This window comes from Protopterus annectens, chromosome 14.part0 (assembly GCF_019279795.1).
Source record: "Protopterus annectens isolate FY-2018-M chromosome 14.part0, PAN1.0, whole genome shotgun sequence".
Taxonomy (NCBI): domain Eukaryota; kingdom Metazoa; phylum Chordata; order Ceratodontiformes; family Protopteridae; genus Protopterus; species Protopterus annectens.
The window spans coordinates 359,534,809-359,823,166 of record NC_056748.1 but is presented as its reverse complement, the minus strand read 5'-3'; positions in this window follow the sequence as shown (position 1 = coordinate 359,823,166).

Sequence of the window (288,358 nt, the reverse complement as noted above, 5' to 3'; positions counted from 1 at the left end):
GTCTATTCCAGAGCAGAGGAGACAATGAGTGACAATCCTGTTTCTCTAAAGCATTTTGTAGTGTTAGCTAGAACAAGAAAGAAGGAGTAGTAATGGGTCTTCTCACCCCCCATGAGGAATTTGAAGGGTGGTGTTGTTTTATGGCTTTCCCCTGACATAGATTAGAAGTACAGAGAGCTGTGGAATGACTACCAGCCATGGGAAGTGATACAGTTGTTAGAAAACATGGGCAGAAATGTGCATAGCCAACTAATTTCAATTCACTTAGTGCTCTTTCAAAACTGCATGTTAAATAAGGCTTGTACAACCTCCTTCCCAGGACATATCGGATAAGAAGTAGGTACTGTGTGTTTTGGCAGCATGTGATAAAGACTTACATGTTTATTTAGAAGATGTACATGATAAAAGTTGACATTTTGTTGCCTTACTCTAGGAGCTGGAGAGAGAGAGAATCCTGAGTTTGACAGAAAATTATTTACGCACTCGACCACCATGCATTCAACTACCACAACACAACACCAGCCCCAGAACACATAACTCACCACCACAGTGTGCCCTCAACCTAAGCCCTTAAGGCAAAACACATTTCCCAATGTGCTAATCATAGCAGACTCAATTGTGAGGCACACTGATGTTCCACTCACTAGGATGAACAAGAAGAAGGTGACTGTCAGTTGTCTATCAGGTGCCAGGATCCACCACATAACACATGCACTCAGGTCACTCCACAACAAATACAAATATGACTCAGTCATTGTCCATATGGGCGTGAATGACCTGAGATGTAACTCCCTAGACTACATGAAAAGAGATGCGATGGAAGTCTCGGATTATGTGGCCCAGGCAGGTATGACCCTAGCCCTGAGTGATATTCTACCATCACTCAGAATGTTACCACAGTTTGTTTTGTCTTTTCGGCTTTTCCCGGTTAGGGGTCGCCACAGCAAAACTCAGATCCGCTAATGATTGGCAGTAGATTTTCACGAATGCCGAGGTGCCAGCTCGACGTTCAACCTTGAACGAAGGCACATTACAAACAGAAAATGATTGAGTTCAACAATTGGCTAAGTTTCTGGTGTTATTCTAACGGGATCCTTTATCTGTATGCCTGGGATGACATGATTGACAGACCTTGATGCTTTGTCAGAGATGGCCTGCATCTGTCATCCCTGGGGTTCCAGGTACTGGCTAAGGTGTTTGCCACCCCTATAGTGCCTTTTTTAGACAGTGTTCCAAAGATCAAAATTCCACTGTAACAGCTGCAAACAAATGCAATCTGAGGGTCATGCTGCTCAGTGCTAGAAGTCTAAATCTGAAGATGCACTCACTCGAAGCTCTCCTCAAAATGGAGAATGTCGACATTTGTGCTGTAACAGAGACTTGGTTTAAAAAGGCAAAAAGTACCCCTGCTCTCCCAGGCTACAATTCATTCCATACCTTTCGGCCCCAGAATATGGCTGGAAGCTTCAAAGGTGGTGGCGTCTTCATATTCTTAAAGGATAAGCATACCTCTAGACTGGTAGCCCAGCATAATGCATCCGATATACTTCAGGTACAACTAACACTGGGTAAGACGGTGAAACAAGTCATAGCCTGCTACAGTACCCTAACATCTCCCTAGAGTTTCAGTCCAAGTTCCTAAGCACCCTGGAATCTATCAAGGTCCAACCCAATACTCTCATACTGGGTGAGTTCAATTACCCTTCCATCAACTGGGAAAACTATTCAAGTACCAATGTACAGGCCCAACGCTTTCTGGAATTTATCAGTTCCAATGCCCTGGACCAGCTCATTCTGGCCCCCTCTAGAGGAAGCAACATCCTCAACCTGGTTATCACCAACATGGGAGACCATTGCTCCACACCTATAGTCAATTCCTCCCTGGTTAAATCCAACCACAAAGTGATGACCATGGAAATCTCCATCTCACCTACAAACCCAGCTAAGGTGACCACCCTGAAAAACTTCTCTAAAGCCAACTTTAGGCTCCTGAAACAGAGGTGGCTACCTTCTCAGCACCCATGCCAATGAAAAATAGCTGCATGACTGCCGAATCATACATGAATGCACTGTATGAGCATGTACACAAATGCATGGATCTGTCCATACCAAATAGAACTAAGATGCTCTCTTCAAAAAAGGAAGCCAGTCTGGTGGTCCCCAACCATCAATAAACTCTACAACAGAAAGAAAAACTGTTGCAGAAAAAAATAAAGTCACAAGACTGGAAAACCTCCCTTATCAGTCTCAACAAAAAGCTAAGATCCCTTATCAAATTCTCTAAAGCCAGCTATGAAGGCAGAATTGCAGCTGACACCAAAAACAATCACAAAGCCTTCTACAGCTACATCAAAAACCTCCAAGACAGTACACAGATTTGCTCTGAGTTATTGCACAATGGCACCTCCTATACTGAGCCAACAGATAGAACCAACATCGTGGCTGACAGATTCAGTGCCAAATTTACCTTCCCCCCATGGGGCCTACCACAATACCAAAAGAAAGCCTGGTACCCACCATTTCTGTGGCACAGGTAAAAGCTGCATTGTCCAAAGCCAAGAATACAGCATCCATGGGACCTGATAATATCCCTGGCTGTGTCCTGCATGAGCTACAAAATGAACTGACACCACATCTGTGTGCCCTGTTCAATCACTGCCTTACCTCAGGTTGTGTCCCTAATGAATGGCACACTGCTACAGTCCATAAAGGGGGAGCAACTACAGACCATGGGAACTATCGCCCCATTAGCCTGATGAGTCTGGTATGCAAAGCTATGGAGTGCATCATCATGGACCTGCTTAGCAAAAATATAGGCAATTTCCAAACTCTTGACCCCACACAGTTTGACTTTGTCAAGGGGAGATCCTACCTGCTGAACCTGGTTGACTTCTTTGAGGCAGTCACCAAGGCTGCAAATGAGGGTAAGGCGCAGCCTACCTTGACCTGGCCAAGGCCTTTGATACCATTCCCCACTCAGGTATCATTGATAAACTCACCAAACTAGGCATCAATCCTTACAGCACTAGGTGGATTGCAAACTGGCTCACAGACAGGACCCACAGAGTGAAAGTTGTGGATTCCAAGTCAGACTGTTGACCAGTCACGAGTGGAGTCCCACAGAGCTCAGTCCTGGGCCCTCTCCTGTTTGGCATCTACTTCTCAGAAGTCCAGGCCAACAGAGAAGGACTCTGGCTGACCAAGTTCACTGATGACTGGAAGCTAGGAATCATTATCAACTCCCCAAGTGATGCAGACATCCTACAAAAGGGCCTGTCTGAGACCAATGACTGGTGTCAGAACCATGGCCTGAAGCTTAATGCCAACAAATGCATTATCATCCCCTTTGGAAAAAACTAATTTCCCATGAATTACCACATTGATGGGAGCCCACTGAACACTGAAGGGGCCATAAGAGATCTGGGCACCCAGGTTGACAGCCACCTCACCTTTGACCACCACATTGCCACTGTGGTCAGAAAGTCCTTCTACATGGCACATCTTATAACCAAAGGTTTGCATCCAGGAAGAAATAGGTCAGCATCCTTCTCTACTCATCCCTCATTAACCAGTCATCTAATGTAATGCCCCGTTTGGCATATACCTGACCAGACAACTACACCAGTTGGAGAGGCCACAAAAGTACCTCACAAAAAGGATCATAGGCCTTAAACACATGTCCTACATGGACAGACTCAAGAAACTTCAGCTGTTCTCAGTCTCTTATCGTCTACTTAGAAGTGATCTCTGCTTGACTTACAAAGTCATGTCCAACCCAGCCCTACTTGACATGCTACACCTAAAAAAAATCCCAATCCCTCTGTGCCACATGCTCCAGAGATCACAACCTCATTACCACAATTAACAGAACATGCTGGAGGGACAGGTTCATCTCCCAAAGACTGCTCATACTCTGGAATAAGCTTCCCATTCATGTAAAGAAGAGCACCTTACTGGCCCTCTTCAAGATAAATCTTGATGAATAGATGGGTTACAGAAAGTTCACTCCAGGGATCACTCCAGTTGCCCTACTGGATAGGGGCACTGTGAACTAACAATGGGTGGCACAGTGCCTGGGCAATTTTTTGGGCTAGGCTTGTAAAGGCTCCAGGGCCATTATCTTAGTACACACCTATAAACCTATGAACCTATGACCCTATGAACTAAACTGTTGCTATATAATGCAGCAATGTCTCTGCCATCTCTGGCGACTGGATTAGTGGGCAGAGCTGCTCCAGTGTGGGAAGATATCATTACTGACTATAAGCATACCTTCTGTAGTCATCTCTTGATCATAATAATCATAACCAGCCATGATCCCTGAAACTATCAATTATGTTCTTCAATCTTTACCTTACAGCACTTTCGTTCTATTTGCATTACTGGTGTACATTACTCAGACTAAGCTATGTTTATGGGGTTGGGGGACCTTTCAGAGGGTATCTCTGTTAACATAATTTTTTGCTGAATCTAGCTTAGATTTAGCAATATCAGCATCATGTAGTTGGTATAATCTGGAATTTTAAATAAGGCTTAGCTGCTGTATATTTTGCTAGAACAAAGTACCCCAAGCAAGAGTAAAGTTTTATTTACTTTCATAAGTTCCTAGTATGTGCATTTTATACAGACATACTACATGATATTTTACACTGCAAATGCTTTACTTCATTATGTAGTGAAGTTTAATGCCCTCAAGTCTAACATTCCATCAGAACTGATTGAGCAAAGGTCAAGATTCATAGCTGCATACTTGCTTCATATATACTAGATATCCTGTAGTAACTAATCTGTTTTTCTTGCATTGCTGTTGTCAGGTACCATGCTTTCACTGAATATTTATGAAAAATCCTCCAACTTCCGCAACAAAAAGTAACAGAAACCAAATTCTCCACTCAAAGAATGCTTATATTTAATTTTAAGTGTTTAAAAATAACAGTACACTTTTCGTCAAAAACAATGTCTCGACTTCTTCAGAAACACACTGAATATTTACTGAAAGGGTTACTGGAGGATTCTGCATACAGAAATCCAGTGAAACCCATGCAAGTACAGTATGGTACATGGCCCCAAAATCTTCAGTAAACCAAAAAGCACACAAGCCAGCACTCAAAAGTCAACATTCCGTGTCAAATATTTTATTCATTCAGATAACCAACGTGATGAAAAAGCATTATGAAAACAAAACATGATATTTTTCATCACGTTGGTTATCTGAATGAATAAAATATTTGACACGGAATGCTGACTTTTGAGTGCTGGCTTATGTGGTTTTTGGTATACTGGTGGAATCTGCCATTTGCTTGAATATATTGTTGTACTGTCACTTATATTCTTTATGTGCATGTCTGTAACTACTTGAAATGATCTGTGATAGTTGTCCCTTCATTTTTTTGACTTGCATCATTCACTAACCCTACTTTAGGTGACATATTTACTTCTATTCATGGGATACAGCTTCAGTCTTTCCTGCCTGCACACTACTTCTTGTTCCTTCCAAATGGGAAAGGAGCCAACATCTCCCAGATACCACATGATCTGTTAAGTTTTCATTTTAAATATTCCCACCTTTTGTGATGAAGCATAACAATGGTGTCTTTAAAATGTGCAAACACAGTTAATCTAGTTCTGCGCTTACCTTCTGATTGTTGATATGTAATCACTAGTGTGTGTGTGTGTGTGTGTGTGTGTGTGTGTGTGTGTGTGTGTGTGTGTGTGTGTGTGTGTGTGTGTGCGCGTGTGACCTTCTCTCGGTCACTCTATTTCTAGAGCTTGGGTTCATATGCTTCAGCAACACCTATAACCTGTTCTGCAGGAAAGTTTGACATTGTTAGCTCCTAGCAGGCACCACACCCTCATGAATTATGCTTTACTAACAATACAGGAGTAAAACTGAGTACACACCTGCTAATCTCTAATAAAAATAGCTTTCAGCACCTCCCACATCAAGCATATTTAACAAAGCACATTTTAATCCAGCTAAATGGTAACTTTCAAAAAGGAAAAAAACATGCAAGACAACTGGCTTGGAAAAGGAGTTGTATATTTATGTATGCATGGACATCAGCTAGGTATAACAGCCCTGTGTTTCTTATGCTTAGTCAAACACTCTGCTTGTGCTGTGCTGATGAGGTCATAACAAGACCGAAATATGCATATCCACAGCTAGTGGGGTTTGGCTTTATTGGCCTGAAATTGTCTATTAAAACGACGAAACAACTCATGGGCATTCAGAATCGCCAATTAGCTGAAACAACTGTTGTTCATAAGGGTCATTTGCATATATCCCATGTGCCTCTGATTCAAGAGGTTTGAGAGGTTACTCATTGGAAGTGCCAGCTTGGCTGGAGTTTTCATTTAGATTTTGCTTATTTTTATGTTGAGAGAATGAAAGAGAAAGAAAGGACATTTGAGAAAGTATAATATTGTAAGGGACGTAAAAATGAATTTCTACTCCTACCATAGAATAAAGTTCAATACATGTCAATATTAGATATTCAGGAATTCATCATCACTGAACCACTGTCTAATAGCTAATCTGGTATGAGCTATATATTTTGCAGTTACCCTTGTGGTCTGGGTCATGGCAGAAAGGGACAGAGAAGGACTGATTCACTTAGATAACAAATAAATACATTTGGTTAAAAAAAATTCTAATTACATTCTCAACTTGGAGGTATATATTTAAAGGTAGTTGGCTCCAATAGGTAAATTAATTTACTTATATGTATCATGATGTGGTGACATACTCATTACATACACATGTACACACATATACAAAAGAAAAAACAACAAAGAATAAAATAAATGCAGCGTAAATGCTAAACAAATAACCATTGCACTATTACAAATTTATTTTTTTCTTTCATTCAGAAGAGAATTTCAAAAGTGTGGGAATTTATTTTTAATGCTTTGAAGGATCATGTCATGTATTGTGGCACTAGGATGGTGAAAGACATGGCTTCAGTTTATCATCATATTCAAAGGACTTGGGACTTTGCTTTCAACATTGCTATATAATACCCAGTGAGTACCATATTAATCAATGATTTGGAAAGGCACTTGTTGGAAGGTAACTCATATGTTGGCTGTGCAGATAGTAATAATGATGATAATAATAATAATAATAATAGTAATAATAATAATAATAATTATTATTATTATTATTATTATTCCTATTATTATAATCACAGTCACAATAATAATAATTGCCAAAGCTGTTTAACATAGGCCAGCACAAAAGAATAACATGTTTCTTATGTCAAACACCACAATTTTGTAGTGTCTTTAACAAAAGATTGCTATGGTTTATATGGGATATCATTTACTCTTTCTCACATTAGCTAAAATAATGATACCATTTTCATTACAAGGACAGTCAAATATAACATATCATCTCATAGTGCAAATTATTTCTACAGCTAAAAAATCGTGATCAAACTTCATCTTAATGTTAATATTAGCCATTACTTTATGGCAGCTATTTCAACAATGGGACTCTGTACGTTTTTCAAGCCATAGAATCCTATTTTTATTCAGATTCATTGATTCAGGTATACATTGCAATGGTTAACATGCAACAAGGAGCTTAAGGAAGTATCATATTAGAAAAACTCTATGAGCCCACCAGAATGTTCACATAGGGAACTACTCATTGTACAGGCAACCTTGCTTTTTTGCCAAGGTTTTCCTTGGGAAAATAGAAGCATATGAGCAGCATACAAAGCTGCAGTAGGGCCACTTTTCTTCTAAGGGGCACAGACAGGTTAGCAGCATCAATTTGCCCGAATAACTCCTAGTAAGTGTTGGTGGTGGTGGTTCTCACAATAACATATAAAACCTGTGTGTCTGGTTAAGGACCTTTGGCTATTAAATTCATAGTTATGGGACAAGGCTGAGGGACTGAAAAAAAGCATAACAGACTTCATTTCATGGACTTCCAAGATGGCTGCACACTGAGTAACAGCTTAATTTCAGCTTTCCCAGTGTGAAAGCAGAAACTCAGAAAAGAAAGCCAGTGAATTTGAGTTTTTGGGTAAATTTCAGTAACTGGTTACTAAGGGCACTGCCTGGATACCAGCAAAAAAAGAAATTCAGAGAATATGAAAGAAAAAAATCAATCAGAAAAGGTAAGGTGAAAACATTGACAGGAAAAAATTCTGCAACTGTTCAGCAAAAAGAAGTTCAAGCTCCAGCTTTGGTACAAGACATGACTTCCATTAACCTAGAGGAAAAAATAAGTCAAATGTTTTGAGAGCTGATTAAAGTAAATGAAACACTGAAGGAGTATATCAACTCAAATAACAAAAGGGTAGAAAATGGAAGAAACTTTAAACAGATATTCAGATGAGCTGATAAAACTGCAAAAATCAGAGGTCAAAATGAATAAAAGGCTGGCTATGAGACTGTTCAAGAAGAGATGCTTCAAAAATTAGTAGAAATAGAAGATGGGAAAAACATGAGATTTTCTGCTGTACCAGAGAAAAAGGAAGGAACAGGCCGTATTAATTTTATGAAAACACAAATAAGCAACTGGACTGGTATTTCACAGCAGGAGTTGTTAATTAAAAGGGTGCATCATGTGTATGCTCCAAACCTGGCCATGAAAAAGCAACCCAGAACTTGAATAGTTAAGATGTAATCCTACTAGCAGAAAGAGTTGATTCTGACAAAACTGTGGCAGAAGGAGAAAGTACCAAAAGTGGGAGACAGTAGAGTGTTTGTGGAAAATGATTACCCATTGTACACCAGGCAAAAGAAAACTACATTTATTCCAGCAATCAGGGAATGTCGAGAAGCAAGTGTGAGATTCAAACTGCTGTATCCAGCTATTTTCAAAATAGGTTTTTCCTGGAAGGCCAAAATCATTTCTTGATGCAGAACATGGTAAGGAGTAAATACAAAAGTTTCTCCAATAAAAAAGTGAGCCATCATACAGAAGGGGACTGCTTCTTATTCTTCAGATAACAAAGCACATGCAGAGACTATGCCAGTGAAACCTTTACCAGTGTTCCTAGAATTTGCCTATGAAATTGTGAACATATGAAATGATTTTTTTGAGCTGTGATGCAGAATCTGAATTGCCTAGACATAGAAAGGCATTGCTGTGTTTAATTCTGATGACGGTCAAAACAGCAGTTACTAGAAAATGGAAATCAAAGTAAAAAAACACAGTGCTAGAAGTGATGAATACAGTAACAGAGATAAAACTACTGGAAGTGGGACCTTTAGAAAAGGGTAGGAACAAATTGCACAGAAAAAAAATGAGCATTGTGGGAACAATACATACACAGTAATGTTTTGGAGGAGGAATGACGTTTAAGGGAAGGCAGGAATTGAATGCGCTATGTAATGTTTGACTGAAGATTTTAAGTGATGTATACTGTTTGCAACTGAAAATAAGACAATATGGTTTGTTTTCATTGTCATAAGTGATAATTTAATAAAGATGTCTCTTGTTTAAAAAACACAACTTCAAGTAAATGTAATGCACATAAATTTCTGAGATGTGGCTTCTTCACTTCCACTGAGGAATAGAACGGTCCAGCAAAAAAACAAGTCTCTTCCATACCTCTCAACTGTACAGATTTTTGCAGAACGTCCAGATTTTTGCCTCAAATATCTGGTTTGTTTATTGTAAAATCTGTGGTTTTCTGGAAAATCACAGAGGATTGAAGTCACTAAATAATGAGAAAATAATGACATATATTCAAGTTTCAAACTTCATATATTTCAGAAAATGTATGCAAAAACAAATCCTGTTATTCTAGCAGCTTTCTAAGTTTATAAGAACAATATTTAAAATGTGTCCCTATTTTTGGGCCTTGTCACTCCATTATTTCAGGCTTTGTCCAGATTTCTTGCGTCAAGAGGTAGAGAGGTATGGTCTCTTCAGCTCTATGAGAGGTTGATTTCTACACTGTGGAGTATCATGAGTCATCTGATAGCAGAATGCAACAAGGAAACAGAAGAAACTGGCAGATTCTGTAGATGAGATGAGATGATAAATGACTGTAAAATGACTGGTAAGAAACTATCATGGGTTATGATAACATATCTTACCACACCCATAAGAATGATCATTAAAACTGCTATTACTCAGTCATATAGTTTTCTAACAGGGCAGGAAAATATATCATGGGTTCGTATAAATCAGTGTCTGTAATACAAGACGTGTCTCCCTCCTGATCCTTTACTTACTCCATTTCATGGGTTAGTATAAATCAGTGTCTGTACTACAAGATGTGTCTCCCTCCTCATCGGGTTAGTATAAATCAGTGTCTGTAATACAAGACGTGTCTCCCTCCTCATCCTTTACTTACTCCATTTCATGGGTTAGTATAAATCAGTGTCTGTAATACAAGATGTGTCTCCCTCCTCATCCTTTACTTACTCCATTTCATGGGTTAGTATAAATCAGTGTCTGTACTACAAGATGTGTCTCCCTCCTCATCGGGTTAGTATAAATCAGTGTCTGTAATACAAGACGTGTCTCCCTCCTCATCCTTTACTTACTCCATTTCATGGGTTAGTATAAATCAGTGTCTGTACTACAAGATGTGTCTCCCTCCTCATCGGGTTAGTATAAATCAGTGTCTGTAATACAAGATGTGTCTCCCTCCTCATCCTTTACTTACTCCATTTCATGGGTTAGTATAAATCAGTGTCTCTAATACAAGACGTGTCTCCCTACTCATCCCTTTCCTTTACTCCATTTCATGGGTTAGTATAAATCAGTGTCTGTAATACAAGGGTGGTCTCTCTCATCCCTTTCCTTTACTCCATTTCATGGGTTAGTATAAATCAGTGTCTGTAATACAAGACGTGTCTCCCTCCTCATCCTTTACTTACTCCATTTCATGGGTTAGTATAAATCAGTGTCTGTAATACAAGACGTGTCTCCCTACTCATCCTTTACTTACTCCATTTCATGGGTTAGTATAAATCAGTGTCTGTAATACAAGACGTGTCTCCCTACTCATCCTTTACTTACTCCATTTCATGGGTTAGTATAAATCAGTGTCTGTAATACAAGACGTGTCTCCCTACTCATCCTTTACTTACTCCATTTCATGGGTTAGTATAAATCAGTGTCTGTAATACAAGACGTGTCTCCCTACTCATCCCTTTCCTTTACTCCATTTCATGGGTTAGTATAAATCAGTGTCTGTAATACAAGACGTGTCTCCCTCCTCATCCTTTACTTACTCCATTTCATGGGTTAGTATAAATCAGTGTCTGTAATACAAGACGTGTCTCCCTCCTCATCCTTTACTTACTCCATTTCATGGGTTAGTATAAATCAGTGTCTGTAATACAAGACGTGTCTCCCTCCTCATCCTTTACTTACTCCATTTCATGGGTTAGTATAAATCAGTGTCTGTAATACAAGACGTGTCTCCCTACTCATCCTTTACTTACTCCATTTCATGGGTTAGTATAAATCAGTGTCTGTAATACAAGATGTGTCTCCCTACTCATCCCTTTCCTTTACTCCATTTCATGGGTTAGTATAAATCAGTGTCTGTAATACAAGACGTGTCTCCCTCCTCATCCCTTTCCTTTACTCCATTTCATGGGTTAGTATAAATCAGTGTCTGTAATACAAGACGTGTCTCCCTACTCATCCCTTTCTTTTACTCCATTTCTTATTTGTATTTCATAGGAAGTAATTATTATACAGTCCATGTTATGTATCCATGCCAGGTTCTCTAAAGCCTCTTCTTAATCCTCTCCCTTAATAACTTTCAACTTCCACATTTTTCCAGCTATGAAAAATTATTAACAGTCAAAACTGTCAGCAATGAATTACATATCAAATAATCTGTAGCATTTTCCCACCATTTTATGAATCCATTCATGAAAAAAATTAATTTTCTTAATGCGTGCTCCATTTTAAATTCCAGAGGCACTGGTGCTGGGAACTATGACTCTATAGTCCACCATTCTGCTTAAACAATAAAGATAAACATATAGGGCTCTCATGATCTACTGAGCTGCAAGGTATTGCTCAATGGTAAAATAGTTATTTCTTTCTCTATGTCTCTTTCTCTCCTGTCCTTCCTCTTTTGTGTACAATTTTCTTTCTGATATATAGAATTTGCTGCACCTTCCCATTTGTAACATGAGCCAAAACTATAACAGTCGACAAGTAATGGATTAGTTTATAATAAAAAAAAAAAAAAACAGTAATTCTGTTTTAACGTTTGATTCATAACACAGAGGCTAGAGAGAATAAGGTTAATTTTTCATTAGTTTGTTAGCTTCCTTATGAGATCACTGAAGAACATTGCTAAATGAGTTGCAATAGAAACACACTGACAATACATGGAACACAGATATTACTGCAAATTTCCTACATGTTTATTTATTTTATTTATTTATTGACATTTGATTACCCAGAAAGTCCAACTGGGTAGAAGTCCATTTTCAGCAGAGGCCTGGGGAGAAAAGCTTCTACATGTAGGAAAGGACGGTCTTTACTAATAACTGCAGTGGGTCTACATTTCTTATTTTTATCTAAAGTTTCAGTTTGTTTGTTGGTTATTTATTTACTTCCATCTGTTGATTGGGATAGTCTGACTATGCTATAATAGCCCCTTGTCAGTGGAGTCCTAGATAGAAAAGATCAAGTACAACATTTATCTCATATACCTACGATTGTAGTTACAGGAAAAAATACACTGATATTCAGTAAGTGCATATTTACACAAAATTAAATTGTGTACATTCTGTCTGATTAGCTCAATTAAAGCAGATTAACTAGTTAATGTGGTTTAAATACTTTTACATAAATACGTTTAACTGCGGTGGTGGTGCTGCGTTAGCGTTTTTGCCTCACAGTAAGATGTTGTCCTGCTCGATTCTCAGCTAGAGCGTCTTCTGTGTGGAGACATGCGTGAATGGGAGTACCTTCATTGAAGGTTGTGCGTCAGGGCTGGCAACCCGGCACGTAAAAATCTACTGCCAATCATTAGCGGACCGGAGTTCCGCTGTGGTGACCCCTAACCGGGAAAAGTCGAAAGATAAAACAACAGCTTTTATATAAATATGTTTGCCTAAGTGGCAATGATAATTCAGTAAAGGTGTTTAAAAAGGAATTGTAAATATTATAAACGGTTATTAAGAGACATTAATGTTTGAGTAATATTGAAAGCAGATAATATATTAGTACTGTAATGAGGATATTTGCATATTGATAGTAACAGGATATTTGGTATAATAAAAAGGAAGTAAATGAAGAAACAGAATTAAAACAGATTTAAACAAGGGTTAAGTATGACACAGGTTATAAAAGAAAGTAAAAAGAAAGAAAAAAAGACTAATGTTAAATACGGTGAACAGAGTTCATCTTCTGCAACGTTTGTAAGTAGAGTTTCATATAGCAGTGGACTGAAATTTGAACCCCACAATTAAAGGCATGGATTTCTATACGTTGGCCACATGACAAGTCACTGATTCTGGCAGTTAATGATCATAGAGTCCAACTGTCCTAACTGTTGAAATGACATACAACTGAAGTAGAGAAACTGGAATGACTGAAGAATGCTTTAACAATATGAGGAAAAGATATGACATTGGCCAACACACTGCACACCATACTTGTAAATATGAGGACTAGTTGTGCAATTTGTCAAGAAGGCAGAAGGCACATGTATGTCCATCAGCTTGTGGGAGGGGTATTGCATAAAGTGGTTCCATATGCTGCACCTCCCCTACAAACATCATGGATGCAGACACACCTTCTGCCTTCCCAAGCTGCACATCTGCAGCTTATATTTAGAACATGGCATGTAGCATGTCTGCTTGACAGCATGTTGTTTCCTCATACTGTTAAATCATTCTGTGACTAGTGTGGCTCTCATGAATTGTTAGTAATGCTTTCTTACTGAGCCCTTGATTCCAGGCATAGATTCCAGTATTTTGGCTGTGTGGCAAGTTGCCAATTGAGGCAGTTAGCGAAGACAGGAAGCTGACTTCTGCAGTCTGAAAGGACATACAGCCAATGTGGAGGGCAGAAGCAGTCAACAAATATTGTGACAACAGGAGGAAAAGACAAAAGGCCAGATACTATGCTGTCTTTCTAAGTATGACACATAGTGACAGAGTTTCAATCAAGGCAGAAAGAGTGCCTATGTCCATGGACCCTTCTGAGAGGGGTATTGGAGGGGTTTCCCTATGTCACACCCCTCAACTACCAACATCATGGACACAAACAAGCATTCTGCCTTGAAGACATCCTGCATTACTACACCTCATATTTATAATTGAGGTATGTAACATGTCTGGTGGAAGCATATCTTTCCTCATATTGTTAAAATATTTGATGACATCTGTTTTGCTCTGCATTCCTTTTGACAAAGTTTTTATAAATATTTTCTTTAACCTTTACCAACCAATTAGCAGTCCCCCCCCCAGAAATGTAGAAATGGAGGTTGCTGTTGCACTTCAAATGAGAAGAACAATGACCATTACAGTAAGATTGTAATCACTCTTAATGTTTTGCTCTGCATTCCTTAGAGTTTTTCAAAATATTTTCATTAACTTTTACCAAGCAATGATTAGCAGTTCCTTTTCTCCTAGAAATTGCTGACATGAGTGCAGTTTACATGCACAGAGGGTTCACAGTTACCATGAGGCTATAATCAGTCTAAATTATTTGCTTTTCATTCCTTTTATCCAGTCAAAGTGTTTCTAAATATTTTTATTAACTTTTACTGATGAATTAGTAGTTAATTTTCTCTCGTAGCTTAGGCTGCTGTCACAAGTCTACTGCAAATGAGCAGAAGGATCACCTTTACAATAAGGTAGTCATTAGCCTTAACGCTTTGCTGTGCATTCCCTTTGATAAAAGCATTTCTGATTTTTTATTAAGTTTTACCCACCATTGGGCTCTTCCACTAGTAGCTGAGGTTTCTTTCACAAATGCACCATGCATGCACAGAAGGATGTCAGTTACAATAAGTTTTTAACACATATGCAGTATGCATGCACAGAAGGATCTCAGTTACAATAAGTTTGTAACACAAATGTACTATGTATGCACAGAAGGATCTCAGTTACAATAAGTTTGTAACACAAATGTACTATGCATGCACAGAAGGATCTCAGTTACAAAGAGTTTGTAATCAGTCTTAATGTTTTCCTTTGCATCCTGTTTGACAAGTCAAAGTTTTTCTAAATATTTTGATTAACTTTTACTGATCAATCAACAGTTACTTTTCATATAGCCTTAGGTGGCCATCAAAAGTGCACTGCACATGTGCAGAAGGAACATTGCTACATTAAGGCTATAATCGTGCCAGATATTTTGCTCTGCATTCCTTTTAACGAATAATAGCTTTTCTAAATATTTAGATTGACTTTTACTGACCAATTATTAATTCCTTTTCTTGTTGTAGCTTAGGTTTTTGTCATGGGTCTACTGTGCATGAGAGGAAGGATCATCATTAGAATAAGGCCATCATCATTTCTAATGTTTTGTTCCACATTCCCTTTCACAAAACAAGGGTGCTTCTAATTTTTAATAACTTTAACCCACAATTTAGCACTTCCCCTTCCATTACTAGCTGAGATTTCCTTCACAACTTCAGAAGGATTGCTGTTGCAAAATGGCTGTAATCAGTCTTAATTGTCTGCATTCCTTTTGACAAATCAATTTTTTATAAATATTTTGAATAACTTTTACTGCCCTGTTATCAGTTTTTCTCCTAGTGGCCTAGGTTGCCACCATGTGTTCACTGCCATTGGGACTGCTGTTACAATAAGGGTGTAATTAATCTAAATATTTTGCTTTGCATTCCTTTTGACAAGTAAGAGTTTTTTCAAGATATTTTGATTAACTTTTATGGATGAAATAAGATTTCCTTTTCCCCTAATACTTCAAGTTGCACTCACGAGTACACTGAGTATGTGCAGAAGGGTCGTCGTTACAGTGAGGTTGCAATCAGTCTTAATGTGTTACACTGCATTCTTTTTGACAAATCAAATTCTTTCTAAATATTTTGATTAACATTTACTGAGAAATTGACAGTCACTTTCCCCTAGTAGCTCAGGGTACTGTCAAAGATGCATTTGGCATATGCAGAAGGGTTGGTGTTACAATAAGGCTGCCCTCAATTTGAATGTTTTGTTCTGCATGCCCTTTGACAAAAAGAAAACGTTTTTAATTTTTTGTAACTTTTACCAGCATTTAGGAGTGCTCTTCCATTATCAGTTGAGGTTTCCATTATGAGTAAACTTGGCATGTGCAGAAGCCCCACTGTTACAATAAAGCTGTAATCAATCTTAAAGTTTTGTTCAGCAATCCTCTTGATAAATTATTTTTTTCTAAATATTTGATTTAACTTTTACCATCCAGTTAGCAGTTCCTTTTCATCTAGTTGTTTTGGTTGCCATCACAAGCGCACTGCCCATGCTGAAAAGTATCTGCATTAGCACAAGGCCGTCATCAATTATAATGTTTTGTTCTGCCTCCCCTTTGACAAAACAAGATGGTTTTAATTTTTATTAACTTTTACTCAACATTTCGCAGGGCCTCTTCCACAAGCAGATTAGCTTTTTCTCACAAGTGCACTGAGCAAATGCAGAAGGATCTCCATTACACTGAGACTATAATCAGTCTTAATGTTTTGATTGTCATTCCTTTTGAAAAATCATTTTTTCCATATATTTATGGAACATTTGCCAAGCAATTAGTAGATCCTTCTTCCACAGTAGCTTACTTAGGCTGCTATCAGGAACGTACTGCTCATATACAGAAGGATTGCTATTAAATAAAGATGTGATCAATCTTATTGTTTTGCTCTACATTCTTTTTGACAAACCATATTGTATCTAAATACGTTGACTAACCTTTGCTAAGAAATTAGCAGTTCCTTTTCATTAGTTCTGTTGGTTACTGTCATAAGTGCACTGCAGATTCGCAGAAGGGCCATCATTAAAATAAGGCTGTAATTAATCTAAATCTTTTGCTCTAAATTAGTTTTAACAAATCAAAGTTTTTCTAACTAATTTGTTTAACTTTTACCAGACAATTAACAGTTCCATTCCCCCTAGTAGCTTAGAGAATCATCACAAGTTTACCGCGCATGTACAAAAGGATCAGCGTTACAACAAGGCTATCAATCTTGTTGTTTTTCTCTACACTCACTCTGACAAAACGGTTTCTATTTTTTATTAACTTTTAGTCTGTTCATCTTCAGCATATTGCACTTCCTCTTCCACTAGTAGCTGAGTTGTTTCCATCTTGAGTGCACTGTGCTTGAACAGAAGGATCGCCATAACAATAAGGTTATAACCATCCTTAATATTTTGCTTTGCATTGCTTTTCACAAATCATATTTTCTCTAAATATTTTGATTAACTTTAAATGAACATTTGCATTTCTTTTTCTCTCGGTAGCTTAGGCTGCCATCATGAGTACAATAAGGCTATAATCAATCCAAATGTTTTCTCTGCATGTTGGTGACAACATTTTTCTAAGTATGTTGATGAACTTCAACTGACCAAATAGCGCTTCCTTTCCCTCTAGCTGCTCAGGTATCTGTCACGAGTGCACTGCACATGCTCAGAAGGATCCCCAGTTCCCATTACAATCAGGCTGTAATCAATCTGAACATTTTGTTCTACATTCTGTTTGACAAATCAAGCTCTTTTTAAATACTTTGATTAATGTTTACCAACCTTGTGGCTTAGATTGCTTTCAAGAGTGGGCTATGCATTAGCAGGAGGATCACCGATAAAAAGAGCCAGTAACTAATCTTAATGTTTTGTTTTGCTTTCCTTTTGACAAATCCCATTTTTCTAAATATTTTGATTAACATTCACCTACCAGTTATGAACTCTTTTCCTCTAGTATCTTAGGTTGCTGTCATGAGTGCACTGCAAATGGGCAGAGGGGTCATCTTCACAATAAGGCTATAATCAATCTAAATGATTTTCTTTGCATTCCTTTTGACAAATCAGTTTTTTAAAATATTTTGTGCAAGCTTTACTAAGCAAGTAGCAATGCAATTTCCCCTAAGCTTTGGTTGCCCTCATAAGTGCACTGAGCATTCGCAGAAGGACCCCTGTTACAATAAGGTTGTATTCAATTAAAATGTTTTGTCCTTCATTTCTTTTGACAAATTGGAATTTTCCTAAGTATTTTGATTAACGTTTACTGTTCATTTAGCAGTTTCTTTTCCCCTAACAGCTTAGGCTCCTGTCAGAACTGCACGCAGCATGCTAAGATGGATTACTATTACATTAAGCCTGTAATCATTCTAAATGTTTTGCTCTTCACTCCTTTTGTCATAGCTTTTTCTAAACATTTTTCTAAACTTTTACCAATGAATTAGCAGTTCCCCTTCCCCATTTGCTTAGGTTGCTGATACAAATGCACTGAGCATGGGCAGAAGAATCTATTTTAGAATAAGACTATAACCAATCTTAATGTTTTGCTCTGTATTCTTCTAGATAAAGTTTTACCTACATTTTTTATTAACTTTTACTGACCAATTAGCAGATCCTTTTCCTCTAGAAGCTTAACTTGCCATCATTACTGCATTGTACATACGCAGAAGAATTGCTGTTATAATAAGGCTGCATTCATTCTTTGTGTTTTCGTCTGCATTCCTTTTCTTAGTATTTTGATAAAACTTTTCCAAGTAATTCAAAGCTTCTTTTCCCCTAGTAACTTAGGTTGCTGTCACGAGTGCACTCTGCTAGCTCAGAAGAACTGCATTTCCAATAAGGCTGTAACCAGTATAAAGATTTTGCTCTACGTTCCTTTGACAAATCAAAGGGTTTTTTTTGTAAATGATTTGATTAACTTTTATTGACTAATTAGCAGTTCCTTTACCCTAGTAGTAAAGGTTGCCATCATAAGTCTATTGCACTCTCACAGAAGGATTAGCATAAGAATAAGGTTGTGATCTATCTTAATGTTTTGTTCTGCTTTCCCTTTGAGAAAAATTTTAATGTTTTGGTTTGTATTCTTTTTGACATATAATTTTTACCAAGTATATTGATTAATTATAACTAATTAGTTAGCAAGTCCTTCCCCCTTGTTGTTTAGGCTACCATCAGGAGTGTATGACTCATGAACAGAACGGTCGCCTTTACAATAAGGTTGCAATCGATCTTTATGTTTTGCTCTGCATTCCTTTTTACAAATCAAATTATTTCTAAATATTTTGATTAACTGATTAACCTTTATATTAGCAGTTCCCTTCCATTAGTAGTGAAAGTTGCCAACAAGAATGCACTGCACATGGGCAGAAAGATCACTGTTACAGCAAGGCTATAATAAGTCTAAATCTTTTGCTCTGAATTTCCTTTGACAAATAAAAGCTTTTCTAACTAATCTGATATATGTTTACCAGCCATTTAACAGTTTCTTTTCCTCTAGTAGCTTAGACTGCCAAGACAAGTTTACTGCACATGTGCAGAAGTATCAATGCTACAATAAGGCTGTCATCAATCTTAATGTTTTGCTCCTTATTCCCTTCGACAAAACAAGGCGTTTCTAATTTCTTTTAATTTTTATCCACTATTTAACCCCTCCTTTTACACTTATAGCTTAGGTTTCCACACAGATGCATTGCACATGCGGTGAAGGTTCACCATTATAAGTCAAAATACTTACAAAAAATCTGATTGACCAAAAGGATTGCAGAGCAAACCATTAGGTTTCATTATAGTCTTGCTGTTACTGCGATCATTCTGCACATATGCAGTGCACTTGGGAATGCAACCTAAGTTACTAGGGGAAAAAGGCTGCTGATTGGTCATTAATAGACAATCAAAATGTTTAGAAAAAAATGTGATAGGTCAAAGAGAATGCAGACCAAACCATTAGGCTCAATTACAACCTTGCTGTCAAAGCAATCTTTCTTGCACTTGCACAGTGCACACTGGAAGGCAGTCTAAGCTACTATGGGGATGGACTGCTGAATGGTCAGTAAATGTCGATCAAAGTGATTAGAAAATCATGGAGTTAGTCAAAAGGAATGCAGAGCACACCATTATGACTGCTTATAGCTTTGCTGTCATGGCGATCATTTCTGTGGATGCCCAGCTCACTCTGTAGGGCGGCTTAAGCTACTAGAGGAAAGGGATTGCTGGCTGGTTAGTAAAAGCCAGTCAAAATGCATTGAAAAAATGTGATTTGTCAAAAGGAGCAAAGAGCAAACCATTAGGTATGATTACAGCCTTGCTGTCATAGTGATCCTTAATTGCATGGAGAGCAGCCTAAACTAATAGGGAATGGGACAGCTGATTAGTTAGTGTAAGCCAATCAAAATGCTTAGAAAATGTGATTTGCTAAAAGGAATTCAGAGCAATTAGGTTTGATTATAGCCTTCATCTCACAGCGATCTTTCTGCATATGGGCAGTGCAGTTGGGAGGGCAGTTTGATATTGTGGTTCCCAAAATTTTAATATTCACATGCCCCTGGCCACTGTAATTGATCACATTCTTAATCCTTTAGACGAGCCGGTGCATAAGGGTTTGAAACAGTTATGTTTAACTTACCCAGAGGATCTCTGTTTTATTCCTCTTGATCCATACGTGATTTGAAAATGTAATACCGCTACTGCATAGATTTAATTCTAATTGGTAATTGCCTGACCATAAAACAGAGTTGTTGAAAACTTTCTATCTATAAGGTCCACACATTTTATTATCCACTGTTGAAGTCAGATACCTTTTGCTGTGTATGACTCTGTTTACCACTTTCATAATTGTACCTATCATTATTTCACCTTGTTTCCTTGGTGTTTATGGTGAAACAGGAAGTAAACTTCATCACTATTTTTCCTCATATGGAATGACATTCCCTTGTGTGGTTGAGTTACAGGCAGCATTTGATCACAACAAGATGATGCTTGCTGTGAACTGTCTGGCATATCAGCCTGCTGTACTGAACTACATCTGGATCTGGCAAATGGGACAGATGAGGCTCATGCCATCTCTTAAACCACACATACAGCACATATGGTGCAAAGTAATGGGTGCCATGACATGGGCCACATCTTGTCACCTAGTTGCTATGCCATAACCCTAACTGTTTCAACACAGTGACCATCAGCACCATATGCCTAATCAGACATTGAAACATACACCATGGGTGACATGGTTGACAATGACTTAGCATCCCTGCCAATCAATGTTCCCAACCTCACTGCTGATGACATTCATAGGTTCATAGGTTTATAGGCAATTACTAGTCTAATGGCTCTAGGAGACCTTCTTAGCCTTAGACATGTTTTCCCATTTGTGAATGGCATATAGGTGTACTTAGGTGGCAGAGCATTTAGAAGCTGTTCAGTAGGGGCATATGTGCCAGTCCAGGCAGAGGCGGATCTTGGTCAAATGGGACACTAGGCAGGGTAATGGATCAGGACCTCCCTACACACACAACAACTCCCCCCCCCCACTCCGCAGCCATTACAGTGTCCCATTACTTGGCTATTTCTCCATATTTACCATAAACACTGTTCAAACTTGTCAGTTACAGCATGCAAACTATTTTCTTCTTTACTTCTACAATGATTACAGATATTTGGATTTTAATTTAAAACTTTTTTTTTAATTTTATAGCACAAACACTGACAGACATTTAGTAAACAAAACAATACACTCTAGCAATGAAAACAGACTTAGCTTTAAAAGTAAACTTATTTGCCCTTGAAACTCATAGTCATTGAAATGGCATTAAATCCAAAATTCAAAGAAAATGCAACTGGCTATTGGCAGATAATGTTTACCTTGGGCTATTTTCAAACCATAGACCCCTTGCACACATTTTAGGACAATGCAGACATGCATGGTTTAATTTATTCACTTTCCTGATTGTATTCAGTTATATTCCTTATATAATATAGCACCACTTGTTAGATTGTGTTTTAAATTTGCAGTTTTGAACATTTTTTTACAGTAAGCAATGAAAGAAAACACATGAACCAATAATGACAAAACTGCCAAAAAAGACCACAATATCATCCAATATGCACAAGCTCTTCAGGAGTAAAAGTCATCTGAATAATTCCACATTAAAGAGATCTATAACTAATGAAGAGGTTGCTTCTAGCAATCAACTTTATATTTCAGTGCGTGCTGCCTTTGAAGAATAAATTGCCTATGTTACATTAAAAAAAATGGTAAGCTGGTAATACTGCAACAGGGAATAGGTGGCAAAACAACAACTGGTTCATAGGTTATTTATTTATTTGTTGACATTTGATTACTGGAAAAGTCCAACTCAGTAGAAGCCCATTTTCAGAGGAGGACCAGTGAGAAACGCTCCAAGTTATTACAAAACATTTTAAGAACAATAATTTTGCAATCTTCAGAAATAAAACAACATCTGCAGTTTAAAGAATTATAACAAATTAGACATAATATAAAAACATTGGTGAAGAATTGATACAAGGTATATGACAATCATTTAATATTTAGAGAAATGTTTGACAGTCTGTAGAGAAATTAAAGGTAAGTTAGTCTAATACAACTAGGAATTGCAATATGAAGGGAGGGAAACAGGTTTATGGTATATTTATAGGGAAAGTCAGATAAGAGAATTAGATAGTAGTAGGGAAGTAAATGAAGATGGGAGAGTAAGAAGGTATAAGGAATGAAAAGGTACTTGTTCACATTTAGGGGTATAGGCTATCATGGTTTTGAGCAAGAAGAGAGACAGATTTTAGCTAGGAAGTCTTTCATAGTGGTTTTGAAAGATGGCAGGGAGGATATAGACCTGATGGGTACAGGTAAGGAGTTCCAGGCTTAGCAACCTTGTACAAGTATAGCCAATACAGAGCAAATTTGCTAGGTTTATAGACAGACGGCAGTTTTTGGTCACTGGATCACAATGACCAACTGGGAACATAGTTGTGTAGAATGTTTTTCAATGTTGGATAGGCAGATGGATGCTGGATAATTTTATGGGTGGTAAGAAGTTGTGTATATGTTAGTTGATGTGACAGTTCTAACCAATTTAGGCTTTTCAGTGTTATGAAAGGGGTATATGCTGCAAATTTAGCAACTTTGTTATAGCATTGTTCAAGTTTCAATTTTTGTGAAGCCTGGAGGTTAGTAAGGATGGAAGCACCATAAAAAGGAGTGGGGAGGAAATAATTATTGGCAAGTGTAGTTTTAGTCGCATAGGTGAGAAAGTGTTGGTTCTGTAAAGCATCTCTAGTTTTTGATGAGTTTTTTTGTGTAATTTTGTACATGCAGCTTGAATGTAAGGTTATCATCCACTATCCCCCAATAGTTTGCTATGAGAAGTGACTTCAATGGTTTTATTATCACGAGAGAGAACTTTAGGGGGTTTGGCCAAGATGGCAAACAGCAGCACAGGAATTTTGCTCTGCTCCTCCTATACATGTTTGACAGGATTACATTCTCATTTTCATCAAAATCATTCAAATAAGCTGGGATATCATGTTGGAAACTTCTTGGGAGATTTTGGTGGAAAAAAATAATTTACATTTCAAATATTTTCCAGTCAAAACTTCAAGATAAAGATTTACCAAAGGAAGATGAACCAATCTAAAGTAGTTTCACAATAAAATTCAGTGAAGAAAGAGTTGTAGTCTATTCTTTGTAGTATACAAGTCATGTCCTTAAAACTAGATAAACTGGACTCCAAGGTCAATAAAAAGAAGAAGATTGTATAAAGCAGATTGAATTAATCTTTCAGTGAAACAACAGGCATTCTAGATATCTGCTGTGGAAAATTCTGTCACTGACATAGACAGTAGACTTACAGAAAGTGTACATAACATTGATTTTATTCTTCAACAAAACAAGTTCTTGGAAAAAAATGATCACCTGGAGAATAGGGCAAGGAAGAACAACATCTGGATGTATGGCGTCCCTGAGGAACTATAAGGAGATAACATGGTAAACTTTTTATCCACTTGGATCCCTAAAACATTAAACCTTCCTGAAGCCCTGTCATTTGGCATAGAGAGGGCTCATAGATCTTTGACTTTAGTGACACCAAGCAAAAAACTTTCAAATCCAAGATCTATAATAGTCAAATTTATTTCTAGTCAAGACAAGGATCTAGTTTTTGAAAACAGGTTGGTCTGCTCCACCCATAAAACTTGGTGATTCTTTCATTAGATTTGACAATGGCTGATCCTCTGCAGTGGTTTTGAAAAGAAAAGGTTGTATCCTTCTGTTAAAAATCACTGAAGAAAACTGGACTAAAAACTGACCTAATTTACACCGCAAGACTAAGATTGTTTTCTTGCCATAGGTGAAAAAACATTTGATTCTTAAGAAGATGCAGTTTCCTTCATCTGGAAAATAATTTACTCAATTCTACTATGGACCTGAGTGTATCTTTAAAAAGACAGGCTGCAAGGAAGCTCAGAGACAGATAAAACTACCTGTTAGTTATTTATATTTTATTTGTCTTAAAATAGGCTGTTTCTGAAACATCTTTTAAATGAAATCACCTAAAGATAATTCTTTTCTATTTTCCTTACATTAATTTCAGTTTACAAGTATTAGTCTCCCAGTTGCTACAATACTGCAGTTTTTTTTCCACTAAAGGGAGTAAAGTATATATTAATAAACTTATTTTAACTAAACTATTATAAATCTGAAGGGAAATATCATACTCAAACATTTTAATGTTTCATTTTTTATTCATTCTCCTTTCTTTTCTGTCTTTTCACTCTTTCCTTTTCAACAATAGTTTACTAACTGAGTAACTTTAATAGAATGAGTCTGGTTTGGAGGCTGGTTTGACTGATGGGAAATGCATGTGTGTAGAAGGGAATGTTAAAACTCTTCACAGTTTTAATTTTTAATATCTAACACAGTATTTACATATAGTGTTAATGACAGCGGGGGATATAGTTAAAATGTGTGCACTGATGTGTTTTTAATCCCCTTTTCTTTCTAGTGATGTTATCAAGGTTGTATGATTTTCTCCTGCTTATTTGATGTTGAAGTCATTCAGTTAAAATGTGCCTTGCAGAATGTGCCCATGAGCCTTCTGTGTTTAAAGACTTTTTCAGTCTATTTTCCCACCAGATTACTTCAGAAAGGTTTAGAGAATGTTTTCAGCTTACCTTGAGCTTCTGTATGTCTCTGCTTCACTCTGAATCCTTCCTGGACAGTTCCTGAGTCAGAGAGGAAGTGCAACATGACCTTTAATCCCTCAGAAGCAGGAAGATTACAGACCTCAGAAAATGATTGCTAAAATGGACTTTTAACTCCTCATTGCATCTGAATGACGCCCTCAGGCACATTTGCAGTTAACTCCTACTGACCCCTCTAGGAGTTAAATATTGCTTGTTCATATTTGCATCAATAATTCCATAACCATGCTATGCTATGTACAAGGCTTTAAAAGATTTCATCTTAAAGCTTACACAATGGCAAACTCAACTGCATTAATATTTGACCTCTGTCTAGTGTAGGTAAATAGATATTAACTGTTGGTTTTATGATATTAATTTATATAGATATGATTTTCACATTTTTTAAAATATCTCAACAACCAAGTAACAAAGACAGAACTCTTTAGCTTCATATGAAAGTTCTTGGCTATGTGAATAAAATGCTGCTGACAGTATGTATGTAACTTGAGTGGTTGCTGAGATATTGTAAGTTGTTTAAAAATATTACAAATATAATAGTTACTGTATTTACTGTGACTTACAATATTTGGTTTAAGACCTAGAACCTAAAGAATACTACCACTATAAAAATAGTTTGCACTGAAGAGTTTGCCATTTACACTTCTGTCATAACCCCTATTGTTCCAGAGATATGACCATTTGTTTGAAATGTGAAGACATAATTTGATTCTGTCAAAAGGCTTAGGCTCCGCCCATTAGAAGTTACAGTACAAACTTCTTGAGCTCCATTGGATTGAATGAGTTAAATGCTCTAGCATTTAAAATATTTCCCATATTAAAGACAAACTGTAAGTAGTGCGATTTAATGTAATAGTAATTCATTAGACTTCTGAATGGCTTATTTTAGTTATATACACTTGGAACCTCTGTTTAATTATTGAAGGGGGGACAAGTGAAATGATGCAATAAGGGTACATATTTGATATGGGACACACAGAGGTCTTCTCATTAAACCTCAAACACAATACACAAATGTACACCTAATAGTTGAGTGGAAATTTGTGTTAAATGTTTTCAACATTACTACTGAGTGTCCTATTTTTTAAATGCAATTCTAAAGTTTTTATTACTAGTTGAAGCTTTTGTTCATACTAGATAATGTTGTAGCACAACTGTATTAGTCAGAAGACTTAGGTATGTGTTTTATAAAGGGGAATTGTGGAACAACCAGTTGAAAAACATACAGTTTCATTAAGATAACTTATAGTTTTGCATAAAATACAGACATTAGCAGTCTGCTTTATAATTCAGCTTTGTTATATAATGAATATGGATGTAAATAGCCAGAATCTATGCAGGCTATTTTCACAAGCTTCTAGTCTGTGTGATTAGATGGGAATTTGTAATCAGTTGTGAGTTTTTTGTAGTGAATGTGGTGGAAATGTAAGTAATTTACATAGGCAAAATGTTAATATAGGTACTGGTTCATAACCTTTTTACAAAGTGTAATAAGTACAGGTAATCTGTTTGTTATGCAATGTTGTACATACAGGACATGAGTGTTATTGTGGTTAAATTACAGACATATGTATCTTAAAAAGACATTTACTCATAACACTGAGTTTCTTAATGCATATAAATGTTTCAAGTATTAAAATGGTCTGAGCATATCTTCAATATGATAGTTAATATATAATAAATGCTATGTATAATTAATGCTAATTATTATAAATGGTTATTTAAAGTTCTATTTGATAGGTCTTATTATATATTAACCTTGTGTAGCTTTTTGGTTTGTTTTCTAGTAATTTAATATCTTAAACAAAAAAACTGCAAAGCTGAACAAGCTGTGACAAACCACAATGAACACTTTAGCGTAAAAAAACTATTTAATCTCTGCTTTCATCAATACAGACTTCCTCAGAAAGACAAATCATACTAAATATTACAATATTTAAATACTTCAAGGACCAAGAAATGCAATTAAAAGTAATTAGTAATTAGGACACAATCATGGAATACAAACATATAAAAGGGCAATACTTCAAGACATTAATTGTTCTAAATAATTTTTGAAATTGACTCCTCTTAAATTCAAATTATTTAGAACAAAAAGAAGCCAGATGGCAGATAAAATCAAAAGCGGATCAGACTCCTGGCTTAAATGATGCCATAATTATAAAATGTTTTATAAAGGATCATAGGGTGTATGTTAAAAAGTAGTTCAAATAATGATTAATGTCTTGAAGTATTGCCCTTTTATATGTTTGTATTCCATGATTGTGTCCTAATTACTAATTACTTTTAATTGCATTTGATTGGTCCTTGAAGTATTTAAATATTGTAATGTTTAGTATGATTTGTATTTCTGAGGAAGTCTGTATTGATGAAAGTGGAGATTAAATAGCTTTTTATGCTAAAGTGTTCATCGTGGTTTGTCACAGCGTGTTCAGCTTTGCAGTTTTTTGTTTATCAGTTTTTTAATTTAACATCTTCTTAAAAAGTGTAAAATATTCAGAAAATTTCAGTTTATGTACATAGAAGTATATAGAAGTAGTAGCAACAATGTGATTGTGTTATGGTGTTGTTAGTAAGCGGCTTGTATGAACTTTTCATCAAGCCTGGAATACTTTATTCCATGTTGGAGGTTAAAAATGTTTTTAATTCTGAAATTTTCACATCATACTTATTGTGTTTGTCCATAATAAGTTGCTCCTTTGTTAGCGTAATGCTTAATGCACTAAATCATTTCATAGTAGTTTCTATACCTATTGTTTCAACAGATGCCAGCATATAAATGCCTTTCATTAAAAATAAATGTGTTAAGTAATCCTTTAAAGAGGGGTAGTTTAAATAAGTATTTAACTCTATATAAAGCAGACATGTGTTTTTCTGCAGGAAACCCATTTATTAACTAAAGATTTAAATAGATTGTTGTTAAAGGATTAGTCAGTTTTAATTGGCCCTCAGTTTGGTTAAAAAAGAAGAGGTATTCATATTCTCTGGAAAAAAAAAACAGGTCTAACAAAATAGTGGATTCCCATTCTGACAAGAATGGTATGCTAGGATTGGTGGTAATAGAAATTGATAAAAAATACTATACCCTTATAAATACCTACTGGATCCATAGGATTGGTTCTAAAGTAGTTAAGAAATACTGAGATATTATAACACTATACTCTAAAGGAGAAATATTAATAGCTGGTGATTTTACCTGCATCCTATCAAAGACACTACAAATGTCAAACAAATCGAGCTATCTTCAGTAGCGAAACATTTAAAACATTGTATTGCTATAATGTATATGAGAGATATTGCATTAATACAATGTATATGAGAGATATATCAGATTTAAAACTGGTTGGTTCTTTAAAATATACTGACTATTCCTTTAGATGTTGGACTCAAATTAATATTGATAAAGTATTTGTATCCAATGCATTATATCTGAAAATAGAGGTGGTACTAATAATTTCATGTTCCTTATCTGACCACAATGCTATTACATTTAAATTAACTTAAAGTCCAAATTATTAAATTTCTTGCCAAAGACTCCCAACATATATAACTAAAATAAAAGGCTTTAGTGAATGGTTATTAAAAGAGATAAATACATTTATGTAATTTAACAATAATGGTGAGGTCACTGATGTCAAACTATGGGACATCTTAAAAGCTTACTTATATGGTAAAGTAAAAAACTGGTATATTTGTAAAAGAAAGGAATGGGATAAAGAGTTAAATGATTTCCAAGCTGAAATTGATAAATTAAAATTAAACCTTAAACCCTTAAAGCTGCAAACATAGAGTTGAAAACTCTAAATCAGAAATTCATAGAAATCTTACATCATAAGATTTCCATTAATCTAGAAAAAAATGAAATTACAGTCATAGTCAATAAATCCCAAGGACTTTCATGGAGTAGATATTAGATTGAAAAACATGAATAAAATAAACCATATCAAGGAGATTGTTTATAAAGAAGGGAATAAGACTATTAAAGCTACGGATCTGAAAGATATATTAAAATGTTTTAGCAAATACTATAAAGAAATTAATAAAACAAAGTAAAACCTGAGTAATAGCAACTTATTGGATACATTTTTTAAAAGAAAACATGCATAATAAACTTTCAAAAGAACAGAAAAGCAAGATTGATAAGTATTTTTCCTTTAAGGAATTAAAATACCAAATTAAAAATTTTGAAATTAATAAAGCACCAGGTATGGATGGGATAATTCCTGAGCTATATAAAAGATCAGACTGGGTATATAGTTAACAGGAATGTTCAAGATAATATAATAAGACTCTTTTATTTGACTGATATGCCAAAAATAAATAAATAAATACAAAAGGAGTTATCCATAATAAGCTTAGATATGGATAAAGCTTTTGACTCTGTGAATTGGTCATACTTGTTCAGAGTAGTAATGAATATAACTTTTCCACTGATTTCATAAAATTAATGAAAAAGCTTTAAGATAACTCAATTTATTTTGTCAAAATAGACTCCTATATATCTAGCCCCTTTGATATCTTAAAAGGTACCAAACAGGATGCCCTTTATCCTCTTTGCTATTTGCACTTATTACAGAGCTGTTTGCTAACTATATAAGATCTAACATAAACATTAAAGGTTTTAAAATAAATTAAAATTTTTCTTCTAAAATTCAACTTATTGCTGATGACATTCTGCTCACTGGTGCTAATATTGTACTCTTGTTGGATCATACAGTTAGCTCTGTGGACTATTTTGAAAAGGTTTGAGGTCTGAAATTTAATCATAATAAAACAAAAACATTGCTTATAAATAAAGAGATAATCGCTAAGTTAAACTCTTACAAAAAATTGTCTGGGACAATTTACAGTTAAAATACTTAGGAATTACTATTGAGACGAATAGTAAAAAAAATCTGTTTTAGTTAACTACCAAAACCTAATTGATACAATATCCAAATTAACACACAATTGGAATAAATTATTTTTTACATTTGAGGACAGACTTACGTTGATCAAAATGATAATCTTAATAAAACTCTTATTCTTTAGTCAGTCATTAATTTTTCCTCCTTCTAAAAAAGTAAAAAAAAAAACTGTTTTACTAAGGTTTTTATGGTAGCTCAAAGAAATAAAGAATCTCCCTAGACTGGCACATCAAACATTAGGAGGAGGGAGACATTGGTTCCCCAGTATTGACTTATATTCTAAATCTGTAATTGTTAAAGTAATACTCCACTGGCCTGGTTCCTCTTATGCTTCCTGTTGGAAATCAATACATGAAAATATACTAACAGGTAATAACAAATCTATAATTTAAACTTATACAAATTTGGACATCAATTCCTTTTTTGAGGGTTTTAAAATACTATATATTAAATGAAAAACATAAGTTTACGCTCTATCCTTCAATAAATCAAGTTCTATTAATATTCAAGAGATTTATGAATTCAAATTGTCTAATCAGAGATCTACTAATGATCTACTAATAATATTATTTCCTATAGCTTTCACAAATGGATGCTTAATATCTTTTAATACAAGGAAAATGTTTGACTTAAAGAATAGTAATTTAATTTATTGAAATCAGCTTCTGAACGGGAATAAAATACACTCAGCTGATTATCAGATTGCTAGATACAGTCTCAAAAATAGTAGTTGGTTAGATATACAAACATGTAAAGACTATATTTAAGACAAAATTAAAATAGCATTAGACATACAAACTAAAACTATTCCAAAAACCTAGACTTATTTTCTAATATAAATAATAATCCATCTAAAGGTATATCATACTTGTCAATCAAATATAAGATTATTAGAATTGAATTTGTTCCCCCTGAATTGTCATATTGGAATTACTCAACAAAAATAAATAAAGAAGAATTTTCTAAGAAAAGTAAGAGACTATCCTTAAAATCTGCAGGAAGATCAATGCCCTCTCCATACTGGAAGATTTATACATGGACATTTTTACACAGATTTTTTTCTAAAACCCAACAAAAATTGCTGTTATCTATAAATCAGAAAAAATAAAATGCTAGAGATAAAATGAATCCCTTGATGCAGATTGGGTTCATATGATCATAGAATGAAACATAATGTCATCTTTCTGGACTGATTTTAGAAGCTTTTGCCAAGCATTGTGGTCAGATAATTGTACTATTACAGATAACCTGATTTTGTTAAATACCCCAGTCTTAGACATTATTCCAGCATTGGAAATATCTCTTCTTTGGTTTGTCCTAGCTATTGCTAGGAAAGTTATAACAAAAAAATTGGAAATGTAAAACTATGCTCTCCTTTACTAGTGAACTTATCTGTGTAACCAAATATGTTTGTAAAAGTGAATTATCAACCATAAAAATGAGAACTAGAAATATAACTCATTAATACATAACATAGCAGAATCTATTGGAAAAGTACTAATGGTTTTGTGTATATAATTCTTATTATGGACTTTTGTATATAGTTTTGTTTTAAATTGTTGAATTATTGTTGGAATATGTAAAAGCTAATAAAAACTTAAAAAAAGAGAGAGGACTTTAATTTTTTTTTTCATGAGAGAGGGATTTATGGAAAAAAGTAGTAGCTTGGTCTTTTTTGGGTTGAGCATGAGTTGTGAGTTACATGCACAGATGCAAAGGCCAAAGGGCATTTGTTCTCTTAAAGAAGAATGAATGCTCTTAAAGAAGAAATTTCATTTTTTTTTATTTTATTAAAAACTAATGTCATGGTAGCCTCCTGGCCAGTGAGCCCCCTTCCAGCCACTGGTTGCCTAGTGCTGAATTTGGTTCTGTGTCCAGGGATAAATTTCCAGTTCCTCATGAACTGGTCTAGGTTTTGTTTGATATGGTTAGGGATGAACTCTTTCTCACATGGATGGAAAGCCTATTCCAGAATAGGGATAGTTTGAGACACATATCTGTCCCTTCAACAGGTTCTATTTATGTTGTAAACGAGGTTTAGACCCTTCAACTGGGTATTTATTATATTGTTAGACTTGCAGATTTCATCCATGGTCTGGCACTTATGTCTCTGATGGACAGGGGCAGTCAGTAAATCACCCCATATATAAATCAAATTTGTGGGTCACATTTATGTTGCATGGCTAGGCTTTTAAGGGTCCTAGTGGTCATTATTCTAGTACACACCTATGAACCTATGCATTTTTTGACATTCAGTTTTCGACTATGGCTCTGACACCAATTATTAATTTGTTAGAAGCTCTCTTTGGGGATATTAGTGGCCTTGGGGATTCTACAATTGCATTGAGTTTGCAGTCATCCACAATCTTGTTCAATTAGACATCTTTAACATCAGCTCTGACTTCTGAAAAGTAGATGTCAAAATGAGTGGCCCCAGCACCAAGTCCTGAGGGACTCCGCTGGTGACTGGCCTTTTTGTGGCAGTAGAGTCACCTATCCCAACTTCCTATATCATACCTGTGAGCCATTTGGCTGTCCAGTTGGTGACATAGGAATTTACTCATAGTTTTGTGAGTTTGTCTACAATGTCCAAATGGGGATAGTGTTAAATGCTTTGGCCAGGCCAAGATAGGAGGTGTTCCATTCTGCCCTTGTCCTTAGCTTTGATGACTTTCTGAAATGGCATGTATTCTGAATATTTCCAGTAACTTGATTTGCAGACAGCAGAGTCTAGGTGAGAAGAAGGTATGTATCTTATCCATCTGACTGATCCTCAATAATAGATACACTTTTTGGAGTTAGCACTGGGCCTGCTCACATGATGTTGGGAGACTGTGATGAGATAATATTGACAAACACTTTTAAACACAAGTGGGCATTTTCAATCAGCCCCATGTTGTAAAGGGATAAATCCCTAACTATGGCCCAGGTAACCTGGTTTTGATTAGTGGCTTGGGGGTCTGAGGTGCTGGCAGGGAGGGATAGATGTGCCCATCCCAGGAGGCAGTGTTCCATGTGGGGAGGCATGGTGCAGAGTGGGCAATAGCCCTTGAATATAACAAAAGAAAGTAGGGGGACAGGGGGAAATTAGGGTTGGCCATTACAACCAAGCAGGGGGGCAAGGATGATGTGTGGTCCCGAGATGTCCAAATGATCCTCATTGGTCTCAGTCCTGGTGGAGTAAGTCTGAGGGAGATTAGGAGGGGTAGGTAGACCTGACATAGGCTGGAGCACTAGGATGAGCTGATGGCTGGCTGCATGGGAGGGGAAACAAGACCCCCCCAAATGAGCATTTTGTGAATTGAGAAGTGATAGTACCACTGGTGGACTGACTTATGATGCCATACTCTTAGTACACCTAACAAATGATGGTATGATCTATTTGGTAAGTGCATTTCTTAAATTATATTAAATTAGTGCATTGTAACCTGGGTAGTGTTACATAGATTAGTTACATGCAGCTGGCACAATTTTAGATTATGGTATACTGTTGCTTTGCACTACTGGTATTAGAGAAGCAAAACCTGTCCATTGGGGTGAGTAGATGAGTTGACAGTAACAGATATTGTAGTTTGCATGCAAATATACATGTCTGGAAGACATTGAAACCCAGTTGTATTTGTTGACAGATGATAATAATTTGTGATAATGTAGTTGAGATTTACCAGAAGCAGGGAGTGTCAAGCATGTATGCAAACTTTCAAGACTCTTCTGTTCAACATTTCCAATTGTAACGGTAATAACTCTACATATTAAAATCATATTTTAATGTACATTTCTTTATGCCGTGCTCAGTGATTGTGTCTGCACACTTTTCAGAAGTATATGTGCTTAGTCTGATACACAGAAAAAACATTTTATTTCTGCAAAAGTTTCCAAAATCACATGTGTTGAAAATGCTGGAGTGTGGCCATTGAAGAGACATTTTTATTAGCAGAAGTTTCATTTTGAATGTGTGCTAAGAAAGATAGCAAATAAAAAAATAACACTGTTGAAGAGAGTAAACACTTTAGCATTTGCAAAATTCATATTCACAAAATACAAATCTTCATTTGTTGAGGATAAGATCATTCTGAAAAACTTTTGTTACTTTCCAAATTTTGGCACTGTTTTTCAGTAGCAATGTGAAAAAATACTTTCGCACTGTGAAGGCTGTAATGCTTTAAATGACATTGCTTTGAGACAGCACTTGAGAATTGGAATATTTAAGTAAATGAATTTCTTCAAAGGCAGTCTGCTTAATTATGTGCTTTCATTTCCTTCTCTCATCTGCACATCTTAGTATTGCATATAGTATGCCCTCAGTTCTTCTACTTAATATTGCATATAGCACACCCTTGATTCTGCCACTTAATATTGCATATAGTACGCCCTTGATTATTTCACTTAATATATTGCATATAGTACGCCCTTGAATTTTCCACTTAATATTGCATATAATACGCCCTTGATTCTTCTACTTAATATTGCATATAGTATGCCCTTGAATTTTCCACTTAATATTGCATATGGTATACCCTTGATTCTTTTACTTAATATGCCATATAGTACGCCCTTGAATTTTCTACTTAATATTGCATATACTACACCCTTGATTCTTCTGTTTTGACAAATCACTATGGCTAGTAAGCCGCTCGTTGCACATGAATTTCCATATCTATACCGATTCTCACGCTTTCTCCTTTTTGCTGTTCTGAGAGGTTCTTCATTGATTTTTTCATGGCAAAATTTCTATTTATGCCACTTTTTTCAATAGCTATATAACATTTCTTTTAATTTCAGGAACTAACAAATTGTATGAAACAGTAAGCTTAGCTGTGAGATGTATTACTAGCAGCAATTATGCTGGTGAGAGTCATATAGACTGCAAGTGTGTGTTTTTATATGCCAAAATCAAACAGTAGCAATCTGAGTTGTCTGACCTGCCATGCTTCCTCATAAGATTCTTTATAGTTTAGATCATTAATTCTACTTGCTTATTGCACGATGCAGGATGTTTATATTCTAGCCATTTCACAAAAGTATAAAATTATTGACATACATACTTTAGACCATTATCTGATACAACTTCTTTTGGTAAATCATGTCAAAGTTAGGTTTCAATATCACAATAACATTATGCTTGAAAGTTTAATCCAATAGTACTATCTCTGAGTATTTTGAATAAGAACCAGCACATAGAAGGTTGTGGACATCTTTATACTGAAACACATCTACTCCCATTTCATCCAAGAAAAGAGGCATACGTCTTGTAGTAGCATTTACTGTCTCTGATTTATAAAAGCTTTATAGGTTCTCCATTGTTCAACCATTTGTTCAATCTACTCTAAACAACATCACATGTTCTCTCTTTGTAATTTAAGTGGGTCTTGAATTTATTGTTTTCTTGTGTAACATAGCATTAAACAGATGAGTAGGAATAACCATCCTATCACATGGGAACATTAAAAGTGCACACATAAAAGCTTATAACTCTTTGGGAAGTATATTCTAATGTCTTAACTTAAAACTATCTGGCCATCCATGTTGTGATGCCCATGCACTGACCCAGCAATCAAGGAGCCTCAATCCTCACCACTAACACCAGTGAGGCACGTCCATATAGTGAAAGGATAATAAATACACACACAGTAAAGTACAATTTCCCTTAAGAGCACACAGATATCGCAGACAGTCTGGGGCTAGTTTATCCCTTTCTCTCCAGGTCCCCAATAAGACTCCCCACTGGCACAGCTATAGGGTCCAGATCTCAGCCTAGTGGGCAAGCTAAAACCTCCAGCACCCTCTCTGTCCAACTAGTGCTTCATGTCCCTCCCCAAGTAGCTATCACACACACACTTTGAGATAAGAGTTTATACAATCACACAGACACTCCTGGGGAAGGCTGGCACAGGTTCTCCAGCTGTGCCCCATTTACCCAGACTATACAGTTGAAATCACTGCCACCACCCAGCTAATATTTATCAGCTACTCAAAGGCCCTTATGAAAGGGTGTCCAATTATACTGTGCAATATTATTATCCAAATGGTAAGTACAACCGAACAGTCAAGACTTATTTAGAGTGACTTGGTACAATTATCACTATATATATGCAATGTACTCTTAGAGCTTAAATTATCTCTACACAAAACAGTCACAGTTGAAAGGTTTAAAAATATTTAATAATAAATAAAAAAACACAAGACAATACTTCTTACTACACAGTGCTAGTCAAGAGTTCAGAGATCACAGAGAAATACTTAAAATAATACAGTAGAAAAGTTCTGACATCACAGAAAAACAAACTAGTCTAATCTTCCTATTTCCTAGCTATATCTAAGAGAAAACACAGTTCTAAAATCCTACTTGCACATAGACACAGATAGAGTGGTGAGTTGAATGTTCTCAAGACAAATGCTCAGATGCTCTCATTCTTTCTGTCCTTAAATTGATAACACAGTACCACTGATTCATTTCAGATTACATCATTTCTTTCTGGTTCCCAGGCTAACAGACTCTCAGAGGTTAATAGTCCTTTTTATGCATGCAAATTCTAGCCATTAACTCTGGCCTCAAAACAATAGGCAGAATGCCTTTATCTAGACATCTTAGCTCCGAGTTTTGACATCGAAGAATTGACTTATCAGCTTTGTTACAGCAGAGTGCACTGTTACATTTTTGCAGTTCCACATTTAACACCATTTTTTCTCATTTAAGAGAACAAGCCTGTGGCATATATTAATATTTACAAATGACAGAATTATCTACAAAATTCTATTTGGCTAGGCTGGCAGCCTTCACCTATCTTCACACACATATGACAGTATTTCATAGCAGATGCCTCTCACTGTCCTCATGTGTAGTGATTCTATGCTCTTCTAGTTTTTTTGCTGATATGTACGACTGTGAATAATTCCCAGGATTTCCAAATCTTTCTCTAGGAAAGCTTCTTTGTTGTCTTTCATATAGGATAAGTTAAATGTAAAAGTTATATAAATCAATTTATCTGGTACATGCTGAATTTTTAGGTTATATGTCCACAACACTAGATGAGAGATATCATCTTATGCCAAGCTTTTTCTAGCAAAGATTACCCATGTCCAGGAGAGAAACAGAGACAACCCACAGCAGAAATTTATGGTTTCCTATCCAGTCGTCCAGGTTGAGCTGAAAAAGGGTCATGGAGGTGCTCTGCTTGACATGGATTGGAAGCCTATTCCAGAGGAGTGGCAACCTCTGAGAGATGTATCTGTCTCTCCAGCAGGTTCTATTTATGTCGCAAGCTAGAATGAGGTTCCTGGAATGGGTGACTCTAGTCCTATTTGCCTTATGGATGTGCAGCATTTTCATTAGATATGAGTCAGAGATAACCCTGTAAGCCAGACACAAGTCGTCTCTAAGTAGTATATACTCTACTAAGTACAGTAGCAGCGACTTCATTCTGTCTGCATAAGACATTAGCTGGAGACCCTGAATTTTCTTAGAAATCTCTGAGGTCTCTTACACTGCTGCAGGTATCTGGTATGGTACATACCAAAGAAAGTATTATATTCAATAATAGGCCTGATGCGGGAAGAGTATAGGGGAGTGATAATCTATTTTGCTGTTGAGGAGATACCTTTGCTAATCAGATGAGCAACGTAAAATGCCTTTCTCACCACAGTAGACACATGGTGATTGAATTTGAGGTCACAATCAACTTGTGTTCCCAGGTCTCTCACTACAGAATTGGTACTTAGGGTATTAGTGTTTATTTCATAATCAGCAGGGACATTGTTTTTACCAAAGGGAATGATGATGATGATGATGCATTTTTTAGTATTTAGTATAAGATCATGGCTTTGGCACCAATCATTGGTCTGTATAAGCCCATTTTGTAGAGCAATGACATTGCTAGGGGATTCAATGATAGCACCTAATTTTCAATTGTCTGCTAAATCTGGTTAGCCACAACCCCTTCATTTTGGCCTGGACTTCACAGAAGTATATTTCAAATAAGAGGTGTCCCAGCAATGACCCTTGTGGGACCCCACTGGTGACAGGTCTGCTGGTAGAAGTGAAGTCTCCCACTTTCACTGAGTGTTGTCATTCTGTGAGCCAGTTTTCAACCCACCTGACAATATAGGAATTGATATTCAACTGGGTTAATTTGTCAATGATGCCCAAATGTGGGATTGTGTCGAAGGCCTTAGCCAAGTCAAGATAGGCTGTGTGCATAGCTTTGCTTTCGTCTGTGGCTCTAGTCATATTCTCAAAGAAGTCTACCAGGTTTAGCAGGCACAACCTACCCTTGACAAAACTGAGCTGGGACGAATCTAGGATCTTGGATCTACGGTCTTCAGTAATTTCAGCTGCTGCTCTCTGAAATACTTCTGAGCTAATTATATTACAAAAGGCAATATTAGAAGCCTATATCTGACCAGAAGTTGTGCTGAATATGCAAAGCTTTGAGCTTCATGTAGCCTAGATTGCCAACATTCTGGATTTATATCTTACATAAAGAAGAACATAACATTAGGTAAGATTGCAACAACCTCCCAAATAGTTTGAAGTAGATAATGATTTTTTTAGCCTTTCTGTTTATGACTTGAGTGAATCTCTCTCTCTCTTGCGCTCTGTCTATATATATATATATATATATATATATATATATATATATATATATATATATTATTGTTTTTTTCTTCAGCACTGCCATCATAATATTTACTCATTCCTTAAGTTCCACTTGCTTAACAATTATATCAGTTGTCTCAATTGACTTATGTTCCTGTTCAGCTTACAGCTCCCTGGCATAAGTATAACTGGTGCTACCTACTGAGAATTTTTAATACACATCTATGATAGACAGCCAAAACTAATAAAGTTAAACTATCACCAGCATCTTGAGCATTCTGTTTCATGACTATCTCTAAAAATGTATACCTGTATTCCTTTTATTATACTTGCTCACAACAGTAATGCCTTTAATAGAGTCTTTCACAACTACTTTCCTAGAAGGAACATACATATTTCCTTTGTCTCTTTATTGTTAAGCTTTCTGAAGCGGCAAGCCTCTCTTTAGCTGTGTGCATGTTCATATTTCCCTAGCAAACATTAATTTTGTCTTTCTAACTATGTTCATGACAACCTTTGCACAGTATTTGTACCACTAAGCTTATATTTCTGACTGTCAGCAATATTCATGCCATTGTTTGCACAAATCTGCAAATTATTCTGCAACTTCACAGTATGAATTATGCTTCAATTATGCTTAATCATAGCAAGTGTCTTACAAGCATTATGACATAATCCCCCAGATTCTCAAAAGCTTGCATGAAGTGCAAAATGAGTGCAGGAGCTCATGCAGGCAATATGTATGCCGTGCGATCCAGGAACAGCCGGCAGGGGCGTGCATGAGAGCTGCAGCACTAATCCTGCACGGACTAAGTCCTGGTATGCAAATCACCTCATTTGCAGGAGAAATCCATGCAAATGAGGTGATTTTGCAATCCAGGAAGCTTGCAATAGTTTGTACAAGACTAGTGCAATCTGCAGAAATAGTTACCAAGTACATTTCTGCAAATTCCAAAACGGAGCTATGACAGCTCCAAATAAAGGCTGCATATCATTGAGGAAGCATACAAATGGCCAAGTATAAGGCCATTGGCATTGCAAACTGTTTAAAAAATAAAAAATCTACTTTTTTTTTTGCCGATCTCGGCTGTTTAAGCATAGGGCAGCGGTGCGCAAACGGGATCGGGGGAAATAAGAAAATAAACTTAAAATGAAATTTCTAACTAAAATCAGTATACTGCCATTCAAGTCAATGGCAGGCAGAAGACAACATGTCTAGTGAGTAGTGGTTGCTAAGGGGGGAGGCTCAGGGTGAGACATGTAACTATGCATTAGCAGGCAATCCTATGCAAATGAGGTGAAGGATAGTGAATCCCAGATTTCCCCAGGGTGTGAGGCAGGTCCCAAGAGTGTAAGAGTATAAATAGCTGGGTACAAGACTAGGATATAGGTGACATCATGGGGGGGTGTCTGGCATACTGTAAGTGGAGTGGAGCCCTGTGGCTCGGGATTGCACCTAGCTTAGCACAGCTAAGCTAGGGGTGTGACTAAACCTGCCTAGCACTCTTTACAAATTGCAAGTGGGTGTACGTGCCATGCACAAGGTTTTACAGGAAAAAAAAGGAAGTTAAACCAGGAAATAGCTCTGTGTACATTTGAGCACTCTGTTTGTGCAGCGTGCACACAGGTTTAAACAGGGAGGCAATGGGAAGGGAAAACAGCAGTAGGAAGGTAATCAAGGAGAACTAGCTTAGATGACAGGTGAAATGTATCAGAATCAGCCAATTACACAGTCAGCAGACAAGCCCAGCCCAGCACACCACTATAAACTATGTAAACACCTTTCCCCCTTGTTTTTCCCAAAAACTCTGCACCACCGGTGTATACAGACAGGGAAATTTTACAAAACAAAAGCAAGAGAAAAAATGTTAGGGGCTGCTTTTGCTATCATAAACCAGCATGTGCAAGAGGCTGAGGGTGGTGAGGATGTGAATGCTGCTGAGCAACGGACAGTGAGGAGACAGAGAAGAGTGTACAGACCCAGGATAACCTATCAAGGGCTACATGAGCTGGAGATAGTGGAGTGCTATAGGGTGGACAGGGACCTCCTACAGCAAATTGTTGAGCTGTGCTGGCCACGCTTCACATACAGAACTAACAGAGAGGAACCCATCCCAGTGGATACCAAGGTATGTGTAAGCCTATGAATACTAGCTACAGGTACCTTCCAAAGGCTGACTGGGGATATGATGGGGATTTCACAGGCATCAGCATCCAGGGTACTCCACCAGTTCCATGGATGCCATGTCAGCACATGTTGGTGAGCACGTATATTTCCCCATCATCCATGAGGCATTGGCCAGCAATATCCATCTCTTCTGCCAAATAGCAGAATACTCTGAGGTAGTGGGTGCAATAGACTGCATGTACACGCGCATTAAAGCACCACCTGGTGAGCGGGGTAGGGTCTACATCAACCGCAAGGGCTTCCCCTCCATCAACTGCCAGGTCATGTGCGATGCCCAGGGCATAATAATGAATGTGTGTGCTGGCTGCCCTGGAAGCTACCACGATTCCCACATCTGGCATCTGATGTAACTGTACCAGACATTTGCCAATGGGGACATCCCACATGGTCACCTAGTGTGGGATCCTGGATATGCACTGGAGCCATGGCTGATGACACCCATCAGAAATGCACACACACCTGAACAAGAACTCCATAATGAGGCACATGCACAAACACAAATCATAATAGAGCATGTGTTTGGGATGCTGAAGTCATGGTTCCGGTGCCTGGACACATCTGGTGGAGCCTTGCAGTACTCACCAACTACATGTACCCAAATTGCCCTTGTATGTGCCATGCTACACAATATGATCCTCCGGAAACAGCTGCAGCAGGAACAGCATGGGGCAGGACCAGACAGCCCCCCACCATTGCCAAGGATTGTACAGGCACAGAGTGACTTGGAGGAGGAACAACCTGAGCCTGCGCCAGTAGGCAGAAGGAGGTGTGCCCAGTATGCCCTGGCCTTGGCAAAGAGGCAACACATAGCACATGCACTGACACAGTAGGGACCCAGGGAATGACACTTCTCTCCGACTCGCACATACAGTAAAAGGGATGCCAAACATGACACTACCTGTGCTCAACCATGTATAGGGAGTGTACTATGTGCATCCGACATAGGCAGCCCTGCAGCACCACCCTCAATACTGGGATACCCACAAGGTAAGTGACTCACACATGCGAGTTGGTGGGGTCACATACCAACAACAGTTAGTAAGCAGGATAGGTGTGGACAAACACAAACAAATGTTGTACTATGGCCTCTGAATGAGCCCTATGGGTAACCCCTCCCCCAGGCCTACACAGACAGACTACAGCAGGCAAGGCAGTTGGATGTAAGTTGTGAAGGCTAGGAAGTCAGAAACTAACATGTAGGTAGTTAAAGCTAAGATCTGTAGTACACTGGTATGCCTCTAGCCAGCACGATAGGTAAGACTACAGACTGCAATGGAGTACCCGACATACCAGTACAGTCCTAGCAAATGTGTAAATGTGTCAGGTGTGCCTCCCCATCCTACGTACACTTATAGTAACAGTCAGGTGTGCCCCCCCACTCCTGTGTAGAAATGTAGAAACAGTCAGTTGCCCCCCCCCCGCTAATCAGAAATCTAGCAACAGTCAATGCCAAATGACCGATGTATACCCTGCAGACACAGCATGCTACCTGTCGGTGTACAACACAAAGGTCAGCACCGCAGTACAAACTACCTGGCCTTGATCCACACATGCAATATAGATGGCCATACTGGGCATGCTCACACACTTAGAGGAATGAAGGCAATGTCAGTCAGCAACATACTGAAAGATCATACTGGGCATGCTCACACACTTAAACACATGAAGGCCATGTCTGCAAACACCAGTGGACCAGACATATCTGGCAGTCTCAGTTCTTAGTGCAGACACATGTCAGTATGCACCACTCCTGCCTTGCACACACAGTGGATAGGAATACAGACATATATGTAAGAACAACACACTATAATAAGCCAAAGGTAGACAGACATAGATGTGTGGAAAAGGGTGACCGTGACAAGGAGCCATCCAGGCCTATCCCACCCAGCACACAGCCAAAGGGCCCCAAACACATGAGGTGGAGATGTCACTCACTGCAGATACTAGCCACCAGTATCTGTCAGCATGACAGACTATGTGGTGCACGTGTTGGGAGGGTGGCCTAATGGTTAAGGTGTTTGCCTTACAAACACAAGGTACAGGGTTTGAGTCTCACAAGGGATAATTGTCTAGGCTTAAAATGGCTCACAAGGGCAGTTAGCCTAGTACTAATCTATGAACCCATGAACATGACTGTACAAGGAAATAGTTGCCTAGTAGCTGTATACACGTACTTGTGACATATGACCCCGTGTGTGCCTGCATTTGGCATGTCAACCCCTAGATGAGTGGGTTATGGCCCATGCACACACTGCCCTCCCCATAGCATATTATGACAAGCCTGCTGAGGTCATCCAATGTGAAATACACCTTTGGGAGAGCTGTAGCTCAGTAATCCTCATGGCATGTCCCATAACTGCTTACTGCTGTAGTGATAAACTAGTTAAGTAGTAGTTCTAACCCCAGACTTGGCAACTGTGTGAGTGTGTTTGTATGCGTGTCTCTGACTGTGTAGAGAGAAATGCTTTTTAAGCTACTCACACTCCGTACAAATCATATACTTAACGTTGGCAAAGCTGCTGATGTCACTCACCTAGAAATACAGCTCTGGGAAAGTCACAGCCCAGTAATATCCATATCGTGTCCTGTAACTGCATATGCTGTAGTGTGATAAAGTAGTTAGGTAGGTGTTCTAACCCCAGACCTGGCAACTGTGTGTGTGTTTGTGTGTGAATCTGTGTGTGTGTGTGTGTGTGTGTGTGTGTGTGTGTGTGTGTGTGTGTGTGTGTGTGTGTGTGTGTGTGTGTGTGTGTGTGACTGAGTAAAGACCAATGCTTTGTAGGCTACTCACACTCTGTACAATTCATATACTCAACTTTGGCAAGGTGCTGATGTCACTTACCTAGAAATACACCTCTGGGAAAGTCATAGCCCGATAATCTGTGTAGCACATCCTGTGTACTCTTGTAGTGTGAAAAATTAGTTAGGTAGGTGTTCTAACCCCAGACCTGGCAACTGTGTGTGTGTGAGTGTGTGTGTGTGTGTGTGTGTGTGTGTGTGTGTGTGTGTGTGTGTGTGTGTGTGTGTGTGTGTGTGTGTGTGTGTGTGAATCTGTGTGTGCGTCTGACTGAGTAGAGAGCAATGCTTTTTAGGCTACTCAACTTTGGCAAGGCTGCTGGCGTCACTCACCTAGAAATACAACTCTGGGAAAGTCATAGCCCAGTAATCTCTGTATTGCATCCTGTAATTGCGTACAGCTGTAGTGTGATAAAGTAGTTAGGTTGGTGTTCTAACCCCAGACTTGGTAACTGTGTGTATGTGAATCTGTGTGTCTTTGTATCTCTGTCTGTCTCTGACTGAGTAGCAAATAATGCTTTTTAGGTTACTCACACTCCTTAGAATTCATATACTCAACTTTGGTAAGGCTGATGTCACTCACCTAGAAATACATCTCTGGGAAAGTCATAGCCCAGTAATCTCTGTAGCGCATATTGTAACTGCGTACTGCTATAGTGTGATTTAGAACTGTGGTAGGGTTCCATCTCCACCTATGGCAGTTCTGGATGTTTTGTTTGTGTTTCAATGTCTGTGTATGGAGCTATGCATTATAGGCTACCCACTCTCATGGCAATCCTGCTGATATCATTCATTGTGAAATACAACTTTGGGAAGAAAGTTCTTTAGTAATCCCTGTGGTGCGACCTAAACTGCTCCATGCTGTAGTGTGATATAGGCCTTGGTCAGGGGTTCTATACCCACACATGTCACTTGTGGATGTTTTGTGTGTGTCTCACTGTCTGTGTAAGGAGCAATGCATTTTAGGCAAGTGAATTGCAGTACAGTTGAAATGCCCTACTTTGGTAATCCTGCTGATGTCATTCATTGTGAAATACACCTTTGGGGAAAAAGTACTCCAGTAATGTCTGTGGCACATACTGTAACTGTATAGTGCTGTAGTGTAATAAACTAGTTAGATAGGGGTTCTACTCCCAGACATGATAGGTGTGTGTGTTTGTGTGTGTGTGTGTGTGTGTGTGTGTGTGTGTGTGTGTGTGTGTGTGTGTGTGTGTGTGTGTGTGTGTGTGTGTGTGTGTGTGTATGTGTCTGTGTCTGTAACTCGTATCCTGTGTACAGGTGGGTGTGAGTGTGTGACACCGGTGGGCAATGTGGAGGGGGTTTTGCTTATTTCTTTTATGGTGGCCCTACTATATAGCAAAATGTCAACCATACAGGGATAACAGATGTAAATTAGCTGAGAGGCTGGGGTGCAAAGCCATACCCATACATGTGACATCAAGGCCAGCCAATCATAGTTAGCAACCCCACAATTACCCAGAGCACACACTCAACCCATGTGTCATATGCACACACATGCCTATGCAACAGACAATATCTGGGTAGTACACTGCATATTGGCCATGTATAGTAACTATGCAGTGATAGCAGTGGGCCAGAGGACATGTCACCCTGCCCATCTGTCCAATATGCACGTACATGCAGACAGTGCACCTCCACCATGTGACCCAATGGACACCTGCACCACCTGTGGTGCCTTCACATGTGACTCACAATGGACATACCATGCCAGACAACATGCCCTGTATGGACAGATGACACTGACATCAGGGAATGCTGTTAGCATGCTATCAAGGTAGGTGCAGGGTAAACCTGCTGCCCATTACCAGTTCCTGCCACAGGTGGGCAAGACTGGCACATCTGATGATAATCTGTGTTCACAACATGGGCCAGACACCCCAGGTACAGTTCCACATGTCACTGTACATGCATGTGGGAGGTGTGCACATCCCAGACACCATCCATGTCATGGACTAAGGAACACATACATGGCATGTGATGTACACGTTGGCCACACACAATAGTTACCCAGGTGACTGGATGGGGGATGCAATACCCACCTGTGTGGGCAAATGCAGAAACTACAGGCCTGAGCCACAATGCAGACCATTGTCATGTGGTCTGATGCCAAGGTATACCCATCACCTACCCTTGTACAGCCTGCTGGCACAGTTGACCAACACACACCTTTGCAGACATGCACCCATGCATGTCAGAACTGGCACACTGTGTGTTCATGTGCTTGTGTTGTATGGTGCGTATGTCCACATCCACACTCACTACAACCCCCCAGGGCATACTGAAGCATGCTGTTTGATGTCTGACACCTCCTCATACGCTTTGCCCATATGACCTCCATATGACCCATGTGGTGCATGTGATACCTGCACATTGATGTGTTGTGGCAATCCCACTAGTGATGAGTTGCACTCCTGGCCCTGCTAAGTGTGTCAATGTGTGTGTGTCCCTGTGTGAGTGTGCCTGTGTTGACGGTGGCACCTGCTCATGCAGACAGGCACGTGTATGTCACCTACCGTATATCTACCATATCCCTGTTGCAGATATCACTCATCATCACATACATGTTCTGAGTGCTCCACATCAGGTAACCCATGTGGTGCATGCAATAACTGCATCAAACTGTGATAGCACTACATAGTTGTTGGGGTTTGATACCCTGTGCTGGTAGGTGTGTGACACAAACATACTTCAGTTTTACTCTCCCACCCCTCCCTGACATGTATTTGCTTCTGTCTGCCTCCCCCACTCCCTCTTTGGTGGATGCAGAGACCCACACCTGCCTTGCTTAGGCAGCAGCATGTGTACTTTAAGTGATGCTCATGATCAGCTGATGGTCTCTGAATGAATTGCAGCCCTTCCCTAGCTGAGTGCATGTGGAACAGCTGTGGTAACATTCCCATAGCCAATTGCCTGGAAACACACTCCAATACCTAGGAACATCATGGCGGTGTTGGCCCTTTTTCAAGTCACTGTGAGCAGGAACTATATCTATTGTTTGGCAAACAGCATCTCAGATGGATTGGGGATTCACCTCTAACAACATACACTGTGGAAAGAGGGCAACAAATAGGAGGGGGGTGTGCCTGACCTGACTACAGACAGTAAGTGCTGCTATAATGCATTTGGAGTAATGTTGGTCTAACAGTGTTTGTCTGGATATGGCTGTCGTACATGTCACAATACCTGCCATGTCAGTTCCATGTATATGAGGAATCCACATCTGCAGGGTCATCTGCAGACTGGGTAGTGTTGTGCCTTTGGTTTCATGTGTTAGCCACAGTGCATCTATCTCTGGAATACAGAAGGTAGTGTGAGGATTGCAGTCTGTAGATGGTGAAGGCCATGACAGTTACTGACTTCATATCCCTCATAGGACATATATTGCAACAAACCCCATTACAATGGAAAATATATGAGGTTATCACAGCAACATGTCTATACTGGCCCTGTGTATGTGCTGTCAGCCACACCTCTGCCAACCTCTGTACATATGGCGTGCACGAAGTGGTGCATATGGGCTGTACACCATAAATAGTGTCATCATATCTGATAACAAGCCAGTGATATATCAGATTGCTACGCATGTCATGTACAGTAGGGGTTATATTTCATGACATAAGCTGGACATTCTATGGATGCGTGTACAGTACTGAGGTCTGTGTAGTGATGGTGAATGTTGGCAGTGTTTGTATTGCTTATATGTACTTTAGCCTGTGTACAGACCGTGGTAGATGTCATTGTTCTAGCTCCCCTTCTAGCAGATGTTACATGCTGTCCCACTGTATGGTACTGTTTTGCCGTACATGTTTGTAGGGCCATACGCACACATGTCCCATACCACAGACATCCATCAGACCAAACTGTGTAGCAGCCCAGTACATGTAAGGTCAGTCTGTGAGTGGCACATATGAGGCTGGTGTAGGACACATAGTTCATATACTGTAATATTATGCTAGCTTACCATATGTGACTGTGGCTGTGTTCACATTGGTTGTGGTTATGCACTGTCACACAGGTGTATCTTACCCTGTGCTGTGACATGGCTGTTGAGCCTGCTATATATGCAGGTACATGTGCATTCCCCCATATGAGATGTAGGCCAGTGTTGAGCCAGTCTGCCTGTAGCCTGCACAGTGCATTGTTACATGCCTAGCAGCTTAGTGTACTTAACCAGTGGGATGTCATGTGCAGATACATGCCAGATGTACTACTGCTGGGCCTCTCTTAAAAGTCATGTATGTCAGACAGAGCAGTGGGATGCTGTACATATGTATGTAATTATCTAGTGGGTAATATGTGTCCATGGCACCCCTGTACCAGCAGTCATTATGTGTAAGGCCAGACAGGAATGTGTGACTCCAACACCTATGGTGCCAAATGTATACCTGTCATTATGTGTTATACCCATCTACATGGCTGTCTACATCCATATTGTCAGGTCTGGTACACACGTTGTGCACTAAGGGATTATATGTATACCTCTGGACTGTACAGTCTGTGTCTGAAGTTCCACATATAATGGCCAATATCTCTGCTGCACTCCACAGGGGTATTACATGCTAGCGGCAGTACTTTACAATGATTTCCTTAGGATGTCTATCAGTAGCCAATGGCACACATGTCATAAGCAGGTCACCTTCCACACACACCATGTCTGTGAAGACAATCCTGGGTGATTTCAACTACCCTGCCATTAACTGGGGAAACTACTCGTGTACCAACACCTTTGCCCAATGGTTCTTGGAATTCATAAATTCCAATGCCCTGGATCAACTAATCCATAGTCCCACCAGGGGCTCCAATATCCTAGACCTGGTCATTACCAACATGGGAAATTGATGTTCCAAACCTATGGTCACCCCCTCGTTGGTCAGGTCAGACCATAAGCTAATCACCATTAACATCCACTTCCCACCCCCCAGTAAGGAAACTTCCATAAAAAAATTCACCAAAGCCAACTTCATGCTACTCAAGTCAGAAGTTACAAACTTCATGACATCCATGCAGATGGGAACTGAAAGTTCGACTGCTGAGTCCTACACTAAGGCACTGTATGAGCACATCCACTCATGCATGAATCGTGCCATCCCAAATAGAACCAAGATGTTCTCCTCCACAAAAAGGAAGCCAATGTGGTGGTCCACTGCCATAAACAAACTTTACAACAAAAGGAAGAAACTGTTGCAGAAAAGAGGAAAATCCCAGGATGCAAAAAACTCCCTTACCAGCCTCAGTAAGAAGCTGAGATCCCTCATAAAATCCTCCAAAGCTAGTTACGAAAATAAAATTGCCAACAATTCCAAAGACAACCACAAGGCATTCTATAACTATGTCAAAAATCTAAATGGCAATGCTCAGATCTGCTCTGAGCTGCAACAGAATGGCATTAAATATACTGATCCCAAGGATATTGCCAGTATCCTGGCAGATCGATTCAGTGCCAACTTCACCCCCTCTCACCCCCTAAATGGCCCATCTCAGTACCAGAAGATTGCCAAATTCCGGTAATAACGTCCAAACAGGTAAAAAACGCACTCTCCAAAGCTAAGCATACAGCATCCATGGGACCAGATGACATCCTGGGCTGTGTACTACATGAACTACAAAATGAACTGGCACCTCACCTAAGTGTCATGTTTAATCATACCTTCACCTCAGGCTTCATGCCCACTGAGTGGCACATAGCTACAGTTATCCCACTCCACAAGGGAGGATCCACCTTTGATCCCGGGAACTACTGCCCCATCAGTCTGATGAGCCTGATCTGCAAGGCCATGGAATGTATTATCATGGAACTTATAAACAAAGACATTGGCAACCTTAAAACACTGGACCCACCCAGTTTGGGTTCGTGAAGGGCCGATCTTGTTTCCTGAACCTGATTGACTTCTTCGAGTAAGTCTCCAGAGCTGTGGAAGAGGGTAAGACAGTCCACACAGCCTATCTGGACCTTGCCAAGACCGTTGACACCATCCTCCACTCTGGAATCATAGATACTTACTAAGCTGGGCATTAATCCCTATGTCACTCGATGGGTTGCCAACTGGCTTACTGACAGAACTCACACTGTAAAAGTAGCTGACTCCAAATACAGCTCCAGACAAGTGACAAGTGGAGTACCTCAGGGTTCAGTCCTGGGACCTCTCTTGTTTGGCATCTACTTCTCCGAAGTACAGGCCAATACTAAGGGACTCTGGCTAACAAAGTTCGCAGATGACTGCAAACTGGGAGCCATTATTGAATCCCCAAATGATGTGGATACTCTACAAAAGGGCCTTACAGAAACAGATGCTTGGTGCCAGAGCCATGGGATCAAGCTCAATGCCAAGAAATGTATAGTTATCCCCTTTGGGAAAAACATGTACCCATGAATTACCACATAGGTGTCAGTACACTAAACACCGAAAGTGTGATAAGAGACTTAGGGACACAGGTGGACAGTGGTCTCACCTTCAATAACCACATCACCACAACAGTCAGGAAATCCTTCTATGTGGCACACCTCATCACTAAGGGCTTTTCATCCAGAAAAAAGGAGGCCATTGTCCCACTGTACTCATCCTTCATTAGACCCATTACAGAATGCAACGCCCCATTTGGTATGGACCTCTCAAGACATCTGCAACAACTGGAAAGGCCATAGAAATACCTCACTAAAAGAATCACAGGTTTAAAGCAGATACTCTATGCTGACCACCTTACAAAACTCCAGCTATACTTTGTCGCATATCATCTACTCCGAGGTGATCTCTGCTTAACATACAAGGCCATGTCAAACCCAGAGCTGCTGGACATGCTACACTTAAAGAAATCCCAATCCCTCAGAGCTACACGCTCCAGGGATCTAAACCTTGTCATCACAATAAACAAAACATGCTGGAGGGATAGGTTCCTGATCCAGAGACTCCCCAGACTCTGGAACTGACTGCCCATACATGTCAAGCAGAGCACCTCTTTGGCCCTCTTCAAAAGGAACTTTGATGATTGGATGGGAGAAAGGAAATTCAACCTGGGGATCACATCAGTCACCCTGCTAGACAGGAGTCCAGGGAAGTAAATAGTGTGGGAAGAAATAGCCAGAGATTTGTTATGGCTAGGCTTGTATAGACCCTAGGGCCGATAGCCTAGTACCAACCTATGAACCTATGACAGTAGCAACAGTCTAGTAATATACCTGCTATACATACCTGACATCCCCTTGCACTACGACGTTGGGACTATAGGGGCTGGGGTAGTGCTACACTCCATGTCCAGGATATATGGTGGAAATATATGTACATATACTTATCCAGATAGCCATATATATATATATATATATATATATATATATATATATATATATATATATATATATAAAATTACACATGTGTACTACTTCCAATTACCACTGTCATGGCAACTGCCCATTACAAATCCCTACAGCATGTGGGCATGGTCCCTTTACATTTCCTGTGTAATGGACATCCTTCCTGTGTGTGGGCATCAGTGTTACAGACAGCAGGTAGCAATACCTCTTACAGGAGAACCTGCACACTCAGAGCAGCCACATATTTGGAGGAGGATCAGGAACTACAGACAGACTGTGAGTAGAGTTGTGTTATGCTTTGCATAGTACTGGTGTTACAGGGTGTGTGCGTGTACATACTAGTGTATCTTGGAATGCAGTCTGTCTGCATAGCTCACTACTGTGGGCCTGTCCTCTTGCTGGACAGAGGTATGCCTATCATGTGTTGTCCATCCACCACACAGGTCCTGTGTCAGATATTACACTGGCAGTGTGTGTGTTGCATGCTATCAGTACATGGCAACATCCATTTCTATTTCTAACCTCAATTCCCTGACTAAGGGTATGTTGCAGACCATCCTGTAACACCAGCACCTTGCTTAGTGTATGGCAACAGTGTTCCACATATGTGCCTGTATTCCAGCCTCTGTCCCCCAACTACATACCAAGCTTTGCACATATGTCATGCTGTTGGGGGTTGTTCTGTATTGGGCTGTGAGTATATCACACTGCCATTGCTGCCATTAGTCCACTGCTGTTGTAACCCCCACACATACAGTGGGCGGCATATATGCATAATATGTGTTTTCACCTACATTGCATGTGTCCTCTTATGCACTGCAGAGGCCAGTGTATATAACAGTGGTATATGGCCCTGTATCATTGAGTCTAGGTGGGGAGCACCATAAATGACCTAGGCTGTTACAAACTGTGGGGGTATCAGGGGTGAGCTGCCACAAGGTATCTGGATGTACAGTACCATATACTTCACCTATATTGACATTACTTACATGAATTGGTGTACTGCAAGCCTACTGCCTCCTGCCATACAGACTGTTCTGTTTGTTATGCCTTGTTATGTACCGTTTACAACCCATTTGACCACAAAATGTCTTTACCTCCTACGGAGTTTGTACAGAGTGTAGATAGAGGCTGCTGGACTACACACCTGCAGTACATACTGTTGATTGTGTGGTATCCTGTGGCCCAGTCTGTCTTCAGTATTGTACATTTGGAAGGGCTTGGCCTGGACAGCAACAGCTGTTAACCTTTCCAGACTACTGTATTAGTGTAACTGTTTCACAGTTGCAGTACTCTGTTTACATGGTTGTCAGTATCTGAACAGCTATATGACATGGCATATACAACTGTTATAGTACACAATTAAGGGATTCCTATTTCTGCAAACCAGTGTGTGGTGTCTTTCCTATGAACTTTCTATGGGTATATATAGCAGGCAATGATTGACATTAGTATGGGTGGCCCATACAGTGTGCAGTTGTTCAGGTGTTAACTGTAGGCATAGTGGCTATTCATATTGTGTGCACCTTCTATATATGTATCTTACTGTACAGATATCCATGTGTGTATGTGTAGTCACATATACATATATATATATATATATATATATATATATATATATATATATATATGTATATCTGTATCTGCATATCTGTGTCTGTGTATCTGTATCCTGGGGATGTTGATGGCTTCCACATATTACATGTCCTATGGGAGGCAGACTGTAGTTGGTAGTGTATTGCAGGGTGCACAGGTTTGGCTGTGGGGGGATGCCTATTCGTACAAGATGTATAGTGTGTGGGGCCTCTCAACCCCATTAATGGTGCATGTGGACATATTTGTATTTGTTAATTTGCAATTGCCATCTACAGATGTATGGTCATATATACCTATATATATATATATATATATATATATATATATATATATATATAGAGAGAGAGAGAGAGAGAGAGTTAGTAAAACAAAATATATATTTATATATGTATATATATATATATATATATATATATATATATATATATATATATATATATATTGTATCTGTTTAGGTTTTAATAAAGTTACACACAACGACATCTAGATGTTGGTATACACTCTCTGTACTGTTGCATGACATGACTGGATGATATGTTTCTGAAATCATTGAATTTTTGTGTATCTGTCATGGCTTAGTGGTACATCACTTTGTCTAGGATGTGCAGGTTCCTTGGATATGTATGTGAAAACATCATGATTATGCATATCTGCCATGGCTTAGTGATAAATCACTTTGTCTATGGTGTGCAGGGTTGTGGTTTCAAGCCGGGCAAGGGCTGTTTATTTTGTTGCTGGGCAGAACATGGCCCGTTGGATACAGAGTGATTAAGGCACTTTAAAGCAGTTTGCGCAGGTTTGCACAGAGCTAAGCATTGCCTACAGTTTGCGCAGGTTTGCACAGAGCTAAGCATTGCCTACACAGGTTAAGCAATTTAAAAGCTAACTGAGTGTATGACAATGTAACTGGAGGTTAGCAATGCTTACCATCATGCAAACCCGTGCAAACCTGCTTACAACTGCTTTGAAGTGCCTTAATCACTCTGTATCCAACGGGCTGTGTTCTGCCCAGCAACAAAATAAACAGCCCTTGCCCGGCTTGAAACCACAACCCTGCACACCATAGACAAAGTGATTTACCACTAAGCCATGGCAGATATGCATAATCATGATGTTTTCACATACATATCATCTGGCCCAGTTATTCAACACTACAGGGGATGTATTCCGCCATGTAGATGTATTTGTGTGTGCATATATATATATATATATATATATATATATATATATATATATATATATATATATATATTCATGTTTAAATGGATATAACATATCTATATATGTAGATATAGCTATAGAAATATATATATATATATATATATATATATATATATATATATATATATATATTACAATATATACATATATACATAGATATGCATACATCTATAGATATATATGTATACATCCATATGTCCACATATATACAACATTAAAAATGCATACATGTAAGCATATATATATGGTTCACCTTTCAAAGGAAGAAATTCATGTCTCCGAAAGGCCGAAAGTATGTTTTCAACATTGCACAGTCTTGCAATTAATGCATCAAATGTGCAATGAGCAAATGTCGCTATGCATTCGCTCATTGTAGATTCGGTAATTTGGGTGTGGATGGCACTATAGTGGGAATGGGGAGTATTTGCCTATCCCTACTGTAGTGCAAACTCGGAGTTAGTATATCACAGTAGAGGGGGTTGTGGGGGGCCCAGCCCCTCAGATGGTGATTCATTACAAAATGTATTCCAACTTGCAGTTCAAGAATCAGTGAAGCTGCCTTTAGATTTGCTGTGTTTTGAACTGTGGTGCAATTAGAAATGATGAATTGGTCCTTTTGGTTTGCAGAAAGGGCCGTTCAAAGAAATTATTGTCTGCCTTTCAAAGGTAAACACATATATATCTATATAGGTATATATGGACATACATTTGTAGAAGAAACTGGGAACATAACCACAGCATATATGTCCACATGCACTATTGATGGGTTTGAGAGACCCAAACAACATACATCTGGCATGGATAGCTATCCCCCCCACAGCCAAACATGTGTGGCCTGCAATACACTAACAACTTTAGCATATCCCATAACCAGGACCCTACACAACAAGGGCAGTACATGTTAACAGTACTCCATCCCACCTGTAGGATGTCAGGCTGGCATTACTAACATATCATGCAGTACAGTCAAGTGAAGTGTCATGCTTTGGGGAACCCCCTGGGCAGGCGCAGTAAGTAGCTGGGATCCCTCATACGATCCAGTAGGCCTACACCTGACAATGGATTCACCAATATTGGCAAAGATGGCCACAAATCCACCATGTCAGCTGGGAACTACCACCCAGTAGCCTGATGACCCTGGTCTGCAGGGACATGGAACATATCAACAATGAACCCATGGCTGATGTCACTGGTAATCTTAACACATGGGACCCCGCCAATGTTGGACTTGTCAAAGGCAGAGAATACAACCTGAACCTGGTATACCTCCTTGACGTAATCGTGACAGGTGTAGATGAGGGTTAGGAGGTGCACAATGCCTATGTAGATCATAGCAGGCTTTTGTACACCATCCCACATGTGGGAATGTGTGTAGATGTTAAGGGATCTACCTCTGTTCACAGAATATGTTTCCACCAGGACTGCTTGGCAAATGCCAACATTCCACAGGTGCCATCCCATAGACATACATTCCTTCACAGGTCATAGATGTGTTAATGCCCTCCTCCACACTGTAGAGGTGTGCAGCACTACTGGGGGTGCTATAACTCACTGGGTGTGGCTGTTGTGGACACATCCATCATCATTGCAGTTACTGTTGCTTCTATCCCCCCACATAGCTGTCTGTAATACTGTACAGTGTATGTAATCAGGTTGTTAGTTGTTGTTTACACCATTTACAGTAGTTGAGCACCTCACACCCTCCTAAGGGTAGGGTTATATCACTGGCATTGGCACACTCATGTTACTGAGGTGAGGATCACAGTAGAGTGAGGAAAGGGACATACATTTTGCTGTTAGCATGTTCAATGTCATCCACATTGCAGACTGCATATATAGCAATGTGTGGTTGTGCCTATCCTGTCTTGGTGGGATTACATGGGCAACAGATATGTTACCTGCATGGGGGCATACCTCCACGTGTACAGTTTTGTACCTGTACTGCATCCAAACCAAAGGTTCTGTGTGTTGTACCCAGCCATGTCATGTGTACCACCCACTACACTTACTGGTGTCCACTGTAGAAGGCCTGCTGACACCACTACACCCATCAGCCATGTGGCACATGGACAAACACAACACAATCAGAATAGATAATGGTGACAGCAATACAACATTGTTAATTACAGCTATGATGCATCATGGCTGCACAGCTACAACTACAAAGATATTAGCATTTCACTTTACTGCTGACAACATGCTACACAGCATTCCATTGCTACACTGTTGTACAGTCACGCTGTGCATCAGCACCATGTTAGCCTGTGCCTGCATCGATGTTACGGATGTCAGGAAGTGGCACAGGTATCATCATATGCATAGGGTGTGTTGTTGGTTTGCCAGAGGATAGGCTGAGCCATACAGTTGACAACATATGTGTGTGAGGGGGCTGAATACTGTAATGGGCCAATGGTGATGTCGTGTGTGCAGGTATGTGGTTGCCCTAGGTTTGTTGTTTATGTGTGTGTGTCTGCATGCACACAGTTCCACCATGTGGCTGCCGTATATGGGGATTTGTGAGACAGCTGCAGAATGTACCTGGCAGGGTTTGCAGTTCACAGTCTCTGGCCACGGACATGGGACCTGTGCCTGGCAGGGGTGCTACAGGCAGTATCAGGTATAAAGCCAGATCGAGTACTGTCCCCCGAAGTTGACAGATGTCCACTGGATCCAGGTCCCTCCTGGGACTGGGCAGGGCTACATGCACATGGTCTGCTATGACGGTCTGTGGACAGCATCCCCCCACAGTGCTGGGGCTGGTACTGCCACTACGAGAGCGGCTGTTACTGGTGGGATGTCCACGGTGACCTCCAGCTGCTGGTGTTGCTGGCACACGTCCACATGGCCATCACAACCATCCCACCCTGTCTTGATGCATGGACATGATATTGTGGATGAGATCCAATGTCTAACCCCACCGTCTATCCATGACCATGGTGTAATTACGAATGGCACCTGCTAGGTCATGGATGCTGTCAGTTACAGAGGTGTGATGAGCCCTCTGTGCCCTTAGACCCAGTCTGTTGTACAGTTCCTTTTGTGCCTGTGTCTCCATGACAGCCTGGAACATGTGTGTGGTTGATATAGATGTGGCACATCTGCCAGGGGCATGATGACCAGCAGTGCTCCGACGAGCACCCCTGAACATTTGCCTATGTGATACCCCACCAGACATCTGGCTATGGCTGCTGTGTCCTGACACACGTGCCATAGATAGCACACTGTGCCTGTGCCTCCATGACAGCTTGGAACATGCATGTGGTTGATATAGATGTGGCAGGTCTGCCAGGGGCGTGATGACCAGCAATGCTCTGACGAGCACCCATGAACATCTGCCTATGTGATACCCCACCAGACATCTGGCTGTGGCTGCTGTATCCTAACACATGTGCCATAGATAGCACACTGTCCTGGCCAATGCCAGCCATAGACTGTGCCCCAGCTAAGGCCAACAGTGATGAGGTATGTAGAGGTAGTGTGACTATGTGCGTGGATGGGGTGGATACTTGTGGGATGTCAATTGGTGGCCCAGCAGCAGCCATGATGACCCTGCCTGTGCCTCAACACACCTATCCTCATAGTCACTGTCTTTATCAGTGATGTCAGATTCCCTGCGGGAGGGACCCAGCCCCACCTCGCCACCTTTGAGGGGGAAACAGGGAACAGACTGTAAGACCTGTACATTACCGCTGAACAGTACATACACACACACACACACACACACACACACACACACACACACACACACACACACACACACACACACACACACATGTGTGTGTGTGCAGACATGGCCACAAACACAGACATACACACATGCAGTCAATATACATAGCAACCCATACACTCCACCAGATAGCACCTACAGACAGCTTCAGCACCCCCATAACACACACAATAGCATGTGATGGTGCAGTACAGTATCACACACAAACCTGTAATCACACACATGTCAGCATACAGGACATGTGGTGCTCAACAGCATGCAGTGCAACTGTAGTCAATCCCCGTTACCAACTTTATACATGGCTGTGATGCATGGCTTCTGTTAGTAGGTGATGGCCCTCTCCCTGGAATACACTGCACCCATGTCCACAGCATTGCTGTGCATCTGTTCAGCAGCCTGGCATATACTGTGCACCATACCTCACAGTTGTACACACTATTGCAGGATGTGTATCTGTTTGTCAGTTGTGTTTCCGCTGCTGCTCACAGCCTCTGTGTGTTTCTGGATTACATGTGGACATATGTGTTTAGTGAATGCCTGATGTGTATTCACAGATGTCATCATCAGTGGTGCATGTATGAGTGATAGACTACCATTAGACTGACCACAGACACAATGTACTGTACCTGTGGTGAGTGTAGAGACCATTATCGACCATTATTGAGCCCTGGCTGATGTTGCCTGTGATACGCATAGGTTCATAGGTGAGTACTGGTCTATTGGTCCTGGGGCCTACATAAGCCTAGCCACAGGGGTTCCCAGCCATGCACCACCCAATAATGTTATTCCCCTGTGCCCCTGACAGGCTAAGGCACAGACGTACTACCCAGGGTGAATTCCCCATTTCCCATCCAGTTGTCAAGTGTTTTTATAAAGAGGGCCAATGAGTAGCATTGCCTGACATGAATGGTTAGTCCGTTCCAGAGTGTGAGGATTCCCCAGGACAGAGCCCTATCCCTTCAGTATGTTCTGTGTAATGTGTTGATGAGGTTTAGGACCCTGGAGCGTGTGTTTGTAGAGGGAGTGGGATTTCTTTATGTCTAGCATGTTCAACTGCTCTGTGTATGACATAGCTGTGTATGTTAGGCAGATGTCAGCTGTGCCTGGGCAATGTGCACTGGAGTGTAGCCACAGTTATCTGATATGGTCTGTGTATTGTATGTGTTTGAGGCTGGTAATCCCATTAGTGAGGTGTGCGCTTTGTCATTGAACATTTACAGCATGCATTATGGGTAGGTATGTTAGATGTGTACATGGCCTACACATTAGCTATGACATGCACAGTGAATTGCCAAGCATGACCTTAAACCATACTCACCGGCATCCGGCTGCTGCCTTGCTGGTAACCCATAGGTATCTACATTGAGATGAGATAGAGTTGATGTCAGTGGCCACAGCTGTGGCATTGCTACAGGGTGGCTGCAATATTACAGTAAAACAACAGCTGAAGTCCACAGTACTACAGATTATGCATAACTGCTTATCAGTACTACACAGCAACAGACTCCACATCTCACATATGCTTGATCTACCTGTACAGATGCATACACGACAGTGGTCTACTGATATGCATTGGAACCTTACCTGCATGCTCCATGTCTGGTGTGTGTGTGTGTGTGTGTGTGTGTGTGTGTGTGTGTGTGTGTGTGTGTGTGTGTGTGTGTGTGTGTGTAGCACCCACCTCCATGACTGTATATGTCTGTAGCTCTTGTGGGCGGGTAGGTGCTATCAGACTCATGAGCAGCTCCTCCACTCTGGTGAGGGGGGGGTGGATGTTATGGCCCTCCACTGTTGCAAGGTGGTCACCCTGCACTGCAACGTACATGGCGAAGCAGGTCACTACAATGATAGCGGACCTGTTTATACGTACGGCTGTGCATCCCCACCTCATTCACCCTGCGGACCACATCATTCCGCATGGCTGTTCACTCATGCTGGTCCTGGCTTGTCCGTGAGAACAGCAGCTGGTAGTTCTGGATGATGCAGAATAGAACAACCCGCAAGTACAGCAGGTGCAAAGGCTCCAAACATACAGCTGCAAAGTCAAAAATAAAGCCAGCACCACATGTGGAATAGCAACATAAATTTAATGTGTAAAAATACACATAAAGTAAAACTAATAGCACATTAATACAAAAAATAGCTCATAGGTGTAGGGAATAAACCCAAAACCACCTAAACCAAACCGGTTTTGGCCAGAATGCCTTCTTCAGTGAAGTGCCATAACTAATGGTTAAGCAAACCCTCTTATAAAGACACAAAACCAGCCGACCAAACAATCCCATTGGATCATACATCATTAATTAATAATGTTCATTCAAACCTGGGGAGAACAAACCCCCCAAATTAATTATCCATTTCCTCTCTTTAACATTTAATATGGAGTATAAATAAAAAACAAGTGGAAAAAAATCGTAGAAACAAAACCACTAATCCAATAAAACGATCGTGTCAGCACACAGGTTGCAAGTCCATAAAACATTTATTGTATAAATTCCACAAGCGCTTTCACCCTAACTCAATTGTAGGGTTTTTTCAAGTGTAAAAACAGTGTAACTGTTCAATCAGCCATCTTTAAATAACTTCATTTTTAAAAAAAGCGCCAAAACCAGTCTGACCTAAATTTGAAGTAACCACGCAAATTTTTACAACTGTCAAGTTTAAAAACACAAATAAATTCACTTTGTTTAACAAACATTAATAAACTTGATAAAAATTTGAATCAAAGTAGTATAAAATAACACAAAATAACAGTTCTATCTAAAAAAGAAGAAGAAAAGGATGTCAAAAATTTAAAATACTTTAAAATTATGTTAAACAATACAATCAAAATGTTACTTTAATAATTGTTTCAGTGGTTGTTTTAAGTAATTATTTTGATAAATCTTCTGCTTTTTAATCAAATAAGGCTTAATAGAAATATGCTCATTTAGTCCCGGGGGGTGGGTGGCATTCAATCTAATTTGCCAATGGGTCTCCCTACAGCATAGCCAATTCTCCCAATCTCCCCCTTTAGGATCAATACGTACTTGTTCAAGAATCCCAAAACGAAAGCCAGTGTGTTTAGGCTCCATTTGTAAATGTTTACTTAATGCATTATTAATATTCCCTTTTTCTATGTTATATAAATGTTCATAAATTTGTTTATTCAACGCTCTCTCTGACATCCCTATGTAGAAACTAGGACAGTCTCTACACAGGGCTAAGTACACAATACCCTTAGTATGGCAGTTACCCTTCCTTAAGTAAATCCTACTGTTGCCATAATTTTTTAAGGTGATGAGTACTTCATCCAAAATGTATCTACAATACTCACACCTACCACACCTACTAGTTCCCTTATCCAAAGTAGTTGTACATCTATAATTGTTACTTTTGAACACCCTTTTCAGATTTGTTCCTGTTTTATAAACAAAGTTAGGATGATCACCTACTTTGTGTACTAAGTCCTTATTGTGCTTTAACATCTTCCAATTTCTCTGAATGAGGTCCTTAATTTCCCTTGTAATGTTACTGTGTTGAAGGACCATAGCTCTTTTAAAAGCTTATTCACTATCCACTTCATGACCTTTTACAGTTTCCAATGATTTCCCCAAAATAGGAGAATATCTAGTTGCACGACCATTTGTAATTTCTTCTGACACTTCCTTTATTAACCTATCAGGGTAACCCCTTGAACTAAACAAATCAGAAATAAAATCAATTTCCACTAAAAAATCATCCCACTCTGATGTCATCCTGGCTGCTCTGACCATTTGGCCCTTGACTATATTCCTTTTTTGTTTCCAGGGGTGGTCACTGTTGTAGGGGAGGTAGGAATTACTGAAAGTATTTTTCCTATAAATTCTTGATTTCAGTCCCCCATTAGTTTTATCTAACCTCACATCTAAATAATCAATTCCAACCTGGTCAAAATTAAATGTAAATTTTAAGAATCCAGTGGTGGAATTTAAAAACTCAACAAATTCCACAATAGTGTTCGCTGGTCCTTCCCAAATAATAAACAAATCGTCCAAGAAGCGTCGGTATAATTTGATGTTATTGTTGTAAAAATCTGAAGGAAACAAATGCTGCAACTCCCATTGTAAAAGGACAAGGTTGGCGTAGATGGGGGCACAAGCTTCTCCCATAGTTACGCCTCTAACCTGCTTGAAAGTTTCCCCCCTCAAAATACACAAAATTGTTTTCCAACACAATTCTCATTAGTTCTATCAACAGGTCAATATCAAAGCTCAAGGTAGACTTACTGTCCTTCAAAAGTAGCCAAAAGTAATCTAAACCCTCATCAGTTGGAATACAGGTGAATAGGTCAACCACATCAATGGTTAAAAAGTACACCTCACCTTCATAAGACTACAGTGTCAAACCACGTAAAAAATCCCAAGAATCCTTCAACATATGCTTATACTGATCAGGGATGTGTTTAAGTGTATGGTCCAAAAAAGATGCAATAGCATATGTCTTAGACCCCTTCCCTGACACAATTGGCTTATATGGAGGGTCAGTTGTACTTTTATGGATCTTTGGAATTCCAAAGAAAGTCGCTAGTCTTGGTTTCTTAATGGTCAACATAATACCAATCTTTTCATCCAGTCTACCTTCCATGATGAATTCTTCTATGGCTAGATCTATTTTCCTGTAAGAGATGTTGATCTCATTCGTAGAAACTGGAATGTAGACATCAACATCCCCCATGATGTTCAAAATTTTACTAGAGTAATCAAAAGTGTTGACCAAGACCATACCGCTCCCCTTATCGGGTTTCATAATTCGAATCCCCCTGTCGTTGAGTAAGTCCTCCAAGATGTGTTTTTCCCTTGTGGTCAAATTAGCCTTAAACAAAAACTTTTTCTTAATTTTTTTATCTACACTCAGTTTGTATAAGTCTGATGCACATGTCTCTTCAAACACCTGTAAAGCCGGATGGAGAGGAGGGTTGAATGTACTAGCCTTTCTAAAGCTAGTTGTATCATAGCCATTGGTCTGCTCAAACATTAATTCAAAATTTAATTTTCTAGTGTACAGTTTTAACTCTATGAGAGTATCACAAACATCAAATCTAACTGCTGGAACAAATTTAAAACCTTTTTCAAAAAGGTGAAAGTGTTCTTCATTAATCTCAATCCCACTTAGGTTAAAAATTTTAAAACCATTGTAGGAATAAGTCACTTTGTCAGAATAAATAACTATTTCCCTATTTACTTTATTGTCCAAGTTAATTATTACACTTTTCCTTTCTTTTTTGTTTTCACTTGGTTCCTTCCTCTTCCCTTTCCCCACAAAAAATCCTGTTCATTCAACTCTCTTTCTTCCCCTCCCTCAACCATGTCAGTAGTAACTACCACATCTTTGTCAGCATCCACAGTGGTGGGGTTAGGTGTGGAAATATTAATCACTGGGGTGGTTGGATTGTGGTGCAAAACATCCACAGTAATTTGCCTATTATTGACAAATCGTTCACCTATTTTAGATTGTTCAACTGTTTTAGATTTGGTCAAGTCCCTTACAACTGTAGGATCAGATTGCTTGTATGAACTGTTCCTATAAATTGTCCCCTTGAACACATAAGCCCTAGTTTCACTGTGTTGTTTCAAATCCCTTTCTAATTTTCTTTTTTCTCTCTCATATCTTTCTTCACATTTTCTTTCAATCCTGCAAAAACTGTTATCATAACTTTCTTTATTAAATTCAAATAACAAATCCTTTCTGATTGCTTCATCCAATTTCTCTGCTTCCTTTAACATCATATCCACCTTCATTTTAGCAAATTTCTATTAAGCCTTATTTAATTAAAAAAGCAGAAGATTTATCAAAATAATTACTTAAAACAACCACTGAAACAATTATTAAAGTAACATTTTGATTGTATTGTTTAACATAATTTTAAACTATTTAAAATTTTTGACATCCTTTTCTTCTTTTTTAGATAGAACTGTTATTTTGTGTTATTTTATACTACTTTGATTCAAAGTTTTATCAAGTTTATTAATGTTTGGTAAACAAAGTGAATTTATTTGTGTTTTTAAAATTGACAGTTGTAAAAATGTGTGTGGTTACTTTAAATTTAGGTCAGACTGGTTTTGGTGCCTTTTTTTAAAATGAAGTTATTTAAAGATGGCTGATTGAACAGTTACACTGTTTTTACACTTGGAAAAGCCCTACAATTGAGTTAGGGTGAAAGCGTTGTGGAATTTATACAATAAATGTTTTATGGACTTGCAACCTGTGTGCTGACATGATCGTTTTATTGGATTAGTGATTTAATATGGAGTGTCAACATGATTTATCACTACATTCACCCTTAATACAGTCAATAGTCGTGAACTTGAAGTTTGCCTGTGTATGTTCCAAGGTGTGTTTGTAAAGTGCATTCAATTGCCTTTTATTCTTAATGTCACTGATATGCTCACCTATCCTGAATTTCAAAGGCCGTGACGTCTGCCCAATATAAAAGGCAGAACAAGAACATGTATCCAAATAGATCACCCAAGGGGTACTGCAATTGGCAAAAAACTCAATATTGTACACATTGGGTGCATTTTGGCTGGTAAATTCAGTTGTTTTAAAAACCCTATGACAATGTGAGCAATGCCCACATGCCATACAACCCTTCAAAATATTCCCTGTAAGAGTTCTTTGAACATACAATTCCCTATTGTAACCCATACCTTTATAATGGGAAAACGGTGATCCTAAAGTACGGCCCCTCCGAAATGGAAAAGAACATCTGTCTCCTAAACAGCTAGCAAGTCTCTCATCCCCCATCAAGATATTCCAATGTCTATTGATCGCCTGCATGAAGGCATTGGTATTTCTACCAAAAGTTGTCACTAATCTGATGGGGGAATTGTTCGCCAAAGGTTTCTTATGATATTCCAAAAGGTTGGATCTATCCTGATTCATGACCCAATTACATGCCCCCATAATGTTCCCAGATGGATAGCCCCTGTCCCGAAAATGGGAAATGAGATCCTGTTCGCACTGATGATAGGTCTTGGTGTCAGAGCAGATTCTACGACTGCGGAAGAATTGAGATTTAGGGATGTTTCGAATCACATGTTGTGGGTGGAAACTACTAGCATGGGGGAGTGAATTATACTGTGGAAATTTCCTATGAACTTGGGTATCTAAAGCATTGTCTGGCTTACTACTAACCAGAACATCCAGGAAAGTAATCTGGGTTTTGTTGAAACTGACCTTAAACTCAATACCCCATTTATTTTCATTGAGATAAGTCACAAACTCCTCCAGATAAGTAACATCCGATTTCCACACAAGCCAACAATCATCAAGGTAATGCCTCCAGATGTCTATTTCATCAATAAACAGATTGTGGCTGGAGTTATAAATTAACTCCTCCTCTAAGTAGGCCATAAATAGATCCGCATATATGGGTGCGAAAGAAGCACCCATTGCTTTCCCCTGTATCTGTAAAAAACATTGGTCTTGGAAGCAGAAAACATTTTTAGTCAATACGTGGTCTGTTAGGGAAACTAAGAACGTGTTAAACCCAGGTCTATAGAGTTCTGATACATCCAGCCAGTGTTGCAGGGCCATCAACCCAGCCCAATGTGGGATGTTGGTATAAAGGGATGTAACATCCAGGGTGCACAGAAGCCAATCAGCTTCCAACTGTGAATCAGATATAACCCTCAAGAATTGTGTTGTGTCTTGAATGCGTGACCTAATCAGGGGCAATCTTTTTTCTTCTTTCGGCTTTTCCCAGTTAGGGGTCGCCACAGCGGATCACCTTGTCCCGCCATGAATGGCAGTGGGAGTTTTTTTACAGTGTTGCCAGCAGCAGCGCGCCCAACCTTCCACCACAACAACACACACACACACCCACCTGCAGCATGTCTTTGGGATGTGGGAGGAAACCGAGCACCCGGAGGAAACCCACGCCACCACAGGGACATGCAGACTCCTCGCGTACAGAAGGCACCCCAGATCGGACGAGAACCCCTAATCAGGGGCAATAATGGTTTCAAATAGTAAGTCAAATATTCTGAAAGGGGTTCAGTAAGGGAGCCATTACCTGACACTATAGGTCTACCAGGTGGACAGACAGGATCCTTATGTATCTTTGGTAAAAGATAAAGATGTTGTTTGTTGGGTATCTGAACAGTCAGTTGTGTCAGGTCTGAATTAGTAATAATACCGTCTTCATTGGCTTCCCTTAAAAAGTCATCAATAGCCAATATGAACCCCTTAGTGGGATCCAAAGGCATCCAAGTATAGTACCTACAATCATTAAGTTGTTTAATGGCCTTGGCCTGGTAAGAGGCCCAATCTCGAACCACTACAGCCCCTCCTTTATCTGCTGATGAAATCACAATATTCTTATTATTCTTGAGTTTATCAATACACAGCATCTCATCACGGGTAATGTTGCTGGAAAAAGAAAAATCATTAAACTTATTGGAATGAAGATCTTTGAGAACATTATGTAAAAAATAGAAACAGTAGATGACATGGGAGGCATGAAAGTAGATCTTTGAAATTTAAAGCCAACAGTTGTATTAGACGCACTATCTTCAAAAAATAATCTAAGATTTAACAATCTACAAAAATCCATAGCATCTTTGGTGAAAGAATGTTCTGGGACAAAAAAGCCGGGCACAAAATTTATACCTTTATTCAAGACATTAATTTCTGATTCAGATACGACCACTGACGATATATTGTGTACATTCATACATGAAACTATTATTGCTTCATCAATTTGAGTAATCCCTCTAGACTGCTTACGGGATTTGTGCTTCCTCCCCCCTCTGTGAGTCCTGGCCCTAAAGGGTGTCCCAGATTACTTCTTTTTGGATCAGGTAAGTCGACTTTGTGGTATGCATCCACCTCTGTATTTGAGGAGGATTCATCCCCAGAGATGTAGCTTGGGGTATCCCTATTCCTCTTCAAAATGGATATGGGTCTTTTCCTCTTAGACATGGGGGGGTTCCTATCAGAAAGTTTAAACTTCACATTTTTGGGGTAATCAAAGGGTTTACCTCTTTCATAATCCCCTAAGTCCCTGCTAAACTTCTTAGTTTTTTTGTCTTTAAGGGTCTGTTCCAGACCCAAAAGATCATTACTCAACTGATTCAAACAAGATTTACAGCAAGGTAAAGATTCAAAGGCTAATGCTTCTGAACATAAAGATTCAAGAGTCTGGGTATCTTGTTGGACTGTGCATTCATAAAATGATGCTAGTGCATTAACAAAGCCCATAGAAGCATGTTGCTGGACCTGTGCCCATTGTTTGGCTAATGGGTCATCCACATTATGAACAAGGGGTTGTATTTTAACCCTCAATCCCCTAGGGGTGATCTGCTTATGTTGGTAGGCCTTGAAAAGTCAGTGCCAAACGTTAGTTCTAAGGCGTTTCATGCCTTTGGTGAGTTTAGAAAATGTGCCATTGCAAAGACTAGCAGGATCATTATCTATAGGGCCCGAGCCCATATGATCATTGCCTGATCCTAAACCAAATACCTCCAAATCGTCTCTATCCAATGATAGATCCTGAATAAGGGAAGTCAAATCCATGACTAGTAAAGTATACAACAATTCTTTGTAACAAGATTAACTAAATAACAAATCTATACACCATCTGATGTAGGACTACTAGCATCAGCTGGGAAGGTTTGGATAGATTAGGCAGTGTACCCCTAAAACATAAGGTGAATGAAACCGACCATAAATAATAATTATGGTCACTAAATTCCACAACCCAAAGTAACAATAGCTGAAGCCAGTCATGTAGTTAAGACAAAAAAATCATGTACTAAGACTATTAAACCAGAAAAACTCGATATTCTGGAGAACGGGCCAACACTACAATTCAAAACATGGTATCCAGTGGGTAAAATACCCATATAGTGGTGTACAAAGACACTTGACCAATCAGGTGAAAATTGATACCATAAGTAGCTCTTATGTACAGTGTAACCAGCATATAGTGACCACAATGCTACGTATCAGTAAACTTAATACCAATAATATATCACAACCATCTCAATATGGTTGGCCAATATGGAAATTCAGCCCAACCACTGCAAGTTCTGATACAATGATAGCCCTTGTGGTACAAGCGAAATAACAAGATCTATTGCATCCAGTACATGATGCTGTGTATCAAAATCAACCCCAAAAGAATTGGTCAAGCAGATAAACCAAAATAATACACAAGAATGTTAATGTAGTGTGGTCCCCTCCTACGTATATTCAAGCTATATTATAATATAAAAAACAAAAAGACTTAGCCTAAAGTACTGTGACCCTGGGTGTGGAAAACCAATCCAAGGTATAAATCTAGCCCAAACCAATCCAAACTGAGAAAAGCTAACCAACACCCAAAACTCTTATGTATACACACAAAAGAGAAGTGACACCAATCAAACCAGGTCTAATAAGGAACATGCAAGTGGTAGAGCCGGTATCTAAATACTAAAATAGAACCAACCTATAGAAGGTTATGTGCAGGTACCATTATATAAATACTAAGGATAAGTTTTCAATCTCCAGGAGCCAAAAAAACTAAATGCAGTTTAGTATGGTGCAACAAACATAATACATCTAGAAATTATGATATCCGAAACCCGATAGTATTCCTAATTGCACATGTTAAACCATTGTCCAAAAGTATTATATAGTTCACCCTAGCAAAAATAATAAATTACTTATATATGAAAAATAAGCTGGAAAATAAGCTAGACGAACCATATAATTACATTACTGGTCCCATATGTTGTTATATCAATAGTTTTTGGCAAGAAAAAAACCCAGAAATGGAACAAAATAGCAGATGATAACCCCCGTTTCACAATGCCTAGATATTTGGATGCACACAAACGGTCCCCATAAAAGTTAGATACCCAGTTCAAAAATGGGAGTCATCTCTATATCAACATAAGCAAATCACATAAAATAGTTACATAACAAGTCCCGTATAGCCTATAGTCAATAGTTTGGCGAACCAGATTCAGTAGAAACTCAAATATTAACAAAAGAGTTCCCGGATGTTGATGCCCGTTACTCAATGTAATGGGAACCAATGAATCCAAAGATTGTAATGTCCACGAATACTCTCTAAACATAAATGTTCAATACTCTGTCCAGCACACAGGCCCCTCGATGTAAAGATAGCGATGTTTGAAATGCATAACATCCAACAAATGTCAGTCCAATAAATGTTGCCCCACCAAGTATCCAAAATTATTAGGGATAGTTTAGACGATAAAAAGAAAAACATGTAGACAATATACAAACACAGTACATGCCCGATGAATTAATACCCAAAATTATCGACAGACAGGGAAAGCACCAGCTTCAAAAAAATCCAAGCAGTGTTGCAAACCCAAAGCACAAACAAACGTGCCTAGGTAGAGTCTAATATATAGGCCTACGTACCAATTCACAGTCCTAATGTCCAGCCACTAAATGACGAAATGATGCATAAATGCCATCCAAACACCAATGGGTAAAAAAATAAAGTCCGAAGGTGCTTGCGAATGTAATCACCAGGCCCTTGAAAATCAGCGACAAGGCAAAAAAATGCTCACAATGCCTATCTACATATTGCTGTAAAAATATGCTGTAGATATACTCCAAAAGTGAAAAGTTCCAAATAACAATAATGGAAATGGAAAAAAGCCCCTACTAGGCTGGTGGATGCATACCACAGAGTCGCCAACAGCGGGAACCAAATCCAAATGCAGAATAGAACAACCCGCAAGTATGACAGGTGCAAAGGCTCCAAACATACAGCTGCAAAGTCAAAAATAAAGCCAGCACTACATGTGGAATAGCAACATAAATTTAATGTGTAAAAATACACATAAAGTAAAACTAATAGCACATTAATACAAAAAATAGCTCATAGGTGTAGGGAATAAACCCAAGACCACCAAAATCAAACCGGTTTCGGCCAGAATGCCTTCTTCAGTGAAGTGCCATAACTAATGGGTTAAACAAACCCTCTTATAAAGACACAAAACCAACCCACCAAACAATCCCATTGGATCATACATCATTAATTAATAATGCTCATTCAAACCTGGGGAGAACAAACCCCCCCCCCCAAATTAATTATCCATTTCCTGTCTTTAACATTTAATATGGAGTGCCAACATGATTTATCACTACATTCACCCTTAATACAGTCAATAGTCGTGAACTTGAAGTTTGCCTGTGTATGTTTCAAGGTGTGTTTGTAAAGTGCATTAAATTGCCTTTTATTCTTAATGTCACTGATATGCTCACCTATCCTGAATTTCAAAAGCTGTGACGTCTGCCCAATATAAAAGGCAGAACAAGAACACATAGCCAAATAGATCACCCAAGGGGTACTGCAATTGGCAAAAAACTCAATATTGTACACACTGGGTGTATTTTGGCTGTTAAAATCAGTTGTTTAAATGTTCTGGATCAGTTGTTCTGGATGATGTTGGTGAGTATTATGTCATCCTCAGCGGCACTGTAGGCGGGATTCCTTGGGTGCACAATACTCCCTGAAAGACATAAAGATAGAAATATGTCTGAGCAACTCATATGGCACGTTTACCATAATACAATACACATATCAGTCTCCAGCCACCATATCAGCTCCAACTGAATGTTCACACAACGTAAGTGGTATGTCTCCGGTATATGTACCATTGGGACATATATTGTATTGTACAACACTTTCTGCTATGTGTTTATAGACATGCTCCCTGTGGGGACACTAGAGTTGCTGGGCTGTTACAGAGTATTTCACCTGCATGCCATTGTCACTATCACTGTGTTTCCACATATGCATGTGGTAGGTCTGCTATGTGGTTGGTACACATCTGCCATTCTGTGTTATTGGGGATATCTATGCATGCTGTTGGACATGTTCTGGGATTGTATGGACTATTACAACCCACAAATGTTCCATGACAGTGACACAACAGTATGTGTAGGGGTTATTTGCCAGCAGGAGCACCACTCCCACCTACTGTGCACATGTTACCAGTCCACATCACATCCATGACCCACCATGGAACCTCATTATCTACTGTTCTGGCACTACCTTCATGTGGAACCACCTCAGGGGATGGTGTCCCCCATGGAGCACACACAGACATATGTCTGTCACCCAGTTAGGTCCAGGGTCTTGTGCATAGGGAGATCCACAGAGACATGGGGTATGTGCTACATCACCTGGAGGCATGCAGTACACATACATAAGGTTCAACATGCATGTTCCTCCTGCTCAGCCCACAGCCCAGGCACCTTTATGACCATGTAGATGCTGTCATGACTGTTCATGGGTAGGCACCATGTTCCCTTTGTTCCCATATGGGGGCTGAATGGCCTCCACATTCCAAATGTAACTACCCCTCCACAGTGTTTAACTACCACATGTGCATATACCAGCCCTGTATGCTGTCTTGTTTGTCACCCAACCAAACCTACATACCAAATATGTGCCTAATACCCTTCACCAACATATATATCCCACCTTCTCAAACAATTGCGATGTGTTCCCAGCATGGGTTACACACCACACTCCACACTCCATTTTGCAGCCATGTACTTGTGTGTCGATATGTTGTGTATTGATGTGTGATGTTCTCTCACACATGTCATGGCAGGGGACATGTATTTTGACATATATATATATATATATATATATATATATATATATATATATATATATATACCTATATGTGTAAGTATTATGTATATGTGTGTATGTGTCTGTTTGTATACATATATATATATATATATATATATATATATATATGTATATAGGTTTACCATTATAATTTCGCTGTGCAATTGCATGGCAATGAATTATTTGAACAACGGTTGTTCGAATACTTCATATTTCGGCAGGTTATTTGAGCAAATGTTATTATTGCGAATGGACTGTGCATTCGCAATTATAACGTTCGCTCATGTAAGGGGATCGTGGTACAGTCCGGTTAGGGAAACACATCCCTTTCCTCACTGTAGTGCGATCTCGGAGTTGGAATATTAAGTTGGGGGGAGCAGGGGGGCTTGCCCCCCTGCATAAACGTGAGTTTAGGCTAGTTAGTTAGGGAGTTAAGGGAAGGGTGGGATTGCTGTTAAGTGTCGAAAATGTCGTGAGCGACATTTTTGACATTAACAGCTGTTTTTCGACTTTAGGAAAGTTCGGAATTGTGTACTTTCGGCGAAACACTTCGCTGATAAGTACACTTTTTTTTTTAATTTCTGAAATAATGATAGTAAACCAAATATATATATATATATATATATATATATATATATGGGTCTACTTTAATTAAACGAAAGCGGAATCCGTCGATACATAAACAGTGAAACGCGATAATGTCGAACATGCAAAACCGTGAAATTTAAACATCAAAACCGCAATAGTCAGCCAACCCCACCGCCCGTAACATACTACCTATGCAAACACAACAAAAACACATACATACAGTAACCAAAACCCTACTACTAACCCTAAATTAAAGCACCAAAACCCCACTTGTAACCCTACACTAAACCCCACATACAAAACTATCTATGCATTACCCTTAACCCCTCCCTATCCTTAAGGTCTGTAACTACCGCACACTTACCCTACAGAACTATACCCACACAAAGTAAATATTCCACACACATACACTTAACAAAACCCTACACTAAACCTTACATACATTACCTATCTATGCACTTACGTTAACCTGCACCCTAACCCTAAAGTCTGTAATTATTGCACACTTCCCTTACGGAGCTATACCACAGACGGGCCAGCTATGACAATTCAACACCTCCGATTTCGCTATTTAGTGCCTTCGACGTTTCCACATTTCGCTGTTTATCTGTCGACGGATTCGTATTCGATGGATTTCACTTTCGTTTAATTAAAGTAGACCCTATATATATATATATATATATATATATATATATATATATCTATATATATATATATATATAGACATACACACACATATATATATCTGTATGTATATATATATATATATATATATATATATATATATATGTGTGTGTGTGTGTGTGTGTGTGTGTGTGTGTGTGTGTGTGTGTATGTATATATACATATCTGTATATATGTGTAGATATCATTATGTGTTGTTTATATACCTATATATATGTATAACTGTCCGAGGTTCTGTAGACATACACAGCTGTGAATATGCATCACACATATATGTATCTGTATGTAGGGTGCATACAAACATCTGGTCCACACTCTTGTAACTCTCCTTACTTCACAGCTGAACTGTTCTGCCCTGCTGCAACACAGACAGGTGTCACATGTGAACACAGACTGACATTAGGGGGGTATATATGGTGACAGATTTTAGATAAGCATATTATACTGCTATGGCAGTTGGGTATGCTATGCTACACTTTAACATGACTGTCCTGCAGGTGGTGTGGTCTCACACCCATGTGTCTATCATGGCAGTATTAATACCCCCACCAGCCGTTGGCCACAGTAATGTACAGAACACAGATATCATGGGTCACATCTTTGCCATTCACTGCTGCTCTTCACAGTTGACAGGTATGTCCCACTGCCCACAGGGACTGACACTATTGTCCAGAGCATTTGTTGAGCAGAACATCATTACAGGAACAAGTACTGATGGCACATATACATCCTTTCACATTATACATCCTATTAGTCTATGCCTTATACTACATGCAAGTAAATGCATATCTTTTCACATACCTTTTATGTTTTTTCCACTGGAACACAACCGTGAGCTTTGTTACTTTTGTTATAGTTGTTTTTCTTTCTCTCTCTCTCTCTCTCTGTCGCTTTAGTAGAGTGATTGAGCTAGTTTGAATAGATTGCAGCATGCATTTGTTGGTATTGCACATGATCAGGTGGTGGCCTCTGCACCAGTCAGTGTCCACCAGTTGCTAATTGCATGCAGCCTGCTGTGTAGTACTTCAAATAACCACTGTCATGGCAACCCCGTACTTTAAATTGCTGACTTCTGTTGGCATTGTCCCTTCACCTTTCCAGTATGGATGACATCCTTCCTGTGTGTGGACACCAGTGTTACAGACAGCAGGTAGCAACACCTCTTACAGCAGAACCTGCAGACACAGGCCAAGTACACATTTGGGTAAGGTTCCAGACCTATAGACAGCGTGACTAGTGTTGTTGTGTGCATTGTATCTTGCTGGTCATACAGGGTTTCTGTGTGCATGGTACTTTTGCATGGAATGTTGTTTGTCTGCATTGCTGTCAACTGTGGGCCTATATATATGTATATATGATACCAGGGGGATTGGCTGTTAAGTTTTGTCTGTTCACCACACAGTTATTGTTCCAGATATATCAGTGGCACTCTGTCTGTTGAATGTTATCAGTACATGGCTACATCCATTTGTATTTCAATGTCGTATTCCTGCATAAGGGTATGCTGCAACGAATCCTGTAACACCAGCAATTTCCAGGTTGTGTAACAGCAATAATGCAAATATGGCCCTGTGTTCCTGCCTCTGTCCTCCACATATATGCCAGTCTTTGTCCTGCTGTGATACAGGAATGGTTGTTAGGTAATTGCCTATCATTATTTACAGCTAGCATTACTGCTATCATCCCAGTCATGTCATGGACTCCCACACCAACTGTTGGGCCAAGTCCATATAAATGGGGGCAACAGCTGGACAACACGTATGTGCCCTTGTACATTCCAGAGGTAAGTGTGTGGTACACAGTGTTCCTTGCCCTTGTACAGCCTTTTATGGGGGTTCAATGCAATTAACCTAGGCTATGACACCTTTTCAGGGATATAACTGTTAAGACGAGGGTCATTCAGTGTGATAGTGAGATGTCAGGTTAAGCAATGTTATGTACAAGATACTGTGACATCAACACAAGTGCCACTTTTCCCCTAAGGGCTTGACTACAGGGTGTAATTGGAGGCTGCTGAACTACATCTGTAATTGTTCATTGTTACGTATCTTGAAGGCAAATCCTGTTTCTACTGTTGTACTAATTGCAGGCCTTGGCCTGGACAGCATAGTATGGTATATATCCACATTGCTTGCATCTACTGTTTTGTGTGGGCCTTGCATTAATCACTGATTACATATTTCAAACCTTATGTGGTGTAAGTACTGGCCTACATTATTGTATAGTACACAAATAAAGGTTATCTGTGTATGCATACCTGTGTGTCGTGTCATGTCCTTTGAATTGTCGGTGGGTATATGTTTAATGTCAGTATTCTCATTAGTGGGAATGGTTGCCACATTACACATGTCACAGGTGGCAGTTAAAGGACTTGTGGCTGAGGGATATACTTTGCACCCAGTACTTCCACACTACTTCTACATATGTATGGCTACTAATAGCTTTTGTCTGTGTACATGTGTATGTACCTATATATATCTCATATAGCTATATATATATATACATCTGTGTATATATATATATATATATATATATATATATATATATATATATATATATATATATATATATATATATATATATATATATACACATCCATATTAACATATGTATGTATTTATACACAATTGATGTTATATGATTATTTGTAAGTCATACATAAATATATATATCTACATATAGCTGTCTATCTGTCTACATTTACAGATATATATCTGTCCATATGTCCATGCATGTTTGGCTCATATTTTGGCCTGTACCTCATTCTCTTGGCAATTGACATGGATGATCGCAGCAATGAAGTCAGTAACTAGTGCCGAAACTGTTGTGTGTCTGACTTCATCTCCTTCTACATATGTGTTCTAATACATATAATTGTGTAACTAGCAACATTTTAAGTGTATTAGAGCATTAGTTGACATATATCCCTATTTGTACCCACAGTGTGCCATACTTTGTCCAGACTTCTTGCATTAACAAGTTGTGTGGTAAGATATTGATATATTTCCTGTACTGTTGACTGATTGTGCTGGATGATATGTTTGTGAAAACATCAGGTTATGTATATCTGCCATTGTTTAGTGGTAAATCAGTTTGTGTATGGAGTGCAGGGTCCTGGGTTTGAGCCTTGGAGAGGCAGTTTATTTTGTTTCTGGGCAGAACAAGGGATGTTGGCTACAGAGTGATTAAGGCTCTTTTAAGCAGTTGTAAGCGGGTTTGCATGAGTTTGCACGACGGTAAGCACTGCCAACTTCCGCTTATGTTTTCCTACAGTCAGTTAGCTTCGGAATTGCTCAACCTGAGTTGGCATAGCTTACCATTTCGCAAACCCACTTACCGCTGCTTAAAAGTGCTTACTGCCGCTTACCCCTGCGCTAATTTCTTTAAAAGAAAAGAAAAAGGGGTTGATAGGAAAATGGTGAAAAAAGGGGCACAAAGAGGAAAAGACAGTAGGGAAAATAGCTAGGCATGTGCAGGAAGGGTATAGGAAATGTCCATAGCTGCCCATTTCTTCTACAGCAACAGCTGTGCATATACACTAAATTTGCAGGTACATTTGGATCCTCAAACCCCTGGGAGAGGGGTGAGGACGAATTATATTTATTGTGATGCCAGTTAGACCAGATTACATGTGTCCAGTGGACACGTGTGCAAAATGGACAGCTATGTATGGGGTGAGATTTTTTTGTGGGAACAGATTGGCCTTTTTTTTTCAAGTGAGAGTAGGATGTTGGGAAGGGGTAGTAGGTATATTTGGGGAGGTAGGTTGGGTAGGTTAACAGAGAAGACAAACAAGATGCATACAGGGTCAGTATATGACACATGTGGGGGGGGCAAACACCTTGGATGGGGAGGGGTGTTTGGAAGTCGCAAACCCATGAGCCCCCAACTGGAAACAGTGGGACTGAGGTCCCCACCCATGGGCAGTCACCACTGCACTTTCACAGCCCCAAAGGTGGCTGTACTGGGGGGGTGTAGGAGGGGCAGGCTCACCCTCTAATAGTGCCGCTCAGACCTCAAGCTGGCATAGCTGCTCTGTATACTCCAGATCACGCTCCCTGTGCACCATGCCCCTGACCTGTTGATGGGTGACAGGTTCCCCTCCGTGCCCGCTCTAAAGGGGGAGCGAGCCCCATCCTCTGCAGTGGTTCCACCTGAAGGTGGTGCAGGGCCCACGGAGGAGGAGGTCCCAGGCTGGACCCCAGATGTGCTGGTGCCCGGTGCCATGGCCAGCTGAGGTGGGAAAGGTGGGTCAGCTGGGACCGTCCTTCCCGTACCAGCTATGTTGTCACAGGTTTATGACAGATATGGGTTAGCAACAGTCAACAACATTCAGGATTAGTTATAACAGCATGCATAGGTATTCCCATTAACCCAAAACACCAGATTTAACATAGATGCAGAGCAAGCAGAACACATGCATATATGGAACAACAGTGGCCATTACAGGAGCATGCAGGTTTCATTGATGGCATCAGGTCACCAATATGGGTGTATTTTAACATGGCACATATATAGAAACAAATGTGAATATTTATAAACCATTAGGACATGTGTCCCCAACAATGGTTTGGAGTGTACACATACCAGTTGAGGAGTGTCATTAGATTATTTTGCACATATGGTAGGGGTGAGAGAGAGAGTTCAATTAACAACTAATATATCTTTGTAGTTTTCACAACATTCTTAGTCACTACAGTGATCTTTCCCTTACATGTATTATTACACTACCCAATGGCCTTATATTGTACACTGGTATGTTTATAGATTATTATATACATGACCTGTGTCTTACATACAGGTGTGACAAGATACAGGTGTTAATGCAACATATGCTGAGAATTGCTGTCATACACTTTGGGTGAGGTGCTAGAATGATAGGTTTATTTTCATAAACATTCTATGACTATGTACATGTTTGACTATCAGTTATATGTCATTAACAGCTGCCTACATTTCTTGGATCATCACACTGATTTTTCAGGGGAACAAGGTACCAGGCTGGTGATATGGGCCATTTATCTGGACATGCTGGACAGATTGGAACAGTTGTGGGGTATGAATGTGCATACAACTTTCAATATGAAAATTCTAGCAAATTCTGTACAGTTGTTGGGTGTGATTATGCATACAGCTTTCTATCTGAATATTCTAACAAAATCTGTACAGTTGTGGGGTATGCTTATGCATACAACTTAGTAGCACACCCAGTATTCAAACCCCTGCTGTGTGTGACAAAAAAATATAGCTAACATCACAGTACACTGTGCTATCAGGGAATTGATGTCAAGCTTTTGACTGTTTTCTATCTAAGTCTCCCTCACTTGTATAATACGACTGACCTCTTGGCACTTCCAACATTGTTATGCAGGACGTCATACACATTTTATCTGCATACCGCAGTGTGGGTGACACTGCTTAAGATACAACAGTGCTATTTATAGTATGCAACAGTTCCTCAACATATGAAAGAAGAGTAAACAAAAGCACTCCAGGGGTTATACTTTTATTCACAGACTATTACACATGTATTTCTACTGTTACAACACTTTCTACGGCTCTTATATTTATTTGTTATGACAATACATGCAGACTAATTACTAACCTGCCTCACGATGAAGCCTTTGCAACCTAGCATCATGGGCTTGCTGGTTTGCAGCCCACTCATCTGCAGCTGTCAAAGAAATACAGTGATATTTAGCCATACCTATCCATAGTATACACAAGCTAGGCAATTATTTACTACTTAGTAGAATGGGTACTTACTCAGTACTGGGGCATTGGGCCTCTGCTGAGACTCCTGGATCCACAGGTGGTGCCTGACCTGCTCACCAGTCCAGGGAATACCGGTGGCACTGGTGAGGTCACGGGCGAAACTGTCCCAGGCCTCTGTTTTATACTGTGAGCCCTGATACTAGCCCTGCAGTGGTCCCTGCTCATGGTGTTTTACCAGGAGCCATATCATGATTTTTGACTGCTGGATGCCCCAGTGCTGTGCTCTAAATTGAGTGCCTTCACTCACACCAGCCATTCTGCCTGCAGTAGGAAGCTACAACCAGTCATGAGAAGTATTCCCACCTGTGGGGTTTAAATATGGCCAATTTCCCACACTTTTACATGATTGGCCAGTTTTGAAAAGGCTAATCTATGGGCACACCTGCTTACATAAGGTTGGCACTGATTAAAGAGGTATACCACTAGGCAGATTGAATTGGCTCCCCTACACATTGATTACATCTACTAACTTGAGCAGTGCTGTGGTTAGCATTGCTTAATAGTTAATTAGCACTATATTTGCCATTTGGCAATGATTTATTCTTCATTACAGGTTATATATGTGTCTGGTATCCGTGATTCATGTGTACATACACTGTATGGGACCTGGGGACTTCTACACTTTATTACAATAACACCTCAAATCTATGCTTACTGCAGTTCACATATCTATGTTATGTAGCAGGTTATACCACTTCACACTGTACATAGATTCATTTCACATGATTGGTTTATTTTTCCTGTGGTGAGCATTAGTTTGCTGATATCTCATTCATATCTATTGCTATGATGGCTTAGTGGTTAACTACTGTGACTATAGTGTACAGGGTCCTGAGTTTGAGCCTTGCAGAGGCAGTTTATTTTGTTGCTGGGCTGAACATGGGCGGTTGGATACTTTAAGGCAGTTGTAAGCGGATTTGCGTGGGTTTGCACGATGGTAAGCACTGCTAACCTCTGGTTACAGTTTCTTACACTCAGCTTCTACTTTGCTTAATCTGTGTAAGCAATGCTTACCCCCACGTAAATGCACTTAAACATGCTTACTATTGCTTATTTGTGCTTAAACCTGCTTACTAGTGCCTTATTCATTGAGACTGACACTTCCCATGTGCATTTAATGCAGTACTCCAGTTTACATTTAAATGTCACGCCATGATGGATGATGTAGGCATATATATTCCATCTAGAAAGATGAAAATTAAATCTCAAGCTCATTTTTCATGTAGCTCGAAAGGAGTGGTTTATTTAGCCTTCTGCACGTTCTGTGCAAGTTTCTAAGTAGGCAAAACGGAAAGAGAAATGAGAAAAAGGCTTTACAAGCATTTTTATGATATATCAAAAAATTAAAGAATCGAATGCCTTATTCAAACATTCACTCACTTGTCCCAATTGGAATTTTAAATTTATTATTTTAGAGCAGGTTGTTTCTGATGGTAGAGGTGGAGACTGGAAATCCACCCTTGAATACAGAGAGCTGGTCTGGCAGCTCAGGCTAGATGCTGGGAAACAGCCTGGGTTAAATGATACCATCAGCATCAAACCAGTTTTGAAATTGAGAAGAGCAAGATTATAAAAAGCTTTGAAGGCTACATTTTAAGCATAGTACATAATTCATTCCAATATTATAACACTTGTTCATTTCAAGTGTCTTTTTCAAGTGAGTTGAATGAGATGTATTTTTAAAAAAAGTTTTAGTTATCCACTTGTACTTTTATTTAACATTTTTATACTGTTTTATTTATTGTCTTATTATTTCATGAGTGTTTTAAATTTATTCATATGTCTAGATCTAACTGGGTAATTTTGTAACCTTTACAAATTGCTATTTATGATGTCTTCACGAAGAATGGTCAACATATTTGTTCTAACACTTTTACTTTAAATCATAAGAACGTTTATTTTTAAGATTCAATTGACTAATTAATGACTGACTGATCAATTAGTGATTGTGTACGCTATTTAAATGGTTGCTTTCTCATGAGATTTGTAACTTGATAAAGCTTGGAATATCCGAGCGAAAGCGCTTGTTTCATTTTGTCGTCTTGGTTTTGTTGGCTAAAATTAAAAGAATTTAATTCACTATTCTTGGCTGTGCTCAGTGGCTTGGAATTTACTCACATTTAAATGTTATTATGTAGGTTATATGGCAAAAGATGTAAAAATATGTTCATATACAGATTTCACACGAAAAATGATATGTGCTGCAGTGGGACTCGAACTGGGAATGCCTGTTCGTTAGGCGGATGCTCTAATCACTACATTATTGCTGTACTGCTTCATTTGCATATATATTCCTTGTTATCCTCTTCAGCCTTTTCAGCTGCTTTAACTGTAGCTAAGTGATGGGCAAACCCGCGCACCTATGGGTAGCTATACTCGGGGTTTTAAAAAAAATAAATAAAAGGGTTTCTTCATTTTAGTTAAATGTACAGGTGCTGTTGAACACATGGGGACTGTTGGTAGGGATAAGTGGACACATATGAGCGGTCTCGCTCATTTATTTACACTTTCTTCTGTTTTACTTTGCAGAGGCCTGTTTATTCTGAGAGCTCTGCTCTCAGACATGGCCCCTGCACTCGTCTGCACTCCGTGTTGGATTTGGAGCTCAGGCAGCACACCTTCATTAATATGCATGGTGTGCTGCCATCCTCCTCTTAAACTGCTGATTCCGTGCAGGACTAGATTAGTCCTGCACAGAGGATTAGTAAATCCGGGGGAATATGTTTGGATGCTATAACTAGCTTTCTAAGGACACTATCTGGAATATTAAATTGTATGTTCTATAACTGCACTGAAAAAAGCAAGCAAATCTGACCTTATGGCTTTGGACTATGCACATAATTTTCCAGAAGAGTACACAGAAATTTATACACAATATTAGACATATTCAATTATCTAAACATTGGTTCTGACTGCATGTTGCATTCTGCACCAGTGTCAAAATTAAATGTAATATTATTGCTTTTAATCATAAGCTTTTCTGACCAAAAATGATAATTGATTACTTTGTTGCTGCTTATATTCCATACTGCATTCAAATTATACATCTCAACAATTCCCACAAACGTTTTTCTGTTGAAAGTTCTTCTGTTGATTTAGTAGGGTTTTGTTGAAATGGAATTTTCCTTATCCCAAATGTAGTTTCACAATTAACATATTTAGAGATATGCCAAGGTGTAGAGGTAGAAGGGGATGTCCCCTGCAAAACACCTTTTTGTAGCAGTTAATAATATGCATTATTTTTTCAGTGATATTAATTCTGACAAAAACATACTTGATGTTTATTCATAGTTCCTTTTTGTTTTATTCTGTAGACTGTAGTGTTCCATTTACTACATGCAAATATTGCTGCACAGATTTATTTTGACATTTACACATTTGTGCAAAAAGGATTCTGACCTCCATGTGCCTACAGATAGGATTAATAATTCTGCAACATAATTTTTTGTGCTTGTAGCCACATTGCTTTCACCCTATACAGCTTTTACTGAACTGCACTCTGAGAGAAATGTCACAAGACTTGCAGATCCACATGCTGGTTACCATTCAGCATCAGGAGATTTACTGTATGTGAATTTATTATCAAGCAATATTTAAGACACTGGCTACTAGCAGTATCACTTTATTTTTATTTATTTTTTTATTTGGTGAACTTTATTTGCCCTGATTTTCACCCACAGATTTTATCTTGTAGACTTTCAGTTCCCCTGTCATATGTTCAAGCTGAATGATTGATTTACATACTTGCTACAGACTTAGTGCTTTATCAGGTCTTATGTCCACTTCTCTAAATAGCCTGCCTCCATCTTGACGATTTTTGATACCATGCAGTTCTGCCTCATCAATGGACCATGCCAATCTCCAAGGTCATAATCTTTACCACTGTGTTTCAATTCAGTCTAAAATCTTTCTGCAGAGCATCCATCTTCTATTTTCTCTCTGTCTCTTGACCATCTTTAAGGCCATAATGTTAAAAATGCTTATTGCTGCTTCATTTGCAATAAACATTATAGTGGTAAATGCAGCACACAGACAAAGATATTTAATCTGTAAACTGGACCTTTTCTGTCTTTTTTTGCAGTTCTACTCATGGAGTGATTTAGCTCAAAAATTTGAAACCAGATATTCCAGTTTTCAGGAAAAACGTTACCATTCAGAATCAGCAGCATTACTGGTTGAAGGAAAGGCATTTTGAATCCCAATCTTCACTTAACATAAGGGAATATTAGTGTAAAATGGAGAGCCAGGTTTATTGTATGTGAATGTAAAGATTCTTAGAAATTAGTTTCATAAGGAAAAACGGTATATTTACTCATTTCAATGTTGATAATATGAAACCGAATTGCATTTTATATTAAAAACTGAAAAACAAATCAAGATTGCATATAGCAGTGATACTACATAGATGTTTTTGTAGAGAAATAAGTCACTGCTGTTTGTGTTTCGTAGATGAAAGTTTATCTATATATTGTTATGTTGACTGGGATACTGGGCTGATCATGAAAGACCAATTTCAGCCACTATGATCTTGCAAAAGTTGTAGATAATTATACAGTTTAAATATCAACTGGCAAATTATTATATATTAGAATATATACTTCAGGACTTGTTAATCATAAATAGTATAATAATGAGGATTTATAGACAGTAGTAAGCACAGTACTCAGACAAAGATGCGTAGTTTAAATAAAACAAGTAAGGCTGAAAGACCACGTATGCTGCTAGAGTTACCATGATAGCAGATATTAGACTATGACTGCACCAACAATAACCTACATAACATGTCATATTTATGTTATTATGGAGGAAAAGCATATTGTTTTGATCTGTATGATATATATTTTTCACATTTATGACTTTACTGGTGCTTTTGCACTCAGCTCATCCTCAGGCTCAGACAGTGGGTCAGGTGATGACCAAACTGCTACATCCTAGCCAGTATCTCATAATGTTAGACAAGAGGTTGTTGATGCATTGAGTGGATTTGGACCTGACTGATCATCAGTGATGTAGATAAACAGAGTAGGATCCATGTATCAGCTAGTGCTGTTACTTACTTGAAGCAGATGTAAGGGTCAGAAAGTTGCCAGCAGGTGCGTCATGTCACAACTACCTGTTACTGACAGGTTGAGCTGCTGCTGGCCATCTGTGTGATTCTCTCCAACATTAATTGCATTTTATTATGGATGAATTTATACCATTATTTTAGTGGTGCATGTGCTTCTGGCATGCATATTGCTGGCAACTTCCATGCCAGCAAAATGTTGGGGGTACCATTGTGTGTCAGTATCATATAGGTATGCATATTAATTTATTCTGTATCTGTTGCTTGGTCATGCTATTTGCTATATGCTTATTTTGCTGTGTCAGTAGCAACATGGTCACTGCTTTATCTGTCAGTTTGTGTGGCATATTAATTGCTCATATACACAACCAGCATATCTTATATTAATATGTGTGTTTGCGTGTTTCTGGCTGTGCTATCAGTATCCTGGGGATGTGTTCTTTTGACTGATTGGGTGGTAATAATTGCTTTATGCACCATTGTGGCACACATTACTTGAAATGTGTGTGGTCCTTTGGAAAAGTGGCTTGCATATCATGCATGTAGTTGTATATGATCAAAGTAGCTTATTGAAGCCTGACATTGCATGGGATTGACTGAATCTTGATAGATTACCTGAATTTATATATTTCACAGCACATGTGTAATAAACCCCCTTAATTTCGTTGAAGGCATGTCAGCAGTTCTCTTTATTTTCAACTAGACCCATTCTGTTGCAATGACTGGTAGTTGGTGCACGGGATTAGGACGCTAAGCTCTTAATAACCTGCTTTCCTATAGCTAAGGATGGAGAGTTTGATTCTAGAAACAGGAGTGGCAGAATTGTCGAGGTGTTTACCTTGCAACACAAGGTACAGGGTTTGATTGTTAACTTTGGGTTGAGGAATTTGGCTAAGCTTAAAATGGCCCACAAGGGCAGATAGCCTAGTACATATCTCTAAGAGAGGCTTTGCCACTTTCCTGAGGCATAGTGACCTTGGAATTAAGAGCATATAGAGGGTGTGGTGGGGGAGATCCCAGAATAAAAAAATATGAGGTTATGGTTTACTTTGTACTTCTACTCTTGTTGCAGTGGAATCAGAAATGCAGAGCCAAAAAGCCACATTTTGAATTCCTAGCATTACATTTATAATAGTATATCTGTTTTTCTATTCTGTTACTCGACTACTAGACATGCATGTCTTGTAATGAATGCAGCTGCTAGAGGACACCAGCAGTTTATAGAGATTAGTGACATATGATTACAAGATTAACTATTTAAATTGCAAATGACCATGTGCATGAGTATTACAGTAGAATTTATTCATTCTCTATTTAGAACAGTGTTTATGTAGGGGAAGGTATAAGTGACTGCCTCTGCCTATTTGGTCTGTTCATCAGTACTTATGTTTTAGTTAGGTTTTCACTATATGCTATATTATAATATTTTGGTTTCATTAATTTACTTCTTAGGGTATTTAATATAGTGTTCATATAACTGATTTATTTCCCTGCTATGCTACACCACTGTTTTAGGAAGCTGTATAGTTTTAAGTGCAGGTTCTACTTACTGAAAGATCACATTCCATGATGTGAATACAATGGGACTTTTTCCATTTATGTGTGTGTGTGTGTCTCTCTCTCTCTTTCATGTACCACTTTTCCTAGCATTTTCACACTTTTTGGTGAAGAAGCACTGTGTTAATGTTTGGAGTAATTCATCTTCACCGTATGGCTCTGTGTACTGTCTTGCATGATGGTTTACCTGTTAATGTATAATGTACTGTAAAACTTTGTGCCAACATTTTCAGTTTTGGTTCTGTTGTGCACTCTTGTATTTGCATAACTGAATGCATACTGTAATACCTGTCAATGTATAATGTACTGTAAAATAACATTACTTTGTGCCAACGTTTTCAGTTTTGGTTCTGTTGTGCACTCTTGTATTTGCATAACAGAATGCATAGTGTAATACCTGTCAATGTATAATGTACTGTAAAATAACATTACTTTGTGCCAACATTTTCAGTTTTGGTTCTGTTGTGCACTCTTGTATTTGCATAACAGAATGCATAGTGTAACGTTTTGCACCAGCACTGTGCTGTTATCATTCAGTATTCTCACCCTGTAAAATTAAATACAAAACAAAAGCATAACGTCTTATACAACTCTTTATGGTTTATAATAATGTAATTACTTTAAAGACACCAATCTGCATCATGATGTAATAAATGAAAAGTGAAAAATGAGAAAACACTTGATAAACTGAATTTGATATATATAAAAAAATGAGTATTTTGTTCTTTGACTAGGGGAGTACACTTAATGATCACTAAATGAACTCTTGCTGCCCTCTGCTGGAATGTATATCAAACCACAGTTCAGAAAGAAGCACTGCCCTTCAGACTTCTTAGTTCAGGCAAAGATGAAAATATTGATATCAGTTCATACTTAACTATACAATTTTCTTCAGGGTATTCTGATTTATTGCCCTCCAAAAGTCCCCTACTCAAATATCTGACTGCCTGTCTCTTTACATAATTTAAAAAGAAAAGCCAGTGTTGTAAATGCACTCCATTTATGAATTGCATTAAACATGTTGATTGTCTTTCTCAAAAACGTACAAAATGCATGTAAATTTGTGCATCTCACTGAGCCACCCTCTCAGTTTCATAACTGTTTTTTCTGTTTTCCTTTCGGTATATCTCCTGGCTGCTGCAGTTCAGTTGAGGACAGGAGCTCAGCTGACTGTTAGTTGAGTCTTCATACAGTGTGTGTAAGAGTATTGTTAAGAAATGGCAGCATGGAGAAAGACGGCACAAGAGAGTGAGATGAGTACTGATTCCTGCTTTCAAGAAAAATCATTTTATTTTTCAGAGGGCTCTGCAGGGTCTACCAATGGCTCCCTTTCCTGCACCCAGCTTATCCATTCCTTCATCTTTCATTCTCAGTGGGGGGTGGGGGGTAGTCAGGTATTAAAGGAGTGAGCCACTCTTCCAATCCCTGAACTGTACTATCCTTACCTGCTCAACAGTTTGCATCCAAAAGTGCTGCTCTAATATCTTATGACTGTAATAGAACCCACTTTTGTTTGTGCTGCTGCTGAGAAGAAAAGTGGATGGGTGCCATTATCTTTCTTTCTTTCTTTCTTTGTAAATAAAGTGAAATAGTCATCCATTTGCAAGTAGATTGTAGCAATGATGGCTCCATGTTCTTTTTCTTGCTGGGGCACAATATGAGCACAGTAGCTAGCTGGTAGGATATGTGAAAAGCAATAAATAAATAAAAATAAAAAGAGTGATGTAAATATGACCAAATGAAATATTACAATAACTTTCTCAGGATAATATGTCGTGACCCTGTGCTACTACAAAATGTGCTTAACCAGGGCTGGGATTTTCTTTTAAATTTTATGTTACAAGCACATTGGACAAAGTGTCACTTTTCAGGGGAGACCTGGGAACACTGTTTGGTTAAGTGACTTGCTCAGAAAAGCACAGTAGATAAATGGAGATAAGATGAGTCAAACCCTATACCCTTGACTACTGGAAAAAGCTCATTAAGAGCTTAGAGCTTTCAACTTTTGTGTTAGCTGCCAGACTGATTCTAGGTATAATGAGTTAACCATTCTATTTTACTAGACTGTCCAGCAAGTCCTTTAAAACATTACACTTGACCTTTCTTGATCTAGATTTATGCGTGCAAATAATATAGCATACAATATTGAAAATGTCAGTGCTTCAAAATACTAAAACAACAGACGTCAGTAACATCAGTCTCTTACTTCGCAACAGTACAGAACTAGATGAGGTTGTAATCTCTATCAGCTTCCATATCATTAGTCAGTTGTAAACTTGACAAGATTTAAACTCATCACGTATTCTTCTCTGAACTGCAAGTTGATAACACTGTGTTTAATTCAGAATTACTGCCAGTGCAGTCTGAATTAGTGTGCCAAGGGTATACGTTTCTATGATTTTTCAGTCTTTGAGGTTGTGTAATCCTAGAGTTAGTATACATAAATAAGAAGAGTATGACAGGCAAATCCCTTGCATGGAAGGAGCAGGGAATCTTGCTTCCATGGAATTTTTTCATCTGCTTAAAGCTTCTTTAAATGGTTTATACTGTCTAGCTGAAGCTGCAACCAATGAAGTGGAACAACCGCAAATAACATAGAGGTCTGCAATGATGTCAAAACCAAATGTGACTGCAACAGTGATCTAAACACCCATAAAATTGTATTAACTATACAAACCACTGGACAAAGGCAATGAGAAAGTTAATGCAGACTATGTATGTTGTTTATAAAATATCTCACATTGAAAGTACTTTGGAGACATAATGGATAAAAAGATGCAATGCAAGAAACAATAGTCATGATAAAGCCATAAGAAAGTGAGCTAATGCACAGAACTGCCGAGTGACACAATGAAAAAGAAACAGAAGCTGACAAAAATTGTATTTTAATTTACATGAACAAGACAGAAAGTGTATGAGTTAGCATGCATGCATTATCATAGAAAATATACTGAATATAAGTGCTGAAAATCACCCAAACACTGCAAAGTAAGCAAACCCAGAACACAGATAAAGAAAACCTACAGAAAAATATTTTACTTTACAAAAATTGATGAATACACTTTGATATCTGCACAATTCTAGTTAAATCATGGAAACCTCAAGACTTAATATGTGCACAACTATATCATCAAAGTGACAGATGCAAAAGTAACTACCGATGGCACAGTCAATCACTTAAATGCTGAGCATTTTCAGAAGGTCTGTATTTTGCTCTTTGGTTTAAAAGCACTATACCACAAAAAAGATTCAACATTTATTCATGAAACTTTCAGGGAACGTTAATGACATAATTATCTATAAAACTTCAATGGACTGGGCTCCTACCCTCAACGAAGAGAAAGGAGCAGCTGTATCTTGAATTTTAATTAAGAAAGACATTGTCAATGTCATTTTTTATGCCGCAACACATACACAGATGAAATTATCACTTTTATACAAAAGCAATAATTTTGGGGCTGATGTCACTTTAACATGACAGATTTATGTTTTAGGAAGCTTTTGTTTATTTTAGTCTGAAGAGATCTGAAAGCTACACATTTGTTTTCACCTGACTGATTTGTGAATGTTTAATTGTTTTATTAATTTTTTAAAATTAATTAGAATAATATTTAAAATTGTTACTAATTCCTCCCATTATTTTTGATATATCCAGAATTCTTGAGCAAAGAACTTGGGAGGTATGTAGGGACCATATATTTCAACTATTCCTGATTTTGTTTCATATTTATACCCTGTTTTTGATTTTCTGGAAAAAACTGAGAATTATAGACAAGTCATTAATTCCAACCATTAGAGTTCCATAGTTCTCATTGTTTAGAAAATGCATATTGATGCAAAACATCTCATTCTACTAAGTTTAAAGTGACTTACAGTAATATTTTAAAAAAGTATCACTAACTTATTCCTAAATTTTAACCCCTCAACATTATTTTGGCTATGTTCAGAATTACTGAGCAAAGTTGAAAGGCATATATCCCTCACCCCTCCCGTCAATTGTGATAAAAGTAAATAAAAAAAAAAACTCAAATATTCTGCTTGCCCTGTCACCAATTTTTTGATAAATTGTTGAGGATTTTTTCTGAAAATGCACATTGATGCAAATCCTATTAACTTGTAAGTGAATTAAAGTAATGAAAGTACTGTGCCTTATTTTCTCACCCTTTTATTTTTGTCTATGTCCAGAATTCTTGAACAAAACTTAGAGAAATATGCAACCCCCAATCTCTGTAAAAGTAAATAAAAAAGATGTATATTTTGTTGCCCACAGTTTAATTTAGTTTCACAATTTAAAATAACTATAAAACTCATAAAGGGAAAACCATCCCTGAAGTGCCACTTTTCTGCAGTTTCTGGCAGTCTCTAGTTATATATCTGCTGGAGAGTATCAGGAGATCAATGCGAACAAGGCAACTGATTATGGACACTTAAAATGCATAGGTGTTGTTAGTCTGTAGTTAAATTCATATATGACTAGAGACTGCCAGCTGAGAAAGATGCCCTGGCCAAATTTCCCCTAATAGTATAAATACTACTTTGTATCTCCCTGGAAAGAGGCAGCTAACCTAATGGGACTAACCTGGTCAACAAAGAATACATTTAAAAAAATGAAATAAATAAAAGAGCTGTGATTAGGTATCCTTAGCAACCAACTGCAAGTGCTTAGACTGCATAGTAAAAGACATGGGTTGGTTACCCTTGTCCTATTACTTTCACTGTAAAAAGGGTTCTTTTTAGTTTTTGTTTGGCACTCAAGGCACAGTATTTCACAGCTGGGGCACATGTCCCATGTGTTCCAATGTGGTGCTGTCTATAGGCTGCACTGACATCCTTGCTGTGCTAGGAATTTAGACTGGAAGTATTGTATTCTGTTGCCTGGAGTTGGTAAATGGCATAGAACCAGTTTAGGCTAACATGGCTACTTTTACATGACCTAACGGTGGTCGCGGATGATAGTCTTAATCCAAGAGTTATAAAGCTGCTCAGGCAATTAATTTATCAAGTGATTGAGTGTGGATTAGAAGTCTGGCTTTTGTGCAATGATTTTTCAAAGTTCTTTTGTGTACTGATTCCACAAAAAGAAGCACATCTGTTTTATATTTAAGGGGACCCATAGGTTGTTAACTCCAAACTGAGCTTGGTATGGCAGCCACAATATAAATTATAGCTTCTTAAATGAATACTGGTACTTCACTCATAGCCCATTGGCAACTGCCATTCATGCCCACTAACAGATTGTGCCTAGGAAGTTCCCCCTTTGCCCCACTGCAGTTATGGCTAAGTATGTAAGATGAAATACTTCAGTAGATACTGTAAAAAGGCACAAGATAATGCATTCTTTATTTTTGAAATTTCACTCTTACTCTGTCTTGCTCTGAACAGCTAATGTGAAGCACATTATTATTGTTTTTTGTTTATTGGATATTTGGTATAGAGAGTACACCAAGGTCCAAGGAGCAGCTGCTTAATATGTTCAATATGTGAACTGTTTCACTGGGCATTGGAAAATTATATGAGTTTATGGAAATGTAGGTGGAAATCAGTCTAACTTGGTGCTGGGATAGGGACCTCTGCATATAATCTAATAGTTACAAAGTCATAATTTCAGACTAAATGGAAAGACTAAATATAACAGTTTTGCAGTCTGAATCTGGGACACCATCTCCACCAGTATTTCTGTGGATGAAGCTGAAAACTTTCCTAATGGATAATTTTAAGGGATTCATAAAGTCAGAGGCTATGGATTAGCTAAGTAAATGGATATGGTTGGTGTATCTACTGCAGGATCTTATTAATATGGCTGAAGCATCAATTGCATACTCTGAGATATATGGTTGGAGCACCTACTGCATATTCCTATGGCTATGGTAAAGCATCAGCTGCAAAGTTCAATGGATAAGGTCGGAGCATGAGCTCTATAATCTTATGGGTAAGGTTGAAGCATCAGATCCATACTCCTATGGATATGGTTGAAACATTAGTTCCATACTCCTATGGATAAGGTTGGACCAGCATTAGCTGCATACGCCTGTGAATATGGCTGGAGCATCGGCTGCATACTCCTATAGATACAGCTGGGACTTCAGTTGCATTCTTCTTCTTTTGTTATACTTCCCTTCTACTCTTTGTAAATTTACACAGATGTTAAAATGTTAGGTTTGTGTTACAGAACTGAAGGCAGAGATTTGTAAATAGTGGAAGTTAAGAGAAGTCATAAGTTTTAGTATGAGTGGTGAACAAATGAGTTTAACATATTTCCTGTCCCATTAATGTGTTTTCCATCTCTGCTGCATTCATGATAAGATTCAAAACTATGGGGGAGGGGGGGCGAAGCCTAGATGGCCAACTGAGAGCAGTGAATTTTGAGAGCTCCATAAACTAGTATAATAACATAGGAAAATTTTATTATTTTCAAGTTTTAAACATCAGAAATCTATAGATAAATTACTAAACTACATAAATATCAATTTTGGTGGAGATATACAAAAATTTTCCTGTCAAGTAACTTGGAGATATATTGAGTCACTGAATATGAACAACTCAAGGAATTCTCATCCAGATGCTACTTTGAAAAAATAACTGCAATTGATGACATCTACCTTACAGGAACTATATTTGAAGATGGATGGCTTTATAAATGACTTAGAAAACTTCAAATTAAATTCTCAAAAACAGACTGATACTCTTATAGAAAACTTCAAATTAAATTCTCAAAAACAGACTGATACTCTTATGGAACTATTACAGCAACACCATACAAAAATAATAACTATAGAGACTTCTCTAAATGGCATTGAAGGGAGACTCAGAGAGGAAGAATTCCAAAAAGAATTTCTGCTTAAACAGAATACATGACTGCTTAACAAAATAGATGACTTAAAAAACAGGGAAAGGAGAAACAACATAAGGATCTTTGGTCTGCCTGAAAACATTGAAGGAGAAGACATTATTTCATTCTTAACCTGGATTCCTGAATTTTTAGACCTGAAAGAGGGACTTTCATTTGGAATTGAAAGGGCACATAGATCACTGAGGAAACCTGCTTCTAACTCAACAAATACTCCACCTAGATCCATAGTTATAAAATTTCTTTCATTTCTGGACAAGGAACTAATATTACAATCTGCTTGGAGAAAATCACCCTTAAAATACAATCAAAGCCTGATAAGGTTTGACAATGATTATTCTTCCAGAATACTAGAACAAAGGAAAAAAGTCTGGCCAATAATAAAACTGTTGAAACAAAACAACATTAAAGCACAACTGGCCTTTCCAGCCAAGATAAAAATACTTTTTGCCAATGAGATGAGAACCTTTAATGACTTAGCAGAAGCTACTATATTCATCAAAAACAACAACATGGTATCTATCCCAGAAGAAATGGAATGGATAGCCCCTACTCTTAAAAGAATAGAAGAAACAAATCATTGGACTGATGCTAAAAAGAGCAAACAAAAAACTGATTCCAAGATAGCTGTCCCAAAAAAATAAATCTTACAACTATATCTCTCAAAGTATCAACTGATATGGTACATCACTTGTCACCTGTTTTTATTTTTTAAAAAATTAGGGATTCTTAATCAACTGATAAACAGTAATGATTTATTCAGAATGTTTAAGGAGTCTAATAATTCTTCACAAACAAAGGTAGGTCAAGATGGGTTACTATTTACATTATATATATGCCAAACAAAGCAACATATAATACAATCATAGAAGTTTCTATTCCCCTCCTTGAACTTATCTTGTTCCTGTTTTCATTGATTTTACTTATAATAATTTAAGTAATTAATTAACTAATTCAACAAGGTACCATTCATCAGAGTTCAGACTCAAATGTAAAAATTAACATAATATATAATAGCAGTAACAGTAGAGTGTTTTAAAAAATGCTGTCATGGAGACTAATGCCTTCTTTAGTTAAAGTATGATTTAGAAATGTCATGTATATCTTGGTTAAATAATAGTAGCAAGCTCTTAGTACAAATGTCATCATTATCCTGTCTAAATATAGTTAATATCAATTATGGCAGGTATCACAGCTATGAGTGCTGTTTGATCAATCCTGATATGGTGTGCGTGGATGTAGCTGTGTCTGGCAGCTAGTGCAAATGTCATTATTATTCTGTCTAAACATAGTTAATATCAGTAATGGCAGGTATCATAACTTCGAGTGCTGTTTGATTAAGCCTGGCATGGTGTATGTGGATGCAGCTGTGTCTGTCAGCTGTTATATGCTGCCATTTTCATCTCTGAGAAGCTGTGGGTTGCGGCTTGTGATCGAGGTTTACTGATGCTTGTGTATTAAGAAGAGAAATTTGGTGTTTTAGCCTGGATCCAGGGGAAGGGGGTGGATAGAACTGTGATTTGGGATATTTTGGCAGAGAATGTTGAGCCTTTGGTATGCCGTACACAGACACACTAACAGAAACAGATGCTCCCAGGTTGCTATGGTACTGGAGACAGACTGACGATAATGCTTAACTTCTCTGAGGAGCCTTGAGATGATTCTCGGCAATGACATTTTTGGTTTAAAAAAAAAAAAAAAAAAAAAATATATATATATATATATATATATATATATAAATATATATATATATATATATATATATATATATATATATATATATATATAAAATAAAAGGACTGTTTTAAACCACATGTACACTTATTGATGGTTTCCCAACACTTTGTTTAGCTCAATTTGATTCTTGATAAAAAAAATAAATAAAAAAAAGTAATAATAAGCGCAATTTTATATTTAAAATGTATTTTCGTCCAAACACATGAAGGACTTGTATAAGTGTGGAAGTTTGAGTTAGCTCAAAGAGCACTTGGTCTTGTGCAGTACCCTTTGCAGTGGTCTGGGAGGTGAGCTTGCTCAGACATGTTGGGCATATGGGGATAGCTGATTCTCAGGGTGTTTGGGGTTGCTGGGAAGTGCTAGAGAGTCATCAGATTTTATTTGTGGAAATATTTGGGGGAATGGAAGGTGTGTTGAGTGGTTCACTGGCAGAGTGGCCACTGCATGGAACAGGGCAAATATTGGTTTGGATATTTTAAGAGCAGCCTGAAAACACACCACATGAACTAGTGAATGGTATTCTGGCAAAACCAGATGGGCATTCTAGCCTGTGCTTGAAGTACTGATATGTGTGTATGTAAGGATGGAAATATACTTATAAGAAATAAGAAACTAGAAGGCTCTCATAATTTAAAGTCTATGTACTGTACAAACATACTTGGAAGAAGCTAATAATAAGAAACATTACAGCTTGTGGTCTCTCAAATAACTAAGCAACAGGCAAAAAAAAAACACACACAATAGTTATGTAATGTATGATTTTAGTAAATCTAGACATAAAATATATAATTGTCATATAAGATGAAGCAGTCTGATGAATTTAGATATTAAAGACAGGACTTAATAACATGGGCTTGTGTATAATAACACTACTGTCTTAACTTGTCATAAATGACATACACTACATTAAACATCAAGGGGAGGCATGATGATTTCCTTATATAAGTAAATATGTATAACAAGTCATGTAATTGCTTTAACTTGAATTGTAGTTTTTGTAACCCATCTTGACCATATATAATACTTAAGTGGTTACCAAGGTAACTAATGTTTTATACATGACATCAAACTGACAAAGTTGTTCAAGAGAAACAATAGAAGCCAGAACTTCAAGTGTCATAGAATGTAACAATCATATTCTAAACAAATAGTATTAAATTGGCAATAGACACTCAGTTTAATAACATGGGCTTGAGTATAATAACACTACTGTTTTAACTTGTCATAAATGACACACACTGTATTGAACATCAAGGGGAAGCATAATGATTTTCTCATATAAGTAAATGTGCATAACAAGTGATATATTGCTTTAACTTGAATTGTGGTTTTGTAACCAATCTTGACTATACATAATACTTAAGCTGTTACCAAGGTAACTAATGTTTTATACATGACATCAAACTGACAAAGTTGTTCAACGGAAACAATAGAAGCCTGAACTAGGAATGTCACAGAATATAACAATCACATTCTGAACAAGTAGTATTAAATTGACAATAATCATTCAGTTTAACATTTGCTGATTATACAAAATAAAATGTTGCCATTTAAATCTAAAAACTTTCAGTATATGCCATAAAATGGCAATTTATGAATATGGAAAGGGAACTTGTAATCTTTAATAATAATAAGTTAATTTGTTGTTTTTAACCTACAATTTCACTCATTTTATAATAAGAAATGACAGCTATGAAAATAGTTATGTGTAGGAAATGGGGGGGGGGAAGAGGGATGTACTGATAATTAAAATGCACTAACTTTCATCAATGTTTACATAAAACACACTTGATGCTTTAAGTAAGTTAGCAACAAATAAAGTGATTACTTAAATTCTGGCAAACAATGAAATATAACTTCTGATATATCCAGTAAAATACATTGTATTATAAACATTAGGTATAAATATTATTACTATTTATTTATATTAAGTAATATGTTTTGAAAGACTTCATCAGTAAGGGTGAATATGTTAAATAACAAATTGCTGTAATCTTTTACTGAGGTTTTATATATGATACATCCTACTTTACTATAATTTAATTGCTTGTCATCTATCTTTCATGTAAATATTAATTGCTTATAAAATAAGTAGACATTTATTTTGTATTAGAATTCTGTCTAATCTACAATAATATTATATCTGTTCAAAATAATATAAATATTGCTTATTCCTATTACAAATATTCTCCATATGATAATTCAATTTATGGAGCTCAAATGTTCTGGATTGTCAAGGTATGACTGATAATCTGATGGACTTAGGTTTATCCATCAGATTAGGAATGATTTTCATTCCATGGCTAGTGTGGATCTTAGTTTTGTTAACATTTATTAATTTAAATTTGTTATTTCACAAAAACATTTTTAGTATGCCTGACCAAAACATTACTTTATTGGTAAACACTCAAAGTATAAAATTGATAATTTTCTTTCAAAGCCCAAACATATACTTTATAGTTATCAGAGGAAAATGTTTAATAGTCACAATAAAACAAAAATACATAGTCTAAATAATCTAAGATGGATTTAACTTTATTATCTTTAAATACCAGTGGCTTAATCAATCCTAACAAGAGATCAAATCTACTGAAATATTTAAAACTGAACAAAGCACAAATTGTTTTCCATCAAGAAACTCATTTCAAATCAAATGACAATTACAAATAGAATCCTAAGGAATATATGATATTGGCGCAATCCACTTATAAGGCAAAGACAAAAGGGGTAACAGTTTTATGGAAAACAAATGTGATTAACCCAGAAATCATTTATAAGTATGAAGCTAAAGAAGGCCTTATGGCATTAGTAATAGTTAAATATAATAACAGAATATGGACCCTAGCCAATCTATACAGGTTCCCAGGCATTGGATCAGGAACTGTTAAAAAGCACTTGGATTTAATTTCCAATAATTATAAAGGCAACTTTATATTAGGAGGAGATTTTAACTATATATTTGATATTTCTGAAACTGCAAATAAAAGACCACTGCGTACATCAGCTATATCAAAAGCGTTAAACAAGTGGGTAGAATCATTTCATCTTGTAGATGCTTTCAAATTTAAAGAAGATAAATCTTTGTGGTTTTCCCATCAAGATCACAGATTTGGTACCCAAACCTAGAATAGATAAATTATTTGCTGTCCATGACTTGTACTCTAAAATCATTAATTTCTCAATAACTCCCTGCCCCTTTTCAGACTATAATTCATTGATACTAAAACTTCAAAATGGGTACAAATGATTAATCTTTAACTCAAGAATTCCAGCATATATAACTAAAATTAAAGAGTTCAAACTCTGGTTATTATCTGAATTACAGTTCTTCATAGATATTAATTACACCACAGAGATAAATAAAATAATGATATGGGACTCATTAAAAGCTTACATATTTGGTAAAACCGTAACTTGGTATAAAAAAAAAATCAGAGAATGGGATTCTGAATTATTAGATCTACAATCCAAACTTTTGCCAGTAAAAGCTGAAAAAAATCAAAATCATTTGGAGTTGAACAAGAAAGTAGACGTATTAAACAAATACAACAAAATTCTAACACATAAAACTAGTTTAGCTTTAGATAAACTAAAAAGTAATACCTTGGCCACTTCTCCCAAATATCTACATAATTTATCCACAAGAATCAAAATACAATCAAAAGCTAACAACATTAAAAGTATCTTCTATGAAAAGAAAGGGAAAAATGTCTTGGATATAGGTCACATTCTTGATCCCTATAGAAATCACTATATGGAACATTTCCATAAAGAAAATATACATATCGATCAATTAAATTTAGATGAAGAATGTTCTAATATAAAAAAAAAAAATACCAGAAAAATTAAAACTAGATCTGCAAGCACCCATATCCTACAAAGAAATTATAGATACAATAAAGAGGGTAAAAATGATAAAGCTCCAGGTATAGATGGCATAATCATGGAAATATATAAACTGTTGCCTTCAAAGACACTATCCCTCAGCCATAAAACTCTATTAGAAATTCAGTCAGAAGCTTTAATACCACCCTCTTGGAGATATTCCTTAATCACACCAATCCTAAAGGAAAACAAATCCCCAAACCTCTGTACCTCATATAGACCTATATCATTATTAAATAATGACTATAAGATATGTATGACAATATTAACTAACAGAATGAAAATACCACTATCCAAAACAATAAATAATGATCAAACTGGATAAGACTTTGATTCCCTAAATTGGGACTAATTCTAGTGTTATTTGAATTTCCTCCTTCCTTTGTTCATTTACTAAAGAATATATATATATATATATATATATATATATATATATAATTTAGCATATGTTAAGCTAGGTCCTTTCACCTCTGAATCTATACATATAACAAAGGGTACTAAACAAGGATGTCCCATGTCACCGATTCTATTTGCTTTGGCTATTGAAATATTGGCAGATTCAATACATAACAATACTAAAATAAAAGGAGTAGATGTTTTTGAACAATACAATTCTAAAGTAATGCTCTTTGCTGATGACATATTATTAACATTATCCAATACAAAAGAGACATTAGAAGAATCAGATATTTTAATTGACACATTTTACAGGACTTCAGGACTCCATTTCAAAAAATCAAAATCAAAAGTTTTATTTTTAAATAAAAAAAAAGAATTGCAAAGGGGACTCACATTATAGGGAAACAAGAATCTACCTTGAAATATCTAGGAATTGAATGCAAGGATAATAATTAATTAGTCTCAAAAAACTACAATCATATCAATACAATTAAAATCTCTGTGGAAAAGTGGAACTAAATAATATTAACATTTGAAGATAGACTACAGTTAATAAAATGGTTTCACTATCCAAGATTCTATATATAGCTTTGGCAATACAACTGTTACCAGAAAGGAATATACTTAAAGAAATAAACTCATGCCTAATAAAATTTTTATGGTTTCCCAAAAGAAACAGAATAGCTTTAATACATCATATCAGACCATGGAAACAGGGAGGATTAAACTTTCCTAATATAGACACATATATAAAGGCATCAATATCTAAAACAATCTCAGATTGGATAAGTCCAAATTATTCTGCAAATTGGAAAGAATTACTAACTGTAATATCAATAAATGAATTTGATTTACAAAAAAGTTTTTAAATAACAGATAAAAACAATTTGCCATGGCACATATTATGTATTAGTATGCAATATAACATAACTAAGCCCACTAAACCTCGTATGATTAATTATCACATTGACTCATTTAGGAAAATTATTAATGCAAATATAGATTTAAAAATCTGGTTTGATCTTTTAACACCATTCATAGTTACGAAGAGCTATCCATATAAAATATACAGAGACATAATTAATTCCTGGGAACAGAAAGGATTTGTTTGTTGGTTTCAATGTATCAAAGAACTAAAAGTTCTGGATATGCAAACAATAGAAACAACATACAAAATTCCACAACAAGATTGGCTAACTATGCAAAGCATTCTGACGTATTCACAAGATTTATGCAGAATAATTATTAATTATTCATTTAAAGAAATACCTAAGCTTACAAAATACCTATATGAAATCATATATAATGATTATGACATGAGAAATAGTATTTCAAAATTTTACAAGATATTGATAAATTATAAAACAACACCCAAATCCTCATATTGGAATTATATAACAAAAGGACCCTCATTGCAGCTAACTGAAGAAATTAAATCAAATATTTTATTATCAATAAAACATACATCCTTTACACAATACTGGAAAGTTTTTAATTGGAAATGCTTGCACAGAGCATTCTTAACTTCAGATACAATTACTAAAATTAATTCTTCCACAAAGGGAATATGTTGGAGGTATGAGCAAATACACAATGCAGATTTGAATGACATTTTTTTCAACTGTGTTAAAATTAAGCCATTTTGGAATGGTATTAAAAACTTTTTACAAGCTTTATTTAATAAATTGTTTAACTTATCTAAAGCTCTAGTATTATTAAATGTGTAAGACGTTCCTCATTTGAATGAGTCAAATATGTATCTAGTGTGGGCAATACTTGCAATCTCAAGGAAGTGTATAACAAGAAGATAGAATACAAACACAATACCAACTTTGGAAGACTTCTACAGCCTACTGAAGACCACATCATTGTTGGAAATCAAAATTAAAGAATTAAGGATTCATCCTAAGCCATTTATTAACAATCCATGGAAACAAGTCTTATCTTTGATTGACACTTTACAATAACTAAATAGATACACTCTGATAACTGGATTTTTATACCTATAAAGTAATTGTATACATTAAGCTCTGTTATAGAGTCAGGCTGATGTAAATAGTGTACATAGTTATTTAAGATGTTATATACAAATATTATGGAATTTATTCAACTGTATTTGAAAAATAAAACATTTTTGAGAGAGAAAAAAGATTCAAAACTGCTAAAGATGTATCCTTCTTTGATCACACTGATAATTACTATTAAAGATCAGATGAGGTATAGCAGCTGAGTCAATAAGATAAGTGATGGCCAAGGTGGGAACTTGTGTTTGTACTAAATCAGGGGTGTAGCCAGAAATTTACATTTTGTACTCAAACATAATGTTGTTGCCCCTACAGCCCTCCTAGCATTTTAAAAATGTAGTCAACCATCAAAATGCTACCCCAATACATATAGGATAGGAAGGTGATATATTACTTTTAACTGTTACCATATATTCCCATAAACAGCTGTTTTTTACAGTTGTATTCCTTTCACACAAGCATTCTTTGTATACCTGTGTACTCTAAAAAATCATTTGCACAGTTCTAAACATTCTGTGCATTTTGATTGTTGAAGTTTCCAAGAGATGCTGAGGAAAAAAATGTACTTACTTGAGTACACTGAGTACACCTTGCTACACCCTTGTACTGATTGCTCTTTCTCTGACTGACAGCAGTGCAACAGCTTTATCACTGTTTGCCACTTTCAGCGAGCAGATGGTGTAGCCCTTTCTCCACTGCTGTGTGACAATGGAGTTGGTATATATAAGTTAGGGGGATATAGACGATGTGAAGTGGGGGCTTGCTCCCCTGTAAAAAAATCTTAAAGAACTGTTCACTGAAATTTTCTTTCAGCAATTTTTTTTTTTTGCTGCTTTGTCTAGCGGAGAAAAAAAACATTCCTTAAATAATCATGAGTCCAGTCCAGGTTAAAAAGAAATGTCTCCCAACTACAAGGAGTTTATGTTGAAAGACTCCAAAACAGAAGAGTGCTTTCCTTTGTCATTTCACTTACTGAACTAGTTTTTTAAGAAAGATATAATTTTAAGCAGTGATCCATAATAACTTTGAATGTTGTTTATGATTAAGGATAGTTAACATGCAAAACGTTCCCATTTGCAGATATAGTTCTATAATGTGCTTGTTGTACTATATGTTTCATGTACGTGCCTATTATTATTGCAACAGTTTTATTTTGACAGATTCATTCAGTGTAGTTCCAGCTTGTGCTCTAATGGTTGTTTATAGAATCACTTGATTGACTTATAAAATCAAGAAGCAAACTTAAGATTTATATTTTAACTTTGCTTTTGCCATGGTACAGTTGCTGTTACTGTTACCATGGTCTTTTCGTTAAGAAAAGGAATAACCTGCTACAGAGGTTTTGTGTTTTGAAAACTAGGTTTCTGTAAGCGTGAAAGCACTGTCCTATAAAATGTGAGGAGACTAAAAGAAAAATGATATTGTATTTGAATAATTTTAGCTAACTTTGTGTAATCTCTTTTGTTGTTGATGAATCCTTTCAATGCATGTGCATCCGATACTTTACATCTGTTATTTCTGAAATGCTGCTTAGATTGAAATTTATAGCATGAGATACATTCACTAGTAAGTACCACTGAGGCCATTTCAGAAACCATTGTACTTAACAGTATTTGTGTCTAAGCATGAAAAAAATGACTGATCATCATACCTCTCAACCTCTTAGTGCAATAAATCTGGACAAAGCCCAACAAAATGGGGGGAAAGGCCCAAAAATAGGGACATATTTTAAATATTGCTCTTATGAACTTTGAAAGTTGCTAGAGTAACAAAGTTTGTTCTAACATACATTTTCTGAAGGATTTGAAGTCTGAAACTCAAATGTATGTCATTATTTAGTAACTTCAGTCCTCAGATCATCCCAGTGATTCGGCAGAAAACCACAAATTTTATGAGGAACAGACCAAAAGTATGAGCCAAAAATCTGGACATTCTGTGAAAATCTGTACAGCTGAGAGACATGTGTGATCGTACTTTACAGGTTATTTAGCGCAAACATTTTGCTTTGCAAAGGCTGTTTTTGTTGAATTATCTAGGCAGTTAGTTGTAGTGGCTCAGAAAGGAAGAGGTGCATTGCAAAGTAGGATGTGCAACACAACACTGTCTGCAAAATTATCAATCCAGAGTTCCAGTTTTGTGCAGGAAGTTGCATTAAAATATATGGTGTCACGTGGTGTTGCTAGCCTGTGCAGATGTATTATATCAGAATAGTAATTTCTCGTCTTCATTCTGACCATATTTCTGACATACGCCTAGTCTTACTTGTGCAATGTCTTCTTACTGATGCCAGATAAATTTCAGTATTAGAAATATATTGTTTGTTTCAAAAACACCCTTTCACTGGAAATTTCCGAGTCAGTCACCATGGGAATATGTCTTATAAATGAAGACACAAGGCAGTCCTTTCCTAGCCTGCCTGCCTCAACAAATTCTAAGCCTGTTCCTAAACCCTGATGACTACTTCTGTTTTACAACAAGCGACATGCTGTACCCCTTCACATTTCTATATTAACAACATATGCTCAGGGCTACAGAATGCAGCAGGTGTGCATGTATGCTTGTGTGCATATGCATCTGCATGGCTATTTGTCTGCCTGAATGCTACTTACCCATTCGCACTATTTTGCATCAGCAGCAGACTATACCCCCTCCTCATTTCTGTGTCTACATCTGTTGAATAAAATTGCCAAAGATTCCAATGACAACCACAAGGCATTCTATGTCAAGAATCTAAATGGCAATGCTCAGATTTGCTCTGAGCTACAACAGAATGGCATTAAATATACTGATCCCAAGGATATTGCCAATATCCTGGCAGATCGATTCAGTGCCAACTTCACCCCCCTCTCACCCCCTAAAGGGCCCATCTCAATACCAAAAGATTGCCAAATTCCGGTACTCACAGCCACACAGGTAAAAAACGCACTCTCCAAAGCTAAGAATATAGCATCCATGGTACCATGTGTACTACATGAACTACAAAATGAACTGGCACCTTCACTAAGTGTCATGTTTAATCATAACCTCACCTCAGGCTTCATGCCCAATGAGTGGCGCACAGCTACAGTTATCCCACTCCGCAAGGGGGAATCTACCATGGATCCCGAGAAATATCGACCCATCAGTCTGACGAGCCTGATCTGCAAAGCCATGGAATGCATTATCATGGAACTTACAAACAAAGACATTGGCAACCTTCAAACACTGGACCCCACCCAGTTTGGTTTTGTAAAGGGCCGATTTTGTCTCCTCAACCTGACTGACTTCTTTGAATCAGTCTCCAAAGCCGTGGACGAGGGTAAGGTGGTCCACACAGCCAATCTGGACCTCACCAAGGCCTTCGACACCATTTCCCACTCAGGAACCATAGATAAACTTACTAAGCTGGGCATTAATACCTACATCACTCAATGGGTTGCCAAGTGGCTTACTGACAGAACCCACACTGTAAAAGCAGCTAACTCAAAATCCAGCTCCAGAAAAATGACAAGTGGAGTACCTCAGGGTTCAGTCCTGGGATCACTCTTGTTTGGCATCTACTTCTCTGAAGTACAGGCAAGCACTAAGGGACTCTGGCTAACAAAGTTTGCAGATGGCTACAAACTGGGAGCCATTATTGAATCCCCAAATGATGTGGATATTCTACAAAAGGACCTTACAGAAACAGATGCTTGGTGCCAGAGCCATGGGCTCAAGCTCAATGCCAAGAAATGTATAGTTATCCCCTTTGGGAAAAAACATGTACCCATGAATTACCACATAAGTGGCAGTACACTAAACACCGAAAGTGTGATAAGAGACTTAGGGACACAGGTGGAGAGTTGTCTCACCTTCGATAACCACATAGCCACAACAGTCAGGAAATCCTTCTATGTGGCACACCTCATCACTAAGGGCTTTTCAACCAGAAAAAAGGAGGTCATAGTCCCACTGTACTCATTCCTCATTAAACCCATTATAGAATACAATGCCCTGTTTGATATGTACCTCACAAGACATCTGCAACAAGTGGAAAGGCCACAGAAATACCTCACTAAAAGAATCAGAGGCCTAAAGCAGATGCCCTATGCTGACCGTCTAAAAGAACCCCAGCTATACTCTGTTGCATATCACCTACTCAGAGGCAATCTGTGCTTAACATACAGGCAAGGGCGCCCGCAGGCAGGTGCAAGGGGGTGCACTTGCACCCCCCTGGATTTTCTTAGCGCTATACACACTTAGCGCTATACACACTTTTTTTTTTTTCGCTATACAGACTTTTTTTTCCCCCACTTACTTTGTTTTTTAGCCCGTTTTCCCCGTAGCCTGAACTGTTACTGGAGATGGCATGCCAGGCAGTCACATGACTGACGCGAGTCTGACATGACGACAACTCGACAAGCCTCAAACTCCTCAAGTAATCGCGCGTTATTCGCGTTCGCGTAGTTGCAACTGCAACTTGCAATTTGATGGAAGAAGACTGACTGCAGGTGGACATCGGTGGAAGTGGAATTTGACGATTTCATGCTCAGGAGGAGCGAACCAAACCATCGTGTTTCGTGTGGTGAATGGTGGAAGGACTGGACTGGTGGTGGTGCGTATGGTGTTGGTATTATTACAAGAAGAGAAGGTAGGTTGTTTTTTTTGTACTTTTGAAGGTGACTGACTGAACACTTGGCCAAACGCAAAAATGGCGTGGCACACTTCACTTGAGTGTGTGAGAGTGAGTGGTGCTCTGGACTGCACCTCCGTGTCTGAAACTGAAACCCCATTACATTTTGACTACTAAATATTTAAACTGTATCACCTCACATGAATTATCCTCCATATGAGATGTACAGTACTGCAGTATGGTATGTGGAGAGTCTTTATTAAAAATGCCCTTCTTGTATGCCACCATACTGTTGGCAGTCACTTGCAACTGTGTGCTTCCTATGGAATATAGAAGCTGTAGACATGTAAATTTATAAGAGCTAGGCAGTTAGGGTTATCTAACCATTAGTATATTAGGTGTTTTTCCATAGTGGTCCTGATGAGTATGCTCAACTCAAATGTTTTTCAAATCATTCCATGTGAGCATGCTGTGGAATTTAAATCTGTCCAGGTAAATGCATCTGCTAAGCCATTATCAACAAGCTTAAGCTGGAGTTCTATTGAGCATATATTATCAGCAACAAACAGATACCAGGGTCTGCAATATTTAACACCTTACCATGTCAGTGGAGCATTAACAGGAGAGTGTATGTATTACATTTGTTTCACCATCCATCATGAAAATGCAGTTCTCACCTTTTCCTATCTCTGTGCAAAGAGTGTGAATTGCATAGTTTGTTTGGGTACTAATTCAGTGCCATTATCCTAACAGCTTACATGGAGAGACTTGTGGCTGGGAAGTGAAAGGCAGTACTCCTTTTAGACCACAGATGTAGTGCGACAAAAAGACAGATCTTTCTGTGACCCCTCAGTAAGCATTATATCTGCAGGCTCCTACAGGGGTCTATATACAAAACTGATGCCTGTAATCATTTGGAGAAGTCTGTTACCCATGCTACTTGCATCCCACACATAGTGATAACAGTCAAAATCCTGAACGCTTTGGCCATTGACCCTAGTAAGCATCTTGGTACTGTAAATGTAACCTCACCTATATTTACAACCTGTTAATGCATGGTATCATACACATTTTTAATATACCCTCTCTCTTTGCAGTTCCAGACCAGAGAGAAAGGAATCTTGGGGTTCATAGAGAGCAACTGGAATGCCTAAGAGAGATCCAGGGTACTATTAGTTTAATTGTAACAGGCTTGATTGCTCATTGTACTCCTGATGTAATGTTTAACTTGTCAGAAATGTATGCAGAGGGTTATGTTACACTGATTACTGGTATCTAACACTGATCCCTTGACATTCTCCTGTAATTTTGTACCACTTCTTTCAAATCTGTGCCTTCTGACATCTGTTACATAATTTCTTTAGTGGTGTCAGGAGCTAGTGCACAAGTCAAAAATTACTTAGGCTGACAGTGGTTTAAATCTAGTGTGGTGTATCATTGTGAAAAGAAATTAGTGACATGCAGTAATGACTTACTGTAGAGAAGTGATGTAAAAAAGGTCTACTTGGATGGGACAGTTTCACAGTAGGAAGTTTTTGATTCCCTTACTGTTGTAATCCCTCATAACCATGGTCATTCTCATTCACATACCAGTTAATGATAGCGATTGAAATGTGTGCTTTCTGTCAGTGATTGTAGAACTTCATCTGTGGCACAATTAACTGGTATATAAGTCAAGATAATTTGTGCTAGACAAGGAGGGGTTCAAATCCAAAATAGTTTGCATTTTAGTAGTGTGACATGCAATCCATACATCTCAAAAACTAGGTACAATACATGTATAATACAGCTAATGTAGTATGTGCAAATTACACTTTATTAACATTTATTCTATCATTGCACTACAGCACTTTTGCATGCTGTTCAGTAATAACCACTTCATCAAAATTACACGATCATGGTGCAACTGTGCAATTAATAACTCCCGGTTCACATTATATCAGCAGATATACTGACAAAAATGGATGTCACATCTACAGGTGGCCTGCACCTGCAGCATGAATTGTGCTACAGATGCTGTGGTGTACTATATTTGACTTTAACTCATTCTTGCCTATAGCATGACTTGAGCAGTTCTCAGAGTGGCACCTGCACTGCCTACTCAAAAGGCAGCATGTCTAGTGACATTGAAACTCTCTGATCAGAAAGCTGGTATGTGATAGCCAGATGCCTGACATCACTACTGTAATAGTTAATGGACTGCAGAGACAACTGGGGGCATCTGTCTACATCTGTTAAAAAAACTTTCTCCTGGTGCATATACATTTATTGTCAGATTTCATATTCTTTAGAAATGCAAGTTAATGCAAGCCCCACTATTATAACAGCCTTAGGAAAGAGCTATATTTAAAATACATCCCTGATTATGGAATATGGGATTTACTCCCTTTTTTGGGGGGGGGGGGGTAGTTGAAATCATTCATAATAATGCATTATTGATGCTTCAGTGTCTTCTTAATCAGTGCTGTCATTTAACTAAATGTAAGATATTCAGTGGATTTCTGTTTTCACCATAAATGCTTTGAGTTCTTGTGTATAGCCTTCATAACAAGCTTGCCAATAGAAAGTTGCTGGAATAATAGGCTTTGTAAAATATATGGTTGGTATCTGTCCTTGATTTTTGTCCTTTGTCTCCAATTTTTTTCTAGCTTTCTTCTTGATTCTTGAGCTAAGAGGTTGAAATGTTTTGTGTGTGTGTGTGTGTGTGTGTGTGTGTGTGTGTGTGTGTGTGTGTGTGTGTGTGTGTGTGTGTGTGTCTGTATGGGGTGGCATAGATGCTGCCACTTGTCAATAATTTTATAGACTGCCTCGGATTTCTTTGCCATGGTATAGGACTATCAGCACTTTATTTGTTTATGAATAAGTGTTATGGTTACTCGTATTTTATGTGTGAATATCTCAGCCTCTGTCCATATAATAGGAATGAGGAACCACATTTTTCAGGAGAGGTCTACATTGATTTATGCACTTGTTATACTGAATAGATAGACTAACAGCTTTATCCTTATCAGAGCATGTGAATGTACTATGACTGGAGGTATTTTCTTGAGGAAGCTATAAGACTTCTTGCAACACTTTACATGCTTAGTGGGGATCATACTGAAGAAGGCAGTATATTCAATGATAGACTTAAAAAGTAAGAGGTGCAAAGTGGGACTATAACTTATCTGGACCTCTGAGAGATACTACAAAGTATAAGTTGCACAAACAAGAATTATTTTGTAAGTATCACAGAAATGTGTTTATCAAAGAAGAGTCTTAGGTACCCAAGACCAGAGCCATGGTTAGCCCTTGTAATGCCTTGAACATTTCCCTAGAATGGCACCCCACAGTCCAAACTAAAGGAAAGAAAAGCTTTTCCAAAACTGAACACGGAAAAGCTCATCCACTGAGCTCTGCAAATGCAGTATTGGCACTCAAAGAAGCTATGGTTTCACCTGCAGCTTCTTAAATGAATGTCACTACTGTCCTTGCACTCTATTGGCAAGTGTTTGTACTACCTAACAGATGCTTTTTCCTAGTTACAGCTCTCCAAAATCCCTGATGACTGTGTCTGATTTCAGTGGAATGTGATTTACAAAATGAGTTGTAGTGATGATAGAGTTTCCATTTGTTGGCACTGAGGGTAGAGGGTAAGCACATGATTAACATACCAAGCATGCCTTTGGTCCATGCCTTGCTGGTAGATACGAGTAGTGGAATGGGATTTAATAACCGCTTCCAATTTGCAGTTATTGGCAGAGTTTGTCAATGAATTTGGCTCACAACGTAAGTTAGTCACTTAGAGCCCTGGGAGACACTGCTGGTGACTTAGTTGTTCACTCCACATTACATTCCTCCCCCACACTCTAGATTTTCAGAAGTAATGTCCTTTGTTAATGCTTTTCAGGAAAATATGCATGCATCAAAAATAAACAACCTTAGACTTCAATAATTCTATCTCCATTTTTAAGCAAATAGACATAGTCACAAATATAGCAGTGAACTTTAATTTATTACTGTTTCAGTAAAATTATTTTTTTCTGTAGCTTTTACATATTTGGAAAATAACTCATGGATTTGGATTAAACTCTTCCATACTTATAACTTCATATATACCATAAACAAATCATTATTTCTTTCATTCTAATTGTTTGGTCTTTTGTTTTCATCGTAATAGTGTTAAATTCTTCTGCCATTTTGTAGTTTTTGTATACTTTATCATCTTTCTAATCTTCTTCCTCTTCTTTCGGCTGCTCCGTTAGTCGCCACAGCAGATCAACTGTTTCCATTTCTTCCTGTCCTCTGCATCTTGCTCTGTCACACCAACCGCCTGCATGTCCTCTCTCACCACATCCATAAACCTTATCTTAGGCCTTCCTCTTTTCCTGTTACCTGGCAGCTTCATCCTTAGCATCTTTTTCCCAATATACTCTGCATCCCTCCTCAGCACATTTCCAGACCAACGTAATCTTGCCTCTCTGGCTTTGTCTTCAAACCTTCCAACCTGGGCTGACCCTCTAATATACTTATTCCTAATCCTGTCCATCCTCGTCACACCCAGTGCAAATCTTAACATCTTCAACTCTGCCACGTCATGGATATCATTATTGCTTTCTGGAGTGCCTCCAGTTTAATCTCACTTGCAAAACAATCAACAAATTATTAGTATGGCCAAATAATTTTTCTTCAGTTCATAAGATGAGAACTGTTATTTGCTTCCACCTATGCCTAATACTGCAGCTTTTTTACAAGCATCGTACACAATTTCAAAATTAAAAGATATATTATTTTAATGTCTTGGACCTGTGTGTGTGTGTGTGTGTGTGTGTGTGTGTGTGTGTGTGTGTGTGTGTGTGTGTGTGTGTGTGTGTGTGTGTGTGTGTGTGTGTGTGTTCTGCTTTTGTCACTTGGTAACATGTTAAATATCACTAAGCAGAATATTAGCTATGCATGCTACATACCTTTCACAAGTCAACAAAACATTTCACTTTATCATAATAGTGGTCATCAATATAAAGCAAATCCAACTGACAGGATTTAAACCCATGCATAACTCAGTCACAGTCTGACAAACAGAGCGTCATTTATTCAGGTATGTCATTGCAACTCACAGAGGAAAAAGTGTCCAAAGATGATCCTTGTAAAGGACTGCCATTAAAGGGTGGAAACAATATTTTACAAAATCCCACTTTCAGTTGATTAGAAGCATGCACTCAGTGCAATTAAATGAAAAATTCCTATCATTAATACATTGAACCTTGCCATCTGTTACAGAGAACATAATCCTCTTACATGTTAAGTTTGTGTTGTTTTGAATGCTAGATTTGTTTACTGACCTGCAAGGATTCTAAAGTTTGGTGTGCGACTAATGGCAAATTCTTAGAGAATGCTTGGGCATTTTCTTCATTTTTTGTTATATGATAATAACTAGCCTTAAAACCAAAGGGTAAAAAGTTCAGACAGAGCAACCATTCAGTAAAAAACTGCAAGAAATTCCTAGCCAAGTTAGAGATTTCACTGTGTGATACATTAAACCTCTTGTAATCCAGGCCTATGTGACATATTAAAATGACCCCTTAATGACATCAAGTGTATCATGTACATGGCTTCTGAATGTCCATGACTTTTTTACTTTTTAATTCTTTATGGTTACATTCCAACCAAGAAAGCCAAACCTCACTAGCTGTGGACATGCATGTTTCTGCCTTTTTCTGACTTCAGCACATTGTAAGGGCATAGTTTGGTTGTACTTCAGAAACACAGGGTACGTGTGGTCTCCTTCCTTACCACGATATAACATAAACCCAGTTGATGCCTGCAAAAGTTAAGATGCCTACAAAAACATCCCAACTAACATTAAACTAAAGGGTAAAAAGGTCATTACTCTCTGTTCATTGTTGACCGATGATGGCATATGGCAAATATCATGCAATAGATAATTTAGAAAAGTTGGAAAATTGTTTTATAAGCCATTTATGCCCACGTGTTTATGTGAGTTTTTTCAACTAATTACACAAACAAAAATGGACAACATAGAGATTAAAATAGGAAAGAGGTGGAATGGCATAAACAAGTAACATGACAACCATGTAATGCTACTTTATTGTTTGGGACATTGAAAACCTCAATCCCTGCATTTGTTAAAATTATATTGTCAACAATATACAACTTCATATGGTTACAGGTATTATGACCATTGCTGGCAATGAAGGCTGTGCATAAAGTCACCAACCTCATATAATTACTGCACAAATTATAAGTATGTAGGCCACTATTATTCCATTCATTCTCTTGTCATTCTCTTTGAATGTGGGTTTCAATGCTGTTTCCATCAATGTGAGTATCAAAAGCAGAAAAGTTTTAATGGTAAGTCTGTTTTCATTGCAAGACTGTTGCTTTGTTTAGTAAATGTGAAATGCATGCTGCAGTGTTTCTGCTATAAAATTTGAAATAAAAGTTGTGAATTAAATCCAAATATCTGTAATCATTGTAGAAGTAAAGCATAAGACAGTATGCATACTGATAGATTTGAACAGTGACTGTGGCAAATGATGAGAAATAACCAAGTAATGCGACACTGCTGGAATGGCTGTGTGTGTGTGTATGTGAGGGACTGTGTGGGGGCGGGGCTGTGTGGGTAGGGGAGGGGCAGTGGGGGTAGGGGGTGGGGCTATGTGGGCGGGGCTGCATGGGTGGGGCTCTGGGTTTTGCACCCCCCTGGAAAAAATCCTGCGGGCTCCCTTGCATACAGGGCCATGTCAAACCCAATTCTGTTGGACATGCTACACTTAATGAAATCCCAATCCCTCAGAGCCACATGCTCCAGGGATCTAAACCTGATCATCACAATGAACAAAACATGCTGGAGGGATAGGTTCCTGACCCTCAGACTCCGCATACTCTGGAATAGACTGCCCATATATGTCAAGCTGAGTGCCTCTTTGGCCCTCTTCAAAAGGAACCTTGATGACTGGATGGGAGATAGGAAATTCACCTCAGGGATCACATCAGTCGCCCTGCTAGACAGGGGACCAGGGAAGTAAATAATCTGGGAAGAAATAGCCAGGGAATTATTATGGCTAGAGTTGTATAGGCCCTAGGGCTGATAGCCTAGCACCAACCTATGTGAAGTGGAACAGATATACAAGCATGTTTCTTGCAGCTATGTATATGTACCTGTATATGTGTCTACCTCAATGCTATTTCTTATTCACAGTTTTCTGTAAGCAGTGCACTAACTATACCCCTCCCCCATGTTCTGTCTGGAACTGTAAGCTTGTGGGACATGGTTTGTGTTATGCTTGTATCTGTGCCATGTGTGTGACTGTGGATAATGCATAATTACATGTGCTCTTTGCCTTCCTATACAAATACATATATATGTATATCTTTAGATAAATATATATATATATATATATATATATATATATATATATATATATATATATATATACATATGTGTGCGTGTGTGTGTGTGTGTGTGTGTGTGTGTGTGTGTGTGTGTGTGCGTGTGTGTTTTATATATGGACAATGATGGACATGAAATTTCACTTTATCTATCTCTAAACATAAAAGTACATGCTCACATATATGAAGAGATTACAGTAACATTATTTATTTATTTATCCTTTTTTTTGCCACTTTTCAGGGGAGATCCAAGAAGGTATTTCTACTACAAGGGGGAATTTGGCCAGGGAATTAGGGGACTTCAGTACTCTTTTGGATAGGTACCATGGTAACTTTAACATTCACATGAGTTACCATCAACTCAAGCCTATTATACTTCAGAGTAATGTCTCTTCTGAAGGATGACACACTCAGGAGTGCAGCACCCCCCCCCAGTGGTGCACAGCAGTGGCAGTAATCCAATCACTTGGAGTGGGAATAGAACCTATAGCCTTCTGCTCTTCCAGGACTAAAGAGAGTGTGCTACCTGTTCTGCCACTGACACTATAATATGTGTATCTATGTATATACATACTTATTCATATAGATAGTTTTTGTTTACATACAAATATATATATATGTGTGTGTGTGTGTGTGTGTGTGTGTGTGTGTGTGTGTGTGTGTGTGTGTGTGTGTGTGTGTGTGTGTGTGTGTGTGGTATATGTATATGAGTGGGTGCATGTGTGTTTGGGGGTGAGGGTGTGCATATTACCATGTAGCATACCTGTGTGTACCACAGTAAAAGGCAGGAATGTATACTTTATGATAACACTGTTTCTGAGCAATATTAAGGTTTCTGCAGGGCAATCACTAAAAGCAATAATGAAATTAAGGGTGGTATTCATGGTACCAAGGTTTGCACTTTTGTAATAGTTATTTGTGAAGAGTACCACTACACCCATATGCAAATACACTAATCTCAGGTATTCATGCTAAGTGAATGTGAACGCTTTTCATAAAAATCACCCACTTTCATGAAATGTATAAAGATGGTGAAGTCAATCCTTAAGTATGTGCAAAGTACTTTCTGCAAACATAAATGCTCATATAATTTTGGAAGTATTTGTGAATTAAGGATGAATACTGCTATGTTACAAGTATTAAAAGCAAGCAGCACACAACACCATTATTTTTTAATAACTTTTAAAATATATAAATGGGGTTTTACGTGTCTTCTATAGAAGCATCCTTCTGTGGACACCCTGATTTTTTTCTTTAAAAGAGTGGAAAGGCGAAGATAGGAACGACTGAAAAGGAGAGACATAACATGGAAGGAAACACACGAGAAACACATCAAGAGGGTTGGGCTGGAGGAGAAGGGAAAGGAAGGGTTCTAGTATTTGGTGGGGAACAGATCCCCCAACTATTTTTCATTTTTTTCATGATATCAAGTGGTGATAAATTTTGCACTTGCAGTATATTGACACTAAGGAGATAACATAAGAAACTGTAACGCATTGAAATATCTTGCTGATATGGAATGTGCTGCAATTGTGTACTGAAAGCACAATACTTCTTGCATTATATTTGCATATGAATTATTTCTGGAGTTATACTTACAAAATAAATATTAAAAAGTCACTTATTATTCAACACATTTTTTTGGGGAATAAACTTTCTTTCATAATCATATTTGCATACTCATGAATATATTTGGTCAGTCTCTTTAGGCATCTTTGTTCCCGTTACTGATTGCATGAAATGTCCTCTTCATCTGTATATTGAAGACATGAATTATGGTTGCTTTCCTATCATAGATGCGTGTTAAAATATTTCTTATATGATTACATTTGTTAATCAGCGAAGCACAGAATTTATTTTTGCATGTATGCTATATCTGTGTGCATATTTCAGTATGTTTGTACTGAATCTACCTCCCTTATATGCTTACATTTACTAAGCAGCAAAGCAGGAAAAAACTTATTTTCATAAAGTATTTGTAGTGACTCCATTTGTGATACCATATACTTCTTGTTTACTGCAAGCTGAACTACAAACATATCATGACTTCCTTAAAATTGTTACATCTGATGCTTGTGTACAGCTTGTCTCTTTGGAGGATAGGTACTTTCTTCAAGCTTTGCAAATATTTCCATTGAAATTACTGCTTTACACTATGCCTTGCATACCTTGTCTACATTTTTAAGTCATATCATGTAACGTTGCTATACTTGACAATCTTTTAAATCTGAAAGGCATCGAGCAGTGCATTTCTCAATAACCACTGTGGTAATCATTCAGTTGCTAGTTTAACCACACCCCTAGTGGTTAATTGAGGTCAGCCATCTTGTATGTACAATTAATAATTTGGAAAAAAAACTGCTGTATTGTACAATTAGCATATTACTTAATAGTTTGTGACTTACACAAACCAAATAATTTTTAAAGCTGGCTGCCTGTAGTAAAAATAAGTAATAAGATAATACCAGTATATAAAATTATGCAGCAATTCAAAACATGCAAATGTGGTCTTATCTGTTTGTGTTTTATGTGTATGTATATACATGTATGTGTGTGTGTGTGTGTGTGTGTGTGTGTGTGTATAAACTTGTATATATATATATATATATATATATATATATATATAAATAATGTATACATATATATATATATATATATATATATATATATATGAATGTATATTCATATACACATGCATTTATGTATATGTATACTTCTGCACATTTACACTTTTATATATGTATACTAACATAATGTTTTTACTCTTAAATGTCCATTTGTATTTATACACAAAAACATGTCTGCACATAAACATGCCATACATGTATACAGATACATTTCTGATTAGAAATATGTTTATGCTTACTCATACCTTTGGATTACATATAGATGCATAATTGTAGTTACACACACATATTTATTTTTGTATATAGCTGAATTCATGCAGTATTTATTTAGCCATTTTTAAAATTTATTTTTGGTAATATTTAAAAAAATGATAATATACATACTGTAGAAGTCTGATCATCATGCCCTGACCTGGTCTACCCACTCAGTCAGCTGGTCCTCTGCCTCTGTAAGTCATTGTAACTGTGACAGCAGTGGGGCCCAGGATGAGTGATCCCTGTCAATGATGGCAGATGCTCACCCCATCTCTTGCCAGATGTCAATGCTTTTCCATTCTGTTCCAGGTGCTGCTCTTTAATCTTATCCAGGTACAAATCCTGCAGGAGGAAGACCACGATTTTGGTCTCCTTGTACGCCAGATTGCAGCTTGGTCTCATGCCTTCACTGGAGATGTCATCTTTTGAAGTGCCTGTACCAAAGTGAAGAATATAACTACAGGACTGTAGTTTATGGGGTTGGAACCACTCTGTCTGGAGTGTGACATCACCATAATCAAACCCAACTAACATGTAGGGTCAGAAAGTGTGGAGCTGCTTTTCTTGCTAAGTTTGGTTTTCCCAAACTATTTGTAACATGGACATGGAGGATTTTTAGTTTTACATTTTTTTGCTATTGGAAATCAAAGTCAGTTATTAAATCATTACTTTTTCATTCTCTTATATGTGTTTTTGCTTCACTACAGTGATGTTTTAATCTTTATTTATACAATTGAATTTAAGATCATGCATTACTGACTTCTGTAAGCATGCCTAGGTACTGCATCAATAAGTTTTTTTCTTTCTTTCTTTCACTTCAGTTTATAAATAAATCTTCCTGTTGGTGTCTTCTGAGTGTTTTGAGGTGATAAGGTGTGCCACATGCAGGATGGGCAAAGATTAGGCTTCACAATTACACAACCTAAATGTTGTTGACTCCATTTTACCTCATCTATGCTTAGGCAAATTTCAGACATATTAAGCATTGTTTGTGCATTCCAGAGGCCAGCTTGGATCATTGCATCTCATCTACAGATAACTAATGTCTAGTTATGTTAATCTGTTGGCATAAACACTCCTGTATTACTGCAATTCATAGATATAAGTGGAACGCAGACTATCAGTAATGACTGAAATTAATGGCAGTATAAATACAGAAACGTGGTAGGCAGAGGATTTCAGCTGTGTTAGCAATAGCATAATATGGCATAATATCAAGTGCTTACAACACTATTATACATTTGTGGATGATACTGTTCATGTTATTATAACTCATGTTTAACTGGGCAAAGTTGGACATACATTATGGGTGTTGTGGCAGCATTAATATTTTTGTACTCGTATGCATAAAACAAACAGTACACACTATTAAGAGAATAACACTCATCTGAAAAAAAGATTACATGAATATCCTGCCATCAGCACTAGAACTGTTGCCATGTCACCTTCAGCACTGAACAGATCATGATTTCTGTTTCTGAGGACACTACTTGGGGTGTATGACGTAATTAATTAATGTGATGTGGAGTACCTTAAGAGAGAAAAGTAAATCATTTCTAACATGTCATAGTTAAACTGAGGAAACATTGCATAATAAAACATGTAATATATTTCCCCTTACAGTGTAAGGTATAAACTCATGTTAAAAGCAGGTTTAGAGACTGTAATACATACAATTTGGTGAAACCCAAGAAGTTTGCTACTGAAATAACACTTTTCAATAAATGTGCAATTTCAGCAGATTTAGTATGTGCATACCTAAGTACACTCCCTAAGCCAAATTTCTTTCACAAAACAGTTAAAATGCAAATATTCCTTATATGATGCCTTATGACATCCTTGAACAGGTGTCATTGAGCACTCAGGCATTACTTTTATAAACAATAATATCAGTACATGCTCTCAAATGAAAAAAAAAATAAAGATAAGAGGGACTGTCTAATGAATATTGACAGTAGACCATGCCCCACACATAGCACTGCATGCATTAGTTATGTTCAATTTGTTTTTTATATTAAAAAAAAAGAAACACTAACCTGAATGTCAGGGTCCATAGTTCTGGATAAGATATCTCCTCTTTGCCTGTGAGGCTGTATGCTGTGCACTAGTCTGAGGTCCATTACCACTAATGCTAGCTCGTCATCATTAATCATAGTATGGCTGCTACTGGGAGCTGCAGTGACAGCATGGGTCATATGACTGATACTGGGAGCTGCAGTGACAGCATGGGTCATATGACTGGTACTGGGAGCTGCAGTGACAGCATGGGTCATATGACTGGTACTGGGAACTGCAGTGACAGCATGGGTCATATGACTGGTACTGGGAGCTGCAGTGACAGCATGGGTGATATGACTGGTACTGGGAGCTGCAGTGACAGCATGGGTGATATGACTGGTACTGGGAGCTGCAGTGACAGCATGGGTCATATGACTGGTACTGGGAGCTGCAGTGACAGCATGGGTGATATGACTGGTACTGGGAGCTGCAGTGACAGCATGGGTCATATGACTGGTACTGGGAGCTGCAGTGACAGCATGGGTCAGATGACTGGTACTGGGAGCTGTAGTGACAGCATGGGCCATATGACTGGTACTGGGAGCTGCAGTGACATCATGGGTCACTCCTCCTCCAGACTGACACATGATCATTTTGTGCAGAATGCAACCGACAGTAAACATCCTGCATGTAGTAGCTGGGTCACTGAAAGGCACTCCCAAACTCATCCAGACATCTGAAATTGTTTTTTAACATGCTAGATACTCTTTTAGTGACAATATGAGTTTGGGACAGGGCTGTATTAAAACTATCTTTTGTAGCTCCAATCAGATTTCTCACAGGTGTCATGTGCTATGGCTCCAGTGGATATCCTGCATCAGTTGGAAAACAGAACAAAAAAGATATAAAGGAGGAGAAAAAAAAGGAAAAGTGGTTTAGTATTAAGCAATATACTTTAACATGAATAGCTAAATAATAATAATAACAAAAAAATTCCACTTACGAACAAGATGAACATTGGTTATCCTGCCATGCATGAAGAGATAGCAGAGTGAGTTTGCCAGATATGGGAATCTTGTGCACTGCCAGAATGTTGGATAGATACACTGTTGATGCACCCACTTTGCAGTCACACACCACCTGGCAGATGACAGAATGGTAATCCTTCCTATTGTGATACTGCTCCCCTGTGGACCTGATGGAGCCCTGATGACAGCATTGGTACAATCTTTTGCAGCAAGCACATCAGGGAAACAAGCCACCACATAAAAGGCATACATAGTCTGGGCTGGGTCCTGAGGTGACACTAGGAAATAGATAATGTGCCAAGAGTACTTCCAGGAACTACTGAAGTAACCCTGAGGCCCACACCTGAGATATACCCAGCATGTCCCCAGTCTTGCTGTGGAGGGTTCCTGTTGCAATTATAGTGAGGGCTATATATACTTTAGTGTCTACAGTGATAGTAAAGTCACACATCTTCCTATTACCCCTGTGAGGGCCATACATGCTCACTAAGAGCCTTACAATATCCCTGTCCACTATGAACCTATCCAGGATTTCCTGATTATCAAAATTACGATGAGTTATTCTCTCTATATAGCTTCACCTTCTTGGCCAGTTAGCACCTCTGGGTACAAGCAGATTTGGCTTGGCCAAGACAAGCAGCTCACACCTGGGAATAGAAATGCTAGCAGCAATGGTGAGCATCTTCACCAGTAGTGAAGTAGACAGTAAAGGTGCAGTTCCACCTTTTATAACGTAGTTGTAGATGGAGTGGAAGCAAGTCAAGGTATGACCATGAATTACAAACAGGTGGGAAGAGGGATTATTAGCATAAGACTTTTACATTATTTTTCATTACCATCTCATTATTACATCATGCACTTAAGTTTATTTGCAGCCATCACATGTTAGTGTAAATGGCCTCTAAGAATTGTGCCAGAGCTGTGCTTACACATGAATTGTGCCAATTACCTTAACACATTTGAGTAACGACTATAAATACCACCCTAAGTCTTTTTTAGCATAGATGTGATTATGTATACAAAGTGAAAACTGCTCTGCATAGTTATGGTCCTTGTATGTGCTTATGCCTTCAGAATGGATTATGTCAGCAGACAAGAGTGCAAATTAGTTAAAACCATGGACTGGATAAAGTAGAATAAATGTTTAAGATTTTCTCATTTGTTTAATGATGTGAAGATATTTCTGTACTATAAAAAAGTAATGTCTAGAAGTCTGAGTAAAGCATATTGATACATTAATCATCATATTAATTCAGTTGCAAATTTACAGTTGTGAAAGGTTAACTTGGGTGCCTTGATTGTTGGCAGACTTTGGTTTCATGTCTTTGATTAATTGTTTGGACTCTGCTGTGGTATTTTAATTGTTTCTGCAGTTTTACTGACTTAACGGCTGCATTATCCACACATTTATGGAGGTTTAATGCTCTGCATGAATTGAGAAGACATCGTGTTACTGTATTGTTTTACACTTCACATAAATTATCTTTCTTAGGCACGTGTACCTGGACTTTCTGTCAGTGTTTTATCTGGGTTCAGTGTTTAAGCATGCCCACTTGTTCACATGCTGCCTTATAGGTTCATAGGTTCATAGGATGATACCAGGCTATTGGCCTGGAGGCCCTTATAAGCCTAGCCAAGAATTTCACCCATGTTCCCTCAAAGTCAGCACCTGTTTTCCCTGTCCAGCAGGGACACAGGTGGAATTCCAGGGGTGTATTTTCTGTTTCCCATCCACTCGTCCAGGTTCCTCTTAAAGAGAGCTACAGAAGTATTCTGCTTGACATGGAGACGGAGTCTATTCCACAAATGGGGGAGTCTTTGGGACACAACTCTATCCTGCCAACAATTTCTATTCATGTCACAGACCAGGTTAAGGCCTTGCATGCAGGTTGCATGAGTGGAGTTTGACTTACAGATACGCAGCAACTCCATCAAGGCTGGGTCTGAGATGGCCTTGTATGCCAGATACAGGTCACCTCTGAGCAGTCTGTATGAGATTGAGTAGAGGGACATTCTGTACAAAGGAGGCAACATGGAGGTCAAAAGTCAGGCTGCTATCAACCTGGGTGCCCAAGTCCCTCATGACTGATTGTGTGCTTAGTATGTTGTTATTATTGTGATAATTAGCGGGGATGTCATTTTCCCCAAAGAGGATAATGATGCATTTCTTGGCATTCAGTTTGAGGCCATGCTTCTGGCACCAGTCATTAGTTTGGTTAAGGCCCTCTTGGAGGTTGTTCACATCACTAGGAGAATTTAATACAGTGCCCAGCTTGCAGTCATCTGAAAACTTGGTCAGCCACAGACCACTAGAAAAGTATATCCTAAACAGTAGAGGCCTCAAGACCGATCCTTGGGGTACACCACTCGTTATGGGTCTACTGCTGGAGGTGGCTTCCCCTATTTTGACTGAGTGGGTTCTATCAGTGAGCCAGTTAGCTACCCATCCAGTAACATATGGGTTGATGCCTAGCTGGGAGAGTTTATTTATTATGCCCGAGTGGGGAATAGTGTTGAAAACTTTGGCTAGGCTTCCTGATAATGTGATGTTACACTGACACAACTTGAAACAATAAAGTTCAGCTTGTATAAATCTCAGTCTATAGACAGCCATTTCATTGACTGCTGATAGATTGAATGAATTATACTGAAACAATTTTCAACAAATCACAAAAATTTTTTTGCAAGGAGTTTGCCCTGCACGTCCTGATGTGGGGGGGGGGTCAAGGTGGGGCACAAACCACTCACACTCCCCAAAACTGTATATACCTATATCAGGGTTGCATAATGGTGGAGAAAAAGGAAAACTCCACTGCTACTGAAAGTTGTTTTACCATCATTTTTTTGATATTTCGGCAATCAAAAGAAATGGCTGTCAACAGATCAACTTACATCTGCTTAATTCTTGCCCAAACCTACGCTGCATTAATAGATGTTAATGACCCTTCTGATTGCAAAGAAATTCCATAATGTTGTAAGGCTTTTGTGTATATTCCTGTTATTTTTTCCTGTTATTGATATTTATTTTTTACTGCTGAGTTTTGATTTCCCCACCTGGTGTTTGCACCCCCAGCAGTGCATTCCTGGGAAAAATATCTTGTAGAACAGTATCAGACATTGATCTATAAACTGGTGTTTTTCTAACAAAATAGTGAAATAGGCACTGCAGCTACAGATTTCATAGTATTCAGAAAATGTGTGTTTGTATTGTAATGTGGAGTTTCACTGAGATGAAGTGAAAAGATAAATGTCAGAGCCTTATTTTTGAAAATAATTACCACTTACAATGCAACTCTACCATATGTTTTCTGCTCTGCAGACTGGCCAGTGACCACATGATGTTTTCTTTTACTTGTACAGAACAGCTGCACCAACTTTTACTGAAGCTGCTAATATTTCATCATCCTGTAGCAGGAAGCAGTGACAATATCAAGGTAACTGAAACAGAGCAGTTACTTAGAGCTGGAAAAGGTGAAAGCCATTCTCAGTGTTTTTTATAATTATAACAATAAAATGTCCACTTCAGGATAACTGATTATGTAATAATTATCAGCATGCGTAGGGGCTAAGTATTTTTAGTTGTATTTATATAAACAGCTTCTGTTGCAAGAAAAAGGCTGTTTTCTTTCTGAGTAGCATTGAAGACATCATTTCATTGTATGATGGAATGCAGACATAGGTAAGAGTTGGCGATGGTGGTACCATAATCTGCAGATGCATGTAGACACTGAGAAACATAAGATTAATGTTAAGAAGCATGCATCTGGAAAGAATCTAACTGAAATGTTTGTTGCCCGGCCCAGCAATCACATACAGATCAGAAAGTGGTCAGGTCTGAAGACGCCTGTATTGTGGACGAAAGTGCTTATTCTGTACTTGATTGTCATAATAAATTATGGTTGATCTTTTCTGCCTTGCAGTTGTATTTAATTCAGTTTAGTTGGTTTATTTGTTTTGTGTGTTTGTGGTTAACTATCATATGTGTTAGAATTTTTCTTTTACTTTGTAGACATTGTGTACTAACCAGAATGATATGTGTGATTTTAACAGAATAATTTATGTTACTGAGTAGAACTTTATAATCTATATCATTAGAATGAACTCTCTTACACAGATAAACATTTCATTGAATCCCAACCCAACGAACACATACTAAAACCCATCAGTCAACCTACAGTTGCAGGCCCTCTAACTCCAACTACCCAGACCTTTCCAATGTACAAAACACTCTACATAATCCTCTCAGAACCTTGACTTTAACCCTAGAACCTCCTTCCTACTCCCAAAACCTAAACTCCCCGATTACTCCCTAAATCATAAGATTTCCCCTCATGCTTCCTAAATCAAAACTTCCCAATCACTCCCTAACTGTAATTCTCCCATTGTGCTAACACTCCCTTCCTGCTCACTAAACCTAAGTACCCCCACTGCCTGACCCTAAGTGCAAATTCCCTAGTTAGCAGTGTAAGTCAATGACATAAACCTATTCACTTACACTGTTAACTGCCGACAAGCACACTTTGTCAAACATATAGTTTCAGCGCCAATAAAGCAGCATTTGAAATAACACAGTTTGAAAAACAGTTCACAACTTATCTTTGACAGAATTTTACTTGAATTGAATGGAAGCTGAATTTTATTATTGTAACAATTATTGTTTTAAGTTTCTTCCCCCATTTGTTTGAAAGTAAATGTATATTACTACTTTTTGTCTTCTGAACATTTTCTTAGTATGGTATGCAAAGCCTTTAAATATACTAACCTTGTTTGGCCTCTAGTATGAGCCATGGCTGAAAAGAGTCCTCAGACCAATCCACTAAGATAAATAAGTGACCAAGTAAACTAATAAATGACCAGGTATTTACTTAAACACGTGGGAAACATAAGTTAAATGCAAAGTGGGTTACAATGTTTATTTTGGGGTTCTGGGAAGAATAGCAAGACACTTGTATGGATGGAGAATACGTTTTGATGGTGTTTAATGGGATACAATGACTGAGCCGCTATATTAAAATGGAGTCTTTTATAGAAATGATCAATTACAGGCATACACTGTCAAAATATAGTTAGCAAATGCAGGCTTGATTGTAGTTCTCAGATCAGATTAACTTACTATATTGCAACTTGTTTATAACAAAATATTGTAAACTGCCAGAGTTATGCAGATACTTCCACGGTTTCAAACAAAAGCTGAAACGTTGATGGTTTAAAAAATTTGGATTAAAAGTGTTATATACCATCGATAATCCTAACTCATGAGAAGAAGTAATACATTTTTCACATCTGCTTTGAAAGAAGGTTAACCAGATGGATGCATACTTTGAGTGAAAATGCCAAAACCTTTATCTGCTCAACAAGGTGCTCTAGAGCCAGCAGAGTGTTTTCTGTGTTCTCTGGTCTGTCCTTGGATGAACTATCTTTTTATTGGTAATTGTTGTTTTAACTATTATTTGTCATGATTTGATATGCCTGCAGATATTATGGTTACACTTACTCAAGGGCTTCAGTTCACTCTACTTGCTTTTCCAGTGAAAGTCATTTTATCTGTCAGATTTAAAATGATGGTCAGTTCAACAACAAATGAAGAATAAAGGTGCCAGGCATCTCAGTTATTAAACAGATTCTACATGATTTACTTATCTGTGTGGCTGCTTGTTAACTGGGTAAGTGGCTAGTGTATAACTGGGTAGGTGAGCTAGTAGACCTTTTTCAGTCATGATAGGCCATTGGCAGACATTGAAAAGACTTGATAACAAAGACGCATGCAGAAGTAAATTTGTAATAATACCTTAACATACATAGTTAAGGAAAGACCTGAAACTGGTACCCTGTGGAGTCTGCCTAAAAGGATTAAAATATTTGAACAAAGAGGGCTGCAACAAATGCAGTCATCTGATTTTAACAACTTTTCTCAATTAAATCTCTCCAGGACAGTATTTTAGGTGTTAAATCTCTGTACAGACAGAAGAATAATATCATTGAAGAGTTGCCTGGATGTTAGAAAAATTGTACTTCAAATAAAACTTTTCAGTACACTTGTACTGTTTTGTTAAAGGAACAAATTTCCAAAAGAACTCTAATGCTGGTGAGTGACCTATGCTCTCCATGTTATAATCTTGTTAAATTCCCAAGCTAACAACATACCTATCATATCTTAAAAGCAGTAAACCTATTGCCTAACTTTATATAGTACAATTTTAAAATGCATTTCTCAGCTGACCTACCAGCAGAACAAAAAAAAGGAATGCAAAGTGATCATTACATATGCTACACAGTCCCACCTTCCCCACCAAACCCTTCTAATACCTGAGCCTATAATTAAATTTTGATTGCCTGGGGTGAAGCCAGGTCATTATTCCTCCATGTCACTGGGCCTGGGATATTTTCCATATCTGATATTGAGATCAGTACTGCACTAGAATAGTCAGTGTGTAGGGCCGAGTTAATTCTAAAATTAGAAACTGGATATGAAGGTAGGCATATTTAATTAATCAGAATATTCTATATTACTGAAAAATGATTTATGTACAAAAAAACTTACTACTGCCATGCTGTCCTATTTTAGCCAATATTCAAGGGTATGTCATTACAGATTCATGTTTTTGCTCAAAATCTAAATCTATGCTATCTGTCCCAGATTATCATTCATCAGATTAGACTTGGTTTCCATCCAGGACAAAGGACTATATACCTGATATTAACTGAGATAGTGAGCACTTTTGCACAGTACACAGTTTGAAGTCTTTTCAACACTAATTTTGGACTCTGCCTCATGGAAAGCAGTGCCTTACTTAACAGGATTCACCTCACGCATTCCTCAGATGAAACTTTATTCTCATATCCTTTACTTTATCTTACTAGAAACAAAGATATGAAGTAACATTGGACTCTTGTTTTATGGACTATTATCAGTGGCCTTGTGGATCTCATTTCTTTTTCTTTAAATACATGTTTATTATGGCTTCTGTTTGTGACTAGCCTGCAAAAATGAAATGCATTCAGAACAGCATTATTTTATAATAATCAGACAAAAAGCAGACTTTCCACAATGGCATACAGCAGTTTATTTATGCATGTATGTAGTGTAATATCCTGTATGTGGAGGATAGGATATATGGCTTTATGTGTGCCATGTGTCTGTAAGTTCTTACAGCACTCTAGTGAGGGAACTGATTGTATTATTGAGAATAATGATAACCAGTTAAGCCTGTATAAAAGGATGGAGCCTACAAGACTGATGACAGGAGGTTTGTCTTCAAGTCAGAGATTCATTGTGGGTAGAGAAGGGGCCTCTCTGCTTAAGGATTTGTGGTTCCTGAGGTAGGTATGCGCAGTTGGAGCCTATGTCAGCTGTAGCCTGAGGCAAGGTCAGGTGAAGATTTTTGTTTGTAAAACTGAAAAGTAAGACCTGGCAAGGCATGCAGCTGTGACTTCTAATTTGCAGTCTGTTATTAGAAGGGCTGCATAGAACCACCTTTGTGGACTGAGCCTTACTTCTAAGGTACTATAAATAATGTAAATAGTTTGTGAACTATCCGAGAAAACAAAGTGGGCTGTATTTTCATTTATGTTTTAACTATATCTGCATTTTAATGTATTTGTACCTCTAAGATGTTTTAAGACTTACAGTACATATGTGCATATGCATGCTTGCATGTATGTTTTTATGTATGTGTATATATATATATATATATATATATATATATATATATATATATATATATATATTTAATTATTTGATGACTGAATTGACAGACTGATAAAGCTGTACCTTCTGCAGCCATGACTTGGAAAAACTGTTAAGATGTGATGAAATAGCACATAAAGTGTAATGCAGCATGTACATTATGCTATTTATTTATTTATGAATAACAATCAAATGTAAGCTGCAAGAGAAGTCTGTGCCAGAGTACACAAATTACTAGTGTGTAGGTAGCCTTTACCAAAACCTGGCTAAAGTGAAAAGTGGGGCATAGACTGGTGAAGAAGGACTGAGGTATATATAAAAATATAGAAGAGTGTATTGCAGCAGATAGTAGGGTGATAATCTGGTCAGTCATATTAGGGAAACACTTAAAATTCATATGTTAAGAAACACATTTTCTCAGTAGCAAGACAAACATTTGTAATTGATTATACAGTGAATAGATATAAGGGCCTGTTAAGGGAAAAGGCCGTAATGGAAAGAGGTTGTAGGAAATAATGCTAATGTATGACTGGAGTAGCAGGTAAGAAAGCAGATATGACAAGCTATGGCTAAAGTTAAAGAATGTGGCAGATTAAGAGAACAAGTCAAATTCGTGTCTCTGTAAATCAATGAGCAGCTCATGATGTCACAACACACAACAAAGGAAGCCAATGTAGTCAAAAAGTGGAAGGTCAGATGAAGTAAAGGTAATAAACTGGAAATAATATTTTTATTATACTTTTATCCTCCATTCTGCACTAATACCCCTGTATCATTAAGAAGTTCTCCTCTATTTGTTGAAACAAGAATGGCCTGCTAAATGCATCCATGGAGATTTTGTTTTTCTTTTCAGAAGGCCTCTCCTGATTGAAGAGCAGAGATTTGGGAGGGAAAGCACACATAGTGATGATAGCGGAATGGGTACCTATGAAGCCAGTCTGATCACCCCTAAAAATAACTTGAATGACTGATGTCACGGAGAAATATAACCTAATATCACCTCTGGGTTTCCACAAGTTATATTGTTGTCCCTTTTTATTATGGCTGCTATTTCCATTTATTTAGAATGGAAGTGCTGTGAACTGCTGCTCTTTTTGAGAATCACTGCAGAGTATCAGTATAATTTCAGTATATTTTTCATTGATTACTTTTCATTGTTCTTTGCTATTTTCTAGCAAACTTTTCTTGATAATTTCTTGTTCTGGTATAAATAGTAGATGTTTTACTAGCTACTATAAACAGTAAGAATTTCTGAGATGCTGCAACTCTTTTCTACTCACTCTGTCAGCCAGGTATGTCATGTTTCCTATCATTCCTGCCTGATTTGCCCATTCAGATGTGGCTGATAGTGTTAACTAACAGAGCTGACTACTTGCTGACATTCCAGGAAATGCACTTATTAAACACAACAGTGATAATGTCAGAGATGTTAGAGTCAGCAAAGATTTGAGTAAGTCTACATATCCAGGCACTCACACTGGTTTTATGGCCCTCTGTGGGATGTATACAGGTAAAGATGCAAGCTGCTACATGGGCATGTCATGAGCAACAGTCTGAAGTATAATCATAAGTGCAAAAGTAGGATGAGGGAGACAAATACCTAAACAAAGTAAAGGTAGATTGCAGGCATACCTAACACGATTTGCACTGAGGAGGCTGAACAGTACAAATGAGCCACAGAGAAGAAGGAACAACTAAACAAAACAGTATTTATTATTGGACAATACAGGGTTAGTCATTTCATGTGACAGAAATACCCAACACTTCAGGATGATGAAGAGCAGAAGCTCTTTCTGGGAAAAAGTCATGTAATGGGTGAAAGGCAATAGCTGCAACCAGCTATAGGTCTGATTAGGAGGTACCTCACAAATAGATATCTGTTAACAAAGAGCTAGAACAAATCACTCAGCTCTGAGCCAGATACCATGATTTCCCAAAATAAAACATACAGTTGGATAAACAGTAAAATACTGAACATGATAATTCTCACCATGTTCAGCAAATTTCTTCCTCACTGAGAAAGTCTTTGCTTATTTGTTTGTTAGCCCACTGAGTGGGTGGGACAGAAATCATTTTCATTACAGATATATCTGTTAATAAATTTAAAAAAATGACTTATCTATCAGAACTAAAGGATAGGCATGCTAGAGTGACAACATTTGTAAAAAAATGAATTAATGTCTAATCCAAATACCCAACAATAACTGCTCTTCCATCGTCAGACAGTCCCTTCATAGAAAAAAAATAAGGGGAAAACAGTGCAAATCCCCTATAAGTCTCAGAAAGACTCCATTGTGTGGCGTGTGTCTCCTTTTCCATGCAATCATGATTCATTACTGGGTCAGTTTCCAACAGAGAAAGTTGTTTTTTTCCTGTCCCATACCTGATATAGGGTTTATCAGTTTGTTACAGTTAAGTTTCTTCAAAATTATCAGGGGAGTCAGAAGGGCAACACATTGGACACATCTATTTATTCAGCAGAATCTTAATAACCAATAACCAAAATACTTTGCAGTGTTGCCATAGCAAATGTCAGGGAAAATAATTACTTTTGCACCCTGCACCCTTATTTGCTTTGTATTATTGTAAAAATTACAAGTCTCCCATCAGGACACAAGTGCTCATCAGCAGTTGAATTCTGCTCACTGGTTCTATCCCCCTCTATCTGCTAAATCCTTGAAAGGCTTGAACGCTAGAAGGACACCTACCCTGCTGAAACCTAACTGGAAACTTTCCTGCATTGTCCCTTGACTCTGAAAAGATCTGCCAAGGTTCTATCCCCCACTATCTGATAGATCCCTGAAAGGCTTGAATGCTAGAAGGACACCTCCCCTCCTGAAACCTAACTGGAAACTTTCCTGCATTGTCCCTCGACTCTTAAAAGATCTGTCAAGGTTCTATCCCCCTCTATCTGCTAGATCCCTGAAAGGCTTGAATGCTAGAAGGACACCTCCTCTGCTGAAACCTAACTGGAAACTTTCCTGCATTGTCCCTCGACTCTGAAAATATCTGCCAAGGTTAATATTACCTTATCCTGTCTGTATGTACTATATTGTTTAGCCATACCGGGTCTACAGCACTACCAGTAATCCCTGAAAGCCCCACAATCAACTGTAAAATAATAAACTGGGTTACTCCTATATCTATCTCTAAGGATTTCCTATTGAACATATCTAAGTTTCTAAGCAGCTCTAAAACTACAAAAATAGCAGAAAATTGGCAGAAGAAAGTTTAATGTGCGAAAAGGCTGCAAAACATGATTACTAACAGTATATTATGTAAAAATGGTATACTGAAGGCAAAAACAAGGGAAAGAAAGTATTAACAAAAAAAAAAAAAAAAAAAAGCCTCATTGTACTTACGTGCTTATACAGATCCTACAGATCTCGTGGTCAGGTTAAGCCCCGCTGTGCTTGGGCTCGCTCCACGACCTGCCCTGCCCCCAAATCCCAGCCAGCCCTACTACTCCTAAATTTATAGCTCTAAAACCACTCCCCCTCTTTTTAGAACCAATCAACAACTCTCCAGGCATTATCAGGACCCTCCCTATCTACCTATCCTAATTATCCCTCTACTCAAGTTAGGCAAAAATCAAAGCTAATATCTAGACAATGTATCTGTTATTGGCTGTGAAACCTTTCAAATTAATGCTATTATACTGCCTACTACCCTTGATGATAATTCCATATCTTCTCACCACCTACGAAAATCAGTCCTACCTAGGCTACCACTAACCAAGAAGCCAAACCACCACTCCAATAATACAAATTAAATTAGACCACTTAATAATCCCCCTTATGACTAACTCCTTGGATACAAATATACCACCAACCCATTAGATCCAGATATATCAACCCCAAAACCAAGAATTACCTAAGACTAATATTTAAATTCCTGAAGCTCACAATTAGGCTACATGACAACCTCACAAGGGATGAGGACATTCATCCAAACCCTAGCCCAACCTCACTAGTCTATCCTAGCCCCAATTCTACTATTCACACTTAACTTACAAACTTTAAATACACCTTTGAACTCACTCCTGGTTAGTCACCTAAATATTAGAAGCTTAGATAATAAGGTCCACCACCTGTATGCACTCTTATATACACATTCCCCGGATATACTTTGTCTTACTGAAACCTGGCTAAAACCATCAACAGGAGATAATGAGGTTTTTCCCCCAGGTTATAACATACTAAGGTTAGACCATACTACTAGGAAGGGAGGAGGGGTAGCTGTACTATACAAAACTACTCTAGATGCGACCTCTGATTCCACACAACCACCCTGTGTTGATAATGCTGAAATTCTCTTTACCAAGCTTTAAATTAATAAAAACAAAAGTATTAACATAGCCTGTGTTTACATTCCCCCAGGTAATAACGCAAACACCCTAGAAGATATCCTGTCTTGGCTGTCTAGTAACTACCGTCAAAAAAACATTGTTCTAGGAGACTTCAACACTGACTGGAATATTTGTTCCTCAGAATCTCCGACCATCCATGTAAATCTATACGGATTTACTCAGATCATATCCTCCCCTACTAGGATCAGTAAACCTAACAACAAAGATAGTATCCTAGATTGGATACTCATTAATAGCCATCCCCATATGTATAGGGCTGGTACCCGACCTGAAGACATAAGTGACCATTTTCTTACCTATATAATCAGGCATAAGACTGACATCCCCCACCAACCTACTTACAAAACAATTGGAAACAACAGAAACTTTAACTCTGCTAATTTCCAAAATGAACTCAAAGCATGTAATTGTGCAGTCCTAAAACATCTACCACTTGAAGAAGCTGTATTATATTTCAACACCAAATTCCTACCTATCCTTGATACCCACGCACCTGCACATTTTATAAGAACTAAAGCAAAAGTTGCTCCATGGCTTTCAAAAGAAACCAGACAAATGATCTTACTTAGAAACAAAGCTTGGACCACTTGGCGTACCACAAAATCCCCCTTAGATCAACTTAGATTTAGACAACTAAAGAACAACACTAAAAAATCTACCACCCTAGATAAAAAAAGCCTTTGCTGTCATTTACAGCAGAAGCATCAAAAAAATCTACAAAAGTTTTGGGCAGGCATAAATAAACTTATGCTTGTGTTACAGCTTTTTATTATGTATGCAGGCAGCATACAAAGAGATCTCCTTTGATTGTGATTGGGGCTGCATCCCTCAAAATAATTGATGTCATCACTTTTTTGGTAGAACCTGTAATTTACATTATTACCTTTTATTTCCAGATGGTCTGAATAATCTAGCCTAGCACTGATTATTATAATGCAATCAGCTGTATAACTTCTTGTTAATATGGCTACAGGACTTAATGTTTAACTCATGTGTTTTGCTTCATTATTGATATTTGCTGTTTATTATAGTTCTGTGCACTGTAGTACTTTGTTCTTTGCTTGTATTCCCCACTACTCTCCCATCTCTAGTTCCTATTTCTCAGTACTTATGAAGAAACAAAATGCAGACGTAGTCTCCTTATGTTATAAGTTTCATGTAGACTGTTTATACAATTTCTTTGTTTCTCTTGGAGTTGCAGCAATTTTCCCTGCCCACAAAAAAGGATCTTGATAGACTCTACCTCTGAAATTCAGTGAAATATAGTCCATGATTGGACTGCGATGGAATATACTTAATAAGTCTTAGCTTGATGCATTATAAATTAGAGTCCTAACTGGCTGCTGGAACAAAAAGGGTTAATTCCTTTCAGAAGCTAAGTCAAGATGAGCAAGGTGAGCAATAGTTGGAGTAGTGCTGAATTCATAAAGGTTATCATAATCTTTTGGAATTCATGGACAACCCTATCACTGTGCTTTTGGACAAAGATGTGCAATGACATGGTGGGCTGTTCCTGCAGCAAGGTAGATGCTAACGAGGCAGTCTGGGGACAGTTATATGCTAATTAGCCATGTCATCTCCCTCGGAACTGCCTGCAGAAAGACATTTATTTTCACAGCTAAGTGAATGAATGAATCTCTTCATTGTGTGACTTGATTTACCTTTACATGTGCGTAATGCACATGTGTGAAATCCAAAAGTCCGAAAGGACTTTTTCAAGTTCTCGGAAGGCTGAAAACAAAATGCATCGAATGTGCAATAAGCGAATGCACAGTAATGTTCACTCATTGCAGATTCGGCATTTTTGGTGCGAGGTGCACTATAGTGGGGATCAAGAAGTGGACCCTTTTCCCACTGCAGTGCGACCTTGGAGTTAGAATAATAAAGTAGGGGGTGTGTGTGGGGCACAGCCCCCCACATGGGGGGTGGAGGGGTGCTTGCCCCCTGCATTACACTATGTCTTTCAAATTGAAGTTCGAAAATCAGCTAATCTGGTTTTCGATTTGCTGATTTTCGAACTTCTGTGCAGATCAGACTGACGATTTTTGTCATTCTGGTTTGCACAAAGGGCCATTCGGTAGGTTGATTTTCAACCTTTCAAAGGTAAACCGTGTGACTCAGTGGGTCTACTTTGTTTCACGGAATTTCATTTCACTGAACTGCTGTTGTTATATATGGCACTGTGTAGAGTACTGTAAGGCAAATAAAAGGTATATGCTCTTTTCCCCACTGTAGTGCGATCCTGGAGTTAGTATATATAGTTAGAGGGGTGTGGGTGGTGTAGCCCCCAACTTAGTTTGAGTACATATTGTCTTCTGGAGACATTTAGTCATTGGTGTTGCAACTATGCATGCCTATTGTTTAAAATTTACTGTTTTGAAGTTTTTGGTAAAATACAATATAAAACAAAGTGGGGGGCTACATCCCCCACACCCCCAATATGGGGGACTGTGCCCCCACCCCAACTATATATATTAACTCCAAGATTGCACTACAGTGGGGAAAAGGGCATATACCTTTTACTTGCCTTACAGTGCTCTACACAGTGTCATATATACTAAGTTCAGTTCAGTGAAATGAGATTCAGTGAAATTAGTTTTCAGTAATTTGTGTTTTCAGTGATGTGGTCAAGGTAAAATGAAATTCAGTAAAATGAGATTCAATGAAACAAAGTAGACTCAACTCAGCATGGCTGCTCCTGGTTGCTTGTAGTAATGAACATGGGGGTGGGATGGGGTGGCTGTCATACATTTACATTTACCTGGACTTATGAGCAAAACCTGTAACATTGGATCAGGGACCACTAACCACCAGGGACATCTTCACAGCCATAGGGGAACACTAGACACTAGGGATATCTTAACAGACATTAATCATGGGGAACATTAGAAACCATGGATATTTTAACAGACATTGGTTGGGTGGAACAGTAGACACCAGGAATAGCTTAACTTCTCATGCCATAATAGCACTTACAGATAACATAGACTGGAAGGGGAAACACTAGCCAACAGGGAGACCTCTTACACTTGTTGCCTTAATGGTATTTCAACATAATGAGGATGGGAAGGATGCACTGGACACCAGTGACTACTCCATAGCTACATGCCTTAATGGCACTTGCACATCATAGGGTGGGGAACAGTAGCCACCAGTGATTATTTCTTGTGCTGTAATGGCACGTAAACATAATGATATGGTTGGAAATGCTAGACACCAGGGAAAAATATTCCTTTAGTGCCATACAGACACAGGTAAGAATACAAAATAAAATAAGTAGAACATGTTAGGACGGTGCAGTGGTGCAGCAGTAGCTTTGTCGCCTCATAGCAAGAGATTCTCCAATTCAATTCTCAACTGGGGTGCCATCTGTGCAGAGTCTGCATGTCCTCCCTGCATTCGTGTGGGTTTCCTCTGGATGCTTTAGTTTCCACCCATGTTACAAAGACATGTGTCTAGAGCATTTCTCCCTGGGCCTCAGCTGAAAATTGGCTTTGTTCCAAGTTGGACTTTCCCAGTTAACAAATGTTAAATAAATAAAAAATGTTACAGGAATCCACTAGACACTAGTAATACTTAAGGCAGTAAATGGGTACTGAACCCTGCACCCTTACCACAACTAACCTCTGAATGGCTCCCTATTGAAATGTCAGCACTCGAAATACTGAGTGTGGGCAAGCTGAAAAAAAAAGACTGAAAGTAAGGGAGAAGAGTGAATCTCGAAGATCGCTCTTATCCTTTAAACTTTTTTTTTTGCAGGAGAGCAAGCCCTCTGCACTCCTCAACTTATATATATCAACACTGACATCACCATACCTCAGAGAAAATGGAATATTCTGGGAAATGGCCATCTCTGACTTGGTGTATGTAAGTCCCTTTTCAGTCTCCATGTTTTGGGAGTTGCTCTAGCGGGTCCTGACTCTTGAAATGGTTACCCCTCTGAACTAACCTGCTGTGCAATCTACCAAGTACATATATTGAGAATCTTGGGCATTATTAAATCCCTACCAAGTATATATATTGAGAATCCTGGGCATTATTAAATCCCTACCAAGTATATATATTGAGAATCCTGGGCATTATTAAATCCCTACCAAGTATATATATTGAGAATCTTGGGCATTATTAAATCCCTACCAAGTATATATATTGAGAATCCTGGGCATTATTAAATCCCTACCAAGTACATATATTGAGAATCTTGGGCATTATTAAATCCCTACCAAGTATATATATTGAGAATCCTGGGCATTATTAAATCCCTACCAAGTATATATATTGAGAATCTTGGGCATTATTAAATCCCTACCAAGTATATATATTGAGAATCTTGGGCATTATTAAATCCCTACCAAGTATATATATTGAGAATCCTGGGCATTATTAAATCCCTGAAACAATGCATGAGATGTAAGAGGTGGAGGGATGGGGACAAGTAGGCAAACCACTTAGCCTTGTACAGCAAGACAAGACAAAGATGAGTGGCCATTACATTAGTCCCTAAAAACTCCATAGAAAGATGCTTGTCTAATGGGTTTTGCAGTACCACTGATTGATATGAAGTCAGAAACTCTAATGTCTGATAGTAAAGGTTGATTGTTGATTATAATCCTCTGTATTTTATGAGAGTAAGAACAAAAGAGACATCTGGGATGTTCTGACAACACAATGACAGATATGAGGTATGTGGTATGTGTGTGTGTGTGGGGGGGGGTGAAGAGAGAGAGAGAGTGTGTGTGTGTGTGTGTGTGTGTGTGTGTGTGTGTGTGTGTGTGTGTGTGTATGTTTGTGTGCACTGGAATGTGTTTATTGTGTGTTGGAGAGTGAATGGGGGAGTTCCTTTGCTAACATGATGTAGCTATTGCCTATGTTCACTTCTTCTTCTTTTGGCTGCTCCCGTTAGGGATCGCTATAGCAGATCATCTGTTTCCATTTCTTCCTGTCTTCTGCATCTTGCTCTGTCACACTAACCACTAATGGTCCCAATATCGCAGGAAATACTGATCTGCATTTGCAGTAGCTGAGAGCAATTCACAGACATGAAAATTAGCTAATAATGAGGTGTTTCCACATTGCAGTTAATGTGTCTATGAATTACAAAACAGCATTGTGGAAACAGGGCCTTTTACCACAGCCCTTAATGTGAGCAGTCTGACTCCTAATGAATCTGTGAATGAGGCAGGGCAGATCTGTAGCAAGAGGGAGATTTACAAATCTTCCGCTTGGCAGCAATGTAGAGTGACTCTGGAGAAGCAGTTATTTCCTTCTGTGGAAAAAAGAGGAGTTTTTTTTTATTTAATGAATTTTTTTTAGCACTGAAGATGGCTAGATTTTATCCTAGGACAGAAAAACACTACATTTTGTGGAAATATCTGAATGCAGGACTGGATGGACTATGTCGCTTGAAGCATCAGTGACTTTCTTATAATCTATTACTTATGGGTCTTACAGAGACGCACCTCTTTTTGCTGGTAAGGTGAAAACTGTCTATTATTTTTATAGTTTATGCTATATACTGGGGAGAGTTTACCCATTTCTGCTTTCTGGAAGAAAAACGTAACTGTTTAAAGACATTGTTTTGTATTAGGCTCCACTACAGGATCTACATATTTTTTTTCTGTTATGCATAAATTGTGTTGTGAACAGGGGTGGCTCATGATACTGGCTGCTCGGGTGAAGCCACCCCATTTAAAAAAAAAGAAAAGGGAATTCTGGTAAATTTTGAAAGTCAATTTTTATTTTTAAATTAAAAATAATAGTCAATTCTCTTTTTTGTTCTGGGTGCTCAAAATTGTGCATGTGCAAAGTTGTGAGGAGATCGGGAAAAAATGAATCAGTTCCCTTTGTGAGTTACTTTCAAATCAGACCAGCTTATCCTATCATTCGGCAGAGCTCTTATGGATGTCAGAACCATTGCTCAATGGGCGTCTCACTGGGCTTATGAATGAAGTGGCAATGAGCTCTTTCTTTTGGCTCAGGCTGTCTCTGGTGTGTGAGACAGTCCAAATAATAGTGAAGGAAGGAGATAACATGTGAGTGCAGAGCCATGAGCATGGGAGCAAGGTTTGCTTTGTAAATTCTATTATTTTTCATGCACTCTGCTTGGTATTGTCAGCATCATGTAGGAAGGTAAGTAATTAATTTGAGAATAAGTGTGTGTGTGTGTGTGTGTGTGTGTGTGTGTGTGTGTGTGTGTGTGTATGTGGGGGCATGGAACTTCCCGACTGCAACTGATTTTGCCTCATATTTTCTTTCTTGTAAAATGATGTGTGGAGTTCTGGCAAATCAGTGAGAACTGTGGTCATTAAATAATAATATATATTTGAGTTATTGGCTTAACAGCATTCAGAAAAAGCATGCTAACACATAGCTTGTTATTCCATTATTTTTCTGACAATAAAAAAGGCAATATATGTCACTGATTCTTGGTCCAGTGTTCCCCCTTACTTCAGGTTTCTCTTCAATTCTTGAACTACGATGTTGAGAGGTATTAGGTATTCAGGGGATGCAGTGGGCTCAACACTGTACTCCAATAGTTGTGAGCTGAGAATAGAAATTTCTGCATGGTAATTATTTATATATTTATTTATTCATTTGACTGCAGGCAAACATCTGAAGTATGCAGTCGTAATCACACAAGTGGCTGAAAATGATGGTCATATCTGTGTGTATATATGCCTGTTTACACACACACACACACACACACACACACACACACACACACACACACACACACATATATATATATATATATATATATATATATATATATATATATATATATTGGTCTACTTCTCTTGTTCGAAATTACACTTGCTCAAAAAAGAGAAGATCGAGACCCACTGTAGCGAAAGTGCACTTCGCGAAACTTACTTTACCTATCTTGGACTGCATTCTCGCACTTAGTATATATAAGTAGTGAGGGTCCAGTCTGGAAAACAAAAACACATTTTAGCAGGGGGGAAAGCCCCCCTGCACCCCATACCTCCACTACTTATATATACTAACTCCGAGATTGCACTACAGTGGAGAAAATGTATATTTCCTCATCCCCACTGTACTGTGACTCTACAAAGTGAGTTTCATGAAAGTGCACTTTTGGTTAAGTGCACTTTCACAAAACTGGGTCTTGATCTTATCTTGTTCGAACAAGTGTAATTTTGAACAAGAGAAGTAGACCCACATATATATATATATATATATATATATATATATATATATACACACACACACACACACACACACACACACACACACACACACACACACACACACACACACACCACCGACACACACACATTCCACAGAAAGCTAATTATAAATATGAATATTTCCTGATAAATTCCATGCTCCAGTAGAAATCCCACACCAGACTTTGTCAATACTGTACATTTATATAAACATTTACTGACACACAATACACTTAAAACCAATGGCTGAATGTTACAGCTTATTCAAAAGTCAAGAAAAAGAAAAAAATATTACCTAATCTCCTACTGTGCCCTTCACTAGTCAGGCACATTTGCCTTTCTCACATTATTTCCCTACACTAATTTGTGACATTTCTTCAACATTGTATATATTTTATAGCCATGGTGGTGCAGCGGTAGCATTGTTGCCTCAAAGCAAGAGGTTCTCCCGTTCGAATCTCGGCTGGAGTGCTGGGAGTGCCTTCTGTGTGGGGTCTGCATGTCCTCCCCACGGTTGGGTGGCGTTCGAAAGACATGCGTAAGGGCGTGCCTTCATTGAAGGTTGGACATCAAGCTGGCACCTCGGCGTTCGTGAAAATCTACTGCCAATCATTAGCAGACCGGAGTTCCGCTGTGGCGACCCCTAACCGGGAAAAGTCGAAAGACAAACAACAACAACTTCAACATTGTATATATTTTATTTAGTTGATTTTTTTGTACCCTTTCTGTTCTGTCCTTTCATTATTTAACTCCTTCTTCTTTTTCTTCTCCCCCCCTTATGCTAATCATCACTTCCTATTGTCCTCTGTACTATGTACTTTATTATTATTACTGTTATTAAATCATTGCTATCTACACATATTTTGTTTGTATTCAAATTACTTCTTTTTAACTTGCTTGTCTACTGATATTTATATTTGTTTGGGCTAAAACTAAACTAGGTCCATTTGTATCAGTACTCTTCCCCAGGTACCAAATAAAATCTTCTTAATAAATTATTCAACCACTCAATCAATATTTGAGAACACCATATAATACTGCCATCTAGTGGCTAAAAGCCAATATTAACCAGAACTGAAAATTAGTAAATTACCACAGGTGCAGGGGGTACTGCGATGGTGGTGTTGCGGTAGCGTTGTCGCCTCACAGCAAGCCGTTGTGCCGTTCGATTCTCAGCTAGAGCGTCTTCTGCATGGAGACATGCGTGAATGGGCGTACCTTCGTTGAAGGTTGTGCGTCAGGGCTGGCTAACTCGGCACGTAAAAATCTACTGCTAATCATTAGCAGACCGGAGTTCTGCTGTGGCGACCCCTAACCAGGAAAAGCCGAAAGACACAAACCACAGGTGCAGGGGAAATGTTTGAAATAAACATTCTTCTGGTTACAATAAAAGTTTTGTTAAACCCAGAAAAGAACATTTGGAAATTTTGGGCTGTTCACCTTATGGCGACTGTCTGTATCGTCAAAAGGGAGTGAAAACTAAATATTTCACTTCTACAAACACTTCTAAATTTATGTATGTATTTATTTATTTATTTATATCGACATTTGTTGGCCGGGAAAGTCCACTAGATCAGAAACCCATTTTGAGTGTAAGCCTGGGGAGAAAAGCTCCACAAAAAATTTTAATACAGAGTACTTTAAAGATAAAATAGACAATGAACATAGGCTTTGTAAAAATTACATTGGCTGTTAATATTTAACATACAGTATTTTAAGAATAAAAAGCCTTCAAATAAAGATTGTAATTTGCTTTGAGGTAAACAGTTCTTTAAATACTTAGGAGGTTGTAGACATTGCCTAGGAGTAGATAGAGAGATTAGAATATGTTAATTGATATAGAGAAAGTTGTTAGGAAGGTTGAGAGGAGTTATTAATGGAGGAAAAGAATATGAGTGAATAAAGTAGTTGAAATTAGACGGTTGTTTACATGCACAACCCCCTGAATTGTTTACCTTGAAATATACCAGTGCAGCAGTTTTATAAAGAGCAACCTTCACTGCCCTTGAAGCTGAGATTGGGCATTCATCTAAGTGACATAAAATGCAAAACATTAACAAGTCCATTATACCAGCACACTTTGCATCATTTTACTGCACATCTTTCATTTACTGGGCTGGATCAGGTATTTGGGCCTGCTACCATAACTAAGAAAGATAAATTATGTGAGCAAAAAGAAAAAAATGATGTATTATTTATTCTGGAGCCTGTATGAAACCAGGATTAGATAAAGAACTTTAAAGTTCTTTTGGTGCATGTATTATTTGTATTTAAAATGTATACTTTTCTGGCATAATATTTATAACCAAAAGACTCCTGGGTCTGTTGTGGGATTTATGCTGTGACATATGTATAATTTGCTTCTGGAGTGCTTTTTTGTGAAATATTTTACTTTTCTGTGAATTCCTATTGATGATTTCCATCTGTGCAAGTTTTGTGGTGTTTTATATATATATATATATATATATATATATATATATAAATATATATATATGTGTGTGTGTGTGTGTGTGTGTGTGTGTGTGGCAGTATATATAAGTATGTGATATATATATATATATATATATATATATATATATATATATATATATATATATATAAATGTATATGTGGAATATATTCAGAACATCAAATGTTCTAAATCACAGTTCCCTAAACATTGACTCTGTAATGTCAAAACTCAAAATGTCAACAACAAACAAAAACTAAACAAATAAAACATGAGATGAGTACTATTAAATGTTCAAAACAGGTGTCAGGAATTTTTTAAGTGTATGCGTACTTAAAAGTATACATGGCAGGGTATCTCAGTCCTTATGACTGCTTACTTAGTACTGTTCCTATGTTTATATAAGGGCATCTGTATGTATTGGTGATTATGGACTTGCTTACCAAAGGCTATTTTGGTTTAGAAAATAACTGATAATGTTATTGCCAGTACCCTCATACAGAGTAGAAAAGTCAAAAGAGATTCTAACTGACCAAACAACATCTTTTATGCCACAGTTTGGACAAATGTTCATATCTGTAAGTGTTACTAAAGAAGTATAAATGGCCGACTGTTCAGCACAAACCTATCTTTACAATAGTAGTGTTCATTAGATTCTATGTTTTCAACTGTGTTTTGTAAGCCATAATAAACATAGTGCCCAGGATTCACGAATCCTCCGTGTAAGACTAAATTAGTCTTACACGGAAACGCCAGTCTAAGAGTAAGATGGCAGCATGCCATACATATTAATGAGGGAGCGCTGCCTCAACTCTAAGACTAACACAGAGCATACACGAGTGCAGGAGGCGTGTCGGACTGCCGAGCAGTCCAACAATCCATGCCCCTGCAAGTCTCTCAATTGGGAAATGTCAACTGTCCGCTCAAATGTGTACATACCCAACACTACACTCCCCCACATTCTAAACCCCTGTACAATTATAAAATGTAAAACTTTATTTATTTTTTTATTATTCCCGATATAGCTGCCCGTATTTGCATGTGTTTGCGCGGGTTTGCCCATTGCTTAGCTACAGTTAGTAATTTAGACATTGAAGAAGATAATAAGAAACTTATATGCAAATCAAGCAAAATAGTGATAGCGTAGTGGAAGAGCCTTCGCACAAAGAGGAGGCATTCCCGATTCGAGCCCCACCACTCCCTTTCTATTTTCTGTTGGAAATCTGTATATAAAAATAATTCCTGACATTTATCATTTAAATTTTAGTAAAAAGCATTGAAATGGCCTATGTAGTAGTGAATGAATGTTATATATATATATATATATATATATATATATATATATATATATATATATATGAAGGTGAAATGGTTATGCATACTGATGAATGCATAAGTAACGTATCTTAAGCAATGTGAAGCACTGCTAAGCAAAGTTTACCAGTATTAAACATATTTAAGTATAATTGCTCATAGCTTAGCACTGCTTTAACTAGCACGATAACTTTGCGCAGAGCTGTGCATCACGCAAACTAGCACAAACAGAACATGTTTACGTGTAGCTGCGCAATGTGCTAACTAGTGCAATGTCGGGCAACGTCAGACAATGTAGAGCACCATAGAGCAACATTGGGCAAAGTTGAGCAAAGTCGGCTAAACACAGCCACACCTCCTAGCTGGTCTGGCCAGTAGTAAAATAAAAAGCAATGACAGGCCTCAAACCCGGGATACTGTGCACCATAATCACAGTACTGAACCACTAAGCCATAACAGCTTTTCATAAGCATGCACTTTCAACACACACATACATATTAATGGAAGTTTACCCATTGCTAAGCAGGTGTGCCTTCAGCTGAGTTTTTTCAAAACTGGCCAATCACAAATAAGTGCGGGAAATGATGCATATTTAAGCTCCATAGGTGGGAATACTTGCCATAACTGGTTGTAGCTCCCATCTGCAGGCAGCAATGACCGGTGCTGGAGAGGGCTCTCATTTTCGAGTGCAACGTTGGGGCACTGAGGAGTCAAAAGTAATGATTTGGCTCCTTGTCCATGATCATGAGGATAGACTCCTGTGCAGTCAGTACCAGGGCACCCAATACAAAGCGGAAGCCTGGGACCATCTAACTCATGAACTCACCAGTGCCACAGGTGTCCCTCGGACTGGTGAGCAGTTCAGACACCACCACACAGACCTGAAGAGACGCAAGGTGGTTCAACTAGACCAGTGGATCCAGGAGACCCGTGAGATGGAAACTGCCCCACTACTGAGTAAGTAGCCATGGAATTAAGTATGTAAGAATTGCTATTCTAGTCTATACTATGGATAGGTATGTCTCAATATCACTTCATTGACTTCACAGCTGCAGGTGTCCATGCTGCGAATCAGCAAGCCTATGCAGATAGGCTGCTAAGGCTGCACCATCAGGCAGGTTAGTAATTATCCAGCTTGTACTGTTATGTAAAATAAATGAGAGAGCCTGAAAAAAGTGTTTTAACACAATAAATAAAGGTATAATAATTCTCTAATAATTATTCTGCATGCAATGTTATATAAAATAAATGAGAGAGCCTCTAGAAAAGTGTTATAAGTCTTTAATAAAGGTATAATTCCTGGAGTGTGTCTGTGTCATTTTCTTTGATATGTTGTTGTACTCTTGCATTATAGAAATAGTACTGTTGTATTAAGCGCTGTTAACACACAGTTGGGTAGGCCCATATAAAGTGGATGAAGGGAGTGCCAGTAGCTTTTAAGCATATTTACAGTCCTCAACTGTTGGTTCATGCCCAGCCTGTACAGGTTAGTCTGGCACATGAGTAGCTTGGTATTGTGTTCCCCAGAAATGTCATTGTGCTGGCAGAAATGTAGGGAGCTGTTAACATATAACTGATAATTTCACCTAAACATATCTAGATAAGTACAGGAAAGTAGAGCTGTCAGTGTACCATCTCAGCAGTAGTGTGTCTGAGCAACTCACAAAATATGTACAGCCCATGTATGTAAAGATCTAGCAAAACCCATTTCCAATTTAAGGACAAGTGGGTAGTGTAATAATACATGTAGGGGACATATAACTGCAGTTAATAGGAATGTAGTGCAAACTAGAAGGATATATAAGTTGTTAATGGAGCTATCGTTTTCCACCCTACTGTATGTGCATAAAAAATGCAATTCCAAACCTCAATGGGTATGTCTAATCTCAAAACATTTGTTGGGACATATGTCCTATTGGTTTATAAATATCTGCATTTATTTCGATGCATGTGCCCTGTTCAAATACCACAATATTGGTGGCCTGTTGCCATCAATTAAATCTGCATGCTGTTGTAATGTCCACTGTTGTTCTATATATGCATGTGTCATGCTTGCTGTTCAACTGTTGGAACTGTGGTGTGTTGGGTTAATGGGAATACTTCTGCATGCTGTTATAACTAATTGGGAATGCTGTTGACTGTTACTAACCCATATTTTCATTAAATCCTCCTAAACATAGAACGTATGGGAAGGCCGGTCCCAGCGGACACACCTGTCCCACCTCAGCTGGCGATGGCACCTGGCACCAGCAGGTCCGGTGCCCAGCCTGGGACCTCCTCCTCCATTGGCCCTGTGCCACCTTTGGGTGGAAGTGCTGCAGGGGATGGGGCTCACCCCCCATGCAAGCATGGGCAGAGGAGGGCCACCTATCACCCTCCAAACAGTCCGGGCTGTGGTGCGTAGGGAGATCGAGCATTCTGTCGCTGATCCTCTATGCCAGCTTGAGGCACGAGTGGCGCGACTCACGTGTGAGCCTGCCCCTCCTATGCAGCCCCCAGCACAGCCACCCTCTGTGCTGTGAAGGTGCAGTGGTGACTGTTCATGGGTGGGGATCTTAGTTCCACTGTTGCCATCTGTGGGCTCATGGGCTTGCGATTTCCAAACATCCTTCCCCGTCAATGGTGTTCACCCACCATATGTGCCATATTCCACCCCTGTATGCATCTTGTTTGTCTTGTCTGTTTACCTCCCCAACCTACCTCCCCAAATATACCTACTTCCCCTACAACACATTCCACTCTTACCTACAAAAAAAGGGCAATCTGCCCCCAAAAAAACAATTACGCCCCATACATAGCTGCCCATTTTGCACACATGTCCACTGGACACATAAAGTGATATTTAATTGGCAGTAAAACATACTTTGTTGTCCTAACCGCTCTCTCAGGGGTGGAAGGTTTCATATTTCCCTCCAAATTTATTGCATATGCACAGCTGTTGCTGTTAAAGAAATGGGCAGCTATGGACCTTCCCTACACCCGTCCTGCACATCCTGAGCTGTTTTCCCTACTGTCTTTCCCTCTTTGTGCCTCTTTTTCACCACTTTCCTATCTCCCCATTTTCTTTTCTTTCAAAGAAATGAGCGTGGGGGTTAGCGAGAGTAAGCACTATTAAGCAGTAGTTAGCGGGTTTGCGTGAGTGTGCGCTTGTTTGCACTTAGCTAAGCATCGCGCAAACCCATGCAAACCCGCTCACAAGTGCTTAAAAGTGCCTTAGTCACTCTGTATGTCAGGGCCCCTGTTCTGCTCAGCAGCAAAATAAAACACCTCTGTCAGCCTCGAACCCCAGACCTTGGACACACTAGACTGCATGAAGTACCACTAAGCCACAGTAGACATACAACAACTTGGTGCTGAAATAAATATATCATGCATCAGAATGAGTGAATGTAAAGGAAAAATAGGAATGCCATAACACAAAACTTGTTCTGTGGAACTTTACCCGCAGTTGTTATGGAATTGCATTACATGACTGTGATAAGAGAACCAGCCATTCTAGCAGGAAATAATCTTACAGCAGCACTTTACAACCCACACACAGTATCATAGCAGGACAAACAGTGGCATATCTGATTAGGGCAGAGGACATACATCCCAACTGTGACTACTTTTCAGGGATGTCCCTGGTTTTGAAACATATGTTAGCTGTGTCCCTCTGAATCCCTCTGAAAAGTACTGACGTTAGGCAGAAAGGTGGGGTATTACACTTAATGAATAATGACAATAATAAGAGTTAGACACCGCTTGTACTTCAGAAAAGGTGTAGTAATCCATATGCACTGGTTCTCTTGAAGTCTCCACGTACTGTCTGTATTATTTTGAAGGTGTACCTCACTTTTACCTACCTTTCCCTGACTCTGTTCAAATATGTACCTGAGTGTTTCAGAGGCAGAAACACACAGGCATATCAGCTTTTCTGCTGTTACACACTGTGCAAATAGCATTGGAAGGAGTTCCACAAGCATACCCTTATGTAGGAGTACAACACTGAAATACCAAAGGATGTAGCCATGTACTGGTAGCAACTGACTGTAACAATGCCATTGTACCAGTGCTGAAAAGACCTGTGCATTGCACAGACAAAGAATAACAGGCTAACATCTGGCTACCATCTGGATAGGTCCACAGTTGGGAGCTATGCAGACAGACTACTTGCCTTGATAAACTAACAGGTACACAGCAACCCTTTAAGTCCAGCAAGATAACATTCACACAATAATACATAATGCTCTGTACATCTGCAACCCTACCCAAATGTACAATATACCTGTGTGTTCAGGGTCTACCAAGGATGTAGGTAGGCATACTCAGTACTGGAACTGTCCAGTTTTCATGGGCAGCCTGTGCTAATGTCAACACTAGAAAAGCACAAACTGTTCAGAAGTGAGTACATTAATATTCACAGTATAGCAGTTCACAAACAGTTCATGTGCCAAAAGAATACATCTCAATAACTACTTTTGTATGGCAGTTAATTGTATAAGTAGAAGATAAACTACATGCTCCCATGTATCTTGTGTTAGCATTTGCAGGGGTGAGTACAATTCTACACTGACAAGTGTGTACTGGAAGTGGCAACATTCAGGTCTGAGTACAACATTTAAATCACTGGCTACACCCCTAGCTTCAGATATAAGAACTATACCAACCTTCTGACTTAAACAACGGTGTCCACAGCAAACAAGTATGAGCCCCACTTTGGAAAGCTGAAAGGGCTACACCTACCTGACTTAGCAATTTATAGCATTGGGTTGCTATGACAGTGAGTACTGCAATTACCACACAGCAGGCTGCATGCAATTACCAAATGGTGGCCAGCAATTGGTGCAGAGGCCATCACATGCACATGTGCAGATACCTATAAAAGCAGGCTGTACTTGCTGCCCACACACACAATCACTCCATTGCAGACACTGAGAGAGAGAGAGAGAGAGAGAGAGAGAGAGAGAGAGAGAGAGAGAGACATTAACAGCAAAAGCAAACTCAAAAGCAAAAGGAACACGGAAATTAATAATACCAACACATACAAAGGAAAGGTATGTAACAGATATATATATTTACTGGCATGTAGTAGATGTTTTTGAAGAGTACTCTACATACTTTGAAACATCCATATGTGGCAGCAGTACGTATCTATGCACAGATGTCCAGCATAACTACTGCCATGGACAAATCAGTGTGTAGCTGTGTGCAGGGGGACATAACTGTGACATATGTAGCTCAGCATTAAATGTCAAACATCTGATCCATGTCATCTGTGTTCTGTACAGTAGTGTGGACAATGGCTGTTTGGGGGAGTAGTGCAAACAGTTATATAAACATGGATGTGACAGAGTAACACATGCATGATAGTCATATTAATGTGTAGCTTAGCATTGGCAACTGCTGTACCAGGCTAGTATGCTAATCTAGCATTTGTAGCTATATACACACCCTCTAATATTACTGTGTGCTCACATGTGACACCTGTTCACGTTGGAGCAAGGCCCAACAGGTCAGCCATGAGGTCCAGGGACTTACAACAGTGTGGACCTTGTGTGTGTATGGCACACACATACGGGGAGATATATATGTGTCAGATATATTAACATATGTACATGTGCATAGAGCAAGGGACATACTGCAACTGTATGTGAAGGGTGAACATATATATGTTGGTGAAGGTTGTTATGTGCATATTTGTATGTAGGTTGTAGTGTGTGGCAAACAAGACAGCATACAGTGCTGGTATATGACCTGCGGTGGTTAAACACTGTGGGTGTGATTTGTTAAGTTTGCAATGTTGCAGCCAATGAGGCCTGATAAAGCTACCTGGGCTGAGAACAGCTTCAATGCATTTCTCACAAGACTGTGCGATATCATTACATTACTGTATACCTCACATCCTTTGCATAATTGATATTCCCACCATGAAAGGTGGACTGTATATGTGCCTATATCTATATGTATATGTACACCAATGGATGTGTATATGTATGTATGTATGTATATATATATATATATATATATATATATATATATATATATATATATATATATATATATATATATATATATAGAGAGAGAGAGAGACAGAGTCATATATAGTGAGACAGATGCCTGGTGTCAAAGCCATGGCCTCATGCTCAATGCCGAAAACTGCATTGTCATCCCTTTTGGTAAAAACTCGGTACCCATGAACTACCACATAGGTGGTAGTCTACTTAACACCGAAAGTGTGATAAGAGACCTTGGGACACAGGTGGACAGTAGTCTCCCCTTTGATGATCACAGTGCCACACTAGTCAAGAAACCCTTCTATGTGGCACACCTCATCACAAAAGGCTTCTCATCCAGGGAAAAAGAGGTCATTTTTCCCCACTACTCATCACTCATAAGACCCATTATAGAGTACAACGCCCCTTTTGGTATGCACCTCACAAGACATCTACAACAACTGGAAAGGCCACAGACATACCTCACAAAGAGGATTACTGGCCTCAAACAGATGCCCTATGCAGACCGTCTCACAAAATGCCAGCTTTACTCTGTCACATATCGCCTACCCAGAGGTGATCTCTGCCTAACATACAGAGCTATGTGAAACTCAGAGCTGTTGGACATGCTCCACGTAAAGAAATCCCAGTCCATCCAAGCTACACGCTCTAGTGACCTAAACCTTGTCACCACAATAAACAGAACATGCTGGAGGGATAGATTCCTATCTCAGAGACTTCCCATACTCTGGAACAAACTACCTATCTATAGCAAACAAAGCTCCTCAGTAGCACTCTTCATGAATAATCTTGATGATTGGATGGGAGATAGGTAATACACCCCGGGGATCACCTCTGTGGCTCTGCTTGACAGGGGCACAGGAAATTAATTTCTTTTGGTGGCAAAGGCCAGGGTACAGTTTGGCTAGGCTTATATAGGCCCTAGGGCCAATAGCCTAGTACCTATGTATGAACCTATACACACCCACATGTACTTGTAGCAATACATTATACGTGAGGTTGAGTGTGATGGTCAATGTGTTGGTGAATGTGTCAAAGTTGTGTATATGTGGGATAGCCTAGTGGGAAACTGTTTCTGACATGGTATTTTGTGTCCTAGCTTTGATCCCAGCAAAAGATGTGTATGCTATTGCTAGGCAGAAAAAGCAGTATGGCATACGGTCTGACGTAGTCCCTTGGTGTTGACTGGGGTGTGTCTTTGGAGGCTAAAGCAGTACATGTATGTCTATTGATTGGTACTGCTGGTGAATCCAACTCCTGTATGAACAGTAGTGCTACCTGAAGCTGTAGGCCTAAACAGCACAGTATGGTGTATGTCCACATTGCTTGGAACCACTGTTTTGTGTGTTCCCTATAGTCCTCACAGATTACATACCTCAAGCTTAAGGTTTTGTAAGTACTGACACACAGTACTATATGGTACACACGTAAAGCTCATCTGGGTTGCCATACCTTTGTGTCTTGTAAGTATGTCTGAATTGTGCGTGGGTATGCCTGTAACATGCCCTCTGTCATATGTGTGTTACAGGATATAAGTTCGTATCTAGCAACATGTATAGTCTAGTACAGCAGTATGCCACCAGTATTTATGAATGTGCACATATATTAGGCAGGGATTTGCCATCAACAAGTAGTGTGGTATAATGGTAATACTGTAACTGGACTATGCCATATGACTTGCTCAGACATATTGTTTCATTGTCTTCCAGGGATCACGGCCCACTGTTGCAATCCGAGCTATAGTAGTGCCGAGGATGACATCATTACAAGCAGTCTGATCCAGCACTACAGAGTGCTATTCTCAAAAACCAGCCAGGACCAGCATGAGCGTACTGCACTGTGGCAAGATGTTGTCCGTAGGGTAAATGACATAGGTATGCATAACCGGACACATGAGCAGGTACGCCATCACTGCAGTGATTTACTTAGACATGTCTGGCAGCATGCGTCTGATGTCCGTAGACAACAGCTTTCTACAGGTGGTGGGGTTACCATCCACCCCCCGCTCACCAGAGTGGAGGAGCTGCTCCTGAGCCTGGTGGCTCATGGCCAACACCAACAGCAGCAGACATGTATCATCATGGAGGTTGGAGCTACCCAGCAAGTTCACACGGAGTGTGCAGGTAACATGGCATATCTGTAGACTACTGTTACCTCTATTGGTTGATCATGCATATGTGAGATGTGTACTGTGTAGTTAGAAGATGTGGAGCCTGGTGTTGTGCAATACTGATCATTTGGAACATAATCTGTAGGCCTGTGAATGTAAACAGTTTTACTACTGTAAGATTGCAAACCCACAGTAGCAATGCCACAGTTGTTGCCACTGACAAACTGTCTCATATCCTTGTAGGTCCCTCTGGTGTGACAGCAAGGCAGCAGACTCATGCTGGTGAGTGTGTTCTACATTTATTGTTGCAAATAAAATGTGCACGTCATAGGTAAGGTGTAGGCCATGTACACATGTAACACACCTAAACATAATGCATGATGTGCATGTTTGCTGTGAGACTATGCACATCTCAGTAATGTGATTAGCTGCCTCAAACACATGCAATACACAGAGCATCCCAAACAAATGTGGCTACACTGTAGTGGCCATTGGATAGGCATATTCGATACACATGCACACAACATACACAACTATGTCATACACAGAACATGTTAATATGCTAAACATGATGTATTCACACACCGTCTGTAAAGTCACACTCCAGTATCCCAAATGTCATCCACACAGCACACATAATATACCTGAGGGGTAGAGGCCTATCATGGGGTGGTGAGACACTCTTCCACACACAACACATTCATGTTTGGCAATGCTCCTTATTGGGCACCTTACAAACCCATGTAACAACTGGCCATGAAATGGTGGATGTAGCCATGGTACTGCAGTTCAGGTACAGCATGATAGGTGCTGGTCTGGCACACATTAGTAGCCTTGAGTGACCACATGATGCTGCATGATGATGGCTTATGGTACTACACCCCATCCATTTATTTACCACAGTACTACACATTGCTTTCATTGCTATATACCTCAATGTTGTGTGTGTGCAAACATATGCACCTATACACAATATGCATAGCAATCACCATTTGCACAAACTGACACATATATGTCTTGTAATGCTATTGAGTGTCTAGGTCACATGGCACACATTGGGTATGTGTGATGTTAAATGTTGCAGTTGTGTTGTAGCATGCCATGTCATGGCTGGCACTGGCATGTCCACAATATGTTCTACACTCACCATAACTACTGTACATTGGCTATGTGGACCAATGGTATTCCAGCAGGTATACATGCACCACTGACCCTGTGTGCATACACAGCATGCATAGGCTAAACCTGTGTCCACAATTATCTGCTAAAGACACAGATGCTCTAATCAGAAATGGATATCTATGTGACACACAGATACACATCCAGCCATGGTATGTATACCTGTGAGTGATGGTGCACAGGACAGTGAAGAGCTTTTAATACTTGCACAGCAATGTTGTGTCCATGTATACATTGTGTTCCAGGGTGAGGCCAATCACCGAACAACAACACACATGCATCAAAGCCATGTATACTGTTAGTAGCAAGGACTGTCTACACTTGCACTGCATGCTGTTGAGCAAAACACGTTCTGCATGCTGACATGTGTGATATGACTGTTTGGCTTGTGATACTGTACCCCACCATCAACTGCTATTGAGTATGTTCTGGATTGCTGGTGGTGGTGTGTGTGTGTGTGTGTGTGTGTGTGTGTGTGTGTGTGTGTGTGTGTGTGTGTGTGTGCTTTAGTGAGGAGTGTATTTGTGTGCATGTGTGCATGTGTTCATGTGTGCATGTGTGCATGTGTGCATGTGTTCATGTGTGCATGTGTTCTGACATCATGTACAGGTCGTAAAGTGTGTTTCCTGTCTTCCTCTCACAGGTGCTGAGGTTGGGCTGGTTCACTGCAGCAGGGAACCTGATGTCACTGACACAAATAGTGATAATGAAGATAGGTGTGTTGAGGCACAGGCATGTTTGCCAGGGTCTGTTGTTGGGCCACCAATCAACAGTACACAAGTGTCCACCCCATCCATGCACACAGTCATACTGCCAATACATCCATCATCACCAATGCCCTTAGCTGAGGGACAGTGTACAGTCAGCAATGGCCAGGACAGTGTGGTATCTATGGCACATGCATCTGGACACAGCAGCCATAGCCAGATGTCTGGAACTGTACCACATAGGCAGATGTCCAGGGGTTTTCATCAGAGCACTGCTGGTCATCACACCCCTGGCAGACGTGCCACAGTTCTTATAACCTCACGCATGTTCCAGGCTGTCATGGAGGCACAGGCACGAATGGAACGGTACACCAGACAGGGACTAAGGGCACAGAGGGCACATAACACCAATGTAATTGACAGTATCCATGACCTAGCAGGTGCCATCCGTAATTACACCGAGGTGACTGATAGACGTTAGGGTGAGACATTAGATGCCCTCCGCAATGTCATGCCCTCCGCAATGTCATGTCCATGTATCAGGACAGTGCGGGATGGTTGAGACGTTGACGTGGATGTATGCCAGCAACATCAGCAGCTGTCAGTCACCGTGGATGTCCATCAAGTCACATCCACTCCCGTAGTGCCAGTACCAGCCCCAGCAATGTTGGGGGTGGACTGTCCATAGACCGTCCTAGAAGACCACATGCACATGGCTCTGGCCAGTCCCAGCAGGGACCTGGATCCAGTGTATGTATGTCTACCTCTGAGGATAGTACCCAGTCTGGCTTAGTACCTGATACTGTCTGTAGCACCCTTGCCAGGCACAAGTGCCATATCCATGGCCAGAGACGGTGATCTGTAAAGCCTGGCAGGTACAGTCTGTGGCTGTCCCACAAATCCCCATATATGGCAGTCACATGGTGGAACTGTGTGCATGCAGACATATACACATAAACCAGACACCTAGGGCTAACACATACCCGCACACATTACATCCACATTGGCCCATACCAGTACTCTTGGCCCTCAAACACACACACATACATGTCGATTGTATGGCTCAATGTAGGCCTCTGAGATATGTCCGTCCACGTCTTGAAATGCATACTGTGGGCTATAATGCATGTCAATTGTACGGCTCAATGTAGGCCTCTGGGATATGTCCGTCCACGTCTGGAAATGCATACTGTGGGCTATAATGCATTCTCCAGATGACACACACATCCTCCACAAGGGTATCATACACACAGATACCTGTTGTCAAACCCATGCTGTAAAGCTATAAGCCAACTAAAGCATAGTCATCCACTTTTACAAAACATAGTATCCCCACAGTACCACATAGGTAGTAGCCCCCAACATGTTGAACAGGTACCGATGTGTACATACAGCCAAGTGTTACATCATCTCTCCTTTGGTAATCACATTTCCAAAGGTATTTTGAAATCCCTCGGTGGATCACATAAGCAATAAGGGGTCTGCATGCATATCCACAAAGGTTGTTGTACACCTATAATGAATAGCCATCATTGACAGACTTTGCTGCGTTTGAACAGGTCTGAAATATACCTCAGGCATAAACCCTCACTTACTCTATTCAATAGAAACCGTAATGAGTGTGTGTGACACGGATGACCTAGGCCAGGGATCACTGCAGTGGCTGGGCTTGTCACAAGCATACAGATGTGACCTAAGGTCTGTAAAACAGCAGCACACTCTGGCAAAGATAACAGATGTGTTCATGGAGAAAGCAGGGTTCCCACCTATGAAATAATTGAGGTCACATGTACATATATGTATTTGCCACACAGCTACCTGACATGTGCAATGCACATACTGTTGTCATTGTGATATGTCATACAGTAGTAAAAGCAAAACCCACAACACATTGACCAACAGTGTTACACACATAGAACACACACACACACTCACCAAGTGCAGGATTCAAACCCCTACCTAACGACTTTATGATACTAGAACAGTACACATTAACATGACATGCTATATACATTACTGGGAGTTTTTCTTTCCACAGGTATATTTGTAGGATGGTGACATCATCAGACTTGACAAAGATGAGTATACCACTTTTAAGGTGTTTCAGTAGTCTTCAAAAAGGTTGCTCCTCTCCAAGGAGACACACACACACTCTCATACAGTTGACAAGTGCAGAATTCAAACCCCTCTCTAACTACTTTATGATACTAGAGGAGTATGTATTAACATGACACGCTATACACATTACTGGGCGTTCTCTTTTCCACAGGTGTATTTGTAGGATGGTGACATCATCAGACTTGACAAAGATAAGTATACCACTTTTAAGGTGTTTTAGTAGTCTCCAAAAAAGTTGCTCCTCTCCAAGGAGATACACACACACTTGTCAAGTGCAGGATTCAAACCCCTACCTAACTACTTTATGATACTAGAGGAGTATGCATTAACACAACACGCTATACACATTACTGGGAGCTCTTTTTTTCCACAGGTATATTTGTAGGATGGTGACATCATCAGACTTGACAAAGATAAGTATACCACTTTTAAGGTGGTTTAGTAGTCTCCAAAAAGGTTGCTCCTCTCCAAGGAGATACACACACTCTCATACAGTTGTCAACTGCAGGATCCAAACCCCTACCTAACTACTTTATGATACTACAGCAGTACACATTTACACAATGTGCTATACACATTACTGGGAGTTCTCTTTTCCACAGGTATATTTGTAGGATGGTGACATCATCAGACTAGACAAAGTGAGTTACATTAGGTGACATTAGGTGGGCTACATAGAAGGAATTTCTAAACACTTTGGCAATGTGATCATCAAAGGAGATTTTACTATCTACCTGGGTCCCCAGGGCCATAATTACATTCTCTGTACATACTGGATTACCACCTATGTAGTAATTTGTGTGCACTTTGTTTTATCCAGAGGGGATGACTATGCATTCCTTGGCATTCTGCTTGAGGGCATTGTTTTGACACCAGGTATCTGTCTCTTTAAGACCCTTCTGGAGGATGTCTGTGTCAGCCATAGAGTCGATTATGGACCACAGTTAGCAGTCATCTGCAAACTTGTTCAGCCATACTCCTCCCATGCTTGCCTGTACCTCTGAGCAGTATCTACTGAACAGGTGGGGTCCCAGGACCAAGACCTGAGGGATGCCATTTGTGACTGGTTTAGAGTCGGACATGGCACCCGCAACTCTGAACATGTGTGTTTGAGCTGTAAGCCAGTTGGCCACCCATCCTGTGACATAGCTGTTAATGTTCAAGCTGGTAAGCTTGTTCATGATGCCAGAGTGGGGAATGGTGTCAAAAGGCCTTAGTGAGGTCCAAGTGCGCTGTGTGGACTACTTTCACCTCAATCTATGTCCTTGGTAACCGTTTCAAAGAAGTCAACTAGGTTTAGGAGGCAGGATCTGCCTTTACCAAAGCCAAGTTGGGTAGAGTCCAGTGTCTGGAGGTTCCCAATGTCTATGTTTATGGGTTCCATGATAATTTGCTCCATAGCTTTGCAGACCAGGCTGAGTAGGCCTATAGGGCAATAGTTTCCAGGTTCTGTTGTGGCACCCCCTTTGTGGAGCTGGATGACTGTTGCTGTATGCCATTCTTTGGGTACATAGCCTGTGGTAAGGTTGCATCTGGACAGTGAATGTAGGTGAGGGTGTAGTTCCTTTTGGGGCTGGTGTAAGACGCAGCCTGGGACACCATCCAGTTTCATTGATGCTGTGTTCTTAGCTTTGGAGAGGGCTGTTTTTACCTGCATGTCCATGAAGTCTGGGGCTCTGCATTCTTCTGGGATGGACACAGGCCCTTTTGGGGGTGATGGGGGGGAGTTTGCACTGAACTTGTCCGCCAGGATGTGGGCAATGTCAGTTGGTTCAGTGTATTTTTTGCCATTTTGCAGTAGCTGACAGCATATTTGTGAGTTGCCACCTAAATGTTTGGTATAGCTAATGAAGGCTTTGTGGTTGTTATTCTTACATTCCTTGGCAATTTGTCTTTAGAAACTGGCCTTGGATTATTTTATGAGCGATCATTGTTTCTTCCTAATAATGATCAGTGATGCCTTTCCTTTTGTGAAGTTTGCTCTATCATATGTTTGTTTCCTCCTTCTGTTGTATAGCTTATTTATGGGCAATGACCACCAAATTGGTTTCTTATTTTTGGAGGAGTGCATCTTGGTTTTATTTGGGATGTCTCAATCCATGCATCCCTGTAGATGCTCATAGAATGCACTTGTAAATGATTTGGCAGATTGTATTGCATTATCCTATAGCAAGGGGGCTTTGGAACTTTCCACTTTGGTCTTGGGAAGTGTGCAGTTTGCTTTTGAAAATGTCTTCATAGTGGTTTCCTTGACTGGGGGCGGGATGTGGATGTCCAGTGTGATTACTTTATGATCTGATATTATCAGTGAGGGGTTTATCTCTGTTGTGGAACACTGGTACCCCATGTTGGTGATGATCAGGTCCAGTATGTTGTCACCTCTAGTGGGCATGGTGACCAGCTGTTCCAGGGTGTTTGAGTTTTTAAACTCTAGGAAACATTGGGCAAAGGACGTTGTACACAAGTAATTCTCCCATTCAATGTTTGGGTAGTTGTAATCTCCTCATATAATGGTGTTTGGTAGGACCTTTATATTTTCCACTGTTCTCAGGAATACTGAGTGAGGTTCCTGAGACAAGGTAGGTGATCTGTAGCAGGCTACAATCTGATAAGCAGCTTTGCCCAATGTTAGTTGCACTTGCATGGTCTCCAAGGCCTCATGCTGTGCCACTAACCTGAAGGTGTGGGTATCCATAAGGTAAATGGATACACCCCTTCCTTTTGTATTTCACTCTGGGTTTTGTGGCCGAAGATCAGAGGGATTGTGAGTGTTTTACGTGGAGCATGTCCAACAGCTCTGTGTTTGACATAGCTTTGTATGTTAGGCAGAGATCACCTCTGAGTAGGCGATATGCGAGAGAGTATAGCTGGAGCATTTTGAGACGGTCTGTGTATGGCATGTATTTCAGGCCACTAATGCTCTTTGTGAGGTATTTCTGCAGGCTTTCCAGTTGTTGTAGATGTCTTGTGAGGTACATAGCAAAAGGAGTGTTGTACTCTATTATGGATCTAGTGAGTGATGAGTAGAGGGGAACAATGTCCTCTTCTATTCTGCATGAGACACCTTTTGTGATGAGGTGTGCCACGTAAAAGTATTTCCTGACTATTGTGGGGATGTGATTATCACAGGTGTGTCCACTGTCCACCTGTGACCCAAGGTTTCTTATCACACTATCAGTGTTAAGTATACTACCGCCTATGTTGTAGTTCATGGCTACAGAGTTTTTACCAAAGGGGATGACAATGCACTTTTTGGCATTGAGCTTGAGGCCATGGCTTTGACATCAGGCATCTGTCTCAGTGAGGCCCTTTTGTAGGATGTCCACATCTTTAGTATTTACAATTATGGCTCCTAGTTTGGAGTCATCTGGAAACTTCATTAGACCTTCCATGTTAAAGTTTACTTCAGGGAAGTAGATACAAAACAGGACAGGACCCAGGACTGAACCCTGTGGTACTGCACTCGTCACTGGTCCAAAGTCATACTTGGAGTCTGCTACTTTCACAGTGTGTGTTCTGTCAGTGAGCCAGTTGGCAACCCATCTTGTGACATAGCAATTTATACCTAGTTTAGTGGGTTTATCTATAATTTCAAAGTGGGGGATGGTGTTGAAAGCCGTGACAAGATCTACATAGGCTGTGCGAACCACCTTACCCTTGTCTACGGTTCTGGTGACTGCTTCAATGATGTCTATCAGGTTTAGGAGACATGAGCTGCATTTTACAAATCCAACATGGTTGTGGTCCAGAGTTTGGAGATTACCAATGTCTTTTTTTATAAGTTGTATGATGATACATTCCATGGCCTTGCAGAGCAGTCTCATCAGGCTAATGGGGCGCTAGTTCCTGTGGTCCATGGTGTTTCCACCCTTGTGTAGTGGGATAACCGTCGCTGTGCACCATTCAGCAGGCACAAAGCCTGAGGTGAGGCTATGACTGAACATGGTACGTTGGTGTGGTGCCTGTTCATTCTGTAGTTTGTGGAGAACACAGCCTGGGAAGTTATCTGGTCCCATGAATGCTGTGTTCCTGGCTTTGGAGAGTGTTTTTTGCCTGTGCAGCCGTGATGGCAGCAACTTTGCAGTCTTCCATTATAGAGATGTGCTCTTTCATGGGTGAGAGGGGGGTAAATTTAGCATTGATCCTATTTGCCAGGATGTTGGCAATATCAGTTGGGTCTGTATATTTAGTGCCATTGAGCTGTAACTCAGAGCAGATCTGAGTGTTGCCATTGAGATTCTTGACATAGCTATAGAATGCTTTGTAGTTGTCTTTAGAATCTGTGTTGATTTTGTTTTCATAACCAGCTTTGGAGGATTTTATCAGGGATCACAGCTTCTTACTGATGTTGACCATGGAGCTCCTCCATTCATGGGATTTTACCCTCCTTTGCAACAGTTTCTTCCTTCTGTTGTGCAGTTTGTTTATGGCAGGGGAACACCAGATTGGCTCCCTTTCCTTGGAGGATAGCGTCTTGGTTCTGTTTGGGATAGCGTGACGCATGCAGTCATGTAACTGCTTATAAAGTGCAATTGGGAAGGATTCAGTAGTCATAACTGTATTGTCTATCTGCATGGGTGTCCTGCAGTTCAGCACTTCTGTCTTAAGAAGCATGAAGTTGGCTTTAGAGACATTTTTTTAACATGGTTTCCTTAATGGGGGTATGGGTCCAGAATGAGGATATGTAGGGTAATTAGCTTATGGTCAGATGGGACCAATGAGGCGCTGACTTCAGGTGTGGAACACCGGTCACACAGGACAAACCAAACCCCATAACCAACACAAATAACCACAAAGTGAGCTAAATGCTACTCATTGCCAGAAGTCTCAGCCTCCAGATGCACACACTTGAGGCACTTCTCATTATGGAGAATATTGATATTTGTGCAGTAACAGAAACCTAGTTCAAAGCTCCAGACAGCACACCAGCACTACCAGGATACTACTCATTCCATACCTTCCAGCATCAGAACCTGAATCATAGCACATACGGTGAGGATGTATCCATATTCATCAAGGATACCTACACCTCTCTCTACATGCTCTCTACAGGATATGTACCCATCGAATGTTGCACAGCAACGTTCTTTACACTCCACAGGGGTGGGGCCACAAAAACCCCTTGGCATTCATGCTCTATGAGCCTGACGAGTGTGTTCTGCAAGGCAATGGAGCCAAGCATAATGGAAGTCAACAGAGATTGGGAACCTTCACACAGTTCAGTATACCCAGTTTGGCTTCGTGAAATGCAGACCACGCCTCCTGAACTGGGAGGATTTCTTTGACAGTTACCCAGGCTACAGATGATTGAAATTAGCTCATCACAGCCTACCTATACCTCGCTAAGGCCTTTGACACCATTCCCCAGTCAGGTAGCATAGATGAACTCACCAACCTGGCCATGTATCCATACATCACAAGATGGATTGCAAACTGGCTCACAGATAGATCCCACACATTAAGAGTTGCTGGCTTCATGTCAGACTCTACACCGGTAATGACTGGTGTCCCCCAGGGTTCAGTCCTGGGGTCCCTCCTGTTTGGTATAGACTTCTCAAATGTACATGCCAACACAGGAGGGTTGTGGTTGACTAAGTTTGCTGGGAACTGTAAAGTGTTTGCCATAATAGATTCTCCGGAAGACCGACATATTCTCCAGAAGGGACTCTATGAGACAGATGTGTGGTGTCAGAATCATGGCCTCAAGCTCACTGTGGAGGAATGCATAGTGATCCTCTTTGTTGAAAATAAAATACCCACAAACTACCACATAGGTGTTACCTCCTTAAAAATGACAAGGTGATAAGGGATCTGGAGACACAAGTAGATATTCATCTTTCCTTTGACAACCATGTTGCCAAAGTGATTGGGAGATCCTATGTGGCCCACCTAATCAGCAAAGGGTTTGCATCAGGATCCAAAGAGGTAGTGTTGGCACTCTACTCTTACGTCATCAGACCCATCATTGAGTACAGTGCACCATTTTGGATGCACTCGACTTAGCATATCCAGCAGCTATAGAGACCACATAGGTACCTCACCAAGAGGATTACTGGCCTCAAACAGTTGTGTTATGCAACACAACTGGTAAAACTAAATCTGTTCTTCGTTGCGTACCACCTACTCAGAGGCACACTCTGCCTAACATACAGAACCATGTCCAACACATAACTGTTGAACATGCTCCATCTACAGATAACAACATTGAGTCGCCCTACACATTCCAGGGATATGAACCTCATCAGAAAGATGAATACAACATGCTGGTGGGATAGAGTACCATCCCAGACACTTGCCTTACTGTGGAGTCCCAATGTACATGAGACAGAACCCCTCGCTGACACTCTTTAATTGGAACCTTGATGAGTGGATGGGAAACAGACAATTCATGCCAGGCATCACATCAGCAGCCCCACTAGAAAGGGGCTTAGGGTACTAAGTATTAGAACTAGGCCTTTTCATTGAGGTTTTTCAAAAAAATTCTTATGTATATATATGCATGCATATACACATGCATATATATATATATATATATATATATATATATATATATATATATATATATATATATATACTTTTATGATTCTAGAATTTTCTTTCATAATTGTTAGGCAAATATGGTAGTTATATTTTGTTACACATATTCGATAGTTTTACATCTTAGTCTATCTGTTCAGTCTGAGATATTGCTACATAGTTAGTAAATGTTTGATATAGCGTTAACGCTATTATTCCACTAGGTGGCATTGTAACTGAACTTTGTTAGATAACCAGCTTCTGTATATGACATACAGAATGAAATACATTCTAAATAGAGTGTAAGCAATTTTAAGTTGTCTAGTACAATAAGTAGGAGAATGCCTTGGAATATTTAAAATTGCTTTTTCTTTGAGGGATGTGAGATTGTGCTGTTTTGGGTGACTGTATGTCACTCTTGTGTGTGTGTGTGTGGGGGGGGTGGATTGACTACAGAAAGTTGGATGCTTACACAGACAACATCTCTATTACTTCCTTTGACCATATAAGTACGTCCTGAGATAAATGCAACCTAATTTAACTCAATTAGATTTTTTAAGTGATTGAATTATTTAATTGCTGTCAAATGTGTTAGGTGTTTTTACTATTTAAGGAGTGCATTCATTGTATCATATGAATCTGAAGAAGTGGTGTGTGTGACCGTGAAAGCGCTCATTCCTCTGCTTTATGCTATTAAAGTTTTTACTTCTACAACTTTGGACCTGGGTATTGTTGGCATATTTGATATTGAAAAGCAACTCTGGGATTTGATTCACAAGTGGAATTTCTGTGTTGTTTCTAATACTCTGGATTCATACTCTTAATATTGACATCAAGTGGCACACAGCAATTTGAACTTGGATTTCTCTGCAGTTGATGTGTCGTTTGGCAGTAAGTCTCTGTTAAATTTGCATTGTCGGTAGAGGCTTGTTTTTAACATTTGTGACTTGGTCTGAAGTGGATTGATAAAGCTCCTTTTTTCGCTGGGTGTTGTGATATATATATCAGGGATTCTTTGTTTGTTAATATATATATATATATATATATATATATATATATATATATATATATATGTACGTAGGTAAGTAATAGGCTATCTGCCTGAAGGCATATATTAATATGGCCAGAGTGTGAAGCTATCACCACCCATGGAGTTAGTTCCCTAGGCCTCTGTGTAGTAGAGCTGATGAAGTGACCCATGGTGTGACAGTTCAGTTTCACATACACTGATCAAGGCTCCTCTGAAAGAGTGTCAGTGAGGGACACAGCTTAATGTCGGTTGGGAGCCTGTTCCAAAGCAAGGGAAGTCTGTGAGTTAGTAATGTATCCCTCCAACATGTTCTATTTAATGTTGTGATGATGATATCCCTAGAGCATGTGGTACAGTGAGCTTGGGTTTACTTCAGATAGCGCATGTACATCAGTTCTGCATTGGACATGGACCTGTCTGTTGGGCAGAAATCTCCTGAGTAGACAGTATGTAACAGAGTACAGATTGAGTTAAATTCAGTCTTGTTGCATGGGGCAACTGTTTGAGGCCAGTAATCCTCTTGTTGATGTACTTCAGTGGTCTTTCCAGCTGCTGAAGGTGCCTGGTCAGATTCATCGCAAGTGTGTTGTGGTACTCTCTGACGGGTCTGATGACTGATGAGTAGAGGGAACCTCCTTTGACCTACATGCAAAGACCTTGGCAGTTTGTGGGAACACATAGCATGATTTTCTGACCACTTTGTGAATATGTTTCTGGAAGCAGAGATGACTATCCACATGTGTCCATAGATCCCTTATTATAACCTCCATATTTAGGGTGTTGGCACCTATGTGGTATTTGTATGACTGTAGCTCGAGGCCATAATTTTGACACCACATCTGTCTGACTGAGACCCTTTTTAAGGATGTCTCTGTTGTCCCAAACATCGATTATGACAACTTTTTTGCAGTCATCCACAAATTTTGCTAAACATAGCCCTCGTGTGTTTGACTGTATTTCTGAAAAGTATACACCAGACAGGAGGGGTCCCAGGACTGAGCCATGGGGGACAGCAGTTGTTACCCACTTGAACAGGAGACCACAATTCTTACCTTGTGGGATCTATCTGTGCCCCAGTTGGCAATCCATCAGATGACATACATATTTATGCACAGGTTGTTGATTTTGTGGATATGACATGTGTCTGAGATGTTGGGAAAGGGCTTTTCAATGTCTATGTGAGACGTGTGTAGCTCATTTAATTGATGTATGTCCTGGGTGACTGCCTTGAAAACAGTCTAGTAGGTTTGGGAACCATGATCTGCCCCTGACCAAACCAAAATTGGTAGGGTTGGGTGTTTGTAGGCTCCCAATAGCTCTGTTTATGAGTTCCATCATGATGGACTCCATGGCCTTGCAGATCAGGCTTAATAGGCTTATAAGACAATAGTTCCCATGGTCTGTTGTGCACCAACACTTGTGGAGTGTGCCAAATGTTGCTGTAACACATTCAACAGTTTCATATCCTGTACAGAGAGTAAGTCTCAACAGACTGTTCAGGTGCAGGGTCTGTTTGTTTTGGAGTTCACATATGACACAGCTAGGGAAACCATGTCATCCCACAGATGCCGTGTTTTTTAGGTTTGGAAAGTGCTGTTTAACCATTGTATATGTGATTTCTGGGTTTTCACAATCTCCAGGTATGATAATGGGCCCTTTTGTCAGTGAGAGGGGGGTAAATATGTATGAACCTGTCTGACAAGATGTTGGCAATGTCAGTCATGTACATGTATTCATTTACAGTTTGCACTGACTCAGAACATATATGAGTTTACACTGATATTTATGACATAGCGAAAGAAAGCTTCATGGTTCTCTATGGACTCTTTGACAATATTTTTGCCAGAACATGTATTGGATAATGTTAGGAGTGCTCATTGTTTATTGATGATACTGATCAGAGATTTATTGATCTTCTTTGAATTTTCACTTTCTTTGAACAACTTAAGTACTTGTAGTACATAGTTTGATTATGACAGGAGTCCAATATATTATATGGGTCTGTTTTCATATAACTGTGTGCGCAAGGCAGAATTGGTGAATAGTGACAAGTTTCTGGGGTAAGAACTGCAACTGCTAGATATGTGTGGCCCACTGCTGTACTCAGACATGGCCTAAATGTGTGAGCATGCCCAGTATGACCTTTCAGTATGTTGTTGACTGACATTTGCTTTGTTTATTTAAGTGTGTGAGCATGCCCAGTATGACCTTTCAGTATGTTGCTGACTTAAATTTGCTAAATTTGTTTAAGTGTGTGAGCATGCCCAGTATGGACATATATACTATATGTGTGTGAAAAATCAAGTTGGTTTTTACTTCAGGGCTCACCTTTGTGTTGTACATTGACAGGAAGCACGGTTTGCCTGCAGGGCTTCCATGAGTAACTTTGCATATCAACATTTCTACATACAGGGGGGACAGCTATTATTTGTACATTTCTACCCGGGGGCACACCTGATTGTTACTGTGGGTGTACATAGGATGAGGGGTTCACCTGACACTTATACACATTTGCTAGGCCTGCGCTGCTATGTCAGGTACTCCATTTCAGTCTGTACTGTTGCCTATCTTACTGGCTTGAGGCATACTACTGTACTACAGATCTTAGCTTCCAATTTCACGTATATTAGTTTGTGACTTCATAGCCTACCCAACCCACATCACACTGCCTGGCCTGCTGTTATCTGTCTGCATAGGCCTGGGGGGAAGTTCAGAGGGCATGATACATCATTTGTTTGTGTTTGCATTAGTCTACAATTGTCCTGCTGTGTCTGTGCCAGTGAAATGCTGTGATGGCTTAGTGGTTCAGTACTGTGACTATAGTGCACAGTATCCTGAGTTCGAGCCCTGTCACTGCTTTTTATTTTCCTGCTGGGCAGACCTGACTGGTTAAGGAACAGTAAAGCAGGTTTGAGAGTGTTTACCCGACTTTGCTCGACTTTGCCTGACTTTGCCCAACATTGCCCAATGTTGCCCAACGTTGCCCAACATTGCTCTAGTTGCCTGGTGCGCAGCTCCACGCAATTGTGCTTAAATATGCTAAACAGTGGTAAAATGTGCTTAGCACTGCTTTATATTGCTTAAAATAGGGCAATCATGCCTCAGGTGGTGCTGCAGGGCTGCCTATGTCAGATGCACATAGTACACTCCCTATACATGCTTGAAAACAGGTAGTGTCAAGTTAGGCATCCCTTTTATTGTATGTACGAGTCAGAGAGAGGTGTCATTTCCAGGGTTCCTACTGAGTCAGTGTATGTGCTATGCATTGCCTCTTTGCCAAGGCCAAGGCATACTGGGCACACCTCCTTCTGCCTACTGGGGCAGGCTCAGGTTGTTCCTCCTCCGAGTCATGCTGTGCCTGTGCTGGCCTTGGCAATGTTGGGGGGTTGTTTGGCCCTGCCCCATGCTGTTCCTGCTGCAGCTGTTTTTGCAGGATCATATTGTGTAGCATGGCACATACCATGACAATTTGTGTACATGTAGTTGGTGAGTACGGCAAGGTTCCACCAGATGTGTCCAGGCACCAGAACCATGACTTGAGCATCCCAAACACACGCTCAATTATGTTTCTTGTTTGTGTGCCTCATTATGGAGTTCTTGTTTGGGTGTGTGTGCATTTCTGATGGGTGTCATCAACCAAGGCTCCAGTGCGTATCAAGCATCCCCCACTAGGTGACAGTCAGGGATGTCCCCATTGGCAAATCTCTGGTACAGCTGCATCAGATGCCAGATGTGGGAATCGTGATAGCTTCCAGGGCAGCCAGCACACACATTCATTATGCCTTGGGCATTGCATACAACCTGGCAGTTGATGGAGGGGAAGCCCTTGCGGTTGATGTAGACCCTACCCCTCTCACCGGGTGGTGCTTTGATGTGTATGTGTGTGCAGTCTATTGCACCCACTACCTCAGGGTATTCTGCTATGTGGTGGAAAAGATGCATATTGCTGGCCAGTGCCTCACGGGAATTGGAGAAACATACATGCTCACCGACATGTGCTGACATGGCATCCAGGAACTGGTGCAGTACCCTGGATGCTGATGCCTGTGAAACCCCCATCATATCACCAATTGGTCTCTGGAAGGTACCTGTAGCTAGTATTCATAGGCCAACACATACCTTGGTATCCACTGGGATGGGTTCCCCTCTGTTGCTTCTGTGTGTGAAGTGTGGCCGGCACAGCTCAACAATTTGCTGCAGGAGGTCTTTGTCCATTCTATAGCGTTCCACTATCTCCAGCTCATGTAGCCCCTGGTAGGTTACCCTGGGTTTGTACACTCTTCTCCGTCTCCTCACTGTGGGTTGCTCAGCAGCATTCGCAATATCACCACCCTCAGCATCTTGCACATGTTGGCTTATGATGGCAATAGCAGCTCCTAACATTTTGTCTGACTTAAGCTTTTTAAGTTTTCACTCTTTGTATACTGCAATGTTGCAGAGTTCTTGAGAAAAAAACATGGGAGAATGGTCTTTGCAGAGTTTAAAGTGCTGGGCTGGGCTAGTCTACTGCCTGTGTAATTGGCTGATTCTGATATATTTCACCTGGCAGCTCTGCTAGTTCTCCTTGGTTAACTTCCTACTACTTCTTTTCCTTCCTTTTCCCTTTCTGTTTCCACAAGGGGCAGCGCCGTACAAACAAGCGCAAACACGCGCACAGGGGCGCACACATGCTTAGATGGGTGCACATGCCCGCACACAGGCTTACAGGCACACACACAGTGTAAGCACGGTGTACACCTTTGGTTTCTGGGTTTCAGCTAGGACAAATGTAGATACGCCTCTTGCAATCTGAGCAACTCATGGCAAACACAAGCCACTCTGCTCCAGTAAGCTTACAGTCTTTCAGACATACCCCCTCATGATGTCACCTATCTTCTACTCTACTACTTCCCTACTCCTACACTTACACTCTAGGGACATGGCTCACATACCAGGGAAAATTGGGATTCACTATCCTTATCCTCATTTGCATAGGATTGCCTACTAATGTTTGGTTACATCTCTCAAACTGAGCTTCCCCCCTTAGCAACCACTACTCAGTAGCCATGTTGTCTTCAGCCTGCCATTCACCTGCATGGCAGAATAATCTTTTTATTAAGCATGCCTATTTTTGGCTATTTTTTAATAATTTTCTGTTTTTTAAAACGCTGTATGTTTGCGCGCCGCTGCGCTATGCTTAAACATCAGTGATCGGGGAAAAAAATAAAAATTTTTATTAATTTTCAACCTATAAAAATGCCAATGGCCTTATATTTGGCCACTGGTATGCTTCCTCAACTGGATGCATCCTTTATTTGGAGCTGTCATAGCTCCGTTTAGCTATTTGCAGAACGGTACTCCGTTACCAACGGTGTACATTTCTGCAAAAAACACTACTCTTCCACGACAGGTTAGTGTTTCCTGGATCACAAATTTACCTTGTTTGCATAGCTTTCAGCAGCAAATGAGGTAATTTGCATAACCTAACACTGCCCGTGCAAGAGTAGCTTTATAAGCTCTCATGAGCACCCCTGCCGGCTGTTGCTGGATCGCTCGGCAGACATATTGGCTGTCTGCCGTCTTACACTACTCTTAGACTCCATGCAAGCCTTCGTAAATCTGGCCCAGTAAGTATTAATTTTAGTTGTTATCATTCCCTTTTTTCCCATTTCTTCATGGGGTCCAGAATGTTTTGTAAACTACTTACAACACCTCAGTAATCACTTAACTACACATATACAATGTGTCTGTCCAGCTGGGAACTTTCACATGATCATAAACAGTTCTGTGCTGACTGATTGTTGAGATATTTAGAGAAATATGACAATTTAAATAAACAGCATGTAAACAGTACTTAAGAGCTCCATAGCTGCACTAGATATAGATCAACTTATCAGTGGGAGTGGTAAGCATTAGGTAGTCTATCTACCACAAGAAGAGTAGTTTTTGGCCCAGAAATGATAGTTTATTGGCCATTTGGGCAGTTTTTCCATCCCTTTCAACTTTCTGGTTTTAAAGTCCATGTTTGCATGGGTTTGTGATTGTTTAAGCTCCATGGATCCAGTTTTGGTGTGCTGCAGACTGCAAGAGCATCAGGAAGGGGAAAGAGATACTCTAATTGCCTCCATTTTGATTTTTCATAATTTACTGCTTTCTGCGCTTGTTTTTAATCATTTTAATTTAATTGCATTCATTTAAACGTGTTTGCTTTAATATTGCTACACACTCAAGTGTGCTAGCTTGCACTGCATTTGAATTGTTTTTATTGCTGTTTTAACTGCTTTTCTGTAAAAAAAAAAAAAAAAAAAAAGTCCAGATACAGATTTGTATTTGAGAGTGACTGGGGAATGCCAATGCCTACATGAGTGCAGATTACTTTAGTGTGTAGTAAATGAGAATCAGAGATGTGAAAATTAGTTGATAATGAGGTATTTCCTTATTGCAGCTAACCTATTTCTGAATCGCAATATACTCCATCATTGAAGCAGGGCCATTTTAGGACAAGCCGTACAGATTGCACTAGCCTCTTTAATAAATTCCCAGGTAAGTCTAGTAATTTTAATCAGATTTTACCATTCCTTTTATTTAATGTCCCTTTTATTTACATTTTCCTAGTTTTTGCTCAATGAAAGCATTTTCTTCCTTGGGGATGCACCATGAGACAGACTTTCAAAACTATTAGAGACACACCTTTACTTTCAACATTCTGTACTCCAACAACTTCTTATGGTTCTGGAATCTTCTAAATCAGAACATTCTTCTGATATTTCTAATGACTGGTTCCTTTCTTTCATTATTTCTGAAACTTCAGCTACAATGTTTAAATTATTTTTGTCTCCATGACTGCCATACTCACTGACTATCAAGCCTTCCCTCTATCAGAAGTTACACTGTCTGAGGGGGATTGTTATCTAGGCAGCCATGAGGGAACTTTGTGTTCTTGCTGGCATTCAGTAAATAAGATTTTTTTCATTTTATTGCCTATCCTCTCAACTGGTGACAATACATGCCCTCACATCACAGCAGGGACCACCTATGCCCCCTTACTCATGCACACATATGCTCCCCCAGCTTGGGTGGTCACAGTCATGTCTTCCTGGAACCATTTCCCTGTATGAGGACAGGCCCTTACTCTCCAGGAGAGGCCCTGTTATCAGTACAGCAGCCATACCTCTCAAATGGCCAGATTTTCACAGAATGGCCAAATGTTTGCTTCATATTTTTGGTCTGTTCCTCACAAAATTTGTGATTTTCTGGATTTTTTTGGTAAATCGGCAAGGATCGAATTTAGTAAATAATGGCAGGCATTTGAGTTTCAGACTTCATATCCTTCAGAAAGTGCATGGTAAGACAATTTTTTTATTCTAGCAACTTTCCATCTTTATAAGAGCAATATTTAAAATTTGTCCCTGTTTTTGGGGCTTTATCCTCCCACTGAGCTGTAACTCCGGCTCTTTCTACATCAACACTGCAGGTTACTGCATCTTCATTTTGAATACTTTGATACTCATTGCAATCAACCTAAAAGGATCTTTGTTTCACACTAAAACATAATTTAATACATTCTAGTTTAACATGCCCTTTTCTCTGTAATTGGTACAGTATTCTTTGACACCAGATTTATTTTTTTGGACAATTATCCTGCATTTGCCCTGGCTGCTGTGTCCCTTGCCCTGGAGGGTTTTCTTTCCTGTCTTTCAACCTCCATTTCTGCATTAAGACTTGTGAATCCTTTCTGCCTGCTCAATAAGGACCCCTTATTCTTAGTTTCAGCCTGCTTATCTACAGCCCAAAGAAACCTACCATCCTATTTCAAATTCCCAGTCACCAAAGGAAAAAAGGAACTTTCAACCTCCATTCCTGCATTAAGACTTGTGAATCCTTCCTGCCTGCTCAATAAGGACCCCTTGTTCTTAGTTTCAGCCTGCTCATCTACAGCCCAAAGAAACCTACCGTCCTATTTTAAATTCCCAGTCACCAAAGGAAAAAAGAATTATGTTTTTTTTCCCCCTAGAACTATTGTTAAACTCTTCTGCTCTCAATAACATAGTGGTGTATGTAATCACACCATCGAGGCAGGTACCCAGCAGCCATACCCCTCTCTACCCAATAGGTAACTACTCTTCTCTCCTTAGGAACTATTACTTGAGCCCTTTATTCTAGCTATCTCTGTATCCTTGGGTTTGGCTGTACTATACCTATTGCCCACTAGGTGGCACCCTAATGTAGGCCTGAGTGGTCTTCTATTATCCCTACTTCCCTGTATTGGATTCCAGACTACCTTTCAGTTACCTTATTGTACTTGACTGCTCCTAAACTTGTCCCTCTCTATTTATCTTGTCCTCCTATTCCTCTCTACTATCACTTAGCAATCTAACAGCTGAGCTATCATACTCCACTCAGTTGGAACTACCAAGGGCTCCTCAGGAGTCTACTGCTCACTGATTGTCTCAGGAATTTCTTCCTTTACCTGCTCTATACACTGCTACTACTACCACCTTACTTACTTGCATTCTGTATACATATCTTCCTTCCAAACCTCCATTGCACATCACTTACCTTCTTGTGTCCCTGCTCTCTCCCTCTCCCCTATACTCACTGTTGCTATTCTATTGGAATATCCACCTGTGCTAACTCATCCTACATAGTGCTAGCTCACCTTACATGGCTCATTACCCGTCTCAGGTCTAACTATCCTGATCCTTCTTACCTCCTCCCCCTCCCACCTCTGTGGCTTATTGCCCGTCTCAGGTCTAACTATCCTGATCCTTATCTCCTCCCCCTCCCACCTCTGTCCTGCTCCTTTCCCTATCTCCTCCCCTTCCCAAATAGCATATAGGTGGGTAGCCTAGCGAGGCACCATCTTTATTATCCTACATTTTCTTTGGCTGCTGTGTCCCTTGCCCTGGAGGGTTTTCTTTCCTGTGTAAGTTTGTGTTTTTAACTGTTTTTTGGAAAGGTATACAGATGTCCATGTATGGTTATTGGCTAATAGTAACTATCTAAACTATGTTAGCAATACGTATTTAAACGAAGTAAGCTATGAATGCTTAGTAATTGGAGATGGTTTACTGCTCTTGAAATGGCTATCCTGGATTAAGTGCCTCCCATGTGGGTTTTCAGAACGCCACTCTACTCGTTTTCAGAATGCCGTTCTTTACAGAAGTGTTCTTTTAATCTGTTAGTTTTGCCCTTTGAATCCTGAGGGGTTTCTGATAATTTGCCGAGAGATACATGAGATTGTTCTGTTACTAATAACACTTAGCCATATTTTACGTGGTATGAGGGTTTTTTTTGATGATTTGCTGACAAAAATATGAAAACGATATATTACTAATGGCGTTTAGATGGAAATATGAGAGCGTTGTATTTTTATAAAATATAACTATTTCGGGTTGTGTTAGGATTTTTTGATAATTTGCCGACAGACATATTAGAATGCTGTATTGTTAATAGCATTTACCTATATTTGATGTGGTCTGTACTCCATCTGACCACTTGTAGGTGAAACTACTATCAATAGTGCCAGTGATTTGCCTAGCCTTCTTGGTGGCTTTTCTCTCTCACCTCCGTAATTACTTTGAAGTGAGAGCTCAGTACTACAAACAGGGATTGCCTAAAAACTATATATATGAAAAAAATAAAATAAAAAAATAACATAAACAGCATTTTCTAAATTGTCTGGCTGCACTGAGGAAGTGCAACTTCTTTCTCCACAATGGGGAACTGCTTTCCTTCTAAACCGGAGCGATCCATTAACTGGTAGTTTGGTGCTTTCATGTTCTAATCTTCCTTTCGCCAAGCCTAATTTCATAACCAAACCTTAGTTCCCTCACTTATTTAAGTCCATCTTATCTAATAGGGTTATTGTAGGGTAGCCCAGGTCGTTTTATTACCACTAACGTCTTTATACTGCATATATTCAGTACCTATCCACTTGAACTATAAATAGCCTGACAACTGTACTTAAACCACTCAGGGTCCATGCAGGGCTAGTTTAAATCCATTACTGTGGCTGAAACGGAACATTGCCTCACGTATTAAACCTAATATATGGAATGCACTGGCAGTTTTGGCTGTGAACATACGGCACAAATCTTAGTGGGAGGAACAATTCAGGAAGCTGTTTATATGCACCTTGCCTAACCTTTTTGTCGACATCAAGTCTGATTGTTTTACAATGTTGCCAAGCATATAATGAGCTACTGGGCTTGGTTTATTTGCTAATGCCACCTCACTCTGTGTTTAATAATAATCACTTATTGTCTTGGCTTTTTCTCACTGATACCAGGCCATATCTGCATTTATGGTTCTATTTATGATATTTAAAATATTTTTAAATTATTTTTGCATTCTTATTAGTGACCCAGAGTTGCTCTGTAGTTATTTACCTGTGTTATAGGGGACTGTGCTGTAATTTGTTGTTAATGTAGTCATTCCTCTGCTGGTTTTAGGTCAATACACTGGGAAATGTGTTTCTCTTCTATGAATGGTAAAGCATGAATAGTTTAACAACTAGCCTACCTGCAGAAGCATTCCTGTTGTGACTTGTTAGCTAACTTGAAATGTGCATGTGCTCTAATTACTTTTTATCTATGACATAACTCTGTCTCTTCAAAGTTGTTATTGAATGAACCTGGTATAACTTGCTGTCTTACTACTGAAATTGTTCCTTATTCTCTTTCCAACCTACTTAGCTTTCAACCTCCATTGCTGCATTAAGACTTGTGAATCCTTCATGCCTGCTCAATAAGGACCCATTGTTATTAGTTTCAGCCTGCTAATCTACAGCCCAAAAATCTACCATCCTATTTCAAATTCCCAGTCACCAAAGGAAAAAGGAAGTATGTTTTTTTTCCTTAGAACTATTGTTAAACTCTGCTGCTCTCAATAACATAGTTGTGTATGTAAACACACCATCAAGGCAGGTACCCAGCAGCCATACCCTTCTCTACCCAATAGGTAACTACTCTTCTCTCTTTAGGAACTATTACTTGAGCCCTTTATTCTAGCTATCTCTGTATCCTTGGGTTTTGCTGTACTATACCTATTGCCCACTAGGTGGCACCCTAATCTAGGCCTGAGTGGTCTTCTATTATCCCTACTTCCCTGTATTGGATTCCAGACTAGCTTTCAGTTACCTTATTGTACTTGACTGCTCCTAAACTTATCCCTCTCTATTTATCTTGTCCTCCTATTCCTCTCTACTATCACTTAGCAATCTAACAGCTGAGCTATCATACTCCACTCAGTTGGAACTACCAAGGGCTCCTCAGGAGTCTACTGCTCACTGATTGTCTCAGGAATTTCTTCCTTTACCTGCTCTATACACTGCTACTACTACCTTACTTGCATTCTGTATACATATCTTCCTTCCAAACCTCCATTGCACATCACTTACCTTCTTGTGTCCCTGCTCTCTCCCTCTCCCCTATACTCACTGTTGCTATTCTATTGGAATATCCACCTGTGCTAACTCATCCTACATAGTGCTAGCTCACCTTACATGGCTTATTGCCCGTCTCAAGTATAACTATCCTGATCCTTCTTATCTCCTCCCCCTCCCACCTCTGTGGCTTATTGCCCGTCTCAGGTCTAACTATCCTGATCCTTCTTATCTCCTCCCCCTCCCACCTCTGTCCTGCTCCTTTCCCTATCTCCTCCCCTTCCCAAATAGCATATAGTTGGGTAGTCTAACGAGGCGCCATCTTTATTATCCTGCATTTGTCCTTGCTGTTGTGTCCCTTGCCCTGGAGGATTTTCTTTCCTGTGTAAGTTTGTGTTTTTAACTGTTTTTTGGAAAGGTATACAACTGTCCATGTATGGCTATTGGCTAATAGTAACTATCTAAACTATGTTAGCAATACGTATTTAAATGAAGTAAGCTATGAACACTTAGTAATTGGAAATGGTTTACTGCACTTGAAACGGCTATCCTGGATTAAGTGCCTCCCACGTGGGTTTTCAGAACGCCACTCTACTCGTTTTCAGAACGCCGTTCTTTACAGAAGTGTTCTTTTAATCTGTTAGTTTTGTGCTTTGAATCCTGAGGGGTTTCTAATAATTTGCCGAGAGATACATGAGATTGTTCTGTTAATAATAACACTTAGCCATATTTTACGTGGTATGATTTGTTTTGATGATTTGCTGGCAAAAATATGAAAACGACATATTACTAATGGCATTTAGATAGAAATATGAGAACGTTGTATTTTCATAGAATATAACTATATTTCAAGTTGTCTTAGGATTTTTTGATAATTTTCTGACAGACATATTAGAACGCTGTATTGTTAATAGCATTTAGCTATATTTTATGTGGTCTCTACTCCATCTGACCACTTGTAGGTGTAACTACTATCAATAGTGCCAGTGATTTGCCTAGCCTTACTGGCGGCTTTTCTCTCTCACCTCCATAATTACTTTGAAGTGAGAGCTCAGTACTACATACAGGGATTGCCTAAAAACATATATATAAAAAAAAAAAAAACAAAATAATATAAACTGCGTTTTCTAAATTGTCTGGCTGCACTATGAGGGAGTGCAACTTCTTTCTCCACAATGGGGAACTGCTTTCCTTCTAAACCGGAGCGCTCCATTAACTTGTAGTTTGGTACTTTCATGTTCTAATCTTCCTTTCGCCAAGCCTAATTTCATAACCAAACCTTAGTTCCCTCACTTATTTAAGTCCATCTTATCTAATAGGGTTATTGTAGGGTAGTCCAGGTCGTTTTATTACCACTAACGTCTTTATACTGCATATAGTCAGTACCTATCCACCTGAACTATAAATAGCCTGACAACTGTACTTAAACTGCTCACGGTCCATGCAGGGCTAGTTTAAATCCATTACTGTGGCTGAAACAGAACATTGTCTCGCATATTAAACCTAATATATGGAATGCACTGGCAGTTTTGGCTGTGAACATACGGCACAAATCTTAGTGGGAGGAACAATTCAGGAAGCTGTTTATATGCACCTTGCCTAACATTTTTTGTCGACATCAAGTCTGATTATTTTACAATGTTGCCAAGCATGTAATGAGCTCCTGGGCTTGGTTTATTTGCTAATGCCACCTCGCTCTATGTTTAATAATAATCACTTATTGTCTTGGCTTTTTCTAACTGATACCAGGCCCTAGCTGCATTTATGGTTCTATTTATGATATTTAAAATATTTTTTAATTTCTGCATTCTTATTAGTGACCCAGAGTTGACCTGTAGTTATTTACCTGTGTTATAGGGGACTGTGCTGTTATTTATTTATTTATTTTTATTTTACATTTGTTGACTGGGCTAGTCTAACTGGATGCATGTCCATTTTCAGTAGAGGCCCGGGGAGAAAAGCTCCAAGCATAGGCAACAACATAACTTACAACATAACATACAATATATACAATAGTAAAATAATAGAACATTGTTGAGATTCTAAATATGGAAAAACTTGTACAGAGTCCATTTTATTTTTTTTTTAGAAAAGCTAATATAAAGATTTTTATAAAGTAGTAAGAAGGGAAACTTGTTAGATACTAGTAAGATTAACAACTGGTTAGTTCAGGTCAGCATCCTAGTACAATAGGTTAGCAAAGTATGGGGAGAGCATGATTGGAGAGAGAAATATTAGTCGGGGTTAGAGCAGGGACAAAGCCAATGTGTTTTAAGGTATTCTTTAAGGTGTTTTTTGAAAAGCAGTTTAGAAGAAAGAATCAAAAGTTCACTTGGAAGTTGGTTCCAGCTTTTTCCCACTGCGTTAGAGAAAAGTGAGTCCCCAGCTTTGTTAGGTTTAGTAGTTGAGACTAGAAGTTTATTAGCTGAGCGTAGTGTTGCTAGATTTTTGTATGGGGTAATAAGGCTAGTGAGGATTGGGATATTATTAGGGTGGTGAAGGATTTTTTTGATCATAGTAAGTTGTTGACATTGAAGTTGGTTCTGCAGTTCTAACCATCCCAATTGTTTAAGGTTGTGGCAGTGGTGGGTTCTAAAAGGAGCACCAGTGGCAAATCTAGCTATGCTATTATAGCTGGTTGCAAGTTTGCTAAGGTTGTTTTTGGATAGATTGGTATATATGGCTGAACCATACAGTAGGGCAGAGATAAGGTGGGTCTGGGCACTAGTGGTTCTAGCTAATGGCATAAGGAAGGGTTTGATTCTATAAAGAGAGCCTAGTTTTCTGTTGTCAGATTTTATGGTAGTATTAACATGATCGTCAAAGTTAAGGTTGTGGTCAATAGTAATACCCAGGAGACAGGTTGAAGTATCTGGGCATAGGCTAGTTCCATTGTTGGCGGTTACTGTGAAGTGAATTTGTGGTGACTTTTGGGTAGGAGCAAAAAGCAGTAATTTTTGTTTTTTGGAGGTTCAGGAGGAGGCGATGTTGCATGAACCAATTTTCAACAATATTAAATACTGTTTGGGTGAGCGTCTGGAGAGAAGTTGGGGACATGGCTGTGCATATTAAAGTAGAATCATCTGCATATTGTATGCAGGTGGCTTGGAGAATTTTGGCATTTAGATCATTAATAAAAACTGAAAAGAGAAGAGGGCCTAAAATGGAGCCTTGAGGTACTCCAGTGTTGACAGAGAGGGGTGTAGAAAGATTATTGTCCTACAGCACTGCTTGGTGCCTGTTTTCCAGATAGGATTTAAACCAGAGTAATGATTATGGGTCAAGTGATAGGGCTTTTAGTTTGTCCATAAGTAGGTGATGGTTAACCATGTCAAATGCTTTTGAAAGGTCAATGAATAGTGCAGAGGAAAGAGTTTTTATTACGATGTTGGTTTATAAAGTCAGAAAAGGATAGGAGGGCAATAGTAGTGCTATGGTGAGGCCAGAAACCATGCTGACAGTTAGCAAGTAGATTATTTTGGAGGAGGTGGTCTAGTAATTGTTGGTGTATACATTTTTCCATTATTTTAGCTATTGGAGAGAGTAAGGCAATTGGTTGAAAGTTGGAAAGTTCAGTAGATGCACCACCTTTATGTAGAGGGATGATATGGGAGACTTTCCATATGGATGGGATTGTGCTTTCTGTAATTGTCCTATTACTAAGGATGGATATGGGATAGGCAATGGCTGTGGCAGCAATCTGCAGGCATTCTTCTGAAAGACAGTCAGCAGAAGGGGTGCCTGGTTTAAGTTTTTGTAGGAGGGTGCAAATGAGGGATGTAGGTACTGGTTGTAAATGGAAGGTGGGGACTGGGCTATTTGTGGTATTAGACGGGCTAGTGCTAATAGGAGGTAATGTGTTAGCTAGAGTTTGAATGGCTTCAGTGAAGTAGTTGTTGAAGGCATCAGCAACTTGTTTAGAGTTAGTATGGGTGATACCTGTTGGGGCAGGAGTTTTAGAGTGCCCTGGCTGAAGTAATTTGTTAATGCTTGACCAGAACTTTTGTGGTTTTTGCTGATGGGTTTGTTGGAGGTGCAGGTAAAAGTTTTTTTTGTCTAGTAGAATGTCTTTTTTGGTTGCATTACATAGTTGTTTAAAGTGAAGGTGGTCTGTTGGGCTTTTAGAGGTTCTCCATTTGGCCCAGATTTTATTTCGTAGGAGGATCTTTTGTCTGGTTTGTTTTGTGAGCCATGGGACAATTTTGGTTCTTACTTGGTTGGAGCGAAAGGGGGCATGGTAATCTAGGATCTGTAGGAATATAGTATTAAAGTAGGTGACTGTTTCATCTAGTTGAAGATGATGCAGTGGGGACCAGTCAGATGCTTTGAGTTCATTTTGGAAGCTCTCTGGATGAAAATGTTTTTTAGAGCGAGAGATTTTGTAACTATTACCATTGGGGCTATGAATTATTTGTTTAATTGTATAAGTTAGAACATGGTCACTCATATCATCTGGAAGGGTACCTGATTTATATGTATTAGGATGGCTGTTTATAAGGATCCAGTCTAGGGTAGTTTCCTTACCACTTGGTTTATGGCTTCTAGTAGGGGAGGTAATTATTTGGGAAAAAATGTATATATTTATGTGGGAAATAGGATTTGGGGAGCTACAGGTAGCCTAGTCTATATTAAAATCACCTAGGACAATGGTTTCCTGAGGTAGATGAGTAGTAAGGCAGCTAAGGATGTTTTGTTGTTAATGTAGTCATTCCTCTGCTGGCTTTAGGTCAATACACTGGGAAATGTGTTTCTCTTCTATGAATGGTAAAGCATGAATAGTTTAACAATTGGCCTACCTGCAGAAACATTCCTGTTGTGACCTGTTAGATAACTTGAAATGTGCATGTGCTCTCATTGCTTTTTATCTATGACATAACTCTGTCTCTTCAAAGTTGTTATTGAATGAACCTGGTATAACTTGCTGTCTTACTACTGAAATTGTTCCTTATTCTCTTTCCAACCTACTTAGCTTTCAACCTCAGTTCCTGCATTAAGACTTGTGAATCCTTCCTGCCTGCTCAATAAGGACCCCTTGTTCTTAGTTTCAGCCTGCTCATCTTCAGCCCAAAGAAACCTACCATCCTATTTCAAATTCCCAGTCACCAAAGGAAAAAAGGAAGTACATTTTTTCCCCTAGAACTGTTGTTAAACTCTAATGCTCTCAATAACCTAGTGGTGTATGTAATCACACCATTGAGGCAGGTACCCAGCAGCCATACCCCTCTCTACCCAATAGGTAACTACTCTTCTCTCCTTAGGAACTGTTACTTGAGCCCTTTATTCTAGCTATCTCTGTATACTTGGGTTTGGCTGTACTATACCTATTGCCCACTAGGTGGCACCCTAATCTAGGCCCAAGTGGTCTTCTATTGTCCCTACTTCCCTGTATTGGATTCCAGACTACATTTCAGTTACCTTATTGTACTTGACTGCTCCTAAACTTGTCCCTCTCTATTATCTTCTTGTCCTCCTATTCCTCTCTACTATCACTTAGCAATCTAACAGCTGAGCTATCACACTCCACTCACCTGGAACTGCCAAGGGCTCCTCAGGAGTCTACTGCTCACTGATTGTCTCTGGAATTTCTTCTATTATCCCTACTTCCCTGTATTGGATTCCAGACTACATTTCAGTTACCTTATTGTACTTGACTGCTCCTAAACTTGTCCCTCTCTATTATCTTCTTGTCCTCCTATTCCTCTCTACTATCACTTAGCAATCTAGCAGCTGAGCTATCACACTCCACTCACCTGGAACTGCCAAGGGCTCCTCAGGAGTCTACTGCTCACTGATTGTCTCTGGAATTTCTTCTTTTACCTGCTCCAACCCGCTCTGTTCGCCCTGCGGGCTCACTCCGCTCCCCTACCCTACCCCCAATTCCCACCCACCCCCAGTACTCCTAAACTTATACAACCTAACCACACCCCCTACCTCTCCAAACCAATCACAACATTCACCTTATTAACATACTACACACACCTCTCTCTAACCATCCCTAGTAAAACTCCTCCCCCCATAGAACACCAGTAAAGCTTAGTAGTCACAATGCAAACACTAACTTCCCAAATCCAGCGAAAGTTCCTAATCTTTGTTACACTCTTGCCTTCTCTAACAGCAGCCTACCTGCTAACATCTTATGAACAGTCAAAATATTTACATCTAAATTTCCCGAAAAAGCAAACAGGTATTATACCTCTAACTAACTCCCCAGAACACATAAATATAACATCTCTGCCTACCTATTTACCTGCAAAATATCACAGACTAACCCATATCAAATATAACTATCTAAAACCCAGAAAACCTCTCCACCATTACTATAACCTCCACAGTCCCTTAAACAAACTATTATACCTTTCCTTACTAGATGGAGACATCCATCCTAACCTAGGACCAGGTCATAAAGTAAACATACAACCACAAACTCATGTTCCCCCTTCCCCTAATATCTCATCTAAATCTCCCAACTCACTCTATATGGCCCACCTCAATATTTGCAGCATAAATAATAACATTGCCCACCTCCATGCTTTCCTGGATGTTCATTCCTTTGATATACTTTGTTTAACAGAAACATGGCTAAAACCCACTACTCAAGATGTTGAAATCATTCCACCTGGCTACAACATCTTAAGAAAAGACCACAAAGCAAAAAAAGGAGAGGGAGTTTCTATTCTTTATAAAGGGCCACAAATATCAATACTAGATTTCAGTTCCCCTTCACATAAGAATGTAGAAATCATTAGCACTAAACTTCAACTTAATCCTAGCAAATCAATAAATATAATATGTATCTACTTGCCACCTGGTAACAACACCAGCACTCTGGAAGGTATCCTTGCTGAGCTCTCCTCAAATATTCCCCAAGAGACAATAATTCTTGGAGACTTTAATATAAACTGGAAGGACTGCTCTACTGAAACACCAACTTCCCATATTAACCTTTATGGCTTCTCACAAACAATCAACTCCCCAACCAGAATTAACAAACCTAACAAGAAAGAATCTATCTTAGACTGGATTCTTATAAATAATCATCAACAACTCTACAATGCAGGGACCCTCCCTGATGATGTAAGTGACCATTCTCTCACTTACATAATCAGGCAAAGGTCTAGCATACACAATCCAACCATATATAGAACAATAAGAAGCAACAGAAATTTTAACCCTGATAACTTCCAAGCTGAACTAAAAGCATGTGATTAGTCACCCATAAAATACCTCCCACTTGACGAAGCAGTTAACTACTTTAACTCAAAATTCTTAACAATCCTTGACCATCATGCACCAAAGCGTTCCATCAAAACTAAATCTAAACCCGCTCCATAGCTTACAAAGGAAACCAGGCAAAAAATTCAGCACAGAAATAAAATCTGGGCACAATGCAGAGCAACTAAAAACCCCATAGACCAACAACAATTCAGGCAAAAAAAGAAACGAGACAAAAAAAGCTATACTTGAAGATAAAAAAAACTTTTACTGCAACCTCCAACAGAACAACCAAAAGAAAACACAAAAGTTTTGGGCTAGCATAAACAGACTACTTAGACAAGTCCAGTCCACAACACCACCCCCTATAGGAGCAAATCCCAACAATCCAAAGCAAACTGCTAATGCTTTTAATACCTTCTTCACAGACACCATCCAAACACTTGCTAAAACAACTAACAGCCGATAGCTCTGCCCTTCCAATCTTAACTACTAACTCTCTTCCAACTCTAAACCTGCTACCTGTCCCAACTTCTCTCATCTGCAACCTTTTATACAAGCTAAAACCTACTACTCCATCAGCTGACCAGCTACCAGCTGAATATCTGCAAAAGGCAGCCAAAGCCATAGCATATCCCGTATCACTGTTGATAAATAGAACCATACAAGAAAGTACTATTCCCATCATCTGGAAAGTCTCCCATATTATCCCCTTACACAAGGGTGGAAACTCCATAGAATATTCTAACTATGGTCCAATAGCACTACTCTCCCCCTTAGCTAAAATAATGGAAAAGTGCATCCATAGACAGTTACTAGACCACCTACTTCAAAACAATTTATTGGCCAAATGTCAACATGGCTTCAGGCCTTACCACAGTACAACAACTGCACTCCTATCCTTCACTGACTGCATTAATAATAACTGTAATAACAATCTTCTCTCTTCAGCACTCTATCGACCTTTCAAAAGCATTTGACATGGTCAACCATGATCTACTTATTAATATACTAACATCCTTTTCTCTGGATACAATGACTATAAAATGGTTCCAGTCCTACTTGGACAATATACAATGGGCAGTGCTATGGGACAACAACCTATCATCTCATCTCCCTGTCACCCTAGGTGTTCCTCAGGGCTCCATATTGGGCCCCCTTCTTTTCTCATTATTTATCAATGACCTTAACCTAGCTATTCCTCCAGCTAACTGTGTACAATACGCAGATGATTCAACAATAATCTGCTCAGCTAATTCTCAATCCCAACTGCAGATTCTAACTCAGAAAATGTTTAATACAATAGAAAACTGGTTTCTACAATGCTGCCTGCTCTTGAACCCCCAAAAAACTAAACTCCTCCTCTTCACTCCTACCCGTAAGTCACTCCCAATGAATTTTTCAGTCTTATCCAATAATGGTATATTCATATCTCCTGATCCAACAACTAAACTTCTAGGGGTAACCATTGATAACAACCTGAACTTTGAAACCCACATCAACAATACCATAAAAACCATCAACAGGAAACTAGGCTCCCTTTACAGGATTAAACCCTTCCTCATCCCACTAGCTAGAGTCACTATTGCCCATTCCCACCTTATCTCCACACTTCTCTATGCTTCTGCAATATATACTAAGTTGTCAAGAAATAACCTTAACAAACTAGCCAACTCATACAACAGCATTGCAAGATTTGTTACTGCTTCCCCCTTTAGGACCCATCACTGCTATAACCTAAAACAGCTAGGTTGGTTAGAGCTTTAGAATCAAATTCACTTTAACCAACTCATCATTGCCCACAAGACCATATTCTAACCTACCAATACCCCAATACTTTCTAACATCATTACCCAATATAAAAACTTTAAGACTTTATGCTCATCTAATAAACTACTTGTATCAACATGTAAATCTAACAACATGTCAGGAGATGCTCTGTTCTGTAATGCAGATGGAAAATATTGGAACCAACTCCCTCATGAACTAACATCGCTGTCTTCTTTTATACTTTTTAAGCACAATGTCAAACACTACCTTAAAACACATTGGATATGTCCCTGTACAAATCCAGACTAATCTCAGCTTGTATCCCTGTTACCCTCACTACAGACCTTATTCCTGCTCTGTCTGCACCTTTCTCTACCAAGGCCTATCCTTGGCAAAGTTATATCTTACCCTAATAGAGATAATTTAACATACCTAGTTCAAGTCTTCTGTATATAAAGTCAAAAATAGCTTACCTAAGGCTTGCAACAAGATTTGTACAAACTGTTACACTGTTTGAACTGTTGAAATTTGAAGTATATATTCTTTATAACAACTAGTTACTAGTATAGTATATTGTATATAAAGCCAATAATATCTTATCTAATGCTTTCAACAAAATTTTGTACAAACTGTGGAATTCTCTGAACTGTTGAAATTTCTAGTATTTATCTGTATAACAAATTGTTACCAGAATGCTTGTAATATGATAATCTCTCGGAGCTTATCTCCCCGGGACTGCACTGAAAATGGACATATATCCAGTTAGACTATCCCGGTCAACAAAAATAAATAAATAAAATAAAATAAATATATGGCAGATGACTTATTTCATTGCAATTTAAATATCAGACTGGTGGTGCTGCGGTAGCAATGTCGCCTCACAGTAAGACGCTGTTCGGCTCGATTCTTAGCTAGAGCGTCTTCTGCGTGAAGACATGCATGAATGGGCGTACCTTTGTTGAAGGCTGTGCATCAGGCATGGCAAGCCGGTACATAAAAATCAACTGCCAATCATTAGCGGACTGGAGTTCCGCTGTGGCGACCCCTAACCGGGAAAAGCTGAAAGACACAAACAAACAAACTGTTCAATGTAATGCAAAATTCCTTTAAATTAGTTAACATATATTAATATTATCTTAGACAGATGACGGCCACCTTAAATCTTAAGATCCACTAAGACATTGATAGTACCTCTCCAAACTGCAGAATGGGACATTTTTTTAAGTCCATTATATTTGCATAACACACAGCCAGTTCTCATTTTACATCATCAATAAATGCCTGAAGGGCAGAGTTTTGCTTTTCTGAAGGAAACGTTCCTACCACGTGATTCAGCATCCTTCTCATTTTATAAAGTAACATAATATAGCTCATCCTTACCAGATCTGGATCCAGCACTAGACAACCTAGGCAGTTGCACTACATTAACCAGGGGGGGGGGGGGCAACTGGCCAAGGGGCTGCCACAAACCTACATGTATTTTTTAAGAATGCACTCTGCATATGTTACATTTCTTCTTGAAGTACACATGCAGAGGCCATCCTTAATAGCTTCTGTACATACAATTTTAGTATGATGCATGCACATTTAAACTGGAACACAGCATATGATTTTTTTAAGAAATGAAAATGATTTTCTAGGCAAACAGGTTAGTGAATATACTGTTGAACACATGTGTAATGTCCTAGTTAGGGGTGACAGATTAGTTAATTTAACCAGGCTCAAACCGTGTAATTTAGTTACTGGAAACAAGAGCCTGAATCCTCTACACTAACTACCAGACTGTGAATTTCAGTACATTTGCAAGGAACTGTGACTTTAAGAACATTTTTAAGGAATTGTGAGCTTCAGTACATTTGAAAGGAACAGTACATTTGCAAGGAATTCTAAATTTCAGTAGTACATTTTCAAGGAATTGTGAGCTTCAAGGGAAGAGAAATTTATGGCTGCTCATACTGTCTGTTTTCAATGTGCAATTGTTTTGTTAGTAAATGATTGTTACGGTTTGTGAAAGAGAATTTGAAAGCAGTGTTAGCAGGTCAACAGGTAGCATATTTGCCTTTTGATGCAGAAGGCTGTATGTTTTACTCCCATACCATGTAGATTGATTGCTGATACTGTACTGTACTTTAAGGGAGGAGGTGCTGCAGTCCTGAGTGGGTCATCCTTTGGATAAGATACTGTGAATTTATGAACCTGATGTTGGTTTGCCATCCATTCACTATTGCAATATAAGCAGCTTACCACATTTTGTTAATGTAAAAAAGTAATGTCTTTTGGCTTTTCCCGGTTAGGGGTTGCCACAGCGTAACTCCGGTCCGCTAATGATTGGCAGTGGATTTTTATGGTGCTCAGTTGCCAGCCCGATTCCCAGCCTTCAAAGAAGGCACACCCATTCACTCATGCACCTACCTGCATGTCTTTATACATCACTCGACCATGGGGAGGACATACAGACTTCACACAGAAGGCGCTCCAGCCGAGAATCGAACGGGAGAACCTCTTGCTGTGAGGCGACAATGCACCACTGCGAGCAATTTATTCTTCAAGGGCACCAAGCACTGAATTTATAGATGAAACATCGAAATTTAAAGGTGCTTGCTAGTAACAGCCTCTTCATTAGTTACAGATCTCTTTAATGTGGAATTATTCAGATGACTTTTACTTCTGTAGAGATTGTACATATTGACTGATATTGGTGAATTGTAATGACAGAAGGCTGTGGGACCTTTTATGGTTGAAATGTTCTGAAATTGATATTTTTATCATTATTGGTTCATACATTTTGTTTTATTACTTACTGGAAAAAATATTCAAAACTACAAATGTAAAACACATTCTAACAAGTGGTGCTGTATTATATAAGGAATATAATTTAATACAATAAGAAAGGTGAATTAAAGGACACAAGCATATATGCATGACCCTAAAAATGTGAAAGGGGTCTATGGTTTGAAAATAGCCCAAAGGTAAACTTAATTTGCCACTGGCCAGAAGCATTTTCTTTGAAAGTGGGTTTCACTGCTGTTTCAATGAATGTGAGATTCAAGGGCAGAGAAGTTTACTTTTAACGTTAAGCCTGTTTTCATTGTGAGACTGTATTGTTTTCTTTAACAAATGTCTGTCAGTGTTTGTTCTATAGCATTTGAAATAAAAGTTTTAAATTAAATCCAAATATCTGTAATCATTGTAGAAGTAAAGAAGGCAATAGTATGCACACTGACAGATTTTGAACAATGCTTATGATAACTGGGGAGAAATAGTCAAGTAATTGGACACTTGAATGGTTGCAGGTGGGGGGCCCAATCCATTACCCTACCTAGGGCCCCATTTGACTATGATCCAGCTCTGCTCCTTGCTGATATCAATGATCGTACAAAGTTGCTCTACTGCCTCTCCCAAAAGTATCAAAAACATACTGCAACTAGTAGAGCTGCATCCCTGGCACTTTAAACATATCAGACGCTCCAACATCTTTCTTTTGCAGTTATGAACCACTAATCCATGTCTGGTCAGTCTGTGAAAGAGTGTTCTGCTTACAGTTCTGGAAATTTGGAGGTATAGAACCTTTATGAACTAATATGTCTTGTATTTCAGTGACTTTTTCAACAATCTCACTTCAGAGTGCAGCCTTTAGATTCTGGGATGGTTCAGGATCCTAGCAAAGAGCACCTGACATCTCTGTAGGCAAACGAGATCCATTAAGCTCAGTTATGACTGATGCACAGTCCAAGTTTTTCCTTACTCCTGAGGTAAGCTCTTCATCTCTCCACCACCATCCACTTCAAAAACAGCAGGGGAACTTCTTCCAGTGCTCTGGTTGCACACAAACTCTCACAAACATAGACAGAGTCTCACACACTCATACAGACTCTCTGTCTCTGTCTCACACACATAAACTGACTCTCACAGAGACAGACAGACATGCACATAGACTCAAACACACATACACAGACTTGCACACAAACACACACACACACGCACACACGCACACACAAACACACACACACACACACACACACACACATAGACTCACACACACACACATAGACTCACACACACACACACACACACACACACACATAGACTCACACACACATACACAAATACACACTCACACAGAGTCTTACACACTCTCCACACACACACACACACACACACACACGCACACGCACACACACATACATGTATACAGACTCACAGACTCTAATACACATGTTTATACATACAGACTCTCACAAACACAAAAACATACACACACAGACTTGCACGCACACACACATATAGACTCACACACATACACAAATACACACTCACATAGTCTCACACACTCATACAGACTCTCTGTCTCTGTCTCACACACACACACACGCACTCACAGAAACAGACAGAAAGATGCACACACACACACACACACACACACACACACACACACACACACACACACATATAGACTCACACACATACACAAATACACACTCACACAGAGTCTTACACACTCATACAGACACTCTATCTCTCTCTCACACACACACACACACACACACACACACACACACACACACACACACACACACACACATGTATACAGACTCACAGACTCTAATACACATGTTTATACATACAGACTCTCTCACAAACACAAAAACACACACACACACACACACACACACACACACATACATGTATACAGACTCACAGACTCTAATACACATGTTTATACATACTCACAGACTCTCTCTCACAAACACAAAAACATACACACACACACACAGACACACACACACACACACACACACACACACACACACACACACACACACACACACACACACACACACACAATACATGTACCATACAGCCTACCTAGGTCAGCAGTTTGTGCAGAGAGAACCTGTTCTATTGCCCCTGTAGAGATTCCCTCTGATTGAAATGCATTAATACACACTGACAACTTCCAGCATACACCTACACATTTTCTGAACTGCTACTGAGGGTATCTAACATAGTGCAGAGTCTGTGACTTCTGTGCTATGCAATTGTCCTAGCTGGGCAATGTAACAGATAGCTTACAGGCCTTGTTGGCTTAGTCCATGACCCTCACTACTGCATTTACATGCCAGAATGCAACTCTTGCTACTCAATAGTGCAGCTTTGTGTTACTGGGTGGACATCTGTCTATGAACTGGGACAAATTAACCTATATGCAAAGTAACTTGCATGGCCTTTTGAACTATGCAACTTATCTGAATTTCTCCGTACATCTAAATTCTTTGAACAAATGCTCCACAACTGCTGACTGCCAAATTGAATTAAATATAATACGCAAAGCTCAGCTTGATTTCAGAAAGGAATTTTTAGTAAATGTAACACTGCAATGAGATGCATATAACAATGGTCAGGCGATATACAGTCTATTCTTGGACATGGCAAAGGAATTCATTACCATTATCCATGCCGGTATTATGGACTGGTTCTTTTGTACTTGGCATGCATAATAACACTCACAAGTGGTTGACAGCATGTAGAGAATTAGGTGGCTACAGCATATTAAACAAATTTCAAAGGTAATGAAGGGGTTCCCTGGGGCACATGACTTGGATCATTCCTTTGCATACTTTTTCCAATTCTCTACCTGACCACTCTGGATATCTTTTTAACAATCTGGTATACTGATGATACAGCATTCTAATGCTGAGTCACAGTACTGATGAAACAGCACTCTAATGCTGAGTCACAGTACTGATGGTACAGCATACTAATGCTGAGTCACAGTACTGATGTTACTGTACTCTAATGCCGGGTCACAGTATATTCACAGTACTGATGATACTGCACTCTAATGCTGAGTCACAGGACTGATTATACAACACTCTAGTGCTGAGTCACAGTATATCCACAGTACTGATGATACAGCACTCTAATGCTGAGTCACAGTAGAGCCACAGTATCACACTAATGCTGAGTCACAGTACTGATGATACTGCACTCTAATGCTGAGTCACAATACTGATGTTACAGCATACTAATGCTGAGTCACAGTACTGATGATACAGCATTCTAATGCTGAGTCACAGTACTGATGTTTGTTTGTGTCTTTCGGCTTTTCCCGGTTAGGGTTCGCCACAGCGGAACTCCGGTCCGCTAATAATTGGCAGTTGATTTTTATGTACCGGCTTGCCAGGCCTGACGTACAACCTTCAATGAAGGTACGCCCATTCACGCATGTCTCCACACAGAAGACGCTCTAGCTGAGAATCGAACTGGACAGCGTCTTACTGTGAGGTGACAAAGCTACCACAGCACCACCACCCTGCACCCTAATGCTGTCTCACAGTACTGATGTTACAGCATACTAATGCTGAGTCACAGTACTGATGATACAACACTCTAATGCTGAGTGACAGTACTGATGATACTGCACTCTAATGCCGAGTCACAGTATATCCACAGTACTGATGATACAGCACTCTAATGCTGTGTCACAGTACGGATGATACAGCACTCTAATGCTGAGCCATGGTACTGATGATAGAGCACACTAATGCTGAGTCACAGTACTGATGATACTGCACTCTAACGCTGAGTCGCAGTACTGATGTTACAGCACTCTAATGCTGAGTCACAGTACTGATGATACAGCACTCTAATGCTGAGTCACAGTACTGATGATACAGCACTCTAATGCTGAGTTACAGTACTGATACAGCGAGCTAATGCTGTGTCACAGTAGAGTCACAGTAGCACACTAGTGCTGAGTCACAGTACTGATGATACAGCACTCTAATGCTGAGTCACAGTAGAGCCACAGTAGCACATTAATGCTGGGTCACAGTACTGATGATACTGCACTCTAATGCTGAGTCACAGTTAGAGGCTCAGGAAGAATTACAAACCTGGTTTCTCCATTCATGTCATCACGTCTTAAATAGTATTCACAGGGTAATAACTTACTTTAATTCATCGTTACAGCCCAAACTCATGTCTCATTACTATTTACCAAGCTACTATTCCTCAAGCTTTTTGTAGCTATGTATTACACACAGGCCTAATTTCAGGAAACAAATGTAAGGCTGAAATACTGTTGAACATATCTACTAAATTTTATAATAACATTCCATATAACTGTTGCTCATTAATTGCTTTCATTTAGGCACAAACGTAGTTCCTACTTACTAAACTATATATGCCATTCTGCACCCTAGTTTCTTCCCCACCTTATTTTTTTGAGTGGTACATTTCCATTAGAAACCTGAGAGCCTCTGGTATTAACCTAGTAAAAAGAATTAGATGCTAGAATTAAGAAAGCATGTATGGAAGAGCCCTCTTAACTTGAAAAAAAACATGTTTTTCTTGCCTTACCTCATTTCTAATATAGTCTTTAAAAAAAAGATTATGAAACAAATTGCTAAGCTAAAACTCTGTTTTCATTGCATGTGCAGCACCTGCAACTGTTAAACCTCTTGTAGAAATTGTTGTTTAAAATAAACATGCCTAAAAATAATATTCCCAGAAAAATAGTAAGATCTTTTGTATATGCTAAGCTAATCCTCACTGAATAAAATAAGTCCATTAGGGTGACAACATTAAGTGTAACCTTCACAAACAGAGGCTAGTCAACCTATTTCTGAAACCTTTCTTGTGTCAGTAATATAATATGACATTTTTCTGCAGTAAAGAAATGAATCCCTGATTGCTACTCATTATAGACCAACATTTTCATAACTGGGAGACCTACATGCTGTTGTGGGATATGGTGTGAAATGTCATGGTGCAGAATAAATGACAACTAACAAGCACTACATAACATTAAGGTAATTGTGATAGGCACAGTTCATAAAACTGGTGCTCTGTTGCATAGGGCAGGTACACAATAAACTTTTTTTTCCACAAATATTTTTTTTTTATTTTCAATTAAAATAACATTTACATCATATTTTTAAATATCATTTTAAACAACTATATACAATAGTTACAATAGCCTGACTTTCAGTTATATACACTGTATGTTATTAAATATAGAATTAACAGATCAGTTATCAGAGATACAATATTGCTTATTGCAGAGTGTCCAACAAAGATATAACTTTCTTCCAAGGATTATTTACCAATGGCCTGGGATAGATTTGTAGTTCTTTGATTTTTATTTCCATCAATGCAGTTGTCTTCAGTAAAGTGTAGAATTCTTCCAAGGTCGGGGGTGTATTTGAATTCCACCTTCTGGTAACGCATTTCCTAGATATAACAAGTATTGTCCATAACAAATACATATTTGTCTTATTCAGGTAGGGATCTTCATTTACATTTAGAATTATCAATACTTTAGTTAAGGTAATGGATTCATTAAATAAAGCTTGTAAAAAATGATCGATTCCATTCCAATATGATTTCATTTTATTACATTCATAAAAAATATGAATCCAGTCTGCTTTATTTGACTTTTCACACCTCTAGTAAACACCATTTGTAGCAGTACTGATCTTTTTAATTCTGTCTGGTGTTAAAATGCTGTATGTAAGTAGTTCCAGTTAAATATTTTCCAGTACTGTGTGTTAGAGGTGTAATTAACTGATAGTATGATGTTAGTTTTAATTTCTTCTTTTAACTACAATGACTGACCTTTTGTTAAGAACTGCCAGTATGATGGTTTGGGAATTGTTTTATATGTTATTAACTCTTTATATAGCTTTGAAATGGAATTTTTCTTTTCACAGCTATTATATATAAATTCATACAGAAAATGTATTATATTTGGAATATCTTTAAATGAAGAATTATTAATTAATCTGCATAAATCTTGAGTGTACATTAGAATGCTTTGTAAGTTTAACCAGTCCTATGCTGGAATATTGTAAGCAGCTTTTATCATATGTATATCTAACACATTTAATTTATTTACACATTGAAACCAGCATAATTCATTTTGTTCCCAGGAGGTTATTGTTTCCCCTATATATTTTGTGAGGAAAATTCTTAGTGATGATAAATGGGGTTAAAAGGTCAAACCAAAGTTTTAGATCCATGTTTGCATTGATAAGTTTCCTAAAGGAATTGATGTAATGATTAATCAGTGTTGTTTTAGAAGGTTTTGTTATATTATATTGTATACTTATGCATAGTATGTACCAGGGTTACACAATAAACTTCAGATATTATGACATACGCAATTCAGACAAGTCAGAATGCAGGCAAAAGTGCATCAGACCCCCTCAGAACCTAAACGTACTATACTGTACTGCTTAAATGGAAGCTCCCAGGTGGGCAGTAGGCATGTAAATGAAGTGCCACAGCACTGTCTATAAATGAATAAAAATGTGAAAATTGCATTAATTACACTATAGGACAGCCATACATTTATGGCAACCCAACCACGGACTAGCTGGAGTATAATATTAAAAGGTGTGTCAACCAGTACATAGACTGTGGCGCTGCACAGAGCAGAACATTGCTGTACATAACGATCTGCACATTATGTCTGTAATGTTGCATAGTACAAGAATGAATAGTGTCTGCATACTGCAGCAGGCTGCTACACTGACAAGTGTTGGAATGCAGCCAAACCAATTACCTTCCAGTACTACTGACAACACATACCTGCTGCTAGTGGGAAGTTATGACATCAATACCGCCCCTTATTATAGCATATTTAACTCATTCAAACCTATAGCCCCTTCTTGTATACTTTCAGTTCTTTATGGCATCCATTTTTTGAGTCTGGCTTCTATGTTTAAGTGACTTGTTGGGTAATAGTAGGCAGTATTAGAAAGAGCATAATTAAGAAAATGACACTCCTATTGTTAATCAAGGATGTCCTGCTATAGAGAAATGAATCCCTGATTGCCACTCATTATATGTGCACATTTTCATAACTGAGAGACCTACATGCTGTTGAGGGGTATGTAGTGAAATGTCATGGTGAGAGAGACAGAAAAATTCACTGTCCATGTCCATTTATATCATGGTACAGATACTGCTAGTTCTTTGTTAGTAATTATGAAAATAAGCAATATTTTTATATGTACTTAATACTTCAATAAAAGTGACTTACAAACGTTTGTAAGACATCAGGTAAAACCCTAGAGGTTGTTGAAGAAACTGGCATTGATACTTGCACCGTAAACTGTACATTAATATATTCATTGTTATTTATATAACTAATTATACAATTAAGCACATGTTTTCATTTTGATTGTCAATAGATCAATAAACATCCACTCGGCAAGGAATTTCTTGCTGCATTGTGAACGCTAATATCTGATTAACAAAAGTTTTCTAACAATATTTGTCTAGGTTGTACAGTTTCCAAGATATGGTAAGCTGTTTGTGAAAAAATTTGCAATAACAAAATTCTAGGTTTGTGTGCATTGTAATATTTATGGAAAGACTACAAAGGCACTTACTGTCATATGTTTATACTAGGCTAACTGCCCTAAAGGGTCATTTTAATCCTAGCCAATAACCCATGGGCAGAATTAAAGCCCACACCTTGTGTCTATGAAGGGGAAGACCTTGACCATTATATCAAGCCAATCATAACTGTAAATATCTCTGTAAAGAATACTTGTTACTGATAATGTTGCTGTACATACAGTTTTAATAGGTTTTTCATTCACAAAAGATTTACATGTGTTTATCTTATGCTTTTTATGCTATTTTTTCAGAACATGCTCTGGAATGTAAGGGTATGTGTAACCTGATAGAAATGTGACATTCCATAGCACAGGATGTGTTAATAAACACCTTTTTTGTTTTGATTTGAAGCATTGCATATGTACATCAATTGAGATGGAGACAAGAAGAATATGTATTATTATACCATGACCCCCCATTAATATTCCAAAATGTGCACGCTGATTGGTCAGCGTGCGCGTTGTAAATCGACTTATACTAATGGAAAAAGGTCCAGTTGCCCGGACTTTTTTCCATTAGTACAAGTCTTTTTTAAAACACTGTCTCGCTATGCTAAAGGAGTTTAACATAGCGAGACAGGTTTAAAAAAAGATCTCCGTTGCTTTTTTTAAAGCTGTCTCGCTATGTTAAACTCCTTTAACATAGCGAGACAGTGTGTAAAAAGCAACGGAGATCTTGCTTTCTCCGTTGCTTTTTTTTTAAACCTGTCTCGCTATGTTAAACCCATTTAACATAGCGAAACAGTTTGTAAAAAGCAACAGAGATCTTGCTTTCTCCGTTGCTTTTTTCAAAACTGTCTCGCTATGTTAAATGAGTTTAACATAGCGAGACAGCTTTAAATAAGCAACAGAGATTCTCCGTTGCTTTTGTTAAAGCTGTCTCGCTATGTTAAACCCATTTAACAGCGAAACAGTAAAAAGCAATGGAGATCTTGCTTTCTCCATTGCTTCTGCCCACAGCTCTGATGTACTGCGTAGGCATACGCATGTGCAGTACATCAGAACTGCCGCAGAATACCAGACAGCTGCGGAAGGGCAGCAAGGAGGCATTATATAATGCCATTATTTAAGAAAAGTAATTATTTTTTTCTTAAATAATGTCATTGTATAATAGCAATAACCCACTTCTGGGTGTGGGTAATGTTGGATTTACCCATGGTTGGATTTGTTTGGCCACTCGGGCTTCGCCCTCATGATCAAACCACGCCAACCGTGGGTACATCCATCATTACCCACACTCAGGCGTGGGTTATTTCTATACTATCCTATGATCTGCTAACAGAATGTAATATTCAGTTTGAACAAATTCTTTGTTAAACACCTTTATTCATTGTTACTTAAGGCATAGGCACACATATATGTTTTATTTGTTTATAACAACTGTAATTTAATCCAGCATTACATAAATTGCTCAGCTACTACCTTCCCTTAAACCTCATTCCTCCTCCTGAACATTCATTCCATTTATTTCTATGTAATTTGTTCCTCCTCATTTGTAAAGGCCCACTTCCAAGTCATTTTATCTTTTACAATATTCAGTACTTCTTATACAGTTGGTTTAGATTTTGGCTTCCATTTTCTGGCAATTACTTTTTGACAGCCAATAGAATTAAACTTAATAAGGCCTTATTATGTCTAGGCAATTCAGATTTTGTGCCCTGGTTCAAAATAATCATTTCTTTTGTTATAGTTATTTTCTCCCCCAATATGTCTGACAGAGTACTCTGTAGGGCATTGTCAAAAACTGCTAACTCATTACACTCCCAAAAACATGTCCCATTTTCTTTCTTTCTTACTTCCTCAACACACATTTGCTTTCTACCAGAGGAGAAATCTGCTTGGGTTATAAAAATACCCATATAAACACTTCCAAACAAAAATCATAACTCTTCTGGACTTTGTTACATAATATGAGAGCCATACACGTCTAACCATTGTTCCCTTGTAAATTGCCTTTCCAGTCTGTCTTCTCAGACTGACAGGAAATGACTTTTATATCTTTCTCTGATTGATTCTTATAGTTATCATACAATATATTATATGCCCTACTAATTATCCTCTTTTTAGAAGCAGCTTCTGTTTCGGATCCAGCTAAAGTCTTTACCATAGCAGGTCTTTCACTTTGCCCATACTCTGATATCAATCCCTGGTAAGGAAGACAGTTTCTAGTCTACAGTTCAAACTTCTTCTTTACCTTATCCCACTATATTAAGGTTCCTCTCCCTAGTTATTTACTCCCAATACCAGTTTTTCTCCAGTAATTTCCAGCCCCACTTTCCTATTTTTTGTAACTCTACTTACTGTCATCCCTATTGGCAAAATCGCTTTTTTCCTTACCCGTGTTGGTTTAGTTCTTAGAATACTTTCTGCAGCTTTATGAATATAATACTCTGCATGGTTCTTGTTATTCTCCTTAAGGATCTGCATCCAAAATCCCACTCTCTCCTTATTTCTTGACCCCCCCCACTTCATCATCATCATCATCATCATCATCCCCATCATCACTTTCCGCTATGAATTATAGCCTTCTGTTTGTGTTATGTATATGAACATTAACTGCATCTCTAAAATATCCATTCAAGTCAGGTAATCTAGACCAACTTGTTTTATTGGGAAAAGCAACTTTTTCTACTTAATTCTTAACTCTCTTCCTCTCCCAGATACAGTCCTTCAACTCTTTTTTTAATTATTGTCCACAACTTGTCATCTAGTTGGTAAAAATATGCCTGACCTGTATGTAAAACAAAAGGGACTAAAAACATGTTCACTGTTTGTATCTTACTATCCATATCCATAAAACGAAATCTCACTTTTTCAGTTTTTGTATTATCCTTTGTTTAGTCTCTTCCCACATATTTTTAGCTGCTGTAACAGAAACCTTTTTAATCCACGTTTCTAAATACTTCATCTCATCTTATCTACATAAATATGGATCTTGCTGTACCAGTTCATGTATGGGTCCATAATTAATGTCTACAGCCTTTGTTTTTTCCTTCATTAATTTTATATCCTGAAAAGACTTCAAATTGTCTCAAAATGTTCCACAACACCGTGAACAAGAGGACAATAGTTAAATGAGATAAGTTGATCATCTCAATAAAGCAAGGTGATTTAGGTTTGCCTAATTTGAAGGTATGATTTAGAGCTGCACAGGTAAGGCTCCTGTACATAACACAAGCAAAGAGCTATAATTCAAAGTGGAAAGGAATGATGACTTGGGTGGGGGAGGTCCAGAAATAATGAGAAAATGGTATTTTGGATGCAGATCCTTAAGGAAAATAATAACCACCATGCAAAATTTTATGTTCATAAAGTTGCAGAAAGTATTCTAAGAACTACGCCAACACATGAATGGAGAAAGGAGACTTTGCCAATAAGGATGAATGCAAACAGGGGTTCAGAAAATAGTCAACAGGGGTTGGAATTTACTGGAGAAAACTGGCAAATAGAAAAAGGAAATGGGAGCAAATAACTAGAGAGGGAAATGTAATAGAGCGGGATAAAGCCAAGAAGTCAAGACTGCAGGTTAGAGACTGCCTTCCCTTTCAAGGATTGATATCAAAGTATAAGCAAAGCGAAAGTGACAGGGGAGTCCTAAGTAAAAGAACTGCTCTGGTAGAGTTTTTAGTCAAATCTAGAATAGACTTTCCTGTTAAAAAGATGATAATTAGTAGGGCATATAAATTATTGCATGCTAACTATAAGAATCAATCAGAAGAGGTTAGAAAAGATTGTGAAGAGACACTGGGAAAGCAGTTTATAAGGAAACAATGTATGGCTCCCAAGCATGCAAAAGGTCTAGAAGGTTTAGGAATTTTGCTTTGAAGTGTTTGCATTAGTATTTGTATACCCCAAGCAAACTTCAAAGAATTTTTCCTCAAGTAGATAGCAAATTTTGGAAGTGTGATGAAGAAGAAAAGGGTTAACATAAGCATATTTTTGGGAGTGTAATGAGTTGGCAGATTAAAAAAAATCCAGAGTACTCTGTTGGAAATATTGGGAGAAGAAATGGTGGAATTATTCTTTTGAGCTGGAACAGGACAGCCATGGTGGTGCAGTGGTTAGCTTTGTCACCTCACAGCAAGACGTTCTCTGGTTTGATCCTTGGCTGGGGTGCCTTCTGTGAGGAGTCTGCATGTCCTCCCTGTGGTCACGTGGGTTTCCTCCGGGTGCTCTGGTTTCCTCCCACATCCCAAAGACATGCTGTAGGTGGATTGGACACTCTAAATTGGCCCTAGACTTGAGTGCATGTGTGTGTCTTCTGTGGAAGGTTGGGTGTCAGGCTGGCAACCCGACACCGTAAAACTCCACTGCCAATCATGAGCAGACAGGTGATCTGCTGTGGCGACCTCAAACTGGGAAAAGCCAAAAGAAGAAGAATTATTTCGAGCTGGAACACAGGATCTGAATTGCCTAGGCATAGTAAGGCCTTATTAAGTTTAATTCTGTTGACTGCCAAAAAAGCAATTACTAGAAAATCATAATCAAAATCTAAACCAACTGTAGGTGAAGTACTGAATATTTTAATGAGTAAAAGAACTGGAAGAAGAATGTTTAGATAAGGAAAGGAGCAATTTACTTAGAAATAAATGGAATCTGTGGGAACAATGCATGCAGAATAATAATCAGGAGGAGTAAGGTTTAAGGGAAGGCAGGAACTGAGTGATTTATGTAATGTTGGATTGAAAGACAGTTGTTGTAAAGACAGAAAGAAAACATGTAACGTATAATGTGTGTAAATGGACAAAAATGTTATTAGATTGTTTTCTTTTCTGTTAATGTTTATGTGCCAATGTTTTATGTGATATTTTGACAAAGGTGTGTAAAAAATTATCCAAACACCAAAATGTCCCTTTCTGGATATATCAAGTAAAAAATAATATCATAAATAAAGACAGCTTTTCTTGATTACTATGCCAAATACATCCTTGTATTTCTGAGTCCCTTATTTCTTTGCCAATGGCTCTAAATATAAAGCAAATAACAAAGGGGAAAGATGACACACCTGCCTGGTTCCTGTTTTCAAATACATCTTATTGGAAAGGAACCTTTCTGCTTTAATTCTTGCCTCCGATCCTTCATATATCTTCTAATTAACATTATTACTGTATCAAGGAAGGAAAATACTTCCATTTCCCTACTAATAAAATTCCAGCTTACTCTTTTGAATGTTTTTGCTGCATCAAGAACACCAAGAACAGTGTTATTTTCTTAGGCTTGCTTACCACTGAATCATCATTGTTGTATTAATGTTGTGAAATGTTTGCCTCCCTTCACAAAACCACACTGATCCATATCTATCAAATTGGCAACACTTTTGCCATTCTTATATCTAGTATAGACATACACACTTTATAATCATGGTGTAAAATGAAATGGGTCTGTATGAAATTGCTTCTGATGGTTCTTTACCCTCTTTGGGAAATACAGCCACCACAGCTTTCTTCCAAGTTGTTGGTGCCTCTCCTCCTTTTAAAGTACTATTAAACAAAATCTTTCAGATCTTTATCAGTTTCTATCCTCCTAATTCCTAAACTTTCACAGGAATGCCATCTGTTCCTGGAGGCTTTCAAGCAGATTGATTATATATCACATTTTTATGCCACCCACTCCTATTTTAACTGTTATTTGCTGAGCCTTGTCTTCCTTACACCTTTACATACATATGTCTTCTATAAACATTTCCATTTGTGCTCTTTCTTGATTTCCACTTTCCTCAGCTTTATACAAATGTTCATAAAATTTCTGAAATACCTCGAATACTTCTATAGTAAAAAAACGCAGTGGTACAGTGGTAGCATTGTTGCCTCACAGCAAGAGGTTCTCCTGTTCAATTCTCGGCTGGAGTGCCTTCTGTGTGGAGTCTGTATGTCCTCCTCACAGTCGAGTGGCTTCCGAAAGACATGCGTGAATGAGTGTGCCTTCACTGAAGGTTGGGAGTTGGGCTGGCAATTCGGCACCATAAAAAATCTACTGCAAATCATTAGCGGACCGGAGTTCCACTGTGGCGACCCCTAACCGGGAAAAGCCAAAAAGACAAACAACAACCCCTAATACTTCTATAGTATCTCTAGTTATTTTTCTTTTCATAAGTTCCCTAAGTTTGTCGGGAATTTCTACTTTTTGGCTACTAAGTCATTGTGCTAAAAGTTTTTGTGCTCTGGAGTGGTTATCAAAAGTAGTTACTTAACAATAGTATTTGCTAAACTCATGCATATTATCGAGGTAGTTCCTTATTTTCTCTTTAGCAGCATTCAGTCGGTCCTCTTTTTGTTCTGTGAGATTCCCCTTATTCTGCAATACTTTAACCTTTGTCAGCACATCTAAATAATTCCTTTTACTTCATAAAAGTACTACCGACCAATAAGCCTGAGCAGTCTGATCTGTAAGGCTATGGAGCGAATCATTATGGAACTCATAAATGGAGAGATTGGGAACCTCCAGTCACTGGACCCCACACAGTCCAGCTTCGTCAAGGGCAGATCATGCCTCCTGAACCTGGTGGATTTCTTTGAGACAGTTACTCAGGCTATAGATAAGTTAAAGGAGGTACACACAGCTTACCTTGACCTTGCTAAAGCATTTGACACCATTCCCCATTCACGTATTATTGATAAGCTCATCAGCCTGGGCATAAACCCTTACGTCACAAGATGGATCATAAATTGGCTCTCAGACAGATCCCATAAAGTAAGAGTAGCAGGATCTATGTCCGAATCCAGACCAGTAACGAGTGGTGTGCCTCAGGGCTCTGTCCTGGGGCCCCTCCTGTTTGGCATATACTTCTCAGAAGTACAGGCAAGCATGGAAGGGTTGTGGCTGACTAAGTTTGCGGACGACTGCAAACTGGGTGCTATAATAGAGTCTCCGGCCGACATGGAGATCCTCCAGAAGGGCCTAAATGAGACTGATGCATGGTGTCAAAGCCATGGTCTCAAGCTAAATGCAAAAAATGCGTAGTAATCCCTTTGGAAAAACAGAGTACCCGCAAACTACAACATAGGAGGTAATCCCCTGAAATCTGAAGAAGAAATAAGGGATCTAGGGACCCAAGTAGATAGTCAGCTTTCCTTTGATAACCATGTTGCCAAAGTGGTTAGAAAATCCTTCTATGTGACCCATCTGATCACAAAAGGGTTTGCATCAAGATCTAAGGATGTAATGGTGCCCCTCTACTCTTCTCTCATCAGACACATTATTGAGTACAATGCACCAATTGGAATGTACCTGGCTAGACATCTCCAGCAGCTGGAGAGACCACAGAGGTACCTAACCAAGAGGATTACTGGCCTCAAACAGTTTCCCTATGCAGCACGATTGAAAAAGCTAAGACTGTTCTCTGTTGCATACCACTTTCTCAGAGGTGATCTCTGTCTAACGTACAGAGCCATGTCCAACCCAGAATTGTTGAACATGCTCCATCTTAGCAAAACCAAATCTACTCGAGCTACACGCTCTAGGGATATAAACCTCAACACAACAATGAATAGAACATGCTGGAGGGATAGATTCCCTTCGCAGAGACTTCCCTTACTATGGAACAGGGTCCCGATCTACATAAGACAGAGCCCCTCACTATCACTCTTAAAGAGGAACCTTGATGAGTGGATGGGTAACAGAAAGTTCACACCGGGGATCACACCAACAGCACTACTAGATAGGGGCCAAGGGTACTAGCTGCTAGTACAAGGGTCTAGGGAACTACTAAAGGGGCGTTGAATACCGCACAATGTGGCTGGGCTAATATATGCCTTCGGGCAGATAGCCCAGTACCAATCTATGAACCTGGACAGGTGAAAGCTGCTCTCTCCAAAGCAAAAAACACAGCATCTATGGGACTGGACTGTGTCCCAGGCTGTGTCTTACATGACCTCCAAGAACTGAACCCTCACATTAAGTCACTGTTCAAACTTAGCCTTACTACAGGATATGTACCCAAAGAATGGTGTACAGCTACAGTGGTCCCACTCCACAAAGGTGGTGCCACAACAGACCCCAGAAACTATCGCCCCATAAGCCTGACTAGTCTGGTCTGTAAAGCTATGGAGCGTATTATCATGGAACTCATAAACAAAGACATTGGGAGCCTCCAGACACTGGACCCTACCCAATTCGGCTTTGTTAAGGGCAGATCTTGCCTCTTAAACCTACTTGATTTCTTTGAAACAGTTACCAAAGCCATAGATGAGGGCAAGGTAGTCCACACAGCCTACCTGGACCTCGCAAAAGCCTTCGACACAATACCCCACTTGGGCATCATAAATAAGCTTACCAGCTTAAATATCAACCCCTATATCTCAAGATGGGTTGCAAACTGGCTCAGAGATAGAACCCACATGGTCAGAATCGCAGGTGTCATGTCTGAATCCAAACCAGTTACAAGTGGCGTCCCACAGGACTCGGTTCTGGGACCTCTCTTGTTCGGTATATACTTCTCTGAGGTTCAGGCTAACACGGAGGGATTATGGCTGACCAAGTTTGCAGATGACTGCAAACTGGGGGCCATAATCGAATCTCCAGCTGACACAAGCATCCTCCAAAAGTGTCTCACAGAGACAGATGCTTGGTGCCAGAGCCACGGCCTCAAGCTAAATGCTAAAAAGTGCATAGTCATCCCCTTTGGGAAAAATAAGGTGCCCACAAATTACCACGTAAGTGGTAACCCATTAAGTACGGAAGAAGTAATTAGAGATTTGGGGACCAACGTAGATAGTAATCTCTCCTTTGATAATCACATTGCCAAAATGGTTAGAAAGACCTTCTATATAGCCCACCTTATCATGAAAGGGTTCACATCTAGATCAAGAGAGGTCATTGTGCCCCTCAACTCGTCACTCATCAGGCCCATAATTGAATATAATGCCCCTTTTGGGATGTACCTTACCCAACACCTGCAGCAACTGGACAGACCCCAAAAGTACCTCACCAAGAGGATCATGGGCTACAAATAGATGTCCTATGCAGCTCGACTAAAGAAACTCCAGCTCTACTCAGTTGCTTACCGCCTACTCAGAGGTGATCTATGCCTGACGTACAAAGCCTTGTCAAACCCAGAATTAATGGACATGCTCCACCTCAAAAAATCCAAGTCCCTTAGAGCTACATGCACCAGGGACCTAAACCTCAGCACAAAAATAAATAGGACATGCTGGAGGGACAGATTCATTTCCCAGAGGCTCCCCTCACAATGGAATAGAATCCCAATTCATGTTAGACATAGCCCTTTGCTGACCCTCTTCAAGCGAAATCTGGACGCGTGGATGGGAAATCGCAAATTCACCCCTGGGATCTCTTCTGTGTCCCTGCTAGACAGAGGCACAGTAAACTAATCTTAAAAGGGTACCTTCTGTGACCTACTTTACAGAGGCAAAGTAGGCTAATCTAATATGGAGGCGGAAGCCAAATGCACTCTGGCTAGGCTTATAAATGCCCTAGGGCAGATAGCCTAGTATCTACCTATGAACCTATGAACCTAAAATCCATTTTTTCATACTATCCCACTCACTAGCTTTCCCTATTGAAGAAATTTCTGTCTTCCCTAATAACCATTTTTTTAAATTCCTCTCTTTAGTAGCTCGGTTGGAAACCACCAGTGACTCATTTTTTTACTTCATTACTATGTATTCTTATCTTTGTTTTTATCAGTGATAGATCTGAGATAGTTATTGGATGTGTGTTGAAGCTTTCAATTAAGTGCATATACTCCTGTGATATATGATTTATATCCAGTCTAGCACAGTTATTGTACCTTGGGGAATAATATGTAAGATCTGTCTGAGTTCCTACTACTGAATTCATGTCTACCAACTTTTGATGTATTTTCCCTTCTAGTTCCCCCTGATACATAATCACAAATAGCAAATCAAGGTCCAGTCCCTACCTATGAGCAGTATTCCCTACTTAAAGCTGATTATTTCTCCCAAAAATTTTCTTAAGCTCCATAATAGCAGTTTTTGGTAGAATATAAGTTCATGTCAACATAATCCTCTTCTCTTGCCAGCAGCCCCTTACTACCACAAATCTACCATTATTGCCTTTTTCCCCTGTTCTATCACTATTCGAGCCCTTTTAGCCAATCATTTTTAATCCCCTTTCTTTTTCCTGTGAAATTCTGCTGAATACCTATCATGAAATCATTTATTTGTCAAATTCACGTCATTTCTTTCCAAACGTGTCCTGCAGTATTACTAGTTGCACTCTGCATTTCTTAATATAATTAGTCTTTCCTTTTTGTCTATACTTGTAAGACCATTTACCTTCTAATATAATATGGCTAGACTAGCTGTCATGATAAAAAGCTATTGTTTTCACCTATTATGCATGACAGTTTCATAAATGTGTACTTCCAGCTTTAGTGCTACATGTATATGCTAATGTTTGGCAAGCAGTTCTTTTATACAGTTGTTTCTTCTCATCTTCATTTGAACCTATGTCACATTTTTCAAGACTTTTTGCTTTATTGAAAACCCTCAAAACAAAAAAAAAGTACATTTTTGGAAAACCCTCATCTCCTATTAATTTAGAACATTTTCAACAAATGGAGTTTAACTCTACAGATAGGAACAGCTGCCCCAAATTGAGGGCTGCACCCACAGACACTGCCTAATTTAAAACTACCATTGCCCATGCTAAAATGAATGTTACATCCTTTATTCTCCCTTACACTAATTGCTATCTGCTCATTTCTTTTCTGTACACCCCATTTGAAAAACAGATTGCAAGTTTCAGAAAACATTACCTTTTAACTCTAAGAAAAAGTGCACTGGCTACCTTTAAATAAAATTAAATCGTACATTGTTCTATTAAATGCATTAAAGTATTAAGGTGGCTGGGAAAACTACTACCTCTTATTTGCTTCTCATAATTTCAAACTTTATTTTTCACTGAACTGCTTGATTATTTTATCTTTGCATTTCTTTTAGCATAGCATGCACAGAACTCTCAAGATTAATTTATTGCACCTACAGACAGCTTGTCTCCATGTAAAAGTAATCAACAATGAGAAAAAAGCACCCAAAACACTGTCGATGCACAAAGAAATGTTTGAAATTTCACTCCCACTGAGATCATTTGTTAATGGAAAAAACAAGCAAATATATTTGCAGATATAAAAGACTTAGCATTTTCCATGCCTTTCATAATTTTTTTTTATTTTTCTGGACTGTTTGCTTATAAAAAAAACTGTTTACAGGTTAAGACAAGGATATTAATCTAGACACCCCCCTTGTAAATACAAGAGAAATTATGTATTATGTAATCAGTACACTGTTCCACCTGTCCCCTATTCCAGCAGCCCAAGATCACAGCATTATACTAACTTAAGCTGTCCAGACTTACTTATCTTGTTATAGGTAAAACCTATATTTCTTACAACTAAGAAAAGTATGTGTTTATGTTAATAGCTTTATTATTTGCAACAATCACCGAAAAGACTCAAACCCTCACATTTAAAATACCCCTGACTGTACACCAGATGAAACTGCTTTACAATATAACGTACAATTTATATCATTAAATGTTTAACAAATATTAATAAGAACATAAATAGTTTTACTTTCATTTACTTCTTTCTTCCCTTTAGTGTCCTTCTAAACATTAATAACATAAAGTGGGGAATATGCTTTACAGTCCACCCATACTTTAACAAACTTAACAAAGTTTCAGTCTTTCTTAGTCACTTTTTCTTACAAAGTCATATTTCACAAATGTGATTGATGCTTTATAGTCTCTCTCCATTCACTAATTTCAGTGTTGCTGGTTTCCTTGATTATATCCATCTTCCAACACCTGACTGTGGTTTAAGTTCAAGGTGTATCTGGTTCTTCTAGTCAACTCCTGTGTTTGTTTCTGCCTCTCAAACATTTTCTTTTGATCCAATAGAAAACATTTCACTGGCAAAGTCTCTCTATGAGCTTTATTGCCAGAAGAATGAGGAGCAGAGTACATTTCTTCTTGCTGGCTCATTTTTTGTTTGCTAAAGTTTTTTATTTCTTCCTAAGCCACTTCTGCATCCAAACATGTCCTTGCTTCTTCAGGAAAAAAATATGAAGGCAACTGAATAAGGCAGCTTGAATCTTACACTTGCCTCTTGACATTCCCTGATTGCTGAGAAAACTTTGCTTTTCTCCTGACTGGTGTGTAGTGGGATAGTCATTTTCCACAAACACTCCGCTGTCTCCATTTTTTTTTTATTTTTATTGTCCCCCATGGGACACCCTTTCACTGTCCCCCAGTGCCCCACATCCACCCTGGGTCTACCAGCTTATCTCATACCCCTGAACTTACTTCAGTATTGTTGGGACTGGTCATGGATCCTAAGGTGTCCTGGGGGATTATCTGTCTTTGCATCCATCCTGTTTTTTTCTTCTTTATATGCCTTACCCTTTACTTGCTCCAACTCCCATGCTCTTTGATTATGTCTGGGAGCATCTCACTTCTATGGAAAATATCTCACATCATACCCTCCACAAAGGCGGACCCTCCAAAGAACTAACTTTCATCCCATAGGCATCCTTTCCCCCTTGCAAAAATCTTAGAAAAATGCATACACTACCAACTCATTAACTATTTCCTTGGTAATAATCTACTTTCCAGTTCTCAACATGGCTTTAGACCTAAACATAGTACCAGCACTGCTCTACTAACTTTTATAAACACCATTCATCAACTCATGAATGAAGGCCAGCTTGTTTCATCCATCTTTCTTCATATGTCCAAAGCCTTTGACACCGTATCCCACCAGCTACTACTAAATAAACTGTCTTCCTATGGCCTAAGTTCATCATCCCTAACTTGGTTCCATAGCTATCTTTCCAAGTGACAACAAGCTACCAGATGGGACAACTCTCTTTTCCCCCCTACTCCCCATCTCTGTGGGTGTACTCCAAGGTTCTATCCTCGGTCCTCTTCTCTTTATCATATTCACAAACAACCTTAATTCTGCAGCTCAATGAGCCTCTATAGTACAATATGCAGATGATGATACTCTTATCTGCTCAGCCACCTCACCTCAGCAACTTCAATTAAAAATGCAAACCTCTTTTCAGGACATTGAAAAATACCTCTCTGAATGCCAACTAATACTAAATCCCAACAAAACGAAGATAATAGTTTTCAGAAACAAAAAACACAAATCCTCTTAGTCCCGCATCACAATCTTCTCCTCAAATGGAACCGTGGTAGTACCCACTAATCAGACTAAACTTTTAGGAGTTACTATTGACAATAATGTAAAATTTGATAAACATATCGCTCTGACAATCAAAAAGGTACACATGAAATTTGGCACCCTATACAGGGCCAAACCATACCTAACCCCAAACGCCAGGCTAGCCACTGCTCACTCACACCTCCTATCTACCCTCTTGTACAGCTCCCTCATATTCACAAATCTGAGAAAGACAGACCTCAGTAACCTTGAATCATGTTACAATAAAATTGCCAAATATGCCACAGACCATCCACACACATCTCACCACTGATCCGCTCTCTCACAGCTAAACTGGCTAGAGCTCCCCAACTTTTTATCACTCAATCAAATTAGCTTAATCCATAAATTAGTCCATCAACCTAGCAACTGTCCTGCTATTTCCAACTTAGTCCAAGCTAGTACTAACCTCAGATCTCTCAGATCTTTTAATAAACTTATGCTAAAGGTTACCCCCTCCCACAACTTTCATAGTGACTCCCTCTATTCTCACAAAATACTAAACCGTGGAACACTCCTCATGAGACCATAACTAAAAACCCTAACCACCATGAGGTCAAACTATTCCTGAAGAATCACCTTGCTAATCAATGGCTGTGCTCTTGCCATTCTCTAGGCTAATTATCTTCCCAGTTTCATTTTTTTTACCCACTTCTTCCACCTAACCTATTTCTGTTGCTCCTAGAAACCACAGTCCCCACTTCATCTCTAACTGTATTTCTTATTTTTCTTCTCAATGCAGTATTTCTCATCTCTGTTCCTCTCATTTCTTTGCAAAATAACTTATATTTTCAGCTACTCATACATATATTTATATGTTGTATGGTCATAAGTATGCCTGTTCTTGCAATTTGTCTCTGAAGTCAAGGCTATATTTACTCAGTATATTTTATATTTTCTGTTATCTTAACTTGTTTTTGTTATACAAATTACTATGGTTTGTTTGGAAGTTTGTACTGCACTGTTGTGGAGCTTTTCTCCCTGGGTCCCCGCTGAAAACGGGGTCCTGGCCCAATCAGACACTACCTGGTTAACAAATGTAATCAATCAATCAATCAATCTCCTCACTTTGGACAATGCCTCTCTGAAGGTATCATCATTGACAAATGCCCTTCCACCTGGGATGGGAGCACCCATCCCTCTTTGTCATTCCATCAAGCTGTTAATTAAACCTGGTTTCAACTGGGCTGCAGTTAGATCTTTATTCCTCTATGCCACCAGAGCAGCTTGCTGCCTTCAATTTTTAATACTTTTCTTTTCTACAACAGTTTTGTCAGGATCACCTCTTTCTGCTGGTATGATTACATCTTTGCTAATATAGATCTTGGCTGCTTTTTCATGTCCAGGTTTGGAACATACACTCAATGCACCTTTCCAATTAAACTTGCTTTGGAACCTGTTGCTTATTTGTGCATTCATAAAATTAATACTATCTGTTCTTTCCAACATCTATGGTACAGCAGAAAATCTCAGGTTTTCTCTGTGCAATGTTTTCTAACTCTGTTTTGTGAAACTGCTCTTCTTGTGAAGCCTCATACTCAGCCAGCCTTTTCTTCATTCCATCCTCTGTTTTTTTGCAGTGTTATCAGTTCATCTGAGATCTGAATAGCTAGATAAAGCTTCTTCTATTTTTCCCAGCCTTTTGTTTTTGAGTGATGGATGCCTTCAATGTCTCATTTATTTTAATCATCTTTGAGTACATTTAATTTATTTTTTCCTGTAAATTACTGGAAGTCATCTTTTGTACCAAAGCTGAAGCTTGAACTGCTTTTTGCTGAACAGCTTCAGGATTCTTCTCAGCCATGGTTTTCCCTTTACTTTTTCTGTCACTTTTCTTTCAGGTTATCCAAATTTCTTCTTTTCTGCCATTCAGGCAGTGTACTTACTAGCCAGTAATTGAATTTTACCCAAATTAACAATTTCACCAACCCTTTTTTCTCAGTTTCTGTTTTTACATTGGGAGGGTTGAAATTAAACCATTGATCAGTGTGTAGCCACCTTGGATGCCTAATTTGAGCATATTCTTCAGATGAAAATAGGATGTCCTGACAATGGTAGATATCTGGTCCATTACCATTAACCTATAATCATGAATAATGACCACATGGCAAACAAAAGGCACAAAGTCACTGATTCCCACTATATAAAATTGATGAAGAGAGCAGAGAAACATTTTGAGGGGCAGAAATTTGCATGCACTATCAATTCTCTACATATAGCTTTGTGGAACTTAAAGCAATTACAAATCCACAAGCTAAGGATAGAATCCACGCAATCTTCTAAAGAGGGAAAGCCTGGCATATTCTCTGGACAGAAGGAGAGATAAGACTCTCATCAGAAATGTCCTTGCAGTAGAGCCGTGAGCAGTGACATATACATGCCAAACAACAAGACAAACAAAATCAAGCCCTCGTGTTCACCACTGTCTTGCAAGTTGGGATGTGATGAATTCAAACTAGACACTGCTTGCTGAATATGTCTACAGAGGTATAAGGCAAAGAACTGTAGGAGAGTACCTGATAACTCATAGGTTTAGATGATCAATAAGGATCCAATGGTTAACATTTTCAAAGCTCACTGAAAGGTAATCAAACCAGGAACCAAACAAAACATTGATTGTTCTAAAGTAGTGGCAACACACACTGCAGCAAAGTCACAAAAAAGTCCAGCAATAAAAATGGACCAAAAAGGCACAGGATGAATCTAAAAGTTTATTAAATCCTCTGAAGAAATTAGACACTGTCATTTGTGCTAGCATGTCTGGCTGAGGTTTAGTACATAATTTCAGATTATAGGATACAACAGAGACCTTGTTTCTGATAAAGGAACCACAAAGGAAAAGAATAGTAGCAGCAAAAACAACCACAGAGGTTCCAAACATGGCAAATACGATCTTTGCTTTATTTTATTGATTCTTTTATTCTAAAAAGTACAAACAAGTAAGCGCTTTCACGGATAACAAACTCCGCTTCATCAGACCATGTTAAACACAATGTAACAGATGACTATTTAAATGTTACAGCAGCCAATCAAGTACAAGTCTAGAAGTAACGTAAAGGTCAGTACATTTAAATTACATACTGCAGTGCAAAATAGACTTGCTTTGTGCTGGCAATTGAAAGCAGCTCACATCCACAATGTTGAACACTATCAAACTATTTCAGCCTTAAAAACACAACACATATACATGCATAAAAACAGATTATTATACAAATAAAAAGCAGCATTTGTGAAAGCAGCAACTAATAATAAAATGTCTAAAAAATCCTGCTGATTACTAGCTACATCAGCATGGACAATAATGAAAAAACAAAGCAGTCAATCTGTTTGAGAGTCTGAAGACAGAATTAGTAGAACTAATATGGCTATTATATGGTATTAATAAAAACTGCCTGATACTAAATGTATAGTAAACAGCTGTCAGTTGATTTTCAAATTATGAAATGAAAATTAGAACTGGAACAGTTGTGATAGTTAAGCTAGGTGATGATGATGCTGTCACCCACTTCAACACCACATTCCTAAAACTGCTAAATGTCCATGCTCCTCTAAGAACTAAAAGAATAAAAACTAAAACTTCTCCATGGCTCACCAAAAATACACTAGCTACTATGCGGAAAAGAGACAAACTCTGGGCTAAATATCAGAAAAATAAAACCCCCCTCATCCACAATGACTATCGAACTCTTAGAAACAAGGTAAAAAAACTTATCTCTGATAGACAAAATTACTTCTTCACACTTCAAAACAACAACCAATCAGATCCTCAGAAATTTTGGAAAGGCATCTCCACTCTACTTCACCCCAGTAAAATAGTCATCCCAACCCCTGACCCTAATGCCACTGATACAGACTTAGCCACTCAATTCAATACATTTTTCATCGAATCTATTTCTAAATTAACCTCCTCTTTCTCCTACAACACACACTCCAACTCACCTCCATCTTACCCCAACCACACTCAACACAACACTACTACCAATGACACTCTCATATCTACTAACTCTCTTCCACACTCCTCCTCTCCTACTTTCACTCCATCTACACCTTCCCCTCTCCCTACAATATACACCTGCTCTCCTACTCTCTCTCCCTCCACTTTATCTTCATCCCCTAACACCCCCTCTCCAGTCCCCCCTCCATTCTCACTAAAACCTATACCCACATCTACCATACTAAAACTCCTTAAACTAAAACCAGGCACCAATGCTCCCGATGACATACCTTCTAACTTTCTAAGCTTAGCAGCCGAAGGAATTGCCTACCCTATTAGCATATTAATCAACCGCTCAATTCAAGAAGATATGGTTCCCCAAATCTGGAAAAAGGCCTTCATCATACCTTTGCATAAAGGTGGTAGTAACAACCTTGTTTCCAACTTCCGCCCCATTGCTATCCTATCTCCCATCTCTAAACTGTTGGAAAAATGCATCCACCTTCAACTCCTACCACATCTCCTAGATAACAACATACTTTCTCCCACACAGCATGGATTTAGACCAAATCACAGCACTATGACAGCCCTCCTCTCCTTTCTAGAAACTGTAAATAGTGCCCGAGACTCTGGACAAATTGTCTCTACCCTTCTACTTGACCTCTTGGCCTTTGATACTATATCACATAGACTGCTTCTAACCAAACTCTCCAAACTCAACCTCTCCCCCACTACTTTGAACTGGTTCTCTAGCTACCTATCTAATAGACATCAAACAGTGAAATGGAAAAAGGCTACCTCTTCATTCCTTAACACCCCAACAGGCGTCCCCCAAGGTTCCATACTAGGTCCCCTCCTTTTTAACATATTTATAAATGATTTCCACAAAGCCATCCCTCTCTCCAATATCATCCAATATGCAGATGATTCAACCATTATCTGCAAGGCCTCCACCATCCCCACTCTCATAAAACTAACTCAAGATGCTTTCTCTACCACTGAACTATGGATGAAAGCAAATCATTTAGCACTCAACCCCACTAAAACTAAATTAATGATATTCACCCCTTCTAAACACAACTCTCTCAATACAAACTCATTCTCAATTACTAGTGAAAATTACACTCCCCTGGAACTAGTGACAGAGACCAAACTACTTGGAGTCCAAATTGACAACCAACTAAAATTCAACTCTCATATACAACTCAATATTAAAAAAACACATCAAAGGCTAGGGATGCTCTATAGACAAAAAAACTACCTAACAACCACCACTAAAATCTCTCTACTTCCTTTCTTATTCCCTCCCTTCTATATGGAGCTCCACTACTAACTAATCTACAAATTTCCCTGAAAAAACAACTCACCTCATGCTACAATAAAATAGCCAAGTTTGCTACCAACCAAAAGACTTACTCCCACCATTGCTCCTCTCTCCAACAACTAAAATGGCTAGAACTACCCCATCAGCTCTCCTATACACAACTATCCCTTGCTCACAAACTTATTTTCAACCCCTCCCTCTGTCCCTCGCTCTCTTCTGTGCTTAAAATGCACAAACCTGGTAGAATATTAAGGTTCAGCAACCAAAATCTGCTTGAAGTGTACAAACCAACCCATCCACCTGGCAAATACCTTCTCTCACATGGGTTAGCTCATCTCTGGAACTCTCTACCTTCATCTATCCATACTACCTCTAACCATCTTATGTTCAAAAAATCTCTTCATTCACTTCTACTTTCCCAGTGGGAATGCTCTTGCTCCCACCCTACTTAAATACCCATCTCCTGGACTCCTGCTGACGTTCTTGACTTCTCTCTCTCATTATCCATAATTTCCCATTTCACTGTTCATCACTAATGAATACATAAGAATACTCTGCACTCTCATATGTTGAACTCTCTTTATTAAATAACTCTAGTAGAATTTTGAATTTATGTATAATTTGAGATAATCTGTCATCAGTTTTCTTTTTTACTTTTAAAACTTAAATTTATTGTAACTATTTTGCTTAGCATTTGATTTTTGCCTACTGTGACTTTAACAATGTTTAAATATGCCTAATACCTCCTGTAACCTACATTGTCTGGAGCTTTTCTCCCCAGGACTCCATTGAAAACGGGTTCTTTTTGGCCCAATGGACTATCCTGGTAAACCAACTGCAAATAAATAAATAAATAAATAAATAAATAAATAAATAGGTATATAAAAGAGCCTGGTGAAGACAGTTGAAGGCAGTTGTTGTCAGTTAACATTCAGTTACAGTTGCCAGTTGTACTGTGCAGTGGATACCCAAAAGGATTCACCAAGAATTGTAAGCCTGCCTTTGCTCTGTTGCAAAAATTGAGTTTAGATTAGGGGCAGTGTTCTTTAGTCAGATAGGAAAATTATAACTAATCAGTTAGAGTTTTTCCTAAATGTTGGATTTCTAATCTACAGTATTGATTTCATTATCCTGGTGACTGAGTTCTGTTTGTTTATTGGAAATTACTGTTTTATCTTTTTTTAATAATTTTGCTCCTTATTAAATATTTTTATTAGCTTACATTGTGGCTGATCAATCAGAGTTTTCTTTATGATTTGAGAGTGCTTATATCTGCTTTGATAACTTCCCAGGCCACTCCAACAGCCTGGCTGCTTTAGGTCATTTGCTATCATTTGTTTTAATATCTACATTTCATAACTGGACACCCATTTAAAAGGGCATGTAGAGCTATCTGATTGGTGGCAGCATGTTACCATACTATTTTGGGGGAGGGACAAAGCTGGAAATCTGTGTCAGGCTTTCCCAGGAGTGTTTGGATATGTGAGATTTAATTTATTCAAGTGTGATTGTATCAGAGTCTTAAACTGGGACACATTGCTCTGAAGTGTGTAATGAAGAGTTACATTAGGGGTGGATGGAAGTATACAGTCCAGACCTATGTTATAAAGTGTGTGCCTGTTGTGCTATTAGGGGAAATTGTAAAATATTACCCCTGTTTAAGTGACAATCTCCTATTGGAGTCAGTAGTGAGGATTGAAGCTCCTTAGTTACTGACCCAGGATAGTGGGGAATGTCACATTATTTAGTGGCAGTCCAGTGGGATATTATCCAGACATCACAAATTCAACAAAGCCTTCTTTGTGACTTTGCTGTGGTGTATGTTGACACTACTTTTCAACAATCACTGAAAGGTCATGTAGGGCCAATATAGAATACTAATGCTGATGCTTCACCAACAGGAGGTCATTAATTGCTCCAATGAGGGGTGTCTAAATGCTATGCCTAGATCTAAACCCAGACTGCCATGAATCAAACAAGCTATGTGATTTCACCTCTGAATACTGCTGAGTGTAGATCACCTTCCCAATACTCTTTCTAATAAATGGAAGATTTAAAATCTGTCAATCATTTTTCAAAAGGTTCACATCCAAAGGTTGCCTAAGAATTTGCAATTCATTCTCAATCTTTGAACAAATTCAAAGGTATTAGCTCCGCCAGCTTCACTCTTTTTTAACTCCAAACCTGATCAATAAGAATTTGTTAGTCGTCTGCCAAAAATCCCCAGTTTAGGATTGTGAATTATACACTAACTGGTGGCATGCAACTCAGAAGGCAAGATCCTCAGAATTTGTCCAACCAAACCTCCATAATGATTGCCAAGTGAACTGCAAAGAGCAAACCAGAGATACTAAAGATCTCAGGGGACTTAGTGAAAAAGGTTGAATATACTTTATATTTAATCCAATATTATAAACTCATATTAAACATTCTAACTTTAATAACATTTTTCTCATTTTTATTCCAGTTCTTCATGTTTAAACATCTTTCAGTTATGTTTTTTCATACATGTAATTATATCAGTTGTTTCTACTTCTTCCTTAGTTATCTATTCAGATAATCCATACTTATTGTTTTCAAGGCTCTATAATCCTAATACTATTGTAGTCACTTCCTAAGTTTTTTTTACATATGTATCAGTTTCTTCCTTGCAACATCCTTACACTCTGCATAACCTTTCTTCACAACATTTATATTTCATTTGTGCTTTTATTTGTCACATTTCATGAGCCAGTCTCCAGACAAAATCTTACAGATATATTTATTTTGTTTCTAAATTGACCCTCATGTCTTTAACTATGTTTTGTATGCTTTCATGTGTCTTGTCATCTTTTATCTGGAACATTTCCCTCAACGAGTAAAACTTAATTTTATCAGCTACTTATCATACATTTCCTCTCAATTTTCATCTTTCTCATGTAGGGGGATTTCCTGGCCCAAATTTCCTCCAGGTGTAAATGCCCACTTGAGTTTTTCCTGAAATAAACCAAAGGTCTAGTGGGAATAACACAGTCAGCAAAAGTAAATATTGCTTTAACAACTTCTTACAAGGTAGTATCCCAAGGAGGGCACTAGATGGCACTGTGACACAGCAAATTGCATGAAATACAATTTTGCTGGAAACCCTACACTTCTAATACTAAAATCATGTTTATGTAAGGTAGGTAAAGCTGCAGTGTTTGCTTGAGCAATTTTCTTGAGCTTGAAAGACAGCTGTCAGTACCTGTCATGTGCGACTGATTCATTTGCATTATATTATATTGTAACTCTAAATCAGAAATCAAAAGAACACAAAGAAGTAACATACCACAAAATTGCAGCGACACTGTATTAATCTATATTCAGGGATTGCATGCACTGAAAAATATTGTATTTAAGGAAGACGCACTTTCAACAAGGGGTCTCAGTTGTATAGATTCACATTTAGTTGTAACATAAAATATTTAACTGGTATTTGTCTCACTTCATATTTGTGTTATCTTATTTGGGCTAACACAGACAGTTTTACAGACCGGATGCACTCACTGCATTACGTTTAATGTACGTCCATCAAAGCTGAGTTACTGTACATACTGCCTTTGCACTAAGCTATTCAACCACTAATAAAAAGAGTAAATGTGTTTTTTTCTGTGTGCTTACATCATGTTTATGTATACTTGCTTCACTCTGCAAATTGCATGAATAAAATTATTATTTTATACACATATGATGACGCGAACAATTACTTAACTAAAACTTGTTGCACTGATAGAAGACATAATGACATTTATTAATGATCAAAGCAATATTTTTTCACTAATTTCTTTCCACTGCCCTTTTGAAGTATAATTCATAGCTATAGTCTCTGGGGACAGTATTTTTTTTTTCATCAACTCTGAAATGGTATCCTGTGTTGATTTATTTAAGGTCTTTGGTCCAACTGGCATTGTGCAGTTTAAATGGTGCCAGATCTCCAATATGCTAGTACTTTCTGTTTGTGATATAAATGAGGCCTCAGTCATTTCCATAGGGAAAGCATTACATAATTTACATAATGAAGCAAGCTATAATGACAGACTCATGAATTCCTTCCCTCTTGTTCACACCTGCCTTAATTTATTTTTTGTTTAATGATTACTTGCCAGGTGGCTTGAATATCCACCATTACTAGAAATTATTGATGTTATCTGTAAAACAATAAACCAGTTTTCAGTACAAATGGAGTAAACAAATGTGTATAACAAATATATGACAATCTGAATTTCACACAACGGTAGGTACCCAAGGCAGAAATGGTCTTGGTGCTTATTTGCCTTGAAACTGCTATGATCGTATGATAGTAAAATAAAACTATAGCACCGTCACAGCAGAGTACTTTTTTCCTGAAATTTGTAAACACATTTTGGGAGGTCTGCTTAATATAACTGTTATGTCTCCCACTCCAGATTTTCTGGCCTCGTCATTTATTGCCTTTTTTTTCAGGGGCAGGGAGGTAACTCCGTAATGTAAACAATGCAGACATATCCCTGTCTTTGTTAAAGCCCTTATAGCTTATATCAGTCTTATGAGGAATTTTCTGCCTTAAACCCACCCCTGCAACATGTGCAATCATGCCATTGTGGATTAAGCATGTGCAGTGGTGCCCTTGTGAAGTAAGCATGTTGTACCTCTCAACCTCTTAAACTAAGAAATCTGAACAAAGCCTAAAATAATGGGGGGACAAAGGCCCAAAAATAGGGACAGATTTTAAATATTGCTCTCATAAACTTAGAAAGCTGCAGGAATAATAGGATTTGTGTTTGCATACAATTTCACAAGGATGTGAAGTCTGAAACTCAGATATCTATCATTATTTGGTCATTATTTAGTGACTTCAATCCTCCATGATTTGCCAGAAAATCTGAGATTTTATGACGAACAGGCCAAATATCTGAGACACAAATCTGGACATTCTGCAAAAATCAGTACAGTTGAGAGGTATTAGCATGTGCAGTGGTGCCCTTATGAAGTAAGCATGTGCAGTGGTGCCCTTGTGAAGTAAGCATGTGCAGTGGTGCCCTTGTGAAGTAAGCATGTGCAGTGGTGCCCTTGTGAAGTAAGCATGTGCAGTGGTGCCCTTGTGAAGTAAGCATGTGCAGTGGTGCCCTTGTGAAGTAAGCATGTGCAGTGGTGCCCTTGTGAAGTAAGCATGTGCAGTGGTGCCCTTGTGAAGTAAGCATGTGCAGTGGTGCCCTTGTGAAGTAAGCATGTGCAGTGGTGCCCTTGTGAAGTAAGCATGTGCAGTGGTGCCCTTGTGAAGTAAGCGTGTGCAGTGGTGCCCTTGTGAAGTAAGCATGTGCAATGGTGCCCTTGTGAAGTAAGCATGTGCAATGGTGCCATAGTAGAGTAAGCATATTATCATACATACTTCTATCTAATGCAACTGCTGAAGCTTGCAGTCATACATTGGAGGCCACCCCACACCCCCAAAATATCACTGGTGTTACTGAAATCCCACAGACCATCCTAAACAGAAAACAGAGCAGGCCCCAGGCTACTTCATCTTTTTTTCCACTGTCTCAAATCACTGGTTGTCTAGGTTCATTCTTTAGTATGGATTACTTGTTGTTTGTCTTTTGGCTTTTTCCCAGTAAGGGGTTGCCACAGCAGAACTCCAGTCCGCTAATGATTGGCAGTAGATTTTTACAAAATGCCAAGGTGCCATCTCAACGCCCAACCTTCAACGAAGGCATGCCCATTTACGCACGCATGTCTTTCGAGCTCTACCCAACCACGAGGAGGACATGCAGACTCCACACAGAAGGCACTCCCAAGCCAAGCTGAGAATCGAATGGGAGAACTTCTTGCTGTGAGGTAACAATGCTACCGCCATACCACCGCAGTACTGGTGCGATTTTATGCCCTTCAACACAAACCAGTCCCTATTGACTTTAATAGTTGACTAGAAAAGGGAAACCCAATAACTCTTATTTTAGGACACCCAGGCAGCAGAATCTCTCATGGGATTTATTTCTGCATTTCAATTAAGCTTTTTCTTTTTTTCCCACTGTTAGTATAATCTGCCCTTATTCCCCATTGTTTGAAGACTAGCTTTTCCTCCCATTGTTTGGAGAATGTTTTTTTTCTGTCATTGTTTGGAGACTGCCCTTTTACTGCATGAGCAGCAACCAGAACTTGGACAATCTCTATTTTTCTTCTTTTCCCACCCTTTAGTAGAGCAGAGTGTAATTTGACTTCCATCATTGTTGATACCTATTATTTAATAATACTTTTCACATATTTTGTTTCATTTATCTTGGCTATCTATGCTAAAACCTGTCTCTGAAAAAAAAAAAAAACTTGATGGGTAGTAGGCACACAAAGATCCTTATTTATTTAGGTCCACAACACAGCTATGACCTTTGTTCCCTATTCTGCTATTTTAATGCACCACAAGGCATTGTAGGTTTTAAGATGTACACAATCCTTCGTTGTCTCTGAAGCTTTTATGCATATAATGACAACAAAAAGAAGCAAGGAGAAGGAGCACTGAGAGAAAGATAAACAAAAAGAATGAAAGGAAGATAATGTTTTTGACAGGGCCTTCTACCTTTTCAGACCTGGAGCCTCTTGTTACAGTTATGGAACCCCAATTATTTCTTAAAGTACTTTAGCTACCCTAACTTCCAATGACCCTAGCAGTGGCTCAGTTCTCCTTTGGCTGTGTGGATGACATGGAATTTCCCTGTCATCATTTAAGCACAGTCTGTGGAAGCACTTCCCATTCCTGTGACTCTGGGTCATCTTAACTTTGTTGTTCCTCTCGACAGTCTCTCTGGGGTAACCAGAATTGGTTGGCTTTGTGTGACTTCAATATGTATGCACCCAGAAATATTGTCAACCCTTGCTTACAGCAACAACAGGTTACTACTGACTTTGATTTGCTGACTACCTTTGCCTCCTCTCCAGTGTCTGTTGTGGGCTTCCTGATGGGTAGACTATTTGGAAGTTTCTAGAGGGTTTTCTGGCTCTTTAAAATCTATGTCACTAGGTACCAGAGTCTATACCTCCTAGAACGTACTTAGATAACATAGTATTTTACATTTCTGCTGTACCTTTCTGGCATCAGTGATGTAGCCTCTGCAGAGCCCTCAAAATCAGGTAGTGGGCTGTCATCAGTTTCCTCACTAGTATCAGTTTCTCAACCTCTTTGAAGGTATTGGCCTTTGTGAGTAGCCTAACAGTTGTTGTCAGGTTTCCTGATGCATGTCCTGATCCTGGCTCCCACCTCATTTTTGTTCCCTCTACTATTAGTCTCCCTAACTTTGACTCAGGTGGCTTATATGATGCTATCTCTGATACCAGTGGGCATTGGGTGTCCATTCCCAGGTTCTGTGTCAGATGCATAATATTTCTGATAGTCATTCATGTGTCATCTGGCCATACTTTTTATATGTTCACCTTGTCTGGACACCATGTGTTGAGTTTGGCCTTACCTGCACTTCAGTGTAATCAGTGCGCCAGTGTGGCTATTCACTGGTCTTTTACATATGTTCTGTTTGAGACTTGGCCATCCTTGCTTCCTCTAGTTTATAATTTAGATAGTTGTTCTTATTTCTCAGCACTGGCTAGTACAGGCATGGGGGTCTGAGGGCATATATTTTAAAATGGTATTTAGCTCATCTACTTAAGTGGTGCTCAATAGTAGAAATGTAGGACTCTGGGCTACCTACTGCTGAGTCCTGGGATAAGCGTAGATCTCCTAGAAAAACTCACAATGAATATGGATGAATATGGATTATTAAGACGATCATGGTTCACCCCCCCCAACCATGCGTTTAGAGAGTTTCTTCATCTAACAAGATAAAAAACAGTGTCTAGCCAGCTGCAGGTATCCTTTCTGAATTAACTAGATGTAGTCAATGTTTAACATATTAATTTAGAATCCCACAAGTATATCCTTAGTTATATACAAAATTAATTAAAAGAGCAGAAGTTCAAAGACACAAAATTAGCTGAATCTAGAATAGTAAAATGAAACACAAACATAGAATGTACAACATTAGCATTACAGTTTTTGAAATAAAAAGAGTGAATTAATGCAAAAAGCAATTTACATATTCCGCAACCCTTTTCAGAGTACACATAGTATTTCAGTGACCATACTTTAGACATTACATGTGGTAGATGATTTCTTTCAGGAGTCTTTAAAGAGTCTGAATTTGTCACAGTATGATTTTTCTTTTTCTTTCAACTGTTGGTTAATATTCACCACTGACAGAAGCAGGGTCCTTTTCATTTGTAAGATAAGCTGTGTAATGATGCTGTCTGATGTCATCGTAAGTCATGCTTTTCAAATTAATCTTAGGCAAAACAATGTGTTTATTAGTTAAGTGCTTTTGTCCGCAGCATTAACAAGCCTACTTCAGAAGAAAGGAACAACTTATTCCTTATTTCACATGCATTACTGAAATAAAAAAGCTTGATTGTCACATGATTAAAACTCACCAATTAGGTTCTGGGTATAATAAAATCACGTCTTCTGCAATTAGTGAATTAAATGGTATATTTTTATATCTCGGAAAACAAAGCACAAAGGAATTTGCTTTTTTATTTTTCATTTAAGGAAACTAAAGCATTCTTAAGAGGTCACAGTTTCAGAACCAATTTCACTTGTTTTCATTTAGTTCCTGGGGCTGATTCACTTGTAACCATGGTTTGCCTTTGGCAGTTCTTGAGCCTCTGGCTAGCTGCTGTAATCCTCAGCTGTGTTCTAACTTCACTTGCTCTATTCTGTTAGAAAAAATAATAACTTATTAAAAGTGGAGCATGTTGCACTGGGTCTATAAAGGGTGTTGCTACTAATCTTTGTTCTACCTGTATGTATTCATACACTCTCTGTGACAGTTTTCTTGATTTGTAGTTAAGATGATCATTAGCTTCAAAATTCCTGTCAGTATGAGGTAGACAAAGGACCCGAGCATTATGAATGAACCTACAACATTAGCACATTTTACAATGGAATATCGTCAATTGCCTGTTTCTCAAGAATGCACTTTAAATAAGAGCCTCTTTTGTTAATGAAATGGGGAGCTATCTATAAAGCATATTTTTAATTATTTTTGGTTAAAATAACTGTCCAATCATTTTCAATATTTTTTTCTAATTTCAAAATTATCAACAGATGTTATAAGACCAAATTATTTATTTATTCATTTACTGACATTTGATTATGAGATTATGACAAATGCCTGTATACAATTCATATTGGTGTTACTGATGTTAGGTGATACAACATTAACCTGACTCTTCAATAAAATAGGTAAAACTAAGTTGTTGTTTTTATTTGCTGCTTCAGCAACTGTATGATCTGGCACCTTAGCCACATTTATCTTTGACATGAGCATGCAGCCTCATGAATTTCGAAGGTTAATTTCTCTGGAATGTAATTTTATGACATCCTCATTTTTTATTTTACTGTAATATTATTTGTTAAGGATACTATATCCGTATGTTTGTCAGAATGCTCCATTAACAGCAAAGACTGTGCAGATGGGTTACTAACTTCCATAAATGGTTTATTCTGGTGGCTTTCAAAAAGTGTACCACATGACATGGGACTAGGTATATGCATATTTAAAGCTATATATACCAATATACCAAAATACTGTAAATAGGTGTGGAAAGCTTACTTGAGTTTGAGCTAATGTTAAAGACACTTGGATATTAACAATGTTTTTTTTCCCTGAAACATCCAATAGTAATAAGGTATCTGTGCTATTTTATAATGTGGTATTAAAACAGAAAGGATGAAGGGGGAGCTTAGTAAGCGTGAAGATTCAAAGGTTAATTTCACTGGAATGTAATTTTATGACATCTTCATTCTTTTTTTAATTTTACTGTGGTATTATTTGTTAATGATAGTATATCTGGATATGTGTCAGAATTCTCCATTAACAGCAAAGACTCTGCAAATGGGTTACTAAATTCCATAAATGATTTATTCTGATGGCTTTCAAAAAGTGTACCGCATGACATGGGACTAAATATTTGCATATTTAAAACTATATATACCAATATACCAATATACTGCAGATAGACGTGGAACCCTTACCTGAGCCTGAGCTAATGTTAAAGACACTTGGATATTAACAATGTTTTTTTTCCCTGAAACACCCAATAGTAATAAGGTGCCTGTCCTATGTTATAATATGGTTTTAAAACAGAGAGGATGAAGAAGGAGTTTAGTGAATATGAAGATGGTATTAGAGCTACCAATGGGGACAGCATGTGAGAAAGTGACCAAGGTGGTCATAAAGGACAATGGATATTAAAATCTCGAAGTCTGACAATATCGAATACGATATTGTTGGCATGAGAATACCCAAAGCGCACTACATCAAACATTTAAACTGAAAATCTCTGTAGGGGGAGATTTCCGTTTACTTCAATGTAGTGCGTTCTCAAAGTTGGTATATTTAAGTAGGGGATGTGTGGGAGGTGCAGGGGGGGCTTGCCCCCATGCCTACACACTATTTAGTTTTTTTTTTAATTATTTTTTTTTTTTTGGTTTCGATGGTTTAAGAGTTCAATCACTAAAGTTCGATCTTTAGTGATTTGAAGTTTTAAACCTTTGCGATTATAATATAGACCCTGGATACATACATACAGTCTATAACTATGTCAAGAATCTAAATGGCAATGCTCAGATCTGCTCTGAGCTACAACAGAATGGCTTTAAATATACTGATCCCAAGGATATTGCTAGCAGAACAATTCAGTGCCAACTTCACCCCCTAAACGGCCCATCTCAATACCGGAAGATTGCCAAATTCCAGTAATAACGGCCACACAGGTAAAAAACTCACTCTCCAAAGCTAAGAATGCAGCATCCATGGGACCAGATGACATCCTGGGCTATGTATTACATGAACTACAAAATGAACTGGCACCTCACCTAAGTGTCATGTTTAATCATAGCCTCACCTCAGGTTTCCTGCCCACTGAGTGGTGCACAGCTACAGTTATCCCACTCCAGGAACTACTGCCCCATCAGTCTGATGAGCTTGATCTGCAAGGCCATGGAACGTATTATCATGGAACTTATAAACAAAGACATTAGCAACCTTCAAACACTGGACACCACCCAGTTTGGGTTTGTGAAGGGACGATCTTGTCTCCTGAACCTGATTGACTTCTTCGAATCAGTCTCTAGAGCCGTGGACGAGGGTAAGGCGGTCCACACAACCTATATGGAACTTGCCAAGGCCTTTGACACCATCCCCCACTTTGGAATCATAGATAGACTTACTAAGCTGGGCATTAATCCCTACATTACTCGATGGGTTGCCAACTGGCTTACTGACAGAACCCACACTGTAAAAGTAGATGACTCCAAATCCAGCTTCAGACAAGTGACAAGTGGAGTACCTCAGGGTTCAGTCCTGGGACCGCTCTTGTTTGGCATCTACTTCTCTGAAGTACAGGTCAACACTAAGGGACTCTATCTAACAAAGTTCACAGATGACTGCAAACTGAGAGCCATTATTGAATCCCCAAATGATGTGGATACTCTACAAAAGGGCCTTACAGAAACAGATGCTTGGTGCCAGAGCCATGGACTCAAGCTCAATGCCAAGAAATGTATAGTTATTCCCTTTGGGAAAAACATGTACCCATGAATTACCACATAGGTGGCAGTACACTAAACATCAAAAGTGTGATAAGAGACTTAGGGACACAGTTGGACAGTGGTCTCACCTTCGATAATCACATCGCCACAACAGTTAGGAAATCCTCCTATGTGGCACACCTCATTACTAAGGGCTTTTTATCTAGAAAAAAGAAGGTCATTGTCCGACTGTACTCATCCCTCATTAGACCCATTATACAATACAATTGGTATGTACCTCTCAAGACATCTGCAACAACTGGAAAGGCCACAGAAATACCTCACTAAATGAATCAGAGGCCTAAAGCAGATGCCCTACGCTGAATGCCTTAAACTCCAGCTATACTCTGTCATATATCGTGTACTCAGAGGCACTCTCTGCTTAACATACAAGGCCATGTTAAAGCCAGAACTGTTGGACATGCTACACTTAAAGAAATCCCAATCCCTCAGAGCCACACGCTCCAGGGATCTAAACCTTGTCATCACAATAAACAAAACATGCTGGAGGGATAGGTTCCTGACCCAGAGACTCCCCAGACTCTGGAATGGACTACCCATACATGTCAAGCAGAGTGCCTCTTTGGCCCTCTTCAAAAGGAACCTTGACGATTGGATGGGAGAAAGGAAATTCACCCTGGGGATCAGGGATCAGTCGCCCTGCTAGACAGGGGTCCAGGGAAGTAAATAGTGTGGGAAGAAATAGCCAGGGAATTGTTATGGTTAGGCTTGTATAGGCCCTAGGGCCGATAGCCTAGTACCAACCTATGAACCTATGAACCTATATGCCTTCTTAGGTGAGCCTGTGGCAGAGTTTGTAAGAAGGGCAGAAAAGGAAGCTAAAAAATATAGGAAATTGAAATGTTTGATAGTTTTTTCTGTACCAGGTGCCAGCAAAGTATAAAAAGAAATATAACTGCTGACTGAAGAAGTGGACAAGTGGACAGATGACTGGGTAGGTGAAAGAGTGGGGGGCTTAGCATACAGATGATCTTTATGCTCAAGACATACATCATCTCAGCCCTGAAGGGACAGCAGGGCCCTGCTGAAATCTAGACTGGAAAGGTACATTGTTATGATCACACCTTTATGGTGAGGTAGGAGAAGAGAAGATGGGGCAGACTAATGTAGGGAATGGAAAAGGGGATTAAGAATTTTCATGAGCAAAGGAAGAAAGTGATCAATGTCAGAATGAGAAGGGAAGACCTATTAAATAGGAACAACGGTGGGAGGTACAGCTCTGTATCATCACAAGTCTAGGTACAGTTTGGCAAACTATAGAAGTTTATATCAGAAAGGAAAGGAGCCAGAGCAGGCATTATAACATGAAGAGTCAAGGTCCAAATACCTTAAATGAGTGAACAATTTCAATGTTGTTGTTGTCTTTCAGCTTTTCCTGGTTAGGGGTCGCCACAGCGGAACTCCGGTCTGCTAATAATTGGCAGTAGATTTTCACGAACGCCGAGGTGCCAGCTCAACGTCCAACCTTCAACAAAGGCACGCCCATTTACACATGTCTTTCAAATGCCCACAAAACCATGGGGAGGACATGCAGACTCTACACAGAAGGCACTCCCCGCACTCCAGCCAAGAATCGAACGGGAGTATCTCTTGCTGTGAGGCAACAACGCTACCGCTGCACCACTGCGGATAAAATGAATGAACAATTTCAATAACAAATTTAAAGCAAAGAGCAGCAGTAGCAAGCCAAAGTGTATGGTTTAGTAACTGACAATCTTGTAGTTGTACTTTGCAAATACCAGGGCTATAAAACCTATAAAACCTAGTGAAGGAGTTCAGACCTAGATGTAACTGGATATCAGTTAAATGAACTTTACAGAAGAACATGTACTCATAGATTCTAAGTTTAACACCTAACAGGTGAGGTACTACACCCTCCTTATTCTGATAAGAAATCCTTGTAAAAATAAAAAATAGTAACTACTTAGTATGGGGAAGTACTTTGTTCAACGGCATGCTTTTAGAAAACCTTATACTTTCTTCAATGTATAGTACTTATTAGCAATGTGATGTTGCTCTTCCATTTCAGGCATTCATTCTCATTTGTAACTAAGAAGATTGCCATACTTTGGTAAATTCAGATTACATTCATATGCTTTGCCTTGATGCCTACCAGTCTTTTAGACAGGTATAGGTAAAACTTGCACATGTAAGATGTACAGGTCGGGGGTGGAAACAGGCAAATCTGAATATTTTGAAGAATGACTGCCTTTTGTTTTCACAGGTGCAGGTAAAGGCTGTTCTGTGGCGTTTGTTATCACAGCAGGTACAAGTCCAGACTTGTCAATCACAGCATCCACAGGTACATCAGGTGTATCTGGTAACATAAAGTAATCTCTGGGAATCTGTACCACACTCCAGGAATGATGGTGCTCCACTTCAGGTTCACAGACTGGTTCAGTCTCCGTGAATTATGTACTAATTTCATTGACATATTTCCTCACTGATAAGCCACAATCAATGCCCACCTTAAAGGATGCTTGTCTTGAACAGTTTTCAGGTATGTCAGGCATCCATTTAACAACAATTTATAGTTTGTCACATGAAATTCAGCTCCTTGCACAAAACATCTCAGCTTTGTATATTTATTGAAAGTCTTTTTCTAATACCACTATTTTATCTGGATGTTTGTTTTCATCTCTGGCAAAAGCAAGTCTAATGTGGATGCCACACTTTTTAACAAAGCATTTCTGCTGGATATAAATCTGTCAGTTATTAGAGGAGTAATATAGCACCTGTACTAGAGCCATTACAGTTAGTGCCGCGGTGGTACGGCGGTAGCGTTGTTACCTCACAGCAAGATGTTCTCCCGCTCGATTCTTGGCTACAAAGTGTTGGGGGCAAAATTGGCTTATCACAATCTCTGTTTAATGCATATTTATTTTTATGTTACATTTGTTGACCGAGAAAGTCCGAGTGGAATGAGGTCCCTTTACAGCGGACGCCTGGGTAGAAAAGCTCCACATTAATTAAACAATAATTGCAAAAAATCATAAGACAAAGAACACACACACAAGAAATAATACATATCTATGATGGATTTGTTTTTAGCAAGCTTAAATTGCAGAAAAATTTGGCCACAGATGGCAGTCAACTGAGGAGTTTGCAACACTGTAACATGAAGACAGTAAGACATAATAGTGAGGAAGGTGAGAAGGAGTGGAAGAGAGAAGGAAAGTATTTATGTAACGCATGGCCAGAGCCAGGAATCGATAAGATGTGACTTAAGTGAGTTTTTGAACTGTGTTATAGATGATGCAGAAGATACATTATGGGGGAGGCTATTCCACTTTCTAGCTATGGTATAAGAGAAAAGAGCTTTGCTAGCGGTATTGTTAGCATTTGAGATACAGAGGAGAGTTTTGTTGCTAGAACGGAGAGGATGGTTTGCTGAGTATTGAGTCAGTAGTTGGTTCAGTGCTGGAGTTTTGTGAGGATGCCTTAGAATGTTGTAAGCAAGAACTAGTTGGTGGTAACTAAGTAAGTGAGGAAGTTCTAGCCACTGTAGTTCCTTTAGGGCTAGGCAGTGATGGGTTCTAAAAGTGGAGTTATTGGCAAATTTTGCAATTTTATTGTAACATGATTCAAGTTTGTTTAGGTCCAATTTCCTGACTTGGGTTAGGATTGGTGCTCCATATATTAGGATAGACAATAGATGATTTTGGGCTAGGGTGACCCGTGCTTTATCTGATAGGATGTTTTTGTGTCTGTATAGAGTTCCCATTTTTTTATGAACTTTTTTGATGGTTTGAGAAATATGAACAAACCAAACACGCACATGCATGAGGGACTAAGTGCACGGTCCAAACCAAAATCGAAGGTAAATCCAAAAACAGACCAGCACAATGGTAATTCGGCTAAAATCCATTTATTATTGAATAAACTTCTAAAGCAAGAATATTATATCTTGATTGGCAGGCAAACCGGTTTCGGCTATAAAGCCTTCTAACCGGTTTCGGCTATAAAAAGCCTTCTTCAGTGCTAAGACACAAATGATCAACAGTTGAGCAGCTCTAACATCCTGGTATTAAATAGAAAAATATTTAAAGGCATATTGCTGAAAAAATAAATAAAATCCTTAAATGTATGCACGTCATAAATATTAATATGTTTATTATCTATTATAGCTAGATATCATTATAACAAAAATGACATGTGTGCAAATAAATTAAATCAATCAACAATATGCATAAAGAAGTAGGCTGACATATTATTCCATTTCATTTAATCCAGGTTTGAACAATGCACCTAACCTGGTTATCCACATAGTTTCCATATTGTCAAGTTTATCATGCCAGCCTGCTTTGAAATTCCTGTGCATTTGGATCTTGTCTGTAATAATAAATTTAAAAAGTGCAGTTGGCTGGTTGGTGGTATGTTTATACAGGGCATTGGAAAGACGGTAGTTTCTAATGGCACTGAGGTGTTCACTGATCCTCAATTTAAATGGTCTGGACGTCTGACCAACATAAAAAGAGGAACAGGTACATGTGGCTAAATAAATGACCCAATCCGAACTACAGTTCCCAAAAATGTTAATCTTGTATACCTGAGATGTATTTTTGCTGGATAATTCCTTGGTTTTAAGAATGTGTTCACAGGCACTACAATGTCCACAGGGGAAACATCCCACCAAAGGGTCACCAAATAAAGTAGTTTGAACTGTTGTGGCTGGTGTGTATCTCTTGTAATGAGTGAAGCGAGAGTGTATAGTGTGACCCCTATGGTATGAGAAAGCACATTGTTCCGGTAAAATGTCATTAAGGAGTTCATGAGACTTTAAAATGTCCCAATGTCTGTTAATGATTTCCCTGAATCTAGATGTATTATTGCCAAAAGTGGTTACAAACCTAATTGGCTGAATAGACTTGGATGTGTCATCGGACTTAGAATGTTGGTATTGTAGTAGAGTGGAACGTGCCATCTTCCTGGTCTGATCAATAGTTTGAGAAATATGCTGTCTAGAATATCCATGACTAATAAACCTATTGGACAGATCTTGTACGCAAACCTGATGTTGTTCTTCTGATGAGCAAATACGTTTCATACGTAGAAATTGTGATTTGGGAATGTTTCGGATGATGTGGCGGGGGTGAGAGCTTGATGCATGTAGCAATGTATTATATTGAGGGAACTTCCTATGTACCCTTGAAGCCAATGTGTGATCTTCCAGTCTAGAAATAACAACATCCAAAAAACAATCTCCTGATACTCTATATTCAGAGTAAATTGTATATCCCAGGGATTGTTGTTGAGATACCTGACAAAATCAAACACATGGGCTTTATCACCATGCCACACCATCCAACAGTCATCTAGATATCTTCTTCAGATGTCCAAATCATTAATATATAGATTGTGATGTACATCATATATGAATGTTTGTTCAAAGAAGCCCATAAATAAATCAGCATATATGGGGGCAAAAGAAGCCCCCATTGCTGTACCTTTGATCTGCCAATATGGTTATCTATCAAAGTAAAAAATGTTTTTACACAACACATACTCAGTAAGTGTGACAAGAAAATTATTGAAACCAGTAAAATATAGTTGTGATTTAGCCAACCAATAGGAGATCGCAGCTATACCAGCTTCATGGGGGATGCTCGTATAAAGAGATGCAACATCTAAGGTACATAACCACCAGTCCGCTTCTAATTGTGAGTCTTGGATGATGTTGAGGAATTGCGTAGTATCTTGTATAATGGATCTTACATGAGGCAATAGAGGTTTTAAATGATAAGTCAGGAAAGCAGATAGTGGTTCAGTAAGAGAACCCCTCCCAGAGACAATAGGTCTACCTGGGGGGTCAGTGGGATGTTTATGGATTTTAGGAAGAAGATATAAATATTGAGGCATAGGTTCCACCACTTTAAGTTGTTTACAAACTTGTTTACTAATAATACTTTCTTCTGTCACTAAATCCAGAAAAGAATCTATCTGTGCCTTGAAATTAGGTGTAGGATCAATAGCCATACTGATATAAAATCGAGCATCAGATAGCTGTCTGAGGGCCTCAGCTTTATATTTACTGTGATCCATCACCACAATACCCCCCCCCCCCTTGTCAGCTGGAGAAATGACAATGTCATGGTTACGTTGAAGTTCTGTTAGTGCGAATCTCTCTGCTTGAGTGAGGTTATTTGTAGTAGGTTGGTATGTCATGGAAAAATGTAAATCTTTGATGACACATTCCTTAAAAATAGAAACATGTTTATCCATGGGTGGTTTAAAATCTGATTTGCCAAATTTGAAGCCAGTAGATCTTTGAGTGGAGTCATGGTCTGAAAAAAATATTTTAAGATTAACCAATCTACAAAAATCATTAATATACTTTAACAAACTGTATTCAGAAACTGGGAAGGTGGGAACAAAATTAAGACCTTTATTCAGTACTTGGTTATATACAGGTGATAATTCAAAAGATGAAATATTATGTACACTATTCACTGTTTCACAATCTGTTGTAATAAAACCTGTAGACTGGATGTTCCTATTTCTGTTTCTATGCTTTCTGCCCCCCCTACGTGTCTTACGTCTAAAGGGTCTGACTGTTTTCTCTTGGCAGCAGGAGACACCTGGTGTGAAGGGACATCATAGTCTGTAGCCAAGGAAGTTTCATCCTCCGACGTACCACTAAGGGTAGATTCTGTCCTTCTTAGTATTGATCTGGGCCTTTTTCTACCATGATTGCTTTTATTAACTCTGTCTGTGAACCTGACATTCTTGGATATAATGAATGGTTTGCCCTTGTCGTAATCAGACAGATCCCTATTAAATTTGTGTGTTTTTCTCTTAATCAACTGTTGTTCCAGATTGGCCAAATCTTTGGCTAAATTGGAAGTATACTCTTTAAAAAAATCTTCAGTTTCAAATATCTGGGCCTCAAGACACACCTTGTGAATTTCTGCTGTTTGTGATTCAATGGTCCTTTCATGATAGACAGTCAGGGTATTTATGAATAGCACTGAAGCCTGATGTTGGGCTAAAGCCCAATCCTGTGATAGTTGGGCATCAATATTTGCTACTAAGGGTTGAAGGTGGATCCTTAGACCTCTGGGTGTTATATCTTTTAGTTTATAGGCCTTAAATAGTTTCAAGTGCCAAATATTAGACCTGAGTGATTTCATGTTTCTAGTCAGTTTTTGGAAAATTAACCCACATTTGTGTTTAGAATCCCCTTCAACATTATTGAAACTAGTAGACCCCCTAGTGTTGAGGCCAAAGGCTTCCAGGTTATCTTTACAAGCCGATAGTCCTTGCAGAATTCCACTTAAATCCATAGTATAACTCTTAGGCAATATATCACAGCACAATTCTTGACCCAAAACAGGCAAATAATGCAGTATAGATATGACTTAAATAAAATCAAGTATGTATATATATGTAAGATTGTACCATAAGTTGACCCTAAATATTGTGGAAAGTTGCCTCCATAATGAATAATAAAAAATGTAAGCACAACCAAAATGCCCCACTATATATAAAGAAAGTATATATGCCAATATACTGAAGTAGTTGACACTTCGTCTCACTACAATCTGATTATTAAATCTAATTTTAAAGGTCCAAAAATTGGATATCAAGGGTATGCACTTGTGTAAATCAACAATTGTTATTTATATCATGTGTGACCATAACTCTTTCCATATATAATTGTGGTAGCCGACACTTCGTCTCTGCTACCATGTAGACAAATGCATATACACTAGTGTGTATATAATATTGCTGGACATTCATCCCATATACTATTGAGAATGGACCAAAAAGCCAAATTTTAGTAAATACAATATATATAGATATAAGGGCATAGAGTTGACTGCTTGCCTAGTATATTGATGAAAACAATATGTGTACACTCCACAAATATGGCATCAACAGTATAAAAACATATATAAAATAGCCAAAGGCACGATGTAAACACACTAAACTGAATAAACGAAAACCAGGACTAGTTGCTTCAGGCAGAACAAACAGACACTTTATTACGTGAGCGCTTTCGGGAAATTCAATGACTTCCCTTCCTCAGACAAAAGCATATGCTTGCAAGCTTCAATAAATAGCAAGCCTTAATGCATAAATTAAACAATCAAGTAATTAACAAAAATCAGACATTCTTTAAAGATAAATCAGTTAAAAAGCCAAATGTAAGCTTAAGAATTAAATACTACTCATAAAGCAGAACTTTAAAAGGCACAAGCTATAATAAAATAAATTAAAAGTGCCAAGGACACCAACACTTACAAAATTGCTACATAGCAGAAAACAAATAAATCAACATAGAAAGATAAAATTTAATTTAAGCTAAACCTTTTTAGAAAAGGTGGGCAAAAAAGACTAAATAAAAACAAAAACAAACAAAATATAAACAGAGCCACCAAAGGCATGTTTTTAATCTACCTTTTCAAGGCTAATCTTTTGAGACAGCATTTAATGGACACGGTCTCATTGAGACCAGGCATTAAATAAGATGCAGTCAAAACCTGCCATCTTAATTCTTCGATTTCAAGATTAATCTGCCAGGGCCCACCTCTATCATCCTTATTAATTTGGGTGAGAACTGAAAACTTAAAGAAATGGCCAGGGTGATCATTAATGTGCCTAGCTAGGGCATTCGTAAGGTCACATTTAGTGACTCAATGGGAGTAGTTTACTGTGCTCTATGTCAGGATTGCAACGCCTTTTACATTGGTAAAACTGAGCGAAAGCTTAAGCAACGCATATATGAGCACTATTATGCAATCACCTTTGGTGGCTCTGTTTATATTTTGTTTGTTTTTTGTTTTTTTATTTAGTCTTTTTTTGCCCACCTTTTCTAAAAAGGTTTAGATTAAATTAAATTTTATCTTTTCTATGTTGATTTATTTGTTTTCTGCTATGTAGCAATTTTGTAAGTGTTGGTGTCCTTGGCACTTTTTAATTTATTTTTATTATAGCTTGTGCCTTTTTAAAGTTCTGCTTTATGAGTAGTATTTAATTCTTAAGCTTACATTTGGCTTTTTAACTGATTTATCTTTAAAGAATGTCTGATTTTTGTTAATTACTTGATTGTTTAATTTATGCATTAAGGCTTGCTATTTATTGAAGCTTGCAAGCATATGCTTTTGTCTGAGGAAGGGAAGTCATTGAATTTCCCGAAAGCACTCACGTAATAAAGTGTCTGTTTGTTCTGCCTGAAGCAACTAGTCCTGGTTTTCGTTTATTCAGTTTAATATATAAAATAGCAATATGATATACAAAAAGCCTGTGTTAGGGTCAAAAAATGGTAAACACTTATTGCCAAAGCTATTAAGTGGGCTGGAAAAAGAAAACCGGAATGAGTATTAAACAGAGTACAACAGCTGAAAACCATATGTATGACTGGGGGAGATACTCAGGAATATAACCATGAAATCCAAATTGTGTGTCTGAATAAACCTACAAAGAAGTACAAAAATGTCTGTCACAATAGATGTGCCAACAAATCACAGCACTAACAGAAATCAGGGTAGTAGGCTGAATGGAACCATAAAAAGAAAACCATCCCCAAAGTGTGACAATATTAAGTGGTGTTATTTAAAACACTGAATTATAGCGCCTTGCATACACATGAATAGAATTGCAAATCCTTGTCAAGCTGATACCAAACACAAAACAGTTCTAAATGTGATATTTAGTCCCCAAGCAATGACAGAAATGAGAATAGTAACTTAAATTAAGCTTAGAATTAAATGATGAAAAACATCCTCCAAACTATACATAATGCCAATTCTAGATTGTAAAAAATAGGACACTAAAGTGTAGCGTCATACATAAACGCAGATACAATTCCAAGTCCTTGACTGTTGAACAAACAGAACAAATGTCCCTTATAAACGACCAAAAACAGCCAACTTCTGATAGAAATCCGAACTGGGTCTTAAATTGAATGATGTAGGATTCAAAAATAAGACATTAAGTCCAAAGCCAAAAACGCGATGGGTATATCCATAGATGTAGTCAAATGGAAATACTGGTAATATATATATATATGTATATATATTAAGTCCACAGTACCTGTTAGATGAATATATATATTTTTTGTTTGAATCCTTAGTCAGCGCCCAAGAGGATTAAGATATAATAAACCCTCGCAAAATCCCAACGACAAAACAAACGCAGATACAATTCCAAGTCCTTGACTGTTAAACAAACAGAACAAATGTCCCTTGTAATCGACCAAAAACAGCCAAATTCTGATATCAATCTGAACTGGGTCTTAAACTGAATGATGTAAGATTCAAAAATAAGACATTAGGTCCAAAGCTAAAAACGCGATTGGTATATCCATAGATGTAATCAAATGAAAATGCTGGTAATATATATATATATATGTATATATATTATGTCCACAGAACCTGTTAGATGAATATATATTAATCCTTAGTCAGCGCCCAAGAGGATTAAGATGTAGTAAACCCTCGTAAAAACCAAATGACAAAACAAAGTTCAAAATGTTGGCATAAGCACAAAAGTAATCCACTGCGTTTTCCAAGTCCCTTGAAAAGGAAGTAGTCCACGAAGTAGGCCCAATGTCTGATATAAATATAGATTAGACCAAAACTGAATGCTGGCCCAAAACGATCGCAAAATCTTGATTGTTGCAAAAACTAGACCAGCATAAGCCAAAAATAAGCAAAACAGACACGTATTAATCCAAGTGAGATAGGAGCTGCAGAAAAGATGTTGCCGACATACCAGGCATCCCCAGCGTGAAGAGCAAACAGAACAAACAAACCAAACACGCACACGCACGAGGGACTAAGTGCACGGTCCAAACCAAAATCGAAGGTAAATCCAAAAACAGACCAGCACAATGGTAATTCGGCTAAAAAACATTTATTATTGAATAAACTTCCAAACCAAGAATATTATATCTTGATTGGCAGGCAAACCGGTTTCGGCTATAAAAAGCCTTATAACCGGTTTCAGCTATAAAAAGCCTTCTTCAGTGCTAAGACACAAATGATCAACAGTTGAGCAGCTCTAACATCCTGGTATTAAATAGAAAAATATTTAAAGGCATATTGCTGAAAAAATAAATAAAATCCTTAAATGTATGCACATGTCATAAATATTAATATATTTATTATCTATTATAACAAAAATGACATGTGTGCTTTTTACACAACAATAACATTTAGAACAATAAGGGGTTCTAAATGAAAGACCAGCACTGGTAGAATTTTAGTAGAATCTAAAACAGGAAATGCCACTAAAAAAGGAATAATTAGTACAACATATAAAATATTGCATGATAACTATAAGAATCAATCAGAGGAGGTTAGAAAGGATTAGGAAGAGAGATTGGAAAAACAATTCACAAAGAAACAATGTGAAGATATATGTGTGTCTCCCAAATATGCAACAAAATCTAGAAGAGTTAAGATTTTTTTGCCTGGAAATGTTTACATAGATAGTTTTATACCCCAAGTATACTCCAGAGAATGTTTACTGAGGCAGACAGCAAATGTTGGAGATGTGAAGGGGAAGAGAGGGGCAATTGGGAACATATTTTCTAGGAGTGCGATGAGTTGGCAGACTTTAAGGATTCCCTGAGGGATGCACTGTCAGAGATGCTGGGTGGGAAAATTGGTCTGACGAGGGAAATTATTTTTTCTGACCTATGATACAGAATTGGAATTGCCTTGACATAGTAAGGCCTTGCTGAGTCTAATTATGGTGGCTGCCAAAAATGCAGTTACTAGAAAATGGAAATCAAAATTTAGACCAACTGTACTAGAAGTAGTGAATATAACAACAGAGATAAAACAACTAGAAGTGGGATCCTTAGAAAATGGTAGGAGCAAACTACACAGGAAAAATGTGAATTGTGGGAACAATACATACAAAGGTGGAATGGGGTTTAAAATGTGGCAGTACTTAAGTGAGCTGTGTAGTGTTTGAGTGAGAAAGATTGGGTAGATTATAAGTGATGTATAATGTTTGCAACTGGGAGTGTGTCACATGGTTTGTGATGTAAAATGCTTGCAACTGGGATTGTGTTGGTGTGGTTTGTTTTTATTTATGTAAATGTATGATTGCATATGTAGCAAGTGATGGTTTACTAAAGATGTTTCTTGTTTAAAATAACAATAAGGCAGGAACTGAATAATTTATGTAATGTTGCTTAGGTTATATGATATATAGCAATATATGTGAAGTATAATGTTTGTTATGTTAATATCGTTTGATTACTTTTTATACGAGTGAAAATTTGCCTGTGTCACAAGTCATAATTCAATAAATGTGTTTGAAAAAAAAACATAACACTGTGGCACTCCATGTGTGGTCTAAATGTAGCAACTGCAGTTTTCTATAGTTTAAAAGAAAAATATTTGTCAAAATTAAAACTTGAGCGCTGTAGTGTTCTGTGTGGGGTATAAACTATAGCAGCTGCTTGCTTAAGTTGTAGCAAGTAGTTCGCTACAATTTAAAAGAAAAAGAGATTTTTTTTAGTAAAATCTGAGGAAGGAGGGTCAGGGACAGGGAGGGTGCAGAAATGTGACCTGGTTAGCTTCTGCATTTCAATATTCCCAGGTACCGGATTGTGGACATTTTTTTTGGTCTACCATTGATGAAATGGGGTAGGAGGGAGAGTGTGTGTATAATCTGGACACCTGTTTGGTGTGTCGGGGTATGGAGCGTAGCATACCTTGTTTTTTTTTTTTTTTTTGCAGTGGACGGTGTGTGTGCTTATGTCTGTGTGTGGGTTTATGCGTGCATGTGAGTGAGAACAAGATCGATGGTCGACTGAGCCATTATTTTATACTCGCTAAGCAGCACTTTTGCTGTTTAGTGAGGGTAAAAAATAAATGAAAGAGAGAGAGAGAGAGTTAAGAGTGGAAGCAATCAAGCACTAGCATCAGCAGCAGTAAAGAGGTTTGTGTACTTCTCGACCTTTTAGCTGAAGATATCTGGATAAAGCCTAAAATAAAGGGGGAACAAAGGCTCAAAATGGAAACATATTTTAAATATTGCTATTATGAAAATCACAAAGCTGCTTGAATAATAGGACATGAGCTAACATGCATTTTCTGAAGCGCAAGTATGTATGTGTGTGTGTGTGTGTGTGTGTGTGTGTGTGTGTGTATGAGAGACAGAGTGAGACTTGTCCCCCCCAACAAAACGGTTACCTATCATTTCATCGAAAGTTCATTCCATCTAAAGTTCATTCCATCGAAAGTGCATTACATCGAAAAGCATTTTAGGTGGGGGGCTTCACCCCCCCACCCCCCAATGTGGGGGGCTGTGCCCACCACACCCCCTCTAACTATATATATCAACTCCAGGGTCGCACAACATTGGGGAAGGGGGCAAATACTTTTCGATGTAATGAACTTTCGATGGAATGAACTTTAGATGGAATGAACTTTCGATGAAATGATAGGTAACCAACAAAACATATCAACCTACCATCAACTCCATTAAACCTCAACAGAAAAACTCAAATCTACTAATATTAAATATAAATCTTTGAAGTATTCTTAACAAGACCAGTGAACTTCACACCACCTCCTTGCACTACTCACTTGATCTATTTATCTTAACAGAAACATGGCTTAAATCAGAGATCAACAACAATGAGACAACACCTCCTGGCTATAACAATGAGACAACACCTCCTGGCTATAACAACAATGAGATAACACCTCCTGGCTATAACATACATAGACAAGACCGGATAGGAAGAAGAGGCAGAGGTGTAGCCATACTGTACAAAAATAATCTAACCCTTAAAGCTGTAGACATAAGAATCCCAGATGTCACTAATGCTGAAATACTAGTAACTAAACTTTTATTTAATTCCAAATAGCAAATAAACATAGTAGGTGTCTACATCCCTCCAGGGAATAATATTCCTGGCCTAGAGCACATCCTACAATGGGCAAATAAGCTCCTTCCCCAAGAAACAATTATACTTGGAGACTTTAATATAGTTTGGTATTTGTGTAACTCAAACACACCTACAAACCACATTTCTCTGTATGGTTTCTCTCAACTAATCCAACACACTACCAGGATAGACAAAACATTAAAAAAAATCAATCCTAGATTGGATACTCACCAATCAACCCAACCTCTCTCAACTCACAGGCTGTCTCTCTGACAGCCTTAGTGACCACCAACCCACCTTTCTACTCCGACAGCAAATAAACTCTTCAAAAACCCCATCATATCAGCAAATCAGAAACAAAAAAAATTTCAGTCCCCGAGAGTTCATAGATGCACTCAAAAGCTGCAGATGTGCACCTCGCAAGTACCTCCCACTAGACAAGGCAGTGGAGTTATTTAACTTCACCTTCCTTAGCATCCAAAATAAGCTTGACCCACCTAGAACAATTAGGATAAAACCCAACTACACCTCATGACTAACCAAAGGAATAAGAGCTCTACTAAAAGCAAGAGACAAAGACTGGGACAGTTGGCACCATAACAAATCACTAACCAATTGTCAGAAATACCTAGAACTAAGAAATTCTGCCAAAAAACATATAACACAGGACAAAACAGAATATTAAGATAAAATACAACTAGAACACCAAGGAAACCCACAGAAGTTCTGGTCAGAAATCAAGAAATCCTTCAGCCTGGTGAAATCACTACTTCCTCCGCAAACACTGACAACACCATAGATGACATACCCACACAGTTTAACAAAATTTTCACCATTTCTGTACTCAAACTAAAAAACATTAACCACCCTCCACTCCTCTCTGTCCAGCACAAAATGACAATAATTTCTCCCTACAACCTATTCCTACTGCTGTCGTAAAAAAATACCTAAAAAAACTCAAACCAACAACCCTGGCTGCAGGGAACCTACCCGCAGTCTATCTCAACATTCCTGCAGAAGCCATCATGTACCCTGTCTCCATCCTTATAAACTGCTCCATCACTGAACAACATGTCCCAACTATCTGGAAAAATAGCCTACATCATTCCAGTACATAAAGGCAGCAGCTCCATTGAGCTTTCTAACTACCGTCCAATTGCTATCCTCTCTCCACTATCAAACATTCTGGAAAAATTATTATTTATTTATTTGTTTGCAGTTGCATCCATACCCAGTTCCTCCACTATCTCCTCACTAACAATCTACTATCCAAAACTCAGCATTGATTCTGCCCACACCATAGTACAACCACTGCCCTTCTAAGCTTCACTAACTCTGTCAACCTTCTCAGAAATGAAGGTAACCTGGTCTCATCTATTTTTATGGACCTCACAAAAGCATTTGACATAGTCTCACACTCCAGACTGTTAAACACACTATCAGAATTTAAAACCAGTCACTCCACACTCACCTGGTTCCAGAGCTATTTCACTGGGAGGCAGCAAGCAGTCAAATGGGGCAACTCTGTCTCCCCACTGCTGTCAGTCATCTTAGGGGTCCCACAAGGAACCATTCTTGGCCCTCTTCTCTTCACACACTAACAGCCTACATACTGTCACTAATGAAGCCATGTAAATACAATACGCCGACAATTCTACCTTAATTTGTGCAGCCCCAATACTATACCATTTTTAGGAAATAACACAGCAAGCCTTCTCTAAAGTAGAAACCTGGCTAACCAATGCCCAGTTATACTCAATCCCAGAAAAACAAAACTCATCATGTTTCACCATACAAGATCCCCAGACCCCTCTTTGCTACTCAAAATCACCTCAGTAAACAATACCATCATTACCCCAGTCTTCCACACCAAATTCCTGGGAGTAGTAATAGACTAAAACATGTACTTTGATCTCCTCACAAATCAAACAATCAAAAAAGTCCACAAAAATGGGTAGCCTGTACAGGGACAAACATTTCCTCACAGACAAATCCAAACTCTCCATTGCCAGAACCCACCTTATCTCCATACTCCTGTATTTGTCTAGCATTCTTAATAACCTCAAGAAAACTTACATAAACAAACTAGATAGCTGCTATAATAAAATAGCAAAATTTGCTACAGATGCCAGGTACAGATCACATCACGGTCACACTCTCAAAGAACGTTCATGGCTAGAAGTCCCCAACCTACAATTTTTAACCAGCTCTCCATGGCCCACCAAGTACTCAGCCAACCTGAAAAAGTACCTGCTCTCAAAGGCCTACTTACTCACTATTCCAATAACCAGACCCTGCACTACAGTAACAAAAACCTAGTAAATATCACTAAAAGTAGCAATAATGCTGGTGACTTGCTATACTTACAGTATCGTCAAAATCTGGAACTCCCTACCCATCGATATTAGATCCACCTCCAGTACCACCAAGTTTAAGAAACTACTAAAAGATCACCTGACATCTACCTGGCTCTGCTCATGTACTAACCCTGGATAACTTTCCCTCGCTCAGATATAACCTCTAACTACACTTCTACCCACTCTATAACTCCTATAACCTCCTCCTCCATTACCTATAGCCCCTTGTCTTCCTCACTCAGATATAACTTCTAACTACACTTCTATCCACTCTATATCTCCTGTGACCTCCTTCTCCATTACCTATAGCCCCTTGTCTTCCTCACTCAGATATAACCTCCTTAGACTCCTTGAAGGCTTACTGTGGCCGAGGCGCTAGAGAGAGAAGTCAATAAACGTGCTTTTTGGATCCTGTGCTGACTTTGGTTGTTTTGCTGTTTTGCTGTGTTCATTGTTGTTGCTGATAACCTCTAACTACACTTCTATCCACTCTATATCTCCTGTAACCTCCTCCTCCATTACCTATAGCCCCTTGTCTTCCTCACTCAGATATAACCTCTAACTACACTTCTATCCACTCTATAACTCCTGTAACCTCCTTCTCCCGTACCTATATCCCCTTGTCTTCCTCACTCAGATATAACCTCTAACTACACTTCTATCCACTCTATAACTCCTGAAACCTCCTCCTCCCTTACCTATATCCCCTTGGCTTCCTCACTCAGATATAACCTCTAACTACACTTCTATCCACTCTATACCTCCTGTAACCTCCTCCTTCCTTACCTATATCACCTTGTCTTCCTTGCAGTTGTAAACTGTATTCTGTCAGATGACATACTAAATGTACTGTAGAGGCTTAAGAAAATCTAAGACATGCTGTACTGTATTTATACTTTATTTATGTGTTAATCTCATCTCTCATGTATATAGTTTTGTTGATTAGTCTCCTATGTATATAAATTGCTTTACTGATCTCTCCTAGACTGTAAGTAAATACATATAAGCTGTATAGTAAACTTTTTCTTTGTTGTACTAGACGTATTAGTAAAAATGTACTTTGCTGGAGCTTTTCTCCTCGAGCCTCCACTGAAAATGGACACTGTTGTCCAGTCGGACTATCTCGGTAAACAAATGTTAAATAAAATAAATAAATTGATGGACCAGTGGCAGCAGCAGTAAAGAGGTTTGCATATCTCTCAGTCTTTTAGCTCAAGAAATCTGGATAAAGCCTGAAATAAAGGGCGAACAATGGCTTAAAACTAGGAACAGATTTTAAATGTTTTTACAAAACTACATAGTAGCATAAATAACAAGATTTTGTGTTGACATGAATTTTCTGAAGGAAATAAAGTCTGAAAGTCAAATGTATGTCATTATTTAGTGACTTCAGCCCCAATGACCGGTGCAAACAATACATTTTAGGAGTAAGAGAACAAAACTAAAAGTAAATATCTAGATTTTTTTTTAAATTATATATTTTAGATATAAAATATTTCCTCCAACACCATTTACATATAATACAGCAACTCTGAAACATTAGATGGAGGAAATATTTTACATCAAAAATATATTAAAAAAATACAGCAATAAAAAAATAAATAAAACACAGCAATTTTACAGACAGCATTTTCTCTAAGTGCAATAGTAACCTCCAGGGTGTGTGTCATTGTGAAAATAATGCCCTTTCAGGGGTGTTGAGACCCTCCACCTGTGGTGCCAGGCCTTAGAACATCCCTGGGCAGGTGTTATTTCCACAATAACACACACTGTGTTAGGCATTATTGCTTGCTTAATATTGTGGAAGAAATGACTGTCATACAATTTTCATGTTAATAAATATTTTCTGGCCTACACAAACAAAATCCTTTCCTTACAAAAATAGTCTGCATGTAGTTCAGCTACTAACTAAGGTAGTACCTAATGCAAATGAAATTATGTGGCCATGCAAATATTTTTTTGTTTGTTTATAAATGCTTACATTTTTTATACATAAAATATAATTGAAAGTTTGCTGTCCGATTCAATTCTCAGCTAGAGTGTCTTCTGTGTGGAGACATGCGTGAATGGGCGTACCTTCGTTAAAGGTTGTGCGTCAGAGCTGGCAACTCAGCATGTAAAAATCTACTGCCAATCATTAGCGGACCGAAGTTCCGCTGTGGCGACCCCTAACCGGGAAAAGCCGAAAGACACAACAACAACAACAACTCATACATATACACATCTGTATTTTACTGACATATAAACATATTTACATATATCTCTTTATTTATAAATATACATTTTATGTATGCACAAACTTATGTTATCACATAAACATTCCATATTTGTGTACAGATGCAGTTCAGTGTACAGATATGTTTATGCCTTCTTTTGCATTATAATAATATTATTGACGCATATCTTTAGTTACACATATTTCTTCTAGTAAATGCCTTCAGTTATACAACTTTCTCATAGTTTATTTTTTAAACCTCTGTTTATATGACTACAAAAAAAAAATACTATTGAAGTCTAATCTTCTTGCTGTCATCTGATCAACCTACTCAGCCAGCTGGTCGAGTCTACACTTCTGTAGATCATTGTACTTGTGTCTGAACTGGGGGCCAGAGTGGGTGATCCCTCTCTCTGCTGCTCACCCAACTCCTTCCAGATGTCTACCTTTTTCCAGTCAGACCCTCAGATACATGCCTGTATCCTATCTGGGTGCGAATTACTCACAAGGTAGGCCATCATTTTGGTTTTCTTTTCAGACCAGCTCAGATTACGACCTCATGTCTTCACAGGTGCTACCACTAACAGAAGTCCCAACACCAGCATGAAAGAAGTATGAGCAGAGTTGTGGTTCACAGGTTGAAAACCATGCCCTCTAGAGTGTGACATCACCCTAACCAAACCCACTTAACTAGCAGGGGCATTAGAACCAGTATAGTTGGCAAGTTTGGTTTAACCAAAAAGGCTTTGTCACCCACAAGTTTAAGGAACAGATTCACATTTTATTTATTTTGTGGATTTAAAGTCATTAATGAAATCATCAATTTTTATGTTACTTACATGGTCTACTGCTGCTGTGCCTTGCTCTTTCTACATTTTTGGAGTATTACACCTGAATGTAATGAAGGAATAAATTTTTATTCATTGCTCATATAGTACAGCATCAGTATGAATTTATTTTTTTGTTGGTGGGGATGGAGCTTTTGCAGAAATAAATAAGCCTGTGTGTGTCAGTGCCAACTTTTAGTAAATATTGAGTGCTTTTAGGTGACAAGGTATGACATATGATGTTACTCAGATGCATATGACGCCAATTTACCTTTTCCAAACATTGTCAGCTTACAGAATAACTGAGGTTATCCCTGTATTCCCGTGGCATTCTGGGGATTGCTGTGGACTCTGTAGTATCCCTCTTGTGTTCACATGAATCTGAGGCTGTGTTCATGACTAGCCAAGATGTAGTTAAGTGGATAAGTTGCCTTACATGTTCGCGTATTGCTGTGATTCATAGCTATAACAGTAAATGAGCCTAATTTGCATGCAAAACATGTAAATGACCCTAAGCTTATGCAAATAAGTTTAACACCACCATATTAACTTGTGATTATTCGAGTTAAGCAACAAATAGATTAGGAAACTGCAGACTTTTTAAAGGAATCAATAATAGTGCAAATATTTCAAATTAATATGAAACTGTTCAAAGTGATGTAAGATTACTGAGTTTACTTAAAGAAATACTTGCTTTACTGATATGATGGACATATTACATTGGATCTAATGAATACTGTAAACCATCATTTGTAAATGGAACTTCATTATAGCAGCAATGGGAATGCACAGTGATCACTGATACAGTAATTTATTTTGGTGTCGTTTACTGATTGTGCACAAGTTGGAAATGCAGTGATTCAGTTGTGAAGTACTGAAGTGTCAAGGATGTTTTGCTGGCTCAAGATATATGTGTCCTTATGGGGAGATTTCTGAGTGTCATTGCTGTATGAAAAATGACAGTATATGAATACAACCAGAAAGTGGTAATTTTGCCTAATTATTGTGAATGCATTCATGATGGTGGAAACAGTAATTCAACACAACCTTACTTGGCTGGACTGAGACTCTGTGTATATCTAGTTGTGTGATTTTTGTCAAGTATTTTTTTTTTTTGTGATTGTGGCAGGCATGCTTTCATTGCTGTGCTGTTTGATGATTACATCAGGACTTTTTTGTGTATGACTGTGGCATATTGTTTTAGGTGCAGTAATGAATCAAGGCAGAGAAAGGATAAATTTAGCCATGAGGAGAACCATATCTTCATGGTAGCCCTTAGGACATATAGCAAATGTTTTGTTGGGAAAGGGAGCCTAAACCAGCTGAGAGGGCAAAGGCCTGGAATCAAGTTGTTATGGACATTAATGCTGTTTGTGGATGGAAATGCACATTGACACAGAGCAAGAACAGGGCAAATAATGTGGTAGGCTAGCTAGGCTAGCACTAAGTGAAAGGATCATCCTGGATTGCAAAGCAGGTAGAATAGGTGTGATGCCACCTTTTATAACTAATCTATGGACAGCATGGAAAAGGGTGAAACTCTGACTATGAATAGCAAGTAGGAGGAATAAGGTCTCATTAGCATATACCATTTTACATAATTTTTCATTTACAGCTATTGTTTGTCCATTTGCTTTTGCCTATTCATGGTCAACGTAACTGGTATTTATGAATCACACCTTTCCTGCACTAATTTGCTGATAGCCTTTATGCACTCATGTAATGAATAGAAATACCATCCTAGGTCTGTAACCAATCTTATACTTGTAGGCTTTCTGTAGTACAACCCAGCTTTGTACTGTTATTGAAACAAAAAAAAAAAAGATTGAAAATAGGAGAGCGAATTTCAAAAATCTCTCTTCTCCTTTAAACTTCTTTTTGCAGGGGACCCCCTGCACCACTTATGGGGGGGGGCAGTAAGCCCTCCACACCACCTGAACTTATATATATCAACTCCAAGATCACTATACCTCAGAGAAAAGGAAATATTCTGAGAAATTGAATCTCGGACTTAATATATGTAAGGCCGATCTTTCAGCCATTCAAGCTCTTTATTTTGGGATTCGCCCTAGCAGGTCTTGACATTTCAAATCATTACCTTTATTTTCAATGAACATGGTAATCAGCAGTTTATAATCTATCTGTCTATATATATATATATATATATATATATATATATATATATATATATATATATATATGTATATGGGTCTAGGACATTTCACTGAATGCACATTTCACTAAAAGTCAAATTAGTGTGCATTTTTCACTGAAAGGTCAATTCACTGAAAACTCAATTCACTGAAGCACATTTCACTGAAAGTTATATATTGCCCCACATTGGGGGGTGGGGGGCATAGCCCCAAACATATTTTGAAGTATAAACATGGATACTTGCAATTCCGATATATTACTCTTTTCCGAACATAATATATACTGACAATATGTGGGGTGCTACGCCCCCACCCCCATTAATATATATACTAACTCCAGGGTCGCACTACAGTGAGGAAAAGGCCATATATAACTTTCAGTGAAATGTGTTTCAGTGAATTGAGTTTTCAGTGAATTGTGCTTTCAGTGATTTGTGTTCAGTCATTTGAGTTTCAGTGAAATGTGCATTCAGTGAAATGTCCTAGACCCATATATATATATATATATATATATATATATATATATATATATATATATATATTGGCCCTTATCAGAAGCTCGAGTTTTCAGAAACTCAAAATACACGAAATTCATATTGTCAAGAAGATATGACTGAGTTTCTGAAAACTCAAAGCTTTTGAATGGAGATCGCAGTACAGTGCAGATTGGGGAATTTACCTTATTTCCCACTGTAGTAAGATTTCAGAGCTGGTATATATAATATGCAGGAGGTATGGGCAGTGCAGGTGGGCTTCCCGGGTACAAAAACATAGAACAAAGGTAGATTTTTGTTATTTCTTTGAAGTTCAAGTTTTTGGAAACTCGATCATATCACGATAAGCGGCATTGCTAATCACATATGCATGTGGCTAAGCTAGTTTGCATAGCAAGGAGCCACCTCGTGGCCATAATACAGGCTCATAGCCACATCACGGTAAGACACATTGCGACCACATCTACATATAGGTGGTAAACAAGTGTGTCTGTGTGAAAAACCATAGTAGCTGAAGCAATTGAGTGTGTTTAGCGATCACAGTCTCAACATCAGCAAATAAATACAGAGAAATATATAAACAATGGAAAGGCAAGCAACACAGACATTAGGGAAGAGTGGAGCTCACTAACAGAAGTCATGGAGAGGGTGCACATTAAGGTGCAAAGTGAGTTGCATGACACAAAACGACATGGGTAGGTATGACATAAGTCAATTTTTAAGTCAATATGGCTATTTCATGACACTTTGAAGTATATACACAAGGTGTGGGATGTAAAAGTATTGTAGTAATGTGCTACAATTATATGTACCATACCTTAGAACAATGGGGAATGATAGCTGTGCACCCATGTTATACTGTGAAGGCAATTAAAATGAAAAGATGTTTGTCCTGAAGTGGATCAGTGCATCAATTAATTTCACATGCCACTAAATCCAAGCTAAAATGTAAAGGTGAGGCATTGCAAAGCATCATAAAAACATATATTATATATATTACATGTGCTGGCATATTGGAATAAAAAGAGAGCAGGTAAGAAGCTACAAGGGAAACAAACCCACAACTCACACATTATATGTCAAACATCTGCCCTAGCAAGGGTAGCCAGTGAATCAGTCATGTTGCAAGCCCCCTACAACACATTAGACATTGGTGCATAAATACATGGATCATTGAAATAGGTCAGTATAGCCATGAAGACCATATATCTCTCAACTAGCCATCTCAACACTTGCAGAAGAATCCAGGTAAATAAATTTTGTTACACAATGCCATTGTGCAGCACATAATTTTCACGCTCATGATAGGACAACTTACATTCAGGGAAATGTAACTAAAAGAGAAATATCCAGGTACGAGATTGAATCCCTACATATGTCACTGGTATGTTCCAGACCATTGTGGTTGCAGGGCATGCTACAGAAGCAGTGGGAATAAAGGTGGTTGAAATAACACATATTTAGGGAACGGTACATTTAATAGTTGGATAAACAAAATGCACATACTTGTGTTCAGACCCCTGACTTTGTTTAATAATACACACACACACACACACACACACACACACACACACACACACACACACACAAACACACACATATATATATATATATATATAGAGAGAGAGAGAGAGAGCAAGCAGAACAGAATATTAGCAACGCATGCTAACAGAGTAGTCATGACAAAAGTGGCTGAAAAATAAATTCGCAAGCACCAGGATAGGTGATATCAGGATAAACAAAATACACATACCTGGATTCAAATCTATGACTTTGTTCAAGGCACAACAACTTCTTTTCAGGAGTGATTCAGACACAATGTCTGGTTAAATGGCTTGTTTAGAGTCACATGATGCTATACAAATGAAATCCAGGTCTATAGGATCAAGCTAGCTAAGAGCTATTAACCTGAATCATCTGTGCTAAACTGCCTCAAACAATTAGGAAGCAAAACGGGGAATGTTTGCCTCAGTATCAGACAGCTTTGAATGGGCTGTTTGAAACATTTATCCTAATGTTCTGGAAGACTGTGAAAGATATGAACTTTAATGGCAAACCCCTGTAGTGCAAGATTTTTTTTCCTGCCACAGTATCTGCCATCTAACGAGCAGTATCTCAACAGCAATTTTGTTCTCGAGAAAGACTTTTGTGCTCTGGATGGTTCTTAGTGAAACCAAATGAGTATACACAAATGCACATTTCAAAGTTTCAACATACTAATAAGAGGTCTTGGTGTTGTAGAATAGTTTGTTAAAAAAATTAGTTTTATGAACCACCTGAAAATCAAGAAGCCACCTTGGAAGTGATGATTGCCTATCCCCCAGCAGATGTCTGACCAGGTCCTTCATCTGAAGAAGAATGAATATCCATTAGCATCTCCATGTGAAGATGACTAATTGGTATTGCACCTGTAGTAGGATGACTGACCAGGCCTCATAGCAGATACAGAGGGGTGAAGTAATTCTTTCCGTACAACTGAGCACTAAAGATGTTTGTGCTGCAGAATCTCCAGTGCAAAACACACTTGAAAGGCCTACCAGATCACTCTTCCAAGGCCAGTAAGGCCACAAAGATGCTACCCTAAACACCTTAGAGACAGACCCCAAAGCAGTCCTTAAATAAAAAACAATATATCTGTAATTCCATTCCTCTATCATCCAGATCAGGGTGCATTCTTAGGTCACCACTCCTTTTCCTAACAGTACTGCACCCTGAAAACAATGAAGGTACTATGTAAGTCTCTAAACTAGCTATACTGAAACAGTGAATATAGTAACAGAGATAAAACAGCTGGAAGTGGGATCTTTTGAAAAGGGTAGGAGCAAAATACATAGAGAGAAATCAGAATTGTGGGAGCGATGCATGCAGAGGGGTATTTTGGAAGAGGAGTGAGGTTTAAGGGAAGGTAGGATTTGAATGAGCTTTGTTATGTTTGACTGACAATGACTGGATTGATTATAAGTGATATATAATGTTTGCAACTGAAAATATATCAATATGGTTTGTTTTCATTTATATGACTGTGACTGCATATGTCATAAGTAATAATTTAATAAAGATGTTTTTTGTTTAAAAATAAATGTAATATGCAAGTCCCTCTATTGTGCAACAAAACCAGGAATAAATTATAAATTGCTTGACAGCTTGTCTGATTGACAATAATGGGTGACTTTAATTACCCCGCTATTAACTGGGAATCATATGCAACACCAAACATACATGCACAGAGATTCCTGGATTTTGTAAACACAAACTCCCTGGACCAGATAGTCAATACACCATCCAGGGGTGCAACCATACTGGATCTGGTCCTCACTAATATGGGAGACTGCTGCACGCCCCCTACTGCAATGCCTTTCTTGGTACGGTCAGACCACAAAATGGTCTCCTTTGAAGTAAAAATAAAACCTGGACACCCAGCTAAACCTGGAATATTCAGGAACTATTCTAAAGCTAACCTCCTGCTATTAAGTGAGAACCTGGCAAAATTTCAAGCCCCCATAAACTCTGAGAGCACTTCTGCCTATGCAGAACTGTTCACAGAAACCTCGTACTAGCATGTTAATAGCTGCATAGAGGCAGCTGTACCCACCAGGAAGAAGTACAGAACTAACTCAAAAAACAAGCCACCCTGGTGGATTCACAAAATCAATCATCTGTATAACAGGAGGAAGAAAATCATGGCAAAAATTAAGAGGTGCAGCACCCAAATGGATAAAAGCAGTCTCATCAAACTAAACAAACAACTCAGAAGACAAAGTCTACCAAAGCCAAATCTGAGGTAAGTTTGGCCTCCCAGGCCAAGGGCAACCACAAAACATTCTTTAGCTATGTCCACAACTTCAAAGGCAATACACAGTTGTGTGCAGAGCTCATTGTAAATGGAGCCACCTATACTGAGCCAGAAGATATAGCAAACCTCCAGGCTGATAGATTCAGCTCCAACTTTACTCCTCTCTCCCCCCTCAGGAAATACCATCAAATATAACTCCCCTTACTATCACTAGGGAAAGGTCCTTAATGCTATCTCTAAGACCAAGAACACTGTATCAATGGGCCCAGGCAATATCCTAGGATGCCTTCTAAATATCATGAAACATGACCTGTCAGGGCCTCTGGAATTACTATTTAACTGTAGCCTCCAGACAGCCTTTATGCCTCATGAATGGAGAAAGGCAACAGTCATCCCTGTGCACAATGGTGGGCCATCTGCAGACCCTGGACACTACATACCCATAAGTCTCACTAGTCTTATATGTAAAGCCATGGAAAGAATTATCATGGAGATGATCATTAGAGATATAGTAAACTTCCAGACACTGGACTCAACCCAGTTTGGATTCGTCAAGGGCAGAGCATGCCTACTCAACCTGGTGGACTTCTTCAAGAAGGTCACTAAAGCAATGGATGAGGGCAAAATTGTTCACACTGCCTACCTTGACCTGGCCAAGGCATTTGACACAAACCCCAATCAGGCATTGTTGACAAACTCAAGAGGTTAGGTACAAACCCATATGTCACCCGGTGGATAGCCAACTGGCTCACAGACAGGGCCCAGGAAGTTAGAATTGGGGAGTCCACCTCTACAAAGAGGCCAGTCACAAGTGGAGTCTTTCAGGGATGAATCCTTGGACCACTCCTTTTTGGCATTTACTTCTCAGAAGTCAAAGCAAATGTCAGTGGTCTCTGGCTGACTAAATTTGCAGATGATTGCAAATTAGGACCTGTCATTGAATCTCACACCAACACAAATGTTCTACAGGAGGGCCTGACACAGACAAACAATTGGTGTCAGAGGCATGGACTAAAACTAAATGCCAAGAAATTCATAATAATATCCTTTGGGAAGTCATCCATCCCTGGTAACTATCATATTGACAACACACCCCTTAGAGCTGACCCAGTAGTCAGGGACTTAGGGATACACATAGATAGTAATCTAGCCTTTGATCATCATGTGTCTATGAGGAAGATTCTATGTTGCTCAACTTATAAACAAAGGTATGGCATTTAAGTCCAAGGAAGTCATTGTTGCACTGTATTCAGCATTCATAAGACCTATCATTGAGTACAATGCTCCCTTTGTATGTACCTAACTAGGCATATCCAACAATTGGAACATCCACAGAGATTCCACACTAAAAGAATACAGGGTATAAGTAAAATGTTCTATGCAGACCACCTCAAGGCCCTATCCCTGTATTCTGTCTTCTACAGACTTTTGAGGGAAGATCTATGCCTGGCATACAGGGTATTGTCAGACCCCACTTTGATGGACCTCCTGCATATCCACAAAACAAACAGCACCAGAATTACCCATTCTAAAGACTTAAACCTTGCCTGTAATATAAATAGGACCTGCTGAAGAGAAAGGTATGTATCCCAGAGACTACTCCGTCTATGGAATAGGCTCCCCATCCATTTGAAGCAGAGTTCTCCCTTACCCAATTCAAATGCAGCTTGGACAATTGGATGGGAACCTATGTCTCCAATGGACACAGGTAAACTGTAAATGGTTTATCTCCCAGGCCGATGCTTACACTTATCAAGGGTATCAGAACTTGTCAGAGATTTGGGATGCATAGCTAGACTTAAAATGGCCCTTGTGGTTGTTAGCCTAGTAAACAACTATGAACCTATGAACCTATGAACAAAACCATTTCACTGAAAGCCAGTTTCAGCAAAAGTGGTATATGCACTTCTCCCAATGTCATGTGATCGTGGAGTTGGCATGTATAAGTCATGGGGGTGTGGGGTCTTGTCCCACATGGTGGGTATGGAAGGGTTTACCCTTTGCAGGAACACAGTTTGCTCAGGTGCTCACTCAAATTGCCATTCAGTGAAAGTGTTTCAAGTTATTGTTAATTGGGCAAACTGCTGCTGATCTGTCATTATGGACCTGACTGAAATGGGGCTTCGGTGATCTAGTTCAAGGTATCTATAACTAAGGGCCCACTATCATTCATGTTGGTTTCTGTCACTTAAGTTAAAAATTAGTAGAAGGTACACCACATGGGTGCCAAAGGCACAAGGATATATATATATATATATATATATATATATATATATATATATATATATATATATATATATATATATATATATATACATGTGCATCCCAGCTGAGAAAACCGCTGTATTTTCAAAGCCAGAAATAAAGTATGTATGTCTCTAAATTCTGCCTGTATGGATTTAATAAACGTTAATAATATAAACTATGCTATGCTATACAAGTCTGTAAATGTTATGAGTGCAGAGCCAAAGCTTACTCATACTCTATGGATTTAGAGAATGTGATCCTCATTTCAATTGTAAACCGCCTTAACTGTAAACATGTATATAGTGCAGATAGCCTCAAATGATATCTGTACTTGTCTCCTTCTCTTCAAACATTCTATTCTATTTTTTGATTTTCATATAACACTTACTGAACATTATAAAACAGACAAGGAAAATTAACCACTAGAATGTTAAGCATCTGTTCGTCAAATTTTTATGACACAAGGAAGAAAGCTATTGCAAGCCACCTTGTCCTCACATTCAGTTGCAGAGCTGTATTCCCTCACAGATTTTAAAATCGAGCAAACTGCCATTTTGAAATGTCATTTAGCAGGGAAAAAATATCAAACAGAGAAATTCTCAGAAAAGAAAAAATAAACACATAGACACATAGAACAGCACAAAGTACAATACTAACTCTACATAAAAATGATAATAATAATAAAAATAATTATAACGAAACATGAACTAGGCTAGCTTCTCAATTCAGTGCATGACATACAGCCAATGATACACCTTACGATGTGACATATGATGTCAGGTGTCATAAATCTCCAAAAAAGTACACTAAACTTGTATGTGGAAAGGTAATGCAAGATTTAGAGGTAATCCAGAAATGATGCAGATCCCTGAATTTCACAGTTGCGTTTCTTCCTGACTCATATGGATACGCTTATTTCTTGTTAGGCAGTGACATAGTTACTATTGAAACAGCACACCACTGTGTCTGCCCAGTGTTTTGGATGAAGGAACTACAAGATAAGATGATATGGGAACTATGTCCTATCACTAATAATCTATCAGAAGCATAAAGGGAAATATGTTCCTATTAATGAATAATTCCAGCACATACGGTGTACACTTGTGTTATACAGCAAAGATACTCCAAGGTCTGTGTGACTTATCACATTATGAATAGTACAATATTGCCCAGTGGCATACTGCAGGCTAATAACTGCGTGTATGCATAAGTGCAGACATCACAGAGTGTGGCATATTCTTCCTTCCTTCCTTCCTTCCTTCCTTCCTTCCTTCCTTCCTTCCTTCCTTCCTTCCACTACAAACCTATTCAAAGCACAACATCCAAAATTACTTCCCTTCCACTATCTATGCACCTTATTATAAATTTCTGAGGCAAATCCCTGCTTCTTAAACTAAAACCATGCTGTACTCCACTGATAAACTCCCCCCTCAATTTCTGAAATTTGCTGATGACTTTACTGCATATCCTGTATCTGTCTTAATCAACCACTCCATTCAGGAATCTACTATACTGGAAATATGGAAATCCTTCTATACCACTTCTCTGCACAAAGGTGGCAACTCTGTTGAACCCTCTAACTCTAGACCAATGACTATTCTCTCACCGCTCTCTAAGATCCTTGAAAAATGTATGCATACTCAACTGCTGTCCTATCTCATTCACGAAAATCTTATCACTCCCTTACAACATGGTTTCTGCCCTAAACACAGTACCTCGACTGCCTTACTATCCTTTACTCAAAAGGTTTCAGAAGCAAGGGACAACAACATCCTTGTCTCCTGTTTATTCCATGATCTCTATAAAGCCTTTGACACTGTGTCTCATCCCATCCTTCTTAATAAACTCTCAGACATAAACCTCTCTCCTTCTACTCTTGGCTGGTTTCAATCCTGCCTTACTGGCAGAAAACAAGCTGCTAGATGGCAGCAGGCTTTCTCACCCTTCCTTGCTGTTCAAACAGGAGTACCCCAAGGCTCCATACTTGGACCGCTCCTTTTCAACATTTTTTACCAACAACCTACAATCATCCTGCAGTCTCTCATCTGTAATACAATATGCAGATGACTTTGTTCTCTTATCTATCTCCAATACTATCTCTGAACTACACACACTAACACAGAATTCCTTTATCTCTGTTGAAAAATGACTCAGAAACAATCAAATAATCCTTAACCCTAAGAAAACTCATCTCTTTCTTGTCCTGCCTCAGACTCTCTCTCACCTTAAATCCAACTTTTCTCTTTCCTCCTTAGATGGCACCACTACTTCCCCTACCTCACACACCAAACTCCTTGGGGTAATAATTGATGACCGACTAAAATTTGACTTGTGCATACAACAGGCCATCAAAAAAACCCCTACCAAAAACTTGGACTACTTTATAGGAACAAAAACATTCCTCACTACTGCCACTAAACACACTCTTGTGCAGGCATTTCTCTTACCTAGTCTTCTATACTCTTCCTCCATCCTTGCCAATATCCAAACTACCTCAGTGCAGAAACTGGAACAAACATACAACAAAAGTGCCAGATTTATTCTAAACTAACCACTCTCTTCGCAGCACTGCCTCTCTCTAAATGAACTTCAGTGGCTGGAATTTCGCACCTTCTCCTACAATCGCAACTCCACACTACCTTTTCCATACTCAACAACCCCTCTGCTTGCCCTGCTCTCGCCTCCCATGTTACTCTCTACTTCCCCCCTCTGCCTCTCTGGAGTGCCGATCAGCATCTTCTCTCAGTTTATAAACCCAAAAGGAATTTTGGCAAACTACTTTACAAACATGTTGTCTCACTAAATTGGAACAAACTCCCTCTCCATATTAGATCCAACCTTTCCTTTCCCTGTTTTAAAAAGGAGCTTAAATCCCACCTACTAAACTTGAAATTATGCTGTTGCCTTGACCACACGTAGTATTAGTCTGTCCTACTGTATAACCTGTTGCATCTCCTAACTTTCTTTCTCTGTTAATAACCTCTGCTTAAACTAACCTCCTAAAACTTCAGCTCTACTACTATAGCCTGACTATAGCCCCCTCCTTTCTCTCCCCCCTCCCATTCTCCACACTATTTATCTTTCCCCCCCACTTCCTATCAATGATTATACATTGTCCTTCTTTTGAACAACGATTATCTTTTTTCTTCTTACTCTCATATGTAGTAAATTTTAGACCACTGCTATCAGTGTAACCCTTAATGTTCATCATTTTTTTTATTTTCTTTTTCTCTTTATAATTAATTTTGTACTTGCACTGTTATTTTTAATAGTTTTTGTCTTGTATGTTTATATTTGCTTATGTTTGCTGGGGAGTTTTCCCCTTGGGTCTCCAATGAAAATGTGTTGCTTACTATCAGTGCAATGCAAATAGTTAATAACCTTTTCTGTTTTACAATTATTTTGTATTGTGATTGTTATTTAATATTTGTATATTGTCACTTTACTTATGTTTGCTGGGACATTTTCCCCTCAGGTCTCCACTGAAAATGGGTTTGTTTGCAAACTCATAGGTTCATAGGTAGGTACTAGGCTATCGGCCCAAGAGCTTATGCAAGCCTAGCCAACAAGGTTCCCTGGCTTACGCCACCCAAGAAAGTTATTCTCCTGTGCCACTGTCAAGGAGAGACACAGAAGTGATCCCCGGGGTGTATTTCCTATTTCCCATCCACTCATCAAGATTTTTCTTGAAGAGTGCTAATGAAGAACTTTGCTTGACATAGATGGGTAGCCTGTTCCAGAGTATGGAAAGTCTTTGGGATAGGAATCTATTCCTCCAGCATGTCCTGTTTATTGTGGTGACAAGGTTTAGGTCCCTAGAGCGTGTAGCTCGGAGGGATTGGGATTTCTTTAGGTGTAGCATGTCCAACAGCTCTTGGTTTGACATAGCTTTATATGTTAGGCAGAGATCACCTCTGAGTAGGCGATATGCTATGGAGTAAAGCTGGAGTTTTTTGAGGCGGTCAGTGTAGGGCATTTGTTTGAGTCCAGTAATCCTCTTTGTGAGGTACTTCTGTGGCCTTTCCAGCTGCTGTAGATGTCTTGTGAGGTGCATTCCAAAAGGGCCGTTGTACTCTATAGTGGGTCTAATGAGTGTCGAGTAGAGGGGAACTATGACCTCGTTTTTCCTGGATGAGAACCCTTTTATGATGAGGTGTGCCATGTAGAAGGACTTCCTGACTACTGTGATGATGTGACTGTCAAAGGAGAGACTACTGTCCACCTGGGTCCCAAGGTCTCTTATCATGCATTCATTGTTAAGTAGATTGCTGCCTATGTGGTAGTTCATGGGTACAGAGTTTTTACCAAAGGGATTGACACTGCACTTTTTGGCATTGAGCTTGAGGCCATGACTCTGACACCAGGCATCTGTCTCAGCGAGGCCCTTCTGTAGAATGTTCACATCATTTGAGGGCTTGACTATGGCTCTTAGTTTGCAGTCATCAGCGAACTTCATTAGCCAGAGGCCTTCTGTGTTAGCCTGTACTTCAGAGAAGTAGATACCAAACAGGAGCGGTCCCAGGACGGAACCCTGTGGTACTCCACTTGTCACTGGTTTGAGGTCAGCTTTGGAGTCTGCAACTTTTACAGTGTGGGTTCTGTCAGTGAGTCTGTTGGCAACCCATCTTGTGACGTAGGGATTTATGCCTAGTTTATTGAGTTTAGCTATAATTCCAGAATGGGGGATGGTGTCAAAAGCCTTGGCGAGGTCAAGATAGGTTGTGTGAACCTCCTTACCCTCATCTACGGCTTTGGTGACTGCCTCAAAGAAGTTGATCAGGTTCAGGAGCCATGATCTGCCTTTCACAAACCCGAACTGGTTGGGATCCAGAGTTTGGAGGTTGCCACTGTCTTTGTTTATGAGTTCCATGATGATACTTTCCATGGCTTTGCAGACCAGGCTTGTTAGGCTAATAGGTCTATAGTTCCCGGGATCAGTGGTGGCAGCTCCCTTTGTGGAGTGGGATAACTGATGCTGTGCGCCATTCAGTGGGCACAAAGCCTGATGTGAGGCTATTATTGAACATGGTGCTTAAGTGGGGAGCCAGTTCATTCTGAAGTTCATGTAAAATGCAGCCTGGGATGTTGTCCGGTCCCATGGATGCTGTGTTTTTGGCTTTAGAGAGTGCAGCTTTCACCTGCGTAGTTGTGATTACAGGGACTCTGCATTCTTCCTGTATAGATATAGGCCCTTTAGGGGGTGGGGTGTGGGGGGTAAAGTTAGCACTGAACCTATCTGCCAGGATGTTGGCAGTATCAGTTGGTTCTGTAATTTTCATGCCTTTGTGCTGTAACTCAGAGCAGATGTGGGTGTTGCCATTGACATTCTTGACATAGCTATAGAATGCTTTGTGGTTGTCCTTGGAATTAGTGGCAATTTTATTTTCATAGCTAGCTATGGAGGATCTTATAAAGGATCTCAGCTTCTTACTGAGGCTGACCAGGGAGCTCCTCCACTCATGGGATTTTACTCTCTTTTGCAACAGTTAGTTGGACTAACCCAGTTAACAAATGTGAAATAAATAAATAAATAAATAAATCTCACTTACCATCATAAGGTACATGGAATTTCCCCTTTCTATTGCTCTCAAATTCTGAATATAATTTGTTTTCATGCCAAAATTACAGATCTCAAAGCAATCCTATTACAACCACAGAATATTTATAAGTCCAACCCCTCTCCCATCCCAATCATGGTGTATTAAGTCACCACTCCTTCCACTAACAATCCCGTCTCCTGAATATAATTAAAATATTATGTAATCTCTATCCATTGCATACCTCAGCCAGTACATTGCTAGGTTAATATGCACCTGTCTACGTGCATACCTGCCCCAAGCACATACGCTTTCAATGAATATCTCCCCCAAGCACATGCACTTAAAATTAAACATCACCTTCTTCTGAAAATTGTCTGAAGTGCAGATTAGAAAGGAAGTTAAACTCCCTTCCCCTATAACACACCTATCCCTTGCACAAAGATGAATTAGGAGTGCTATCATATGACATATTCCTTGCATCAATATTACATACTCCGTGCTATAGTTCCCACACCGAGCCACATTGTTTATTTGTACAAGAAACATGCCTGTACAAAGGAACAGGTGGTAAGAACAGCTGCTGCTGCACTTTATTATAAATTTCTGAGGCAAAACAATGAGTGCTGTATAGCATTCGTATTGTGTAGGTCCACATTACTCTAGCAGTATTAGGAAACTGGAGCAGTAGATGGTAATTAGCCATAGCTGTTATGACAAACTTTAAGTGATATGACAGCATGTGTCACCTGATATCAAGGCCCTGTCATTCCTACATAGATCCCCTAATCCAAAATCTTAATTTTATACATTGCAGATCAGCCACATGCCTATACTAAGGCTGCTTGGTGTGCAACTGTCCCCTTACTATCATACCTGCCAGCAAACTAAATCAAAAATAGTATCAGCAAAGGAATTACTTACATATCCTCTCAGCCAGTTTAATCTAACATTACCGACACTCGAAGAGCCTAACACTTATGTTGTGCTGTCTAGATATATTATGTCTTTGGATTACTGATGTTTTACAGAAATACAATTGTGCGATGTTTCATTGTCTCACTCACAGACTGAGGTGCCAGTGTTGTGAAAATATCAGCTATCTGTCAGCTCGGTAGTAATTCCTATATCACGGTGTAACAGTATAGTAGTCTTTTCATGGCTCAGTGCTAGGGAACACATATCCTCTTGCAAAAGTAATTTTATAGGACAAGACATAGCAGCTCTAGTGCAAAGAATCAGAAAGTGAGCTAATCAAAGAATGGCTAGGCCTTTCAGCTAGTACCATGGCACAGAGAGAGAGAGCAAGAAAGAGGTACACCACTGACTAAGGGTCATGTGATTTGGGTTTGATAAGTGGCTTGAGCATCTGAGGCACTGGCAGAAGAAGATGCTGCCTATCTTGGAGGAGAGGAGGGAGGGGCATCCATTCAAGGTACACCTTGCAGTTTAATTTCCTTTGTGGAGACAAGGGACACAACTGTTAAAATGCTCCCTGAGAGTGGGTGGGGTGTCCTGCTGATGTCAAGCCCCTGCAGAAGCTGGGACTGTCCAGTACTGGTGCCCATTCATATTCCACCCTTGTGGTATTACTGGATGCATGCAGAACTAATAATAGGAAAAATTCTTTCATGTCAGCAGTGTGGCAATGTCCCAGCAGGTCTCAGTGTCCTTCTGACCCCTAACTCTAATCAGAGTTAGTTCAGGGAGTAAGGAGTGGTTAGTAGGCTCAGTGACTGATGATAGGGACTGGGGTCAGCTGATGGTCAGCTTTGTGGAAGAGAAAAAGGCCAAAAAAAAAGAAAAGAAAAGAAATGACTATACCTGAAGCATATAATTATGCTTACAGTTCCCAAGGGCTAAAGTTTAGTATACAGATAATTTGTGACACATTATGGTACCCTGGCAATAAGTCTGTCTGCTTTTTTAACTTTACAGAAATTTTAATTAAATTCAGATAATATACATAGTATTCCAAGATTCTAATCATACTACTGAGCAACATTTCAAAGCAAATTGGAAATGAAATATTACTAAATACTGTTATCTCAGTTACATTAAAAGAATTTAAAATACATAAAACTCATCTAAGTGTAAACAAAACTAAGTATCTACAAAATACACAAAGTGGTTCAAATCTCCCAGCTGAAATTTGTTGACAATTTTATATCTAAATGTCTTATTATGATGTAGCCGAGTATATAAAAATAATAGCCTGTGTTATCAGAGTCATATTCATGCATTTCTCTAAAAATTAGGGTAATTTAGGCTAAATTAGTAATTTATAGATATCAGTTTAGTTCTGATTACATTAATTCATTTTCACAAACAATGGTAATTATGTTGTAAATTTTAGAAAGGGGGGAGGTGCAGCATAAATTTTGTTTTCAGTTTTAAAGTTTTGCATACAACAGCTATGAAAAAACAAGGAGGTGGCAATTAATCTTTATTATTATACAGTAGAGATAGATCATTAAATTAGACTAGATGTTTACTTTATTTAAATTTATCTGATCTTAGTGCTTGAGCAAATAGTTTTGACCAAAAGTGTGCTAATACTTAACAGCCATAGATTATGATTGTAATCAGCTCTGCCCATCATATTACATATTTGTATTTTGAGTGTTTGAGCAAAGTTGTAACTGCCTCTGAGGCTTAAGCCATGGCCAATGTTATATCTATAAATTAACATGTGACAATTGAAAAAGTGACTTTTTACAACCTAGTTTATGGTCTTATCTACAGAACTTATCTACATCAATAAAATGTGTACAATTACTCTGAGTCTGATATAATTTTGGTAAAAATTTGGTATGATGAATTTTCTATCTATAAATTAACATGTGACAATTGAAAAAGTGACTTTTTTGCACAATCTAGTTTATGGTCTTATCTACGGGTCTTATCTACATCAATAAAATGTGCACAATTACTCTGAGTCTGATATAATTTTGGTAAAAATTTGGTATGATTGCCCTATATGATAATATGATATTATACAACTTAGATAAAATCGATTTGCCCTTTGTTTCATTTAATAATGTTGATTTTTATATAATTCAACAACACTGGATACATATTTATCTCTATTTCTGTCATGTTTAGTAACTGTAGATACAAGCTGACTAATACTTTGAATAAGTAAAGTCTTCAGAATCTAGTGCAAATTTACATGTAGTACTATAAACTGATGAAATTATGCTTCATTTTAAATAACAAAATCAACAAGATAAACTATCAAACCTCAGATTCCACATTTTTGTTTCATTAGAATTTTCAAGACATCTGTACAAAAAGGAAATTGGAAATATAGAAAAATCTATTTTTAATGCTGGATATTTGTTTACGAATTTTTGAAGAACTCTGATATTACATTTAGATATTTTGAGTTTGTAGGGACAGGAATAAAAATGTATAAACAATTACCTAATATCCACAACCTTGTATCATCTATGAGATTTAAGACTGATTTCTGATTTAAAATATCTTATCATGACATAAAATATTATGGATTTACTTCCACTTTGCAGAGTCTGTTGGGTCTAACCAATAAATTATCAGTTTGAAAATACTATAGCATAACATTCAGTATCCTCCATTTTCCCATGTTCTACTATGATGATATGTAGTATATTTGGGAATCTGAACCTTTTTTATGCATCTTCCCTCACATACTTATAAATTTTATCAGCATAGACAGTGTTTAGAGACTATTTTTTTTGAAGCATAATGCTATCTTTTCATTTGAGTTTTTAACATTGTGTTCTATCCTGGTTAATAGAAATAAGGATCTCATAAACATCTGTACTTCTATATGACTAATAATTTTACTTACTGACAATTATAGTGATTAGTTTACAATTATTCAATTCACTTTTAGTGTAACTTCAATACCTATCTCAAGATTTACTTGCTTTAACCAGAATATTTTGCACTTTCGAATACTGTCTTTTGCTTTAACTGTATCTTAATGCACTGAATATATATATATATATATATATATATATATATATATATATATAATTACTCAGCTCTCTTCCCAAACTTAGTATTATACAGTTATATATCAGGCTAAAGTAACAGTGTGTATAACAGATTGATACTAAAAAGCATAGTCGTAATTGTGTACTTGGGTGCCCTGTGTACTACAATGTTTTTAAATTAAAATTTCACAAAATATAGTCACTATAGATTCACCCAATACATATGAACGTAAACATTTTATTAAAACTAATTATCTTAATGAATGCCATAATTGTAGAGTCTTTAAAAGGAAATTAAACCCTCCAACTGTAGAACTTTGTTCAGACTATATAAAACTAAAGGAATTCTGCTACATTTCAGAGAGCAAAAAGACCGATAATTATATCTGCCGTTCTTGCGGTAATGGAATAGCTGTTAGAACGATAACTGAGTTTGTTACTAATTGGCAAGAAGATTTCAGATATGGAGGGTTTATTTCAGGATTAAGTTTCACCCCATTCTGTCTGCTGCCTTGATCTTTAAAATACTTTAGCCTGGTTATTGTCAACCTCTGAAAAGAATACACCTAAAAAGAAAGCTAAACTATGCTCTAAAAAACACAAAAAATGACCCCCACCTTCTAGCATGTCCTAGGTTTAAGAATGCTAAAGGCAAAAGAGCCTTTTCTACATTAGGACCCATGATATGGAATAATCTACAAAATGAGGTCAGTAACAATCCAAACGTACAAACCCGCAGATTTTCCCTATGAGGATATTTGCATTATGATGCTGAAGGTAAGTGCCTCAGTGATATTGGCTAAAAACTTATTGTCACCTCACAGCAAGATGTTTTCCAGTTCGATTCTCAGCTGGGCTGCCAACACTACAGAATCACTTGAGTTTCCTATGGATGTTTCCATTTCCTTGCACATTACAAAGGCATGCACTAGTTGGATTGCACACTCTAAATTGGGCATAGGTGTGGGTGTGCTTATGTGTGTGGTATAAAAGAACAACCACAACATGGCTAGCCACCTGGTTGTGTGAACCTTGGCTCTAGATGATTGTCACTGTTGAAGTGAAACACCAAACCCATGTGCAAAAATGGGAAAGGGGGTTGGGGATGAATGGATGTGTTTCCTAATGTAGCATATTCACTGTTCTGATTTCTCTGTCTCTGTTTTTTTAATGCATTTGCTTTATTCAGTTTTATTATTTATTTATTTTATTTTACATTTGTTGACCGGGCTAGTCTAGTTGGATACATGTCCATTTTCAGTAGAGGCCTGGGGAGAAAAGCTCCAGAAATCATACAAAGTTAATAAAGTGTTAATATAGAAGTTATGACAGATATTATAAAAACAGCAAATGTTACATAAAAGCAAAGATCTTTTTTTTTTCACAGAAGTAGTACAAATTAGAATACTCAGTGATTTTATGAGAAGGTGCAATATGCATATATACATACATGTTGTATACAATAATATTGTTTATTGATACTTGAAGGGAAGAAAATAAAGGATGTAGGGTGAGATCTAGAGAATAGGAAAAAAATTAGTCAGGGTTAGTACAGGAGCATAGCCAGTGTTTATTTAGATATAGTTTTAGATTCCTTTTAAAAAGTGAGAGAGAAGTTTGAGATGTGATTTCACAGGGTAGTTTATTCCATATTTTTCCAACAGAGTTAGAGAGCAAGGAGTCCTCTGCTGAATTGTTGGGTTTAGTAGTACTGATAAGTAGTTTGTTTGAGCAGCGTAGATTTTTGAGATTGCTGTAAGGTGTAATTAGGCTAGAGAGTATTGGAGTGTTGCTAGGTTGATATAGGGTCTTGCGGACTATTGTGAGCTGGTGAAATTGGAGCTGGTTAAGTAATTCTAGCAAGTTTAGATGTCTTAGATTTAGGCAGTGATGGGTTCTAAAAGGTGATTCTGTAGCAAATCTCGCAATATTATTATAGGATGTTGCTAGTTTATTGAGGTTGTTTTTAGAGAGATTGGTGTATATAGGAGAAGCATAGAGGAGCGTGGAGATTAGGTGAGTCCTGGCTATAGCGGTCCTAGCCTCTGGTGTAAGATAGGGTTTAATTCTATAAAGGGATCCTAGTTTTTTGTTGACTAATTTTATTTTGGTGTTTATATGAGTATCAAAGTTAAGATTGTTGTCTATTGTTATTCCTAACAGTTTAGTGGTTAGGTCACGAGAGATAAGAGTACCATTGTTAGAAGTGAGATTGAAATGTAAAGAGGTGGACTTTCGGGTTGGTGTGAGGAGTAGCAGTTTCATTTTCTTGGGGTTTAGGAGGAGGCAGCGGTGTGAGAACCATTGTTCTACAGTGTTGAAAGCTTTTTGGGTAAGACTCTGAAGTTCAGTTTGAGAAGTGGCTGAGCAGATTATGGTAGTCATCTGCATATTGAATACAGGTGGAGTTCAGGTCATTAATATAAATGGAAAATAGGAGTGGGCCTAATATGGAGCCCTGTGGGACCCGGAGGGAGATAGAAAGGTGATTAGATAGTTTATTTTGCCAGAGTACAGCCTGTTGACGGTTTTCAAGGTAAGATGTAAACCAATTCATAGATAAAGGATCAAGTGAAAGAGAATTTAGTGTGTGAAAGAGTAGTTGGTGATTAACCATGTCAAAAGCTTTGGATAAGTCAATGAAGACTGCGGATGAGAGAAGATTTTTGTTGCGGTTATTGTTAATGCAGTTTGTGAACGATAGCAGGGCAGTGGTGGTACTGTGGAAAGGTCTGAAACCATGTTGACAGTTAGCAAGTAGGTAGTTCTGGAGAAGGTGGTTAAGAAGTTGTTTATGGATGCACTATTCCATAATTTTTGCAATAGGGGATAGTAAAGCTATGGGGCGAAAGTTAGAAAAGTCATTGCAGATCCCCCCTTTATGTAGTGGGATGATATGAGAAATTGTCCAGATAGATGGGACAGTTCCTTCACTTATGGATCTATTTATTATTCATCAGTCTATTGTTATGCCTGTTCAAACTCTACTTATATTGTGCAACAACCCTTAACTTGTAATATATGTTTTTTAAACCTGGATTAAGACTGAAAATAATCAGCAGAAAAGGTTGCTTACCTAGTTAACTAGTTGGAAATAAACACATTTCCCATAGATATCCTCTTTGCACTTGTTTACAAAAATGATCACCCTTTTCCATCCTGTCTGCTTAGATGTCTACATAGTTACTGTCATGTCTACATGACAGACTAACATTGTAATGGTCTGGAATGCAACACCAAAGGGGAATTCATTCACAGGATATCCATGGTATTGTTTGTACACATGCCCTACCAAAGTTATCTCACTACTAATATTTGCAGCTTGCCATGCCATTCCTACATTGCCTTCTACCTATATTCCTGGCATAAAATTACAGACCCCTGTCTATCCACTGCATAGCATGTACATATGTCTTGCTGCACAGTATATATATATATATATATATATATATATATATATATACATGTAGGATAGGTGGGAGTACAGGTTGTGTGTGCATGTACCTGTTCTATGGTATTATGGAGACTTGCCTTGACTGGTTTGCCATCGCATGTTGCTTTGTGTACACCTATACATGCGGTATGTCAGTGCTCATGACTGTGATTCATACTTTGCTGAGTTGCCTGTACTCAGTCATATGGCACAGCCTGTGTCACCCAAGCTATGCTGGTACATCCGCTGTCACCAGTTCTGCAGGGTCTGTACAGGATGGCTGTCATGGCTTGTTGTGTTTTTAAAAGCTTCATGCTCACTTTCCATGCCCTGCATGATCTGGGTCCTGTTTTCTAAAGTAAAGCTGTTGAGATCCTTTGTTCTGGAGAGGCCACTCAAGTTGTCTGGTGTGAGGATACTGGCCATTTTAGAGATGAGTCTTGAAAGTTCGGGGAGGTAATCCTTTCTCCTGTTCTCTTGAATTGGTAATCATCCTAGATTTGAGCATGTGAGGTGGACTTTCCCTTTTAGAAATCACCTTTTTGAGGTAGTCTACTGTAAGGCTAGCAGCGAAATTTGCACTAATTTTCAATTCCTGAGTTTTGACTCTTTAATGTTTACATTGTTATTATTTACTGTATGTCTTCTGTAACTAAATGTGATTCTAGTTTGGTAATACTACTATGTTTGGTTGTATGCTTTTATTACATTGCTGAAGTGTTTATTGTTTCTTATTTTCTGTAGTTTTATTGTAAATGCTTAGACCTGAGTATCAAACTCTAAATAAATAAATGATCTGTGACTTTCTGGTCTTCTGGTGTTTCCATAGTTGTTTTTGTTAAGTTGCTTGGGGTTCTTGGGGTAGTTTTACATTACAGGCTGGCAGAACACTGTGTTTTAACACTAACATATTGTGCAATGTAGCACATACAGTGGCCATCTGTGCAGTTTCCTCTGATGCATTCTGTGGTACCCCTCCTGGCAGTATCCAGATGCCTGAATGGTGCTTTCAGCATACCAAATGCTGCCTTGATGACATGAATTGTCAGTGTGTGTGCTCTAATAAATACTTCTTCAATAGGCATGCAGTGGATAAGTGCCATTGCCTCTTTGTAGAAACCATTAGTTAGTCCTGTAGTGTGGGTTACACTGTTACAAGTGCAGACTTAGATATTCATATACCTATATACCTACATACTGAATTGCCTTCAAGGATGAGACCATTGCCAAACATTGCCCATGGGTCACTATCTCTGTATGGAGTCTGAGTATGCTGTTATGAGATTTAGGATGACACTGTCTGCTGAGCACACCATATAACATTTGAGAACTGATCACTCCGTTTGGTTATAGAAGTGTTCAACTTCTATGACAGTAGGGTTTTTCACTGGCATGCGGATGCACCTGTTGCACCAAGGAAGACTGTACGGGGAATTGACTAGGCATAGAATTGTTCTATGAGAGTTTGATGTTCCTGTGGTGTGCTTGGGAACTGGATGCACTCTTGTACCATGTGACGTATATCTGACAGGAACTTTTCTAATATGTGACATGCAGCTATCCGGGACACCTGCAATATTACCCATGTGTCATGGGAATGTCCCATTTGCCAGTATACTGAGTGACAGGCAAACCATGGTTTATAGTGGGGCAGGATTACCCTGCAGACTGCAAGGTAGCATGTGGGGGTGCACACATCTCACATGCAGTCTGTTCCAGCTCTCTACATAGCTTGTATCTATTCATTTCCTAGTTTGAGAGCTGGCATAATTTAAGCCTGATTCACCACCTTGTTGGGCATCTATTGACCATTTGATGCATCTGCAACTTATTGTAGCATGCCTGTCATAATGCCATATTTTACTTTTACCCCTTCTGCAAGTTTTGAGGATTTCCTGCTTAGACATTTTGTGTCACCCAGTAAATGAAATGTGTAACATTTATTGACATTTCAGGTCTATGTAATGTTGTGGAATTGGGCATATGTCTGTTATTGTTGATATTTTATGTGTCTTCTAATTTGTATTTATACCTAGTAGCTACTTTTGTAGAATCACTAGTGAGTTTGGAACTCTTGCTTGGTGACAAGCACTTATTACAACTTGTGTTTGGAATCTGTCCCAAAGAGTAAGTTAAAATCAAATTCAGGAGCTATTTGTTTTACATTTGTTTGTTAAAGTGCAAATTCAAGTCACCTTCAAGGACAGTTAATTCATCTGAATAACATATGAAAGCATTTTATTTATTTATTTATTTATTTCCATTGATTTACTGGGATAGTCCGACTAGGTCAGAGGCCTAGTTTCAGAGGATGTCCAGGGAGAAAAGCTCTACATAAAACAAACATTGATTATATATTTTTGAAGTTTTCCAGAGGATTTATACATGATATAATAATAACGCAAATATATAAAACAGAACAATAACAAATCAACGGTAACAAAATAGTACAAATAGGGGAGAAGCTGTATACCTAGACAGACAGAAAGAGAGGACAGAAGGTGTACTGTTAAGGCAGGTGAGAAAGTGGTATAAGGTGGGACATACACAGAGAAGATGAGACTGTTATAAGAAGTGCAGAAGTGTGGAAGAGGAGAAAGTGAAAGCAGTTGTGGGTACTGGTGATTTTCTCTCTGTATTAGCTGAACATTCCCAGTAGTATAGCCACTCCTTTACTCTTGCACACACACACACACACACACACACACACACACACACACACACACACACACACACACACACACACACACACACACACACACACACACACACACATATATATATATATATATATATATATATATATATATATATATATACACACACACACATAGACATATACACACGCTACCTCATGGTTTCGCTATACTTTTCTGTACTGTGACTACTGCCATAGGAATGAATGAGTGAATGCTGGAAAAAGATGGAGTTCTCTTTTCCTTCTTAACAATCACTCTGGCAGTTAGTCCAGAGGATCAGCCACTGTCCTAAATTGTAACATTAGTATGCATCTTACCCAGTGAGACCACTGTCTACACTACAGCCACCAGAAGGGCAGAAACATAGCTGGAGAGTAGTCTTTGAATCCAAAAGTCATACTCACTTGTAGAAAGGCATACTCACCTGTAGAAACCTTCTGGGTTAACACTTCTGCATCATGGTAATTCTTTCCGAATCCCAGGGAATGTGTTTAAGTATAAATTGGAAAAGTGCAACTGCTTGAATTATTATAATTTAGTGCTATACATCAGTGCTGCAGTTATACGTCAGTGTTGCAGCTATATGTCAGTGCTGCAGGTAAACGTCAGTGCTGCAGCTATACATCAGTGCTGCAGGTAAATGTCAGTGCTGCAGCTATACATCAGTGCTGCAGGTATACATCAGTGCTGAAGGTATACGTCAGTGCTGCAGCTATATGTGAGTGCTGCAGGTAAACCTCAGTGCTGCAACTATACATCAGTGCTGCAGGTATACATCAATGCTGAAGGTATACGTCAGTGCTGCAGCTATATGTCAGTACGGCAGGTATACGGCAGGTATACGTCAGTGTTGAATGTATACGTCAGTGCTGCAGGTAAACATCAGTACTGCAGCTATACGTCAGCGCTGCAGGTAAATGTCAGTACTGCAGCTATACATCAGTGCTGCAGTTATACATCACTGCTTCAGGTATACGTCAGTGCTGAAGGTATACGTCAGTGCTGCAGTTATACATCACTGCTTCAGGTATACGTCAGTGCTGAAGGTATACGTCAGTGCTGCAGCTGTATGTCAGTGCTGCAGCTATACGTCAGTGCTGCAGGTAAATGTCAGTGCTGCAGCTATACATCAATGCTGCAGGTATACATCAGAGCTGAAGGTATACATCAGTGTTGCAGGTATACGTCAGTGCTGCAGTAATACATCACTGCTGCAGGTATACATCAGTGCTGAAGGTATATGTCAATGCTGCAGCTATATATCAGTGCTGCATCTATATATCAGTGCTGCAGCTATATGTCAGTGCTGCAGACATATTACTAGTGAATGCCTTTAGTTTCATCCTCAGTCTGGTATGCAACAACCATTATTAAAAAGAACTTTGTATGTGACATTAACAAAATTGGCTACTCAATGAAATTGCAAACAACTTCCTCCATACCTCTCAAATGTCCAGTTTTTGCAAAATGTCCAGATTTTTCCCTCATATTATCCTCATAATATTTGTGGTTATTTGGCAAATCATTTAGGACTGAAGTCACTAAATAATAAAATACATTTGAGTTTCAGATTTCCTATCATTCAGAAAAAAGAATGGTGATGCAAAATCTGTTATACTATTAGTTTTCTAAGTTTATATGAGCATTTTTTTTACATCTGTCCTTGATTTTGTGATTTTGCACCTTTGCCCCCTCCCATAATTTCTGCCTTTGCTCAGATGTCTTGTGCTAAGAGGTTGAGAGCTATAACTTCATCACATGTACTGCAGTGTTTCATCATTTCTTTGTTAATTAATAGGTTCCATCGGTTAAAGCAGTTTCAAGTGCAGCCTGTTAATCAGTAGCCAAGCATTTAATGTTCCTCATGTGTTTTGTTTAAAATCATTACACTATTCAAAGTTCAGCTATTTTACCATTTAAAATTAAGTCATTTATAATGTATTAATATGCAGAATTTCATTTCATATATCTATTATGTCAGCAAATATAATAATATGCTGGTAATTTTACAACTAGGTGCAAAAATGCATTCCCTTCTTTTAAATTCAAGACACTGGCTGAAACTCAGCTATTTAAAAGTTGTGAGAAAAAGCTCAAATGTTTTGTGAAAGACTTAAACTTGCAGTTTTACGAAACCTTAGATATGTGACATAACCTAGCAAGGGTGATATCCAAGGAGTAAGTATAGTTAAAAGGCAAGGCAAGTTGGCATGGCCATTATTTTACATAATGCATAGATTTGTTTGTAATCAAGTTCTGTTTCATAATGACCACTGGGCCAGTGGCACATGATGTAGTGGATGGCATTCACATGCAACGGTCTAAAGCAGTAACAATAAATTAAGTGTAATGTCCTTTGTTGAGACTTCGCTGTGGGTTGTATACATTTGTAATGGGGAAATTCAGGGAAAATGTAGGGTCCAAAAACCAGCAAGGTGAATGTTATGGAAAAATAACATTTGCTGTATCAGAAAATATATTAAGTCTTGCTGTAAGCTTATTACTACAAAGTGTATGAATTTACCTATTCATACCCTCACCTTGTAAAAAAAGCATATTATCATGAGGCATACAGATGCTTCTGCGATTCTGATTTATCTGTCCTGCAAATGATTACTTCATATATGGTTAAGTAACGTTAACTGAAAATCGATAGACCAGTTCTAAGTGTTATAAAAATCATTTTATCTTGCGGTAATGCACAAATTGTGTGTAACATAGTTGGTATCAGTTTTATTGACTTTTCAATACGTTTGAATAGGTAAATTCATGCACTTTGATTTGGGGTACATACAAAATGTCCATCTGAAAATAGTTGTTTAACAAAATGGGTATCTGCATTTCAAGGGTGGTATTCATAGGCAGCTTGTTTATTATGTAAAGTAGTGAAAGCAGCTTTGCTTACTACATATGGCTGTCCCAGGGTATAGTCTCCTCACTGCATAGTAACATGTCTCTGCCCATCTGAGCAGAGCAAAGTTCAGTGCTGCATATAAATGTGCAGACAGGGGTGTGGCTTAGAAAATTAGGCCTATTAGCAGTCTCATCCACTGTCATGGAGTTACATGACTAGTACAAAGATTCAAGGATGACTGTACTAAGCAAGTGCCATGTAGAGCAATGCAAAGAATATGTAACTGTATGCCATTGCACCCACCAATGCTTTTCAGTGGTAGAGAGATGTCCTGGGTTGAAGTGGGGCAGCTTTATACTGTTCAGATTGCTGATCCAGGTAAGTACTGCAATAAATTTTGAATGTATGAGAGGTTATTGGCGTGTATGTCTATTTTCATGTGAGTGTGTGTGTGTGTGTGTGTGTGTGTGTGTGTGTGTGTGTGTGTGTGTGTGTGTGTGTGTGTGTGTGTGTGTGTGTGTGTGTGTGTGTGTGTAGGGGAGTGTATAAGGGACAAGGGACAGTGGAAATAGGTTCTGTAAATCAGTGTACATGACTGTCTACTGGTGAGAGACTGCATGCATATGTGTGTGTCTGGGTCTAGTTTCCAATATTGGGTAGGGGTGGCTAGGTAGAGCAGAAATGCAGTCTACAGCAGTGGTTCTCTAATTAGCCTCCCTTCTCTGATAGTAGCTAGGGCAAGTATGGTATGAAAGTTGTGTGTGTTTGTGTACATGTGCCTATATGTAGTCTGCTAGGTCTGGAAGCTATCTACTATTGTGGGTTTGTAGGGTGTGTGATGATATGGGCAAGTGCCAGCATAGACAGCTGGAGTTTTGTAAAGAATGATATGTCCTTTGAATATCAAACTGATTTATGCAAGATTCTTGTGTTACAAATGTATTAGAACTGTATGCCTTTTATATATCAAACTGATTTGTACAGATGCTTGTGCTGAAAATGTATTTGTGAGGTTTGCTTGTCTTAAAATGTATCAACAGTGCACCTTGCGGAAATGAAAAGAAATGAACATGAATTATTGCAAGTGAATTAAATGTGTATGTTGTAATAGAGGACACTGGGATAGCAAGGTTTAACTTTAAGAAAAATAAGGGAAATGTAAATAAGCTGTTAAACCATTAAAACGGCACCCCACAGTGCTGAATAGGACCAGAGACTCTGGGTCTGGGAAAGAGCCTTTTTTCATTAGCCCAGTGAAAAGGGTAGGTCCCAGTTGCTGCCATAAACATTTGGATGTATATTGTGGCCATCTATGCTAAATTCCTGTCTCAGCCTCAAAGGGGAATACTGTTAGAACCTAGAGTCAGGTGACCAGATGAGGTCATTCTGCCAGCCCTCTTGGAAATCATATTTTAGGTATTAAAAAGTGAAATCTCAGAGTACTGAATATTCTGTTTGGACCAGCGGTGGTAGTGTTGCGGTAGCATTGTCGCCTCACAGTAAGACGCTGTCTGGTTAGATTCTCAGCTAGAGCATCTTCTGCGTGGAGACATGTGTGAATGGGCATACCTTTGTTGAAGGTTGTGCGTCAGGCCTGGCAAGTTGGTATGTAAAAATCAACTGCCAATCATTAGCGGACTGGAGTTCTGCTGTGGCTACCCCTAACCAGGAAAAACCGAAAGACACATGCACACACTGAATATTCTGTTTGGAAAGCCTGACTAGAAAGACCCTTACCCACAGCATCTTACCTTTCGGTAGTAAGTAACTTAACTTGGGATAAATAATTCTTTTAGATTCAGTCAGGAATATAGTGAAGCTTAATTTTATAATTGTTTTTCTTTATTTGTATGAGTCTGTCCATCAGTATTAATTTCAATATTTTCTGTGATTTGAACTCTGTGGTTTACTGTGAATATATAAATATATATTCAGTATTTTCATGTTCTTTTCTTATTTATTATTAAATATATTTAAACTTTTATTGTGGTTCATCCTTGCAGAAAGTATTTAACCTTTGAGAGTGCTTATAGGTATCTGGTGACATTGCATGGACCACACCAGAAGGCTTAGACATCTTGGTGAACTACTATCACTTGTATTAGTATTAATATTACACAGCATAATTGGACACCCTTTGTTAAGGGCCTTAGAGTGTTTGGTGGCAGTGACAACTACCTTACATTCTGGGAAGAAGGGGGGGGCATAGCTAGTAAACCTGTGCCAGCTTTTCCCAGGTGTGTGTGTGTGTGTGTGTGTGTGTGTGTGTGTGTGTGTGTGTGTGTGTGTGTGTGTGTGTGTGTGTGTGTGTGTGTGTGTGTGTGTGTGTGTGTGTGTGTGTGTGTGTGTGTGTGTGTGTGTGTGTGTGTGTGTCAGCTACTTGGGGCATGGACACAAAACACTGAATTTACAGAGAGGGTGTTTGAGGGCTTGGCTTGGACATTCAGCTGGGGACCTAATCCTACAGCTGTACCAGTGGGGAGTCTTATTGGGGACCTGGAGGGAGACAGATATAGAGATATCCAGACCCCTGGCTGAGTGTGTTCCCTGTGTGATCTTAAGGGAAATTGTACTTGATGCAAAGAGGTCTGCATCTGGAAATACAGAGTGTATCCATTTGTATTCCAAGTGCATGTCCCTCACCAGTGTCAGTGGTGAAGATTCAGGCTCCATGATTACTGGCCCTGTGTGGGGGCAACACATATTGGTGTCTATCACATATGGGTAGCAGTGGTGGGCATCACAGGGTGCTCATCTAACCAATTGTTTAAACAATCCAGCTAAGCAAGTCATATTCATCTAAATGCATTTTACATAGATGTGCTACATATAATGTGCATGACTATGAATTACTTAACAATGAATCAGTGCAACTCAACTTTTCTGTATAGCATGGGTTGCTCTGCCACTCCATAAATTCTGAATCCTAGCCCAGGAGTAGTAACTCGAGAGTGTATTGCTTACATGTACTAAATAAACTAAATTGCATAAACAACTTAAAAAAGAGAACTACAACAAGTAACACTGTCCTTTAACTGGTAGCAACGTCTATTATCATAAAAATCCACTAAGTAAATGACATCTCTTCCTCTTTAAACACTGCTACCAGTACCATTTATTGTTATCTCTGCTTGTATTGATATCATTAATAACTGGTTGCACTGCTTAAACTTCCCTGTTAAAATTGTAAAAAAATGCTTCCATACAGTTATCCTTTGGTGTGAAAAAATTCACTCTAGTCAAGAACTGTTAACCTGACTGTATTCACATACTATCATGGCAGACACAAGTAACTCAAACATCAACAAAGTACTAATAAGCAGTGTCAGTGGTGCAAGAGATTACATGCTCACCTTTAACACAAGGCTGTTGGTTTTATTCTCACTCCAGGTAGACCAATTGCTGACATGGCAGTTCAGTTGCTGACCTCCTAGATGTGCCATTCTTTGGATGAGATGCTAAATGGAAGCCCCATCTACTTGAGTTGGTGGTAGCTCAGGTGGATGCAAAAGATCCCATGCTGCCTATCAAAAAGAGTAAGGGTCCTTTATTTATATATATACTTACATATTTGCACTTCCACACTTTTTATGGAACCTCACTCTTTTTTCCATAACCATAATCTAATTTTCTTTAATATTAGTGACAACATCCAGTTTCCATTAAACATGATTTTATTAATTATTGCATTTCATAATACCTAAACTACATAAACAGTTTCTTATCTAAATCTAGTTTCAGTTTTTTATGTTTTTATAATGTCTATATTCAGTCAAGTCCATATTTATATCCTCGCTGATATTTTCAAAAAAAAAGTTTCTCTGCATAATTTATTCCACAGATTTTTAACTCTCACATTTTAAGAAACATGTTATGTTGTTTCTTTTACTCAATGTAGAAACACAGTCTTTCACTTTTCTTTTTATTAGGCATATTTGCCTCAACAGGTAATTTCTTTATTCTTGATCTCCACAAAAATCCTGGCATTCATCAGCACCACTTGTTTCTTTTTTTAATTGCTTTAATCTTTACTCCTGGAACATTTTCCCATAGATGGATACAATAATATTTTCTCATAATGCTATTATGCCATATTAGACTAGCTTCTTCATTTTCATCAATCTTTATTTCCCACATTATCTTTTGTTGATAATTCTCTATTTCTTCATTAAAACATTCTTTGTGCTATTATTTTTATATTTTTCCCAAAATTCCTTTAAAACATTTGTCACTAATTTCTCATGTTTTTCATTTAACTATGTCAGTATCCTAAATAAATTTAATGAAGTAGCATAAATTATTGGAATTATCATACTTAATCCTCCTTCTTTCATGTTCATATATAATATACCTCTTTTCACATGATTTAATCTTGATCACCATATAAAGGAGAAGAATATTTCTAGTAAGGGTTTTTTCATATCCTCTAGGAATCATGACAACAGTGGATAATATGCTGTTTTTCCTATTAATGATGAATGAATCGAATACATTTTATGTGGCAATCTGTATGTTTTCCATAATATGCATTTTTTAATTTCCTTTATTATTATTATTATTATATCCCATCACTTCTTGTTTTCTTTATCAAAGTTTATCCCTAAAACAGATATTTCTTTCATAGAAAATTGTACACCTGCTATTTTTATTTTATCAACCATTCTTTTACTCTTTTCTTTATTAAGCATTTTTGAACCTTCAACTAAATGAATAATAACTTCTCTCATCCACACTCTTTTTAGTTGTTATAAGGATATCATCTGCATATGACATCATAACTGGAATTTCAGCTTCCATTTGCATTTAATAATTTGCATTCTTTATTTTCTGGTTTATCTTTCAAACTATTGTACTCATGACTGAAACAAATAAAATGCTACTCATAGGACATCATTGCCCTTATACTATTATTCTTATCTATGTCTTTCCTTAACCATCCATGTACTAAGAGTCTTACTTTATCATTCTTATAAGTTCTACACACTTGCTTGATTTTATTATTAACATTATATATATATATATATATATATATATATATATATATATATATATATATATATATCCATTATTTTCCACAATATTATCATGCTATGTCAAATCAAATGCTTTATTAAAATCACCTACCATAAGTTTTATATCTTCTTTATTTATGTTATATCGTCTAAAATTTCTCTTACTATAATTAATAATTCTTGGCATTCTTTTCCTTTTATACCATACACACTTCCTCCATTATATATTGCATCTTATTCTCAAATCTCTTTTATGATATTTTTATGAATATCTTATAGTATGTATTATTTAGAACTATTGATCTCCAGTTTCTTATATCTTCTTTTTCTCCCATTTTCCATACAAAATGTAATACTCCACTGCACAATTCTTTATATTTTAATCTTTCATTTAAGCATTCACTGAATATACATATTAAATGTTTTTTTCTGCCATATTTCTAATTGTTTATACATTTCAAAGCCAATACCATCTGGGCCTGATGCTGACCACACCTTTAACTGTTTAAACACTTTTCCTAATTCATACAATGTGATCTCTTTTTAAATTTCTTTATTTGTTCAGAAAATTGTTTTACTGCCCATTTCTTTATATTTCCTTTTTAACTAAACATTTCTTCCACATATTTTTCAACAATCCCCATACTTTGTTGCTTACTTTTCTTTATATTACCTTCTTTATGTCTCATTTCTCTCATGCTACTATCATCCTTCACTATCTTGCTTAAACTTCATCTTTTCTTCTTTGTAAAAATGCCTTTATTTATACAATAATTCTCTAACTTTCTCATAACTTTTCCTAGAAATTTCTTTTCCTACTTATAATAATCTCTATTATTATTTTCTAACTATTCATCATATCTCTATGTGTTTTAGCAAATTTCTGCTTTTCTTTTTTCTTTATTTTCCAAAATAGATAGCCATCTTTATATTTTCTTTTAAAAGCAATCGACCATTCCGACCAATTAACATAAAATGCTTTCACAGTAATATGATCCTACCATAACTGGTTAATATATTTCTTTCCTTTTTCATTCCATTTCTTTTCATTTATTCTTTTTATACATTTTCCTATCTTTATATACTCTTCATTATATTTCTAACCATATTGCCAAATGATCTGAAAAGCCTTTTGGTGTAACTTCTTTTTCCATTGTACATATTCTTTCTGATAAAAAATAATCTATTTCAGATTTTAATGTACCTGTCCTTTAAGTCCGTGTTTTTTAATCTATATAAATAATTTTCTGTATTTTATTACTTCCATCATCTTTTCATCTTTTTACATCTTTTCCTTTTTCAGCTATTTAAAAGTTGTGAGAAAAAGCTCACATGTTTTGTGAAAGACTTAAACTTGCAGTTTTACGAAACCTTAGATATGTGACATAACCTAGCAAGGGTGATATCCAAGGAGTAAGTATAGTTAAAAGGCAAGGCAAGTTGGCATGGCCATTATTTTACATAATGCATAGATTTGTTTGTAATCAAGTTCTGTTTCATAATGACCACTGGGCCAGTGGCACATGATGTAGTGGATGGCATTCACATGCCACGGTCTAAAGCAGTAACAATAAATTAAGTGTAATGTCCTTTGTTGAGACTTCTCTGTGGGTTGTATACATTTGTAATGGGGAAATTCAGGGAAAATGTAGGGTCCAAAAACCAGCAATGTGAATGTTATGGAAAAATAACATTTGCTGTATCAGAAAAGATATTAAGTCTTGCTGTAAGCTTATTACTACAAAGTGCATGAATTTACCTATTCATACCCTCACTTTGTTAAAAAAAGCATATTATCATGAGGCATACAGATGCTTCTGCGATTCTGATTTATCTGTCCTGCAAATGATTACTTCATATGTGGTTAAGTAACATTAAATGAAAATCGATGGACCAGTTCTAAGTGTTATAAAAATCATTTTATCTTGCGGTAATGCACAAATTGTGTGTAACGTAGTTGGTATCAGTTTTATTGACTTGTCAATACGTTTGAATAGGTAAATTCAGGCACGTTGATTCGGGGTACATACAAAATGTCCATCTGAAAATAGTTGTTTAACAAAATGGGTATCTGCATTTAAAGGGTGGTATTCATAGGCAGCTTGTTTATTATGTAAAGTAGTGAAAGCAGCTTTGCTTGCTACATATGGCTGTCCCAGGGTATAGTCTCCTCACTGCATAGTAACATGTCTCTGCCCATCTGAGCAGAGCAACGTTCAATGCTGCATATAAATGTGCAGGCAGGGTGTGGCTTAGATAATTAGGCCTATTAGCAGTCTCATCCACTGTCATGGAGTTACATGACTAGTACAAAGATTCAAGGATGACTGTACTAAGCAAGTGCCATGTAGAGCAATGCGAAAAATATGTAACTGTATGCTATTGCACCCACAAATGCTTTTCAGTGGTAGAGAGATGTCCTGGGTTGAAGTGGGGCAACTTTATACTGCTCAGATTGCTGATTCAGGTAAGTACTGCAATAAATTTTGAATGTATGAGAGGTTATTGGCATGTATGTCTATTTTCATGTGAGTGTGTGTGTGTGTGTGTGTGTGTGTGTGTGTGTGTGTGTGTGTGTGTGTGTGTGTGTGTGTGTGCATGTAGGTGAGTGCCTAAGGGACAGTGGAAATAGGTTCTGTAAATCAGTGTACATGAATGTCTACTGTGAGAGACTGCATGCATATGTGTGTGTCTGGGTCTAGTTTCCAATATTGGGCAGGGGTGGCTAGGTAGAGCAGAAATGTAGTCTACAGCAGTGGTTCTCTAATTAGCCTCCCTTCTCTGATAGTAGCTGGGGCAAGTATGCTATGAAAGTTGTGTGTGTTTGTGTACATGTGCCTATATGTGGTCTGCTAGGTCTGGAAGCTATCTACTATTGTGGGTTTGTAGGGTGTGTGATATGGGCAAGTGCCAGCATAGACAGCTGGAGTTTTGTAAAGAATGATATGTCCTTTGAATATCAAACTGATTTATGCAAGATTCTTGTGTTACAAATGTATTTGAACTGTATGCCTTTTATATATCAAACTGATTTGTACAGATGCTTGTGCTGAAAATGTATTTGTGAGGTTTGCTTGTCTTAAAATGTATCAACAGTGCACCTTGCGGAAATGAAAAGAAATGTACATGAAAGTGAATTAAATGTATATGTTGTAATAGAGGACTCTGGGATAGCAAAGTTTAACTTTAAGAAAAATAAGGGAAATGTAAATAAGCTGTTAAACCATTAAAATGGCACTCCACAGTGCTGAATAGGACCAGAGAATCTGGGTCTGGGAAAGAGCCTTTTTTCATTAGCCCAGTGAAAAGGGGAGGTCCCAGTTGCTGCCAAAAACATTTGGATGTATATTGTGGCCATCTGTGCTAAATTCCTGTCTCAGCCTCAAAGGGGAATACTGTTAGAACCTAGAGTCAGGTGACCAGATGAGGTCATTCTGCCAGCCCTCTTGGAAATCATATTTTAGGTATTAAAAAGAGAAATCTCAGAGTACTGAATATTCTGTTTGGGAAGCCTGACTAGAAAACCCTCACCCACAGCATCTTACCTTGCGGTAGTAAGTAACTTAACTTGGGAAAAATAATTCTTTTAAATTCAGTCAGGAATATAGTGAAGCTTAATTTTATAATTGTTTTTCTTTATTTGTATGAGTCTATCCATCAGTATTAATTTCAATATTTTCTGTGATTTAAACTCTGTGGTTTACTGAGAATATATAAATATATATTCAGTATTTTCATGTTCTTTTCTTATTTATTATTAAATATATTTAAACTTTTATTGTGGTTCATCCTTGCAGAAAGTACTTAACCTTTGAGAGTGCTTATAGGTATTTGGTGACATTGCATGGGCCACACCAGAAGGCTTAGACATCTTGGTGAACTACTATCACTTGTATTAGTATTAATATTACACAGCATAACTGGACACCCTTTGTTAAGGGCCTTAGAGTATCTGATTGTGAAGTGTTTGGTGGCAGTGACAACTACCTTACATTCTGGGAAGAAGGGGGCATGGCTAGTAAACCTGTGCCAGCTTTTCCCAGGTGTATGTGTGTGTGTGTGTGTGTGTGTGTGTGTGTGTGTGTGTGTGTGTGTGTGTGTGTGTGTTTGTGTGAGAGAGAGAGAGAGTGTGTGTGTGTGTGTGTGTGTGTGTGTGTGTGTGTCAGCTACTTGCGGCATGGACACAAAACACTGAGTTTACAGAGAGGGTGTTTGAGGGATTGGCTTGGACATTCAGCTGGGGACCTAATCCTACAGCTGTACCAGTGGGGAGTCTTATTGGGGACCTGGAGAGAGACAGATATAGAGACATCCAGACCCCTGGCTGAGTGTGTTCCCTGTGTGATCTTAAGGGAAATTGTACTTGGTGCAGAGAGGTCTGTATCTGGAAATACAGAGTGTATCCATTTGTATTCCAAGTGCATGTCCCTCACCAGTGTCAGTGGTGAAGATTCAGGCTCCTTGATTACTGGCCCAGTGTGGGGGCAACACATATTGGTGTCTATCACATATGGATAGCAGTGGTGGGCATCACAGGGTGCTCATCTGTCCAATTGTTTAAACAATCCAGCTAAGCAAGTCATATTCATCTAAATGCATTTTACATAGATGTGCTACATATAATGTGCATGACTATGAATTACCTAACAATGAATCAATGTAACTCAAATTTTCTGTGTAGCATGAGTTGCTCTGTCACTTCATAACCTCTGAATCCTAGCCCAGGAGTAGTAACCCGAGAGTGTATTGCTTACATGTACTAAATAAACTAAATTGCATAAACAACTTAAAAAAGAGAACTACAACAAGTAACACTGTCCTTTAACTGGTAGCAACTTCTATTATCATAAAAATACACTAAGTAAATGACATCTCTTCCTCTTTAAACACTGCTACCAGTACAATTTATTGTTATCTCTGCTTGTATTGATATCATTAATAACTGGTTGCACTGCTTAAACTTCCCTGTTAAAACTGTAAAAAAATGTTTCCATACAGTTATCCTTTGGTGTGAAAAAATTCACTCCAGTCAAGAACTGTTAACCTAACTGTATTCACATACTATCATGGCAGACACAAGTAACACAAACATCAACAAAGTACTAATAAGCAGTGTCAGTGGTGTAAGAGATTGCATGCTCACCTTTAACACAAAAGGCTGTATGTTTTATTCCCACTCCAGGTAGACCAATTGCTGACATGGCAGTTCAGTTGCTGACCTCCTAGATGTGCCATTCTTTGGATGAAATGCTAAATGGAAGCCCCATCTGCTTGAGTTGGTGGTAGCTCAGGTGGATGCAAAAGATCCCATGCTGCCTATCAAAAAGAGTAAGGGTCCTTTATTTATATACATAAAACAAGTAATCTCCGTGGTATCCTCGAAGTCTCAAAACAACCCACTAAAGTGTAGTGGGTCTAAAATCAAAACAGTGTAAGAAACTTCTCTGTGTGGAAGATTTTCAGTCCATATATTTCTAGTTAATCACTGTATATTAATCAGATCAGACAATAGTAGTAGAAGTAGCGAACATAAACTCATCAAGTCAAAAAGTAATAATAGAAAATATATAATTCTACAGCATTACTAAGTATTTGAAAGTAATCCAAGCAAGGCAGGCAGTCTGTTTCCAGTCGAAAATCCTTTATTAAGTACACAGACAAGTGATCCAAGTAAAACAAAAATAGAGTTTTATTTTTTTGTTTTACATGGATCGCTTGTCTGTGTACTTAATAAAGGATTTTCGACTGGAAACAGACTGCCTGCCTTGCTTGGATTACTTTCAAATACTTAGTAATGCTGTAGAATTATATATTTTCTATTATTACTTTTTGACTTGAGTTTACGTTCGCTACTTCTACTACTATTGTCTGATCTGATTAATATACAGTGATTAACTAGAAATATATGGACTGAAAATCTTCCACACAGAGATGTTTTATTTATATACATACTTACATACTGGCACTTCCATACTTTTTTATGGACCCTCACTCCTTTTTCCATAACCATAATCTAATTTTCTTTAATATTAGTGACAATATCCAGTTTCCATTAAACATGGTTTTATTAATTCTTGCATTTCATAGTACCTAATCTACATAAAACAGTTTCTTATCTAAATCTAGTTTCAGTTTTTTATGTTTTCATAATGTCTATATTCAGTCAAGTCCATATTTATATCCTCGCTGATATTTTCAAAAAAAAGTTTCTCTGCATAATTTATTCCACAGGTTTTTAACTCTCACATTTTAAGAAACATGTTATGTTGTTTCTTTTACTCAACATAGAAATACAGTCTTTCACTTTTCTTTTTATTAGGCATATTTTCCTTAAGAGGTAATTTCTTTATTCTTGATCTCCACAAAAATCCTGGCATTCATCAGCACCACTTGTTTCTTTTTTTAATTGCTTTAATCTTTACTCCTGGAACATTTTCCCATAGATGGATACAATAATATTTTCTCATAATGCTATTATGCCATATTAGACTAGCTTCTTCATTTTCAACAATCTTTATTTTCCACATTATCTTTTGTTGATAATTCTGTTTCTTCATTAAAACATTCTTTGTGCTATTATTTTTATATTTTTCCCAAAATTCCTTTAAAACATTTGTCACTAATTTCTCATGTTTTTCATTTAACTATGTCAGTATCCTATATAAATGTAATGAAGTAGCATACATTATTGGAATTATCATACTTAATCCTCCTTTTTTCATATTCATATATAATATACCTCTTTTAATATGATTTAATCTTGATCACCATATAAAGGAGAAGAATATTTCTAGTAAGGGTTTTTTCATATCCTCTAGGAATCATGATAACAGTGGATAATATGCTGTTTTTCCTATTAATGATGAATGAATCAAATACATTTTATGTGACAATCTGTATGTTTTCCATAATATGCATTTTTTAATTTCCTTTATTATTATTATTATTATATCCCATCACGTCTTGTTTTCTTTATCAAAGTTTATCCCTAAAACAGATATTTCTTTCATAGAAAATTGTACACCTGCTATTTTTATTTTATCAACCATTCTTTTACTCTTTTCTTAATCATTTTAAACCTTCAACTAAATGAATAATAACTTCTCTCATCCACACTCTCTTTTTAGTTGTTATAAGAATATCATCTGCATATGACATCATAGCTGGAATTTAAGTTTCCATTTGCATTTAATAATTTGCATTCTTTATTTTCTGGTTTATCTCTCAAACTATTGTACTCATGACTGAAACAAATAAAATGCTACTCATAGGACATCATTGCCCTTTTACCATTATTCATATCTATGTCTTTCCTTAACCATCCATGTACTAAGAGTCTTACTTTATCATTCTTATAAGTTCTACACACTTGCTTGATTTTATTATTAACATTCTCTCTCTCTCTCTCTCTATATATATATATATACACACGTTATTTTCCACAATATTATCATGCTATGTCAAATCAAATGCTTTATTAAAATCACCTACCATAAGTTTTATATCTTCTTTATTTATGTTATATCGTCTAAAATTTCTCTTACTATAATTAATAATTCTTGGCATTCTTTTCCTTTTATACCATACACACTTCCTCCATTATATATTGCATCTTATTCTCAAATCTCTTTTATGATATTTTTATGAATATCTTATAGTATGTATTATTTAAAACTATTGGTCTCCCTTTTTCCATATAAAATGTAATACTCCACTGCACAATTCTTTATATTTTAATCTTTCATTTAAGCATTCACTGAATATACATATTAAATGTTTTTTTTCTGCCATATTTCTACATTTTTATACATTTCAAAGCCAATACCATCTGGGCCTGATGCTGACCACACCTTTAATTGTTTAAACACTTTTCCTTATTCATACAATGTGATCACTTTTTAAATTTTTTTATTTATTTGTTCAGCAAATTGTTTTACTGCCCATTTCTTTATATTTCCTTTTTAACTAAACATTTCTTCCACATATTTTTCAACAATCCCCATACTTTGTTGCTTACTTTTCTTTATATTACCTTCGTTATCTCTCATTTCTCTCATGCTACTATCATCCTTCACTATCTTGTTTAAACTTCATCTTTTCTTCTTTGTAAAAATGCCTTTATTTATACAATAATTCTCTAACTTTTTCATAACTTTTCCTAGAAATTTCCTTTTCCTACTTATAATAATCTCTATTATTATTTTCTAACTATTCATCATATCTCTATGCATTTTAGCAAATTTCTGCTTTTCTTTTTTCTTTATTTTTCCAAAATAGATAGCCATCTTTATATTTTCTTTTAAAAGCAATCGACCATTCCGACCAATTTACATAAAATGCTTTCACAGTAATATGATCCTACCATAACTGGTTAATATCTTTCTTTCCGTTTTCATTCCATTTCTTTTCATTTATTTTTTTTATACATTTTCATATCTTTATATACTCTTTATTATATTTCTAACCATATTGCCAAATGATCTGAAAACCCTTTTGGTATAACTTCTTTTTCCATTGTACATATTCATTTTAATAAAAAATAATCTATTTCAGATTTTAATGTACCTGTCCTTTAGGTCTGTGTTTTTTAATCTATATAAATAATTTTCTGTATTTTATTACTTCCATCATCTTTTTACATATTTTCCTCTTTTCTATTTCCTTTAAGTGACAGTTGAAACCTCATGTAATTATTGCATCCATGTTTACAAATACATAATCCAATATTTTCTGAAATAGATTCTACCTCTTTTTACTAATCACGTATAGGTTCTTCCTTTCTTTACTAACACACATGCATTTATAGCAATAATTCTGTATACATTTTCTTGCTATCTTATGTATATAATTGTCAAGCTTCCCATTTTGACTAACATAACATCCAGAATTTTCACTGCTCTTCTACATATTATTTCCCCATCCTATACTTTTTGTGTCTGTAACCTTTCTTCATATGTCAGAGTTCTTTGGTCCTCAAGAATAATTATATCAATGTTACATTTGTGCCACCATTCTAAAATTGCTATCCTTTTAGTAAATATTTTACATACTATTGACATTCACAGAAATAATTCTTAAATTATTCATTTCCCTGTTTCTCAGTTTAGGAGCTACTATCATATGCAAATTTCTTATAAAAAAGCTTTATCCATTTCCTTCTTTTCTTTTATATTAATGGTGTTAAATGTTCTTTTTCTGTCTTTAATTCTTCTACCAATAGAATTATTTTTCACCTCTTACCATTTTACAACACATATCCTCTCCATCTGTAACTTCTGATTTTATCTTTAATTCATCTCCTTCATTATTTTTTCAGTATTTCCCTTTTTCTTTTCTCAGTTTACAATATTTAACTCATTTACTTTTTCTTTACAATCCATTCATATATGTCTTTTTTTTTACATTTATAATAATCAAGTTCACATTATTTTGCATCATGTCCTGTTTTACCACATATATAGCATTTCCTTTTCTCACAACTATTAACCAAATGACTTTATTTTCCACAAAAATAACATGTCTGTAATGATAGGTGAAGAATGTCAGCCTAGCCAGATAGAATTGTGTAGATAATTCTGTCATTTGTAAATATTAATATAAGCCACAGGCTTGTTCTCTTAAATAGGAAAAAATGGTGATAATGTGGAACTGCAAAAATGTAACAACAGTTCACTCTGCTGTAACAAAGCTGATAAGTCAATTCTTGTCAGCAGAGGAGTATGGAAAGCTGACAAGGAGCCAGCTGGCTGAGATGTGTGAGGCTAGAGGACTGGTGTATGGAAACCTGACTAAGGCAGACCTGACTGCAGCCTTGGTCACAGCTGCATCAGAAAACAGAAACCAGGAGGACGATCAGATTTGCAGTGGAGATGTACCACTGTCAGAGAATGGACAGCTCAACCTTTCTTCAGAGGACTTAAAAATCCATCTGGAGCTGAAGAGACTTGAGTTGGAGGCCAGGCATTTGGAAATAGAAGCAGCTGAGACACTGAGCCATCTAGAGAGTGAGGAGAATGAGAAACTGCTATGCCTGGAAGCTGAGGAAAAGGAGAGGCAGAGGCAGCATGAGAAGGAGATGCTGACTCTTTGCCAGAGTCATGGAGGTAATGGGGAAGGGAGTAAGTGGACCCCAGAAGCACAAAATGTCAGTAAATTTCTTCTGCAGTTTAAAGAGGGGGATAATTTTGATAGTTTCATTCATATGTTTGAGAGGGTATGTAAACAGTATGATGTTGACCAAATGTTCTGGATATGGTTCCTGACCCCCTTATTCCATGGTAAAGCTGTAACTGTGTTGTCTAAAATGTCTGATGTTGACTGTTTTAATTATCCTACGGTTAAGAACTGTTTGTTAGAATTGTTTAAGCTAACACCTGAAATGTATAGGAAAAAGTTTTGTGAGTATAGACGCAAGGCAGATGAAAGTGAGTGTGAATATGTTGCTGAACTGAGCACTTATTTTAATAGGTGGCTGAGTGGATGTCAGGTCACCACTTTTGAAGGGCTAGCAGACTTTTGGTGAGGGAACAAGCCCTTAGCACTTTGCCTGAGGACATGAGGATCTGGTTAGCTGACAGACAATGTGCTACTTCAGATGAGTTGGGGAAGAAGGGAGACCTATACCTAGCAAGCAGGGCATCCCTGCAGTGAAAGGGACCCCGAGTACTGTTCATCGGTCTAAAGGAACCCATGGTGGGCAGCACAGACTGTCCCAACTGAATCTGCCAGTAGCAGGGAAAGACACTAGTCCAGGCATACATCTAGGACCTAGGGTTAAATGTTTTGGATGCAACCAGTGGGGCCATGTGGCATACAGATGTCCATGGAGGCAAGGTGGGGAACAAAAGTTGAGGGAGCCAGTAAGTGGGGAAGACAAAATGCCAATAGTAGGTTTCCTTGAGACAACAGAGATACTGAACTACCATCCTGCAGATGTCCTGAAAGGGAAGGATTTTGATGAGGCAGTACTATGTGCTTATGCAGTTACACGCAGACAGGCTAGGAGACAAGTATGTGGATCTGGTAGCCTGCAGGAGACCCAGACAGACCGCATACATGCAGCCAGGACTGGTGAGGTGGTTAGTTCAGGGAGAAAGTTACTCTGTAGCAGTGAGACTTAATGTGAGCCACAGCTGCTTGTTGGTACTGATGTTCCCTTGAACAGAGTGACTGCAAAGGTAGAGGTGAGTAGTAGTACCCAGGCTGACCATGAGGCACCACTGTCAGAGGACATCAGACTTCCTGTGGAAGGGGAGCTGGGAAAGGGTTACAAAGAGAGAGTTGAGACAGGCTCAGCTCTCAGACCCTACTTTGTAAGGCCTGAGGCAGGTAGCTAGTGAGGTGCCTGATTCTCAAGGGAAGGGGGATTCTGTATATTTTGACAAAATGTTACTGTTTAGAGAGTGGACCCCTGAGGGACGGCTAGAATGTGAGAGAGTACAGCAGTTGGTAGTGCCTAGAGCCTACTGTCTAGTGCTTCTAGCCTTAGCCCATGATATTCCCTTTGCATGTCATATGGGCATAAAACGTACAAAGAGACATATTATGCAGAACTTCTATTGGCCTGGAATTTCCAGAGATGTAGCAGAGTACTGCAGGACCTGTGAGCAATGCCAAAAGGTAGGCAAGGCATGAAATAAGGTGAGAGCTCATTTGATGCCTTTGCCTGTGATTGAGGAGCCATTTCAAAGTGTAGCTATGGATATTTTGAGACCTCTGAGTACCCCAAATTCCACAGGGAAAAAGTATATCCTAGTGGTAGTGGATTATGCTACACGATTCCTTGAGGCAGTGGCTCTGTCCTCCATTGAGGCAGAAAAGGTGGCAAATGCTTTGTTAGAGGTTTTCAGCAGGGTAGGTTTCCCAAATGAAATACTGTCTGACAGAGCTGCCATTTTCATGTCAGACCTGCTGGCTTGTCTGGGGAAGTACTGTGGGGTGAGGCACCTGAAGACTACCTAACATCCCCAGACTAATGGTCTGGTTGAGAGGTTAAACTCTATGATCAAGTCCATGCTACAGGCATTTACAGACCAGTTTAAGAGGGAGCTGGACAAATATTTGCCCCATCTGTTGTTTTCTTACAGAGAGGTTCCCCAGGAATCCACAGGTTTTTCACTCTTTGAGTTCCTGTATGGGCATAGGGTGAGGGGATATCTAGATTTAATTTGTGATGAGTTGGAAGGTGAGTGTGAACCTCACAAGGAGTCTGTTGTGGCATATGTCCTAAACCTCAGGACAAGGCTCAGGGAACTCATGGGTTTGGCTCAGGAGAACCTGGCAGAAGCCCAACAACAGAAAAAGGTATGGTATGAGAGGAATGGTCGAGCTAGAGAGTATGCTGTAGGGCAGCAGGTAATGGTTCTCATTCCTGTTAGACTCAACAAGCTGCAAGCAGCTTGGGAGGGACCCTACAACGTGGTAAGAAAGGTAAGTGATGTTAACTACATGGTGGAACTGCTAGGCAGGAGGCAGGGGCACAAATTGTACCATGTTAACATGATGAAACCTTACCATGATAGGGATGCCCTTGTACTGAGCATTTGCAGTGCATTGCAGGAAGAGTCTGAGGGAGAGCTGGTGACTGATCTCCTTAGTGAGGCTCGGACTGACATTTCACTGGAAGGGGTAGCAATGTCCCAACAGCTATCTCCTACCCAAGTTTGAGAAATCCAAGCAGTGTTACAGGAGTTTGAGGACATGTTCACTGGGAATCTAGGTTGCACCCACCTGGTGCATCACCAGGTGGATACAGGACCCGATAGGGCTATTAGGCAGGCCCCTTATAGGGTGCCTGAGAGAGAGTCAAACAGACTCTGAGGGAGGAGCTACAGGAAATGTTGGAACTAGGGGTGATTTAAGTGTCCAATGGTCTCTGGGCCTCCACAGTGGTGCTGGTGCCAAAGAAAGATAGCAGCACCAGGTTCTATGTGGACTACAGGAAATTAAATAGTCACACAGAGTCAAATGCTTAACCCATGCCTAGGACAGATGAGGCCCTAGAGCAGCTAGGTGGGGCTAAGTATCTTACAACCACTGATCTTACCAAGGGTTACTGGCAGGTGCCCTTGACTCCCAGTGCTAACAAGAATTTAGCCTTTGTGATGCCTTTTGGCTTGTATTAGTTCACAAAGATGCCCTTTGGGATGAAAAATGCCCCAGCAACTGTCCAGGGGCTGGTAGATCATATCCTAGCAGGTGGGTTTGCCCTTGCTTACCTAAATGATATTACCATCTACAGCCATTCCTGGCAAGAGCACCTTCAGCATGTCAGGGAGGTGCTGTGTAGACTACAGAGGGCAGGGTTGACCATTAAGCCCAGCAAATGTCAGGTGGGTATGGCAGATGTCTCCTACCTGGTTCATATAGTGGGGAGTGGCAAGATCAGGTCAGAACCTGCCAAAGTAGAAGCCATTCAGGCATGGCCTGCACCTGTTACCAAAAAGCAGGTGAAGGCATTCTTAGGGACAGCAGGATACTACAGAAAGTTCATCCCAGTTATAATACCATAGCTGCTCCCCTCACAGACCTGACAAGGAAGAACAGAGCCAGCCAGCAAAATGCCAAGTTGCTAAGATGGAGCCTTAGGTTGCAAGCATATAATATGTCAGTGCAGCATCACAGTGAGATTAGCAATGCCAATGCAGATGGTCTTTCAAGACAGGGAATGGGGTAAGGTATACTCAGACATAACCCTCTCAAGCAAAGTTTCTCAAGGGCCACTTGAAAAACTAGCATGAGTTCTCCAGGGGGAAAGATATCTGAAGATAGGTGAAGGCTGCCAGCCTAGCCAGATAGAACTGTGTAGATAATTCTGTCATTTGTAAATATTGATATAAGCCACAGGCTTGTTCCCTTAAATAGGAAAAAATGGTGTTAATGTGGAACTGCAAAAATGTAACAGCAGTGCACTCTGCTGTAACAAAGCTGATAAGCCAATTCTTTGATGTCCAAACTCAGAGTTGAGATGTCTAGATAAAGGCATTCTGCCTATTGTTTTGAGGCCAGAGTTAATGGCTAGAATTTGCATGTATAATTTATTTTATTGTTCTGGCTTCCTGACCAGCTGCAAGATCAAGGGCTATTAACCTCTGAGAGTCTGTTAGCCTGAGACCCCAAAAGAAATGTTGTAATCTGAAATGAATCAATGGTACTGTGTTATTAATTTAAGGAAAGAAAGAATGAGAGCATTTTGAGCATTTGTCTTTAGAACATCCAACTCAACACTCTGCCTTTGTCTATATATAAGTAGGATTTTAGAACTGTGTTTTCTCTTAGAAATAGCTAGGAATTAGGAAGATTAGACTAAGTGTTTTTCTATGTTGATGTCAGAACTTTTCTACTGTATTATTTTAAGTATTTCTCTGTGATCTCTAAACTATTGACTAGCACTGTGTAGTAAGAAGTATTGCCTTGTGTTTTTTTATTTATTATGAAATATTTTTTAAACCTTTCAACTGTGGCTGTTTTGTGTAGAGATAATTTAAGCTCTAAGAATACATTGCATGTATATAGTGATACTGTACCAAGTCATTCCAAATAAGTCTTGACTGTTTGGTTGCACTTACCATTTGGATAATAATATTGCACAGTATAATTGGACACCCTTTCATAAGGGCCTTTGAGTAGTTGATAAATATTAGCTGGGTAGTGGCAGTGATTTCTACCGAATAGTCTGAGTAAAAGGGGCACAGCTGGAGAACCTGTGCCAGCCTTCCACAGGAGTGTTTGTGTGGTTATATAAACTTATCTCAAAGTGTGGGTTTGTGTGTGTGTGTGTGTGTGTGTGTGTGTGTGTGTGTGTGTGTGTGTCAGCTACTTGGGCAGGAACATGAAGCACTGGTTGGACAGAGATAAGGTGCTGGAGGTTTTAGCTTGCCCACTAGGCTGAGATCTGAACCCTATAGCTGTGCCAGTGGGGAGTCTTATTGGGGACCTGGAGAGAAAGGGAGAAACCAGCCCCAGACTGACTGTGATCTCTATGTGCTCTTAAGGGAAATTGTACTTTACTGTGTGTGTATTAATTATCCTTTCCCTATATGGATGCCCTTCAGTGGTGCTAGTGGTGAGGACTTGAGGCTCCTTGATTGCTGGACCAGTGCAAGGGTGTCACAATGTCCTTGATTGTCCCCAATGTTTTACAACACCCCTGTTACCATCAACATTTATAACACTTGTACAAGCCTGACTGCATCTGTTTTGAGCATTTGTGTACTTAAGCTGCACATTTTGTGAGATTATTGCCGGGGAATTATATCTAAAGCTACCTAATGTCAAGGAGGCATACTGGATCTGGTCTAGACACATTGTTTACCATGTTCCTTTCTTGTATTTATGCCCATTTTATATGATCCTATTTTACTTTCTGTGTCCACTGTTTTATATACATGCTGCAGTTTATACTCACCCTTCTGCATTCTGCTTTTGTTGTTCAGTTTCTTGTTCTCATATTTCACTGTTCATTCTGTGTTGTGGCCTTTCTTATGGCATTTCTATGATCTTTTTGTTTAATCCAACACATATTAGTGTTATTGTGCTTGTACCACCTAAAACTTGATTTGTTTCCTTAGGAGAAATTAAAACAATGTCTGTTGTCACTGTCATCATCCACATTTTGTTGTGGTTCAGAAATGTCTCAAGCTGAAGTTTACATTATATCTGATGTGTTCACTGCCCATTCATGTTGACCCTGCCTTAAAATTAATTTATTTAGCATGTTTATATAACATATCACTCACACAAAAAGATTTATATTAGCATGCCTGCCCACACTTTAACAAAACTCACAGTTCTCAACAAATCTACGTGGCTCTCTCATAT